This window comes from Channa argus, chromosome 4 (genome assembly GCF_033026475.1).
Source record: "Channa argus isolate prfri chromosome 4, Channa argus male v1.0, whole genome shotgun sequence".
Classification (NCBI taxonomy): domain Eukaryota; kingdom Metazoa; phylum Chordata; class Actinopteri; order Anabantiformes; family Channidae; genus Channa; species Channa argus.
The window spans coordinates 13,608,004-13,857,856 of NC_090200.1; the positions used below are offsets into that span (position 1 = coordinate 13,608,004).

A 249,853-nucleotide genomic window follows, 5' to 3' on the forward strand; every position below is an offset into this window, starting at 1 on the left:
CAAATCAACACATTTAAGAAGGAGTGGCAGCTCTTTTTATTGTCATTGAGTACATATACCCGTTACATTGACAACTGTTCTCTGCATTTCACCCATCCCCCCTCGGGTGAGCAATAGGTAGCCACAGGCAGCATCTGGTAAGCTAGCACTGAGTCTCTTGCTCCGCGATACACCTAATGCGTGAGCTATATTTGATCTGGGAGACTTCCACATTCCAACTCGACGGCAAACCCATTTAGCCACCAAGCCACTTAATAAATATGATTAAAATAACACAACATTTTGGCCCATTTCTCTAGATTTACTCCAACTTGCCAAATGTCCAAAAACTGTGTGTACCAAGAAGGATTGGTAATGTTTTAAAGTTTTATTAATTGTAGAAAACAGATTTTTCTTTTTAGTTTGACCACAATTAAGATTTTATTTTAGTAACATAAATGGTAAAACTTATTCAGGATCTGCTAGTACTGATACGTTCTTCCAAAGAAAATTACATGCACATCCTTTTAGCTGACATCTTCTCCTAAAGTGTTAGAATGCTTTTAACTAATGTCTCTCTGTCTTTTCGACTCGTGCTTGTTCAATTGTACTGCAATTGTGTAACTAGAGGACATCTTCTGAAAAAAGCATTTGAAATTAAATTATGCAGGCAGGACTTTAGATTAGTGTTTATTTAATTTAATCTCACATCTAGTTCGTTTTTACCGGCCTTTTGTTAGTGACTTAGTTTAATAATGTCACATTTTCTAACAGTTGTTGCAGTAAAGGATAACTTGAGTTACATGACTTGATGAGTCACAAATATATTGTATCAGTCATGCTTATGTCATGCAGAGGTCAAACTCCTTTAAAACTACATGTAAAAAGTTTTCAAAAAGGCCTAAAGTTTATTTCTACAACTGATATTCATTGCTTCACATCACAACATGAATAGTGTAACTACATCAGAATCTCTGCTCTGAAATACAATGTAACACATTTATGGCCTTGTCAAGTTCTGAGACACAAATTATAACAATCAAATACAGTGTAGACTACTACTTTACTGCTGTCCTGTCCTGCATGTCATCTTAACATCTGGTCTCAACATACTGCATGCAGAAATATTCCTACAACTCATGCCAATGTGCCCATATCCTAGTAGTATTAGAGTGCAGGCAGAGGGGTCTCGCTTTGCTGTCACTCCCTCCCATTCACCCCCCTGTGATGACAGACTGCTGAGAGGAGCCCTTTGTGGGTAATTGAGCTTACCTCATTTTCAAAATACCAGGAGCCCTTCAGGATAATAAAAAATGTGCCTATACTGGGGTAAATATTTCTGGCAGGAACCAAACAGCTCTATGCACAGAAAGCAGAGATTTGTTTGTTGAATTAGACCACGAAGAAGGAAAATATATATTTATATTTTTTTTCATAGCACGTCGTTTCTTTGATCAAGATGTGTTTCCTGCTGCCTTAACTGCAGTGGAAGAGTGATCCCAGGATGGTGGAATGAGCTACCAAACTCTGCAAGCTCACTCCCAATATTCTATAATATGCTGAAAACAGAACTCCTCCCCATCTTCCTATGCACTTAAATCTATTTAAAAAAAAAAAACATCCTTTCTGTTCTTTCTCGCACTTGCAGATCATGAAATGGAAACCCTTTTCTGATAAGACTTTGTTTTGATGTTTTTCTCCTTGACTTAGATTTTTGCTTGCCTTGTACCACACGTGTAAGTTGCTTTGGATAAAAACGTCTGCTAAATGACTAAATGTAAGAGTGGCCTCGCTTAGAGGCTGGATCACCAGAACATAAGTAATATCCACCAGGGACCCTGTAATTACTCAGACAGCCACCAAGCCACGCCTCCACACTCTGCGGGCCTGGCAGCCTGTAAACGTGTCAGTGGCAGCATGTTACTCCTCCTCTCCCCTGTAGTCTTTCTTATTCACAAGAAGGTCAAAAAATACAAAGTAGGGAAGCCTCCTTCAGTTTCTACCTCTTTCCGGTAGTTGATGTTAAGTGACCTGGTGATGCCCTCTGATAGTATGACTTCTTCTTCTTCTGAAAAAATACACTTCCTATCACTTAGAAAAATAATGGTTAGCCATAGCGGTTAGCCAAGGTGAACCCAACTCCTTCCTGAAAGCAATGTTTTCTTGAACAAGATCTAAATAATGCTCTGTTGATAGTCCAGTCTTCACTAGCCATCTTCAGCAATAACACAAACCACTAGAAAGTGCTCTAGTTACTGTAAAATAAACAACAAATAAAATGTTAATGTTAAAGTTGAACTACAGATATTGCACAGTGGAATGTGCATAATATCCTCCATACTATTGGTGGAGCAAGCAATGGTTTTGCATGTGATAATACATAGGCAGCTAGGAATGTTTTTCTTCTCTTAACTTGCACACAATCTTGAACACTAAGTATTGGCTATCTTAACATCAGCATGGAGGCTGGCAGACACACGTCTTTGAAATGTGATCCTTGTCCCGGCCAAGTCCTGCCTCCCTAACCTTAATTGGATGATTATATCCAGAACATTATTTTAACTTGGAGAGAGACAGGGGAGCGTTTCAATGCTGAGTAAATTCTGCTTGACTTGTTATTTGTACCTGTGGCAAAGTGTTACCAACTTCACACTGTCAGCTGGTTGCCAGATTAGTTGACTGTGTTACACAGTGAATGAAGTTTTGCTATATTCATGCAGAATACAGCTCCTTGAGTCAACAATGGGGTTGCAACACATTAAAACGTGAAACATCTGCATTGCTGACATGGGAATATTATTCTATACATACTGCTTTTCAGATATATATGTCTTAATAATGCATAATTCACCAATTGTGTGGTGTCCTTGTCAAGTTGCATAAAATGTCGATACTGTAAAACTAACTTTTAAAAGAACTACTCCTGCATCTCTCTGCATCTGTCAAAAGCAACTGGCCCATAGACAGTGACCTAAATAAAGCCACACGGATATACAGTCCCTTTGCAGAGCAGACTGATGTACATTGCAAATTATTTCCAGTTAACCCTAAATGACTAGAACATTCCCAGTGCTGATCAAAGTATAGTCTTAAGTGGTCTGGGCAAATGTCATAATTCAGGCCCTTCTGGTTACTTTAACATTCATTTGAAGGTTAGGTCAGGACCAGGAACAAAGCAGGGCTTGGGTTGACCTTGTCAGCACTTTAGCTATTTCAGTGATCATCCATGTATCAAAAAATCCTAAAAACAGACAATGCCTAGTGAATATTTGCTTAAACTTTCAGAGCCCCATAATCATGCCAGTAATGATAGTGTATTTGCTTTGTCCAAACACCAGGGGCTCTGTTCTAAACACTTACTAACACACACATACACATATGCATACTGTACACACTTCTAGAGTTCTGGAACAATGATAGATGGGATGAATTACAGGCCAAATCCACCAAGTCTCCCTTTTTCATTTAAATACACAGTACATAAACATAGGATGACTATACTGAAAGCATATTCATTTTTATTGAAACAAACTACTATTACAATCTTTTTTTTTGGTCATGAAATGGACAGCCAGTTGTTGGCAGAAAGGACACGCAGCCTGACTGCAGACACTAAGGGTAAAGAGGAACAGCACAAAGATGTATCCTTATTAGTACTGGATATTACTTAGGTTAGGTTTTCCTACAAGTAGTCAAATGACTCTATGCAAGCATGTAGTATTCTTTGTAATGAGAAACAGCCGTTTGTTATGGCATCCAGGATGCAGATACATTTGACTCAGTGGCAATGTATTCCTGAGTGATTTGGTTGGGAGACATGAAAAGCTTGAATAAAAAGCAGTTTAAATATCAAAGCCATTGGTTAAAAAACATCTACCCTTAGGGAGAAATTGTACAATTACCTAGAATGTGCCAGGCTGTTTGCCAGTTGAAAACCAGGTCATGGAAAATGTACATATCCAGCATAGAGAACAGGCAAAACCACACCGTTATGTAAGGGGTCCAATGGCATTGTTGTTCTTTATTAAAAAAATCTTTCCTTTGTTTACAGTACCAAGATATTTTGCAGGCAGCCAGTGTGTATTTGTGCATTTGTGTGTGCAGGCACATAAACGCAAGCTTTAATATATGCATGGTCTTTTCTTAAGTGTTGACAGAAGTGAGTCGGAATAAATCACTGTAACACAAACACATATCCTAAATTAAATCCTGATGTATGCATCACTCTCATGCCTGGCCTGTACGCTGCATTAAGAGTCTAAAATGTTTTAATTTATTATTATAACAGCAGTAGAAAAAGAAAGATTACATGGTCTTTTAAATGAGAGCATCCTATCACAAGGGAGTGTAAGTGAGAAATAAAACCCTGTTTCCTGAATGCTCCTCAGAGGGAATCAAGAATTACCTTCACCACAAGGTCAGGGGTCATTTCAGGAATATGATGAAAAGACGGAAGTTACATGACCACCTTACTGGCAACTGATGTTTGTAGTTATTGGCTACCACCCCTTCAGCAGGTGAACAAACACTTCAGTTTATATTCTGGACAACATGCAGTAGCTTCTGGATAGCTGATGCACCTGGCACTTAGCTGGAGGTAATGCTGCTTTCACAGAAGCGGCTCCCCCATCTAAAACTGACACTGTCTAATTGAGATTACCCTGCATCCCGTCTTTTACTGCATCTTAAAAAGTAAACATTACAAAACTCTACAAAAGGTTCAATCCCCATCCACTAAATAATAAAGAAAGAAAGAAATTTCTGTACTATTACCGTAGCACTGTGTCCTGCCATTAGTTTATTACAAATATTGTTTCTAATATATCACCTTCATCCTTCAGCAAAAAATAAAGACCTGATGATCCTCAAAGAAAATAATCACCACACAAGCATTTCACTCTTCTAAACAAGTGGAAGAAAGAAAATCCCTCTGCTGCACAAAGAAGTTTAGATTGTTTACACCCAAACCAAAAATATGAAGTTTTAAATGACTTGTGCTGATGTTTCATTCCATTATTTTATTTTTTTTATTATTATTCATATCATCATCATTATTATTATTATTACAAAATAATGTGTTTATATTATTTTTGTGTTACTTACGTTGAATAACACAAAAAAGGAAGTATGTCAGGTCTACTTTGGAAAGAATTTTGTCTTGGAGCAAATCCAAATTTTTTAAATCAAAATGGACTAAAAACGTCTTTGAGCACAAAGTGTTGCTGATTTATTATCAAATTTGAAGATCAAATAATTATTTTAAAATATAGCTTTGACTTAATGTAACTGTAATATTTAAGAAACACAAACTGGGACAAACTGTAATTTGTAATTTAAAGATATATTATTATATATAAATCACTTCCTTGATCACAGCAAAAAAAATCGACAAATGCCTGCTGAATGAGTAAGAACACATGTGTGATAAGATTTGCATGGGTTTGCTACACTTATGAGGAATTTCTTTTGACTGCAGAAGACAAAAGTTAACTCAAGAAACAGAATCATTCAGAACAAAAAAATATATAATTAAATATCTGTCATCCAGGGCTTTTTCCTAGGCTGCCTGGATTCATTAACACTTGCTCATGGCAACATCCACTTTGGCACAGGGTTGTAAAGCATATATTGCAGAGCATATACTGCAAATATTTCCTATTATGTCTGTGTGAGTAGGAATGCAACCATGAGGAGGCACAAGCCAGTGTCTTCTTGGTTGCATTGAGGATCAGGTTGCTGTCCTGGCTCCAGCTCACCAAGTTCTCCACCTCTGCTCTGTAGGCTGACTCATTGTTATTGGTAATCCTGCCTACAATGATGGTGTTCGTCTTATGTGAGTGTTGTGCCAGATATGTGCAAGAATATCCCTCAACACAATTTATTCCCACCAGTGTCAAAGCCACTGGCCGGTAGTCATTCAGTGTTTGTTTACTGTCTGCTTTTGGATTGGAATAATTTTGGCTGACTTGAGGCACACTGGTATGATGAGCTGCTCCAGGTAGGTGTTGTAAAGTTCGGTGATTATTGCCGTCAGCTCCCCTGCGCAGTGTTTGAGTACCCGTCCTGGCACACCATCTGGTCCATTAGTCTTGTGTGGGTTGACGTTTTTTGGTGCCTGTCTCACCTCATGGGGGTTCAGGAGTTCTATGACTGCCACATGGTGTTATGTGTGGCTGTCCAGCCAAACCTGGCAAAGAATGTGATGGTGTTGTTTCACATAGTTGTGAGGGTTCTAATAGCCAGCCACATGCATCACAGCTCAAATATGCTGATAGTGCTCCTCAATGCGCTTCCTGGAGCAGTTCTTTGCGTCCTTGATGTCTTTCCTCAGTTTGGCCCTGGCTGTTATATAGACCTCTTGGTCAACTGACTGGAAGGCTGGATCACGAACCCTTATGCTGGGTGGAGTATGAGAATGGGTGGAGAGTCATTTGGAGATAGAGAAGGCAGTCTTCTAAGATGTGTTTCCAGCCATTACTGCCTTGCTTTATCCAAACCCCCTCAGGTACACCCATCCTACCCATCACTCCCACCCACAATGCACCTGGAGCAAGGCCAGGGCTGCTGTTAATTTAGCCTCATTATTAAGTTAAATGCAGCGCGGGCGGTGGTGTTAGAGCTAATGAGCAGTGCAGAGCTGGCTGTGCTTCTTCCAAACTCCTGTCCCAGCCATTAGAAAAATTAGAGAGTGGAAAATGAGTCAAGGGTTGTGGAGGCTTTAATTGAAGTCGTGAATGAAACTGTCTCTGATCTGAGTAAACTTTGCTTTGACAAGGAGCAATGTGCAAATTTAGTACAAAGTGTTTTATGTTGAATATTACTTATACTGATATTTAAAATGTTGAAGCATTTAAGTATTTAAATTAAGATTTTAAATAATGTAGACCAAATCTTGAACCTATAATTAACTACTTACTAATATTAATCACTACATTTTATATGTGTATGTATGTGTAGAAGAGACTTCTTTTGGTTGTAATTCTGCACTAGATGCTATCAGAGCTGTGTGTGTGGTAGGGTTTTTGCTCAGGGGTAGCTGAGGAGGTGCTCAGAGCAGGGGTACTACAAAAATACACATGTGAGAGACAAACAGTGTACTCAGCATATCAGAAGAAAATATTGCACTAAAAGCTTTTAGAGAGAGGGGAACATATACAGATTTGAACGGTTCAAAGCTGTCCACTGCCAGGGAACAGTATCTTTCTTAAGTCATCTCAGAGTCTGTCTATCATCCAGCCACTCAGTCAAGACCGTGAGAGACTGGGAGGTTTAGGAGGCTCTATGTTTAGATGACTTTGAGGGTTTTTCCTCTGCAGCCTTGCTAAATTGTCCAAACACGACAACACTGGCATTCATTTACACTTCATCTCAACACAGCTTATCCTGACCACACAGTGACAATGTTTTTCTGGGAGATACTGAGGAGAGAGCTGGCCAAATCTTTGAAACCAAATCAGCAGCTCAGAGAGATCAGCAAGAGGCTCCATTTCAATATTAAAAGAGAGAGAAAGGAGAGAGAAAGATCAGTTCTCTGTTTAGGTTTGGCTGGACTCAGCTAGACAGAAAAACAGTCTGATGTTGGAGGGACATGGGAGGTAGATTATGACGATCATGGCCTGTGTCTCTGTTGGTAATTTGTAGGTGTTTCCAAGAATCTGAGAGACATCTCTTTTTAGATTTGTCTCAAGAGTCAGGGCTTGTATTAGCTGAGCTATGTTCAAGTGCCTTATCACCTACTCTTGTCTCCTTTTTCCCTCTTGCTTCAGTGTGTGGCTGGGGACACTGTAGAGCAAATTCCTGTCACAGCATTGTCCTCCTTCAAGCCTACTTCTGATGGAGAGCACTTACCCATGTTTATCGCTGTACAGGTTCAAAGAGAGGCCAAAAACACAATGGAGCAGGGCAAGTTGGCTGCAGCACCACTCTGTGGGAAACACTATCACACACACACACCAAAGAATCAAAACATAGATTCAGAAGGGGAAAAACTGCAAGTATTAAGGAAATTGTTATTTTTCCCAGTTTCTATTTTGCCACGTTGAATTCTGCAGAAAACATTTCCTCAAAACAACAGTGATATTAGCCAAAAGGTCCTGTGGCACAGACCTTTATAAAAACTAACAACAGACATTAGGTTCATTAGTGCATTAGTTTAAAAACATTTTGTATTCAGTCAAAAATATTTTCCAGGAAATTAAATGAAACATGTTATTTTGAGAAAAGATGGCCTTTGGTTGCCTCTTTCTCTGTGAGCCTCTGTCAGATGTTGGGACCCTAAGGCCATTTATAGGGAAGTGTTGTCAAAATTACTACAGCATCTTTTAATTTATGTTGACTTCCCGTCATAAGAACAGAAATCTATGCATAATTGGCGTCAGTGTAGGTGAAGAGCAGACACGAACACCACATTAAAGGGATATAACTGGAGCTTGGGTTTTGAGTAAATGTTTGGCTAACTCAGCTTCATCACATGTTTGATATTTGACTAGTGCACTGGCCATCACATACAATAAAAGCAGCCTGTCTTCCTGTGATGGCCTACTCACCCCGACCAGGCCCTGTGACCTGTCCTTCAGCCCTCCCGCTAATGCTTTAATCCAGCTAACCTTGTGAAAACCACCCGACCTCATTCAGAACAAGCAGATGACTCTCTGCACGCCAGTGGCCTCTATAAATAGAAATTTCATTGAGGAGCAGCAGGCTGAATGGGATATATTGTAAACAGCAGCCAGCCTAAAGCCTTACACAGGGCTAACCTGGGAACGTGTTGGAAGGTGACATGCTGCAGCCATGAAGCATGCAGTACAACAAACTGACACCAATGTACACTGTCCACTGTCCTTAGTGCCTACAAAAAGTGCCAAAAACCTACCCGCAAACAGAAAACTAAGAGCATTCTATTAAAAAAACAAAGTCGTATTTGTTGGTTTCAATTTCTGACAAATGCCATGCTTTCAAAACATTACTACTTTTTAGATATTTGTGTGAACACAAAGTAGACTCCTCACCCTGCTTTACAAAAAATTCATTCTATTACTGACCCAGGTTGTCTGCTGACCTGCCTGATTCACTGATCAGAAATTCTGTTTGATTACCCAGTTTTATACAAAAGGCAGTGTCACAAGTTTAAAAGTTTGTCATCGGAATTACTGTATGTCTTACCTCAGGGAAGGAATATATGAATCAAATTATTATTTTGTGAACAAAACCAGCTTAATCAAAAGCAGGCTAATTTCTCATTCACTCAATTTAGCTAGAGTGATTGATGTATTTCATACAGTCTCCTGGGCGAGAGTATCTGATCAGTAAGGCTAAGCAAACACATGTAGTCCATCAGTATTGACCTAGCATGTTTGGAAATGAGCAAAGTTTTAGAATAGTTATGAGGTTTGTTTATATTACAAGTTCTGTCCACCTCTGGTTTATTTTTTCTCAAAAACCTTAATACACTGGAAATCTAAAAGCAGCCTAGACAGTCACAACCAAAACACACAGAGTGAGACTGTGAGCGAGCGAGAGGTCGAATCATTTTTAAGCCAGTCATTTGATTAACAATTCACACGCAGATCCCAGCCAGGGGGAAGGGATTTTGAGGAGCGATCAGTAGCTAGGCTTAACTTAAAATGTCAAATGCTTTACTTTGACTTCATGGAAAAAAGACAGTTCAGAGGACCCGACAGACCACATGCTACCAAGCATTTTCCCCTCTTTACTGAGGAAAAAAATCTTAGACGCAACAGGTACAGACTGGCTCTTTCACTGAGGCGTAGCAAAACAACGAGGTGCTTCAGCCCTGAAGCCCAGCGATACCTGATCATCAAACTGCCACCAATTAGAGCATTAGGCAAAGTCATTTATTTTGCCTATGTTAAAGAAGGTGCTAAACTCCATGAACCATTCCCTCATACCCCTGCTGAAATTTCATCCACAGCAGCCCGGGCCCCACAGAGAGAAAGAAGGATATTGAGGGGCTAAGTGAGACGAAGGCCCTGGAGACCAGACTCGCCAGAGTAGACCTTGCCAGTCCAGGAGCGGCCAGTAAGAGCCCCCCTTCATCATTCGTCCCCTCTCTCTCCTCCTCTCTTCACAGCTCAAATGAGAGACTGGACACTACAAATTCTTTATGTATGACAGGAAAATCTGCATGTTCAGAGCAATCAGTCATGCAGGGGTTGCCAGAGTGCAGGGGGTGGAAGGTGGTGACTGACGCCCTCTCCTTTTGCAGACTATGATCTAATGCAGGTAAAAAGTGAAGTCTGTTGCTAGAATGCTCCTCTCTCTAGTCCCACACCCAAATCCCGCATTTAGGTATTTTTTGAACATCATGTACTAAATCCTCTGACTGTACAGAAACTACATAAATGTTGGGCAGCACACAGTTTCCATGGATGGTAGGCAGGTTTTTGGCTAACATAATTCCACGTTTTTTACTAAAAGTAACAAGTGTCTTGATTAACTGAGACAAGCCTAAACAGCTGTTTCATTGTCTAATTTAGTAGATCTTGATGGGAACTCACAAACAAATTTTAGAAATCTATCCTTTATATGTGTGTATTACCAAATCAGTTTTTTGAAATTGTCATTAGTGAACTGAATGAAGACAGCATGATGAAAAAATAAACTGAGAAGTGGATGTAGGCTGCCTGGGTTTGTGTGTTTTGGTTGAACAGGAAATAGTGCGTTTGCATGGTATCTTATCTTAGAGATATCTCCAGGTGCTCCTCAAGTGGTTTCCTCTGATTAAGCCACCTGAAGCTTGTCAGCTAACACCTAAGCAGCCATGTGTTTAGCCTGCTCAAATTATTACATCACCTGTCACAATGTACACCTTAAACTTAATGTCTAAAAACATCAGGGCGGGTATATCTTGATGTATGCATGTGGAGTTCATGCACATTAAAACCGAATTTAGATGACTGGTTTTGTAGTTATAGAGTACCATATAATTGTACTCTGTAACTCACAGGTATTATTGGTCTTAAAAACAGTTCACATTCGCAAGAAATAAAATATTTAGATCCTTGACACATCAACATATTACAGAAATGCTTTACAAACATGGAAGGTTTTACCCTTCTGATAAACAGCACCCTCTGCTGCTCAGCTTCTAAACTTCCCACTTATGCATTTCCTACCCAGAATAAACTGTTATGGTATAGCAGCCAATTCCAGCATGCATTGTGTGACAACTTTAAACAAGTCACTGGTTTATCACACTACTTAAACATTTAAAGAAAATAAATAAATTCACACTCACATTAACATCCATTTGCTGAATGAGCTGTGGGGTAAATCAACCCACAGAAAAGAGAAAAAAAAAAGTTTTTCAGATGAACAACATCAATTAAAATTTCTGCAAACTTATAAAACAAAACTATCATTTAATGTCACATTTATGGAGAAGGTTTAACTGAAGGAGCACAAAATGTTTTACGTTTGTTATGACCAACAAAACTAAGACTGGTCACAGTTAGTCCTCCTTCTTAACCACCATCAATCAAATTTCTGGAATGAAAACAGGAAAAACACCCAAAAAATCCAGTCAGCTTATTCTTTTAATGTTGGCCAAAAAGTACCCTAGGAGTCACACAGAGTGCAATACTGCACAATTATGAACAAATCTTACAACATCCAAGTCTAAAGGCAGAAAACGGACCACTGTAAATCTTTCTGACAGCCAACTTTTCTCTCCTTTCATGCCAGAAAAGACACATTACTACAGACGTCATATGACGTATATATGAAAAACATTAAATTTAATGGCAAATGTATTCCATAACCGTACAGATGACCTCTTTACTTACATTTATCATTTTAATGATAATCAGTCTATTTTATTTTTGCCTGAACTGCTCAAGACAGATGATTAAACATAATTCCCTACAATCAAGAGTGGCGGTCTTGTTTCAACAGTCAATCCCAAACTGGGGAAGAGGATACTTCATCCAGCGGCTGTGCACAGGGCTCCAACAATAACACCTCCCCACTGAAAGGAAATTCCTCCACCTCCACTGAAACACACAGCTCTCTTAATCCTGCTCTGGTAATGAGGTCATTTTATAATTTAATTTTTTCCCTCTTTTTTTCATTGTAACAAACTGTAATATTGTGTTTCTCAGCTACAGGTAAAAAAAAAACTATTTATTGATCTCAACCTTTAACAAGATGCATTCTTTAAAACTATAAATGATTAAATGTCATTAAATTACATTTTCATATGACTATCTTTGATCATTTATATGTTCAGTAGTGTTTCAATAGCAAAGATCAGAGGCCTTTAGGGATTTGGGAGGGGAGGCAGAGAAGGTGGTTGCAGCCAAACAGACAGTAATGCTGTTGAGAGCTTTGCTCTGCCAAAACCATCTCTGACCACTGCTCTGAAACCATCTGATCACAGCAACAGCAAGTCTGGCCTTAAGTGGAGGTGACAGTGTATCTGACAGACACGTTACAAGTCGGAGGAAATTGGAGATAACCAGATAAAAGAATGCAATCACTGCTGGAAGTAGCAGGGCACAAGGGGCAGGAAATAAACCTGTATTTAAGCTGATTACCCGAGCAGAGTCCCAGCCTCTTTCAACAGCTCTGCACAGCCTGGCCCCATCACTACCAACATTGTTAATTAGAGATTTACTAAGGGGAAAAAAGGCAGCCTTGTCAGACTTGCAGGAGTGTTAGTGATGGCTGGCTGGAGGGGGACATGCAGAGCTCTTAATTGGGTCTGTATGCTGTATCGGTGGCTGCCTGGAGCACTGGTGATGATGGCTGTGAGCAGGTGGCCATGGTGGCAGCTCCATGCAGGCCATCCTAGGCCAGCCTGTCTGTTCTTGTCAGGGCCTGGAACACTGAGCAGACAGTTCCTGAGCCCCGCACTACACCAAGTTGCCCACCCTGTTGCCTAGCAACGCCCTCACAGTCCCTCCACAACACTTCCTCCCTGGTCAGACAATGTAACCTGCAGTCATTGAGAACTATTCCACACAGTCAGCAATGGGAAAAAAGATGAATACACTACTACACCTTTGTATACTCGGTATACACATCATCCTTACCCTATAGCAAATACAAATGTACAGTACATCAAGTAATATTCTGTCAAGAAATAATTAAAACTGCTCGTCAGCCACTTTCCTCAGACATGCTGCAGCTGGTCATACATGGCATTTTTGATTACAATCTGCCTACTAATAGTACTCACAATAAGCGCACAGATGCAGACATGTACATGACTCCACACACACACACACACACAGGAGTAGTTATGGCCTTCTAAGCATTCTTGCTAAATCTGCTGCCAACTTTTTTCCTACAGTAACCCCCATTTGCACCCAGTGTAGCAAAAGTAGCAGTTAAGAGGGTAAAATGTATGGAAATACTACTTTTTCTAATTCCGCTAAACAAAGTTAGGTCTAGCAATCTCGAAATCAGTCACCAAAAACCCACTGCATATTTTTCTTATAGTGCCAAAATGTACATTTTATCAAGTATGGAGTGCAACAACTGCCCCAGGCAAGCAGAATGCATAAGGCCAGACAATTTTGGGTGCTGCATTTTCACTTTTTTTATTTACCAAAGTCATTAGTCCATTGGAGAATTCACATACCACACTAACATAAGACACTAGCATTTCTTTAGTTAGATTACCTTAGACAGTGGTAATCCAAAGTTTCATAAATCAATGAAATTTTGATGAAGGCAATTAATGAAGCGTAAAAAAAAAATCAATCATGTCAGAATTTCAGTGGCTGCACTTTGGAGAAAGGTACTGGAACAGTGCCTGAGCTGGAAAATGACAGGAAACAGCAGAATGACATCAGTCATGGCAAAGTGCAAGGCCTGTTTAATGAAATGGAGAAATCAATGGGCTTCTATAACGCCTTTTAAAACACACACACACCTCGTGACTGCAGTTGTGAATTAAAAAAGGACATATTTCATGTGACCACAGAAGAAACTGGAGCAAAATTGGAATCCAATCAAAACCAACATCAACCTCTAATATGCTCTGACTAATCTGGCAGTAATAGATGTTATTTTCATTTCCCTGCTCTCAAAGGGTTATAGGTTGAAAATAAAATGATACCAACTTTGTTTTCTACTGGTCCTAGGATCTGAATTGTTTAAACCAATTATTTCCAGCTAACTGTCCACTAAGTGGCACAGTGTCCTCACAGAGCTGTCAGTGTGCTGACTGCAGGCTGTCTGGTCCGAAAAAAAGTCAACATTAAATCACAACTCCACCCCGGAGATTCTCTCTAACACAACAAACCACACCAAGACGTGTCCAACTTTTGTAGTGCTGCTCCAGTTATTGAAGCTAGAGAGGGGGAACTCTCAACCCTAGATCTACTACACTGTGCCAAGAAGCCCACAGCATGCAAAAGCTGGAAACCTAAATTGTGATAATTTGTCACAGGCAGTTTGAACGTCTGGAATGTCTCAGTTTGTGCACGCAGAATATCAGACAAGATGGGTGGTGTTCCTAGAGATCAGGGCCACTCCTATGTCGGTTGATCAAAGCAAGCAGGGCTGGTGCTGCAACATTCACACACAGCTGTGTCTTCCCTGGGGTTGCACTTGGGCTGCGGGTGCTAGACCTTGCTGTGTAACTGCCTGTAAATAAATGGTTTTGTCACTGTGTTCACACATTCTTCTGCTCCACTCTGCCCTACACCTCCATTAGTACAGGCTGCCACCCTCACAGCTGACTGTTGATCAACTCATCAGAAACATGCAGGCTTAAATGAGAGGACTGACATGACACTTGCAATATAGCACCATCAAAAAATAGCATTAATGAGCCAGCTAGCTGCTGTTTCAGAGTTAGGTTCCTGTTTCCAGTTTTGATGCTAAGCTAGCTTCTTTATTTTAACTACTTTATTGATCCCTGTCAGAAATTCAGGACACACTGATGACAGTGTAGCTGCTGTACAAGGTGCTGAGGCACCTTGGGGTTCAGTGTCCTGACATGAACAGACAAAAGGCACGAATTGTACTACTGGCCCTGTAATTAGTGGGCAGTCCATTCCTCCCATTAAGCCCCAGCCACCTAAGATGTACATTTAACACACACTCATAAAAGTGCAAGTAATTCTCATCTAACCACTGGAATAAAGCAAATCAATGCATTTCCCAAAATGTCACAGTATTTCTTAAAACTCATTTTATCACTATGTATGAAAGGATACTTTGTGCCTGGTAGTTGAGTGGTAAAACCAAAACACATAAAAGACAAACGTTTGGACAGCACTACCCAAAGTGTGACACATAGAAAAATACAGTATGTTTTCATTAGACTGGTTACCTGACCATCCAACGCCATGTCATGATTACACAGCAAATCCTGTGGGAGTAGTCTTATTATCATTTGACCGTTGTCCTTGTCATCAGCACTTCAGATTTCTTTTTGCCAAGTGCTGTACTAAGGCTTATTTTACAACTGTTACTATTCACTATTTTGGGTTGTGGTGAATAGGGTCAAAAGGATTTGTTTATTTTTACCTTATTCCAAAACATCTTTCACCACATTTTGTACCCAGGTTATTTGATATTTGAGATCGAAAAGGCTCGAAAAGGCTCCCCACAAGAGAAAAATGAGCCTGCAGGCCTACTAATAATGGATTATTATGAAAAGAAAAAATGACAGCTGAAAAGGAAAACACGGTGGATTTCCTTCTGGCTGGTTTGAAATTACAACAATGTTTAACTTAAGGGTACCAAGGGAGGTGAACTACACAGACTAATATACTAGCCTCAGAGATGTGAGTGATCATGAAAGAAGACTGAGTGAGAGAGGGAGGAAAAGGGAAAATGTAATTAATCACACTATTCAGTGGGCTTGAGCTAGTGGAGGTGTTCTCCAGTTTTGGGTTTGTTTGTCGGTCTCAAGAGTAAGGCCGGTGGAACAGCAAGCCTGCGTATGGGTGGTCAATTAGTTTACAAATTTCATCTGTAACAGTAGCATTCTCCTTAACTCCGGCCCCAAACTCCCCTTTGCCACCTCTGACCAAACCACATCATATCACATCACCTCAGCTGTGATCTCAGGCCTTCCCTAGACTTCAGTGTAGAGACTCTCACATATAGTTAAACCTAAATCAACTGCCTCTTACTGTGGTCACGTCGGAGTCTCTTACAATTAGGATCTGCCAGCACTTATAGCCCCTTCTGAGCTTTCCATGGAGCCGAAATATTTCTGAGAACCAGACCTCCACCAATGTGTCATTCTGTTTTTACACTTCCCTAGGATAACAACATGTTTCACATCCTTTCCAGTTTGACTGAATATGCTTCCCTTGACAGATCACTTAACAATAAAAGCCAAACAAAAGCCACATAAGTAGAATGAAATCTAATCTACATGTGGGATACATATGTTTTTCTGAGCTTGTCATAAACTGCTTCAGATAATAAAGTTCTTGGTGGCAACAATGATCAGGTTTTCCAGTTGTACAAGGCTCTAATGCTCAGCTTTTACTACTCTGACTACTTGACGAATGAGGATGGCATCATAGCTGCAGTGGGCATCTAGCTATACACTTACACACACATGCATGCATGCAAGTGTTGATAGACATAAAACACGCTGATCCTACAACACTGCTGTTATTAATCTAGTTATTAACACTATAATCAATCATCTTCTGTGATCTAGTAACAGTGTGCCCAGAGGGATTAAGAAGCCAATGTGAAATGTTTCAATGTGGAAAGTATATATTGAGAAATTATACATCTTCATTTACATGTCAATGATTTCTACTTTGCTATGAAACATAAAATATAAATATATATTTCGGCTTCTGGCACTCTGTATATGTATGTAAGAGTGGGAGTGTCTATAGGTGTATTTTTAACAAAACAATGTGTATCTCTGCACATAGACCTGTATCGGTGCACGTCCACATATTCAGCACTAAAGTAAGCATCCATATCTTTCTGGCTCTGCGTACGTGCATAAGATTCAACTGATTACAATGAATGTACTATAATACATTTTCCCACTGTGTATGCATGCCAATTTCCATGGATGTGTTAGAGTGTGTGTAGGTGTGTGTGTGACTTTAGGTCAGGAAATGTAAAGGTTGAGGTAGTTCCTTGGGAACAAAGCAACTCCACATGAGCCTTTCCTTTCATAGTCGTCTGAGGCTCCTACATTACAGCAGTGCTTAAGAGGGAACATCCTGAAGCTGCCACTCTCACCTTACCTTTGCTTTCTATAGATGGCCTAAAATATAGCTTTAAAAAAAAGGTTCAACTTTGTGACATAAAAGAAGCTTCCGGAGAAAAACCCGGTCAGTCTGGGTGTCTTTTACTTGTACCAGAGACAAGCAATTCTGGCAATGATCTGGTTTTCCTCATCGGTGTTTGAAAAAACAGGAACCTCTGAGTCTCTAGTGAGTCAACGACCCCATCAACATCCTAAACCCTTCACTACTCTCTTACTGTCTGATCTCTCTGGGTCTCACCTACCAAAATGTATCATCTTTTCCCTCTCTCTTGCCTCCTTAATCTTTCATCTCTCCTCTATTTCCATACTCTTTCTCTCTGTGTCACAGCCCCAATTGTAACTGAGTCATAACTTCCTGACGGCACTGTTCAAAGGTCACCCCGCTTCTCTTTCTCCTTTTCTCTATGCTCCCCTCCCCCTTTCCTCTTCTCCCTTTTGGGAGGCCCCTCATCCAACACGCCCAGTGCTGCATTCCACAGACGGTGGGAGCACCTTCAAATGCTGCACAAGCATAGCAGACCATCACTCGCAACGGCACGCAGGGCGACTGAGCCCCAACCTCAGCTGCCAACTGGCCTCAGAACTGACCTCATGCTCTGCCAAGAAGAGCTTTGGCTACGAAGAAAATGCAATGCAGCAGCAACAGAGTCTGTGTGATGACAAGGAGAAAGCAACTGTGGCTCTCAAGGAGCAGAGTGATAACTATACAGTATTAGCCACCTCCAAGCTGCTGAAACCAGCTTCAAGTGAAATCCTAATGCCACAGTGGGGCCTCTCATGTCTGTGCTAGCAGGTTGGCAGCTGCAATAGTGGGGCGCAGGCTTCAGGGCACCTTTTCATCTGACCCTCAAATCCTTGAGGTCTCTATTACACTCACATACAGCTCCAGTTTCAGCCTCCTAAGGCTCCCCATGTACAAGGCTCTCCAAACAATATTGTTCTTGTAAGTGGTCACATACCATAACACAACAAGTGTTCAATGCTGTAATGAAGAGTTAATTAATCTATTAATTGACCGATTCAAATTTAATGGATTGTGAACCTGACTACTGACTTAGCTAAAATAAACCTGCAAGGACAACAGCACTGAAACAATCAAAGGAGAGTAATCAGAAATATAACAGTTTGACTTGCTTGATAAATCATAAAGCATTTTGTATGTTTGAATCACAGTGGATAATATGTTGGAGAGTATTACCATTTGTTTTAAAGCAGGAAAAGATGTTACATTTATAATTTGTAAACACTATCTTAACTATAGATTGAAATCAACACATTTTATTCATACAGTGTTTACAGTATTTTACATGAGTCACAGCTGTTCTCAATGCTTTCAAATACAAATAAAAATAATTTAGACATAATATTTTACAGCAATGAATTTGCCAAAAACATTTATAATACATGAGTATGTCTTGTTCCATTAGTAGACTAATGTAGAGCTGTACTGACTGGATATCTTAGTATCAAACCTGTATCTGAGGTACTTGTCAGCTACCAAAACCTTCAATGCTGTGTGGTATAAATGAGTGCTGCTAGATGTTGATGCTGTAAAGCATCCACTTCTTCCCTGAAGCAAAGACAACATACTGTACAGTATTTCCATTAAGTGATATTATATGTAGAGGTCAGTCAGTATACTATTTTGGTTCAATAATATAGGGAATCATTTTCAAATCAATAAAGAAGTTATGAGAACAATATATTTTCAAGGGTGTATTTCTGATAAGACATTACATTACACCACAGAGTAGTTACCTGCCATTGAAATTACATTCCTGCACACAAATAAAAGGCATTTGGCTCAGGAAATCTGAAGAGCATCCCTCCAACAGCAGTCATGTTTTCATGTGTGAACAGAAACAGGTATGTCTCCCCTTTTAGCTAGGCTCCATTGTTAGTCTCCAGTCTTGCCTGTCATTATCAATGCACACATCTGGATGGACTTAGTCATGGAATCCTATAACGAACCTAATGGGCTCTTCTAACATTTCTGAAGACTGTTTAACAACAGTTTCAGATCTTGGTTACCTCCCAACTGCTGACAGAAGGGCTGAGGTTTGTTACCGAATTCTGATTATAATTTTGAGCTCCAATTTGACCTGCATTGCTAAAATATATCTTGGATTTTCTTGCCGTTTCAAAAACAAACTTTGGTCGAATAACGTTCAAACTTTCACACCAAAGGTCAAAGTAGTACCAAGATTTAACCGGAAGATGTCGCCACAATCATTCATCTGCTCGTGTCACCTTTACGTGCATCGTGAACGGTCGAATTTCTCAATTAACTTGAAATGCGATTTGTAGCTTCTAAACGAATCTAAAGTTCACAAAACTAAATCAGTTATAACACGTTACCATTATGCTTCGCGTGATATGATACACATTTTCCTATTCTTTTGTCTATAAAGGCATTTTACCAAGAGTGCTTTTCTAGCAGAAGGTACACAAATACAACTATATTTGACTTATGAATACCAAAAATGATACTGTTACACATAATTGTTCTTACTTATGGTTGTTGCTGTGACTCACTACAGCTAGTAACGTTAAATCTCTGACACTAATATTATTTCCATACAACGCATCAATCGCGAATGAGAAACATTCCCTACAGCCTCGAACGCACAAAAAGCCCGGATATGACCACATAACTACAGGAACTAAACTTTAGCTAGTAGCTGTGACTGTAGCATCTAAACTTAAAGCTGTTGGTAGCATATCCTGTTTACCGTCGCTTTCAACGATGATGTGGAGTTGTAGGCAGCATTTATAAGCAAAGGTAACGTCGGTGTTCACAATATGGGGTTTACTTTTGCGTCCTCTGAAATAAATGAAATTACTCAACGCTGCCAATTGTTTTTCTCCGCGGCAGATAGATGACCTCACTTGTCGCTAGCTGGCTTGTGCTTACTGTTTATGAAACTGGCTGCTTACTGCCGTGAATATTAAGCGACGGTTTTTAACTACGTATAATACATTTGCTAATATACAGTGTTATTAGGAATTCGACTTAACTCACCACAATGTATTGTAGCTGACAAGCACATCTGATAAATTGTCCTATTTCATAAATGAATAAAAAAATATGTACAGGTTTAAACCGTTTAAGAACATTGCCGTGTAATGGTGTGTAGAAAATACTCACATGTTGAAGACATTCAACACTGTTTTATTTCATTAGCAGAGTCTGTCAGGGGGAAAAGAGTAAACCAGATTTTGGCATGGTACTATATCTCTGACTGGGTGTCTTTGTTTCAAGTGTTGAGGAATGATCTGATTGCAACAGTTCACGTAAACATGCATAGCCGCCTGCAGGAGTTGAAGAAGGAAGAGGAGACTCTCCTCAAAATAAAAGTAATGCTACAAGACCAACTGAACAGGTTAAAGGTGAGCCATAGTTTACATTTTGTGTGTTGGTGCTTGAGTACATTTCTGTTGCCTTGGTTTTATAAATCAGTTAGTTTTATATGTATATGACCACATTTTCACATTTATGGCTCTGTACACCACCACAATTAATATGAAATAGGAACTTGGGCTATGTTCACATTAGAGGACAGTTCCAACTTTGAATTTTTTTTTTTTTGTTGTTGGTGATGCACATATATGTTTTTAAGTGATATGTATCCAGGTCAGATGAAAACATTATTGTACTAAAGTTACAAACGTGCACAAATGTAACTGAAATGTGAGCCACTTGTGTACAAAAACAACAAAAAATTTGTGCAATGGTCAAATCACACAATTATTTGAAAGACTTCTTGGTTGGGCCATGTTAATTTGAGTTTGCTTCGAACAGAAGCTTCTCCATAAGTGTCCAATAAATCTGAAATGTCCTCATCTCTCCATTCATAAGTGCTTACGCAGTTGCCACTTGTGATTGGTTCATATCCGAAGCATTACCAAAACAATTTCACAAGGGAAGCCTCGGTTTGTGTAAAAAGTTAAGTTCCTGCAGTGGAATCCCACCATAAGTGTAGTTTTTTTTTTATTGACCAGGTGCTCAAAAGTAAAAAGACAAACTAGCATGAATTGAATTACATTAGGGACTTGATTGCAAGTAGAACACCCAGAGAAATGACCAGACGTTGGGTTTCACCGCTGGTGATCCTTTGTTATGCCTTTTAATGTAGCTGTCTTCCGATTCTGCTGGTTCTTAAAAGCATTTTGCCACCAGCATAAGAAATTAAAGAACAAACCACTAAATTAAAACTGACAGTTTACACTTAAAGCGCATCTTGATTCTTTCAGTATAAAAATTGTGCTGTACAGGGCAAAAATTATGTCACTGTTCAAATACTACCTGTGTGTGTTTACTCTGTCTTTCAGTTTGAAGAAGGGGCCTTGAAATCTATCATTAATGCTCAAACAGAGGAAGGAGGTTCTCAACGCCTATCCCCAGAAACTGAGGTAAATCACTGTACCATTTAAAAATAAAATTAAAATTGCAACATAGCCCCACTAAATGTTAAGAGGCCACAATCTGTTCTGCTACAGCTACACAAAAAATAGGTTGCTCAGACAAATAAGGTTAAGACAAATGTGGGATTTGTCAGAAAATTGGTGAACATATTTCTCTTGCAGTAATCTGATTACTTCAAAATCACATACATAAAGGGATATATAGCCAGCAATGTTTCTCCAGTTTAAATGTTGCTGATATATGGGTTACTTTTAGTTGCTTATCTTGCTAATCGTATAATCACAGTGCACCTAAAGTCCTTTACTCAAACATGAGGGGTGTTTTTGTTTTCTGTACTTCTTTTCTCTTGGGTGCAAAAGTTTGCATCCCCTTATTTCGAAATGGCAAAAAGACTGAAAAAATTTTAACCATAATTTTATCAACATAATATTTAATGCTTATTCAACAAGTACATGTGTCACTTCCTCAGAAATAACTCATATTCATTTTAATTTAATGCAGACTTATGCACTGATGATTTATGCACTGATTCATTATTTGACTATATACTTTATACACTCCTTGGCTGTTTTTTTTTTTTTTGTTTTGTTTTTTAAAGTTCCAATGATGAATATATAATAACATTATATTAGTGTAAATCAATTAAAATTAAACAAAATGGATAAACAAAATGCACAATTTTGGATGGCTTAAGACTAATCTCTTAACATTATTGCTTAAAACTCTGTGTCCAGTTAAGAGTTGTGTGCTTATTATTTATTTTCGTTTTTTCAGGTTTATGTTAACCTTGATAATGAGAGTGAGCTCAATCAAACCAAACTGCTACTGAATTCAGCTATAGATTATGATATGGAGGAAGAGGAGGAAGATGAGGAGGAGGAAAACGAAGATGACGACGATGACAATCAGCTTGAGCTTGTGCCTGAGGAGGATGAGGACGATGATGATTTTTAAGATTCTCAGTGTTTCATTAGGCTTCAATATTTGCACAAAAGAAGAACCACATGTTAACAGACAGCTGTTTTTTTTTTTTCAATTGTTTTGTACCGTCACTTCAAATGTTAATTTATTTGGATGAAGTGAGTAACAGTTGTAGTATAATTAAATGTGGTGCTAACAAATCCTCTTCTAGCCTGATTTCAGGCAAGTCGTCGGGATTTTAAACCATGTTAGGATTCATGTGGTAAATTCTTTGGCAAATGTCTCGCCAAAACGCACAGTGTTATTGGGCGCTTAAACCTCATAAAGCATACTGTGCATTTTGAAGATAAGTTAAGCAGAATTTTACTTGAGAATCAGATGTTGAGATGTGTCTGTCGGTAGGAAAATGTATGGCTGGGCCATATGAGAAGACGGTGTGTATGCGTTATGTAAGAAAATAATATTATTGTAAGCACAAAATAAAATTATTTGCATTAGGGTCACCTGACTGATTTTTTTAGAAATAGGTGGGTTATGCTTCCCTGCATGCCGTAATGTTTTAAATCTTATGTCATTCCAAGCTAAGGGTTATGTCTCTAAGGTTATATCTCTTTTAAATTGGCCTAACCTGACCCTGCAGAACGGGTAAATGCAGTGCAAACACTTTCCACCAGCAAACCATTCAGCATTTTCTAAACAGCTAAAACAATACAGTGTGCCTTACAATAAGGCCAGCTTTGACACTGACAGCAGGGACCGCTCTGGAGAAGGGTGGTACAACAACAGGCGACCTACAAAAGAGACTCCACCAATAGATATATACGGCTTGTTACGTGGTCGGCTGTCCAGGAGCCTGCCCGTTCACCCAGCCACTTGAGCTCAGCACACACACCTGCTGCAAATGAAGTTTTCATAAGGTACGCAGATAATTAGACAATTTATTTAGGCATAAATGTGATATACTCCTGCACCCCTGCCATGGAAATTAGTTACATAGATTTATATTTATTTTATCAGATCTGTGATTGCTCAAATGTCAATGCACTTAATTTCCTCTTGGGATACATACAGTAAAGTTTTCATCTCTCTCTTAGGCTGTAAGCATTGGCATTGTGCACTCTGTATGTATATATGCAGTTGAAACCAGATATTTACATACACTGTTTAAAAAGACACATGTTCTCCCTGTCTGACATTAAATCAGACTGAACTTTTCCTGTTGTAGGTCAGTTAAAATTATTAACATTTTTTCTATTTTCTAAATGCGAGAAGTGAGACTATTTTAGATATGTTTTATTATTTTCTTTAAATTCAGAATTTACATATACTTCCTAGGTATTTAGTAACATTGCCTTTGAACTGTATGACTTTGGTCGTCCTTAAGCAACTTTGTAACTAATTTCGCAGTATGTGTAGGGTTATTGCCCATTTGGAAAACCCAATTGCACCCAAACCTTAACTTCCTGGCTGATATCTTAAGATGTTGCTTAAATAATTCTACAAAATGTTCTTTCCTTGTGATGCCATCTATTTAGTGAAGTACACCAGTCCCTCCTGCAGCAAAACACCCCCACAGCATGATGCTGCCACCCCCATACTTCACAGTTGAGATGGTGTTCTCAGGCTTGCAAGCTTCTCTTTTTCCTCCAAATGTAACAATGGTCATTATGCCCAAACTGTTCAATTTTAGTTTCATCAGACCACAGGACATGTCTTCATAAATTAAGATCTTTGTCCCCGTGTGTATTTAAACTGTTATTTGTTTTTTTTATTTTGCTTTTGGAGAAATGGCTTCTTCCTCGCTGAGTGGTCTTTCAGCCCATGTCGGTACAGGACTCGTTTCACCCAGCATCTTCACAAGTTGCTTTGCTTTTGTTCTGGGGGTTTATCCGCACATTATGCACCAAAGAACGTTCATCTCTGGGACACAGAACCCCTCTCCTACCTGAGCAGTATGATGGCTGGACATTCCCATGGTGTTTATACTTGCATATATTAGTTTGAACAGATGAACTTGACATCTTCAGGCATCTGGAAATTGTACCCAAGGATGAACCAGACTTGTGGAGCTCCACAATTCTCTTCCTGATATCTTAGCTGATTTCTTTTGATTTTCCCAAGATGTCACAAAAGGAATTAATGTGTTTGAGGTGTGCCCTGAAAGTCCATCCTCAGCTGCGTCTCCAATTTATTCAAATGTTGTCAATTAACGTATCAAAAGCTTCCAAAGCCATGACATCATCATCTGGGCTTTTCCAAATTGTTTAAGCCAGAGTGATCTTAGTGTATGTAAACTTCTGAATTTGAAGAAAGAAACATAAAATTCTCTCTCATATTATTCTGGCATTTAGTAAATAGAAAAAAGTTTCATAATTCTAACTAAACTAAAAGTTTAGTCTGATTTAATGTCAGACAGTGAGAAAAAATGGTTATGTGCCTTTTTAAACCTCTCTAAAGTCAACTTTGCTTACAGAAGTGAAAACAATACTTTGTATAGGATCTGTCAGCCTCAGCAAGATGAGATTACACTCCATTGAGTCTGAATGGAGGAATTTGCCACTGTTATAGGGATGTGGGACCCCCCCCCCCCCCCAGCCATAGTCTACCACATTGGATGCTTTGATACACTAGATTTGTTTTATGACAGTTAAACATGATTCTTTAAGATTTATTATGATACAAATTTAGACAATTTTCGAAAAGTACACTTTTGCATGTGTGTAAAGACATGTTTGCTTCACACCAAGTGATTTTTTTTTTTTGTTTATTTGTTTTGTTTTTGTGCTAAGGTTTTAATTCTGATAGTTTTTGTCTGTGTGCAGACATCAGTGAGGGACTGGGGCAGAACCAGACAGTGACAGTGCTGCAAGCTCTGGAGTACCATGCTGCCCTGCTGTGTGTTCAGCGTGTGCCATGTGTTTATGTTGGTGCTGTGTCTGTCTGCGGCTGAGGACTTCGACTGGACAAAGAACGAGCTCGGCTCCTTCTATTATGGCACTTTTCCAGCTGGTATTTATAACTTTTTTTTATCTTCACAGCATTGCAATGCAGTATAATTCAATTACTCATATTATTCTTCTGAAGAGTTGTTCAACCAAGTCAGAGCTTAATGCCCATTGCTGTTGTATTTCTTAGGATTTTCGTGGGGTGCCGGCAGTTCAGCCTATCAAACAGAAGGAGCCTGGGACAAAGATGGGAAAGGACTGAGCATCTGGGATGTGTTCAGTCATAAGAAAGGCAAAATCCTAAAAAATGACACTGGAGATTCCTCTTGTGAGGGCTACTATAAACTCAAGGTGGGGTATTTAAGAGAAGTATGAAACATTTGGAGAGAAGAGAGAAATAAAAAGTAATATTTCCCTTCACTGTTTGTGTCTTGCATAGGACGATGTTTCTTTGATGAAGGAGTTGAAGCTTAACCACTATATCTTCTCCATATCATGGCCAAGAGTAATCCCCACTGGCATAAAGTGTGAGTAACCACTGTTGATTCAAATGCATGTCCCATATATAGCTAATTCTATTCATTAAATGCTGAAGTTCTGTCCACCACTTGCAGCTGACCATATAAATGAAAAAGGAATACAATACTATAATGAACTGATCGATCATCTGCTGGAGAACAAGGTCACTCCTATTGTCACTCTGTATCACTGGGATCTTCCACAGGTTGGTATGCTAAAATGCTGATCTCCTGCAGTATTATGCATTATATACTCTCAACTGAGCTACTTAACTCTTTTAGGTCTTACAAGAAAAATATGGTGGATGGCAGAATATAAGCATGGTCAACTATTTCAATGATTTTGCCAACCTGTGCTTTGAAAGATTTGGTAACCGAGTCAAGCATTGGATCACTTTCAATAACCCGTGGGTAGGTTCACAATAAACACCTATCTTTGAGGATATAGAATTTTGCTTAACATTTACAGCTTATTGAAGGTATTGCTGTAATACATTCTCTACTCAACAACAGTCTATAGCAGTCAAAGGCTATGAAACAGGTGAGCATGCACCTGGAGTGAGGCTGAAAGGAAGAGGGGCATACAGAGCTGCCCATCACATAATCAAGGTATGAAAATGTAAAAGTAAAACAACAAAAAACTTAATAAAAAACTTTACATTGCAGTTCAATTACTTGTTAACATATTTTTCATAGGCACATGCTAAAGTCTGGCACACTTACAATACACAATGGAGGTCAAAACAAAAAGGTAAACAAAATCAATGCTTTGAAAGCCAAGCACAATCTAACTGAAAATTATGATCTCAGTAGAGTACCCTGTTTGAGTGCTAAGAGCAGCTGTTCACATCTGCAGGTCTGGTTGGCATCTCTCTGTCTGGGGATTGGGGAGAGCCAGTGGATATCAGCAATCAGAAAGACATTGAAGCAGCTGAGAGATATGTTCAGTTCTACCTGGGCTGGTTTGCCACACCTATTTTTCATGGAGACTATCCTCAAGTGATGAAAGACTTTATTGGTAAATTGAACTGTAAAAAGTTACTCTTGAAGTAACTAACCTGACTAAATTGACTAACCATTACATGCAACTGTGTATCCAGGAAGGAAAAGTGTCCAGCAGGGTCTCGGCACCTCCCGCCTGCCCACATTTTCCCCCCAGGAGAAGAGCTACATCAAGGGGACCTGCGACTTCCTTGGTATTGCGCATTTTACCACACGCTACATTACGCAAAAGAACAACCCATCAAGTCGCAGTAGTAGCAGCTACTTCACTGACTGTGACCTGGCTGAGCTGGTTGACCCGCGGTGGCCTGACCCTGGTTCAGAGTGGCTCTACTCTGTGCCCTGGGGTTTTAGACGTCTGCTCAATTTTGTGAAGGTGACTCCAGCTTTATAGTGCTGCAAATAATGCACTGCAGGATTGTACCTGAAAAATTCTAGACAGACTGCAACTCTTGTTCAATCACCTAAAGATAACTTACTGTATATCATTCTCATGTGTTCATAATTTAGACTCACTATGGAAACCCAATGATGTATGTGACTGAGAATGGAGTCTCTGAGAAGATGTTATGCACAGAGCTGTGTGATGACTGGAGGATACAGTATTATAAAGACTACATCAATGAGATGCTAAAAGGTGAATGTGCTCAGACATGTTGTAAAATATAAAAGTGAATTCCTTATTTTAGGTGATTAGAAAAACATTAATTAAAATTCCAATGTTCTCTGTGATGCAGCTACCAAAGATGGAGTCAATTTGAAGGGATACACTGCGTGGTCCCTGCTGGACAAGTTTGAATGGGATGAAGGCTACTCTGAGAGGTTTGGGTTGTACTATGTGGACTTCAAAAACAAAAACAAGCCTCGTTATCCTAAAGCTTCTGTTCAGTTTTACAAACGCATCATCAGCTCCAATGGTTTTCCAAATCAGAGAGAGGTGAGAAAAACAAGGTGGACATTGCAATACACAGTACCCACATCTAACCCTCCTCCTTCACAAACAAACATATAATTATGCTTATAAAATGAAAATTGATTAATGAGTTGATGTACTGCTGTTCTGCAAAAATAGATCAGTCACAATGCACTACGATCCTAACAGGTTGAGAACTGGAAGAGGAAGGCTGTTGAGACTTGTTCTTCTAGCAACCAGCTACTCGCTGCAGGTTAGTTCATCAATACAAACCTCACCATGTTTGTTAGGAACCATAAGGGAACAACTAGCTGGGGTAAACAAAGATTCTAAAAACTTGCCAACATTATTTAATGCAGAAAATCTATATTTTAATTTGAATATGTGTTGTGGATTTTAAACACATCAGAAAACATATGAACAAATTAAGAATGCTGAAGATATAAAACATGATTTAAAAAATACCCTACAGATTATCTGAGATATCTTCTTTGTTTGCCCCTCCAGCTAGAAGAAAATCCAAGGAACATGCAGAAATGCCAAAGGTTTGGCCAGTGCATGATGAAGTTTAGAACTTTATGGTATATATCTTCTATAATATCCATATGTATATACATATATAGTCGTTTCTTATTTGGGAGGGGGGTGGTGTTATGACTGTGTGGTTTTAAATGACTAACAAAGTGTTGCTGCGGCAGTTTAACATTTCTTGAAACAAGCCAGTGCTCCTATACATAGTGTGTATATACCTTTTTGTGCCTAAATCTAATTTGCATCAAAGAAAAGTCTTAATGCTTCTCCAGCAGCTTTGATAAAATGTCTTTGTGCATAAGGCCTATCTACAGACTTCTGCCAATGGGGTATTTCACAAAGTAAAATTGTACATTTAGAAGTGAAAGTGTGATATCTGATTTCAATTAGAAAAATGTTTATACAAGGTTTAGGAATTTGATTCAACCATGATTGTTGATAGAAATAAATTAGCAGTGAAAAATCTCCTTACACCAGAATATATTTATAAAGTGCAATGCTGCTTTGTGAAACACTCCCAAGTACCTGCATGCAGTTCTCAAAGGGTTAAAATGTTGTTAATCAACTCTGAGTCATTTCTCTTTTTCTGTCAGAGGAACAGCGGAGTACTGCTGCCAATATTCTAAGACTTATACATGGTAAGAAATCCCTCATGCTCACTATTAAACAGATGCGGGGTGACTTGACTTACGAGACAAATAGTAACCCTTTGAGTGCTGTGCTTGAGCATCATTGTTGCTTCATTAGCAGTGACTGAACCTTAAAATAATGCTAGTGAGTTAATGTGTGTGTGTGTGTGTGCTTTACAGACCCTTTGACCAATTACATGGAGATGGTAACTGAGATTGTTGTTCCCACGGTGTGCACCCTGTCTATTTTGCTCAGTGCCATCTTCCTTATGTTCCTGCTGCGGAGGCGGAACTAGAAGATGTCCACGTGTAAAACTAGAAACACCAACAAATCTGATACACACACATTGTTAGTGGTTTGATTTCTTTAATGGATTATGTGTGAATGTAAATACCTGTAAAATACCAAAACTGAATTTCAACATCACTGACTTGAATTTGATGTGCATGTATACAGTGTTTGCTGAATAAACATTGGTTTAGCCTTTAAATATAAATTTAGCACAGTATCGAGTACCAGATTCGAACAGTGTGGATAGCCCTGATCCAAGTCTTTTTCCTTATTAAAATCCTGCTGTGTAACACAACAATTTGCAAAGAGTGCTTTTGGTCTACTGTGTTTTCATTTGGCTTACACTTGGAGCTAAATTAAATTAAGCATGAGTAATGAAAATGTTTTTTTTTAAGATTAAATATATGAAAAAGACTGAAAGTTTTTCAGAAAAACATTTAACAAAAATACAGTAATCCATGCCGATTTGGCAATGCGAACGCTGCAAGTCCATCTAGGTAGTAGTTTTCATTTCCACAAAACACCTTAATTGTTAATGAGGACATCCAATATGAAGATAAACACCTCCTCTGTGGTTCAGTTGTGCTATGTCTAAATTCAAGTAAAGTTGATGAGACTGCAGAACACCATGGTGGAGAAGAAAGCAGGACCTTCGCTGTCCCCATTCAATGTTTCATTTGGGTAATCTTTGTAAATAAGGCAAAAGAACATATCTGTAATTTACCAGGGTAGTTAATACTTGCATATCATAGTATGGTATTTGGTTAAAGTAAGTCCATGAAGATCACCTGTTTCAAAGATGACATGATCAACTAATGGTCTGTCAGTGAGCTGTAAAGATGTCCTGACCTCACGAAGACCTTGGCCACTAGACACCTCAACCCCCCACGCAACTGGGTGCTCTCTGTGGAACACACAAGCACACACATAACACATCATTGGTGTGATAATACTCCAAGTTAAAACATGCTGTTTGCTCAAACATTCTTGTTAAGTGATCTGAACAAAAAAGGGTGCTCTTAAAAAATGTGAAGATACAGTGGGTCTGAATCACAGTGCATAAGTAGATGCACTCAGGTACATAAATTAATGTCAGACAAGCTTCCTCACTCCTGTCTATTTTTCGAACTGTAGTTGTAATTTCTCTTAATAAAAATACATTTGGGTCTGGAGGTTAAATCCAATCACTGATATCCCATCTTCTGTTTGATTTTTTGGCACTTTTTTTGGTAAAACAATAACTGCTTTGTGCTGAAACATGAAGGATAACACCAAATTCTCAATTACTTTTGTAATGTTGAGTGATGGAATAGTGACTTACTTCTGGTAGAAATGGCTGATCAGGGCTGGCTTGATTTGGAGTTTAAATTCATGCTGCTCATTATGTGGATATGTTTTGTAGTGCTGCAAACATGATCTATGGAAAAGAATAGATGTCCTTTAAACCTTCTACTTTAATGGCATAATGCTCAAGCACCGCAGCAAATTGTGTCACAGGTGAAAGCCAAGTTTTTTTTACTGTGTGAGAAGGAACAGTCGGTCATAGGGCAAACCAAGAAATGTACTGCAGGTCACAATTATTTCCAGCAGATGGTGCAGTTTTCTGAGCCGGATCACCTGCTCCTGTAGATCAACTTCTGTGCTCAGGTAGTAACACTGTGGAGTAAAATACTCAAACTCAAAATACTTTGTTAACATTAATTTGTAAATAGTTAGTAATATAGCCTTAGGCTTACCAAGTGATTTAAAGTTGTCAACTGTTCACCTAAGACAAAAAAAGAAAAGAAAATTCAATTACGAATTCAAAATAGTCCAAGGCGAGTAAAATACTTTGTAGGGATTCAGAGCAATTCAGAGCAGCAGATTTAAACACTTACCAATTAGGTAGTTAATGTAATCCTTTCTCATCTTATCCAGACCCATTTCTAGCAGCATGTGGACAGGGGTGACACCTGTGAGAGACACATGATCGATCTGTTGGTGGTAGGACTGCAGGATGAGCTTGCTGAGGGAGCTGTTACTGTCTCTGTGAATCTTTGGGAGAAATAGGAAAACAAACAAAACAAATATAACACCCGACAACCTACATTTGTGTGAGTAATACAGTTTTTGTAAACTGCATCTTTCCATACCCAAGGTTTAATGTCTCCGTATCTCAGAGCATCGAGGACCAGTTTCAGACAGTCTCCAATGTCTTGATATGAAGTCACACCTGTGAGGAAAAAATGCAAAAGACAATTGCTGCTGCCTTATTATTTTACATCAAATTAAAATCTGACAAAGAAAATTACCTACTTTTTCTCATGCGCACCCACAGCTGTTCCACAAAATCCAAGTCACCTCGTCCCAAGAGTGAATTAAAAATGGGGGTGTCCGTCTCACACTTCAGCTTTGTGGACTTTAAGAAAAGACAGTAATGCTAGAAAGCTACCAAATTCTAAAATTACATAATTTGTGAAACTTTTAAAGACTATCATACCTCAGCTGCTTTTTCAGTCTGTAAAGTCTTTGCAGTGCTCTGAAACTCTAAAGGAAGAATGAAAAAGTAAAATGTGCTTGTTACTAAGCTACTAGTAATACTAATATTAAATGTGCATTTATTAAGTAGAACAAATACCTTCTAGGTAGGCCTTGGTCAAACTTACAGCTGACATGCTTTCCAAAGGTTCCATCCATTCAGTCTCACCAGTTCTCAAGCCATCAGCAAGAGTCTGAAACGAAAAGAATTAGATATATTTAATTTTTCATATGTGTGCTAATCACTTATGGTCATTCATCTCAAACTACCGTGGGACACAAACCTGGAGAAACTCTAGCTCCCTGTACATCTCAAACACCGGGCTTCTCATGTCTCCACTGGCAACTTTAATATTCTGCAGGTGTGCAAAGTAACAGTCTGATTAAAAAAATACTACTACTACTACTACTACTACTACTACTACTACTACTACTAAAAAACTGCCCTATGGTTATTTATGAAAGACTACTATCTCATTTTGTGTAATAAAAGAAATGTTTTAACAAAGAAAGAGTATTTTAATTGTATGTGGCTGCTCCTTACTAGTGTAGCTGTAGAAGACAGGGGTGGCGTCTCAAGGATACTCTCCACATGACTCCATTTGAAATCCACTGTCACACTACTCTGTGACTCAATCATGGTGTTTTCAACAACAGTAGAGCCGAACAAGTTAAACCTGGCATTGCCTTTAACTGCCATCTGAAACCAGACATATGTGAGCGATTGAAGTATCATTTATAGTGACTTAAAACTTACAAGTACACTCACTTACCGACGATGGGTGATGCCTTTTCTTGTGCTCTTGTTTAAACTCATCTAAAGTTATTAGAGATGTTTTGTCCACAGTTGAGCCTAAATAAAATAACATAAACTCAGAGTTAATTAGAAATAAGCATTCACTCCACTGACAATGTTTCAAGTACGCATTATTTGGAAAGGTACAGTACAAAGCACGCCAGCTTTACCTTTGCAAGTCACAGAGTATAATTTGATGCCTGAAACTTTATTGCCCACACAGACTGTTTCAGCCCCAAACCAGGTTGTCCCAGCAGGATCAGACATATCACATCGGACCCACAGAGGATTTAGGGGATGCTTATTGTCCACAGCTGACAAATTAGGATTCTGAGATAATGTGTACCAAGACAGCAACTGCCTATCGAATGAGAAGGAAAATACTAGATTTTCATTATTAGCTAGTGTATTAGACACAGGTTTTTCCTATCCAACTTGCCTCATTTGGCTAAAATGTTAAGCATTTGTCACCTTGCTTCCATGACTGTAAGTGGTTGTGGTTCTAATTCTGTCTTTAGCATGCTGACATCATCCTCAGCATCCTCAGAATCAGCATCAAAATCAATATCAGCACAGTTTGGCATCTCTGTCATTTGTTTATTGTCTGGTTCACTTATTTTTGAAACCTGAAATAATAAAATTAAATCAAGGAATAATGGTAAGTATTAGTGAGGGGATGTAATATGGTTTATGGAAAATAAATATTATCTTGAACAATATCTTTTGCTTTTACTATGGTGGTGGTGTGTTTATGCATTCACTTTAACATATTACCTCAGTAGATACCTTCAGCTTCAAGAAACTGACACAACTATGTTGAATGAGTTACAGCATTATCATTACTCACAGCTTTTTCACAGATGAAGATTGGTGGGTTGCCACAGCACATATTCACTGCAGCAATTCTGTCTCCATTCACATTTAATATTTGGATGACCTCCTGAAACCCAACAGATACTGTATGAACATTAAGGCAACTAATGATTACCTTCATTTCCAATTAAATGTTGAAGCAGTTTGAAAAATCCCTAACGTTTTTGACATTAATAAATGTCCAAGGGGCCATAAGACTAAGAAATGTTTGCCGTTTATGTGCATTTTTGCTTAAAAAAAGTTGCGATCGTTAGCTAAGCTAATGGATTGATCCACTAATCAATCCAGCTCTAACCAATCTACATATGTTGCTTAACACAGATTATTACATTAAATTGTTTCAGATTTAACTGTTGCTAAAGCAAGGTTACCTCAAATATATATGGCTCGTTGTTTCCCTCGTGTTGAAGAGATCTGTGGCACCAAAGAGAAAAGAAGCGCTTAGTGGCGAATAATAACTAACGGGACCATTAAAAAGGTTAAACTTGCAGGTAGCCTCAGCTAACCTTATACAATGCTACGTTGATCTATCAACTACTCACCGAAGAATATTAAAAAACTTCGAGGCACTGAATAACACATTTGAGGCCATCGCAAAAGTGTAACCTACAACAATTATCCTGCTACAGAGGAAAGGAAAAATCAGGCATAAGAAGTTGACAGGGTCTCACTGGAGAAGCTACTGTTGATATTTTGACAGTCGCGCGCTTATCCAGGCGTCGACTTCTTCTTCCTCTTTTTCTGTCGGTTTTGATGGCGGGCGGGAAAACCAGCTTATAAGCGCATTACCGCCACCTACTGGAAAGCACCAGAGTCTCTGTTCCATCCCCTTTCTCTTTCAAATACATAATTCGTAGACTAATAACCTTCTGCGGTGCCTTCTTTCCCAGCAAACTTATTTAAATTTACCTCTGGTGTTCCCTTCTTTGTTTATTATGTCTTCTGCAGACATAATAAATAGTACATGTCTAACTGCTTCATGTAACGTTTGTTACAGTGTGAGCATAGCTCAGTAACGTGTTTGCCTGATTGACTGTCCTGTTCAATAACCCGTGATGGGGGACTCTTCGATTTACTTCCCGCTCCATGTTCTATTCATGCTAAACTGGTTTTGTACAGTATATTGTAAAGAGGTCCTCCTAGTTCGCTCGTGTCCCAGTGTTCTTACCACATTTTGTGCACATAATCCGTTAATATTGTTTTAGCCCCTTACTTAGCCCCACCTAAAGAGACACCCAGACCCTTATAATGCAGATTCCATAATATGTTTAATATTTTATTGAAAATATCTTGTCAGCACAACAACCTTCCAGACTGAATACTTGAAAGTGCTGACCAGCTATCAGAAGCTTTTACAACATTAAAAGGAATGATTCATCCACCCTGTGCACTTCTTGCAATGTTGCCAATAGCTCAGTTGTCTATACTAAAAGTTGGTCTGTTGCCCTCTTTTCTCTGATGTGTCAACGAGAGGGATGGGAGCACCTGTGCATCCAGTGTCTGGTTCCATTAAACAATGAATAAGAATATCCTGTGTTGATTTTGATCAATATAATTCAGTACTATTATCATTGCTTTCTCAGATTTATCCAATATACCAGGAAAAATGTCTTAAATTTCAGGGACTTGTCAGGGAATTCCCTCTGGAAAACACAAAAAATTTGTGGGGTTTTCATTTGCTTTGTGTATTGAATATTTTGCCATTATGAGAATAATATTAATCAGCAGATTTTCTAGTTTTTCTTTCTTAACCATACCATAAAGTGTACACACAAGTAATTTGATACAGTAGTATATATTGGTAACATTTTAATGAAACCATTTTCCATTTGTTCCCAATAACAGATGGCAATGACAACAAAATATGCTTTATTTTGAAAATTTAGACTTATGTGTAAAGTAGTTACTGTGCAAAATAGACAGATTGATCAGAAAGTAAGCATTGGTTTTAGTATTGCAGTAGATTGTGTATCCAAAAATCATGGAATTGAAGTTCAATATCTGTGGGAAGTACAAAAATAACACAATTATTCCAGAATCTATAGCTGCGTTACCATTCCCTAAATAAATTATTAATATGACATTTAATGTGCAATTTCAAAAGATGCAGTTTGTATGAGCAAAGTTTCCATATTTTGAAAGTTAGTATTTAACTTTGGTATAACAAAAGGCGTTCCTGGGAGATACCAAACATTTTCCCAACCAATATTGTTTGTGTATATGTTCCAGTAGCAAGTTACATTAGGTACAGAGACAACCTCTCTTTGAGCATATCTTTCTAGTAATATTCCTGGATACAGAAAAACAAGAATAACATTTTATTGTCAGTGGGATTCAAAGAAAGTGAGGTGTAAGAGAGATTACCACCCGGAGTTTCATCAATTAACATGACAAACTCTTTAGTGCTCACATGCATATTCCCATTAAAAATACATTATTTGTATTTAAATTTAAGGCCTTTAATCTAGATTAAATTGTTATTAAACCATCTATCCAAGAATAAAAATCTGCTTTTAAATATACTTTTTTAAATTTACATATTATACATTTATGTGGCGAGAACCTGTGTTTTTATATTAATAATTGTCAACAGAGTGCTAAAAGAAAGTTGAGACTTTTGGAAATACCTTGCAAAGCACTATTCTTGATATGACAGCAAAGCAATTGCCCAGCTAAACTAAACAGGCGCTGGTAATGTTTACGTTATACAAGAAATTCTGTCATTCTTAGCGTTGTGGCCATAAATATGTATGGGTATTTTTTCACCCATTTTGCAAAAGACAATGTATCATGAACAGTAAAACAATATCAGATATCCATAAAATTCCAATATATGTTTTCTGTACAGAGAATGATAGTTTCAGCAGCCTTAAGATTTTAATTCTCGTTTCTGCTCGACTTTGACGTTATGACGTCACAGGTCATTATCCGGCATTTATTTACATTAAAGAAATTGATGAAGTGGAAAACGTGTACTGTGCTATATACACAGCTGATACAATAAAAGCAAATAAAAAAATAAATGAAACAAATATTATAAAAGTAGTTCGGACTTTTCGTTTATCCTTCGCCAACACTGAGTAAAGAAATAGTCCTAGCTGGGCCACCGAACGTTCAAGTAGTTTGGTTTAGTCTTAAAATTTGATCGTAAAGACAACACGGACTATTTTTAAATTTGTACAGTTTTTAACACGTTTTTCTTTGAGGTTAATCAAACGCAATATCGACACAGTTTTCTTCCGGAAGTGACCAACAAGGCGGAGGCATAAGGCATCAAGGGTAATTCACTGACTTCCTTTTTACTGTGGCCGCCATAGCGTGTGGAGCGTGGTTCCCGGCGAGCCGAAAAAAAATTACCGAAAATGGTAGGAAACACACTTATTTCGCAGTTAAGATTCTATGTTAATGTAAGCGTAATGAGATATTTAATAAATGCAATGTGCTTTAGGTGTTTGGATAGCCTAAGGTTATGTTTAATAGAGAAAGTAGGTTGGAAAGCTCCCGGCCAGCAAAGCTAACACGAGGAGCCATTTTGGATGAGCAGCTTTAGTAGTACAACCCAATTACACGTGTAGCTGTTCAGGGGTAGATACGTAGCAAGCAGTTAGTAGGTGTAGCTTGATTTTATTCATTAATTTTTTTGTATATACATGTATACCACGCCTAAATTACATTTTCCTATTGCTGTTTACGGAGTTATTCTCTACAATGAGTGGCAGATGTGTCGTCAAGACTGGCATGCTAAGTCGTAGCAGAAACCAGCTAAGCCAAGGCCAGAAGCCACAGACTAATCGACAGATATGTCTAAAGTTATTTACTTTTTATTTAGCGCGGTGGTCTTATAACTTTGACTGTCCAGTGTGAGCTGCTGTAATGTTGGCACGTGTTTTATTGTTTAGTATAAGAAGCGATAAATAGAAGTTTGTCTGGTCGCTCGTGCTAGGACACATGAGTTGTTCTAAAGACACATTCAAGTGTTGTATCCCTCTCTTCTAGGCCTGTGCCCGACCCCTGATCTCGGTTTATTCCGAGAAAGGAGAATCCTCAGGCAATAATGTTGTCATGCCTGCTGTGTTCAAGGCTCCAATTCGCCCTGATGTGGTGAATTTTGTGCACACAAACATGCGCAAGAACAGTCGCCAGCCTTACGCTGTCAGTGAGCTTGCAGGTGGGTTTATGTTTTTCTCAAACTGGCATGTTTACCAGTGGCATTCGACCTTCTTTAAGATTTGAAGCTCTAACACTTTGAGTCACTAAGGTGGTATTTGATTTGTCCACTGTTTAATTGCCTGTGAACTCCAGGGCACCAGACCAGTGCAGAGTCCTGGGGTACAGGAAGAGCTGTGGCCCGTATTCCTCGTGTGAGGGGTGGTGGTACTCACCGCTCTGGTCAGGGTGCTTTTGGAAATGTATCCTTTTAAGTAAGTTTATTTTACATGCCCCCGACTTTTTTTTGTACTATTGTATCCTTAAAGACAAACTAAAATGTCTTGCGTTGATGATGTAATTTGCGTCCGACTCTATGACCAGTGACAGTATGCCTGCTGTCATATGCTGGCATAGATGGGTGATGAACATAAAGAATCTGAGCAGGCTTTGAATACTTGAGTTCTTTTCTTTCTTCAGTAGTTGTCAAACCTCCTTGACTTGCCTCTATAGATGTGTCGTGGCGGTCGCATGTTTGCCCCCACCAAAACCTGGCGTCGCTGGCACCGCAGGATCAATACGACCCAGAAACGTTATGCCATCTGTTCTGCCCTCGCTGCCTCTGCCATTCCTGCACTTGTGATGTCCAAAGGTAAGTTCAAATAAACCATAATTTTAGAAGACTTGACAGGAACACTGGCTTTTTAATAAATAGGAGCAATTATGATATTCTTACAACATATGACTTGCCATGATGGTGTAATTTGCGTCTGATCCGTTGAGCAGCGACAGTTGCCTGCTGTCTTTTAGCTGTCAAGGGGTATTGATGTGTACTAAATTCTGAGCAAGGTGTAGTTTAGCTGTGGTGTTGTAAATGGTTGCATGGGTTTGTATGCATATCTTTGCTTTACATGATGTTGTCTATTAGGACACCGCATTGAGGAAATTCCTGAGGTTCCACTTGTTGTTGAAGACAAAGTTGAGGGCTACAAGAAGACCAAGGAGGCAGTTCTCCTGCTGAAGAAGCTTAAAGCCTGGAATGACATCAAGAAGGTACGTTTAAGCTGGCGTCCACAGGTGACATACAGTGACTACACCGACTATGATGATAAAGAAGTATTGGTTTTAAGTTCAAGGGTGTTTGTTGGTGTTCCTGTCATGGTTTGATGGGAAGAATTTAAGTTATTTTTACATGTTATTGCCTAAATTTTAGTTATTTTGCTTGTTTTTGGCCACAGCACAAGCATTTGTAAAGCCTTAACTGAGAAGACATCCTTGTACATAATCCTTGTAAAAGTTTTAAGTGTAACTTAAAACAAGTTCAAGTTGAATTTGCAGCTTCTATTAAGATTCACTGAATATTTTCCATGTAAAAATTGCTTTGATTTAGTATATTATTGTGGTATTGCATTAATATTGTACATTTTTGCTCAGGTCTACGCTTCTCAGCGCATGCGTGCTGGTAAGGGTAAGATGAGGAATCGCAGACGGATCCAACGCAGGGGGCCATGCATCATCTACAACCAAGATGCTGGTGTCACCAAGGCCTTCAGGAATATCCCTGGTCAGTTACTTTTATTAAGAAAACAAATCATTACTGTTGGGATAATAGTGGAATTTATAAAACTCTTTATATTTGTTACTTTGGTTTAAAATAGCCAAGGTATGGAAAGTACAAACACAAAAATGGCCCCTCTACCATGTTCTGCGTAGCCCTAAAGGTAGTCATCCTTATCAAATGTAAAAATAAAATAATGCTGCAGAACTTAGAAATTGAGCAGAAATCCTTGAAATTCTTGGTCAGAAATTGTTAAAAGGGTGAGACTAATTAATATAAATAAATAATATCAATCTGTTCTGTGAGTCTGGGTCACAGGAGGCTTTTGCAGTACTTGTAAATTTCTATTAAATCTTTAAGTTTCATACTATAGATGATGTGGTCACTGGTTTTGAATGAGCTAAAACTTTTACAGAATGATAAGTTCTCAATTTTTTTTTGCAGGCATCACTCTGCAGGATGTGAACAAACTGAATCTCCTGAGACTTGCACCCGGAGGTCATGTTGGGCGCTTTTGCATCTGGACTGAGAGTGCTTTCCGTAAGCTGGATGAGCTGTATGGCACCTGGCGTAAACCATCCTCCCTGAAGGTGGACTACAAGTGAGTATTTGGGGAGTTTGGACACTATAAGACAAGTAAAACTGATGGCATAATACAGTGATGAGCTTTAACTTCATGGTCCGTGTTTTTGAGACTACTGATATTTAACGAAGTTCTGAGTTTGGGAATCCTAAAACTCAATCTATTGTGTGTAAGTGTTTTCCACACTTTAACCTAATTCCCAATGCCTCATCTCAGACTGCCAATGCACAAGATGACCAACACAGACCTGAGCAGGATTCTGAAGAGTGAGGAGATCCAGAAAGCACTTCGTGCACCTCGGTAAGCATTGTTTAGTTAAAGTTCTATTTTGGCTTGTCAGCTATGATGATTTTCCACTTCAGGTCCGTGTTTCTGAACCCTGATTAGTATGGAAGTCCTGAGTAACACAGTTTATTTCAAATATTGCAGTTCACATTGTGCAAGTTTACATCTTCAAATTACATTTTCATTACAGCAAGAAGATCAACCGCAGAGTACTGAAGAAGAATCCTCTAAAGAACTTGAGGATAATGCTGAAACTGAACCCTTACGCCAAGACAGCAAGACGTCATGCCATTCTTAAACATGACCCTGCAGTAAGAAATTCTGTAATTTAAAAGCAAAGTGTAGACTTGTTTGCCAATTGTGACTAAAAGGTTGTTCCCCTTCCCTTAGATCAAGGCCAAGATGCTCAAACCCAAGAAGAAGGCTGGAAAGAAGGAGGCTCCTGCCAAACCTAAGGCTTAAATATAAACATCCATAAAGGAATTGAGTGACAAATAAACCTTTTGTTTCAATGCATGAGTCAGACCTGTCATTGAAAGTAAAATTCACAAGACTATTTATTTCACAGAAGCTAACAAAGCTATGTATCTGTTTGTGCTTTAAGGACAAAGGGTAAAGAGCAATATCAAGCACACAGGTTGAGCAGCATTTGTCATGATTTAAACATTTGATCATTAGAAAACATGGCTTTTCAGGTAGGCCTGCTATATAGCCTGAAGAAGTGTTAGATACATGGGTAAATTTACTTGGCATGTAGGATTGTACACTTAAATATACAACTATTGATTGCACAAGCTCTTAACCCATTGAATACATGCTATAAACAGTTTGCCTTTAATACAAATCCAGTCCTCAGTAGACCTCAAGATATAAGCTAAATAAATCTCACATTGATATTCCATGGGTGGGGGTAACAGGCTGATTAAGTCCAATGGTGCTGCACAACCAGCCAGCAAAGTCCACCTGCTCAGCCTCAGAATTCTTGATAAAGGGATGCACCTGGGAGGGGAAAAATGAAATGTAAGGTGGCTAAAGAAACTGAAAGTTAGGTATTAATAGTTGCTAAATATGAACACCTACCATTAACTGTTTCAGGTCTGCTCTCTCTGCAGGGTTCTTAACTAAACTGCAATAGATGCATTATGTTTTAATATGTGCTGTGCATTTCCTACACCACTAGATGGCACAAAGCTTGACTTGTAGATGCTTAATACCAGTAAACAATTCTCATACATACCATTTATTTACAAAATCTTGGAAGTCAGGGGTAAATATCCCAGGAAGCTTTGGCGGAGGCTGATAATTAGAGGTTGAGTCAGTATGAATGGTTTAAATACGGCATAATCAAATAGGTAGTAAAGGCATTAAGACCATGTATGCCTGCGTTCACACTCACCTCATTGACGATGTAGTCAAGCAGCTCAAATATAGCCATCGGTGGCCTGCTGTCAGGTCCACAGGCTAAGAGAAAAATAATTGTTGCACCAAACATAATTCACAAATTGAGGAAATTGAAAACTGAATGTTTTCATAATAAGTATTTCATGTAAGCCTGCTGTAAATCTTTTCATAAGTTTTGTATAAGCAATCACCAGTGTGATCTCTGACTTACAGCTGCCCGGTCGCCCAGGAGGCCGTGGCTTTGGGGAGGACTCACTGGCAGCTGCCTCCCCTTCTACAGGGAAGCCGAAAATGTGTTCCAGTTCCTTAGCATCCGGAGGGGGGATTGGGAAACGTCCAATGGCCATTTCAACCAGGGATAGGCCCATGCTCCATATGTCTGACTGAACGGAGTAATGCGTGCCCTGTAAACGCTCAGGCTGCATAACACACATGCAGATGTATCATTACTCATTTGGATAAATGAAAAAGTAGTAAAATGGTATAGCAAAAAAATTAAACTAAACAAGTTTAACTTCATTACAAGTATGGACATCCATCAATACAATAAAAAAAGTTTTGTTTTTATTGTCATGCGTTTACATTGTACACAGACTTACTCTTCAGACTACGGCTCTCAAATTGATAATTCCAATAAACGAAACAAAGAGAATATTTTATATTTAGAATAAATGCTGGAACATTGCTGTTTATTGTTGTTTTGGGTGTTTTTCCTCACAGCTTTGTCACCAATGACCATTAAACTGAAGTCACAAATATGTCCAAGTCTGAGTCTCAGCAACCAGCTTAGGTTAAATGACACTTTCATAGTAATGAAAGCATGGTGGAGTTTTGAATTTGAAGTAGTTTTTGATCAAGCAGAAAACTAATTTTATTCCAGTAGTTGTATAAATTATATTTTAATTATATTTATACCATGACCTGCATACAGTCCAGACAACAAGTATTTGGGACAGTTACACTTTGCTTATGACAGGGTGCCCAGAGAGGAGCCGTGGTATTGTATGAGGAAGTCTGCAGTGGCAAAGAAGTATGTCAGAGTGGTGCAGGACATGTATGAGAGCTGTAAGACTGTGGTGAGCTGTGCTATAGGTGTGACAGAGGAGTTCAAGGTGGAGGTGGGTCTGCATCAAGGATCGGCTCTGAGCCCCTTCCTGTATGCTCTGGTGATGGACAGGCTGAGAGATGAGGTTAGACAGGAATCTCTGTGGACTCTGATGTTTGCAAATGACATTTTGATTTGTAGTGAGAGCAGAAGGTAGGTGGAGGAAATTCTACAGAGGTGGAGGTCTGCTCTGGAAAACAGAGGAATGAAGCTTAGCTGCAGTAAGACAGAATACATGTGTGTCAATGAGAGGGACCCAGGGAGAACGGTGAGGTTACAGGGAGCAGAGGTGAAGAAGGTGCAGGACTTTAAGTACTTAGGGTCAACGGTTCAGAGCAACGGAGAGTGTGGCAAAGAGGTGAAGAGGCGAGTGCAAGCAAGTTGGAACGGGTGGAGAAAAGCATCAGGTGTGTTGTGTGATAAAAGAGTATCAGCGAGAATGAAAGGAAAGGTGTTGAAGACGGTGGTGAGACCAGCGATGTTGTTCGGCTTAGAGACAGTGGCACTGAAAAAAAGACATGAGGCAGAGCTGGAGGTAGAAGAGCTTAAGATGTTGAGGTTCTCTTTGGGAGTGATGAAGATGGACAGGATCAGGAATGAGGACATCAGAGGTACAGCTCATGTTAGATGTTTTGGATATAAAGTCAGAGAGGCCAGATTGAGGTGGTTTGGACATGTTCAGAGGAGAAACTATGAATATATCTGTAGAAGGATGCTGAGGTTGGAGCTGCCAGGCAAGAGGTCTAGAGGAAGACCAAAGATGAGATTTATGGATGTAGTGAGGGAGGACATGAAGTTAATCGGTGTGAGAGAAGAGGATGCAGAGGACAGGGTTAAATGGAGGGACATGATTTGCTGTGGAGACCCCTTAAAGGGGCCGAAAGGAAGAGAAAAAAAATTTAGAAGATGACAACACTTTTTTCCTTCAGGCGGTCAGCACTACTGCATGGCTGGAAGGTTGCGGATCTGCATTCCCAGCCGACTGTGTGGAGTTTGCATGTTTGCGTGGGATTCCTCCCACAGTCCAAAGACATGCTTGATAGGCTAGGTCATTCTAAAATTGCCCATAGGTGTGAATGTGAGTATATATGTTTTGGCGCTGAGATAGACTGGAGACCTGTCCAGGCTGTATCCCGTGTCACCCTCCAGCCCCCCTTGCAACCCTAAACAGGATAATTGAAACTAACAAACTTAGTTTCCAACAAAGCTGAAAACAAAACAAACAAAAAAAAAAAAAACGAAATAAATTAAGGTTTAAGAAAAAAATTTATAAATTAAAACCTTTGAAAAAGTAATAACATTGGTGGTATACAGCTTTTTTAGACTGAGATCAGGTGACTGACTCGACTAGTTAAGGATATTTCACTCAAAAAAAACCTCTATGGTTGCTTGGCCATATGGTTAGGATTGTTTTCCAGCTAAATGAGGAAAAACAGTTCAGTGAAGTATTAATGCATTTTTCTGAATCTGAGCCCAAAAGCATGCTCCTGTAAACATCTGCATTCATCCTGTTGCTTCCCTCAGTGATGAAATCATCACTAAATGCCAATGTGCCAGTTCCATTGGCTGCCATACATGCCCAAGCCATTACAGAGCCACTCTGTTGGCACGTGGGATCTTTTGGGTTTTGGTTCCCCACACTTTCTTCTTTCCATCATTTTGATTGAGGTTGTTTTTTTGTTAAATTAAAGCAAACAGTTGGCACGCAGATGATTTGTTACTTTATTTCGAATTAAATATGGTGAATCACAGATGACGGAAAAAAACAAGTAACTGCCCAAATACCTTGTTCTAGGGTTGTGTTTGGCCTACGTGACATAAAGTTTGTGTATAAATTAAGTTAAACCTGTTTTGTGTGTCACCCAATTAAGAATCAACTCTAACCCTAAGAGTAAAACCTTCTTCATTTTGTAGCAGAAATCCTAAAGGCTAAAATGTAACCGAGTGCATTGTCCATTCAACTCACAGACATGTATGATCGAGTGCCCACAAAGGAGTTGGCCATGGAGTCTATGAGCTGCCCACTCACTCCAAAGTCACACAGCTTGATCTCACCACGGGAATTCACTAGGATGTTAGAAGGCTTGACGTCTGAAAGAGGGGCATGCAATATTTAGAAGGACATGGTGGGCAAGTGTTTAACTGGGAAGCGTAAATAGCACAGAACAAACTACTACAAAGGCTCCGCTCATGTTGTGCTGCTTGTCACATGTTTGTCTGTTTTCACATTTATACACAATATTCATATGTAAAACAGAATGCAACACTGTTGAAAAATAATTTGTGACATATTCCATTAAATCAGTGACTGACCTCTGTGCATGATCTTGTGTTTCTCCCTTAAGTAGGACAGACCTTTAATGACCTGGAGAGACAAATGTTGCATAACAATTATATAGATTCCTTGGTATTCCAAAACAAAATACATCAGCTATGAACAAAAATAGTTGTAGTGCAAATGCCAGAACACAAATGTATTTGGAGAGGTGCTGGAGCTACGCACAGCTATGCTGACTTTGCCAAGAATCTGCTCTGGGATCTTGCCTGCTTTCTTCAGCGACTGATCCAGGGAGCCACCATCCTACAGCCACCAGGAAAGCAAAACACAGAGAGAGTTAACTGAAACTGTAATAGATGTTGTGAAATTCAAATAATTTAAACCAAATTGTTTCAAAGCCAATGAGGTTGTGCGTAGAAGAAACAAATGTATGTTCCGTAGCACCTGTGAAGCAGCACCAAAGTCAATGTTATGTAAAAACACCAGCAGCTGTAACATATAAGAGATGTACCATATGCTCCATGCAGATGCTGATTTCTCCATCACTGTAGAAAGCTCCGTAAAAGCCCACTATGTAGGGGGAGTTACATTCATGTAACACCTGCAGCTCCCTAATGATCTGGTTCCTGATGGCAGGTTTGATCTCCAGGTGGATCAGCTGGAACACAAGAGACATCAGCATTTACTCATGCTTATACAAATATAATTCAAAAAAAGTTGGGATGATTTGTGAAACATAAATAAAAACTCAATACAATGATTTGCAAATCTCATCAACTATATTTTATTCACAATAGAACACAAAAAAGCATGTTGAAACTCATTTTGAAATTGATGGCAGCAACACCTCTCAAAAAAGTTGGAACAGTGTGATGTTTACCATTGCGTAGCATCCCTTCTTTTTTTTTAACAACTGTCTGTAAATGTCTGGGAAGTGAGGAGACCAGTTGCGGAAGTTTAGGAGAGGAATGTTGTCCCATTCTTTTCTGATACTGCTCATTTTTTGTTTTAATGTGCATCAAATGTTTTCCAATGGTGAAAGGTGTGGACTGTGTGCAGGCCAGTGCAGCACCCGGACTCTTCTCTTGCAAAGCCATGCTGCTGTGATGGACCCAGCCTTTTGTTGCCCTGTTGTAACTTTTTTGAGATGTAGCTTTTTTGAGATGTGTTGCTATCATCAAATTCAAAATGACCTAATATTTTCTATGAAATGTTAAACTATCTTAGTTTCAACATCTGATATGTTGTTTGTGTTCTATTGTGAATACAATGTGGGTTAATGAGATTTACAAATCATTACATTCTGTTTTTATTATTTATTATCACACAGGCAATAAATAGAGTGAGGCACAATACTGCTTTTGCACAACTGGGCATACACAAGAAAATCAGACAATATACATATACATGCATGTTATGAGCACAAGATAAAAGCTTTACACGGACATGCTTTGTTTCATTTGTGTGGTGTGGATATCACAGTGTACCCATTGTATTTTTGGACAGACTGTTGTCTGGGCAACCCACAGTCCAAATGCTTGCAAGTGAAATTATACCAATTTCCCTCCACACATTTTGAAATCCCTGATTGTGCCTGTAAAAGCAACACCTGTTATAATTACTGGTGAAGGAAACTCATACATCATTATGTAATTTCAGTCTATACATCCTTGCTATATACTGTTTGTGGTGAGTAGCAAACAAAAGCTTTTTTCCTGCGCTGTCTTCACTAACACTCTCCCTGTACCCAATCATAAGGGTGACGATTTACCTTTCTTGCCATGATAAGACCTGAGGGTCGGTGGGAGACCTTGAAGACAACTCCTCCGTTGCCTGCACCCAGCTCTGAGATTTTTTCAAAGTCATCGTCCTTCAGCTCTCCCACCTTCTGCTTCTGTGTCAGAAAGGCCTCCAGGCGTTTCCTCTGCTGCTCATCCAACTCAAGTTCCTCTAGTTTCTTTTGCAGTGCCTCCAAGTTTGTTCTTATAAAGAGCAGGACAAAGAAAAGAGACAGAGAAAGATTTTATATGTATTTTAATATTATTAAAAGCTAAAATATATAATAAAAAGGTTAATTCGGACAGAACTTTTGCTGATGTTGCCACTCCATCAGGACACGTGAGGTAATTTCATCAAAATCTACTATATTTATTATGTTACTGAAATCTCAGAGAAGAGACAGAGCTTGGTGGGTGACAGTTATTGCTGCACCTGTGACTGGTAACAATGGCACTCAACCAAAGAGCCTGCAGGAAGACAGAGAAGATCGCAGGCTGTGTGTTGGCAATGTTCCTCCTACTGCTACCGGAGTGAGCAAGCTTGGGCTTTGTTTGAGTGTATATGCTGCTCCTCTGTCACTGTTGTCATGGTGATGCATTTCCTTAAGACGTCAACTGTAGGGTGAACTCATGTGCTGCCCTTTAACCTCTCATTCTACTCCCACTCCACTATTCCAGAACAGCTATTATCATTAACTCTGTAAAGAGCGAAGATTTTTAATGTGATTTCCACTGATTAGATGGTGAAATAGGTGGTCTGAGAGTATGTTATTAAATACTCAGAACAATGACGACTTAGGTTCATTTAGAATAACTTTAGCATCTTTTTGGATTAAATTACTGTTAATGATGGATGCTTTATTCTGTAAATGATCATGGCATCAAACAAATGGCATCTGAGCTTCATGTCTCAACGTGTTCTTGAGCAACTAAGGTTTTCCATCCTCAGCTGCTAAGGCAAACAGATTGTTCCAGTTTTCTGTATGTATGCGGTAATGGTTTTAATCAAGCGTACAGCTAATTATGTTTTTTTTTTTTTTATGTGGTACTTGATCACGACTCACTGGAGAGCAGCTGGAGCAGGCCAGCAAGCTCTCCTCTCTGCTGCTCCACCATGCAGTGAAGCGAGGGTTAAGTGGTTTTATTTTTGACAGTAGGCCTGCATATCCATGGAGACGAGGTGGTGAGTTTGAGTTGGCTGATGGTGGCGTGGGTGTTATGTCGATAAGAGTGTGAGGAGGAGGAGGAGGCTGGAGTTAGCGAGAAAAGGATCACACTCCACACAATATGTGGGAGGGACTACAGTCAACACACGCTACAACCCCCTCTTTAGGTGCCACAGGAAGTGGGCACGATGCTGGCCTTTTGAGCTCCATCCAGATAATGTCCATGGACACACAGCAGTAGTCGAATGCAATAAACGAGGTGCCGAAAAGAGAATGGTATCACTGCTTTCAAAAGTGTGTTTGTGGTTGTGAGCCACAGACAAATCACAATTAGGAGCAAAGGGTGGGTTTGTATTTTGAGTTGCATATACTTTCTCTTTTACCAGTATATATTTTATATACTTTTACACTCAGAAAAATTATATAATTAGGATTTTTGCCCAAGAATAGTATACATCAGGATTGCAAAGCAGAAATGATAGAAAATTACAGTTAATTAAGTTGAAAGAAATGCAACAAGTTAAGAAGTTGCAGTTTTAATAGAGACTGACTGTTACCAAAGCTATAATATGGATCACAACAGACTGATGGACTTAGAAATAATTACATAATGTAAAAATGAAGATGGGAATAATAAGAAATGTGAGTAGTGTAGTGAGCATCGGTTATTTGGCATCAGAGGAAAAAAGGTAGCAATTTTCATGCATTTTTAATGCAGAAAATTTGGTATCTTTAGTTGTCCAGTCCCTCTACTGACTTCTACTGGATATACACATCAGACATTTCCATTAACACAAAATTAGAATTGTTTCTATGGTATATATATATATATATATATATGATAAACTTTTTAAAAGATTCTGTTCTGCAAGCACAATGGTGGTTAAAGTAATAAAAAAATGAATGCTATTGTAAACGGGTAAACGAGTGTACATACCTTTGAGCAAACAAGTGGAAATTCTTTTGTGCTGAAACAGGATATAGCAAGTGGTATGTTACCACTGAAGAATCAGCACCACAAACTACAGGGGCTGTATGAGTTAATAATTAATTTCATTTTTCACATTTACACTTGCTTTATTCCTGGTTTGTATTTGCATGTGAAGGTGAACACTATCAGTACCAATAAAGCCCTGACAAAAGAAATACCAGCAATACTTTTTAATAATACTGTGAGCTCCAGACATTAAGTGGCTTAACTGCTTAAACAATAGATGCACATAGTTTAATTCTGCATGTGAAAGTCAGATCTCATCCAAAATTTCATCCAGATTGTTTTGAGTGGGTCTATTCAGAACAGGTTGTTTTGATTTGTTCCTATATTTCCTCGGATAATATTCTATTCTTGGTTGTCATTATGTGGGCCACTCAGTGGTACCGTATCCCATGGCTGGCAGTGATTTCACGCTGAAAAAGCATGTGGCGGCAAGACTGGCGACTTTTTACCAGAGTGGAAAAGGCTGGTGTCAGTAAGAGACTCACTGATTGTACCCAATAAGACGTGTGCTGCTCAGGTCAGCATCCTAAACTATGTGTGCTTTGGCAAACAATTCATGTTTGTTTTATTGGTTTTTCCCTAAAGCTGGACAATATGGATTTTTTAAAATCACAATCATCATTAGCTTATTATAATCACATTATGTCATAATTCACTAGTTAAAGATACTGACAAACCTTTCTGGCCAAGGAGTTTGTTGCTGCTGCTGCTTCAACATCTGTTTGTGACTGAGATGGTAAAATGAATTCAATGTGTTGGTACAGGTTTCTGTGGCAGATGGCAGAGGAAGCTATTTTTGTAGAGTTAACTCTTCCTCAAACCCTTCTAAGGTGTGGGTGGGGGCTTCAATCACAGTTCTCTTTTTATTCTGCTGTTCTCTAGGCTTGTATGCGATGCCCACGTAAATGGTATGCAATGTGTGATCGCACAACTATAGCATCAATATCACAATGATCCTTTTTTATCATGGTGTGGAATTACTGACAATGTTTGCTACATGGTCCCCCGAAAGCTAACATTAACGACATTTAAAATTCTGTTACTTTATTTCATACACCCCTCAGCTTAAACTTAAATATTCCCCTTCCTGCAGCTATCGTAAACCCATATATACACACCCATCCTATTGTAACACATATGGACCACAATAAGCAGCTTCTGTAAATTCAATCCTCTCCTTCGATGGTCTGCATATGTTTAGTAATGTTCCAGCTCTCCACAAACGCATTATCTTTCACAGTAATACTTTCGTCACCTCTTACATAAAATTCGACAGAACATAAATATGATTTATTTTTCATCTGGCCTTTATAGATGTTCGGGTAGGATAGGTCTGGACATTGTACTTGTGTTTCTTGTTATTAATAGACAACCTGAGCTACATGTGTACTGAATGTACTGAAAAATAGATGTATATAAAAAACATTTTTAAAAATTGTACATTGAATCTCCGTTTAATGGTTTCAGTGGATTCTGGCTGTGATCCTAGAAAGTAGAAAACTTCTTTGGTACCTTATTGGGTACCAAAGAAGTTTGAAACTTAAAAGGTTATAATACCTTCTGAACCTACTGTATTACAAATGTTTCCTACTTCATTTGTATACAGATGTGTAATTTTATGCAATGATTAGGGAAAAGATGTGTGTGGAATTTGAGGGACAACTCTGCCTGCATCACTGAACTGAAACAGAATTGCTTTTCCTCAGAGTCTCAGATAGCTGAAAGTGAGGGCCTAGTTAAAACTGGCTTTTTTTTTTTTAAAGCAAAAAAGACTGTGTAAAACCTGCCTGCATGAATTTTCTGTGAGCAGAGTGTCAGTCCAAATATCACAACAGGATTACTGACAAGACACATAGACACTGTGGCGGCAGTAGAGAGCCCTCCAAAGCAGAGATTGCAAAATCTCTAAAACACAGTTCCTGACTGTTGGTTCATTTCGACATGCTGCTATTTGGCCGGTTACAGCCTGCCCAACAGCAGCAGGAATGTGCTCTGCTCTCTCCAACACTGTGTCATCATCATCAATGTCTACAGAAAAAAGCACAACTTCTCTATTTAACACTGTTTGCACTGTGAAACTTTTTGACTATATCAATTTAAATGTAATGTTTCCCTTATATTTCCAATGAAAAGTGAAATGTCACCTAATCCAATTATGGTAAAGATTATTTTCACTTTTACTTTCACTAAATTTGTAGAGTCAAAACTTTTTGTTTAGTTACTAGTTTGAACCCCTAGAAAATCAGCTGGCCATCAGCTTCATTTGTCTTAAATCATAATAAAATAGGACATAATTGTAGGTTGTCGCCTTAAGGGTTTAAAGCCGTGGACATTTACAATTTACTGCAAAAGTCATTCTGTGGCAATCGAAAGCATGATCTAATGGTGATACAATTAAGTGTTCCACCTTTACAACACATCAGAAAAGCAGCCATGATGGGGATGACATCTTATGTAATTCTCATCTCAACTGATCAAGCTGAACTAGAAGTAGAGCATGGTGTCACCACAATTTAACATCTCCATTACTGTGCGTTGTCAAACAATGGTGGGAACAGGCCTAACAAAACTTCTTCAAGACACGGAAACATTATTCTACACACTGCTTCTCTGCAAAGGTCAGCTTCTGAGTAATCACAGGCCTCATGCATACATACATGCGCACACACAAACACACACAGTGGGCAAGTAACGAACAAACTGTTCATCAGTGACACAGAAGAGACAACCTGAGGACTTAAGAACTGAAGACGGTGACATTTGAGTCATTATGCAGATTTTCTATCATTTATTAAAGATCAAACACATGCTGTTATGCTAGTTAGTGTTGAAACAAGTAATTTATCTTTTTATATCTTTGTTATTTTAATATATTTCTGATAGCCTGACAGAAAATGCTAAAGGTGACAACTTGGGCGTCTGCACAAATGATTAACTTTTTTACTGAAAAGAAAAATCTGACTAATAAAACAAACTATGTCTGAAGGCTTGCAGCTTGGGCTCTGGGAACTGCAATAATTATTTTAATAGACAAATAACTGATAAACATGTCAATATGTTTATTGGTGTGAATGAAAATGATCATCAGTGCAGGTGCACTGCCAGGAAGATCTCTAAATCACACCCACCTACGCACTCTCTCTACACACCTGGTGCACCGTGTCATGTTAGAGACAAAAGTTTACACACATCTTAATGTAAAGGAACAACTCCGTTGACTGTGTGGCAGGCCTACACGTCTGTCATCGGTCTTCACAGCATATTGAACATGAAGCTGACATTCATGACAGATTAGAGAGCAGGAAGCTAATTAACCACCAGACTGAATGTCAGCTGTTAAAGATTACTGTCACTCACTCTGTGGCTCCGGTGCCGTTGATCGTGTTTCCATCGGGGATCTGGTTGAGCTGGATCGGCTCTGGCTTCCTCCTCTTCTGCATGCTTCACACAGGAAACACACGGGCTGCGGAGATATGGATGAAAACCCGAAGATAGAAAGGTGGAGAAAAGGGCAGCGGTGATACCCGAAGGATAACAGTCGACAGATGAGAAACGGAGCTGCGCTCTCATGAGCAAGAGGACTGATTTGCTCTTGTTGATGGGTGGATATGAATGATCCGGGAGATGAAACGTCACAAATATGTTTACACTCGTCTTCCGGACGGTGTGGCTGACATGGGGACAGCGCCTCCTCTGCCGGTGATGGGTGGTGTTACAGTCCGGAGACCACCATAACTGGACTGTCGCTGTCAGACCACAGGTGAGAGGCGGGGACAGAGGACGAGACAAAGTCGTGAGGTAAGTGCAAATACTACTCTTCAAATTGTACTGTCTAATCCATAATAGTCATTTATTTTACACCATCTTTACAAACAAGAGTTTTGCAAAAAAGAACTTATAAAAAATGTCATGTTAAATTAAACTACCAAAACAAGTACAACTATACGATTAGTTGATCAGTTGATTAGTTGACTGACAGAACACTGATTATTAACTCTTTTGCTAAATAGTTCTATGCAACAGTAAAACCTAATGGTCCAACTTTCTCAGATATCAGGGTTGAATCCTTTTTCTTGTCATTATTGTGCGAATTTACATAAAATTTCTAATGAAACAATATTTGTGTGACAATCAATTTTAAACCAATGCAATACAAAAACAAAGCTTTAGTAAAATGGCAAAAACAAAGTTTTTGTATTGTTAGTTCCTGTCCTGCATAAAATGATTGAAATAAGCTCCACGTCAACCCAAAAACAATGCTGCTGTCATGCACCGATACAATTGTTTTAATTGTTTTTTTAAATATAGCACATACATTTTACACAACATTTTTATACCATGTGTTTTATTGTCATACAGAAACAAGGTAATGCCACTAAACACATTTAAAGGCGGCTTAATGTGTGTCAGTTTCTGCTCACTAAGAAATGAGACAATGGCTGTGTCACGTTTTTGCCACTGGCTTCATTTCATGCTCGTTTGTGTTTTTTGATCATTTTCTCCCTGCCTGGGATCTTGTCTTCCTTCTGCTTCAACCTGGCTGACACACACACACACACACACACACACACACACACACACACACACACACACACACATACAGACTAATCGTCTCCACAGTACATAGATCAATCACTTTCTCTCCCAGTTTTTCCCACCTGCTCTCAGCTACTGTTTTTCTGTTTGTTTTCCCTGGATTGTTCTTGTGTGCCAGCTCTACTGGTTTATGGACTGACTACATTGTATTTTCTTTCATTTGTGGTTGACCTGCCTGAGCAACACTAATTGTTTTTGTTCGGTAAACTATTTGCAGCATCTAGCAGCCGGTCTGCCTGCTGCCTCTCGGGATTTCTTGTTTTCTGTCTGGTCTTTTCATTAAGAAATGTTACAACCTCAAACATGGGTCAACTCCTGGCACTTTCATTCATAATTAGGATGGAAAAGATTTTTTATGGGTAGGCATTCAAATCACAATAAAAATGAGAAAGACGACAAACCCTTTTGTATAATATTTTTTCTATATATGCTCTGTCTGTTTTGTTTCTAATTTATGTCAAGTTCAAACCGGGGATTTACAGTCGGATTTTATCTGCCGCAATATCCTCACCTCTTTAATACTTCCCTTTATACATTTGGTATCTTTTAATATTGTTGACAGCCTCAGTCACTGTTCAGATGATTAAACGGAGTTGTTAATGAATATTTTTATATCGCATGCTGCAATTAAGAGATTGCATGTGCTGTATACGCAATAGTTCCAGAGCTTTTTTCACATTCACTCTGCATTATACAGTTTTTACATTTTAAGCTCTGCAAGTCCAGTGTATTTCACACATGGCACAACCATTTTATTATAGCACAGTTCTTTTTACTATAAAAACTATTTTCTCTTGTTATAGACGGAATGTTTAACTTCTGTGGGAAAATATTAATCAGACCAATGAACAGATTTACATGTTAGACAGGAGTCAATCATCCTTCTCAGTGAATGATGCGTAAGCTGTCAGCATATGAGCAGAACGTGGCACTGGCTGCCATTTTTACTGCTCAAAAGTCTTTTCACATTGTCCTGACAGACACAAGGCCACTGAGCCGTGCCTGGTTTACCAAAAGCATCCTGCTGCCAAAATCATCTTTTTCTTCATAAACCAGAACTGACAGAGAGGAAAGATGGGCCGTGTCCTATCTCGAGCCCATGGACAGGAACCATGTGGATTTCAAGTCGCTTTTGACAAATTGGTTTGTGGCCATATCAGACCTGACTGCAGTCCCCTGGTCTGCCACATGGATCATTAAACATCTGCACCAGTGGTTTAGTCCCTGGGGTTGAGATCTCCGAAAGTTTTCACAAGAAAGAGAGGGGGAGATTAAAAAACACATTTATGCTTAACAAAAGTGTGTTAATTGTCTGTCTTAATCTCGTTAATAGAGTAAACGATAATTTTTTATTGTGACCAAATGCTCTAAAGGATCTAAATAGCCTAAAATAACTCAAATGCCCACAAATTAATAAGGGACTGGAATGAATGTAGATATAGCTGCTTTTAAGGACTTAAAGCAGAATGGTTTTGAAGTGAAGAGTTTTTCTTATTTAAAAACGGGGGCATCTATTAGTGGAACTAATTTGAACTTTTCATCAGCACAGTTATTATGGATAAGCACCTCATTATTTTTTTTGACGACACTGTAAAAAACTGTGTGTTTCACATTCAGGACTGTGAATATGAGATTTGAACCTAATTGGTTATAATTTAATGGCTGATCACTGTGAACATGTTCAAATAGTTCATGTTGTTCTAAAAAGAAATCATGTCAATTACTTCTATGAGTTTTCACTCTTACCTGATAAGTCTGGGCGAATTGGACTCATATTCCTCCATGTTGCAGGTTGTTTGTGCAGAACTGAACACAGCAATCTTGTGTGACCGCACTTCTATTATTCAATGTGACTCTAAACTTTAAGTAAAAATCTACCCATAATAATAAGACTTCTAACTTAGAGTAACTTATGAACAGTGTCACGCAAAGAGGCACTGCAATCACTGTCCAGTGCTTTTCACTATGTATAAATTTTGTCCTATTAAATGTTTTAAAATGTCCTGTTTAATTAAGAACACATATTACTTCCATCCACCACTTGTTTATTTTGGCTGCTGTCTTTTTAAAAGTTACAGAGAAGAAGGACTGCTGGGAAATGCTTGTTTGTCCAATCACAGTACTCCCTGTTGTTTGCATTACAGTAATTTGCTGGGAAGTCTTCAATTCATTTTTTTTCTCAACCTTTTATCAAAAAGCAGGTGTTCTTCAGCAAACAGTTAGCAGCATAAATAATGTGTAGCAAGCCCAAAGCCCAGACACTGTAACTCAGAAGAGGATGGAAAAAATACATGATGCTGCAAAAATGATGTATTTACCCATGCTCAGTGCTGATCTTAGTCAGTTGGGGCATTAGGCAAAAAAATGTAACTGTTTACATATAGGCATAGATCTGTGCCTTTCAGCTCGTCCCTTCGTAGGTTGCCAAAGCGGAACATGATCTGACATTGATTTGGCGTGAGTTGTTACGCTGGATGCCCTTCCTGCCGAAACCCTCCCATTTATATCTGGGCTCGGAACCGACACTAAGGTAGCCCTTGATGGCTAGGTGGGGCAACACCTGGTGGGGTGGCCTTCTGCATCCCAACCAGATGATCCATCAAGAGAGCCACCAGGTCCACTGTTTTTGCATATGAGACGCATAATGTCATTTAACATAATTCGCATACAGAGGATTTTAATTGTGTGATGGGGTCTGCATTATAGCCATTAGGTTATTACATTTACAGCATCATGTAAATATAGTTTTCAGCATCATAAAGCCACTATGCTTCACATATGGAAATAACCTAACTTACAGTAATACACTGTGGTGATTTATACACTTGTCCAAATTTCTTTGCGTCTAAAATTCATCATTTGGCATTCATAACTTGACAGTTAGCTTGGTCAGACACAGCTTTCTATCAGTTTACTACAGAAAAACTATTGTCTAAATTAGCTGATTACTTGCAGCCTGCTAGTTAAGCTAACAAGTTGATTTCTGGCATCCTGACTCTGACACATTAAGCTGCTCTGCTAACTTAGTTAGCTACGTTAACTCATGTTAAATGTCAAAGTAAACAAAAGAAACAATGTGACACCAATAGAAGTTCTGTTTTTCAACTGTCTCGTCACCAAGATTATGGCAACACTAGCAGCATTTAGCTAACTCTCTTTCGTAATTAATCTTTATTATATGCTCCACTTACCATCTTGCTTTTTTTTCCTCCTCTTCCTTTTTTGCTTCTATTTTTTTCCCTCCCAGAAGAAGAACTCTTTATTTTTGTCAGCTGGTTATTGTTGTTGACCCATCATGAATTATGCATGAGAGTCCAGTGTGACTGGTAGTGTCATTGCACACTTTGCACACAGCCAGTGCTGTACATGGTTTAACTTTTGTCAGCTGTTGGGCTGACAAAAGTCATCTCCGAGCCGTTGCCTGCCTTACCGGCTGGCAAGAAGCACCTCTGCAGTCTTTACGTACAGCTCATCATTGCCATCGAGCGCGACAAATGAAGCTATAACATTTTCACAAGTTGAAAAAGTATTATTTAGTAGTATTATAACTATTTCAGGACCAGAGCGTGGCAAAAGAGAATGGATTAGATACGGTCTCAATAGAGAATAACAGAGTCAGGAATTCAGACTTTAGCAGGGTTGTTAATGGCTTTGCTGAGCACAGGGCCAGTGGAATGAACTTCTAATGGCTAAGTACAGTTTATTTTATTATGGAATGGGCTCAGGGATTTAAATCTATAGCACTCTAAAATATTACATGTCAGAAGTTGGACAATGGACACCTACTGTAATCTGTGTCTAAGATAACATTTTGCTGTTGTACTATTGATGACTGAATAATTAATTCTGTAATGCAATGGACTGTGTGATCAAGTGCTTGTATCCAATTATTCACAGTTTGTAGGCCTGTAATGAGCTGCTGTGCATTTCCTCTGAAGACACCTTTGTGTTGATTAGTTAAAGCTGTTTCTGATGCTTAGTAGTTTGAGAAATTAGAAATGAGGCTTTCCTGTAAGCGTTGATCAAATTCGGAAATTGACCGTTGTCTCTGGAGCTGATCAAAGGCTGGATTGCAGCATGGTGCTTGCATGGTGAGCCTCTTGTTTTGAGTGGTTTTGTGAGAACTAGGGGGCACTAGTATAAGGGGTGGATATGCACATGGGATAAGTTAATCTAGTGACATGATCAGACCTTGCCCAGTCCTCTGTCGGCAGATTTTTGCTTAATGGCTAGTTGAAAGCACGCCTTCTTTGAAACTATGCTTTTTCGAGGTAGACTGCTGGCAGAGTTTTGCTTAAAATATTGACCAGATAATTACCACAGATATAAGCGTATGCCAATTTTGCAGCTGTTCCATGTTGGAATGCAGTTTGTCGCTCATTGGGACACTGACTATACAGAATGGGATCTTCTTCCTGTGTTTACTTTCTTTTTCCCATCCCAGGTCAATTTAAACAATCAGCAGACAAAACTACTGTTGCATCACTTGTATATGAAAGGAAACCACACTCAAGGGAGAAGGTCTAGAGGTTACAACTATTTTTACAGTACTGAAATCATACACGTTTATATGCCAAGAGAACTGAGTAATAGAAAAAAGAGGCTAATATCCCAAAGGGTTAATTGTGAGAGGGATATTTTTGATTAGTTTGGAAAAAGAGCAGGGGCATAACCCCCTATAGCCCCCCTCTGGGAGTGTCTGTTGGCAACCAGTGATCTACACACATTTCAGCACATTTTGCCCGTGTGAATGCATGAAGCCTGTAACAGTAGAAGGTGTTTCAGTAATATAATAGAAATTATTATTAAGCGATAAAATATTATATTTTGTCATTAACCTTTATCAGTAATCATTGAATTTTGACCTCCCTTTTGTGGAATGATTTGTAAAGTTCAGAAGTGTGATGTGAAAACTTGACACCTAACAGACTTTCCAGTAAATTATGCGACATCGTGTTCCCAGCTGTTAAGCAGTGGATTTTTCAAAGAGGCAGTTAAACTCATATAAACCCCTCCATTTCTTGCGCTCTGTGCACATTGTCTTTTTTTAAATGATGGATCGAACACAAATAAATTTTGGAATATGAAATATGTAAGAACAGTATAAGGTGAAATGATGGTCTTAAAACTTTAAACTAGATTTGAACACATAATCTAATCTTGCTAGAAAACTGAAAAGAAAAAAAAGAAACTTTTTTTAGTGTCTATTCTTATTGTTGTTCAGTTCTCTTGTCATTTGGATGTATATTCAACGTTATGTTTCTTTATCTCTCAGAAGAGAAAGAACTGAGACTCTAGATGAAATATGTTGCACATACAAAGCTGTAAAATTATTACTTAGAAGACAATTTTAAAAAATAAAATAAAATTGAGTAATGCATCACCTAGGCCCCCAGAATTACAACCCCAGTTTCAGTGTGACACTTCTTGTACTATCCAGACCTCACTGTGCCACAAGGAGACAGCAGATGAAACATTAAAGGAACATAACTCAGATGTAGTGATCGAGGATGAGCGGCAACTCTGGAAAACCAGAATACGCTATTTCTTGTTTGATGCTGTGGATTTGTTGCCTCATCCAACACTACTTTGTTTGGGGAGTTGGGGATTTGTGTTCAGGGATTACAGTGGGCCAAGAAGGCAGCTTCTGAAGCAGCCGATAACAGCAGCCAGTTGCTCCAACTATGAAGAAGGGCCAGTAGTTGGTGTCCCCAACATGTAAATCTGTCCAATGAATAAAACAAGATTGCAGCCACTGGATGGGACAGCTATTGCTGGACAATTTCCTGGAATACATGTTTGATGTGATTGTTTGTTTTTTATTTAATGGTTGAAACTAAATTGGATAGTTTGAAATTCCCTCGTCAATCCACACTCAATGTAATGACCTGTAGTATGAACTTAATTTTCATTCGTTGCTACATTTAGTCTTTACAGAATGAATTCACACCATTGTTTCCTTCACATTAAGTGTCTTCCCTCTGGGCAGGATGCAGACTAAAGCTGACTTCCTTATTTTACTTTCCCAATGTTTATTGCCATCCAAGCTTTAAACATGTGCCCAAAGTCATATATTTCCTTTACTACTGACTAGAATAGAATGAAGCATTTTTTTAAAGATTCAAAGCTTTGCATGGAAAAAGCAGAACAACAGAAAAGAAAGTTGAAAGAAACCAACAAGGGAAATAAAAACAAATGACTCCAGGAGCGCACTTAAAAAAAGAATAACATTTGTTTGCAGGTCCTTAAGTGGTGTCATGGATTTTCGTTTTTCATACAGAACATAATGTCCCTTAGCCAGAGGCAGTGGGAAGGTGGAGCAGTGTCCTTCTGTTTGACTAAGATAACTCAGCGAGCTAATACAAAAGCAAAGGCAACAGCGTCTTCTTTTACTTTTGAGCAGATGTGGTTCATTTGGAACCCGGCCAAACACGGCACACAGAGGACTGTCTGCACTGGATGTGACTACAAACACACTTCAGATAAAGTACAAAAAATAAAAGTCCAGCACTCAGCTGAACCGAGGCAGAACAAGTACTTGTAAATGATTGAGACATGGACACAGACACACACGCAGGCACGCACACACACTCATGCACACACACTCATGCACGCACACAGTGTGCACCTTGGGGAATACTGCAGGTTTGGTTTAGGGGATATAAATAGATGTACAATGCTGAACTGCACAAGTTCATGGCAAATACACAGACAACATCCACCTGAAAGCTCCTGGAGGCAGCAGTGAAAAGCAGCTGTATATTAGTAAAATTTTAAATTGCCTGTACTTCTACTTCTTTGTCATACCATGTTTTACTTCTCTACTACAATTCAGAAAGAAAAAGTTGTACTTTTGGTTCATAGTTAGTAATTTCCCATATTACGATTTAATATATAAAACATATAAAGACTGTTTGGGAAAGATACATTTACCTAATAAAAATATGTACAATTATAGCTAAAATAATAATAATAAGCTAATAAATTAGATAATGGACAAAATCTAAGAAAGTTAATAAGCTGTTGTTAAGATAAATTAAGTGAGGTTATTTGTTACTCAATTAAATGTTTTTAGCTTTTAAAATATCTAAATTTGTTGTTTTTTGCCTTTAGGTAGAGTAAATTGAATAATTAGCGGTTTTTGGTTCATGAGCATTTTAAATATGGCATTTTGAGCTCTAACAAACTGTGAATAGATGAAAACCATTAGATTAATGAAAATGAACGTAGAAATGTGTTCATACTCAGTTCCACCTCAACCAGCAGCGCTACAATTTTGCTTGTGCAAATAATAAAATTATATTACAACATATAATAGTATCACACTCATAAGGATCATTTTCTGCATATTAGTGCTTTTTACTAAATTTTTATTTGCATTATTAATGCAGGACCTGTGAATGCAATCTGTTAGTTGCAGCTTTGTCGCTTCCCACCAGTGACTGCATACAGGGTCATGTTCCCAGGCTGTTCTAATTGCAATTACATGGAAATGGACAAATGTGGAAGATTGTGATTGTGTAATTACTGCCGATAGTGGTATTATGTAAGAGAATTATAGTTGTCCTTTCAGAGATTTGGGGTGTTTTGCATCAGACGTAATCAGTGAGAAACATCTGAAATTGTGAGACAGTGGAACTTCTCTGATAGCTTGGAAACGTATAGGTTTCGAAAATGTTTTTTAAAAAGCCTATTTTGACACAGTTGAGTGGCTTAGCAGTGTCAGCAGAGTTTGTTTGAGGGCAGTACCAAGATTTGAGTGGCTGCAGAGGTGTTGATTAGTGGTGCAGACGACTACAGATCAGTGAAGTGTTAGAAACTGAGTAGATTCTGTTCTCAGATACAGAGCGATTTCAGATTAAGCTTTGTATAATACCTGTTACATTCCCTGTTGCATTTCCCTTCTCATTTGTCTTGTTATATGTTGTGATAGTTAGCCTGGTGCTGTTCCGTACTTCATGGTGTAAATAAAATTTAAAAAGAGCAAAATCCACAATGTCTTAGTCCTTCCTACACTTGCACTCAGTTGCAAGCCTGTTAAATCTTGTTTGTGACATACATTTTTTAAAGGGCTCACAAGTATATTAATTTATTTAAAAAAGTGAATAAATAATTAACTAAACAGCTGGGCACTGTAGTTTTTCGCAAATGTTATTTAACCAGGAATAAAAAGTGCATTTGATGGGTACTGTCTGCATTTGTGGATTAATACACATTTTGCAGTCTTATATGTATTAACAGCAGCAGAACAGCGTATGTTCAATGGTCTCAAAAGTACACTTGTTCATAGAAATGAAGAAACACCAGTGCCACAGTGGCTCATAAATGGATTTTAATCATTTTTGGATAGTAAAGGAGCTCTATGGGGAAGAGGAATAGGCTATAATAGACCTAAATAAAACTGCTGAATTAAACATTCATTGTTGTTTGTATTTTATAAATGGGATTAACTGCTTATAAGTGTTATTTTTAAGGTAATCATTCAGTAAAGAAAGAACATTTTCACTAAGCAACAACACTAAACCCGAATACAGAAGGAAAACGTCATTCTTCATCATCTGATCTGATCTTTTTTCCTGGTTCACATGAGAACTTAAGTGTTCATCCTCGCAGAAAAGGAGGCTATAGGTTTTAATTATTATAATTACACACCTTCAGGCAATTTACCTACTTTCAGCTCATATACTTTTATATAGTGTAGTCAGGTATGGAGGACGGACAGATAATCTGCATAGAACTAAAAAAAGGAATTTCTGTGTAGTTTTTTTTTTTTTTTTTTTAGATCAACTGAAGGGTTTTCCTCAATTAGATTTGTTTTAACCCCAAGTTACCTGCTAAAGTTGTATTTTCAACTTAAAAAAAAAATTAAATATAGATTGAAACAAATTGAAATGAAAACGTAAGTGTGTGACTGTGTGTACAGAGGTGTATGGTCAAAGGCTGGGGAGGGGGGCAGCATCAGCATCAGCGGTCGTGACGTCACCCGAGTTTAAAGTGGGCCGCGCTTCACCCAGTGAAGGAGAAGAGAGAGAAGGAGGAGGACGCAGCGCTGGTTCCTCTCACAACACCTGACTTGTGCGCGTCCTTGTGTTTTTGAAAAGATGCCGGTGTAAACTCCAGAAACAACCTGCTCTGCCTTTCCTGCGGTCTTAGTTTCACACTATTGAAAGATGGAAGACCGAGCTGCACCGTGGTCCTGCTGAATTGTTTTTTACTGAGAGCGATAACTTTAAATCTCAAGTCTTCCCATGGGTGAGTTCAAATGTATTTTCCCTAAAAAGAAAAGAAAAAAAAAGGCATGATTTAATCGACAGAAGATGCCAATAATGCCGCAGCAGCGTATTATCAACGGGGACAGGGTCTGTGATGATAAACCGCTTTGCGGAGGTTTGTTTTAAAAGAAAGGAAAGATCCTTTGGTTTTGTGTGATTTTTGTTTGTGTTGTTGAAGCGGCCCGCAGTAACTCGGGGCGCAGTCGTTTGGCATTTACAGAGCGCTGCTGGTTGATGTGACAAATTGTGCTTTCTATTTAATTAGGCTATTGGCGAGTGTATCCCATGGAAATGTGCCTGCTGTGCCAAAGGAAGGGACTGTATCGTCCCAGAGAGTTTTATAATCTACTGCATCCATGTAATTTTATTTTTTTAAACATGGCTCTCAGCCTGTATGTTCTGCCAGAAAAACTATTAGTGTGAAGATACAGTGATTTAAAAGCCTGTTGTAATGCAGTGAATACCAATGATTTAGAGGTGTGTTGGATGGTGCAGTAATGGTTTGAAAACACAAGTTTTGGTTATTTTTATTAATGGTTTTCATGTTTCTGATAAGTTTGATGACCAGCTAATCATTATCTGTTATTTGTTTGCTCATTCTCAGTATTTTATTTTAAATTAACATTGGCTCAAGTGGAGCCTATGTCAAATACAATGTCACAATGCCGTGTCTGTGCTTAAGATTAATTAGAAAACTTAAAGCAGTGTTTTGTCCTTCAAAGTCAAAGATGAGGTGTAAATACAGCAACAGTGATTGGCATTTCGAGTCAATCTATAATAATATTCATATGCAGCATATGTTATGTCCCATTTTTTCCACTAGATGCCAACAGAGTGCAAGGTAAAGCGGGTGATTAAAGTTGCATTAGTCTATTAGTCAATGAGCAGATCTGCACCATGGTTTAATAATGAAATCATTACTGCTGTTGATTTCCTTTGTGGAAAAATAAGCAGACCAAGAAGCCCCCTGAAATCAATGGTTTTTAGCAAATCACTGGCAGATACATTAGGTGCACACACAAACGCATGCTCTCTCCCTCTCTCTGTCTCTCTCTCCCTCTCTCACTCACTCACACACACACACTCTCTCTCTCCCTCATTTGAAACAGCTGGAGCCTTACACTAGCTACTGTTTGGCCCTGTTGGAGTGCCTTACACAATAGCCCACGATCTGCATGGGTTCCCCAGTAGTACGCTGATTTCTCATAAAGTGATTTATCATACATGCACCTTTGTACCACAGAAGTACAGGATTAGTTTTGACCCTGAGACTGATGCTTTGTGTAAATACTAAGACATGTTTTCTAAAATTAAGATTTACTTTGTGTTTTAGATGTGTAATGGAAAAACATTTACTGCCTTGAATACTTTTTAGACTTTCTAAAGAACCATTTCATTTATTTATTTTTTTGTCCGGATGACGACACACAGCAGCTTTACATTCACAAATAGATTGTTCAAAAAATTCAAACTCATGTTTATTTTGCAATGAATGCCTGCTATGCAATATGAATTTTAATGATCATTTTCACAGTCAATTTTGACCAGACAAAGCCTGCTATCATTTGGACCATCATTGGACCCTACAGAATGACAGAAAAGGTGGACCAACATATTTCAGTTTATGATTGACAAAAATAAATAAACATATTATTTTCCATATTTTGGCACTGTCCTGTGAAAATCAAGAATCTGTGAGAATAATCCATCAGACAGATGCCTTTCAGATTTTATTGACGTTTCATTTTCAAGTAAGTCAAAAAGGTTTTAACCTGCTTAATTAGCCTAACACGCAGGTAGATTTTCTAAGTACTTTAAATAATCTGATAAACTGAAATCCACTGAATTTGCATATTATTGGATTTATTTCAACTGCATTATCTGATCTGCATGCTTGGTAAGAAATTCAAGTAATTAAAATTATGCACATTTACACAAATTTTGTAACACAAAACATTCTGAATAAATACAATGTTTTTCTGTGTTTTTTATCTTTAGATTGTGTGTGCAAGTAGGCATTGTTTTTCTTGGACTATGGAAGTGCTGTAAAATGTTCAGAAAGTGTTTTCTCCTCTATAAAAGTTGTCAATCCTTAAACGTGATCTGTAGGTCGTTTACTATCTGGTTATGCTCTATAGATTGGATTGGATCAAGCTCTGACATTTTCCAGCAGTGACAGGTCATGCTGTCAGAAGACAAACTTATATAGCTGGAGTGGCCTCTGCTCCCCGCAAATTTAAGGATGACATTGCCACAGAGAAATCAGATTTTATGTAATGAGAAGTGAGCAGATACATCTTTGTCTCATTTTCTGAGCATTTTCAAAATGATGGCTCCTTCAAGGGCACAGAAGTGGCTGCATTTGGTAGTGTTTTTTTGTTGTGTGTTGTCCTAGAGTCTAGTAAAACCTTTCAACTGGAAATCCTGACGTTTGCTTCAATCAATATGTTTAATTAGTGCTGATTAATGAACGTGTGTGGCTGTGGAAGGCTGACAACTTTCTCACTTCATAAGGACACATTCCTTTGGCAGACATAAAGAAGTGGCTTTCCGTGGCAGGAAATAGGCATTCACATAATATACGACACAATGAAAGAATTTATGAATATGTGTGTATGCGTAATTTACATTTCTGTTTGATAGAAGATTTGCTAATTAATCCTTAGATTATTCAATAAATTCAATTAAGAATTGATCAGTTGCTGGTTTGGACCCACACAAGCCCAATAATCTCTTAATCACATGTGAAATAAAAGATTTGGAAACACTTATCCGAATATACACTGAAAAGCTTTATTTCCCCACAGGCCACATGTGCTGTTGGTGGTGCAAATAGTCTCATGCAGAGTGTCAGTATAGAAAGTATATACAGTGGGCTGTAGGATGATGAGTGGGTTGATTGCAGTTCATGGGGCCACATCATAATAGTCAGCTCAGTGTTGCAAACTTGACTCCCATTTTGAGGACTACACCTGAACACCACATTGTATGATGAATATTTCAGGGCAGAGTTTCATTCAGTTAGTTGTTCTGAACACTTTTCTCTGTCACAGACCCTCAAAAGTAAAATTGGTAGCACCAATGACCTTTATTCTGCAAATTAAGCTGTTTTTTGCTTCGTGCTGACTGATACATCTTATTATTTCAGCAAAAAGTGCATTGAGCATTGAATAAATAGCCTGGAGCCATAGGAACTACATTAACACAAGTTAATGAAATATATGGAGGCAGGACCTGGACTTTGCGTTACTTTTTGAAAGCTGTGGCATTTACATTTTGCACGTCTGTAGAAAGAGAATAAAAACATAACACAGCACACCCACAGTGTTTCTCTCACTTGCCTATGTAAACATATTTATGCCACCTACAGAGTGTTATTGGACTGTGAAAGCAGATACACGTCTGATTAAGTCTTTTTTGTCATGTTCTTTCATTTATTGTGAGATGGTTAAAAAAGTTATGACTGTGCATGTTTTTCATCACAACAAAGTCAATAAGGCCAAAGTGATGCTAAAATTTGAAGGGTACGAGATTTAGCTCCTAAAAACAGCATAGCTTGCATTGGAAATAAGAAAAATCTGCAATTTCGATTCGGCTTCAGTTCTATGTTAGCTGTCCCAAAGAACCGTGTCTGCATCTGATTATGCATTTAATTAATAATTCGACAATGCATGGCATTGATGTCGGTCAACCAACATGCTGCAGTGAAATAGATTACCTGAGCCTGATCTCCAGCCACAGCCTCTCAGCAAGGAGCAGAAACGATGAGCTCAGGCAGATTTTAGATAGAGAAGCCCCATTGTAGAGCTGTGTTAATCCCCCCTCCCTCGGGTACAGTTGCTCCTGGGGAGTAGCGCCTTAGACTACAGCTCACCCGCAGTGTTTGGCTGTGTTCTGATTAATGCACTCATCAGTTCTTTTCTTGTTTGTTTTAATGACAAGCATGTCGCCGGTGGGTTTCTGGTGACTTTTTGCAAATACTGCTGATGCATCTGCTTAAACCTGCCAATTTTTTTCTTCCTTGTATTGTGAAAGGGCTGCTGCCATAAAGCCTGAGTCTTTTGACATGACTAGGCTGTCAGTTACAGTGCAGATATCCACATGACACATTTTCCACTAGAGGTACGGGAAATACATGAGCTGAGGAAATGAGCAGCGATAACATCTCAGCTTGTTGGGATGTGTTGTGCTTTGTTGATAAGGCTATTATTCATCATTATGCCTTAGACAGCAGAAATCCACTCTCCTTCTTAGGCATATGCTTTTTATGCATAGTTGACTCAGTGATTTACTTTTGCTGATGAGTTGTGCTGGCTTTTATTACTAATTACTGTGGAGTTTAAAAGGAATTTAATTACATATTTGCACTGTGGAGAAAATGAGGATATTTAGTAAGTATTTTAACTTTTGGCTAGTATTTTCTTCTGGTGACTGACCAGAAATACAGAAATAAAATTTAGTCCTCACAGAAACATGCTGTAAGTTAATATTAATATCAATTTGACATGGTCAAAAAGGTATGGAGAGGCACTAAGAGTGTTTTAAAATGTTGGAGAAAATCACTTAAAATGGACGTTATTCATTTTAGAAAGGTCCAGTGAAATAACATGTCGGAGATGGTTAACTGTTCATAGAGCAGGGACATTTATGCAGTTTTCTTTTAAACAGTGTTAGAAAACAGGCTCTAAATCTGTTGAAATTAGATTTCTTATAAATCCTCAAATAACACTTAATCTGATATTTTAAAACTAATTTAAACTGCCTGATGAAGTTCATGTAATCATTTTGAAACACTGACCTGAACACAAACTCTTGAGGCCACATGATTATTATGTAGGCGTTTAAATAACTACCACAGTCTCAGTGTGTCTCAGTAAGCTATAGCTGACATGGTTAATTATTATTCACGTTTCATATTATACAACATGGTCGATGATGGATGATCATCATACTGACAAATGCAGACCGGGGAGAGTTGTGGTCATGCCACATTTGGCTGCCTATATGTGATTGATGCCTAAAGTGGACAAATGATTCACTGTGCTCAACTGTCCATTAATAGTGTGATGCCTATTAGCGTGTGATAACTTGCCTCTGGCACCTTTCAGTGAGGGACCTCATCATACTATTTTTTTCTGTTTCTGTGTGTAAGTGTGTATTTCTAGATCTATAAATATGAATAAGTGCAACTTATTTTTGTTCAAGTGAAAAGTGATCTTGAAACAGAGCTGCTTACTTCGATGCACTCAGTTTCACTGTTATATTGCATCAATACATGTCATATAACGTAGTACTAACACATTTTTTTTGCCACATTCTGTGTAACTTCAGTTTAATAAATGCACTAAATGCATCACTTCTGAAACCGGTCAGTCCTCGTGAGCAATCTCTGGACTATTTCCAGTGTTGAGTGATGGATCGTTCTGCTATCAGTGAGACGCTTTAAGACCTAAAACATAAAGCCCCTCCGCTTATTCAGCACCCGGGTACCTTGCTTGTGATCAATAGCCAGCAGTCAGGACAGTGAATGGAGCACAGATTGAACCACATCTGGGATTTGGATGCTGAATAACTACCCACTCAACAGGGGTGACTCATGAATAATACAGGCAGCTGAGTGTCCCATCTCCTTTTGCCCCTCACAGCCAGTGCTTTCACACTCAGACCTGTCCAGAGAGCAAAAGGTCAGGGAAGAAACACTTGGCACCACCAGACCTGTATCAAGCTGTCCTGCCGACCAAAACCATGGAAGAGTGGAAGGAATAATGGAATAGACGCTGGGAGAAAGGCAAGTACAGGTAGTAAAGGTTTAGAGATCGAGTTGAATTTACTGATATAATCACTTTGATTAGGCTTGTATAGATTTCAGGAGATTTTTATACACACAGTAAAACAATAATATGAATGTTGAGATAACAGAAACCTGGTATCAAATAAGGATATTTTGTTTTTCTACATTTAAGGTCATTAATTTCAAACAGATTCACAGTAAAAATATAATGCAAAACTAATAATTTTACAGGAAGTTTGAGTAAATGCATTTACTTTATTTAGTGAGTTATATTGCATTAGAATATTTACATATATATTCTGTATGCTAATGATTACACAAGCAAATGACTACGCTATCTTTATGTGGATTTGGGGTTTTCCCACCAGTTTCAGATAGGAATCATTTTAGTTTATGTCAGTGATGAAAATAGATATCTCCTTCTCATCGAAACAGAAACACAAACACACCTCTTTTTTTTGTTGGCATTTTTAATGCATTCAGTCTAAGTAGGCGTATTTTGCTCAAGTGGATTCAAGGACATTTAAAAGGTCATGGTGGCAAAAATTGGGCATGCATCTTTAATGCAAATTCAGTTGATGGAGATCTCTTTTCATCAAATTGAGATCACCTGGTTGCACAATTGCCGGGCTTAACATGCTGCAGGAGCATGTTTTCAGACTTAATAATTATGATGGTAAGTCATACCTCTTTGAGTCATTGACTAGTGATCCAGAAGGCTAATGTGCCACACTAGCACAGGGAGTAAACCATTGATCTAGAGAGGGATGTGGAACACTAAGAATTAATATTTTACCTCATCTAGTTATTTTTAGAAAAGAAACTCTACTTGAATATGCACAGATCATTCCTCTATAAGATCACACGGCCTCTTGAATTTCTGTGAATTAGCAGCAGAGTTTTAACCTGTCAAAACAGTAAATCAGTGGAGGGAAGGTTCTGTACATAAAAACGATAAACCTAAACGCTTGAAAATTTCTCCTATTTCAGCACAAACTGCTGTAGTTTACTCTACTCTTTGTTTATCAGCTTAATTTATTTAACCTAAACAAGCCCAAATACTTATCTAATGTAAGCTTACTGACAACTCTATGAGTTCTTGGCATTTATAATTATATTTAATTTTAATAACTGTTCAAATTTTGTCAATTTACATTGATACTTTCAGCACTGCATTATTAATACAAGTATATTTGTGTACTGAATACCACTTTCACCACTGCAGGGTATACAGTGCATCAGTATGTATTTATATGGGTAAATGTGAAGTTCAGTGCCCCCCTATGAGATCCCAGGAATGTCTTCACAATAGCAAGGTGTGTTCAGGCGCAGTGGCTTTTCTCTTCCTTATTCCCCCCCCCCCCCCCCCCCCGTCTGCTTCACACACCGCTTACCCTGTGACATTTGGGACGGGTTTCTCACTGCTTGGCTTCTCGCATCTTGGACACCGACACGAAATAAATGAAGACACAAAGAAGACACAAGGTTCAAACTTGGAAGGGGTGGGTGGCTGAGGTGTGAAACTATTGGGGTGTAAAATTGCTCTGGCAGCCGTGCTGTTGTTTCAGCATTTCATGTGAGCTGCTCAGCTTGCGTCCCTACTTGCCTGTTCAGAACCTTCTTCCCTCCACGTTTTCTCGTCCGTTTTCTGCCCATGCCATGCCTTACCTCTGTTGAGTTTGGCCCTAGCTCCGTAGAAGCTGCAACTTTATAAAATAACCATCCAGGCTTCTTAGTATGCATGATTGTGTGGCTGTGCTTCCTTGACCAGTGAGTTGCAGAGTAATAGAGTGGTTCAGTTTGGTTCTCCACATAAATTGTTCCTGGTGAGAGAGAGAGCAGAAGGTTCAACAAGCTAATATTCACACAATAATTTGTCCTGAGATGTCCAACTGTTCTCCAGCAGCTCACATAACTTGCAATCATTCACAGTGTGGCTAATTGTTAGTGTGAGCAATCAGAGCCTTACTGGTGCAGGGAGGAGCCTGACTGGTTCTTCCTCCTGGTGGCAGCAGGAGGCCAGAGCCAGGCTGGGAAGACAGAACAGACGTAGTGCAGAGGGCATTGCAACACATTTGGCTGTCAATGTGATGCCTGGGGTTTGTTATTAGAAGCATGGGGTGCAAATGAGTGAGTATTCTAAGCAGCAGGCAGAGCTATGTGACATCAGGCACATTGTTATTTTGGTTCATTAAGTGGTGTTGTTTCACTAATTAGTTTTCTTATAGAAGATGTAGGCCTAAAGCTGGTAATTGGTGACATGTTTATGACTTGTTATGTGAATAAGGAACCCAAATCCAATTAATTACAAAAAAATGTTGATAATGTTTGACAGTAGAAAAGAAAAATAAGGGCAAAGTTGCTGTGTGCTCTATTCTATTATCTAAATTTGATGATTATGTTTACTCACATTAGTGTCAGATTTCCTGCTCTTTCTTTGAACAGATGGCTCACTGCTCTCCTCCCTTGTGTGTCTGATTCTACATTCATAAAGCTAACGTTAGACTTGATTAGTTCCTCTGATGTCCATGAAGCAGTTTCTCATTATTGCTTCTGGTTGAGAGTGGGCAGACTCTTGCCTGGGAGCACACAGGACAGTGTTTGTCTGCTCTGACAGGCTGAACAAAGTCTTTGTGCCCAGAGTGAAAGAAATAAAAGTATGAGGAGAGCCTCCCTCCAGTGGGCTGTGTCTTGTGTTGGCCTGCCCTGCGGTAAAGCAAGGTTATTCAGATGAAAGATGGTGCTGAGATTAGTGAGCCCTGCCTGAGTGCGTGGATGTCCAGCATGCCGCACTGTGTGATTTATAGGAGTCGTGATATCAGCGGTTGCCACATGAATAAACCATGTGGCCAGAATTAAGCTCCTGTTAAACGACGCACACCATTTCCCAGGTGCCTCAACCTCCAAGTGCAGATCACCGGGACTGAAAGTTTTCTTGTTGCTGCTGTGTTATAGCAGTTTCATGAGACCGCTCACCGATGGCAGAAGAACCACTAGTTTTAAAAGGTCTCTGAGGAATTTCCTAATGGCTGATAATTCTCATGACTTTACCAGTGCTGTCAGCTGAAGGCTGGAGGGTTCATTCATTAATGGCCAGGAGAGTGACATGAAACACCATGTTTGTGACAGGTTTTATGTAGGTATTTGGTTCATTGAGAACCCTTTTAATTGTGACTAAGGTAATAGGGAGAGTGTTCTTCCTGTGACCAATAAGGAAAAGTGCCAATGCATGTAAGTGATATAGATTAAAAGCAACCTTTCATAAAACACATGTACATAAACACGTATACACATTCATCTATAGTAAGTATTAATAAATCAAAGGGCGTTGTAATTTGATACAATACCGGTAATGCAGCATAAAGTACTGCAAATCACATTATCCAATTTTGAAAAATACACAAATCTACCCAATTCTCATGCAGTTTGTAGTTAATATAGTCTTAAAGTCTATTTGTTATTTGTTAATAACTTCTATAAAAGCAGACGTCTCCACTGATTCTCTACTAAATAATTGCATGATAGAAATTCTGCCTTTTGGATAAAACTGGCTCATTTAGAGTGATATCAGTAAATGTGCATTATCCCTGGGGAAAAATATGATGAAAACAGCTAAGAAAAAAAACAGAACTCAATTAAAGTCTTATAAAAGTAAAACATCTCTATTTGTATTTTCCAAAGCCAATCATAATGTTTTAAGATCGGATGATTTTTATTTGCAACAGACTAAAATATCACCTTATTCAGTTCACAATAATAAAATGAGTAACTAGATTAATAAAATGATCAATCACTGCAACACTGCAATCACTGATTTTTTTCTATTCATTCTTTATGATAGACGTCTTATTCTTTATTGACCACCAGCAGGGAGCTGCTCAATTCAATACTGCCCAGTGACCTGCCTCTGCACAACATGGAAGCTTCTGTCAGGCTTCGTAGTGGCCAAGATGAGCAGGCAAATATTTCATATATGAATTTTGTTCATATGTGAGAAATATGAATGTGCACATCTGACTCTTGTCCTCCCTGTCCATCTTCACTGTCAGCTCTGAAAATCACCAAAGATAAAGCAAGAGGGAATTTTCTTTCCGTCCTGTATATAACAATATGAATGCAATATGTGCTGTGTCACAAATGGGATCAACTGCTAACTAAGCAGTATTTTGGTCATGGGGCCTCCACTCTGCCCAAAGTGAAAGCGATTGAGAGATTGTGAAGTGAATCCTTAGCTGTTTCGTGTCAAGCAGGCATTCCTAATCATAAAGATGTGTAATAAAAAGGAAAGTACCCACAAGTGCATTTTTACCAAGCTCAGGCGCAAGACATTGCTGCCTCTCTGCGCTTTACACTGTCAGCACTGAAATTTCCATTAATGCAGCACCAAACACCCCCTTGGGCTTTATGACATCAATAACCTTGATACCAATGCATATGTTTGATCTCTTTAAATGATATGTGTTTATAGAGAAGAATAAAACCATAATGACAAAGTAAAAAAAAAAAAACACTAACTAGATCCATTGTTGCCAGGAAGGTCAGCAGACTTTAATTTAATGTTTAATGGCAATCATCACATCATCAGCACATTGAGTGAAGAGAGTATTCATAACATCCACTTAAGTAAAAGTGAAAATATGACAGTGCAAATATAACTGCCTTACAGCTTAGGGGCTCACATTCAAATTATACTCATAAACAAAATGTAAGTCATAAAGTAAAAGTGCCTGTTGTGCATGTTGTTCTAAGTGTTATATTATTACACTGTAAGTATTCGTATGTTGTTTTACTAGTGGTGATGCACTAAAGTGTAAGCAGGATTTTAATAGAGTAGCTGGTTGAGGTTGCTTGGGTAGTGTTATCTACACCAATGCTTAATCTTATTGGTGTAGTTAATATATAAGCAGTTCATATGATCCGTTATCTTATTATGCTAAAATAAATGTTCAGACCTATTCCATAAGTTAGCTAGTGCTTCATCCGATAAATGTGGAACTAAGAAAAACAATATTTCTCTTTGAAATTGTAAAAGTGGCAAAAACAAGTTCTATTAGTTCTGTATTAAAGTAAATGAACTTAACGACTTTCTGTCACATGTGATATAAGCAGTTTTTAAATGCAAAATGAGGTCGCAGGAAAACTCAGTTAGGTGCTTCTTTGTTTCAACGCTTGTCAGAAAACCAGCATGTCCCCCGACACGTCATTGTCCTCTCCTTCTGGCCTCTAACATATCAGATACTCAGGTATCGGGCTGAAGCCAGAGGAAGCACATTGTATGATGCACCACACCATGGTCTCTCTAATGAGGCCTGACTCTTAATGACTCATAGCCCCCAGCAGCAGTTAGGGATAGCCAGCAGTAGGGTTCATTTCAGTGGCACTGTGTGCTTCGTGGTTACGCCTGTAACCTTTAGATCACTCCAAATTAGTTTGCTCCTGGAATCTTTCAGTAATGATTACAAAACAGATTGGGGGCCAGAAGAATTCTCATAAAAATTGTATATGGGCCCTCAGCTTGAAATTAGAAGGGTTCTAATAGGCTCAATGTACAAAGACATGTTACACACAGAAGCCCACAACTGATCAGGGATTCTCTCTGCTGCTCCACACAAGATTGCAATACCAAGCGATGTTTCCGTTGAATGATTTCCATTATGTAGATGTAAATTAACACAAGCAAGACAAAACCGAGCAATGTAATAAAGGAATGCGTAGAGCACTAAAATGAGCCTGAAAACTAGCTGCGTCCTAAGGATGAGAGGTGAGCTTCTGACTAGTGCCAGTCAGTTATGCTTGCTGAGCATCATCCAAGGAAGAGTGCGGGACTTGGTCAGCAGCGGCAACGGGCTGATTAATTGCATTGCACGTTAATAAGTCATACACTGAAGACACATGGCTTTAATCACGCAGATGTGTCTGCTGACAGGCTGTACAGGGGACATAGGTGGCTCTGAGGCATCAGTATATCTGCAGCCGAGTGTCTGATTTTAACTATAGTCTGGCCATGTCAAGATTCACGAGACCTTGTCAACTCAATATCTTAGCTTTTGTACTTTACACTTGTGGGTACATCAATAGCTAAAAAGACGTTGCGATTTCAGCAGCTTGTTGAAGGGATCAGAAGCAGCAACGTAGCAATAAAAGGGTTTCATAGTCTCAGTAATCAAAGTGGTGCAAAACAGGGTGAAGAAGGTCCCAGGAGAACATTTGTTGGGTGAAAAGTGAACACGTTTGAAGTGAAAACAGAAACAGTTTTCATGGATATCGGCATAAACAGGGAGGAAGCAGAGGAGGAGAACATCAAGTTACAAGTGTCATGCAGTGCTGTGCAGAATCAACAATGAGCAAAAGTTGTACTCCTTTTTTTAAATCAGATGTTCAAATTCACAGTAAAGCAAAAGGCAGGGATTTGTTCAGGCATGACAAAATATCAGTTTCTTTGTCCTTGACATTCAGATTGTTAAAGTCACTAAGCTGTTACTGACACACGCTGCGCTGCACACAAATATCTCAGTGGACTTAGATTGTGACCAAATGCAACAGGGTATGATTTGGCATTAGATCCATGATTGACAGAACAATGGTGACAGAATATTTGATTTCACATCAAAATGTGTTAGTCCGTTGCACTTTTGATAATGTTAGACAATAAATGTGTACTGCTTGAATGCTCGCAGATTTTGATGGAGCAAGAAATAAACACGGCCTGCAAAAATAATTTCTGTTCACTGCAAACAAAAAACATAGTCACAGCCAAATGGGTAAATCTGAAGGGTCCAAATATAAGCTTCAGTTGGGCAACAGCAAAATGAAAAAAACTCATGTTTATGTGAAAATGGGCCTCAATGAATACAAAAAAGGCATTGGCTTTTTACACAATCTGCTAAATGTAATCCAGTAATCCAAATGTTAATTATTCTCTTAATAAATATGAGCTTGTTGTTGTGTTAAAGTATGAGCACTCTGTAGTGTATTATACTCTGCAGAGTCTTTCTGCTCTGAATATGAAACAGATCTCTAAATCTTATTTTTGAGTCCTGTAAGTGTAATGAGTTTACAGTGTACTCATAATAATTCAGTTGTCTGTGTCAGTGTGCACCCATCTGGTCAGTTTACATGCAAAAGAAACATGTTAAGTTATTCATTTAGCCAGGAGCAAAAAAAGACAGATTATTTTGTGGTTCTTGTGTTTACGGCTTAATTCAAGATTCAGAGCAAATGTAGGCAGAAGGATCTCAAACCTGCCCTCAGACCTTCTGGAGGAGTTTTAGCAGCATTACAGTACACACATCAATGCCCTGTTCACGTTGACATCATCATTGCAATAGTCTTTGTACAGGCTTTGTTAATTAGTACAAATGATGTGATCTTGTTACATTGCGGACAAGCCACTTACAGTGTTTGAAGCGTGAATAGAGTTCACTGTATCAACCCCTCTTGAGTTAATGTAGGCTTTTATTCCTGTGGATAACTTAGAGTGTCGTTGCATGCCAGGTAGGAGGGACACTGGAAAATGAAATGAAAACTGTATGTTTGGATGTGGAGGCTGCGCGGAGTAAATTGCCCTTTCAAGTGCAGCTTTTGTGAACTGTGCCCCTTTTGAGATTCTTGATCCCATAAGAAATTTATTAGTTTGTGTGTGCACATGCGTGAGAGCAAGCAAGCAAGCAAGGAGGCATGTGTCTTCTGTGTGTCATCATAAGCTCATTATTTTTCTTCTCTCCTACAGATCTGTGACCTGTCATCCCCTCTCCCAGCAAGTGTGTCTGAGCACTTCTGTCACTTTGTGCTTCCAGAGCCCCCTCAGCATCCACAAAAAAAAAAAAAAAACACCAAGGGATCACAGGCTGTAAGATTAGGTGAGCTTAAGGCCACGTGCCTCTGGCTATTAGATCTGTCACTGTCTCTCTCTTCAAGGCCTCCATAGTACTTACTTTGCTTGCAGCCATCAGTCTAACAACTATTAAAAGCCACTGATTCACTTAATCTTGCCACATATTCAGGACAATCTTAATTTCATCACCTCTTGACCTTACGACACAGGGTTGTGACTGAGCACTTACGAGATTTGAAAAATATGATATTGCTAGTTATGAGGTATTACAGTTGTCCAGAGCCATTCGGAGAAATGGCTGAGGGTGGTGGTCTAATCATGGGAGCAATAAAAGCTTTCTAGTCAATCAAGCAGGGTCCCTGCAGTATTTAACTGGACTGTTTCACAGAAGGGCCTTGAAATGAAACCAGCTGTAGCCTATAACATGCGTGTATCTTGATTAATCAGCCTGTTAAGGAAATGGACATAACTTTAACCTTTGCCTGTTCAGGCAAACTGCTACTTAGAGGAAGTGGTTGTCTGATTGATTTTCTCTCACACGAGGGAGCTACGTGTGGCTATCAATGCAGAAGATTAGCTAAACATGTGAACGCCTGTGTTATTGGATGTCACTCAGAAATATTGAACACATCTCCTATAGCACACTACAGCATACGCAGAGCACATACAATCTAATGTATAGAATACCTGCACAAACCTGTACATGCCATCATATCGGCACATGATCACTGAGCTGTACAAAGACACAGACACTTGCTCAGAAGCAAATTTCTGGTGTGCATTTGTTCCCATGTGTTTGTTGTTTTGCTGTACAACTCTGTGTTTTCTATTCTCAAAAGGCCACGTCATGTTCAATGTCCCAAGACACCATTGTCACCCACCTTTGATCCATAAATCTTTATCCTGTGTTGTGCTTTGCCAAAGTAAGGCCATGCATGTGGAGAATTAATCTCTGTCATGTCTGTTCGGGCTGTACGTGTAATCAAATAACCTGCTGATCTAAACAAATCAGCATCTCTGTCACTGTCACATGGCAGCTCTTGTCCCTGCAGTCATGTCCTGAGCAAAGCACACGGTTTTTAAAGGTGTTACTGAAGGAGAAAAACAGGAGCATAGACATGTGTTTATCCTAGTTTAAAAAGTACTTAAAGGGAAGTAAAAACTTCATTGTGTTTAGACAGTAAATGATTTTCACCTTGCATCATTTGTGCCAATTTGATTGCTGGCATTGTATGCACTGACTTTGTATGATGGGATGTATATGTGGTTGTTTTTGTACAGCTCAGGTCTAAATTTATTAGGAATTCATATTCCTTTTGTCATTTTTGTTTATAACCCATAAACACTTATTAAGGAGATATATAACACCACAAAATACAGTAAGTGCTAAATTCTTTGCTCCATTTGTAAATATTTTCACCTTGTGAGGTGGCACTTTTGCTCTCTAATCAGTCTGTGTACAGAAGTTAATCGTTTGAGCTCTCTAGATGCTGGTTGGTGTGTGTTGTTGCTTTTGGACGGAGCCATACTAGCTAGTCCCCATGTTTCCAGTCACTGTGCAAAAATAAGAGTACTTCTCTTAAACTATTTTGTTGTGTTAAATTACTATAGGTGCACTAGCCTAAAGACAGATAATATAAATAAAAAGATCAGCTGAATTATGTGCCTGTTCAACCATTTATCTTTCTTCTCTGTCCCCATCTCAAAGTGAAGGATGGGGTTATCTGACGCCCTGCTGACCCTGCTGTTTGTCCTGGGTCTTACCACTGGTGCATGGAGTCTGAACCCAGACGACCCCAACGTGTGCAGCCACTGGGAGAGGTGAGCTTGCATTCTTCTGTGGTTTCCCCATGGCATTGAATTTGAAGTTTGAACGAGAATCTGCTGTAGTATGACAACGGTAGCTTCTAGCACTGATGCTGTCAATCCTGGAACTATTTCAATGTACCTGCTACAAGTGCTCGTAGCCAAAGTTCCAGATCTATTCTCAAAGTCCATATAGCAGTATCGATCTCACACAGCTCAGTCGCCAAGCTCCGAGAGATGGGAGGAGTTAAAGCTTCAAATGAAATACGCAAGCAAATTGATCAGTGTACTCTCATCCCAATCAATCATGACAGCAATAGAGCCTGAATAATTATTAGTTGTGCTGGGCAATGTCACTTATGAGAAATAAGCAGGAATAATTTCTGTCTTCGATGCAAAGGGGAGGAAAGAAAGCTGTGAAGATATATTATCTGGATTATTGCCTGACCAAGGTGAAGGTACTTAGGGATTGTGGTTCCACCTTGTTGGCATCAGAATGAATTTCCTAAGTGGCTTGTGTTCATGGCTTTGTGGTCCTCCAATATCCTCAGACTGCCTTTGGCTCTATACATCACTAACACAAATCACCTAAAAGCTCCTTTCAGGTCCTTTCTTTGCATATCGAAGTTAATATATTACTTTTATCCGGACTGTAGCCATTGACAATACCTGTGTGCTTTTTTTTTTTTCCTCCTCCAAACATTTCCAAAGAGCATGAAAATGATTATACCATCCTGTCTTGATCATTATGATTGCAACCGTGTCTTTCACTGGTGAATTCAGTTCTTTATTTAAAAGTTTAGGTAACATTGTAATCACAAGTAAGAAAACACCATCACAAGTAATAGGGCTGCAATCTTCAAAATCCACTTGTTAAATGAAATGAACTCAAGATTAAAGAAATAAAAACTGTGTTTTTGTAATCATATTTTTGACTTGATTGGGTAAAATGTTGGATAATTTAACTACTTTCCATAAGTCATTGAAATAACACCATCTGTGTAGTTCAGAGCTATCACTGTTTTAGTGGAACTTCCAACTCATTTCAAAACTGATAAGTGTAGGATTTAAACTGAACACTGCTTAGTTTAAATCCTGTTTTGTAAGGAGGCACGAGGAAAAGTTCAAAAACCACTGGTTTGATTGTAATACTTCATATATTTAATATGAAACCCAAACAATATTAGTAACACCGGAGTACACCAGGTGTGGAGTACTGTGGGCAATGGTGGCCCAAAGCTTAGAGGAGCAAGCTTGTTTTTGTGTGGTTATGGGTTCAATCCTTGCACTCGCAGGTTGACACCAGTGAAAAAAGCATCAACACCACTGTCCCTTAAGTTGAAAGAAGAGGCACAGTGAATCTTCCCTAAATAAGAAAGGTTAAAAAAATAAAATAACACATGCAGAGGTAATAGCAGCAAAATCCACTCATATGTTGACATTTCAATAAAGTAAAAAGCTGAAGTAAAATGACCTCAGAATGGAACATAAATACAGTTTCATTACTCTTTTCCACCACTGTTTTTCAGCTATGCTGTAACTGTGCAGGAGTCCTATGCTCATCCATTTGACCAGATCTACTACACCAGATGCACAGACATCCTCAACTGGTTTAAATGCACAAGGCACAGGTAAGTTAAGAAGTGTCTTCTTATTTGTCCTCATGTTTGTTCCATCAGTGGCTTGACCTTTACACTGTCCCCCAAAATCAGAACCAGGTCCACAAAGGCCACACTAAATCTCCTTTTTAATGTTCACTCTTAGTGAAGAACCAGGATCTAACTCTAATCATCTTACAGTAAATGTTTTGATTGCTCCCATTAATGTTTATAGCAGACATCCAACTAAAGACGTATGGTGTTTAAATTCTATTCCACTGGCTTTTAATTCTTATTCCTTCGTAGACTTTAAACTTGCCAACCGACAAAATACCATGGCACAAATAATTTTTACTCTCTGTTTGTTTTGCTGCCCTTCAGAAAGGGTCACTCTGTACATCACATAACTGTCTCCGTGTGTCTGTGTTTCCAGGATCAGCTATAAGACAGCTTACCGGCGGGGAGTGAGAACCATGTATAGGCGCCGCTCACAGTGTTGCCCAGGTTACTTTGAGAGCGGAGACTTATGTGTTCGTGAGTATCCTTTTTTTTTCTCCTTTGTCCTCGCTGATGACATTTCAGGTTATGCCTGCCAGACATTTAGAGAAAAGGAGTAAATATTAGGATTGATCGTTACTGTGGGTGGCTTACAGATAAAGCTACAACTCCCTGCCAGGCTACTGCGGCCCCCCATTTCCATAGCCCCAGACTCCAGTCTGATCCTCTTTATCATGAACACACCAATAACAGTCTGCCACTACCTTCTCTGTTATGAGAATAAACACCATTTAAGATGACTGAGCATGATTTGAAATGAAGGAATGGCATTTTATACCACAGCCAGTTTCCTGCTTTACTTCCCCAGCAAGGGTCATTTAATTGAAGTTGTATAACAATGAGAAAAATTAACGAGCCAAAGGGGGTCCTGGTTACCGACTGACTACATATAGCACCTACCATAAAACCACACTGGAATTTAGTAACTTGCAATAAAAAGGAGCAGGAGCTGTGCAACACTGGGCTATTGCATTATGCTGATAACAATCCAACAAATCTAGTGTTTTTTGTGCCTTTGTTATGGGTCACCAACTTCTACTTTTTCTCACACACCAAACTGAATATTTTTGCATGGTTGCCAATAAACACGAAACATATGGCTTCTGATAATTCTTTATGTGATAATCCCGCATCGTTTATTCCCTTTAAATAAGATTAGATTCATCGCATCTAGAATCAATGTTTTCCCAGATCTTCTGTAACACAACGGGGTTACAAATACAGCAGCTATATGAGTTTGCTCTTTGACCACAGATGAGCTTGTCCTTGTCCAGGCTTTACTAGCCTCAGGGCAGCAGAGCATTGGGAAGCCAGCCAGTGAAGAATAACAGCCAGTGTGATTATCTGGGGGTTTAGAGGAAGGAGGCACAGATTTGATCAATAATGTGTTCAATAACATTTGGTGATATTTGTTCATTAACAGTCTTTTCAGGATTTTACCTGGTCAATCTGCAAACTTAGCAGATTGACAAAGTAAGACCGTGCATGTCTCTTCAAAATAATGCTGTTGTATGAAGGTGTTATTTTGATATTGAGTCAGGCTGAGCTTGAAAACAGCACCCCCCACCCCCAGCCCTCCTCAGGTGAAGTGGGTTGACTGTGTTGATAGGGGCCAAGAGGGCAGTTTTTGCTTTCTGCTGCCTTTGCAAACTGTTCCACCCCTTTTAATCCTTGCACTCTCACTACCAGGATTAAAAGATTTGTACTCCCCGAGCTGTTTTGCATCCAGTGACAAAAGGGGGCATTATAGAGCAAATCGACACAAAATTAACTCAAGTCGTCTATTTCAGGACACTTTGTTGTTTACTGAATGTGAAATATGCCTTCCTCTGGTGTATTGTTAGTTTACTGTAACATTCTTCAAGAGGTCTATGTCATTAAAGTCAGAAATGTTTTAAGATTGTTTGCTTTGTAATCTTCCCTGTGTTTTTGTGTTTACGTGGTACCGCATGTGAATCTGGGGATGTGAAGACCTTGAATAAACATTATCACAGAGAAACACAAAAGGAAAATACTTCTGACATTAATATCTATCGTTAAGGATCCTTTTCCTTTTGTTTTTTGTTTATTTTTTCATTTTGTAGTTGGATGTGATTGTCTACTTTTCGCACAATGAGTTAAACTTTGATGTGTTTCTCTTTAATTGGTGCTTGAATTTTCTCTCTAGAGGTCTTTTTTTAATTCTGTGACCTTTGATCTGTCGTAAGTCATTACCTTAATCTGTAACTAGCCTATGTCGAGGATGTGAGGAGCTCATTTCCCTCCTAATAAGCATGATTATTACAGTTGTGCACGAGGAAGTGAGAGGAGCTCACTAATGACAACAGCTTGTAATATCTTCAGAGCCTGACAGCCTCTGCAGGGCTATGAGCTGCTCTTTCTGCAGAGCATTAAGGCCAGATGACTCCTGTATGAGTCTTTCCTGTCCAGAGCTGCAATATAATTCTAAAAATGACTTTGGCAGCAGAATTAGTAGTGTTTTGATAAAGTTTCAGGCAGCAATACGCTAGCAGTTTTTACATTTGGGTTTTGATGATCGGGAAGATGATGAGATTTTTCTCCAGAAAGGGATTTTCTGCCTTTGATTTCTTTTTCATTTTGGCGTTGTTGCATTTTTTTAATGCTTCAAAGACAGAGATTTAAAATAAATCATCTCTGTGCCAGATTGAGGTTTGTGGATGAAACTTTGGAGGGAGTTGTTTGAAATGTTCTATAGGCATCTCTTTTAGATTGATTTAACCAGCAGCTACTGTACATCACAATGCTCCATGTAATTTGCTTCAGTTTCACTTCACATCAGCATACTACAAATACTGCTACACAAAAATCATATCCAAACACAATTGGTAGGTCTTTTCTCCAAGACTGCAGCAAACATCTAAGTGATTTATAGTAGAGACTATAGAGATCTATTTTATCAGACATTGTAAAAGATTGTAGTTTGACTGGGCAAGAATATTAAATTTATTAACTCTGCATGACAATCGCCAATTAGCCCCATTGTTCCCTGTTCTGATAACACCTCTGCATAATGAGTGAGATTAGCCTTTTATCTAGATGAAAGACTCAATTTTCCAACAGATTCCTTAGACATGAGTTAAGCAGAGTGATTCATGAATTTCAATTAAAATGAAAGACCTACCTCCTACTTTATTATGCCATCCCTTCAGTACACCGGTTCAGATCTCAGGAGAAGGGTGCGCTTTATCCTTTCTCCCATATTCAAAACTTAATTTCCATATTTCTTTTTCTCTAAAGGACGTGGCACATTTGCATTTCCCTGTTCTCGCTGATCAGAATATGCTGATTGAAACTAAACGAAATCAACTCATCATGGTGACATTGAATTCGTCTCCTCTTCTCTTTGAATACTCTGCATACTGTGGACTCATTGATTACAGGTAGTCGATCTCATACCTTCGTCAGCACAAATGTTGGAGCTCTTCCCCCTTTTCTTTTTGCTGGCTGACTGTAATTAGACAGTTTTCTGCCAGAGTAACGATGCTCAGAAATCTGCCCAGAATTATCTTTCAATCGCTGGTTTACATTTTTTGCCTTGGGAGCATTTCTGCGATTAGCCCCTGCTTGTGGGTGTTTGGGATTCACTCCTCTTTCTCCTCTCCTGCTGCATCTCTCCCACTGATGGTGGATCCTAATCGAACCCTGATTGAGTGATAATCTATAATAGCACTGTTCGGGTCTGCAGCCAGCTCTTGCTGGCCTCTTTGCCTGCTGGATGAGCACCATAGTGTTGCACACCGAGCTACAATATCACCTCAGGGCTTATGTTGTTTAAAAAAAAAACACACAGAAGCTATACTTCAGTCCTTTTTCACTTTTGATCATAAAACATGAAAGAACAAAAGCAGGAGAACTTAGATGAAGTGTTGGATGAGGTCTGATCAGTTAAGAGAATGGACTATCTGCTCTGCTGCCCTTGGATTGTGTATCATCCCTCCACAGGCCACGTTAGTGTACTGCTGATTCCCATCAGGCAGGGTTCCTCTCTCATCGTATTGGCCTGACTGTCTCCTTCCTCAGATAAGAGTCTGTCTGTCTTAACCATGCTGGCCAGATGACCTTGGCTGCCACAGATTTATTCATGCTAAGTGCCTATTTTTGTGAGTCTTTTGCTTTTTAGCTTAAAAAAAAACTGGCATTGTGGCAAAAGGAAAAACTCCATGTGGGTCACTTTATTATCCAGCTGAACCAAACTTCCAAGTCTTGTGAACACACTCCCTGGAATACTAATGTCGACCCAATCAATTGGATGTAGTGTTGCTCAATATGAATGATCAAGAAAACTGCAAACTTAGTAAACACTGCGGTGCCTGGACCTGCTACATTAAAAACATCACTATATGACAAAGCACTGGCTGATCAAATTAGATGGGATTTACAGCGTGTTCCTTCATGACTCGGCTGACAGATAACAACTCACTGTGGAAAGTAAAGCTATGTGATAAACTGAGATGCTGACCAAGGATTCAATCTTGTAAGAAATTATTTAGGCACGTGTCAAGTATTGGAGATAGAAGTTGAATATGAGTGCCATAGTTAAGATTTAGTCCCTTGATGACATTGGAGAGATAGTGGGTGTTCTATTTTATGGGCCATTTTCTTCTGGGTGTTATCTTGGTGGTTTTCATTATGCTGTTTATTGGTAGTTTAATGATGTTTTACATTGTGCTTGTTGAATGTGTGAATGTGTATGTCAGTGTGTGCGTTAACTCAATTATGAACTGCACTGATGAGAGAAAATCTCTGTCTGTCTCAGCTCTGTGCACAGAGGAGTGTGTCCATGGTCGCTGTGTGTCTCCTGATACATGCCAATGTGAACCTGGATGGGGCGGACTGGACTGCTCCAGTGGTGAGTGCACTTTACTCTTAAACCTGCAATTATTCACTTAGACTCATTTATTCCTAAATGGCTTTCATAGGCAGTTAGTCCATAAGACTTAGCTATGTGTGTTTGCCTCAGTGTACAGCTATCTCAAAGCTGCTTAGCTTTGTATCCTCTCTTCTTAGCAAACACAGCCAATGGAACAGGTAAGTCACAATGAATTCATTCTCATTTGCTGGAAGTGGAAGTGATTTGCTTGATGAATATAGCAGATGGATGGATGGTTGCATCCCCCCTGTGTCTACTAAGCTCTCTTTTCTGGTCTTAATCATGATTAGACTGGTGCCTTTGACTTGTTTAGCAGAGTGATGAATCAATGCCAAGCTGAAACAAACCATTTTGATGGCCTTATTGTTTACTGGGTTTACCTCAGCTCCCAGAGCTGGATGGGAGGGAGAAGTTGGGCATATCCCTCCCTCACTGGGGTAAGGAAAGAATGTACGTAATTATTCCTTCATGAGAAATAGTGGATGTGCATGTTTTTTTCCCAGGTGAGGAAAATAACCCAGGCCCTATCCTCTGTATCAACATTTCTGCCTCAAAATTCTTGAACTGTCTGGTCCCAGTAGCATTTAACTGTTTTTGCCTTTTGCATATTTAGGAATGAGTAATGGGAGCTACACTTATATACATTATTGTATAGATCTATGAGTTTTCATTAGCAAGAGAGCCATTCCCTGATTAGCAACTGTGTGTAAATCAGCTGTGTCACTGGCCTATTGGAGGTGGATTCATAGGCATAAATGATAAGTCTGAGCTGTTTGCTGTTGCCCTCTTCTGCAGAGCAGTGAGGGTCCATCAGAGGGGATGTGAGATTCAGGTCCTCCAGGGAGTCTTGTCCCACTCTTGGTTGGTTAGGTGTGCCACGGCGTGTGCCTTTCAGCCTGCAGGTACTGGACTTAGCCACCTTATTAAAACAGACTTGATGATTGGGACAGAGGCATTATTCATAACTTTAGATTTCCATACCAGGCATGAGTCGAGCCTTTTTCATTTACGAGCTTTCATCTGTAGAAATGAGGAATGCATGCCAATTCTTAAATTAAATCTGCCCTCCTTTTTCTTGGTGTAGTGGTTCAGCGTGTTTTTTTTTTTTTTTTGTCTTTCACTGTAAATTTTACTAAGCTTGGTTTGTCTTCATGTCTGTCGATGCAGCCATCATAGAATGGCTTGCATGGGTTTAAAAGCATGCAATGACACCTATTCAGTTCTAAAACAATGAATATGACTGTTTATTTGCAGTGTATTTCAGTGCTATTGTGTAGAGTTTAGGTATTTTTGTGCTTGCACAAAAGCCAATTCCCTGGTACAATAGCGGTGAGAGGGCAGAATGGATTGGTCACATGACAAAGTGAATGTGATAAAAAGTCTGTCGCCCAGGCTTGGAGATGAAGAGCTGCCGTGGGATGCTGAGCAGCCGAAAGCTGGAGTGACAGCTTTTCAGCCAGTGATCTGGAGCTGGATCAAAGGCTTGGACCCCGTTTCTGGAGCAGCACCCACCAGGAAGCTGTTTTGTATATGGGTCAGGTGGTGAAAATAAAGAGTTGTACCGTTTGTGGCCAGGAAAGAGAAGGCGATAAGTTGGGAGAGATTCAGTAAGTTGTGTTGGGAGCAGTGGCGAAGGCTGAAGAAAGATATCGCTTGTTTTCACCCGCTGGTGTCCACCTGCTGTAGCCAGAAAACACTTCATCCTCTTCCTCGGCCTGGGGCAACAGTCCCACTGAGACCAGACCTGCCCTGTGACCTGCCTGGAGTCCTGTGGTGTATTAGAATCCTATCAAGGACACGCTGGTAGATGTGGTCTATAGATAAAACAGCAAAACAGGATGTTTGCTGCTGCTGACTGTTGTCTCGTTTACATTTATCATGCTTGGATTTTTAGCATTCATGCTGTGGTTTTCTCCCAAAGGAGTAATGAATGATTCATTGTTGGTGCTGGTTGGTGTGATTGCTCTAATGTCTGTGTATTGTGTTTGTGGAATGTGGTCTTGAACATCTTTCTCTAATCCCATGACATTTTTTGTGTGTTCAATAGTTTAGGTCCATCTGAGCACAGTGTTGTGACATGTATATATTTATGTTTGCTTTGTTAAATCTCTCCGTTGTGCCTATGTTTTGTAACTTTTCTGTCTTTTCTTTTTATATTGAAATGTACTGTGTTTGTCTGTTCTGTGCCACTGAGTGGATTTGTTTTGTCACTCGGAGTTCTTCTAAAAGACATAATTTTCAACAGGATTTTCACCATGTAAATAAAAAAACATTAGGCTCAATAAAACAGGGATAGCTGCATTTTTTTGTTAAGGCAATTCAGATACATAGATGAAGCTTTTTTATGAGGCTGAACAATATGTCTTTTGACATTTTGCAGAAGTACATTGTTTTGACAATGTAGTGATATATTAGTTGTAGTTTCCAACAAATATTGTGTATGTTGCTGTAAAAAGAACATTGCAGTCTGGAAATCAAATATTATACGTTTATTGAATAAAAACTATATAAGGTTTTTTTTCTAAATCTTATAAGTTTCTTGAATTTAAAAATAGACTCTCCTTTTCTAAAGTTGCAGAGAAATCATCTAGTCCTTTTGCCTTCATTGCTGTTCACTTTTCAGCACTTGTGATTTAATCCCTCTTGGTAAGTCCGTCACACAGGGTCAGTATATGCTCCAGTAATAACAGCTTTCATATAAAGAAAGCTGTAAAGATAGATATTGTATGCACGGGGTATATTTAGCTATAACTGCCATCACTTGTAAAATATTAGGTGTAATGAAACACATGGATTTCATGTGCTTTAGTCAGTTCCTGGGGGAAAGAAATGTGCACAAATATTGCATTTACATTTATTCTTTATTCCGCTATATTGGAGTTTGCTTTTTGTTATAGTAGCGGAAATGTTCACCCATTTTTCCAGACATTATAGGAATCAAGTAGTGGTTTAGCTTCCTTAAACACAAAGCATCCGTTTTGTTTAAGAAAAAATCTATCATACTTAATAGCCCAATCTAATGTGGTTGGTCAGTCATGGTCCATGAGGTAACATATTTCTCCCTAATGTATTCATATGGGAAGGGAGCCACTGCTGCAGTGCTATACACATGGTTAATTGACAAATATGGCTTCTGTATGATATACTGCACCAGATGGGGGGCTACATGCTGCTTATTCTACGTTAATTGTCAACTTAACAGAAAAATTATTTATTGTTGTAACTTATAAATCAGTAATATTTTAACTTATTTTGCTGATTCGGGACCATGATCAATAGTCTGGGTCAAGCATAGTTTGTATAATTTCCTTCAGCTTCATTATCTTATTTCTTTGAGGATGACATGCCATATGCAATATGAAAGACCAAAGACCAAAACTGTGCAGCTAAACATCATTCTGGCTTGAAAAACACCCTTGTGAGGACCCCCTCTGGCACCCGTCAACGGTTTTTACAGATTATTCTCAAAAGTCCGTCTGAGCCAGATGGTGCTTTTCCAATCCCATAGCAGCAGGACAGTGACATGCATCGCTGTCAAAGACCAGGAGACTGTAAATTACACTGAATGGCACAAAGATGCACACACATACTTACTTTCACCCCACATATCACTCTAAATGTCTCTATGCTTTTCTCTCAAAAATTCCCTCCATTAATCTTGTAGATGGAGAATTCAGTGATTTTGTGCGTGTGTGTGTGTGTGTGTGCGCGTGTGTGTGTTTGTGTTTGTATTTCTACATCAATATAAAAGCAACAAGTAACTTCTTTTGATGGCCTCATATCAACAAAAATAGGAAAGTGAAATCTGATCTCTATGCATGGATCTTTTAAAAAGAAGTCTAAATCAATTGAATTCCTCATTACACAAGCATGTAAAGGGAGACATTTTGGAGGACTATAAATATTCTAACTACATACTTCTGAACAGAGGTTCCTTGCTGCTTGTAACAGTCGATGCCGACTGCCTCATTCGTTTTGACAGATCGAAGGGACCAGGCAATGGTATTTCTCGAGGTGACAGAAGATGGACCGATCTATATTGCTTCATGGAACACATTTACTGCTCTCTCTCTCTGTTTCTCTCTCTCTCTCTCTGTTTCTCTCTCTCTCTCTCTGTTTCTCTCTCTCTCCTTCTCTCTCAGTGTGTGTGTTTGCATGTGTGTCCATGAAGCCCTCTTGCATTTACAGAGCATTGTTTTTGTATAGTGCTCAGCTCCCGGGGAGCATTGTAGCCAGTTAATATATTCCCAAGGATGTGGCAATGTTATTTATTTACAAAGTACAGAGTTCACACCCACTAAGACATTCACCTTTTTCTGACAAACTGAAGACAGTTGGAAAAGCTCTTCATAAGTTCAAACATATCCTAGTTACTTAACCTAGTTATCAGGTGTTTTTTTTATGTGGATTTATCATGCATGCGGCATTTGAAATATGTATCAGCCAGCATTGGTGAGGACTAATTGTATCATGTTTATAGTGAGGCATGCCATCCAGGAGGTCCAGATCCAGGTGTTGTGAGACTTATCACACACACATCTATAGAATGACTGTGGAACATCATCATGCTGTCAGTTATATTATTTTTTCGACAAACACAAGGTGAACAGTAGATATACAGCGTAAATTCTCTAAAATTCTTACCAATGTTGAAAGGTAATTTTATTGGTTTATTTAAAGCTAAGTCAGAATTTTTACTGAAGTGCACCGTTTGACAATGTGCTGCAGTTAGAAGTTTTAATAAACTGTAAATTAATTACATCAGTGTGGTCGCCCTTCAAATGAATGAAAATGCTGCAAAAGATAAAAACATAAAAAATGGTTGTGATGTACGTAAATACGTATTTACATGCAGTATGAATATGGTTTAATTTCCAAAAGATTTTTCCAATAATTAATTAGACCAAAAACATTATGCTAATATAATAAATGAAATATTATGATAATTTGTTTTGGGTGTTTGGAAATTTCCCGCTCATTTGAAACTACACACTGTAAATACAACTTGAGTAAGTTAATATGACACTACCTTTATAAAACGTTACAGCTAATGGTACCCTGGGAAGTTTTTGAGCTCTACTTGTCCTCTAGCCTCGTGTTTTATTTGTATCACACAAGTGCATGCAGTTTTGATGATTGACAGCAAACAAAAGTGTATGCTACTGTATATGCTAGCAATAAGACTGCAAGTGAGTAAACATGGATATTAATGCAAGCAAACTACATTCAATAGCCTTGTTAAATGTGAGGAATATGCATGAGGAACTCTGATGAGAAATGAGAAAGGTACCTAAGTGTGATTTGATTGATTTTGTTTGATTACAATAGTACCTGTAGATTGGTTAGTAGTGTTGATCAGATTAGATTCCTAGCAACCAGCTGACTAAAATCTTGCAACCTGAAATAGTAAAACAGTAGTTTGAAACTCTGAAGGACTTTACACACAAACTTTGGAGTAGATTTATGAATGGCTGATGCATCCAGTCCAGAGGAAGAGTTGGTTAAACAGACACCAACAATGGCTCTCAAACAGAACCTATGGAAACACATGGATGTCACAGCTGAGGCTCTGACAGAGATGTTTCAGGATATTGCTCGGACAGCACGACTCTCAGATCTTTTCCTGCACGTCTCATAGTGATTCATGTGACTTATGTGTAGTGTAAATCACTGTGCCGGGACCTCAACTGACTAATAGTGAGTCCATCAAATGAATTGTGCCCCCCACATCTGACAGCCTTCTTTACTGCAGATAACACACACACACACACACACACACACACACACACACACACACACACGTTGGACTCTCTACAGTTGTGAGAACACTGTTTGACATAATGCATTCTCTAGTCCCTTCCCCATACTTCATCACTTTGAAGTTTAGAGGACCAGCTACAAGGTCCACACAGTGCTACAGAGTGTTGATGGTTTCAAACCTAAATCTGTCCATAAAAACACACACACAAGAGCTGATTATGATTTAATTATTTAATGTTCCTACTGAAAGCAACAAACACATCTATTTCATTGTTCTTTTCAGGGTTATTGCAGTGACTCATTATTTCCTGAATACTTGCTCAACTCTTTATTGGTGAGTTAATCCATTTTCCTCAAACAAATGGTTCTAGTTTGGGGAACATGTGCACATAAATTAAACTTCCCTCTGCTTTCCTTAATTTAACATATGTCTCTGCTCCTGGCTAAAAAAGCTCCACTGAAGAGTTTTCCAGTTTAAATGATGCCATCTGGTTCCTCAGGTTGCTGTCTTGGTTGACCTGCCTTTCCAAAAGACATCATCTGAACTGTAAAACTCCAGATGATTTTGTAGCTAGAAGCAAAGAAATATTTCAGGCCAGCCATAAGTTTACTATCATTCATAAAAATGTACTCCTCAAACTAGAACCACAGGAGTCAAGTTCAAACTGGTAAAGTTTCTATTTAACAATATTTTCTTGCCTAACTCTAACTTGTGCCTTAACCCTAACCAAAATCCAACCCTATCCTGACTTAAACTGAGTCATCATTCTAAAATTAAAGATTTTGAATTCCCCAAGATACTCAAGGTGATGTCAATACAACGCGAGTGTGTAATTAGGTTTAAGTCCCCACATTGTGAATGAAACATGCAACACACGTCATTGTCATTTGGAGGGCACTCATTAACATAATGCATTCCCTAGCCCCCTACCCTAACCCACAGCCTACACAGCTAAATACCTAACCCCAACATTAACCCTAATCTAAACCTAAGACTCACCTTAACCTTCAACCAACCTATTGAAGTTGTGAAGATCAGCTAAAATGTCCTGTCATTGCCAAAACTCCTCACAGTGTTGGTTTTGAAACAACATTATTCCACATAAGCACACCTCTATAATATTTTCTGTACATAAGTGTCATTGTATGCACTATGCAGATTAACTTTGCCTGGCTCTGAAGATTTTTTGTACCATGCCATTAAGCAGGATTTATTGTTCCCCAAGAGCTCACTGCTCCATTACCTTTGGGAGAATGCCTGAACTGTGTGTGTGTGTGCGTGTGTGTGTGTGCGTGTGTGTGTGTGCGTGTGTGTGTGTGTGTGTGTGTGTGTGTGTGTGTGTGTGTGTGTGTGTGTGTGTGTGTGTGTGTCTAAATTTGAGTGCACTTCTCTCCATGCAATATATCCCGAGCACAAAAGCTGGTGAATATCATGGCATATCAGGTTGATGGCTAGTATGATATAACATACAGTCCCGTTGGTCATTATCACTTTGATGCTTGTCATTAGTCAGTAAGAGAGAGTTAAGAGCTCCTGGATCACACTATCCAGTTCTGAGAGTCTGCATAGATGGCTTGATTTAATAGGGACAAAAAGCCGTATCTCCTGTCCTTAAGAGAAGGTCAGTGTGTCTAAAATCACTGAAATGCTATGATAACAGTTTAGAGAGATAAGATATCCCTCGAATACTAATGCAGAACAAAGCTGTTTAAGGCTCATTTCACAGTCTATAAGTCACACTTGATTTTGTGGTCCATTGCTATGATTATGAAGTTTGTTTCCAAAGATTCAATTAATTTTTATTGATCATTGCATTTCATGACCTTTTTACAGTTCAGTGTGTGGTAGACATAATTTCACATAGCTGCAATTATAGGTTTTGTCCTGTGAAGTATTTCCAGTCGTGGCAGATCTTATCCTTTCAGTTTCCAAGGTCTTATTTTTTTCTACTTTACCTGGTGATAAATACTTTTTTGTATGCAAACCTACAGTGAAAGGTTTTCAGAGGCAATAAAGAGGTAAATGTGTTCAGTGTAATACAATGAAAAGTAAACGAAAAAAAAAAATCATTATTTGTGTAGCAGAGATATTGATTTATCTCTTTCCTGTTTTATTGTTTATTTTGCTAGTTTGACACCTTAGAAAAAAAACAATGCAGTGATCCCTATAATCAGTCGTATCCTTGTTTTTCTCTTTTCTTCCTTTTTAAATGGTAAAAAGCCTAAAATTACCAATTTTTTTTGTGAGGAAAAAGCAAACGATTAGAGTATGTTATGTAGTATAAATGTGTTTTTCTGCATTTCTTATTTCAACAACCCCCAGATGGACCATTGTTGTATTAAAAACCACTGATTTAGATGATGGCGATGAAAAGTCTCCAAGAGTAATTTCCTGAATATTTGTTATAGATACACTTATTGCCTCTCAGGAACTTGGATTCATGGTCATTTTGATCAGAATAATAGCTTGAGGTGTAACTCTATTCTAAGGGATCATCCCAGTCCTTTGGGTGCTGTGTTGCAGTGTCCTTGGCTTGCTTTGGGAGTGGGAGCATATTAGCAGTCTTTCTCAGATCCTCTGGTGCACCTGCAATCTCCTGATGTTTAACCCTGGACTTCATTGGAGTGTTGCAGTGATTACAGGCCGTCCTGAGGGACATCGATTGTCCTGCTGCTCCAAGGCAAGCCCCACACAATGCTGACGAATGAACTTGTGGCCCTGCCAAGTCCAATTAACTGTCAGTGCCGCATCGACGAGCTCCTCCGTTTGTTGAGAGTGAAGAAAAACAAACTTTTAATCAAATTTGCCTCCAGGCCCTAGGGTATTTGGGGTTGTATTTTGCATTCCACTGTGTTCTGCCTCGCCTGCAGTCGTGCCACCCTCTCAGAAGGTTGTATTGCATGTTGTTGGTATGAGACCGTACAAGCCGGCACCTTACTTTTATAGCAGCCCTAACTTTCCACTGTTTGTGGCTAATGAATCATGACTAGCATCTTAATATTATAGTTTGAAGCCACAAAGCAGAATGACAAAAGACTACAAAGCTAGGCCAAGTCATGAAATGTATTCATCCATTGTTTTATAAAAAAAAACACAGCAATTTGGTCTTTGAAATAAAATCAGAGAAGAGTATGGTGTGAGTTTACAAAACTTTGTCACCAGAACAAGCTTTCTCCCTGACACCTGAACGGATGTCAGGGAAAGTCTAGTACCTTTGATTAACTGACGGATCAAAGCTGAGGTTACACACTTGTTAATGCTTTAGGAAAAAAAACATTTTACATCTCCACAAATAGCCTGAGCTAATTCCACCAAGGTCAAGATAAACAACTGATTAGAGCAATGCAGACATTAAAAGCTTAGACATTCAATTAAATTTGTGGCTTTTGCTACAGAGGAGAAAGGAAAAAGGAATAAATGTAATGAGACACTATCGCACAACCAGAGCGCACGAACAAAGAGATGTAGCCCGGAATCTAAACATTGACAAAAGGGCATCTTAAAGATATAGATCAAAGAAACATTTAGAGGAGGTGTAGTCATTTACAGACAGGGTGCACTGACGAAGATCCATTCTGTGTTGTGCAGAAACTGATCCGAAATTAGCTGTAAAACTGTAAGAAACACAAAAACAAGGTCAATGCCACTGAATCCGACCTTTTTTGTTAAGCAGCGGAGTATGTGTTGTCAGCCAATACAATGTTAACTCTGAGCAGAAAAGCACACCTATAGGAGTTCATCATGTCCTGTAGTGTGCACTTCATTAAGACCTTTCAATTGAGTTTAGATGGATAAAAGACAGAAATTGCTGACTTACTGGTTCAGGCACCCGCATCCTCAAAGTGATGAATCCCCCCTGAGAAATTAGATTTGCAAAGAAACTTGACGCCATGTGATTCTCTCAGCCTTGCACTTTAAACATTAGCTTGTATTATAATTCTGGGACTCACTTCCAATCCAGGCGTAGGCATACTGTAGTATGAATGACAAACTCGCCCTCGGCCACAGAACAAAAAGAGGTCCATGGATCAATACCACTGATCCTTGCCTTGAGTCTAAAATAAGGTTTTAGATGGAAATGTGTTTTTCTCTGTATTTTTTGTTTGCCTCTAAACTAGACAACTTCAGTTTAATCAAAAGTGACCAGTGATGAAATCTATTGTCATGCTTCTTTTATAGGTATATTTATACGTATTTTATATGTTGTGTCATTCAGTTATTGTTTCATTCGACGTTACATCGACTAGGATTCACATCTAGATGGCTTGGTTCATTTTTACACTGCCTCATAATGTAACTACAGTGTCTCTTGCTGTTACTCTCACAAACTCTTTCTCTTGCTCTCTCTCTCTCTCTCTCACACACACACACACACACACACACACACACACACACACACACACACACACACACACACACACACACACACACACACACACACACACACACACACACACACACACACACACACACACAGTGCTAAGTTGCTGTTGTATACTTTTCTCTTCACTTTGACTTTGAGAATCCGGGAGAATAATTCATGGGTCTAGTGAGTTTCAGAGACTGGAAGAACAACACTGCTTTCAGAGCCAGCAGTTCATTTGAGATGAACTTCAGGATTTCCTCCTATTTTGCTGAAGTCTCCAAAGGGTTTGCATTATCCTGGAGAGATGATGGTATGAAAGAAAACCCCTTAATCTACAGTTTTTCTGTGTTAATCAAAGGCTAGAGATGTTTTCCTGTTTCTGTCCCTTCATTTTGTACCAGCTTTCTATCCATCTAGTGCCACTTCTCCTCATTCCTAATCGAGCACAACACACTGCTGTGGGTTTCAAACTTCTGTTTTTTACATATTTAGATATTTCACAGAATTTGGTGCTAATTTAGTATGTTATTAAACAAGCTGCTTTACCACATTTTTTTATTGTAAAGATAAATATCAATGAGACAGCAATATTTTATTCAAAACCATTTTCATTTATTATCATTATTTTTATGTTTTTGCTTCTCTTTTGAATGTTACAATTTGTACTGCACAGATATATAGGTGGAAGCCATGAACCTCTTCACTTTCCTTACACAATACAACGTGGTATGTCAGTCTTTTGGCATTATTTGTGGGTAGGCAGGTAGAAAAGATTTATGGCTTCATGATGAGCATTTGCATAATGTGGGATCATTAAAAAGCAATTATCGCTGTGTTTGTGTGTGCGCATGTGATTCCATATTGTTGGTATTAATTTGGACGGTGGAGAGATGCACTGATTGGCCGCCTTCGGTAAAATCATGTTTGTGTTTACAGTGAGGGACATATCCATGAACTGTGACATGTTAGACACAACAATTGTTGGTTTGAGCCAACAAGTACTGTTTGCTCTCACAAATGCATGCAAAAAACTAAATTCTAGTTCCCAATGCATTTGTATTCATACACTTCTGATGATTTTAGTGCTCTTTGACTCAAATTTAATTATGTTTCTGTCCAGGTACTGCTCAACATAATTCAGATCAAATTGGCAGATGAAAAACTTATTTACAACTTCACACCTTAGGTTGTTTTTTTAATGACTGGTCTGCTGTAGACATCCAAAAACTATGGGGTTGAGGCATGTAAAAGTAACAGTACCTGCTTGTGCTGACAAAGCTTTATATCTGTTTTCTCTCCTCAAGGCAATCATTTTTTTATTTGATTTACCGTGGTTTGTTTTTAGAGCACATTTGAGCTTTGTAAGTTTTTATTTTCCCAAGTTTACTAAGGTATGATTATTTATAGGCTGTTATGGTACTTGACACTTTTCAGGGCCCAAATAATGTAAGTATTATTAAGTATTATTTATAAAATATTGTAATGAACCAAAGAAAATAACAAAGACTTATTCTGTGTGCATGTTTTAATTGACAGTTTGACAGCAATTAAACAAGATGATTTCTTTATCATTTTTTTGTAACATTTGTTAACAAAACAGAGACACTGATGTGAAATGGGAAGAAATAGCAGTTCAATAATGTTTATAATCACATAACTCAATTCAGCAATTAACTGTGCAAAAACATTGGCAGACATTTCACAGTTGAACTCCCCTGTAAGTAAAGGAAAGACATTTTTCCATGTAATATGTGAACAAACATATTGCAGCCAAAACATACAAAATCTGGCTCACGCAATTATCACATGAGCCACTAATGGAAAAATTGATTCACAGTTCAATAAAATATGTTTTGAAACATGCTGTGTGTACAGAAAGTCAGCGGCGATTCTGTAGAAATAATGTAGAAATATTTCCATGGATTTGGCAGCATCATGTAAATGTCATGAACTTAAGATGACTGCAGCTAATGGTCTATAAGAAGAGAAAAAATGTCAACTTGAACAATCTTCTTTCAAGTTTACTGACAGTTGAGTGTTTGGTTTATTTTTGACTGTGACCATATAGCACGTGGTCATTTAAATTTGGGTAATTAATACTAAAAAATATGTTCATGTAAAGAAGGAAATTGCACATACTGCACAGGTACTGCAGTTATCAACATATCTGTACTTATGTCTCCTCCTCGATGCTCCAATCTTGCATTAGTCAGTTGACAGAAAATTAACTGGAAACCTTTTTGAGGCAAAAGTATCAAAGATTCTTGTTCTAGTGACTAGAGTGTGATAACTTTTAATAGTAAACTAATTTGGACAGTTTATACAAAAAAGCAATTTAATAATTTTACATTTCGGTTTCAGGAAATTGCTTATTTATCATTTTCTAAAATGGACTAAATGAGTAGTTGATAGATAAGTAATTGACAGAAAAATATTAGCACAATAATAATGAAAAAAAACATACAACAAACACAATCTGTTTTTGTTTCATTTAATTTAAGATAGCAGTTTAGAAAACATTTCTTTAATGTTTGACACGTCTCATTTTTAGTGTTTATGTCAGTGTTCATCACAAAAATAATCCTGGAAACACTGATGAATTTAAACAAACAAAAGCTGGATCTATAACCTGCTATTTTCAGCACAGCATCCCGGTGTATGCATATATTATTATGTCAACATTAAAATAGACTGGTTTAAAAAGTCTCTTTCAAACTCACTCTCCCCGATAGCAAGTCCTAGATTCACCTATGACTGACTCTGGCTCCTCTGTTTGGTGAGAAGCAAGCTTGTATTTTCTGTGTAACCTGAAACACAGCTCATAAATTAATATTATAATAAGTCACAATCTGTTAATGGGCTGGGTTGAATTTTCGGTGTCTCTGGTACAGAACTGAAGTCATACTATGTACATAGAGATGCAGTAATTAGCACCATGTGCACAGATTTAACAGTTTTAGCTTTCTCTAGTTTAGTGCCTCATTTATTAAGACCACTTATGCAAATCAACCCAGCCACAATTCTCTAATTAGGATACCTGAGGCACAACAATAGACGCTCTCACTGCAGCCGTGCACTCAAAATGAAAGACAGCGAGCCCACCATGATTTAACAACAAAGCTGAGCACACCAGAAGCCATGAGATGAACATTTGCTATATCACTTGTCCTGTGTCGATTCGATTTGTAGTTAAGATGGATAGATCCTTTATTCATCCCAAGGGAAATGCACAAAAAAAATCTTTCATTAAAATCAGGGTGAGCCTATTTACCTGCAGTATAACATTTACAATATTTAACATAAAGTAGTAATTCTACACTTTTAGTGAATTATTTTACTGCGACACAAAACACACATGAATGTATGAATAGTAAAAATATTCATTGTGCAGTATAATCCCTGTCTGTGTACAGTGGTTCTGAAGGCATTAATATTTAGGCAGTCCTTTAATGTTCTAGCAGGGTTGAAGTGGGGCTAATTCAACCTACTTTATATGTTGTATCTGCTGTATTTGTTTTTTTTAGTGGCTATATGTTTTTCTCTTCCTTACTTAAAGGTAACGCATTTAATCAAATGTGGTGGAGAAAAAATGGGGTCTACTGTAAGTAGTACTATTTAATTCAAGTACTTAAAAAAACAAATTATTGTACTGGAATAAAGATATTTAGTTTTGTTTGTTAGTGTTGCACAGAATTTCCCTGTGCACATGTACACAGAAACTAAAATTCTTACACAGAGCGGCGGCGGCGCCACAGCAAACATGGCCCTGGGGATTCTTTGACTTTCTGATGATGGTGATGGCGGCGCCCCTACTGACATTATATGAATGTACATCAGGCTCCACTTTGTAACTGCAACCCTCACATTGACTGCTTTTGCCCTGTGGCAGATTCTACTTCATCCTAATTAGAATTAATAATTGAAAATAGGAAATCAATGTGTGCAAAGTAAGTGTAGAAACAGTTACTGGGTTGACATTGTTTTCCAGCAGCCAAGTCGCCGCACGTGACTAATCGACTGTTGTGTGATATGTCTGTGACGCGGTGCGATTGTGGCTTTATTTATACTCCAGTCTCTGTGTACTGGTGCAGATAAACGTCCACCTTTGCCCCAATTGCTTTTTTGTTGCTGTCCTGTGGCAACAGAGCAAAGGGTTTGTTTTCTGCAGGACAGGGTGGAGTAAATTATTAATCGGAAGGAACAGTGAGCTGTGTAACAATTCGCTGATTCAGAAGCTTTTGTGGGACGTGTCAGGTTCTGTTGTGACTGGTTTACTGCACTGACGCGAAAGCCTCTTTCACAGGCTGCTTGCTTTACACTGCAACAGACAGTTTCTGTTGGAAAAAGAGGGGCTTCTCTTTTAAGTAGCACAACACATAAGTACTTTTTTTAGAGGTGATTTGGCCTGGTCTGTCTTGGTCAACCACTAGCTCTGTTAACCCTGTTAGGGCTGCGTTACAGAGGAGATGGCTGGCACCTGCACGGCTCGTATTGATCCAGATTCACATCCTGAAGAGAACTTGAACAAATGATAAGATCCTCCTTGGGATAAACCACCAGCCCAGACTTTTTAATCAGTGATATATAGTTCTGAAAGAATTAAGTTATTTAGTGATTAGTTTTGTGGTCTAAATAGGCGATGGTCAGATCTTGTGACTGCTTATCCCACTGCAAGGTGGTATCAGGAGGGAGCATATGGTGCATTATAGTGAACTGTTTGAGCAGCAAACTCTGTTCAGAGGCTTTGTGTTGTGTTCTGTTGTGTTGTATTATGTTGTGTTGTGGACTTGGTTCTGTGTTGCTGTTTCCCCCTGGGAAATGTTAACACACGGGGGCTTGGCTAAGATGAATTAGAGCAGGACAAATGACACGCCCAAGAGCAGAAACAGCAGCACTCTGTTATTCCAATTCAGCAGAACTGCCCCCACGACTATTGGCAGTTTCTTCTGTATATTTAGAAATGCATTTGTCAACCTCTCAGGAATGTACAATACCTAAACATTTTACTTGTCATGTCTGGAGTTTTCAGAAATGTAATAAATAACACTATAATAGGTATCAGAAGAACATGGAGAAGACAGCAGGCGCTTTTATTTAATAACTCCTATTACAAATAGCTCATACTTAGTTAAAAGCAGAATATTCTAAATTCTTGTGCCAGCTAAATTATAAGCAGAATTGTTTCATTGTTACTTTAAAAATATATATTTTAACTTTTAAAATCACTAAAGAAAGCTTGTCTCTTAAATCCATTTTGAAATAGTGCTCTTCCTGTATTAATTCTGATCGTGAAGTGTAATTTAAAAATTCAGATATGTCAAGGAAAAAAGGAATAAATGTAGCAGACAATGTGATATTCAGACAATGTGAAACTTTGACTCATGGGGCAATGCAGGAGACTCATCAGGACAATGAGTCACACTGTTTTGCTTTGCCACAGCTCTGCTTAAAGTAAGCAAGCAGTAAAAGGCTCTCAGGAGTCTGAGCATTTTGCCTTGTAATGTCTGCAGTGGGTAAAGTTATTCCTCAAGTGTCAACAGTGTGTATTAATAATACTTGTGTGACGGTGAGTGGCTCAGGCAGTGGGGAGTGAAGTTGGGCGCCGAGCCAAATATTCCAGAAGCAATAATGTGGTTTTCCCAGTTAGACTTGGCAATGCAGCAAGAAACTGTCTGCACCCACCACCTCGAGTGCAGTCTTTCTACCAGTCCAGCCATGATTCCAATTGAAGTTTGTTTGTGCCCTGCACCCAGGTAAATAAGTGGAGTATAAAACGACTTTTGAGTGGAGAGAGTACGGTGTGTTTTAAGAGCTTGACTCAGACCCTCATTTTGAATTTAGCTTTTTAGAAGTTTATGCCAGTTTTCTGTGGCACAGACTCTCCCTCACAGAGTGTTGTGACAGACATTTTGGTGAAGAGGCCTAGTTCACAAGAACTTCTGAATGAAGTCAGCTGCTGAAAGCTGTTTGGTTTTAATCCTGTTGCAGCCAGTCCCTGATCATGCAAACTCTTGAGTGCACTTCAAAGCTCAGCAGTACCATGATGGTTTTCTCAGCCCATTCTTTGGACATCACCTTCAGAAGTTTACTATCTGCCAGTACCTCTCAGTGTGATCTCTTTTGTTCCAGCCTAGGGGATTATACCCAGCACCTTGGGATTGGACCTTTTCTTGTGTGTGAGGTTATCCACACTGCAACTGTTATGTACTATGGGCTCTGAGAGTCAAGGCTGACTAGTGTATGTGTCCTTTGGTTAGGCTTAATGACCCAGACCAGACCAGTTAATGGGCTGTATTGCAGCTTCTCTAGTTTCAGACTTGTGTGGTATTCACTGCCTACACATCAAAACCCACAGGGGGTCCTCATCACCTCACACAATTTAGCTATACTCTCTAGAAGCTGAAACCTTTATCCTACATGCTGCTTTCTTCTGCTATTTCTCTGTTTTTGCCTGCAGCTCATCATGAACTCTGACTTCTTAATCACAGTTAAATGCTGTCAGAGCTGGGAAGTGAGGGACTACTGGGTAAAGTTTGAGAACCTCTGTGTGGGAGAGAGACAGTGAGATAATGGGCTTTGCTCTCAATGTGCTGAGGCCTCTAACTGTAAGCTAAAGAAGGTTTAAAACTTCAAATGGTAACATTGGTGGAGCTCCTAAGCACCAGAAGAGTCTGCAAATTAAGCACTGGGTAGATTTTAGTTTATTTCTGTTTTACTTTGCTGCTCTGGGTATTTTTTTACTGACATCATATTTTTGAGTTATACACATAAGAATAAATAATAAAATACACTCACTATTAAGGTTTGAAGCTGAAACCAGAGGTGATGCCGCCTCTTGTTGTAGGCAAAGTCTGTTTTTTTTTTCTTTCTTTCTTTTTGGTAATGCTGAGGAAGAACTGCCCTGTTGAACTGAAGGAGCTCTGATGAGTGGTTATAGACTGCTGAACCAAGTTGCAGCTAAACTGCTCATCTATTACCTCAGCTGCCCGCACACACACCTTAGATTTAATGTGCCAGGGTCGTTTGCGTGGCAGTAGCTCACCCTTCAGGGAACTCATTCATGCCAGACTAGAGGCTGGGAACAGATTAGATCAAATCAATGTGAGCCCTGTAATGTGGCCTCTAGTCTGTCCAACCGTAGAAGTAATACTGCACTAGCCCAGTGTTTCAGGACCCCCTTCAGGGCAGACCTGTCTGTATCAGGGAAAGGCTGATCATCTTCCTGCTGTGTACCTGGAAAAACAGGCTTCAGTGCCGACTATGAAACAGGCTTCATTAAGCTCCCACTTGAGCTGATGAGAGCTCTGGCAAAGTGAGCATACAAGGAGGGGGCTTGGCGTCTTTACATTTACAACTGCGTCTGCCATGATGTGAGAATCAATAGTGGAATATTCACCGTCCCAGCTGCTGTGCTGGCCTGGATCTCAAGCTGGGCTTTTATGTTAGGCAATACAGCTGCTGCTGCTGCTGATGGAGAGACATGAGGCCATACCAATCACTTAAATCACCACTAGATCCTCAAAAGAACAATTACCCCGGTGAGAGTGAAGACAGTCTGCTACCCCAGCTCAATGCTGATTGTTCTTCACATAAAAGCTGGTTGTTCATTTGACCTTGAAGATTAACAATTTTCTTGTGGTTTATGGGATGTATTGAGTTTTTCTTAACAGACACATCCCCTGAGGAATGTGGGAATTGCTTGTTTTACATCATTCCCTTAGGTACCACTTAGCAATGTCACTGAGCTATTTACATTAACCCACGTAAAGCAGCTAGGTTATGTAACTTAACCAATTTTCCTGAATGCCAATATTACAATTCAGCTGTGAAGACTAATTTTCCTGCTCATCGTTACTGAGGGATGATACCTCTGGGGTATCTGTCGTCACAGAGGATGAACATTGTCTCATTCAGGTGTTTTTTGATCAAATTAAACCTCTATGCACTATTACTCCTATTTCAATACAATTAGTCAGTTAAAAATAACTTTAGCAAACTTTGAAAAGTGAGCATTTGTCTGCAGAGTTACAGCATTTCTCTTATTTTTGTGGCCATTTGTGACAGCTGACAGCGTTGCACCTGAAAAAAGGTGTTGAAAGACATACAAGTAACAACCTGTTATATATGAAAAATCACTCTGTCTTGTGTTTTAATCTTTGCATTATAATTTGCTCTTCTCTCTAGTCGCTCTGAGGTGTGAACAGCTTGCACACTCGCTTGCCTTTTTACAGATTAATTGCAGGGTGTTATTAAGACCTGGTTGTGGTATGTCAACATCGCATATACCCAGTCTGGCACATTGTTTTTCTTTTCCAATTTCTGTGGTACAGAACTTCCCTTTTCACTTGTTTCATTTTATTTTAGTTGTTGATAATGCAAAGATTTTGTTGGTCTACTAGGTGACAGGAATTTAATCGAAAAAAAAAAAAAAGCATTAAACATTTTTCATAAGAGCACAGAATCTAATGATACATTACATGTGTAATATGAGAAAGGCTGTTATAGTGCCAAAATCTGCCAGACACTGTAACAGTTAGTTAAGTCCAAATTAAAATTATTAGTAAATAATGAATTACTCATGTAACAAAACAAAACAAAAATGAAAATGTGCAACTATTTTGAGATTTAATGTCCATTTTAAGTAAGAATGCCAAGTTACTAATGTCTAAAGTTTTTCTATTGCAAAAACGTTTTTATGGTGATTATACTTGAAGGAAACAAACTGCAGCTTAATAAACAAATGTTTTTGGAGCCATAAATTTCAATCACCCTCAGTGTAAACACCTTTATACCTCTGCTAAACCTGACTGTATACTTTTTTTTTGTCCTTTCGTCTTGTCCCGTGAGTTCAGGGTCGCCACAGTGGATCATTGTCCACATGTTGATTTGGCACAGTTTTTATGCTTTTTCCCCTTCCTGACGCAACCCTCCCCAAATGAGCTACAGCCGCCCCCTAAACCCAACTGTCTACTAATGTGCACCAAATGAAAACCACATAAGTTATCTCTATTACGGCAGGTCTATAAATACACAGAGAAACTGCGAAGAAAGAATTAATAGAGTGAATATTAAACTTCAGGTAACCAAAAAACCTATTCAAATTTAATGCTAAAGTTGCTACTGTTTGCTAGTGTAACATATGAGCTACTCATATGTGTAAGGAGAAGATATATCAACTGTGTGTCTGGATTCTCTTCTTCCTGTTAGTTGACGCAATTTAATTAAAAAACAACACTTCTGCAACTGATTATAATTTGCTTTTAGCATTAGCAGCCTATCTGGAAGGTAAGGATAATTATTTAAAATAAAATATTGGTGTTAGAGTGTCCATAGAGCTGCTAAAAGGACTTTGTTTGCAAAAAATAATAATTTCTCTTTAAGATAATGTGACAATTTGGTTGATATTTGTGAGGCAAATATAAAAAACATTATAGTCAAATCATTATAAAAGGACACAGTGTTAGATAGGTTTCATTGTTTGTACCTCTTACATATAGTGTGTATTTTTAGTTTTCACTTGCAGCAGCCTCATAAAACAATAAGTTCACCATGCTACTTTTCTATATTTTCTTAACCAGAAGGCTTTGGTAGTCACCTGTCTGGTTATATGAATTTTGTTCTGCAGTGTTGCGGTCTTTGGAGTTGTCATACAGAAGCTTTGCACATACTGTAGTAAGAGAATGTTTGGAAGTGTGGTCACATGTGCACACACATATACATAAACACACACAAACACACACACACACACAATCCTTTTTTGAGTTCTGGCTAGGGTCCTTTCTGTGTCCTTGTTGCATGATCTTCCCGTGTTTCAGTCCTTAACTGTACGTGTGTGTGAATGTTACTGATTAACTCTGTGATAGATAGCGACCTGTGGAGGGTGTTTCTTTACTTTTTGCTTAATTCATGCTTGGATACATTCCTGGACCCTCTGACCCTGAGCAGGAGTGAAGACAGTGATTGAATTTAAAATACTGGATATTCTATATTTCTAATATTTTCATGAAAAATCCAAGAAAAGCCCGAAACCAACGGTGTGTCTCCCAATACATTTGGACTTCAATACCTTATTTGTGACACTCAATTTAAATAATACAAGCATACTTTAAAGGTAAATGTCAAGAATATTATATGCATTACACAACAATTTAGTTATGAGTAATAGTAAAGTTTCTTGACATAATATTTTAGATGTTTTCAAGGGTCAATGCTGGTGCATTACCTTTTTGTTTTGTTACTCTGCCTGGCTGATGCTTCCTCTCTCTGTGTCTGCAGGCTGTGAGAGTGACTACTGGGGACCTCATTGCAGTAATCGCTGCCAGTGCCAAAATGGGGCGAAGTGTAACCCCATAACAGGTGCTTGTGTCTGCACTGATGGGTACCAGGGGTGGCGTTGTGAGGAGCCCTGTGAGTACGGTTACTATGGAAAGACATGCCAACTACCCTGCCAGTGTCTCAACGGTGCCACCTGCAACCATGAGACAGGAGAGTGTATCTGTGCACCGGGGTACACAGGGGCTTTGTGAGTACCACTAACATATTCATTACTTTGACACTTTCTTTGCGGTGTCTATAAAAAAAGTAATTCTGCTATTTGTTGTTTGAGCTGTTTTCTCTGACTTGTGTGGTGACAGCTGTGGAGAACGCTGCCCCTCTGGTAGTCACGGGCCTCAGTGTGAACAGCGCTGCCCCTGTCAGAATGGAGGAACATGCCACCACATCACTGGAGATTGTTCTTGCCCTGCTGGCTGGACGGTACGTTGCACATGCAGAGGTGGGAAAGCAATGGAGGGGAAAGGTTAGTGGTAAGAAAAAGGCTGAAAAGAAAAGAAAAAGAAAAAATGTTGAAGTTTTAACAGCATAGACATGTTGAGAACATAGACCTTTAACTATTTATGGTTCCCATTTCAAATGAGAACATGGGATTCTTTGCTAGCTTGGATGCCATTTACCTTAACACATGTCAGTGTTAAATAAGTTTGAAGTGGTTATTAACAGTAAGACAAAAATATTTGTCAAGGGAACATGGCCACCAGTAGTCAACAATAAAAAAAAATGGATTAGTGACTTTAGACAATGGAACTCATTCACCAACCACCTTACGAAGTTATCAAAAACATTCTCACAATCACCATTTACCATCCATCCATCCATCCATTATCTGCAACCGATTATCCTAATCGGGGTCATGGGAGGCTGGTGCCTACTCCAGCTGTGATTGGGCCAGACAGTAGACCCTGGACAGGTCGCCAGTCTGTCTCAGGGCCAACACAGAGAGACATACCCACATAGACCATTTACACTCACATTCACACCTACAGGCAATTTAGAGTCACCAATTAAGCTAACATGGATGTCTTTGGACTGTGGAAAGAAACCGGAGTGCCCGAAGAAAACCCATGCAAGTAGGAGGGAGAATCTACCAGCGGGTAGATTCGAACCAGGGATCATCGAGCTGGGACGCAGCACAGCTTACCACTCCTGACATTCATCTGTGTTTGCTTATTTCAAATTTGCTTATAGGGAAAAAAATTAAATAAAATAATAATCTGCCCACACTTACACACGTTTGAGTTCTGAAATGTTTGTACAAAACAAGTAGTAATTAAGGTTTGTTTCATTCTACAGTTCTATTTAGGATTTACATTACAATAATATTTGTATCATTAATATTTTTTTTAAAATGTCCATTATTTTACAGTATTGTTTGTGTGTATCCACTACTGAATACTACTACTGCTACTAAATTTTTCAGTTGACTTCCTGCGGCAAACCCTTTGCTTCAGAACTACTGAAGTATAGCTGCCATTTGGAGTCTGGCTCATTTTCGACTTCCTCAACATTCATTACAATTTCTGCCCGAGAGTCTTGTGTGTGAATCAAAAGCCTCTTTATAGGCACTGGCAGTGCATTTACTGTACTTAAGCTAAAGAGGAACAACTAAAACATGCTTTCAACTTACAAAGACAACAGGATTCGTCATTGTAAGAACACAGGTGCAAACAATTTCTGCAGTTTAAGACCTTGTCTTGAATTTGACATAGACTGTTTTAGAACTTTTGAAGAATTCCCAGTTGAATTCCAGGTGAGGACCTTTTTTGTGTCATTCTCCTTTCACTCCCCCCACTTGTCTGTATTTACTGTCAAACTATTGAACAAAGACAGTAGTTTCTGTAACTTCTTACAGTTTGGGTTCCTGAAAGAACTAATAGTGGATTAAGAATTCAACCATGTCACAGTTGGAAGCAGCTTTTCGGTTCTATAATCGATGGTAATCCAAACACATGTAAGGTGTAAGAGTTGAGTCTTAGGTGTTTTAGATTACCTGTAAGCAATGTATCACACTCTTTTTTTCAGGGTTCAGTTTGTGCCCAGCCCTGCCCTCTTGGCAAGTACGGGATCAACTGCAGCAAAGACTGTTCCTGTCGTAATGGTGGCCTGTGCGACCACATCACTGGGCAGTGCCAGTGTGCAGCTGGGTTCAGTGGACGCAGGTAGGCACCTGTCAGTGCTGGCAGACAGACTGCACAAGTATAAGGTGTAAAAGGCATTTGTAAAGTACTACAGTATGTACATACTTTGGTACTCTTACTTTGAAAATAGGGCAAAGAATAGCATGATTTATTGACATTATTTTTTTAATACAAAAGGATGGTTTCATGCTGACAGCTACACATTAAATAGTCACTCATTGACCTAGTCTCTTTGTTGACTTTCAAATGAGACACAAACCTGGCTGTTCTTTTAAAAAGGAGAAAGGAAATGTTAGAATAATCTCATGCTCAAGAGAAATAGGCATTTAGAAATGCCCATTAGTCCATTTGAAGGTGGATTGAAAGCCTTTAATAGGGGTGTTTATGTTTAATTAATCTCGTACTTCATGCTGGCCAGCAAGGTTTCAAGTCTTCAGCCTTCATCCTCCTCCACTCTCAGCCTGTCCATTGATCTCACCATGGGCTACATGCTGTTTGGATTCTGGTCATTAATTATAAGTAATGGGCTTATATTAAGGTCTCATTGAAATCCACAGATCTTTTTTAGCTCCCCATGCCTGCCAGAGCAGCCCAGAGCAGCCTGGGTTTATTAGTTCAGCCAAAGCAATTGTCTCTAGGATGAAAATACTTCCTCAACAAGACCTTTCCTTTACTTTATTATTTAGCAAAATTGCCCTCATTCATTTTGGCAGTGGCAGGTGAATTAACCTGCCAGGAATAATCTGAGATTGTGTTAGCCGCCACCCTCTCCTGTCTAGTACAATAATACTATTGTCCCCTGATAAAACTAAAGTCGGGGTAATTTAAACATGAAACATAACTCAACCATTTTATAATGTAATTGAGCTATTTGTAAAAGCTTTGTTGGAGTCTTGAGATTGATACTCCACATGGATTGTATAGTTAAGTCAGTATATTTAAGTGAAGAAAAATCCATTTTCTGATCTACTTCAGTGCTTCATGTGGAGAAACTCTTCTGCAATTCTAATTTTTGTGGCTCATGACGGTTTCTAAGTGTAGTCCAACTCCTGCGCAGAAACTCGGGTCCAGACTGGAGACACTGTTGCAGGGAACTACTTCTATGTGTCTTGTGTTCATGTCAAAATTTTAACATGTCAGTCTTGTGTTCATTAAAATATTTTCAAATGAAATATTCATTATCTAAATGCTGAAATATGAAAAGATTATGAATAATATATCATATTTACTGTATTGAAGTAGTAGCTCAAGAGTTTTATTTCACCGTGAATAAGCCACTGTTATCAAAAGTGTTTAATATTAAAGATTTTATTAGTCATCCTGTAGCAAATAATAACAGTCCTTTAAACACTATCTGAAAAGTTTGAAAGTGTAACCTAAATAAATACATTTTTATTTTGTATATTGCCATATTATAAAATATGATTACTTAAAAAACATTATACAGTGCATTCAGAAACTTTTCAGACCAACTTCACATTTTTCAATTTGGTTATGATGCAGCTTGATACTACAATCGTTTTTTCTCATTAATCTACACTCAGTACACCATTATGACGATATGAGAACAGAATTAACCTCAATTCTAAATATCTGGAGCAAACCAGGCACCGCTCATTACCTGCCCAATAACATCACTACAGTGAAGCATGATGATGGTAGAATTGTGCTTTGGGGGTGTTTTTTGCAGTAGGGACTGTGAGACTGTTCAGGATTGAGGAAAAGCTGAATGGAGTAAGAAGATACTCTCAATAAAAACCTGTTCCGCTGTGCTCAGGACCTCAGACTTGGCCGAATGTTCACCTTCCAGCATGACAACAATCCTAATCACACAGCCAAGACAACACTGGAGTGCCTTAAAGACAGCTATGAAAATGTCCTAGACTGACCCAGCCAGGGCTCTGACTTGAACTCTATTGAACACCTCTGGAGAGACCTAAAAATGGCTGTGAATCAACGACCCCCATCCAACCTCTCTGAGTTTGAGTGGATTGGCAAAGAAAATCCCACAATCCAAAGCTTGTCATACCAAAAAAAGACATGAGGATGTAGTTACTGACAAAGGTGCTTTAAATAAGGACTGAGTGTAGATTAATTAAAAATAATAATAATTATATATGTATATATATATATATGTGTGTGTGTGTGTGTGTGTGTGTGTGTGTGTGTGTGTGTGTGTGTGTGTGTGTGTGTGTGTGTGTGTATGTGTATGCTATATTCTTTAGGCCTACAATTAGAAATTGTATTATTGATTAGCTTTGTGATTGAACTACTGACCCATAAAATGTCTAAATATGGAAAATACTTATTTTTTCCTTAAAACTCAGATGCATTCAATTCATGATGCTATTAAATATTCACATTTGAGAAGCTGGAACAAGAGAAACTAGGTTTTTTTTTTTTTAGACTTACATAATTATTAGTATTTCTGTTGATTATTATTTTTTTCTGTTGTCTGATAATTTGACAATTTAACATGTATAGCAGCCCCTTCACCTTTTTAACACTGATTTCATGTTACCAGCCACAACACTAATTTTTGAATGTACCTGGATGTACTTGACATTTTTAGAACCAATGTGCTGTCTCTCTGTAATTTTCCTCAGGTGTCAGGATGACTGTCCTGTGGGCACCTTTGGTTTGCAGTGTAACCAGAGGTGTGAGTGTCAGAATGGAGCCAAGTGTCACCATATCAATGGAGCCTGTCTGTGTGAAACAGGGTTTAAAGGGCCTAATTGCCAGGAGAGATTCTGTCCCCCGGGCCTCTATGGCCTTATCTGTGACAAATACTGCCCCTGTAATACCACCAACACCGTGAGGTAGGTGAGACATCAGCAAGCTCACATGCAGCTTCACTCTGACCAAGACCTGATGAGAAGCCCCCCCCCCCCTGTAGCTTCAAATGAATAAAGACTTCCTTATCTCAATTTTGACTCAACTTAGCTTTAAGCAAGCCCTCATTCTGAAGTCTGGACACCTCTTCGACATGTCATCCAGTTAGCTTTTAATCGCGACCTTTGCTTCATTAATAATTTTTCAGTAGCATTCATAGTTAATGCAGTGTTAATGCTTTGATTCCAGCAGGAGTTGGGCACCGACCGTGCCCAACAGAACGAAGGAGAAAAGGGACCACTCATAAATCTGAAACAAGCACGTAGTCACATAGATGGATGAACTGCTGTTGGCGCAGGCTCCACATTTTGACCCCGCACAGGAATGAAGTGTTGATACTCTCCGATCTCAAACTTTGCCTCACACTTTTTCTTCTTCTTGTTGTCCCATCTTTCTTTCTCATTATGTTGTAGCTGCCACCCACTTTCTGGTGAATGTACCTGTTCTGCAGGATGGACAGGGCTTTACTGTAATGAGACCTGCCCTCCTGGATACTATGGAGAGGGCTGCATGCTGCCTTGCAGTTGTTCCAATGGAGCTGACTGCCGTCCTGTCACAGGTGCCTGTATATGTGCTCCTGGGTTCATGGTGAGTTTACCTCTACTACTATTTAATTTTACTTTATAATTAATTTTGTAATTTACACTTGATTTATAGTTATTTTAGATGTTCCACTACGTGTTTTATTTATTTTCGTTTTTTTGTTTGACCATTAAAAGGTCTTACATCTAAACTAAAGCGGTTTTCCAAGACATACAACATGCTGAACTAGCAAGACACTTATGTTCCACACACCAACCAACAAAAGGGAGGATATAAAATAAAATCAGCAAATGTGAAATACAAAACAGAAAAGGAGGGAGGAAAGGGGGATTTAAAAGGGATTAAAACATGCCAACATCAATTTTTAAAATGCCAATGCTTTTTTGTGTGAAGCCAATAAACCTGTTTAAAATGCTGTGATAAGAGTTTACATTGTTGTTTACATAATTTTCTTCCATAGGTTACTTGTCATTGTAACTTGCTTCTTATCTTTGTTATCAGTCAATTGAAAATCAGTAGAGCTTCTTAATAATAATGATATAAGAAGACCATTGCATATGTTGTGACATACTTCATCCTGCTACTGTATAAGCATTATTTAAAAAGGTTGTAGCTTTGATTTATAATACATGATATTAGTCACGGTCGTTAAATATTTGCGTCACTTTGGTCGTAATGCTCTGGAATTGGTCCCAGTTTTACTTTAGAAGCTTTTTGTACAAAGGCAGACAGAACCAAGGTGAAGCATTTCTTTACTGCCTATTTATGAACGTGCCCTACTCTACTTTGAACCAACATTTATAGCAAAAATATTTCCCTCTCTGATATGTTCCTGCACACATGATCTGTTGTGTGTATTTCAAACTGAATCTTGATATGACTTAACTTGTAGCATCAAAAAGAAAAAAGGGATCAAGGTTAGCTCTACAGTACATTCCTAGATCAACTGACACACAATTGAATCTTTGACCTATGGATGGTTCAGTTTTATTAATTTTTCTGAAACCATGTTGTCCCCTTTACAACTGTCAAACTATTTGGGTAGCCTCAATCACTTTCCCATTGCATTTCTTGTCTTGCAATCTGAAGTTACAGAGCAGCAGAGAGTGAGAGGGTACATTTCTGCCAGCATTACATTTCTGCGGAAATTGCCTGTGTCTTACAGTGGGCCACTGTGGTGAATTGAGCTACCGAGCGGGGCCACAGACTGTGTCTTAATTTGCTCCACCTGTTCTCTTTGGCGGCTGCTGGGAAGGGCTGCCAGATCCATTAAACAGACCTAGAGGGCAGAAGCTGGATAGAAAAGGAGGCAGTCAGATGGGAACAGACACAGCGCATATGGAGGATTGCTGTGTGTGTGTGTGTGTGTGTGTGTGTGTGTATGTGTGTGTGGGTGTGTGGGTGTGTGTGTGTGCGTGGGGGGTGGCTGAGCACTCAAGGTATTTTTCTGATACTTTTAACAGAGCTGCTGTTGCAAAGGTAGAGCCGTGGTTGTAGCTCTTAGCTGTAACTGTTGGACTTTTTTTGTCACATGCTTGTCTCTTGATCATTATTATGCTGTGGAGTTTTTAAAATGTGGTTCATGTCAGTGTTGAGGTTATGATTGCGAGTGAAGTCACTTCCCCGGGGGACAACTGATAGCTAAGGACTAAGCTTTCCTGCTGCATCTTTGTTCTGGGGTCCCATCAGGGGGCACACCAAGCAAACTGTTGAAGCAGACTGAGCTCCGGTACGCATGATTTAGCTCTAGTAATTGGACATGCTCTTTTTGACTGGGACAAAGTGATTACATGTTACCTACTCAGGCATTGTCCCTTGCAATCTGTGGCATGTGCCCAAAGTAAAATTTCTCCCATAAGTCTACAGTTTCTACAGATTTTGACAACATGGCTGCATCTCAAATATGAATGCACTGGAAATGGATTCCAGTCTGTCTTTGTAGGTGGTGAAAACAAATCATTTTCCTATCTCTCAGGGCTTTCTGGCTTAATCAAAAAGTTCAGAGGTTCATTTTCTGTCTTGCAGCATGAATTTTTAAACTGCAGTCACTCATCCGGTAGATGAACTGTTAAGAAGTGAGACTGATTGGTAATTAGTGGTGACATTTGCATCCAGTCTCACTGGGTACTCTGATCAATGTTGTGTCTGTGAAAGGCTTTCTGGGGAAAAAAAATGTTCTCCAATTACATTAAGTTACTAATAGGTATGAATTTAGTGCCTTGGCCAAGGACATTCTGGCTGCTGCTCAGTGGTTCAGGTCTGGTTGATTCCTGCATTGGCTGTGTAGTTATGTAAGGTCCTGCTGCTCTCGTGCAATGCACTGACAGCCTGTGTATTAATAATGATTCTCCACATACAGACTTCTATCCTTCACAGCTCAGAAGGAATATGAATCAGTCGACTAATGAGAGAGCTGCCTATCCCCTCTTGAGAGCAGACCAACCACTGGTCTCTGCGACATGAGGGTGAAGCCAAGTGGAATTCAACGCAGCCATGGATGCAGCAAAATCCATGTGGTCATTTTTGGCTGCATGACGTCCTATCCATGAGTCCAGCCACCAGTAAATTGCCTTTGCTCTGAAGACAGGCCCAACCCCCCACCAACATCCCTCCAACCCTCTGGCTGGTCAAACCTCTCTCCGCACTTAACGACTGTAACTGAACTGCTATTGTTAGCAGTCTTGAAGCTGTCATTTTCTGTAGAACAAAGGTTATTGCAACCGATTGATAAAAATTTCATTCACAGACAGCTTCTTTGATGTGGTGTACAGGGAGGAGAGATGTTTTAAGATGTGTGTTCTGCCCCTGGCGTCCATTGGCACATCTCCTTCTGCCTTGTGTTTAAACTGAGTTCAAAATGATAATGAGAGCAGCGAGAAGCCAGCAGTCCCCCATTTCTATGGTGAGGTAGGCAAACCCACTCAGGACTCCTCTGGGCCACTAATTGGAACTCTAAATCATTGTGTCACCTGTCACTCAAGGTAGGGATTGGGAGTGAGTTTGGGAATCCATAGACACTTTGTGATCTCCAGCTTAGGAAAAAATGAGACTAGTGCAGGAAGACTGTGCTCAGGCGTTAAAACAGAGAAATTTGGATGAAAGAAGGCTGCGGATAACAGGTAAGGAGTACTGCATGTCCTTTACCAGAGTTCACCCTAATGCAGTGGTAAAGGACTTAAAGGCTGTGCCAGCATGGCTGCCAGTCTCCCATGGGCATGTTTATTAATCATAGACTGAAAAGTAGATAGAAGGGCAGATTTGATAGTAGCTATATGGGTGCATGGGGCAAGAGATGAGGTTCTTTGGATTTGGAGTCCTTCCAGTCTTTCCATTGATGAAATAGGAGACACCCCATGAGAGTAACCTAAAGGGAGGGAGACAGAAAGTGGAAAAGAATGGGGGGGAAAAAAGTATAAATATGGATTGCAGCAGGGTTGCACAAAAGGAAGTGTAGCTGTCAGTATGTACAGAGGGCATAATTGGAACCTGGGAGGCATTAGCTTGGGATGATCAAGGATGGTGCTTTTTATTTTAAAGTTAGGTTACTATCACAAATCCATTCAGTTTTACCGTTGCTTTGTTCTGCATTCTGAATACAGATATGAATGGTGTAAAAGGAGATTTGTTATCTATAGAGAGGTGCAGTGAACCTTTCCTTTTTTCCCAATAAGACAGTCATCATTCATTTTTCATGCTGCATTTGTTGCATTATGACTATGTATTATTTCTACCGCAGGGTGAGGACTGTGCTTCAGTGTGTCCCCCTGGTCTGTTTGGGCCAAGCTGCATGTCTACCTGCTCGTGCCATAACCATGCTTCCTGTTCCCCCATCGATGGCTCCTGCATCTGCAGGGAAGGTACAGTAATATTGACTCACGGTGGTGATTCAGAACAACATTTGACCTTTGTATGATAGCTATACTGACTGTCAGTGATCTTGCCTTGAACACTGACACATATATAGCACATACTTAAGATCTGTGGATACTTAAGGTCACTTGGATGCTGTACTTGAGAATGCAGGACCAGTAGCATAAAATAGGTTGTTTTCTAATGCACTCTCGTTTACTACTGTACGTATTTGATAAAGGCAGGAAATTATCAAAAGATAAATATAACAACATAGTGTTATTACACAAGGAGAGTACAGCAGCTCTTGGGTAGTATTTACATAGTGGTGCAGGGCGCTACTGTAACTATTAACAAAGATTGCCATGCTATTGCTATGGTGACAAATGCCATGGTATTTCTAACATTTGTTAAAGTTTAAACTTGGACCCAATGGTTGTGCCAAGGGAACATTTAGGATTATTCACTAAGGTTGGACTAAAATAATAATTCAGGCCAGGCGTTTGATTCCATCCCAGCCCACCCTGTTAACACGAACCACTAAGAGGGTAACCCTATTTATCAATGTAATGGGTACCAGGCTGGCAATAAATTTTGCTATGTTCGTCTGGGAGGATATTTATATAACTACCAAATGGATATCCCTGTGTTTTCTGTCAAATTGCATTTTTTTCCCACAAGGGGCACAGCTGCTACATGCATGTTATTATGGTACAGTATTACCCAACACAAAAATGTGTTGTAGTCTGAGAGATCTGTTAAGTCATGCCTGGTGGGGGGGTTCCTGCTTGCTGCATTGTAGCATCACTGGTGAAGTAGACTGCAGCAGGCCAATCTCAGCTCCCACTGGGGTATCTTTTTGTCTTATCCTCTAAGAACCAAGAATTCTTTCAACAGTTTTGTGTCTACAAATCTACAGTACATGCTGAGATTTTTCACTAGATAAGTGCCGATTTTGACCTGGTGGGTGATTGTGAAATACTTGTCATGACATGTCACAAAAAAACAAAAAAAGAAATCAACGTGCTGGTGGTGCTATCAGAAAAGTCAAGTTCATGCAAACCTTGTATGTCTATTCAAAAACGTATCTTAGTCCAGCTAGTAGGTAAGATTTTTCAGCCAGACTGACTGCGCCACCCCTTGAGCCATGCATGGCTCCAAATAAGCAGGATAATTAGGATTTGCATAATAAAAATGTTACTTTTAATAATAATGTTACTTTTTCCATTAAACCCGCCCACAAAATTTTCAACCCCTAAGTAAGAAACTACTGTGCTATAGACCTTCCATTATTGTGGTTGTTGTACAAAATGATTAACTCCAATATATAATAATATCATGATGTCTCCATAAAGGATGTAGATGGTTAGAGTGTGTCTGCTCACTTTTACCCCAGGCTGGCAGGGTGTGGACTGCTCCATTCTCTGTTCCAGTGGTACTTGGGGCCTTAGCTGCAATCAAACATGCTTATGTGTTAATGGAGCTGCATGTGACCCTGTAGATGGCACCTGCACATGTTCTCCAGGATGGAGGGGTGAGCACTGCAAAGAGTCCTGCCCAGTAAGTGTGTGTTTTAATTGAGAGGATGTTGCAACAAATGCTTTGGGTCTTGAACCTTCTGGAGCACCATACAACATTTCTTGTCTCATTGTCTTCATGTTTTTTCGGTTAAAAAGGAATTTTTATTGTTGTTAGGATGGCACTTATGGTTTGGAGTGTCGTGAGCGCTGTGACTGTAGCCATGCTGACGGCTGTGACCCAGTAAGTGGCTACTGCCGCTGCTACCCCGGCTGGACAGGTAAGTATTAAAATTTTACCTTTTTAAAAGAATTATCAAAACTGCCGCTAGGAGCAGGAATTACCCCTGAGATCCTCATCAATTAAAAAAGACATCCAGGCATACTTATTTTCCGCAGAGAAAAATATTCTGGGGCATTTATGGTTTGTGTTTAACAATATGTTTACCAAGTGTCTAAGCAGCATTTTGTTAATTGAATGTTCAATTTGTTTTGCCACTCCTCAAGCCAGGTATGTAAATGAGAGATATTGAAAACTGAGTTCTAAATTAATTGTTGGCTGCCACACTGGATGCTGGTATGCAGTCATGCTTGTTTTGCATGCATTATTGGTTATACACAACTTCTAAAGTGATTCACCAGATAAATATTTGGAGACTGAAATAAATCACTGGCCAAGAAAGCTCTCATGAGTTTTTAACACTGCATATAATATTTTTATTTCGGCGCTATTAAATATTTAAAGTTCCAGGTTGATATGAAATCTGACTGAAACAATTGCCATATTTATTTATCAGAGGATTTGTTCTTTCTAATTTGTCATAGGCTATAGTTTGAACTTGGTCTCCCCTTGAGCAAAACACACATATTTTTACATGAATATACAGTATGTCTGCTCTTTGTTTCTAGTCATTTCAAACATTTTCTTACAGGAAAAGAGCTGGAGGTAGGAAAATGTGAATGTCACAGCAAGGGTGGGGATCATTATGCTCAAAAATGAAGCGTTGCATCTGAATGTCAAATACAGGGGTCTAGCTGAGGACCTGGTCTCTGAGCCTGGGTGGAGAGGTGCAGTCAGGGAGGGAATAGATTCAGCAGGAAAGGTCAAGCCTGTGAGCTCGCAGCAGCCCACTCCATTCAGCCTCCTGAGCTTAGAGCATTTATTCTGGGAAACAATGTGGGTTTTATTATCTGCAAGAATGGAGCTGGCAAAATGGGCCTCTCATGCTCTGAATCCTGCACAGGTCGGGACCATCTGTCAGCCTTAATTGAGTCACCGGGGTGCAGGGCTGGGGGCAGCATGTAGCCCAGAGGGCTGGACAAACACACATACATTCATACTTGAATCATAGAGGCTTGACAATAGGCCCTCTGAAGGAAGGAGCACCTAGAGAGAGGACAGTGTGGGATTTATCACAGGACTAGGTCAGAAATAGAAAAAAATGTCTATTAACTCAAACATGATTTATTTTTTGTTTTAAAAAAACTGGCTCCAGAGCTCGTATAGCATACTACTTTGTTGTCTGTTTCGTGTGCGTTTAGTATGAGGTTTGTTTAGCTTGTATAGAAGCTTGACTCTAGGAGTGTGTGTGTGTGTCTGTGCGTGCGTGCATGTGTGTGTGTGTATGTATGTATGAAAGAGAGAGAGTGACCAAGCTGTCTGTGACCCGTTCGGTTATTCAGTTGTTGCTGAACTGTCGTAAGCCTGACATCAGCCAACAAAAATTTAAGAGTGCTCAGTGACTAAGCACTTGATGCAGGGGCTGCATGCTAGTCAAAAGTGTTATACAGGACTTCACCTTTTATTTCTGCGGGGAATCCTGTCCATGTCACAGATCAGGTAAAGTGAGTGCATGTATCAAGAGGAAGAGAGCTAAATAGGGAGAGACAGTTTTGCTTTGCTCTGCTCATTCTGTACAAATTGGATAGTAGGACCTCTGGCACTTCTCACTGCAACGCCTCCTTTGAAGAGACTTCAATTCTGGCTTCTCTCATTCTTTCTTCTAGGCATTGAAAGCCCCTCTGTTTGTCACCATTAGACTAAAAAAGTGATGCTCTGGCCGTATTCATTTTCTGACAGTCAAGGCAGTAACTGTTTTTTTCTGACTGGCCCAGCCGAACCTCAAACACACTTGCACAATCCTTGCCCTCTTTTTGATGTTCATGGCTGGGCTTCTGACTAAATCATTGCTACCGTGCCCCTCCTCATCAGCACTAACATTTCCTCTCCTTTACTCCTCAATTCTAACCCCCAAGGCACCTTGGTTACTGTATAACATTAGTCCCCAGAGTTTAGTCCAGGTTTAATTCAAAGGTACTGCACTAATACTGCTTTAATGACCACACCATTCTCTGATATTCTCATTCAAAGGAAATTTCAAATGAGGCTTCAAACTAAGAGCTGATATTTTAAACATTGCAGAGTTTGTGTGTGTGCGACTGTGTGTGTGTGTGTGTGTGTGTGTGTTTGTGTGTGTGTGTGTTTGCAAGTACCTTTGGATTTCCACTGGTACATTTCATTTTATGAACCTTAATGTACAGTAACAGTACATGTGACTTTGGCACTCAATTTTTTTTAAGTATGGGTATGGCTGAGAAAAAGAAACAATGTGCTAATGCATTCGTGTGCACAGTAAGAGCCATGTGTGAAAGCAGTGTTTCACATTTGTTGGTTGGAGCTGCACCAGACACAGTGACACTTTCAGACTGTGCTCTTGGAGCCTGGGTCTACAGCTCCTTCCCTTCAGCTCTATGCACTAACCCTGCTGAAAGAGAATGTGAGACAAGCTTGGCCTCTCCGGAGACCCAACCCTGTTAATCAACACAGTGCACTGGCAGGGAGCCCCAGTCAGATCAAAAATAAAATACATTTGGAAAGAAATTTAAAAAAAAAAAAAGAGTCTAGATTGAGGATTGCAAGATTGGGCTCAACTAATAAAATCATACTCTGAACTGCAGCTTATTCATTTAGTATTAAAATCAATCAAGGGTCCGTGCTGGTGAATAACCCTCCACAGATCACCTATGATCAGAAATTTTGAATGCTGTCCATTGAAGATTTGTTTATACAGATGCCAGGCTATTTAGTATCTCAGCACACTGGTTTTTGCCTTCCCCATTCAGCGTTTCACTGAATGCTTGTCATTGTTATTTTTCTGCAGGAATCCACTGTGATAATTTGTGCCCACAAGGCTTCTGGGGACCCAACTGCTCAGTCAGCTGCTCCTGTCAGAACGGGGGATCCTGCTCTCCAGAGGATGGCACATGCGTGTGTGCACCTGGATACAGAGGGACCTCCTGCAAAAGAAGTGAGCCTCTCTCTCTTTCTCTGAGCAACCTCTCTTAATCTAGTGCTTTGGGTATAAATGGCATGAGAGACAGCTGGACAGTGACAAACTCCATCAAAGTACTGACCTTGTTTTGACCTTTCAAGGATTGTTGAAGGGTGAGCTGGCACAACAGAAGCACTTTGTTGTCGGTCATAAATGCCTGAGTGTAAACCCTTCATCGTGGCTATCATTTAATCACAGTGTCTTTACCCATACACCACCCCCCAGACATACACACAAACACACACATGCACAAACACACACACACAAACATACACACTTCACCTCCCTACCCTCTCCTCAGCATCCAACTCTCAGTGGGAGACTCGGAGTCCTCGCCCCAAGGCTCATCAGAGGGTGTTCGAACTGGGAGCGCTAGCTCTGGTTTGTGAATGGGGTCTGTCTGAAGCCGCTCTCAAGTGATGCGCTCAATGATTGGGAGGGAAATTCACAGTCACCAAACTGTAAACACCAATTTGAGTGGAATGTGAGAGAGACTTAAACTGTGTGCGAGTCTGTGTGTGTGTACATGGGAGAAAATGATTACACCTTTAAATTCAGTGTTTACACAGATAATCTTCTTGTCAGGTGTAAACCTCCTAACTGGTGTTTTGCTTTTTTTCTCCTGTTGAAACTTTAATTGAAGGATTACAAGCTTCTCCAGAGGCTGATAAAGGTGGATCACACCTGGTTATTTAAATAACATCAAAACCCATTGGGTAAACTTACCCTTGCATGGTTGCCAAACAACAACCTGGGGTGTTTTTTTTTTTTAGTTCTTCAAATGTTTCTATTTGTGAAACCCACAATTGTGTTTAGAGAACAGTGAAATTGGAGTAGAAAATTTCCAAATCACTATCTATGAAAATAGAAACATAGAGTAATAGGGATTTGTTATACTGAAAAGAAAATATGTTTCTAAAAAGACTGTTTCTAAAAATCACCTTTTAAACATGGCTTAATGGTTTACATTCTTTCGATAAAATTCACCTCATTACCAGTCAGTTGTTTTCTGACATTTATAGACCATCAAGCTACTGTAAATAAAGCAGACTTTCTCTTACCTCCAACTGTTTCATCTCTGGCAGCAGATGAAATGAGAGTGATTACAATAAGCACTGACTTTTGTGTTTCTCCCTCCCTTTGCCTTTGGTTTTACTGTACTCTCTTGATCACTCTTGTCACGCCTTGTTTCATTGTTATATACCTCTTGTTCCATCCACCACTGTTGACTGATTTCCTCTTCTCTCTTGCCACACTCTGCCTGTGTCAGTCTGCTCTCCGGGGTTCTATGGGCACCGCTGCAGCCAGTCGTGTCCGCAGTGTGTGCACAGCACTGGGCCTTGCCATCATGTAACAGGCCACTGTGAGTGCCTGTCCGGCTTCACTGGTTCTCTGTGCAACCAAGGCAAGTAGCCTTCTGTGACCTTTTCCTGCTGTTTCACTTACTGTCAAAATCATTCACTGTGAAGTCTTTGCTACTCGAAAGTGCTAAGTATTTTATATATAAAGTGTCCTGGCATTTTGTCTTGACATGAAATACAAAAATCTATATATAAATTATTAGGAAGTAACATTAAGACAATTTAAACAATGATAGAGTTATTATGTGCTGATGCCTCTATCACCGTACTCTGTAGTAGGTTCAGTTACATGTCGATAAACCTTTACTGTCCCAGCCTTTTTGTGAGGACACCTGCACATTGTCTTATGTCCTTGCTGTGTTCACTGTCTGTAATAAAATCAACAGATGACCTTCTGCCCCTCCCAGTGGCTTATAGCATTAAAACTCTGAATAATGGCTATTATCTGTGCACCTTAGAGCAGAAGGAAAAAAACTTCACCTTCAACTTTTGACTGAACATGCTGATACTCACTTTTCAGACAAAGAATCCTTCCAGTAAATGTTTTGTCCTTCTTCCTACTTCCGTAATGAGAGATGCTTGAAAATCATTTTTGCTAAACTTCTCAACATATTCTGCTAGTTACAGTAAATGTAATTTAAGGTGACCAGGCAAATTTTTCTGTGTGTATTGCATGGACACTGCATATTGCATGGACTCAGGAAGATTTTGCAGGCAGTCATGCCTCTTTAGAGTTCTTCAATTGAGGTTTATGTTTTTAATGAGGACGTTACCTTTTTAGAAGTCATGAGACAGTTTAACACATATGTGTCCTTGTGAGCCAATGCACATTTTAAATAGAAGATACGTTGAGTGTTAAGTGTGAAATATGTGTAATTATCCACTAAAATAAAAAATGTGACACTTACAAAAAGTTATGTCAATGTTCCTTTAATGGTGTATTCTTAGTGTATAAAAGTTAAAAAATATTTAATGCAAAACCTAGTAACAAGTAGGTAAATGTAAATTGAAAAAAAAATAGGTTGGTCAGAACTTTTTATTTTGTATTTAAAATTCAGAGTGACCCCATAGTTTTTTTTTTTCTCTGTCCCGCTCTGCATCTATTCATTGACCAAAGTATGTACAGGAGCATAAATGTTTTGAACCACATTATATGTAGTTGTAAACAGTGTAAAAAAACTTGCAGTAGAAATGGCCGAGTAGCTGCATAAAGCTATATTATATTATAGTTTGTTATGAACACATACGTTTAAATACTTTCAGCTAATAAACGCTAAATGGGGGTGGGAGGCTATGGGGAAAGTGACAGATGTGACCAGAGGTTTAGTATTTGTCTTGTCAGCGGTTACTTGCACATGAGTGTTGAGGAAAGATACACTTCCTACATCCGCATGTATTACACATCTTACTTCTAATAATTAACCTTTTTTTTAATAAATTACCGAAAAGCAGTAGGGGATTTTTTGAATTCTCTTTCATGGCTTTGAGCCATGTCTTACAAATAAAACTTTAATAGGTTAGTTGAAAGAAGAGGAACAAGAAAAAAAAATGAAAGCCAGTCCTAATTTGTCTGGACTGTAATTACTGGTGAGCACTGGTGAGCAGGTGTTATGCAACAAGGAAAGAAGGTGGAAAACAACATACACATTCTGCATTCGTTGAGGTATCCTGGTGTCCTGGCTTGTCGTCTGTCCGGCACACAAATTTCCAGTCTAATGAAGCTCTCCTGGTGTGTTGGGCCTTCAATCCCCTAAAGCTGCAATATAGGGGAACCATCGTCATGGCCTAATGACAGCCTGCTTGAAGGAGCTTGAAAGAGGTGTCAAGAACTGGGGAAAGCCTGTTGAAATGTAATCATTAAAAGCAACCTACATGAAAATGAGTTAGACCTATCTCTTTTACAGCCAGCCACCTTATCTGATATTTCTAATGCTGGGCTATTCTCTTTATATGAGTCCTTTGATGTATCTGTTGGTGCTGCAGCTCCCTGATCCTGACGGTTAGATAAACCTTGGCTCAATTTGTCCCATGGTCCAGCAAGAAAACACAATAGAGATTTCATTGAAAATGACATCTTTTATTGAAGCGTGCCAGAGAACATTGAAATATTAATTTCATAAAAAATGTATACAGCAGTCTGTGTACATGGTCTATTTTAATTCTGTGGCACATCATTCATTCCACCCCAGTAAGTGGAAATGGGGCACTTGTGCCACAGGAGGCAGTGATTGACTCTTTCTTTTGTCTAAACAGATCGCTACACTTCATGTCCACTTCAATAGAACAATATCATCCATTAGAGGAATATGTTCACACAACCATTCACAGATTGAGTTTGTCTGAATAAATGTGCTCACAATAACATGTCCAAGTTTAATGTCACAGTGTTAATGGATTTTAATAGCCTTCGCATGTAAATGATAACATGCAGATCAGTGATGTTTGGATTTTTGTGTTTTGTAGTTTGTCCAAGTGGAAGGTACGGGAGAGCCTGCACTGAGATCTGCCTCTGCACCAACAACGGCACCTGCAACCCTATTGATGGGTCGTGCCAGTGCTTTCCTGGTTGGATAGGAGAGGATTGCTCTCATGGTATGGCTTTTCTCCTCCATTGTGTGTTTAATTAACCCCCCTCCTCACACACACTATCTGACTTCACTCCTAATTTCTCTCTCACACTTACCTTCATGCACATTAATCATTTTCATGACTTTACACAATCCAAGAACTGCCTTCAGCCCCAGCTGATGTTAAACACAAAGCTTTCTCAACTTATTGTCATAACAGTTTATCTGTTTGATTTCCAGCTTTTTGGCCAAAGATCATTAGCAGAGCTCTGAGATACTATGCCACCAAAAATGCTATGCCACCAAAAGAGTGGATTTTTATTGCAACTTCACGTAAAAATAACTTATGATCAGATATATTTTATATTACTGTCTTCTCATATATTATAAAATATGTGCTTCTCCAGGGTAAAGCTCAATCTGCAGTAGTAGTGAATATCTATGCAATCCCTCAAAAACATACTTTATGTGTTATGGTCTGAATATATGCACATGTAGAACATAGGGTTTATATGGAAAGTGTGTGACCATGAGTTTGACCGTGTCTCTGGTGTCTGCAGCCTGTCCCTCTGGGCACTGGGGCCCTGATTGTCTCAACTCATGTAACTGTCACAACGGAGCTCAGTGCAGTGCCTACGACGGGGAGTGCAGGTGCAGCCCCGGCTGGACCGGACTCTACTGCACGCAGCGTGAGTCTTTCACATTCAGTAGTCACACTGTCATCTACTGGGTGTCCAACAGAACTGCAGCAGATACATCAGATATGTTTTTTCAGAAACAACTGGGCAACTTGATGATATTAGGTTTTAATTTACAGGTTTTTAGAGAGAGCATCATCAAAATAAATTTAACGGTCACTTCATTATTTTACTTATTATACATTCCAGTCATTCACTCAAGGATAGTGCAAATCATCAACATAAGTGAACTAATTTGAATTCCATTATCTATCACCCAAGGGTTTTATTCAGTCATTTGTGTGGCGTCATGCTGCTGCTATTGTGCATGAAAATGATATTTGTTTTAACCTTTCCCCCCACTTTTAAAACATAGATTCTTACTATTTCCCGTTGTCTTGTTCTTTATCTGCCCCTCTGTGTTTACAACATAATTTCAGCTGAAGCAGGAAATTGTTCATTTCCATTCATTCACATTATCCTATATTAAGTATGCTGCAGAGGCATTGAATGGTATTGATTTTCTTGCTCCTTTGCAATATGACCTTGACTCATTATGTTGTCTTCCCCTCTCTTTGTTTTCCCCACCCCAATATTTTTTATATTTTCCTCTCAGGTTGTCCTTCGGGATTCTACGGCAGGGATTGCTCTGATGTCTGTCGGTGCCAAAACGGCGCAGACTGTGACCACATCACTGGCCAGTGTGCTTGCCGAACAGGCTTCACTGGGACGAGCTGTGAGCAGAGTTGAGTAGGCCCAGCACATTTTAGCTCTGAACAAAATTACCCTGTGGATGAGGGTGGTTTTGTGTGTTTTCTATAAACACTTTGACTCCCACTCTCTAAGTGCTTTAATTTTGATGGATGTAGTAATGCACCTCTCTCCCATGCAGAGTGCCCTGCTGGTACATTTGGATACGGTTGCCAGCAGCTGTGTGAGTGCCTGAACAATGCTACCTGTGACTATGTGACTGGAACATGCTACTGCAGCCCCGGATATAAAGGCATCCGTTGTGATCAAGGTGAGAGGCGATTGAGATGATCGAGGATTTCTGTTGTATTGTTACTCAAACACAGAGGGGTACATACTGTTTAAACAACCCACTTTCTGTGATTTCTCTGTAGCAGCTTTGATGATGGAGGAGCTAAACCCTTACACCAAAATTAGCCCAGCACGAGGCTCAGAACGCCAGTCTGCAGGGGCTGTGATGGGCATCATCTTTCTCCTCCTCATCATCATGGCCATGCTCAGTCTGTTTGTGTGGTACAGACAGAGACAGAGGGACAAAAGCCATGAGATGCAACCCAGTGTGTCCTACACCCAGGCGATGCACATAACCAACACTGACTATTCCCTATCTGGTAGGATAATTCAGTTAGTGTGCATTTATCCATCAGTTATCTATACATTTGATTAAATTAATTCTTTTCTGTGGGCAACACCACCATACATGTTTAAATCTTCATGCATTACAGTTATTATATGCACAGACACTCATTAAACATTTTAAACTTTTAAACCTGTTCTTTAAATCCTCAGAGTGTGGCAGCACTGTAGCGATGAGGACTAGTGCTGCAGAAGTCAATCAGAGCCAGAGCAGCAGCAGCAGCACTGGTCAGTGCTTCTCCAACCCCAGTTACCACACTGTAGCCCAGTGTAATGTTGTCTCAACCATTTCCAGCAACCTGGATGGCACTCTAACCCTTAAAGTATGATCACTCTCCATGTGTATTCCCATTAAACGTTATTTCCCAATAACACACTACAGAATAAAAGCAGCACCAAACTGTGCTCTTTCTTTCACAGTCAAGCACCCTGAAGAGCAGAAATGGCTCAGAGTGGAGAGCCTACTGCAACCTCAATGACCTAGGTTAGTTTTTCACCCTCTTATCATGACACATCGCATACATCCTGAATTTGAACTCTGTAGGGTTGTTATTTCAAGGGCACAGACTCATATGTTATTAGTGAAAATGTCATATTGGCACTGGCCTGGACACGGCTACCCTGCTGTGAATGAAGATGAACCAGGGGTTTCTTGTTAGACATAACCTTTGCTCTGATTTTGATAAGATATGCATGTGGGACAGAGAAAGCAGTGGCAGAGAGGTGAACAAGGTCACTGTGAGCTCATTAGTCGTCTTTCACTTCCCCCAGTGGCACATTTCTCTATCATGGCTTACACTGAGCTCTGGGTCTGTGGATTATAGAAAATTAAATGTGCTAGACAAATGACAATAATGCCCTAACTTTATTATCTGTGCTATGTTGGCTAAATGTGAACAATTTCTATATACCCATTTTTATTAATTCAACAATTGTTAGCAGAATATAAACATTTAGTAAGTAGTTTATTACAACTTATATAGTTGTAAGCAGTGTGTTTATAAATAAGTTTGTAAACAACTCATGAACATACATAATTGAAGACATAAAGTGTATAAACAGTGAATGAAAAAATAGTAAATCAGTAATTATAATATTAAATATGTCTTCATAGTAAAGTTGCCAATGTTGAAAAAAACACTGTACAGATACAAATACACACAAAGTACAGTACATTGGGGTAAAACTACATTATAATGTGTATAAACAATTGTTCAATGGTAGTACAGTGTTCATTTATGCAAATGGTGGTTAAAGTAATATTTTAATCATGTGTACATAATAGATAAATTATTTGTAGACGTTTAAAATGTAAAAGTTGTAAAAAAATGTACTTATATGACAAATGAGACTGTGTACTTTTAACAAACATATTACAGGAAAGCTGCATGTAAAGACCATTTATGCTTTGTCATACTTAACATAAAAGTCAAATCCCTTGATCTGCACATTTCCAATTTGTGTTAAAGCACATAGCAGAACATTCATGATTACAAATCGCTCTCATAAAAGCTGTGCATGTTCATCCTGGTATATTAAAGTATGTAGTCTTAAACAACCCTGTCTACTGCTCATGATGCTTTGTTGTCTGACAAATATCTCACCATAAACACAGTTGATTACATAAGCTTGTAAGCCTTGGGCGGAAGCGGGTGAAGCATTCAATAACTCCTCACTCTCATGTGACTCATATTTTTCTGGAAAATATACTAAATTGTACCCTAATGAGATATTTTATTTACACAATGGAGGAATTCATATGTGATGTTTGACATTTATGTTTTGACATTTGTTACAGATGTTCAACAGGGGGAGATGCAAACACAGAGAGGTTCCAGAAAAGGTATATAATTAAAGCAACTGTGTGTGTGTGTGTGTGTGTGTGTGTGTGTGTGTGTGTGTGTGTGTGTGTGTGTGTGTGTGTGTGTGTGTGTGTGTGTGTGTGTGTGTGTGTGTGTGTGTGTGTGTGTGTGTGTGTGTGTGTGTGTGTGTGTGCGTGTGCTGCGTGCATGCGTGCGTGCGGAATCCTGTTCAGCTTCACCAGCACCAATATTACAAAAGCCTTTCATGCTCCACAGTAAAATATTTTTATTTTGCATTTGGTCTCTATCCCCCTCAGAGATTGTTGTTTCTCTGACCCAAAATCCCATGTCCTTATATTCTCCATGATTTATGTGAAAACTCTGCAATTTGGACAAGATCATGGTGGGCTGAGGTTTTGTTCCAATGGTAATTGCTCTCTATGGCTCAGTGCCCGACACTTCATTTTGTCTCCCACTCTGTGCACTCGGTGGTGAATGTGAGGTACCCAGGGGTGTGAAGAGTGGTCTGAAGCAGCTTTGCTGCGGTCTCTAATGAGGCTTCTTATCAGGCCGATGAGACTGTTATGGATGAGATGAGCCTTCCACTTTCTTCCCCTTTGTGCTCTGAATACTATATATCACCATTAGTCACCTGTTGGAGACAAAAGAAGTACAACTTCTTCAGAATGGCAAAAATGTTCATTGCCATTTGCCAGGCCAGACTCAAATGTCCATTTAAATTTTAGTGGTAATATCAGAGTCTAGCATTAAAGCCATTGCTTGAATCAGTGACAACGTCTTCATCTTTGCTGATACTTAATATGTCCTTGTCTCACGGCTAATGCAGATTACATCAAGGGCTCCATGTGCAGCAACAGCTCCTGTTCCCTTAACAGTGAGAATCCATATGCCACCATTAGAGACCCACCAGGGTTGGCTTGCAAGCACACAGAGAGCAGCTATGTGGAGATGAAGTCCCCCTCCCACCGTGAAGTGCCCTTTGGAGGCACAGCCACCCTCCTGGGTAGTGTGAGCAGGAATGTCTATGATGTTGGTGAGTGTGTTGCCTCGATGCTGTGTGCAGCTCAACAGGGTCCTGTAGCTTATGGCCCCTATGGTCACATAACCTGCTGTGAGCCTGTACAGACTTTCTAGGGCTTGATCACAGAAAATGTGAGAAGCTTTTCTATGCATGCACTTCTCCTTCATCTTTTTTCCACAGCTTGTCCACCCCCTCTTCAACCCATGTGTTTTTCTAATGTACTGTCCCTCTCCTCCTTTTTCCTATCACAGAGCCATCAGTGAGTGTCCTGCAAGGACCAAATGGAATGGCCACCGGTTTCTCTCAGAGCCCTTATGACCTTCCCCGTAGCAGCCACATTCCCAGTCATTATGACATATTGCCCATGCGTCACAGCCCAACGCATACGTCTCCACCACCCCCAGAAAGCCCCAGCTCTCTGCTCTAGAGGGCACATACTCCACCCGGCCCTGACATTGTGCCAGGATCAGGGCAACTTTCAGCCAACGGCCCTCCCTTTGTCTCTGTGTGTGTTTGATTTAGAAACGCAGATGTTGAGATGGAGAGACAGCCACAGCTCCTCTGGAAGTTGATCTCTTTGGCTCCCTCACTCACACTCTTTCTGTGGCCCTGAATAGGGGAGGGAAGGAAAGAGTGCCCCACACACCAGCGACCATTCACCCATTTTATTTTCTTACAGAACTGCTGCCTGTCCTGTTTGTGGACTTCCTGAAGTGGAACATAGTTCCAAACAGTGCTAAGGGTGGCAAACATGAATTGGGTGGACAGTTTATTTACAGGGAGAGAATTATCACCACAATCACTTTTAGCCCATGATAAAGGTTAACTATTCAAGGGCAGCCAAGTTTATAATATCCCCTAAATGGAAGTTATTTTCTCTACAGGAAGAAAGTTATGGCAACCTTGGCCATGTCTAAGCAGGCAAAGATTTACTACATGCTGAGACCTGAGTTTATGATTCGTCACTGTGTGCAGCAGCCACAGATCACAATGCAGCTGACATAAAGCGACTTTGATCATCTACTCCAAAGCAAAGGAATGTTCAGTCACAACAGCAGAGAACGCACATGGATACCAAGCTGAGAAAGTTCAGAGTCTAAGAAAGCATGGATGAATAGATCAATATTGTAATGGTTCTTTATTTATAGTTACTCATCACTGATCACACAGTAACAATACTATGATACTAATGTGATCACTGTTTGTAACCCAAGAGATTATTTTACTGTAAGTTGCAGTGTAGATGCCCATTGTATCTGAAGATGCAGTCAGGTAACCAGTGTTTGAGTATTTACTGCATTACTGGGAGTTTCACACTCATAGTAGGTCTAAAGTTTGGATTTTTTCCCCCACACTGTTGAAGTGATAAAATCCTGTGTTGTTTTCTATGTAATTTTTTTCATACAAAAATTTTAGTTTATATTTTTGAAGTACTGGTTGATAAGAAGGGATACTTTGACCTTTTATGTTTTGTATTTATAAAGCTAACTGCTTTATTTATTCATTTATAATAGTGATGGTGATTTTTATGTTAATCAATGTGACACTAGAAGTAAAAAAAAAGAAGAGCATGATCAGATAATGGATACCCACTTATGTAGAGAACACAATTTATCTTCTTGTGAGATGATGAGTCATTTCGTGAACTGTTTTTGAAGTTACCTAAAATGTTATTTCGCTCTCTCTCTCCATCTCTCTCTCTCTCTCTCTCTCTCTCTCTGTCTCTCTCTCTATCTCTCTCTCTGTTCTCAGATTGTAAATTTAAAACAAGGGTTCATCTGACCCATTCTAGGCCCACAGATACCCTGTGCAGTATTTACAAAGAGAACTGTGTGTTAAAAAAAAAAAAGAAAAAAAAAAGTCTATTTAAAATACTTTATGGTTGTACCAGGCTAATTAACTTTGTTATTTATTGAATTGAATTTATTCATTCACTATGTGAATTCCATTTCACTCTCTGTAGAAGCAATAACATGTTGACAATCGATGCCCAGACAGCATCTCATTAGTGCTGGACATTATGCCATCTTTGACCAATGTGGTGACAGTGGATCATACTTTGTGACTGTTTTTCTTCTAAGGAAGGTTTTTCCACTTGCTGTCATTTCAATTCTGCTTGTTGTTTTGGTAAATAGGTTTAAAATTAAAAGTCTTTTCTGCCATCAGAAACCTGTTTCAGTCAGGTTAATGCTCTGGACGCTAGATGAATTTGATACATTTGCTTGTAATGTCACATTTTTAGATGGGGCCTGCCTCTCTTCATCTGTTCCTCTGAATATTGAAATGTCCTGATAATGAATGTTGACAAGAATGTTGATACTGATAAATGAAGGAGGCCCCTCTATCAAATAAGAAATATTTTATAGGCACATTTGTGGAACTTTTTATTATTTAAACATTTGTGGATCCCCTTTATTTTTTTGAGCTTTAAAGTTGAAAAAGAACATGTTGACTTTACACACAGTCAGCTGCAATGATAAATTTCTTATAAACCTATTAGTGATAAATTCCCAGTTGGTGAACAGTAAGTTGGTTTTACCTTTGATTGCAGCTGACATCTCTAATGCATGTAGTCAGAAGTGTTTTGTTTCACTAGACTAGAGGTAGGGGGTCTAGATTTAAACAACCTTTGCAATAAAAGAGCAGCATGTTGTATGTACAGTTCAATGAATACAGTTAAGTCCAGTTAGAGAAGCAGAGTAATGCGTTTAAAGCCTTATTAGATAGTAGACATTTGTCAAGCAGTAAGAGCACAGTGTCCACATTACAGAAAGAATGTGCACTGGGGTGTACGTGATTGGACAACACAGTGTGACCAATGTGCTTGTGTTGCAGTGAAACCAGAGCCAGGTTTAAAGTTTTATTTTTCCAGACCCCACTGCACTGATGAAGGGGCTCCACTCTAATAAATAAGAGGGATGCATTTTTTTACACTTGTGACTAAAATTAGACTGTACTCAGCCTAGCACACACAGAGCAATGTAACCATAGCCAACACTGATGTCATTGAGTACACCAGTATACAGTATGACAGCAGTTAGAACACAGCAACCACTGGAGGTCAGCAAAGATTTGTAGCAGGTGTGAAGTTACTCTATGTATATGTCTTTTAGGTGTGCATTACATAAAACTTCATTTGATTTTTAAAAAGATAGAAGTATAATGTTCTTATTATATTATGCACTATGCAAATATAAAATAATGCATATTTGTATTGCCATTGTGCTATATACAGTATTGTTATGCATGGTCTTGCACCACAGATGGACCATTGTAAAACCCACCATAGATGACCGCACTAGCTGAAAGATTGTCTCTTCTATCTGCTGACATAATTGGATTGTGGCCAATTATTAAGCAAATTATCTTTCTCAAATTTAGGAAAGATATGTCACAGACATCATGGCAGGTTTCAGAGAGTCAGCTCAGTACAGTAGAGAAGTTCTGGTTGTTCAGTAGAAGCAGTTTTCTGCACAGATGATGGACATGTTGACCAGCTGACAGCACACAAGCCCTGAGTGATGGCCCAATGAAGGGAAATGCAGTCAGTAAGTCAAGGAGCCAATGGAGCAAATACAACTGAGTACTTCAGAGACAGCTTATAAGACGAGGTCACACTGCAGTTAGACAAGCACTCAAAGGATTTCAATTGAATGAATGAAAAGAAAAATGTCAACCTGGAGGAGGGAGCAGACAAAATTACCAAAAGACTTCTGATTTACAGTTGGACAAAAAAACAGAAACTTCCTGAAAAGGAAAAACACCACTTATGTTCAAATGCAGGTATGAGTGTTGCTGCTGGGCAACTGACGCTGTATTTAAGCGGAGTCACGGCGATGGGAAATTTCTTGAGTTATTCTTCAGGCCAGTCTGGTCCTAAATGATTTAGATTTCAATGCAAAGTATGTCAATAAATAATATAACTAACATTCTCGTGTTGCTTCTCTGGTCTAATGACAAACTAATTTCTAATTTAGCAGCAGCAGCTGTCTCAGTGGATGTCTTGATGCCTTTTTCCTTTCAAGCAATTTTAAGTTTTAGATATATTTACATGCAGTAAAATCTATTCAACTGTTTGATGTGCAGAAAAAAGTGAATGTAAAAAGTATATACAATGAACAATGTTAAGATCAACAAAAATGTATTCAACTTTTTGAAAATAGGACAACACAATTTTATGGAATGTACAGTGAACCCACCCACATCCATCACACAGCAGAAATTAACATCATAAAACAATTAATACATTATCCTTTTTTAAGATGGAAGCAAGTACTCTACACATGGATTCAGCATTTTCTAAACAACACAAAACAGATTTAGTTAAAGTAAAAATATCCTTCAGTGGCTTCGTAAACTATATATAAATTTTTTTTAAATATTGTGGGAGGAAAAAAGAACTGTGAGGACTGTGACTAATGCAGGGCTTCAATAAAAATCTTTTCTGCTGCAGACAACCAGTCAGCTGTATTTTCCAGCTCAGGCTGTTTTTCACAGAGGCTGCCATTGAGAAGAGGCTCTTCCTCTAAATGCTCTGACAGAGTTGCACCTTTGGTTTATTTTCAAGAGGCTGCACCTGGATGCTGACCACACTGCTGCTGAAAAAACTGTCACTTTCACTTCAGTCTGACATCACCTACAGAGAGTGGGTTACTCAGATTTATGTGAGGCAAAGAAAGGTGAAGATAACATGAAAAATGAAAAAACAAAAAGAATTCTTGGTGCATAATTCTTTACATTATCAGTGTAACCATGCTCTTATTTAAACATTTAAAATTTGACTGCACTTGGCTGTGATGTGTGAAGATCTTTATTTTGGTCACGTCCTGCTACAGGAACTGTGTGTGGATCAGTCAGAGAAGAGCTGGATCTTCACTTAGTAATTCTTGATATATAATCAGTGTTCATCCGAGTCAGGCTGATCGTTTTCACTTCTTCGATTTCTATAACCTATCCCAAATGTAGATCAGAATGTACATGGACACACTTAACTCCACGTAACTAAATCAGCCCTTTAACAACTCAGTCTGGACTAGTATATATTATGACAAAAGACTTGTCAAAATCAGTCTATAATTACAGAGGTCAGAACACAGAAAACACTTCTGTGTGGACATTTATTTCCACATTAGTATAAAGCTAAAGGTTTCCAAAGAAACTGAAAATTGAGAAAAGAGAAATGGCTGTTTTCTCCATGAGACAAATTGAATAGTTTTCATGTAGTTATCTCAAGGCCAACATCATCACAGCTTTCACTGATATATAGTAATCGTACAACTCTACAAGACAGAAGTTTACCTGGAATTCCCTTTTCACCTGCATACTTTGGGGTGATTTCACAACACCTATGTTGATTTAAATATTTACTTAAATCAGCAATATTTTGTGACCCATTTCCAGTTAAAAGTTATTTATGATTATACTGCTCACTTTCAGTTTGAATTGTTCACCCATGTTAAATGTCGTTGTTTTTCCAAACGTAAAATTACCGGGTCATGTCAGGTCAAGGTCTCACAGTCACACAGCATCATTGAGCACACAGTAAAAAGTCTTAATTATATGATTTTATGGAAACTGTATCAGTGGGTAGGCAGAGCAATAAACACCACCTCTCTTTACTGCAAAACAAGCTGAGCTCAATTCAATGATCATTTAATTGAACAAGCGTTAAAAAACTGCTACAACAATAAATGATCTTTCTAACACTTTGAAAATACTTTTATTTTTTGCAGATTTATTTGTATTTGAATACAACAGTTTTAACAACGTGTGTACCTAATAAACCGGCAAGTGACTTTTAAGAAAAGCTGTAATTCTTTTTTTTCGCCACTAGTAGGCAGACAGAGAAGCCGTTTGATAAAACCAGTGAGCACATTAAGGTCTTATTTCAGTTTAAATGTGTTTTTTCATTTCGTACATTTCCCACCCACTAAAATCATGTAATGATCTAAGAGAAAACAAACACCTGACAAATGAATACGAGTGAAATTTGCCACGATCAGTATTTAATTGGTTCCATGGTGTAATGGTTAGCACTCTGGACTCTGAATCCAGCGATCCGAGTTCAAATCTCGGTGGGACCTGCGACTTGTTTTCTCACGTTTACAACCGCTGTAAACGGGTGGAAGTGTCGGTTGATATACCATGAGTTAGTCCGTGAAAAATTCAAATTACAAATGCCTTCTTTATTAAGATTATTTCTGTATACTGTTTTTTCCCCACAGTAAACAATATACGGTAGGTAGAACGTTTTTTAAATTAAACTGATTTAAGCTTTTTTTTACATTAAGTAGCCATATTTTGTTTGAATGGCTGACACCTAACCAGTGTCACAACTTTACTGAGAGAAATAAGGTTTAATTTGCAGTGATGGATATTTTGAATTGTCTTTACTAAGTACATTTAGATCAACAGGGCCAGACTCCCAAAATACCATGCAGTATTGCAAGATAAAGTTATCTGCATTTTTAACATAATTGATAATGTCCTAATGACAGGCTGATTCACACTCATATTACACTCACTGTATCTTCTTGCTCTATTAACATTCTTGTTGTTAATCTTATATGTATCTATTACACAACAACTCATTGCTTTCTTGTTGTGTTTGCAAAAATTATAGTTCTGTTTTGATGAAATAATAATCAGCTTGAAAGTTCTAAATTGCCTGCTTAAATGCAGTCCTTGTGTAACTGGTAGCCTACCTTACTAAAATATCTCACTGGTGTACAGTAGAGGCTGTAACAATGGATGATCTGTTGCCACCTGCAGCAGTACTGTAGTTATTGACAGGCCTTGGTGATGGCTTCGTCTTAATATTCGCCTTTTTATGTGATGGAGTGTAACGCCTACAGAAGCTGTCTGTTTTGTTTTTGATCTACATCTCCTGAGCTCATGCTGGGCTTTGCGCCAAGATCAAAATGTGTCATGTGGTATCGTTGCTACAGATTCAGATAGGAATATCAAATGATACACTTTGAGAAGAGCACATGGGATTCTCTGCAGAGCACTTTTTACTTGTTCTTGTTGTTACAAATGGGATAACTGGAAGATTTTGCAGGCAGCCCTGTCATAGAGGGATCCACTAATTCCTGTTTATAAAATTTGATGTCAGAGAAAGTGGGGCAGTTCAGTTTTGTCTTGCAAAATGTCTGAAGACTTTACACTTAACCCGTCTGCAAACTTTTATTTCACGGTCATTGTAAGTTTCAGCAACTGTCTCTTATAATCACCACACAAGGGCAGTAGAGGGCAAGAAAAATAGGCCACATTGTCTCTGGCCTCAGGCACAACTGAATCTTCTCTACCAGTTCAGTTTTTAACCACAAAGAAGCATTCTGAACGTTTACTTCAAATACAGATACCTAATTTTAATCCCTGCATCTGGACAAAGTAGTGTTTAGTTGTAATCCTTTATACCCTTAAGTAAGGAAGCAAATATGTTGAATGTTTATACATAAATGATATTAATGAGAATTAGCTGATAGTTGAGTGACTGAGAAAGAAAATGCTTCAAATATGAAACTGTTTAAAAATAATACCAAATATTCATTGAGCAATGTTGGGGTAATTTCTTGGGAAAGACCAAAATGTTTTTGTATTCATTCATCTTCTAATGCTCATGTAGCTTTCATTTTTGTCCCCACAGGAGATGTTGGTTTCCAGTCAGTTGACATAAATCAGTTAAAGCAAAATATATTCTAGTACCAATAGTGAGACAATAGAACATATCATAACATTTACTGTTATAATATATATCCTGTCATTGTGAGGTAAAAGTAATTAGTTGCACATTTTTAACTTAGTACTGTAAATGGTGTAAGAGTAAAACAAATGTTGAATTTGGCCTGAGTTAGCTAAGAGGGTTTCTTTTCTAAAAAAAAATAATAATAAATTGGGAGAGATTGTGAGTTTTATATATTATTGCTTTGTTATCATTGAAACTGGGTTTTATCTGGCAATGTGAACAATGCAGTTGTTTGGCTTTTCAAGGGTTTTCTTTCTCCATGTGAGAATTTGTGTATGATTAAGGACACACATAAGGTGACTGGGAGAGGGGGGAGATTAAAGTAAATGGTTTATTAACCGTAGGCAGACAGACAGAAATTACCTCCAGAAGGAGGATAGGGAAATGTACATACACCGGCTGAGCAAACAAGAAATAAGGATATAACCTAAATACCTAAGTGAGGTGGAACTAAGGGACTAATGAACAACCAAACTAAATGCTAAACAAACTGACAGACAGAAATAAAACAAAGGGCCAAACCTAAATACTAAGACAAAAACTAACAAACAGGTACAAATAAACACTATACAAGGAATCTAAACAGAAGACCAAACCGCTACAAACAGGTTTCTTCCAAACCAACAAATGGCTCACTCTCCATGAACACAGGGGAGTGTAAACAGGCAAGTGATAACTGAGAGACAAACTGGGAGGGGAATGGAGGGAGAGCTGGGTTTAAATGAACAAGGGAACGGGTGAAAGTAATGATGACTAATGAGAATGAGTAAAGAAACCAAAAAGAGTAGGAACAGGAAGTGGGACAGAGGAGCTACAAAATAAATGTCCGTGACAGGAATTGGAGAGAGAAAAGAAGACAAACTGAAGTCCATTATCCTGACACTCCAATGTAGGACGGATGGAGCCTTTTACAGTACATGTCTGTGCCCTAAAGCTTATTGTGATATTATCCATTTGTGCTGATTGCTACAATATCTACAACTGCTATTGCCAGTGGTTGAAAGACATGCACCTAAAGTGCTTTACTTAAAAATACTTTTATGATACTTTTAGTTGCTTAAATATTCCCATTATATGTTATTTTTACTTATCTTCTACTATGCATTAATAATTATAATCCACCTTTGTTAAGGACAGAACAGGTTGGGGATATTTTGCTGAGTAGAAGCCCGTTTGGCGTTGCACATCTACAGAATCTGGTCCACTGGTAGTGCCCATAGTTAAACTAAACCTAGTGAAAAGGCTTTCAGTCACTGCATGCTGCACACTGCTTAAATCATCTCACACTGGAACATAGATTTCCCTCAATTGTGGCAAGTTTTGAAACTAAGATAAAGATTATGCTTTTTTTCTCTGCTTTTAATTAATATACCACTTTTATTTATTCAAAAAAATTTAAATAAAATTTGACTTATATTTAATTTATTTAATTCTTGTTTTCACTCTGTATTTAATACATATAAAACATTACACAATACACAACATACAAGTACAGTAAATTAGCCTTGCCTTTTGCTTTACACTTTACATTTGTATAGAAACAAAATGTTACAGTAATGCTTACAGCTGGTATATAGGCTTCTTTACCTGGGTAAGGAATTTGAGGTGGTACTTCTACTTGCAATGAACATTGAGTTTTTGTACTTCTGGCATCTTTCTGCCTTATAAAAATATCATAACAGTTCGACGAACAGTAAAACAACAACAACAACAAAAATAAATTAAATAATAATAATAACAATAATGGTTTGACTTCACTCTGTGTACGGTGAGTAGTTATGCCTAAACTTGTAAACAGACGGATGTTTCCACATAGATACCGACGTTCTTCTTCGGTCACCGAAGGTGTCATCAGTGACGTAGGTGAGGTTTGTAATCAGTCACGTGAACAGCGCAGGTCTGGATAAAGCGGTGCACGGCACAACACTGTCTAGTCGCGTCCGTCCATCTCACTGTGATTAATTACATTTTATGACAGAATATATTTAGGACGAGAACAAATTGACAAAAGCAAACACTGAAGAATAATATTCTATCAAAAGATTCATTTCGACGTCGACTGATATTCACCAGATCATCCTTCAGTCGTCGTGATTCTGGGATGTGAGTAGATTATTTTTTTATCAAGTATAAATGAAAACAGCGCTATCACACGAATACTGTCTCTGTAATGAAGAAGCATCTTGTACGCTAAGTGTTTTACATGTTGGGGTCATGATATTATCTGAGCTGATGGTTCTTACAAATTTGATTATTATTATTGTTATTATTTTAACGTTGGATCGTAAAAAATCGATACGGTAAATGTAAGGTTATGTACGTCTCGTAGAGCTACGTGCATTACGCGAGTAATTTATTGCATGTAGTGAGAAGCACAGTCTGTGTGTGATTCACTATATTTACAGTTCGCCCATTGGTTACAATGCAGTCATATGGAGGTTTATTTCATTTCATCCAGCGTAGATGCTCCATAAGATGGCTTCTTGTCATGTGGGCATTTGAGAAAACCGCTCTGTATTATTAACAGTTGGTCAGTTTTGTTTTTACAAAGGGCCGTTTGCCGGCAGAACTTAATTCAAATATCACGTTACCTGAAGACGGATTACAAGCGCTGCAAGCTCATCGCGCGGGGGGTCTTTCAGTATTTATCTAACCAGCAACACCTCAGAGTACCTTCTCCTTCATCTTTCTGCTCTGTTTATCTTGGGCGTGTATGGTTTCCCCATCCAGTTGGCAGAGTCCCACCCTGTCAAACATAAGGAATGCAAATGGCTAATGAGGGTTAAGGCTGTCTTCATGGCTAAGAGGGAACAGATGCTGAGTGAAATGTTGAGGTGGTTTTCTTCTCAGATCAAGGTGCCCATCCTCCCTGCCCTCCTGCTGTTAACACAGCATGGGTCTGACTGTCCATCAGCCCCTTTCTCTGTCTCATGGGCCACAGTTACAACAACTCTGTGCTGATCGCAGCAAAAGGCCTCTTTTTTAAATCACAAGAAAATGTTCTTTGCATGACTTACTATTAGAAATTGCAAATAAATAATACATAGTATTAGTATTACATTTTTTAAAAATAATTTCAGTCAAAATGTATTTTATCTCTAAAACCCTTTGGCATGTTTACTTTTTTTTATTGCATGGACACACAGAGGCCATGCACTGTAAAATACAGATGGTCTATGACAATGTGAGGAAGATGTGGTGACAGAGACTAAATCAAATCTTACAAATGCCGTGGCACAAGTGGTTAAGAAATTGTAGCAAAGTTGATTGTTGGAGATGACACATAAAAACAATAGTGGATGTGAATAGAGAAGTTGGCCAGTTAGCTTGCAAGAAGAGGAAATCCGCTATGTCCTTATTTGTCTGCTGTTATGAAGAAAACTGGTGAATGAAATGATTGCAGTTTCTGTGAGTCACTCAATCTGGTGTGAGCTAAGACAGGGTTTGCAGTAAGCGAGAAAGCAGGAAGAAGGTTAAAAATTATGTGAAAGATAAATTATCAAGTCTGGTTGGGTCAGATTTATTTATTGGCTTTTTGTCACTACAGCAGGTTTCAGGATTTTAGGCGCAGTGTTTGTAGATTTATAGGCTAAACAGTCAAAGTAATGCAATGATGTATGGAAACAAAACAAAACCTGTGATCTTGTGGATGCAGAAAGCTATAACCTTTCTAAACTAATGCAGCCAGTAGCAACCTGAGATACTTTTGGGGAACTCGGAAACATTGTTGGAGACAAAAAGGGAAGGCTGTGGACAGGCCTGGTCACTGACAGGCAAATTCCCCAAGACGTGTAAAATTATAATAGATAAACACAAAGAAACAGTAACAATTTATTTTTTTAATTCAGGAAATATCTGGAAGTATTCACATTAAAATTATTTTTTGCCTCTCCTAGACACTGATTTTCTGAACAGAAAAAACCTGTGGCAATTACACGGCCCACTAATCGACTTGTATTTAAACAGAACAATGTTCCCGAATGCTTTAAACATCAGAGTGAGAAACGGCCCACTAATCGACTTGTATTTAAACAGAACAATGTACCCGAATGCTTTAAACATCAGAGTGAGAAATGCTCAGCTTCACTTTTAATGTTGTTGCTATGGCGAGGATTAGATATCGTTTTAGGCCTCCGCTTCCTGTTGAGGGGGAGAAATAGACGCAATGGATGTCACGATAGTTGGAACTGGAGATTACATCTATATTTAATCCTGAACCTTCCAAGTATTATATGACACATCTGCCACCCCATTTATATTTGTATTGCAATACAGTACCTTCAGAGAGCAGGTACTTTACAGATTTTGGGACTTAGTGTAAATGGTGTAGCACATTAAAGGAAAAGTGAATCTACTGAGAGGAACAATTTAGACCTTTAACTTCCTTTTAATTTTAGGTTACTTAATAAAATGTTTTCCATTCTTTATAATTACTGCTGTGCTTTGTAGTGCCTCGAGTAGAAGCAGTGTAGTGGAAGCTTTTACGGTGAAAAGCCCATAATATATTCCCTTTTTTAGACAACTCAATGTAGAAAAATTAGGCAGCTGAATAGTAATGCTGGACTACTTTTCTTTCAAAGATTGATTACACAACTCATACCACTGAACAAAAGTGGCATGTGAAATAAAAATGCTGTAAGACATTATGAATGATTTTTATGTGTTTTGTAATTTAATAAAATCCAGCATTGGAGAAAACTAGGGAAAGATTAAAAAACTCTTTGCTATTTGAGTTGCTGAGTCACGGGGAATACCCATAAGGCCAACGCTGGATCATTCTGCATCAAAACAGCCATCAGCTAATCAGGGAACATTGGACATAAACACTCTGTAGACTGAAACAACATCCATGAGCAATCTGGTGGTGATGAGTCACAGTCTCACTGATGTACAGAGAAAACAGGCTAGCAGAACAGAAAATGTATTTAAGTAAATGTGATGGTGAATTTGTTTTGTTAAAAAGCAATAGATAAAGAAGTTGACTGGATGTTGTTGCTTCTCTGACCAATTGCAGAATAACAACTAAATCGTTGTCATTCTTCAGCATGGTAGTGGAAACGTTGCCTCATACTTACTGCTACACATTATCTTCATTTTTTCCGTGCTTCCATGTGAGCAGTCAGTTTCACACCCTGGGCTTGCAGGCAGTGCTTAGCGTTCTGTCCCATAGCACGACTACAATGAGGAACAACACACAGAGCCATTAACATTAATGCCAAAGCCCTAAGTGGGTGAGATATGGTCACAGCTTCTTGTGTGCCATGGTTCCTAGCAATGACACATCCAGCTCAGACAAAGGGGATAACTTATGCTAACTCCTCATATCCCAGTGGGCAAAATAATAGGCAGCTGTTTATCAGAACTGCTGTGAGAGATAAAGCAGGCTCTTCAACTGAAGCATAATAAGCTAGCCCAGCACTGAGGGAGCTTCCAGGGCTCCATGGTTTGTGATAAAGCTATAACAAGCCCTCTGTCAGCCGCTCCCGCTATTCTTTTCTTTTTCTTGAGATTGTTGAGTGCAGAATAGACGCTGTCTGAATATTACCTCGCTAAAAGCTCTAAAAAAAACTTTTTGCTGCACTACAGTTGCACCCTCTCGTTCTTTCCCAGTACTCATTTATAGTTCCCATACTTTTCCCATCCACAAGTCATTTTTCTACAAAGGCATGTGTTTTATTATATATAATCGGTCATGGCATATAGCAAGGTCATTGGTCTCTAGCCCTCCCATATTTCTTAGTGAAGGCTGTTTTGCAGACAGGAATGCATTCTAAATGCTTTCCAGCTGCTCTCATTATATTTTGTTCTTTCTTTAATATGTAATGTATTTGTAAGGTAGGTAATGTCTTTATTTTACATGCTTCAACGTATTCTACTCCCATGTGTAATGTAAGAATAGGAGCAGTAAAAAAAGTAATACAGTGTGTCAGGAGAGTTACTGTGAAGGTGATACTGTTTTAGCAAGCTTAATCCACACAGCTAGGTTATTTCTCGGTGAACAACGCCTATTTTCCTCTTGTTATATGACAGAATACATCTCCCCTTTCCCTCTTTTTACTTTGCAGCCCACAGTGTGGGAATGGGAAATGATGGAGGATAAAGGTCCTCGTGTAGCCGATTACTTTGTAGTTGCCGGCCTCACTGACTCATCCAAGCCTCTAGAGGACGAGCTGCACTTTGATGATGCCGGTCCCAAGTCTGTGAAACCCAAAGCCCCCATCACCGACGTAGCTGTGGTGATCCGCTCCCTGGGTGAAGAGGTACCTTCAGGTTTCACCTGTATCGAAAGCAGCCCTTCAGGCCTCTCTGCAGAGCTCAATGGAGCCAGCCTCCGGGGCCCACAGATCTTCTTGTGCTTCAAGCGAGGCAGAGATAAGCCGCCACTGACAGATCTTGGGTAAGCAGTAATCCTCAGTCACTGACCCTTACTCACCCAGCAGCACTAATCACTTCTCTATCTTGGGTCACTCTAATCTGCTCTTTAACATATGCTTAAGTCTGACATCTCTTCAACAAATGTAGTATTACAGCTTTTCAGTAGTATTTTTTTATGTCTTGTTTCAAGAGGATCCTATAAAAAAAACTGCTCTGTATTTCAGAGTTTTGTATGAGTGGAAAGAGAAGTTGAAGCCTGGATGCCACATCGTCCAGACCACACCCTCAGGTCGCCCTGCCAACATTAGCAGCTCATCCTCCCAGCGCATATACATCACCTACCGCCGTGCCCCAAAGAGCCAGCCCCACACTTCATTGGCAGTCACCGATGTTTGCATCATCATCCCCGGTAAGGGGGAGACGCCCCCTCATACCTTCTGCAAGGTGGACAAGAACCTCAACAGCAGCATGGTGGGATCAAGATCAGAGAACACTTTTATTTTTCATGCATGTCTGCACAAATTACTAATTGATTTGTGTTGGTCTTTGTCTGTTTTTCATATTCCAGTGGGGATCCTCAGTCTACCTTTGTTATAAGAAGTCTCTTGCTAAAGCAAACACAATCGCATACAAAGCAGGTAAGGTGACAAATGTCATCATATTATCTTACCTCTGTGAGAAGGTTAATTTATAAAGGTTCTAATGTGTCCACCAGGTCTGCTGTGTAGGTACCCTGAAGAGGACTATGAGTCCTTCCCTCTGCCTGAGTCCGTCCCTATGTTCTGCCTGCCCATGGGGGCCACAATTGAGTGTTGGCCAGTGCACACCAAACACTCCCTCCCTGTTTTTTCTACATTTGTGCTGACAGGTGCCTCTGCAGAAAAGGTAAAACAACCTGCTTACATTATAGTTACCAATAATCTTGTCCCTTGGTTTTTGAAATTACACTTGTGTGTTTTAGGATACTTCTTTTGTGTGTGTGTGCATGCGTGCATGCATGTGTGTGCATGTGTGCGTGCGTGTGTGTATTAATAAAAATGTTTGCACTGAATGTTGCCAAGAAAATTGTCACTCCATTTAGTGTCTTGCTAAGTTTCATTTTCATCATCATTAATTAAGCGGTTCCCACAATTGTAGCATCAGTGTTCTGCTTTTCAATACACTAAATCTCCTAATTGCTTAATTTCAGCCGGCTTCTTCATCTTGATCGCACCCTCTGCAATTCTCAGTGCATTAGTATCCCTTATGGATTAATTTGTTGATTTACTGCAGCATTATATCTGAGAATACCAGACAATCTTATTCAACTACCAAACTCTGACTGGAATCAAAAATAGTCTAAAGGCAGTGTTTGGAATACCAAGAGGTTGTTAGCCTTTGAAAGCAATGCAGCATAAAAGAGTTTTTGCAGCTCATCTTTTGAATAATGGATATCTCATGCACCACTTGGGCTGGTGGGCAAATTTTAAATGCCTAAATGCCTCAGTGCTCACTCTTTCTTCCCTGCAACCTCTAGTCTGCAGGCTACTCTCCCAGCACTTCATGCCTAGAATGATTTGTTTATGTATTTGAGAGAAAGTACTTCAAAGGACTGAGCATGACTTAGCTCATTTATTATGATGAATATTCTCTAGTGGAGCTGCCACAACAGCTTACCTGAATAAGTTATTTCAAAAGACCTCTGACTATTGTGGTGTGTGTGTTTTGTAAAGTTTGCATCCGGATGTTAACCATTCGTTTTGTGTGTGTGCAAGTATTCCTAGGCTGATCATCACACTCTATATTGTGATCCCTTTGTGTACAGGTTTACGGAGCAGCCATCCAGTTCTATGAGCCTCACTCAGAGGAGAAGCTGTCGGAGCGTCAGCGGTCACAGCTCAGTCTGCCAAGCTCTGATCTCAGCTCTGATGGGACCAGAAGCCTTTACAGCAACAAGAGCATCTGTTTGCTTTCCCACTGGCCCTTCTTTCAGTCCTTTAGCAACTTTCTCACTTTTCTCTACAGATACTCCATCTCTGGACCACATGCTCTGCCCATTGAAAAGTTAGCAAGTTTAACATATTTTACATTTTTGTTGATGTCTATCAGAAATGGATGAAGTCTTCATCACAGGGCTGTGTGCATTTCCTTTGCATTAACATTTTTTTTTTCATATACAGGCACATCTCACACTTCATGCATAATGTGCCATTTCCCTCCACGCAGAGACCACGAATCCTTGTGCAGGTGAGCTGAGACTGACATTTGATGAGTGAAGTAATGAGTTGACCTACATTAGTGGATTAAACACGTCTTTAAACACACTTTAACCATAAGTGAATTCCTCCACCCAATGATGCTCTAACAATTTTCTTTCTCACAGCTGTCACCACATGACAGCCTCATACTGAGCCAACCCATGTCCTCTCCGTTACCTCTCAGGTCAGTAAACATCCCATCAATCTAAAAATAAAACATGTAAACATAGGGTACATTTTAAATGATCTGGAACATTTGGCTTTAATTGTTTGTGTTTTTTGGGCTTTAGTGGTGGAAGCCTCTCCACATTACTCCTGAATCTGGGCCCGAAAAATGCAGCCACTCTGCTGGTGTTGGCAGTCACAGAGCACAAGATCCTGGTGCATTCTCTGCGTCCAGCTGTACTCACTAGTGTTACAGAGGCCCTTGTATCTGTAAGTGTTTTGCTCTTTTCCTTACCTTCCACTTGTGAACAGTCTCAGTGATGTATGAACTTGAGGCTGAGGTACTGATAATCAGGGATGTTCAGCAGCTGTTATTAAAAAACCTTCTTCAAAGAAACGGGCAAATAAAATTCCCCAAACAGAGGAAGAAATAATGATTGCTGAATAGCTCCCTCTTCATATGCTCACAATGTATGTTTCTATTACACTAATGCCTTGTACTGATGGATACGATGGTACTGATGTCTCTTACTTTTTCAGATGATTTTTCCCTTCCACTGGCAATGTCCCTACATCCCTCTCTGCCCATTGGCCCTGGCTGACGTTGTCAATGCACCATGTCCTTTCATTGTGGGTGTAGACTCCAGATACTTTGACCTTTACGTGCCCCCAACTGACATCAGCTGTGTTGATCTGGACACCAATGCAATCTCCCAGTAAGTGATCTCAAACTGCAATGTCTGTCAATAGATAGGGACCTTCAGCTTAAAGAGACAGTGCTAAAAATCCCTTTTGTCATCAGACCAATAAAAACTTTTATTGGTCTGATGACGAAGGTTCTTCTCATTGTAATTGGTCTCTGTCAGTGAGAGCATCTCTTATATTACTATAGGAGCTGGAATGTGAAATATTTATCCTGTACACAAATGCATATTTGTTACCACCAACCTCCCAGCTCATTTCAAAAGCTAGAGATTAAATTGTCAGTGAATAAGTCTTGCACCTTCTATCTTTTTGCAGTATTTCTTGACTGTCCTCCCATGTAATAAAAACCATATGGTGTGCTTTCAGTAAAGATGACAAGAAAGCTCTAACGTGGAAAATACTACCGAGGAGAGCCTGCAAACAACTTCTGAATACTCTGAATAAGCTCTATCAGCAGCTCACTGAGGGTGAGTCCAGTATAATGCTGTATCATATGTGGTTTTATGAATAATTTATTTTGGCTATTTTAGGCTGTTGAGTCAGCCTGTTCAGTCAGTTTTACAAGAAAACTAACACAATGCTTACACTGTTGTATAAACCAATAATGCTTTGTGCTTCCCAGAACATAGTGTGGATTATGAAATTTTGTGTTTATGGTTCGCCCACTCTTCCTCAATCTACTTATTCTCAATTAGTCAATGACTGTGTTTCCTAGAATAGTTTTTATAATTTTCCTAAAACATCTTTTCATGTGGCTGTTTATGGTCTGTCAGTGGAAAAAGCAGAAATATCTTCCTCTTCTTGTCACAGTTCAAACATCAATAAAAATTAATTCCTGCTCAGAAAAATCTTCCTTTGAGTGTCACAATTACATTTCTCATGATGTTTTCTGCTGTCACTTCATTTTTGCCTAAACTGGAAAGATTTGATGACTGGCCTAAATGTATCCAGTTATACTGAAACTCACTTTATAAACAAAATACACCCTAAATGGGTGGGTTTTACATTATTTGAGCTTTGAGCTGTGGATCAGTGGGTGCCACCTCTCATGGATGGATGGATATTCACACATAGTTCAAATCAAACACAGTCTCAGAGCTGCTTACTTGGCTTTTTAACCTTGTTAACAGATTACTTTTCACCTAGTTTTGGTCACTGCGTGCTTGTCATATTGTGGAAAAAGTACTAGTTAAGTAATCTGAAACACAACATTTCTGTCTTGTGTGGCTTTCTCAATGTTATGTGTCATTTTGTTCTTTCTCTCATACATATTCAACATATAAAGTACCACTGTTTTTTGCTCTCAGGTGGTCAGTTGAACCGTGAGGATGCACAGATGGAACATACAGTAACTGACAGCGAGCTCAATGGAGGTAAGAGTCTCCACACTCTGGAGCTGGAGATTCAGGAGGCCTTCCTGCGCTTCATGGCAGCCATCCTACGAGGCTACCGCTCCTACCTGCTTCCCATCACCCAAGCCCCCTCTGAAAAGACCACAGATGCCAGTTCCCTCTTTGACCTCCAAGGTACACTTCAGGCTCAATGTTTAAAAGTCTTGTACTATAATCTCAAAACACCCTGACAAGCAGTTATTTCCTTGCCTTCATGTGATTTAGTGCTGAAGTGGGTCAGAGGGTAAGGTCTGAGTGCTGCTGCACCACAGTTTCACCTAAATTACTGCTGTAATGGCTCTAGTGATTTAGCTTAAGCCTTAGTGGAAATTAGGCTTGGTTGACAAGTCAGAAAACCGCTGTGATTAATAGCACAATGTCCCTACACATCTGTGTGCTCTTATGCAAGCAGAGCCGCAGAGAACAACTTGTTTCATATCACGGCATTAATTTCCTCTAAATGTCGGTTGAGTCGGCATCTTGACCCTGCAGATGTATTGCAACAACTTCAGAAGCCAATGTCCAGTTTTATTATTATGACATGGATTTAAGCATGCCCACTCGTCATGTTTGCCATTACACAATGTGTTTTGTTTCCTAGGTTTTCTGAAGAGCAGGGACCGCTCCAATCAAAGGTTTTACTCTCTCATGACCAAGACCCAAATGTTCAGCCGTTTCATAGAGGAGTACTCCTTTGTCAGTGACAAAGATGCCAGCCTGGCTTTCTTTGATGAGTGCATTGATAAGGTGAGGCTTGAAACTAATCGTTCATTTTCCTGTATCGGAAGTACTGCACCATGGTGCAGTTGTAAGAACAAATAACTATTCTGGCCTCCATCTGTTTGCATAAACACTCAGGAAGAAAGAGAGCAATTTAGAGAAAAGACTAATCACGGTATTCTCCCAATTAGGATGTCTTATTGAAGGCTTAGCTTAATTTATTAGAGGTAATAAGCAAATGACCAGAATTAATAGAAATAAACAAAGAAATTAACACTCCAACATCTCCCTTGAGGCTCCTATTATCAGCACTAAGCCTTTCTCATTTATATTTCCCCTTGTTCTTTTCAGTCCTTTTTTGTCTTTTCCTTTTCTCTGATTTTCTGCCTTTTGTCTTCTCTCTTTGCTGCTTTGTTTGTCTTCATTACCACTGCCTGGTCTTGTAGCTATTCACCACTGGAGGCAAGGTAAGCTGCTTGTGTTTCCCTTGTCATTTGCAGTGTTAGTGAGGGCACCTATGTATAAAACTTTTTAGCATAAGGTAAAATCCTAATCAAAGGGTTTTCCATTGCCTTTAGTGCATGACTCAGCTGAGGGCATTTTGTTTGTGTTCTCATTCTGAATAAATGAAAGTGGGGTAAGGAAGGAGTGTAGCTTAATAGCACAGAAAACAGTCTTGGTTGCAAATATGTTCTGTTTGTGTCAGCAATGTGCTTTATTGAACCATGTGCCATTAGAATGAACTGCTCAGAGAGGTTACGTCCAACTGTTACGGACTCTGAAGCCTCAGTAAAATGTAATGTAGAAGAATGAAATACAGTAGAAAGACAAAGATGGAAGTGATAATCCTTATTTGGGAAAATGTTTAGCAAATCCTGCTGGATGTGACTATTCTTAAATATTCTCAGTTGGACAGCTAATCACTTTGGGATTTGACACATCCTGCCTACACATGTTTTGGAACACACAAAAAAGACACAGCTTCCCCCTTTGTTCCCCCCCAAAAAACAACTCTATGTGGTTAAAAATGTGTGCAATCTGGAAGTCACATTTACATCCTGCTATTGAGAAGTGGAAGCATTGATTCAGTCAGTGTCTGCTGCTGAGGTTGACAACAAGTGTGTGATTGAGAAAGATTGGTTTGGTGTAAGAGGAAGGTCAGCAAGAGGAGGATCACTGAGCAGAATTGAAGCCAGGTCAGTTAGAGCCAGTTGACTGAATCATCTACTTAACTGAGTAGAATAAACCCAATAATGCAGTGCCGCTAGGGAGCTATTCAGCTTTTCTGTGAAGCTCATATTTGAGATTAGAAAATTATTGATTCATATAAGTCAGTTGATTGCATGTCAACATAGTAGGCATTTTATAACAGCAGACAGTTTTTCAGTGGTAATTTATCCCTAATAAAGAACATGAAGGCTTTTCCTTTTAATTTTTCTTTGTGCTGCTGCTTTCTCAGGCACACAGGCAACAGGGCTTTGAACACTGTTCACCATGCAGATTTCAGATTTGAGCTGAAGGAGATGTGGCAGTTTAGTATCATGCATTGCTGCCAAAATGGTACAGTTAAATGATTTTGTGTCCCTAGAGCAGCATAGCATGAATTTTGCCCATGTCACTGCCATCTGGATTAATTTAGTCTTGGAGATATATGATCAAGCCACAGCCTTGGCAGTGCCCCTTCAGATAAACGGAACTGGGACACACGGGCCATATTGCTGTAGATGGTCTCATTAACATCTCTTTGCCTTCACTTATCCTCATTTCTGACTTGACCCAGTCTGAAGGGCCAAACGGTATCAGATGGCCATGAGTCTGTAGGCAATGTTAATTTATTTATGTTTATACTATAGCACAGCAGTGACGAATGCATGTTTTTCACGCAAAACAGCTGGACAGTGAGAGGCCAGACGATACCAGACTGATCGACCTGGATGAATCCCACCGGAGTGAGCACACAGTCTATATCAATCCTCCAGAGTTGCCTCCACTGCCACAGGGAGAGGAGCATCCACTCTGCTATAGGTATTACACACTGTTCACCCAATCTCACTGACACTGGGAGCATAGAGTGCAGGTCCTAAAGGAGAGACTTACATTAGCATGAATTGCTTTGATTGTTAAAGAAATTGTCACTGCTTTGAGGCTTGTAAGCTGGAACATTGCTTTCGGTTTCTTGTGTCATTCTCAAGCTTCCAGGGTGTCTCAACTATTGTGCATGTCCCTTAGCTTGCCAGTGTTTATGTGAGCTCCAAGTCTGTTTATTTCATGGTATATGAGAGATGATACATATATTCCTCTGCAGTTACTCTGGGTTTCCTGTGCTGAATGCTGAACTTCTGGAGCCACTGGAGGGGCAAAATACTCCATCAGCAGCCATGGCATCACGTCATAGCAGCCCAGCCAGCCCTACAGCCATTTTTAAACGTTCTAAACAGGTCAGCTGTATGTGTAGTATGTTTTTCATAGACCAATAAGTAAATGGCATCACATTTTACTCAGTCTGAGGTTAGTGATATATTACTATAGCACAAATTGAATAAATAAAACTCCTTTGTGATTTTTGGATTTATGAATATGCATTATTTGTCAGAGTTAATCCATATTTAAGTTTGTAGCCTAAAAATAAAATATGATTATTTTGCTGCACCAATTGTTCATTATGATTGATACCCATGTAAATGCAAATACATACATGCCAAAAAAAAAAAAGATAAAGCATCTTAATATGTCATCTTCTTTTAATTTCAGGAGATTAAATCAGCTCAAAGGATGGCCAAAACCTATTCATCTATGCCTCAGATGTGGTCCAAGTGTCTGCTGCGCCACTGCTATGGCTTGTGGTTTATCTGCCTGTCAGGATATGTGGGAACCTGCCACTCTAAAGTGCGAGCTCTGCGTACAGCCTACGATGTGCTGAGAATGATGCAGGACAAGAAGCTGCAGGCTCCAGATGAAGTAGGAAGCTGCTCAGTAAATTAGTAATAGTAATAGTAATAATCTTAACAATGAAACTTATTTATTTTTGTCCAAGGTATGTTACCGTGTGTTGCTGCAGTTGTGTGGCCAGTACAGTCAGCCTGTCCTGGCTGTCAGGGTGCTGTTTGAAATGAAGAAAGCTGGAGTTCAACCCAATGCCATCACTTATGGGTACTACAATAAGGTATGTGCTTTAGGTGTAAACATACATTCAAAAATTACACACTGAACAGGCTTATTTAGTTTTAAACTGTCAAAATCTTAGTTTATTCAAAATCTTACAGTATATGAACATGCTTTGCTTCAGGCTGTGTTAGAAAGCACCTGGCCCTCGACCACCAGAGGAGGCTACTTTCTCTGGGGAAAGCTGAGGAACGTGATCCTGGGTGTGCTCCAGTTCAAGCAAGCAGGGAGAAAACAACAGACTCCACAGAAAGACCCTCAGCTTTCAGGTAAGAATACTAATATACTGACTCCAAGATGCGTCATTTTTCTGACATGATGTTATACCCCCTAATGTCCACATCAATGTAGGCAACCGTGATAGTATTTTTCATTTTATTGCAATGCATCCACAAATATGTGGCCATCTTGCTGAAAAACCACTGATTATTTAGCTCATTAATCCTTGAAAGCCCTACACAGATGCAGAGTGTCAAACCATAGCCTGAAATAAACACAAGTGAACAGCTTAAAGAGGAACATCATTTAGTTAACACTGAATGGTAATATATCACAAAGATTACACTTGTAAAGAATGAAAACAAACACGTATACACTTGTTTCTAACAAATGAGTCGTCCACATGTGAAATCAACGTGATTTTTCAGCCACAACATAATTTGAAGCATTTATTGCCCAATATCAGCATGATACAAGCACGGTACATCCCACACTCGCCCACTGACTGTATACACATTCTGACAGAAACAGAAGGAGTCTCTGCTTTATTTTAAATACTGTAGCATTAATCCAGTCTTAAATTGTCTGGGATTGCATAAGGTTCAGCAGTAACTGCTTTTTAGTTGCACACACTAAGGGGAGATCAATTTTGCATGTTTAACTGTATATGCAAATGAATGTAATCCTGTGGGAGTCTTCATGACATCTTTCCTGGTCTCATAACACGTTTTATCCCCACTCCTCCAGTACCTATTGCTCCCAAGCTTTATTTCTTAAGACACTAATTAAACAGAGTGTAAAGGTTTTCATCACCTGCAGTTACAGCACACAGATTGCTCTTGATTCCAAATTCCCACAACACCCCAGTGAGACTCTTACTGCCATAATGGCATGATATGCGAGGGGTGGAAATTCATGCTTTACACCAGATACTGTAATGTTTTTGTTGTTGTTTGTTGTCTTTGATTTGATTTCATTTACTTCACAAAAGTTTTGCTCAAAATTCCATAAATAGAAAACCTGAACATGTTAAGTAGCGTGATCCTTGACTTATTTTGGTGTAATTTACTTTAATTTACAAATTTTTATGAATATTCACATTTTTAAATTATTGAGTGCTTGTGTTTGAGTCTTTTGGCTCTCTGGCAACTTTTTATACAGCATGTCTGAGTGATAATATAGTGCTCTTATACTAGCTGGACTCTGGTCTGTTATTTTTTTAACTGTAACTCATGCTTTTTTTTTTCTTACTTTATCTCCTTTTAGACGGAAGTGATCTTGACACAGTCAGTCGTGGCAGTTTGGATAGTGCTAATGATTCTGCTGAACGCACCTCCATTGACACTGATTTCACTAAAATGGACTCCAGCGATGATGGATTTAGTACAGGTAGAAACATTGCACAAATTCTTTTTCACTGTCATTGTTTCACCCTATTGTTGCTTCTCTTGCATTTTAGTTTCTCACTGATTTGATATCACCACCTTAGAGGGGTCCAAACCCCATGATTCATGAACATTCATTTTGTGTCAAATGTCACTGTTCTCCCAAATTGTTTTGACATCACCTTGCACATTCTGCAACACCAAAAAACTAATTACATTCCAATGGCCTTTAAAAGTTATTAGGTAAGATATAAACCAGGCAATCATAAGGATGCATATGCACATCCATAAAATGTTTGCATGCCATCTTGTCTGCGATATTTGATTATTCTACAAGGACTCCTAAGAGGAAGACTATTTGCTATGCCTATGTAGATTAATGGAACGGATGGGGGCTGGTGGCTTAGTGTTAGAGCATTGGGTTTGGATGCAGAAGGGCGTGGGCTCGAATCCCTCCCCACCTGGTGTGGCCCCTCCCAGCAACCAAGGACCACCCTGGTGCTGGTCCCGAGTTCGAATGGAAATGGGAGGGTTACGACAGGAAGGGCATCCGGCATAAAAACGCATGCCAAATCAACATGCAGAACACGTCCCACTGTGGGGACCCCCTAAAGGGACAAGCCGTAAACTAAATGTAGAATAAAGGAAAAAATTGGCAATGACATACACTTATATGCATGTATTTTTTTCTCGAGGCGAAATACCTCAGAGGGTTTTATTTACAAGTGTTTGTTTCCTTTTGCCCTTTGCTCTACATTATGACTAATGAACTGCTACAATGGAGACAACATGGATTTACGTGATCTATTAGCAGGTTAAACCTCTTATACTAACATTATCATGGATTTATAATTCACAACTTGTCTTATATTTGTTTTCCCCAAGCACTGAACAATTCAGTAAAGTAGAAAATTAGTGGGAATAGTATAAATAACAGTAAGGCAGGTTTCTACATTTTCCTGCAGTTTGACCTTGTGAAAAAGATGCAAGTTGTCTATTCCTTTCCTGCTCCTACCTTTCTATTCTGGGAGTGTTGTGTGCTTTAGGGAATGTCACCACACTCTGCTAAAGGAAAAATTCTTAGATCAGCTCTCTTCTAAAGCATCCATGGAGATAGCTGATTTTTGATTCACTCAGCTGTTTCTGAAAGAGGAAACAGTAAGGATTTAATAGGAGTTGAGTTTCTTGCTTTTTTTTTTCAGGTGGACAGTCGGACCAAGGCTACGATTCACTGTCCAAAGAGGAGGAGAGAATATGCGGCAAAGAGAGCGACGGCATATCACTTGTGGAAGACAAAGGACAGAGGCAGTCAAGTGAGTTATAGATTAGCTGCTATCTTTAATCTCTGACTCTTAGTGCCCATTTCTTAAGCCGTGAATCATCGCATACAGACAGCAAAACGAACATGCTCTCCCTTTTAAAAGCTGCTGTATCTCATCCCAGTGTGGGTGTCCTGCACTTTCCAGCAGCCCATTCGCTGTTATATTTAGATGTTTTTTAAAAACAGATTGTGTTGATGGACATATCTGTTATTTAAGCAGGTTACTGTGTGCACAGCAGGGTTTCTTGTGAGTTTTATTACAAAAACATGATGTGTCTAACGTAACCTGTGTTCTAAGTTAAGTGATTAGTAGTCTTCACTAATTGGTGAGATATTTTTAAAGTCTTAATTGTTATAACTTTATTTTCAGGGATAAATTACCAAAGTCATTTTTCAGATATCTCTGCTGCCAGTTCTCCCCTTCTCCACCTATTGTAATTGACATAAACTGCAATGCTCCAGCAACCTTGATGCATTCAGATATCTAATCTGATTAACAATTTAGAATTCAATATTGTTTTTAGAGATTTGGATAGACTGCCCATATGAAAAAATAATAATTCTTAGTTTATTATCTCTTTAACAATTTGATAACATTTACATTTTCAGCACCTGAAATTGAGATTCCAATCAGCACCATATCTCATTCTACTAGAAGCTACAAATCAATAGATGCCAATGCAGGTAAGATTGGTTCATAGAGATGATTGACATGAATCCAATATATTTGTGTAAAACAGTGCCACAGATTTTCATTCCTTATATCTTTGTCACAGGCAATAGCAGCAGGCTGGGTTCCAGCCCATCTAATGACACCATTACGTGTGCAGCTCTGCCAAAGACTACCAGGCCAAAATCTCTAGATTTGTCTGGTGGCCCTGGAACTCTCCGGCTTACCGTGCCTCACCTCAGCTCACTGAAGCAGCATCACCTAGCTGCTGACAGACTGCATGGAGTAGAGGAGGAGGAGGCGGAGATCGATAAACAGAAACCTATGGTGGAGAGGAGTATGAGCTTCAGTAGTGCACTGCAGAAACCAGGTGTCTCCATAGAGAAGAGTATCAGCTGCAACACTGCATCAGTGAGGAGGACAGGTATAGAGATGGGCTTTGATCCCCTGTCACTGATAACGACAGAAACGGTACAAGAGTGTGACCAGACCAACACCGGCACACCCACGGCCCCTCGAAACTTAGCTGAAGAGATTGAAATGTATATGAACAATGGCAACAGCCCTCTGAGCAGCCGTACGGCCAGTATGGACCTACAGAACCCTACAAGCCCCTTGTTTCGCCCCACATCATCCCCTCACACCTCCCCCAAACTCCCCACCTTGCTGCGCTCCAACACACACCTTTCCCTACCTGTCAAATCCAAGGAGAGGCTAAGGTCATCCCCGTCTCTTCCTCTAGGTGCCTCTAAAAAAGACAGGGAGAGACCATCCTCATTAGTGTCCCCCTCCTCACCTACTCCCTCCACCTCGTCGTTCTCCATGGACTCCCTCTTCACGCCAACCCTGGACATATTCAAAAGCAGTGTCATATCAGCAGGGAAGGGTGTGGCTGAGAAGGCCAGCCGACTCTATTCCCGTCTATCCTCCCAGACTTCATTAACACAGGTTGATATTTTAATATTTTTGATAAAGAAATAAATAATATTTTTGATAAAGAAATATGTCCAACATAACTGCTGATCATTTGTTATTGTATACACCTTGAATTCTTATAACATGTTTGCAGGATGCAAACTGTGACAGGATTAGTGTATCCTCGATGACCTCGGGAGAAGCAGACTGCTTCTCACTGGTTGATAATGACTCCTGTCTGGACCTAGATGGCTTCACCTCCCCCCAGCATGGCAGCATTTCCCGACTAAGAAGGAGTCCTGTTGTGGGCCATACCAGCCTGGGCAGCCCCGGCACCCCTGACAGAGTGTTTAGACACAACTCCTTCTCTGGTTTGTTATACTTTGCTGCTTTTGTTAAAGTGAAGCTGCTAGTTTTTGTTTTACATTTAAATAGAAGTGCTCACGTTAGAACATTTTGAAAATATGTGGTTGGTCTTTATTAAAATAATTCCAGTTTAAAAAAAAAACATCACCGCTTACTGCTAGCTCCTTCAATCACAGTTTAAAGAAGTGAGTTGGTTTTCAGCAAAATACCTCGTGACAGTCTAAATTTAGAGTAAGAACAAGGCTCCGTAATGGAGAGAGTTGCTCTGTGTGAGCTGCTCTGTGGGAAACTAGGCCAGGGCTAATTCTGTGTGTAGGCTTTTCTGTACTCAGCCAAAGGCCTTATGTTGAACATACACATAGACTTGCACACGTGCAAGCACATTCACATGCACACAGACACAATTCACTTAATCAGAAAAGTTGATTGCACTGTGAAGAATATGTTGCTGCTTTGTTTTACTTTAACACTTGCACTTTATTTGATTCAGATTTTGGCTTTGTCTTATGTGTCTAATTGTATAATCCTTCATCACATCCAGGTGGTTTGGCACTTCCTTCTAAAACTCCTCACACTCAAGAACTCTCCCCTGACACCACCCACTTCCAGCCCACTCCTAATTATGCCATAGAGGTAAATTCTTTGCACATGAATTCGCTGGTCAGATACTTAGCTGACTCACTCTGCCATATTCGAGTCTTTCACTGTGTCTAATTCCTTCCTTGTCCTGGTGCTTTTTGTTGTAGGTGCTGATGTCCAGTTGCTCGCTTTGTAAGACATGTGACTGTCTGGTGTATGATGAAGAGATCATGGCTGGGTGGACAGCAAATGACTCAAATCTCAACAGCACTTGCCCCTTCTGTGGCACAGCCTTCTTACCTCTTCTCAATGTGGAAATCAAAGACCTGCGACCAGAGAGCAGGTAAATTCTCTCTTTACACACACTTGCTCAGTGCAGTAGGTTAGATTGTCTATTTTTACAGTCTCTGACACTTTTTCAAAAAGCAAATACAAACACACTCAGACAGGACCTTTTATCCCTTGTGGCCTCTTTAAACATATTCACTGTGTGTCTCCCATCAGGTCTCCTCCTAAGGAAAGTAATCCTGTTACAGAAGAGGACTTGTCTGCGTCACTCAATCCTGAGGCCAAAATGTCTGCAACAGACTGTGCAGCTACGTCATCTTCAGCTCCCCCACAGAAGCAGCAAAGCAGTGGGAGTGCTGTGCAAGCTGCCTCAGCCTCTACATCTTCTCCAGTGACAGTGCCCTACCTGAGCCCCCTGGTATTGTGGAAGGAGCTGGAGAGCCTGCTGGTGAACGAGGGCGACCAGGCCATCTCCTCCCCGAGTATCGTTGACCAACACCCCATCGTCTTCTGGAATCTTGTGTGGTACTTCAAAAGGCTGGAGCTGCCAAGTAAAATGCCTGGTCTTATTCTGGCCTCCCAGCACTGTAGCCATAGAGACCAGGTAAACATGTGAAGCTCATCAAGCCTATCAAGCTCAACCAGATATAGTTATGTTCAAATTGACCAATTTTAGTTTTTTTTTTTTTCAATTTTGCTATGGGTAGGATTGAACAATTTATAAACCTTTGTAGCCTTAAAAAAAAGCAAAACACTGAAGTGCAAAAAAGACTTTCTAAACACGTGAAACCAAATACTTTAAAATTATTGTAACGTATATTACAATTCTACCTGTAGGGCTGATGACAAGTGTAATACATCAATAATCAATATTAAACAAAACATATTTTTCCCCCCTCAGATTCCTCATACCAGTTCATCTGAGGACAGTAAACAGGTTCTTGTGAGAATCATGTGGGACAACCTCAAGTTGCACCAAGACAAATTACAACCCTGCTATGTCCTCTGGAACACACACTGTAAGTTATTACAGGTTATACTTTATCAGGCTAAAATTTATTATGCTCAAAAGGTGGTGGTACTTTCAGAAAATTAGGGAAGTTTGAAGAAAGGTCAAATTTTTACATGCAAATCGAGCAGTGCATATAAGTAACAAGAAAATCATACATAATTCAGATCAGGACTCCTATTAGTCGCGCTGCCTTAACTTTTGCAGTTGATTTTGATTATTAATGACAAGCAAGCCTTTGATTGGGGTGACTTTTGTCTCTCTTTCTTTGCAGGTGCCAATTCCCTGGTTCGCTCCGGGCTTTGTGAAGAAGGCCAGCTCTTCACTGTAGAGCTACTCCAGGGTTTTGTGAGAAGCATTAAGAAGAGTGATGTCTATCAGCCCATGAGCCAGATCATCCAGCTGCTGGGGCCAGAGCTGGGTTTTAAGAGACAAAGGTAAGGAAGAGCACATGGGGTCATATAGGGAAGATGGTGTGAATGGAATGTCTTATTAATTCTGTCTTTTCCTTTCACATAAAGGAGCCTCTACAGAGAGTTATTGTTCCTTGCTCTGGTTGCTTTGGGGAAGAACAACATCAATATCAGTAAGTTTACTTTCAGCGACCAAACATTAAATGTCAGTGTCAGTCTCAGTCTGTTGGTTGGGTGCTCCACCACTGTTGGATTTTCCAACAACAGGTACCAACATCCAGATGATGAAATTTAATGACTTTGGTGATGTGTTGACTTTTCCTTTAACACTAATAACAGGTCAAAGTTTGAAGTTGTCCTCTGAAATGTCACAAGATTTACCAGATAGATTGCCTCGAATGTACAATATGTTTGTACTCAAACGACTCCCTAAATTGAACTTTTCTAGCACCATCATCACGTCAGAAGTTCGGTTTCCTTCAGCATGCCAATAATTACATTCCCATCAGCCTAATCTGTAGTCTGTGTTTGCTAAGTAGCAAATGTTAGCAGGTTTACATGCTAAACTAAGAAAACAATGTAAACGTTATATTACAGTAACTTAACTTCTGAATTATAGCAAATGCCTTTGCAAGCAGGTTACAATCTCGATGTTGGCATTCAATTAAAGGCACTGCTTTGTCCGGACACCTGCAGCCTCACAGCCAGATTACTGTCCACATGTTTAACTAACAATCATTTCATTCCAGATGCCTTCGACCGGGAGTACAAGATGGCATATGATCGCCTCACCCCCAACCTGGTTAAACTGACACACAACTGTGACCGGCCCCCTGGTCCAGGGGTCATGGAATGCAGAAGGACTTTTGGAACGCCCAGCCTGTAAACCAGTTCTCTTCTACTGTCCTATTATGATTTTCCTTAAACCACAGTCGCTGCTGTTTTATTTTTTATATTTTGGACTGCTCTTTAGACTCAGGACCAGCTCACCTGATTTGAGCACAGAGCTCTTTAAAGCACAATTGGGAAATGACACTCAAAGTAAAGAAACTGCCATGAATTTCTTAAATACTGTTAGAGCTAAGAGGCATGAAGTGACAGGCCTTGTCTTTGTAAAAATCCACAGTATTTTCACTATAACTATACTAAAATGTTTGTACAGCTCATTATTCAGTCTATTTTATGACTTTGTTTCAGAAGCTGTGAAAAAGTATGTAAATGTATCATCATCCCTAAATTTGTCCGTGGTCCTGGTGACCTTGTTAAGACTTTTGTCAAGTGTCTGTATATTAAATACTCACTTTTAGGCTTTCATGTTTTTACAAAGCACTTTGACATTTAATGAGCTTTTGCCATTTGTTTTCATTTACGTAACGCTGTGGCCCAGCACCCTGTGCTTAAGTGACTTTTTATTTGGCCGCTGCGGGACAAACTGCACTGTTTATTATTTCCAATGCAAATTATTTCCTCCTCATCTGCACCCTGTAAAACCGGCAGAGCCATGCTCAAATGCCTGAAAACACTTAACTAGGTAATACAAAAATTCAAAAACATTTCTGAATCAAGAAGAGTATTTAATTAATGTTACTGCACATTTATTATTGTGTCCTTTTTGTACAATATACTGAAAGATCCCAAAAGGGAATAATACTTCTATGATTTCTCAATAGTTTTTTAAGGAATACCTGTTTTGTGTTAAATGGGACCACTGAGGATAGATTTCCTTAAAACATTACAATCAAACTAATAGTAGACTAAAAAAAAGTAAAGTTAAATGTTTTGTTGGTTTAATCAACAAATTTTTCCTTAAAGAAATCAATTTACTGACACAATAATGGATCTATAACAGAGTATTTGATTCTAGTATTTTGTATATTTCCTTAAATGTCTTCACTGTACAGTGTAGGTCAGTTTTAGACCGAAAAACAATGCACTGTTTAATGACATTTAGACACTAATTACTAACTGCAAAAAAAGTAACGTTTAGCAAATTAAGAGATCAACAGCTCTGACCTGCCCAACTTCAAAATTACTGTAATTGTTCACTGTGTTGATATAACAAATATCGTATTATAATATTGTTTATCACTATGAAAACAAAAAACTGCCTAGATTCTGTTTGAAATGTAGTGTGATGCAGCTGCACAGCTTATTACAGGATTAATGATGATACAATGCTGGATTTCATAAGACACCTGCCTCATAGCATGTAAATCTGCATTTTAACCACCTTGTAATTTGTAACCAGTGTGGGGAAATAATGCATACGCTAATAACCAAAACATAATTTGATGTCTACATGCTGTTTACACTATTTGACAATATAAACAATGTTTATGGAGTATTATTTATCATTTGTAACACAAATACTAATTTGTATGATTTTTACATAAAAAAAAAAAAAAAAAAAAAAAAAGAAAAGAAATCAAATTTCTTCCCTGGTTGGATCTATAGTTTGCTTTCATTTAGGAATAAACATGTTGATTCTATGTGTGCAAGGTTTTTTCTTTCCCAAAGTAACTGCCATGCCTTTTAAAAAAAATGAATGTGCCTAAACAAACTGCAAATTCAAGCAAGGCAAGGTTCTGCTTTGTAGCATTCATTATGAATGCTATAAAACAGTTAGTTAGTGTTTACTTATACAAAATTCACATATAGAAACATACATTTTCCAAAATGTGTACATATATCTCTAATTTAAATCTGTTGAAGTGTTTTTTTCCATTCTTTTACTGCTATAACTGCAAAATCTTGTCTATGTTAGACATTAGCTCTGCATCTCCTTGTGAAACAAAAAAAAGTTCATGGGAAAGCTGCAGGTCAGTTTTGCTTCAGGTCACAAGTGAAGAGAACAAGTTCACATGTTCAGATGGAGATGGGGCAGACAATGATGCGATCCTCCAGCATCACACTAAGCACCAGGAAGATGAAGTAGAGAAGGAACATGGTGAAACCCAGCACCTTATTCATCTTCCACTTACAGGATGCAATGGAGATGATGACAAAGAGGAGCATGAGGAAGAGCAGCACAATAGCACAGAATAGTCCATTGCTGCTGACAGCCACTGGAGCCAAACTGTGGATGGATGAGTAAAGGAGCCATGGGACTGGTAGGCTTTTAAAACAAAGTCAAAGAGCAACAAGCACAGAACATTAGATGAATCACATAAATTCACCAGTATTTCTTTTTCAGTTGTGACACATGAGGCTAGAGAGGCTCACCCCACAGTGATGTCAAAGATGTTACTACCCACAGAGCTGGACACAGCCATGTCCCCCAGGCCTTTACGTGCCACAATTACACTGGTAATGAGGTCGGGGATGGATGTCCCTGCAGCCAGTATAGTCAGGCCCATTATCTCCTCTGAGATGCCAATGGTCTCACCCACCTACAAAGACAGTGCAGGATGCAGAGTGGTTGGAAATTTACTTTCATATTTATCTCAACATAAATGATTCAGGACACAATCTGAAAATCGCTTTCAAAACGTATTACCTGACTAAGGGCTTTCCTTTTTCTTTCATACCTGAATTCATTTCTACTTCGCTTTCAGTTTACAACAGTCTTTATGAAAGCAGCATTGTACCTGTGTGTGTATAATCAGGAAACAAGACAAAGGACCTCAAATCTCATTGAAATCTAAAAATTATTCCTATTGTCACAGACCTGATGGGCCCACCACACCATGAGGTAGGAGAAGACAGCAATCCACACAATGGAGCCCAGAAATGTGACCACAAAAAATCTTCTGGATTTCTATAAGAAATTATGTAAAATCAAAACAGAGAAATTAGATAACACAGCTGATTTCTGAGATGTATCCGGGTCCTACCTGGTTTCGCACGTCAGGAACTGTGAGCCACAGAGGAAAAACTATGGGCAGCAGAAAGAGATAGGTGGCTTGTTTACGTAGTGTATCAGGCCACTCTAAAGACAGAGGCTCATCTTCTTTCTCCACTTCCTCTTCCTCCTCCTTCTCATCATCGTCATCGTCACTGGAATCACTGCTGTCCTTATCGCTGTCATCTTCATCACTGTGGGAGTCTCCTGAGTCTCCTGACCCATCCTCTCCTGCAGGCACATCTTCCTGAAGTGTTGGGGACAGATCAGTGGAGCAAAAAGAGGAGTAAAAGGAAAGACTAAGGAAGTCTAAAGAGCCTGTACAGTGACTCTTACATAGACAGGTATCAAAGATTGACTTCTGGGCTTTTTGATAACCACCAGGACATGGTTGGAGAGTACCTTCTTGTCCTCTGGCTGCTCCTGCTTCTCTGTTTCTTTGCCTGGGGCAACCTCTGGCTCTTTTGCCTGCTCATTTTTTTGTCCACCATCTAGAAAAGGATTCCGAGAAATTGACTCACAATTTTACTCGTTCAACTATCTAAAAAAGGCCAGGTGATTTCTTTTTAAATTAATGCTTTCAGTCATGTCACATGGAGAGATTAAGTTATCTTGATGTGGCAATAGAGTTCAAAACCTTTTAGATGATTTCAGTGTTGTAGAGGGAATGAAGCATATAATCTTACTGCACTCACCAACCCTATTAGACTTATTCAGTCCACACTCTGAGCTATTTTGTCTGTGTGATTTAATGTAAAACCGCGCATTGCAGCCCAGTTTGATAAAAGGCATCCGAAGTCACATACTTTCATGTTACCTTCACTTTTGTCTTGAGTTTTGCTTTCTGCCTTCCGTCTAGCCACATTACTCAGAGTCTCAGCCTTATCCTTAAATTTCCCTACGAACAATCAAACAAGCAAAAACAAACTTAGAATCTTGTTATAAATCACTAAATGTTTAATAATAATTTGAGCAATTTTTAATTCTATATTAAGTATGAAGGATAAAGAATTCATTACAGCACTCAAAACGTAGGCATAGAGCAAAATGTAGGCAGTTAAACATCAAAAACAGCACCAGTAGCAGAATTCTTTGTGCAGCACAGAGCGATGTCATGAGAGAAAGAATGAGCCTATCAAAGGAACTACCCAAGAGGGGCTGCGTAGTACAAGACAACATAGGATCTCACTTCTCTTCTCCACTGAAAACCCATTATATTTTGTATGAGTTATACAGTTTCGAATGGACAAATACTCTGCTTAAATGCTACACAAACCTCAGGAAACCATCATTTCTAGCAGATGTTGATCACTGCAAATATCTATTTGACATTATCATTATTAGTGAAATTATTTCAATCTTTGCTTCAACATAGTCAACATATGTTCGAATCACAAAATCATGCCTATCTCCCTTAGTGTGGCATCGCATTAAATTTTGTGAGACTCAAATCATAATGCATTTTCTGGTCACTGGCAATCTCAAAGAACACAGATAAAGGGAGTGGGCTGCTAGTTGTTGTCCAGGTTGTATAAGCAAATTCAAAAGCTGATTATTGTACTCAAGTAGCAGTGTATTTGTCGCTCCAAGGTCAGAGAGATGACCAAACCAAGAGCGAGGACCACAGGTGCACAAATAGAACATACATGGCAAGAGAACAAGAAACTGTGAATATTGCTGCAACATGATGCTTGTAATCTCTTTACTATAGAGCTAAATTTACTATTAATCTAATCTAAGAAAAAAAAAGAAACTTTAGGAAAGCTGTACAGAAGCATACTATGGATATCACATGTCTGTGTTCTAACAGAAACATTACGAGATTTCATAAAATAATTTATTTTGTGTTGAACACTCCCATGTTGACCAAAACCATTACTTAGTGTGTCCATAAATCTTTTTTATAATTCCCTATGGGCATATAAAGGATCCCTCCATAGACTGAGGTAGGATTTATCTGCTTATTATCAATCTGGACTTAGCGCTGCCTCCATTTGCCTTCCACTTTGCTAATCCATTTTACTATGGAAAGGACATAGTCCCACAGTCATTTCAAAGACAGATAATCAATTTAGCATTTACCAGCAGTTGTCAATCATCAGATTTGTTGTGACCGTGATGTGGTACTCACCTTCTCCTAGAGGGTCTAATGTGTGAATCATAAGTTGGAAGATGGTGTTTCTCATGGTGCTGTTGTGTAAGGAAGCTGAACTTCCCCCTCGCTGAAGGGATGGCTTCAACTGGGGAAAGACATGTCTGTCGTCAGCTACTCATAATCACCTACAGTGACACATCACTGATAAACAACTATGTTAGTGGAAATCAGATGTAGCTTTGTTTTTACATGTGCCCATGCTTAAAAGGGGGTGGGAGGGATTGAAACGATGCTATGATGAACAGAACTGTCAAAACGTAAGGAAGACGTGAAATTACAAGCATATATGTGATCAAAAATGAATTGTGATCACCTTATATATATATATTTCTTTTTGCTGTAGTGCATTCATTTATTTATTTCAGCTTTTTACCTTTAACCGATTCTTGTCGTCTGGAGCAGGAAGAGCATTATCTTCACCTTTCCCATTTGTCTGCATGCAACAATGGTATTTCAGTGATCGTCATTCATTGGTCGAGACATAACAAAGTTCTTTCAGCTTACCATCAATACAAAGTGTACATGTCAATCTTGTACATTGCTGTTTCACACATTGCACACTCTGGGTGTTTGTCATTTCACTATAATGTTGCCACTGCATCCCATTACCACTAAAACTATAGTCTAATATACTTTATGGTGTGAAACTGAATATTCAACAGATGAAGTAATTATTTGTGCTCCTTGACCTCCTCCTCAGATCTAGCAAAATTCCCAGTTCAACAAGAGCCCTGAGTGGGAACAAATACTGTTTTACTTGGTGTAACAGAAGCCTCATTCACATATGCAAGAGGCGTAAGGTTAACAGTATCTATTGCTACAGTTTGGACAAATCTGTAGCTCCTCAAAGGATTAGTTTGCTGTGGCCGATGACCTTTGGCGCACTAAGGCATTTGGTAGTATGATTTCACAATTTTCCCAGGCTTTGCTTATAACCCCACAAGAGGAAGTGAAGATACTTTTTTGCAAATTTAAAATGAATGAGGTGGCAAGAATCGCCTCTTCTTATAATGCAAATCACTCCACTGACTCCACTGTCCTTACCTTTTCAGGTTCCTCCAAAGCAATAACTTTGACAAAGTTCTTGTGTTTGTGGAGTTGGGTCTTGAAGGCCTGCTCTATTTGCACATTGAACTTCATAAAAATCACATAAAGAGTGTAACCAGCCACTAGCATCATGCTCTCCCACCACATTATGACGTTATCCAAGAAAAAGATTATAAGTAAGATGAGGTAAAAAATGTAGAAGGATACATCTCTAAAAATTGGCCACCAGGTTAAATGAAGTACCTCCCGAGAAAACAAAGCACACATTCCAATTACAAACAAAATGTTGAAAACTGCTGAGCCAACTATTGTGCCAATACCAACATTGCTGTGGGCGATGAAGACCCCTATCAAGGAGGTAAAAAGTTCAGGAGCAGAACCTCCAGCAGCCATGAATGTGGCTCCCGCCACATCATCAGAGATGGCTAACTTGTCTGTTATCACCCCCAGCGCAGGAACAAAGAACTCATCACAAACAATTGCAAGTGACACGAACATGTACATCATCCCAATAATGTGGAGGGCCACCCAGCCTCGTCTGCGGTCTTCAATTGAAAAGATATCTTCTGGGTATTCACCCTTAATATGTTGATCTTCAGCGGGAGAAGCTGGAGTGATGGTGGTTACAGGAGGAGCTGGATCTGGTGCTGGTGTCTTCTGTGGAGTTTCAGGGGCAACATAGATGCAATGCACAAAAGTCTGGTTTGTGGTCGGCAATAGTGGAGATTCGGTGGGGATAGATGATGTATCTGTATGATTTACCACATGCATCTCAGATGCTGCTTGATCTGTGGGCTCATATGTTGCAGTGAGAGGTTTTTCCAGCCCTTGAGTCTCTGCTGTAACCTCGTCATTCAACTCTGTTGAACCTTCCCCAAAGTCCTCTCCAATCTGAGGTATTGGCAAAGGCTCGTGCAGTTTGGCACTGATGGTCAGCTGGTACAAGGTAAAGAGAAAAACCCCAGAGAGAAGAAAAAGAATTCTGTTCAGTTGCAGCCGCTTCCTTCTTGTACAATACATTTTCCTCCAAAACAGTGTTGCAACAGGCTATGTTGAATTAAGTTGCATAAAAGGGGGTTGGTAGAGGACGTGTCCAGTTCTTTCCCCAGCAGACCATGGGGTGATAGAATCCAAAACTTCAGTGCTGAGATTCATGTCACATTCTCAACTTCTTGGGAAACCCAACCTATTGTAAATGAAACATCAGAAAAAGGAAATATTAGAGATTAAGTGATATTTAGGCAGCAACTGGCAACCTAGTAGTGTACGTCTGAAAGCATTAAAATTGATCGTACCACTGCACATCTTACACAACTGTCTGTCATGGCATTGACAAGGCAATTTTGAAAATGACCACTTTTTCACACCTGAGTGTAAGAAATCAACAGACAAAAAAAATCCAAGCAAAAGCAAATGCACAGACAAACAAAAACTGGATAATAACATAGAAATAGCGTTATGGTATTTTGGTGAGGGGCTTGTTAATTTCCTCATCCACTGCAAAGAAAGCAAACAAAACTTTGCAATACGATCACAAATGCAGATTTACCATAAAATGAATGTCTTGCAAAGTCAGGGTTGCAAAAGTCTCCAAAAGTAGATTTCTGCAGCTGGGTGCTGTGGCACATAAGTTCAATATGTTGCCAGTGGCCAAACGGGTATGTAGGACACATGGCAAGTCTTCACAATGGATCAACATAATGCCTAATACCTGAAGTCTTCTAAGAGGATTATGTGCAATGTATCACTCTCTCTTTATCATGAGCCTACGTAGTAATATAGAATTTAAAGCAAGTTCAATAAATAGTGTAAGTCTATGACTTACAGTTGATAAATGTAGGAAATGCACACGTGAAATTGCGATGCTCCCTCCTGAGTTTCCACCAGAGGAGTGTGAAAAAAATCTTGTATGCATTAATTGGGAAAAGGTAATTTTAAAGTGCGCTGCTATCATCTGGACTAAAATGTAGTGTACTTAATACATGAATGAATTCGTTAATGGTGTTTAACATTAAGTTGTTTTGATGTAGCGCCCTCCCTAGGCGGTTAGGGGGTGAGACAATTCGTTCGATACCCTAATATATACCCATATATTTTGTCTGGCCCCAGGATTTACGAAAATGAGGAGTTAGATTTTGTTTTTCAGCGGAAATCACTATTTGAACTTTCACCCAAACCCTTAACTTAAAATCAAAATGTAAATAAGCCAGTAAAGATATTGTTGACATTTTTTCAGCAGATGTTTATGTACATGTTCAGCACAGTCATAAATCACATAGGAACTATTAAGTGCACAGATGTCACCCGGACGGAAGTAGTGATGCACGTTACAACACAAACGCTGGGAGTAAAACACTGAATGGCACGTATATAGCGAGTTTTATTTATTTCTTTGTGTCATATTCATTTTATAATTTAACTTATGGATAGTTAACTATTGATATCCATTAATTGTAGCTGGGACATTTGATCCCTTTGGTCTTTTGGTGTTAACGTTGCAGAGAGCTCGTGAAATTTAGCCGAACAGCCAACATGAGCTAGCAGTGCTTTGCTTCTGTATGCACTTTTATTTTGCTTTTATCATCATTGAAAGTTGATGTTTGAAGTGAACCAACTCTGGTATAACACTGACTATTGTAGAATATGCCTGTTTTAGCATAATATGCTAAATGACTGATGAACGAGCCTTTAACATGCTTTGCCTAATCAGCATGATAAGCTACTAAGCGCTAAGTTTTGTTTTGTTCTCACAAGATAATTTATTTTCTTTTCTCCAGCGGGAGGACGTTGGATGTTACTTTAGGTCCATTGTGTTGTTGGGAATCGATATAAACACCGAGTCATGCCTACTGTGGTCTTAATGGACGTGTCTTTGTCTATGACACGACCAGTGTCCCTGGATGGCAGCGAAGAGTTTCAGAGGAAAAATCTGGCTGTGCACGGACTCAATATGTTGTTTGAACACATGGCCTCAAACTACCGCCTGGAGTTTACGTCGCTGATGGCCTTTTCTTCTCTCTGGGAGCTCTTGGTGCCTTTTACCAGAGATTACAATGCATTGCAGGTGATGTGTGCCTCGTGACAATTTCCTGAGGAAATAGAAAAAAAAATCAAAGTTTGGAATTATCTAATAATTGTCTCTTGTCTGTACAGGAGGCTCTGAGCAACCTGGAAGACTATGACAAAACTTGTATTGAATCGGCTCTTCATGGAGTTAGTAACGTGGTGCAGCAAGAATGGGGCAGTGCCTGTCCGTGTCAGGTACTTTATTACTTATAACTTTAAACAGTGTCATCACATCTCCGAAATAATCATTTAGATATTAAAGCTTGTGTATGTTTCTGTGATGTGATTTCTGCTTTCTGTGCATCTCTGTTGTTACATGGGATTAAGTTTAAGTACATTCCTGTTATGTCCTGTAGGTGGTGTTGGTTACTGATGGATCTCTTGGGATTGGAAAGGGTTCCCTTCGACATTCCCTGCAAACACTGAAGCAGCGTGGGGATGACAAGAAGTTCCCACTCCCTTTCCCTTTCCCTACCAAACTGTTCATCATGTGTGTAGCCAATGCAGAAGAGGTACCATTTCATGCCTTTTGTTTCTATGTACTTCTATCTTAATCTGAAGTCATCCAGTCAGTCAGACACCAGGCAACCAGAAGCAGCTGGTAAGAAACAGGATCTAAGGCTGCTGTTTTTACTGGGCCATTATATCCTGGCACTTACTGGCACAGACAGTTACTCAGGTTATAAATTGGGTTAAAGAAAATGTTGCTTAAGAATTCTGACCCCTTGACTTTTTGCATTCCTTATTGTGTTGTACCTTTTAATTTTGAATGGGAATAATTGCATGTTTTTCATTAATGTAAACTACGTAACACATAATAACAAAATCAAGAATTTCTTACATTTATTAACTTTTAAAAAAAGTAAACATTACTGTGAAACCAAACAGTGGTCAGGTGCTGTTTGATTTAATCACCATAAGACACTTTAATTATAAATATTATATTGAACTTGGCTGTTCATTACTTGTATAGAATCCTGGTTAAATTAGATAAAATAAAATCACCAAAAAAAGTAATTTTATCTATTGTGTCTGCATCAATTTATAATTTAGGCATCTGGCAGTTTAGTGTTGTGGTTTAATAGCTTTGGTAGCTGTAATAAGTATGACCCTCAGTCTTCGATTATTGCAGTTACAGATGACTGATGCTATGGATAACTTGGAGGAGCTACTTCGTCTCAGTGGGGGGGATGGACAAATCTTTACCACGGAGGGTCCACTTTGCATGAAGAGTGTACAGGCCATGTTTGGGTATGGCTATTGCTGTGGTAAACAATTGTACCTGTTTATGTTTTCGAGGATTCTTAAGGCCCCTTTTGGAAGATTACATCTTTGTGTGTTTACAGGAGGCTGATTGATTACGCCTACTCTCCTTTTCATGCTGTTCTGCATTGTGGAAACCTGTCCTCAGATGTCCAGGTGTTTCCTCGGCCTGAGCCTGTTGTGGTGGACGAAGAGGTGGAGCCCATGCCCCGAACAGTCAGCACAGGTACCAAGCGGGCTCCAAATTTCATAATTGAGAGTTTGATATAAAAAATGTTTTGTTCAAACAAACCATTATTCTGTTATGTGTGTTTCAGATCTGGAAATTGTGGGCTTTATTGAAATCGCTGATATTTCCAGTCCTCCTGTGATATCAAGACACTTGGTACTGCCTATTGCTGTAAACAAAGGTTAATATATTTGTTAGTATTAGTACATCTTTGTTGTGTTCTTTGACCTGCATTGTATACTCCCACACTAAAATGTGTTTTCTGCTTGTAGTAAAAACTGTTAATTACAGTTTATATTCAACAACATGTATTGCTATAAGGACATCTCAATTAGACAACCTGTAATATAAACTTAAGATAAAATTAATAGAAAATACAAAAAAGCAGCTACTAATGTACCAGAGAGCTTAATATATACCAAATCCCAATTATTAATGAGCTTATTGATTCGTTTTTGACACATTTAAAAAACAAAACAAAAAGCAGATCAATTTATTGTACAATACCTGATTTTAGGGTGTTATCAATGTGTTGATTTTTCTTTACTTCATTTGATTTTAGAAGTGGATGACGTGGGCACAGGGGCTACAGACGAGCTTGAGGAAGAACCCTCTGCCAGTCAAATGGCAGGCAAAAGTCCAAACTTTTGTGTACTCTTGCATGGCAGTTTGAAAGTTGAGGGCATGGTGGCACTGGTCCAGTTGGGGTAAGATTTAACAAAGCTGTTTATGTTACATATTTTACATGTGTTATTTACAAAATTTTGGGCACTTAATTATGAAGATATTTGCACAGAAAAACAAGGTAATACATTGCATTAAGAAATTGCCTAAATTTAGTTTGCTTGTTTCTCAGGCCAGAGTGGTATGGCATGCTGTACTCCCAAGCAGACAGTAAGAAGAAATCAAACCTGATGATGTCACTGTTTGAGCTTGGCGCAGAACCTCTCCCTTGGCTAGGCAAGATTTCACATTTGGGTCCAATCTCAGGTGACTTCTCACAAACTTGTTTTAGTTTTCAGTTGCTGTATGTCTAAGGGGTTTGTTCTGTCATAGTGTGGATAAAATTCTCTGTGCTTGGGATGTAACTTAAAAGACCTTAACCCATGTACAGGTAAAGAAGTGTTTGTTCCTAGAGAGCAAAAGCCTCTGTATATGTACATAATCAAGCAGTTAATAGTTAAGTTTTATTACAAAGATGGGCCTCTTTACTTTAATTCGGTGAAAACCTGGATTCACTTTGCAATTATATTATTGTTTTCATATTTCAGAAGCTGCTGAAAATCCTTATGGAGAGGATGACAGTAAAAGTCCTTTTCCTGTGCAGCCACCAGTTAAACGAAGCTATGCCCAGAATGTCACTGTTTGGATTAAGGCCAGTGGACTACAGGTACAGTTAATTCAATGCATCAAATTAGTATTTTCAGAAGAAAGTCAGCATTTGGTGAATACTTGTACAACCCCAATATTTTCCATGAAATGGTAAAAATTTCTGAGTTTTAACATCTGATATGTTGTTTATGTTCTGTTGTGAATAAAGTAAGGCTTGATGAATTTTCCAAATCATTGCCTTTTGTTTTTTTAGTTATTTGCATTTTACACATCTTCCCAACTTCTTTTGAATTGGGGTTGTAGTAGTAAATTCTTGAATCAACGTTCAGTTTAGGACTTCAACAGTGTTTCTTACAGTAATAGTGTTATTTGTGGTGTTATTTTACAGACAGATGTCCAAAAGATTCTGAGGAATGCAAGAAAATTACCAGATAAAACTCAAACCTTTTATAAGGTAGGCTTTACTGAAAACTGCTTGCATTTAAAAAAAAAAAAAAAACAGCCAATCTACCATTTTTCTATAAAAATGTAATTATTTCAAAATCTGTCAGGAACTGAACCGTCTACGGAAAGCTGCCTTGGCTTTTGGCTTCTGGGAGCTCCTGAAGGGAGTGGCTGATCTGCTGGAGAGAGAGTGCACTTTGTTGCCAGACTCTGCCCATCCGGATGCTGCTTTCCAGCTGTCCCATGCTGCACAGCAACTAAGACTGGCCAGCACTGGTGATTCCCAGTATGCTGCTTTTGATCACAACATTGTCCCCATGCACACTGACTTCTCAAGCTGAGTTTGAAACGTTTGAAAAATGAACTCCAAAATATAATCCTCATCCTGTGTGGACCACACTGGAGACAGCACAGGATGTATGCTGAATGATGTGTAAAGGAAAATGTTAAAGTGGCAAACCTGGGAAATGAAATGACTTGATATTTGCATTCAAAATCCAGGTAACTTTTAATATTTGGGCAGAGTGAGAAAGGAATGCACATTAAAAGACTATAGTTGAAGATTACGGGGCATACAATGCTCTCTGGATTATAGCAGTCCCAGTATATTTTTCCCTGAGGTTTATGGAACAGTTAAAAAATATCTGGAATCACTTTTGTTCTATTTCAATTCATACACCAATTCCTGTATGACTGGCAAGAGCAGGATGTCCTGATCAGTGCGTTACACCAAAAATACTTTAAAATACTCAAAAGGAAAAAGAAACACGATCTCAAGTTCTATGGCTTACTACAACTCCCTGTTAATCTACAAATCACAGTCCATTTTAAGAGAAGTTGATACCAGTAAATAACTGAATGCAGACTGCATTCATTAAATACTACAATTGCACCATGAAAGGAAATCATTTCAGTGCAAGCAGATAGGCTGTGGGAAAAACAAAAAACAAAAAAACTTTTCATAACGTAGCTGATGTGATAGGACCATGGTTTATCAGTATCGTTTAATTTTTCCCCCGGCAGGCAGCCAGGGTGTTTGAGGATCACTGTTGATGCTAAAGCTCAATTTGCTTTCCTCTTCTTGGTATGGAAACGCCTCTTCCTCTGCTTGTACAGATGACGAAAGTTGATATATAATCCTAAAAGGGGGGGTGGACATTTAAAGGGTTTATCAACAAAATGCTGATATTTAAACTGTATATTAGAACAGAGATTGATATGATGATTTTTTTATCTGGACAACTTACCTAGAAACATGAGAACAAGATAAATGTGCAGGACGTAAGAGAAGCTGATGGAGGTACCAATGACCTTTGGCAGAGGAATGCTGAAGACTTTGGTCTCGTCAAAGATTGGAATGGACTGTATCACAGCAACAGCTATGAGAGATTGACAGAGGAGGTACATTTCATATTTGTGGGTAAAGATGTAGAGGAGGTAAAAAGTCTGGTTTCACCAGTTTTCGGATGACCTGATCTTTCCTGTGTTTAATAATCTACTCAGAATCAATCACATCTATGTAACCCCAATTCACGCAGGTTGTCTGTCTTACTCATTTTCAGCATATCGATTACTATGCACTGACAAAAGTTCACCACGAGAGAATCTCTACAGCATACTGACTTGCCGCTCAGGAGATTGCCGATTAATCCATTATTAAAGCACAGTACGAAGAACTTGAGAGGCACAAACCCCTAATTGTGCATAATTTTTTCTTATGTACTCAATGTAAGGATACCAATTTCTTCTGTGTACCATCTGTGTGTTGGAGGATGGGTCATACAGAGAAGCAGTGGTTTGTACAGCAAATTTCCCATAGTTATAAATAAACAGTACCAGCAGGGTCATCATGGCCCCTGCTTTCAGAACATTATAACTAATGGAATTAGGCCATATGCCTCTGCGGGATGTCATGCATTTAGATTATGAGGTTATGTTGGCAATGCCATGTGTGGATTGTGTCAACCACCCCCAACGACTTAAAGGGTAAAGGGTATAAAACCTTCTCCTAGTTCTGTGTTCCTTAATTGAGGACAAGAAAACTTGGTTCGGTGTGTTATTTATGTGTCTCTATGATGTATTAAACATTCAACCTCTCTGCCTCTTCTTTATCAGTGTTTCCAAAGATTAATTTTGTGAGGCTTAGAGGCAAAATAAAATCCCTGGGAAAATTAATTCTGAAAAAAGAGAAGAACCTCACCTTCAGCCAATACACCTAATGGGTACAGTGGTATCCAGATGGTGTACCGTAGCCAGGTGAGGGTTTTCCACTCTGTATTGAAACAGCCCAGCATGTAAAATGGATACCTGAATTTAGAGCACATTGTTAGTTTTAGGCAGGATAAACAAGTCAGATTGCTACTCAACTAACAAAAACTCCAGGAAACTGTAATTGACCCACTGGTTTGTTGATTAAAAATAAATTCTAAACCTTGGAGGTTTCCATCTTGTATGTTTTACAACATCAAATCCATCAGCTGATGGTTACAAGAACATTTCGAAGTCACTTATTATCTTTCTGAATCTGATTAAATCCATTATATGAAACAGATGGAAGATGGGACAGGTATAAATCTACCTAGACTGTAATTGGTTGTCTTTAAAAACGCACTAGTGAGTGCAGCCACCAAGACACATGACTCCTCGGAAGAAAAACTTAAGTAAACAGATGCAAGTAAATGCACAATTCTTTAAAATATTTACAATTTTAAAAGGCACAAACAAAATAAATTGTCCACATTGTCATTTGACAGCAGAAGTCTACTCAAAGAACTGCTGGTGTGGTTTAAAGAATACTGATGCTGTAAATATAAATTATTATAGATTATTATTAAATTATTAAATTAAAGAGCAATGTCAAGGCAGAGGTTTGCGTACCTAAACATCTCGATGGCACTCCACAGATAGAAAACAAAAAACACAACTGGCCGGTGGTGCATTTCCTCCAAACTACCAAAAATGATGAAGAGGATAAAATTCCTTCCAACCACCTAGTATAAGAACAAAACCCACAAAGGCACTTAATTTGTGGTTACACTTCATATTTACTGGCATTTAATCCGTGATCCTATACACCTAAGCTCTGGAAGAACTCCCCATACCTGTATAAGTGTTGGAGAAACACCTGTTCTGACAACACCAAACGCAGCATTGAGGACCTCTACCGTTGCCAGGATTTGGCAGAAGAACATTACATCCGAAATGGTATGAAATGTGTCATAGAGAGAATCTGAAACAAGAGTTTGGTTATAAATTACCAAATTTTAGTAAAGTAATTGATCGAGGAAGGAAAAACAAAACACATGACACTTTCTTACCTTGGCCAAAGATAAAGAGCCGCACAGTCATGTTGACAAAGATCCATGAAAAACCGAGGAACTGTACCAGGTTGTAAACAAACAAATATCCTGTTTTTAGGCTGACAAAACCTGGTATTTCAAAAGAAATAGAACTAAATGTTAGGCAGACACTATTTGAACAAAACTTTAAAAAAAGGTATACTTTTAAAAATCATTCAGTCCTTTATCTGTAAAAAAAATGTTAGGGTTTAGAGAAGCAGCCATAGGTTGAAATAAAAGCCTTTTGGATTTTGGACATTTTAGACTTTCCAGTAATAACAATCGTTTACTTTTACAAAACCTTTTGAAATCACCAGCTGAAAAAGACATTTTTGGTCATAAAGATTTGGTCTCACCTTCCTCTTTACGTCGTGAAGCCTTTAGCCGGTTCCTTTTCTCCTCCTTTTTAAAGTTAAAAAGTATATCAGGTTTAGTTTTCAGTCTTTGCCTTTAGTATCAATAATACAACCTTAGCTGATATTTGGATAATGAAGTCTGCCATTAAGTATACATTTGTGTATAGAAAGATGTTGCAATCAGTTAAATACACAACTTTCATTTTACCTTTTCCCGGATCTCCATCTCAGCATCTGACTCGTCTAGCCATCGGTCAAAATCAGGTACCAGGAAGACAGGTTTACGCTCCTGAATGATCAATCTTTCCCACCAGCCACGCTGCTCCTTCCGCACAGTAATATTCACCTGCCGCTGCGTGGACTTGTAGCTTACCTAGGCAGATGTTAATTTGATTTGAGAAGTTGGAAAAATTAGAAGGCATAAGGAAGAGACAACAATATGTAATAAAGTATTTTAATTTGGATCTATACCTCTGGTTTTACTGGTAAGAGAAAATCCAAGCTGAACTTGTATTGATTTTGTCCTTTTGCACCATGGCCCTGGGCTGCACACAAAATGCAATTAAAAAGGTCACAAATCAAAAAATTAAAAAATATTTCCATCGCCAAATGAAGATTAAATTATTGTCACCTCTAAACTGAAGGATGTTTTCATGAACATGAACGGCAATATTCTGCAGAAAGACACAGAAAGTGAGCTTACTTCCTCCCACAGCCAGAATTTAAGCATCATTACTTCCTTTGAAAAATACCACTAATGCACAGACAATTATAAAATACTGAAAAGGATGACAAGATTAGACCTAAAGCAAATAAAAGTAAGATCAACATAACAATCATTAAAAAAAAAGATTAGTTAGCAGCCCTTTGTTAATCAAGATGATGTTCTTGTTTAAAGAAACTCTCAGGCAAATGAGCGGTTTCACACAGTCTGAACCATGATTCAGCTCTTGTTAATGGCACCGTATACTGAACACTGCACAGCAATATATGGCGCAACAGACAATGTAACTGCTATGTCTGTGTTTAGACGGGTGCAAAAAAAAAGTACAAGAGTCCGTTTTACAGCGTGCAGTTTGGGACAAGGTAGCGATAACTTATTTGGGTAAAGCAGTACCTGTCTCTGACTAACCCGAGTGATAATTACACTCCACCCCTACTTCAAGTAGAGCGATATTTATATTTATATTTATATTTAGCGATATTAACCCATGTGACTGACTGGGCTGGTTGGATCAACCTTGAAAATGAAACGCCTAAGCAGAGGGCGCTGTAATGATCAGCTATAACCTAGAGGGATCACTCTCTATCCATCATCCACGAGGCCTATGCAAGTTGACCAGCTACCACCGGTGTGGCGATGACAAGAACCTGCAACCAGCATTTGCCTTGTTTTGTATTTACCCTCACAGGAACAAACTGGGGCTGTAGTTAGTCTTAAAGTACTGTCCTTAAGCAATTTCCTGATGAGAAATTAGTTTGTGTTACACTTCGGTTGCCTCACCTGAGCGTCAATCAGCTCCACTCGCAGGTATATTTCTTCATGGCGCTGAGCCCAGTAAACGAGAGGTGTGAGTGCCATCGTTGTGTTTTTGCAAAGCCTTATATCAAACAATCATAAAACTAGTAGTAAATTAAATGGACTCTTATCTCCTCACACTAGCTAACCGACCTGGAAGTCCAAGAATATTCTGCGAGCGCGCACGCACGCCTTCTGTCAGCGTAGTGACGCGCTCGTGCCGGAGACGAACTCGTTGCTTGTGCCAATTGGCTGCTGGAGAATGTTTACGGAAGTGGGTAAAGAGGTACTCTGTGTAATCTCAGGTGCACGGCATGGTAGCTTGGGTGACTCTTTTTAGACATTTGTGAATATGCAGACAGAGGACCACGTTTCTGTTTTGAAAAATGATTTACAGAAATCTCAAGGGGAATTTTGTATCCTTATTGGTGTTACGGGAAGCGTTGCAGCCTTGAAACTACCCATCTTGGTCTCACAGCTTCGCCTTCTTTCTGGGGTGAGTTGCTTTATGTTTTTTTATATATTCACAGCCTGCTTTCAGTGGCCGCTTTCTTTGTCTGTCTCTGCATTAACGTTACAGCACCTGCACAACATAACACAATATATCTGTACCTTACGGTTTAGTTAGGCTAATCTTTACCACAAGATGGAGTAGATGTTTCAGGTGTTAAGTAACAGGTAACGTTATGCAGAAAAGCAAAGTCTTTAAAAGCATGGGGTTCGATTTAAACAAAAAATCTGCTAAAATGTATTGTATTTAAATATTAGCGGAGTGCAGCGTTTTTGATTGCCGGTCATTGGCAGCAATAGTCGTTTTAAAACTGTAAAGTATGCCAACGAACGGCGTCTGGTGGTCCCAGCACCACACAGAAGACACCAAGCAAAACTCTTCAGTGCAATGATCCCACGATGGTGGAACGAGCTGCCAAACTGCATCCTCAGCAAACTCAATATTCAAAATCCTGCTGGAAACAGAACTCTTCCTATGCACTTCAAAGCATCTGCTAAATGAATAAATGTAAATGTTATATGACTGCAGGTTATTTGGAGACCTTGCACACGTTTAAACTACAACTGAGACTCCTGCAACCGCAAATTGTGCTGGCCGACGTTGTCCAGTCGTCCGACGTTGTCCAGTAAACAATTGTAATTTTATTAAATGTGTTTGGTCACCATTCTCACCTTTTCAATGGATTGTTTGGCCAAATACATTTATAAATTAATATGAAATTGCATTTTAAATGGTGTTAACATGTAACAGTTAATAGAAACCCTAAAATACCCCTGCAAAACCTTAAAACACAGCTAAGCAGAAAAATCTTGTTATTACAATTCATTTATTAAGCTATTCAGTTATGGCTCTTTTTATTTAATATCTCACAAAGCACCCTTGGATTAAACTTGCATTACAGTGACTCAGCTGACTGAGCAGACTAGTATAGGCCAACAATGCATATTAATTAAGATCTATAAAGGCTCTCATTGGGAAACTAAAAAGAGAAGTGAAAACATACAGTAAGTATCGTAATGGGAGGTATGACACAATGTCTATTCCATTGTGAAATCTTTTTGTGACACATAAAACAAGGGCAGGACTATATGTATAGTTGGACTAGAGTCATGCAGCTGTGTTGGATTTGCTTAGCAATGCAAATATATTATAAAAACAAATTATGAAGAGAATTTAACTAATGTTTCACTCTGTAAACAGAAATATTGTTCTAAATAACAATTCCATGAGATGCCATTGATGGTGTTCCATCTGAGATGAAGTGCAATCTATACACATTTTACCATGGATTCTGCGGCCATTGTTAAAAAATGTAGGACACATAAAGCTAAAGATCAGTTACTTGCAATTTGTTTGTTTTTCTTATTAGTTTTCCATCTCCACCAGAAGAAAAAACTAATTACTTTAAAAAATAACTTTTGGTTTAGGTGGATATAAGAGTGGTGACCACAGAGTATGCCAAGCACTTCTACAACCCCGAAGAAGTTTCAACAAAAATCTACAGTGACAAGGATGAGTGGAAGGTAGCAATGAACTAATATTATGTTGTAAAAACACATTATTTACTTAGCAGTGCATCCATGCACTTTATTTGAAGTCTTTCCCTGCACTTGAAATTAAAATATAAAAGAATGACATTGTCAATGCCATGTCACTTGACAGCTTTCCAGTTGCTTAATATGTATTTTGAAACAACACATGCCTCAGAGCCAGACTATTGGGAAACCATGGTCTTATGTGTCAAGCATTCCAGAAAGGAAGTGAGTGTCTCATTGTTTGTGATGCCTCTAGTCTTTTCTTTGTTCTAGCTTTGGAGGCAGAGATCTGACCCTGTGCTACATATTGAGCTAAGGCGCTGGGCAGACCTGTTTGTCATTGCCCCCTTAGATGCTAATACTCTCGGAAAGATTGCTAATGGAATTTGTGACAATCTGCTCGTAAGAACCAGAAATTATTTTCTGATTAATTCTGTTATAGCAAATAATAAATTACTAAACATTACTTCTTTGAAATTGTTTCCAAGTAGTATTCGTTATTTTGTTATTGACAGACATGTGTGGTCAGAGCCTGGGATACCAGTCGACCTCTCCTCTTCTGCCCTGCAATGAACACAGCTATGTGGCGGCATCCCATTACAGCACAGCAGGTATCCAGACTAAAAGAGTTTGGATATGTGGAAATTCCCTGTATTGCTAAGAAGCTTGTGTGTGGTGATGAAGGTAGGTTTTCATATTAGCATACATTTCAATATTGATTATCTACCAGTCCTTACTTATATCTTATAAAATCTCACAGTATAGTGTGTAGACAGAAGTAGTGCACAGCAGTATGCTTTCAGTATAGAGAATGTTAAGTTATATCAGGTTGTGGTAACTCACCTTGGATGGGGGCAACATCTTGTGAGATATGCTAGGGTGATAATAGTGGGTAACCTGCATACCTTTCATTTTTTTTTTAAAAAAAAGGTGTTTAAATTGTTCAACTTTGATGAAGATAAGGCAAATGTAAGGCAGCACTCCTCTCCTAGGTAGAAAATAGGTAGAAAGGCGCTATATAAGTGCAGACCATTTACTGACCTTCTATGATAGCAGCACTGATCTACTGCAAAGACTTTTCAAAATCATGACAGCAAATCAAAACAGATACTTCAAGGTACCAACAGGGCAGGGGGATTCTCACAACATGACGCAGGAAACAAAAATTCAACATAGCATGACAGCAACTTCAGTTTCTCTATTAGCAGCAATTACAGTAGGAAAATGTTTCAGAAAGGAGTTTCAGTCCACGTGTGTAAGTGGACTGTTGCTCTTGACTCAAAGAGCTTTATGTTTGGGAACTTACATTATTAAACATTATATATTATGTTTGGGAAATTACATTATTACCAAAGCAGCCCATTGGCGAACTAGCTGATGTCATGTATGCACTTGAAAACACCAGGGTTTATTAATGTGACCGTGGGTTACAACTTTGGTTAGAGTAAAAAAAACACTAGTGCTGGTTCCTAGCATGCTGTATGGTATGCACTCTCATTGACTTCCAAGATCGTGATAGATAAATACCCATGCAGGCAAGACCGACGCACCCTCAGTCTGCATAAGGGTGAACAGTAACATCAAGACCATGGCTTGGCTCCAATAAAGGTTCAACTGCATAGAGTGATAAAAAAAATGCCAATTCAATAATTACTGTACATTCTGTAATAACAAAGGGCACTTCCTGAGTACATAGCCCCAGGTTAATAACAAACATAACTAGTGAGCAGAAGACTGCATGAATATATGGAAACAGCAAATGCCAATAGTGAGGGTGTTTTTGCATCAGCTGCACTTTGTACCAAGCTTTTTCAAATAATTGCTGACATAGTATAATGCCAACGATGTCATTCACATGTCATTTGCAGCTTAGCTGATTATATTTCTGATCAGCAATGCATTCACATCTTGATACTCACACATTTGCAAACCGTTCATATGCTGCAACTTCCTTACAAAGATGGTACATGCACTCCTAGTGCAATAATGTCGGGTAGTATAGAGTGTAGGTGTGTTTGAAGGTACTGTTCAGTTTAATTTGCACTTGCCAGTGTGCTATGTGGCCTTTATAGACTCTAGAGCATAGGGGTGTCACACTCTTCACAATTTCCCTTCATTGATCAATTCATTTGCTTTGTTATACAATTCAGAACTATAATCTGTATGTATCTTGCTTACTACAGTTCAGTTCAAAAAGTTTTAACATTAGCTGACTCTTTAGATGCCATGATAGCAACGATCTAATATTTTTTAGTTGGCCACATATCTAGTGCTTATAATTAGAACATGCTAAAGTCTCTAGATTAGCTTTTGATTATGCAATTTTATATGCAACCCATGCAAGCGTGTATTCCAAGAGAGATATCTGCCATAAGAAGTTATCCTGCTTTCATTAAAACAGGTTTATTTTCTAACAAATTCTAATTATGTTGGCTAAGGGATGAAGTGGGGATTTTTATCTTATTACGCCCATTAACACCATATTACTGTTTGATCAAAAACTGAACTGATAATGCTAATAGTTACTTAGCAACTCGGTCAAGTAACGGCTGTTATGCAAACAAGGTGCAGCAGAAGACAGAATGCTGTCAACAGTATTGCTTTGGGGAGAATAAATGTCTGTGAAAGTCAGTCTTCATGGAAATAAACAGCCTGCACATTTATTGTTCTGTTTAACACCTCAGTGTTAATACCAAATTACCTTTTAATATGCCAAGTAGTGGTGTTATGCCAATAGAGTCCACCCTTTATGTAGATAATACAGTATAAAATATTGATTGAACTAAATTCATTGTGTTTTATGGGGACCTTGATACAGTATTTTACTCTGATGACCTTTACTACTTGCATAAGCCGGTGTAAATGTGGGGAAAATGCCTGAGAGGAAATCACACAGATAAGCTTGCACACAGCTATAAATAATAAAAGGGCCTGTGAACAAAAATGTAAAAAATGTTCAAAGATTTAGACCAACCTTAAATCTCAAAGCAAAAGCCTATTAAATTCAAAGCTTTGTTTCGATGCAGTTGCAACATAATTTGAATCATTGCCTCTAGGTCACTGACTGATAAGTTATTCTTCCCTGCCGAAGGTGTTTGTGTAACCTGTTCTTTTTACTTGCAGGTATAGGAGCGATGGCGGAGGTATCGACTATTGTCAGTGTTGTCGAACAGTATATTAAGAAACCAGATGAGTCATTTCAGAAAAGATAAATGCCACATCATACTGTACAGACAAGCGGTGGAAAATAAACATGATGACTTCCAAATAAGTTTGTGTCATACCCCTCAAGGCTCTACACACCCATGGTAAACACATGATTGCTTTCACCTATTTTGCATAATAACCTTCCTTTGTATGGGCATGTACAGACTATATTTGATTGGCATCACTCTGTCTCTTCTGTTGCTTTTGTTCCATGTTAGGGCAGGACAACATGCACATTTACCCTTTGTATTAAAACTGATGATTGATGAACTCGATTTTTGGCATAGCTTGACCTAAACTCTGCCTCTGCAGTTTCATCAGCCAGAATCTGCAGAACCTTAATTTTTTGCCAGTATCAGCAGCTATTAAAGCTAAAATTTAAACTGTTTTGTTGCTAGGATTTTATCACACTAACAAAATGGGTGGCTCAGAAGAGAGAAAGTTCACATCAGCTGATTTTGCTGACAGATTTTGTGCCTTCTTTAAAAAGGTATTTCTTGCACTGATCCATTGATGCCTAAATATTGTGTGCTATTGTGTCTTTGGTAACAGAAAAGTCATTGTGAAAAGCGAAAGGAGGAACATGGAACATTTAAAAATACTATGTGCAGATAAAACTTTTAACCATGTTGTAAATGTATTCTTTTCTGAATAGCAAAAACTAGTTTTTTTATTTAAGTTTTATGAAGTATAACTCAAAATAACGTAATACCCCAATCCTGTAGTTTGTGAACCACCCACATGTTCTGTGTGCTTAAACCATGCTGTGACCAACATAATGCAATACAAAAAATGTTATTTATGTGTTTTAAAAAGTCATAAATTTCAATGTTAACAACATCCTTCTACTTTAAGTCAGTGGAAGTTGTCACGGAGCCTATGGGGTTAATTATGTGAGACAAAGCAGCAGAAATTCTTCTCCACAACGATGTTTAAAAGAGTGGCTTTAGTGCAGCAGCATATAACAAAGCTGTCAGCAGAGTTATAGATGCTTCAGAAGGGCCAGTCCTCTAGGAGCTCGTAGTAGTTTCATTTAAGGACTCTTACCGTATCAGCTCAGATAATATCATGCAACATTTTTAGAAAACATCATAAGAAAGACCAAGGAGAGGCACATGTGCTTCACACGGCTTTTCACCAATTGTTTTTTTTTAATTACGCAAAGCAAAAGTGATGAAACTCATGGGTTACATTAGGGTTAAACATTTTTGTCTTTTAAAAAAAGCTCCCTCCCCTACCAATGTGAAAAACACCGGTCTGGATTGTGTTAAGAGAAGACTGACAAGAGAACGTTGAACTAAACTAGACAAGGGTTTGTTTATGCTGTATTAGTGAGAAGAAGCAGAATGTAAAAACTGTCTGACTCTGAGGGACTATATTTTATCCCTATTCCTCTTTATCAGGCATATTTTATTGTTTTAGAGCACTCTTGAAAAAACAGACTTATTCGTGATTAAATGCATAACGCCTGAGCACTAAAATTTAAGTTAATTCTTCTTTTAAAACCAACATATAGACACTTATGCTGCTTCAGTTTTTCTGTGCTGTCAGATATATTTTATATCTTGGTTTATTTGTGTTCTCACCTAATCCACGGGAGGCGGGGGAAATTTGGTTTGCAAATAACCAGGGGCATTGTTACTGTTGGGTTGTCGAGGTTGCAGCACATGGAGCTGTGTGAATGGCTCCCCAAATGAAACGCATCCTTTCCTGAAACATAACTTGTCATGCTGCAATTGGCTACTGGGTGATTCTGTTAATGAGACCAGAGGCACATTACATCATCTATACTGACAAGTCTCACATACGAGTATCAGCAAGGCCTTGACAGTGCTGCGGGGGAGTGTGCAGCCTGCAGATTCACCTACTGGGAATAAAAACCCTGTTCTCACAACTAGGCATATCACTGAAACAGCAGATAAGCTGTGTACAATAATCAAATGTTCACTTTTCAGGACCTCCATGGCCATTTTAATACCTGTTTGTTAGAAACACAATTCCTTTCTAGACAGATTTAGGGATTATTCTAGTTGTGAATACACGAGATTCTAAAATAAATGCTCAGATTTATGAAGGTGTACATAACTAAACATAGAAATGATAAATCACTAAGTCTACAAGAGACTGACCGTGCAACATACCAACTGATCACATACCAGTCACATTACAGCCAACATTCTTCCCTGTCATAACAATTACCTACTAATCACATTGTTATTTGTTACTGAATTACATTAAGTGATTTTGTGAATTTCTTCTTTTGAATGATTATTATGATTATAATTCCCTCCTAAACATAAAAGTTGTTCAATCGTGTCATTAAAATCCGTCCCTGCTTTTTATCTTCAGATATTGGAAGCTTTATTTAATCTGATAGTCTTACTTACATCAACAGGGTTTTGAACATTAAACATTAATTAGACAAAATTTACAAAACAAGAATTCAACAGGATTCATGAGAAATAGATTGTCAAGCTTTACAAGGGGGGTGGAAGGAATTTAGCTGGAGTGTAGTTTGCTGCTCGTTGCTTACCTGAAACTAGTTCTGCAGTTAGTGAATACAGCTCATGGATTTTGTGAGTGGGGGTGAGGTGTGGAAGATTTAACAGTGGGATATGCTTAAAATAATACTCTGCTGTCATACTGAGCAGGCTGCTTTTTTTTTTTTAACCAAGAGTTTGGTGCTTTTAACTGCAGACAACACAAACAAAAAAGGACTTTGTTAGACAGTTCAAGTTAATTTGTAGAAAGTTGCATTAAATATTAGCCACATTTTAACCATAGAGTAGGTTAGTATTGTTTCAGTTGTTAATTACAATATACTCAAGATGGAAAGCGGCACTGGTCTGACTATTAAAACCAAATTTATATAGACAAAGGATGGCACATAAGCATGATATCTTGCTCTCCGTGTCAATATGTGTGCTTGTTCAGGTGCACATGCTTCCCGTGTGTCTGATGCAACTTGGGGAGTCTCTAGACTCAACCTGTAGTTTGTGACCTCTGGGAATGTTCAACAGTGTTTCATCAGAAACTACATCCTGAGAGATCACCTGCTCTGTTGCCTATGTCACCATAACTCACATTATTGACTGTCACATCTAGTGGATTCACTCAGAAACAAGTAGTCTAAACCAGTTCTCTTTCATAACTTGTACGTTGTAGTTTTTACTCTACTTATTTTACTTTACATACACATACTGTATGTTATGCACACAGTAATAATAAATGTGTGTCTCTGCCATTAGAAGTAGCTCGCGTAAATTTGTTAGAACACTAACTTATAAAAGCCTATTTAAATGTTTTTGTGCAAAAACAAACCTGCACACACACTTGAATTCCGTAGCTATGATACATTTACTGTTTGTTTTTTTATATTGTTCCACGATACAGCCCTTCCTGATAACCTCAGGGAAAGACAAAGTCTTCTCCTAGATGTGTTTTCTAAACATGGTTAAAATTTGTGTTTGTTAACAATTATTGTGTATGTGTATTATGAGTAAACAACAGAGGGAAGTTTGAAGAGGGCAAAAACCTTTTACCCTACCAACATCTGTGCATCTGCTGCCAGTAAATATTTTGTCAAAATATCAGGAAATAAGAGGTAGCAGATAACTTCAAATGAAAGATAATCAAATAGTCTTTTCATTCTGTTTAATCATTCACTGACCTGGCTACTAGCTACAGCTATCTTTTTACAAAAGTTCTTTGCCCCTTGGCTAGAGTTTTCTCTCTTTGACACCCCCCCCCCTCCCCCACCTCCCATCTCCCATACTGTCTATCTTACCAGTTTATACAACACATTTCTAAAAACTGACTACAGGCACAGTATGTGTTTAATGCATCGTGTTGCTGTACCCATATGGCGTATACTGTTAGCCCCTTGATGCCTTGTGTTGGTTAACCTGAAGCTATAATGCCATGGTAACTGGAAATAGGGGAGACGTGAGAGGGCTCCATGGGGAAAAGTGTCTGCCTCCTCGCCTCAGTCAAACCCCTTGATGAGCATCTCTTTACCTGTGAGGCCACAGGGACTGATGGAAGCTACTAACTTGTCTAGACTAAATGATGGCAACCTCAAGGGATGCACAAATTAGACTTTTACCCACAGGTGAAGGTCTGGTATGATGCAAGTGCAACAAGAAATTAACTGTGCAACACAATGAATGACAACGTAAAATGTCTTCTGCCTCAGGTAATGTTTTTTAATTTATATTTTTTGTGATCAATTTTAATGTAGTTGGTATGTTTTACTTTATACAGCTACTCATTGGCCACTTCATTTGTTACACACGTACAGTGTAATGTAATCCAATATAGCAACTCTACCATAAATTCAAATGTTACAAGGTTATAATTTCTCAATTAAGGTGGCACTGTCAATAAGGTCATAAATCTACTGTGTGTTTATTATGAGGTCATAGTAGGCGGTGGAGTCATACTGGAGTGTATATTAAGGGGTGGTTCTAATGTTTTGGTTTTCCACCACATTCATTTTAAAAAGGTGTCCGAAACATTAGAACCGCCCTTTACTGTATTTTATATAAAAACTATAACGTGTAAGAGTAGAATTCATTAAAAAATGAGGATGAACATTAACGAATGCATACAAAATCTCTTAAATGTTTATAAACCCTTGGAAATCAATACAGGATATGGGACCACAATTCTGGGAACAGCAGAGAAATTACTGAGGACTGAGTCACACGTGTTTTCTTTCTTGTCCATGAAAGAAAAAAAAAGTTCATTTAAGTTGGCATCAGCAGCCAGCTGGCAGCCGGGCATTAGGACACAGCCAATAAAAGTAAGAAAGTCACCAGTGGGAAAACATCACATGCTTAAAACAAGCTGTGGATAGACAGAGGGTGTGACTCCGCCTATTGATCAAAGACCATCCTCCTCCCTTTTGTCTTTTCTTCAGTTTGTTAACTTCTCTAAAAGCCGCGTGGACATCGGGCGAGCAGCTCAGACCTTTTGGCAGGCCTGCTTTTTCATTTCGTGGGATTTTGGCTCATCCGGCCAGAGGAGCCCACTGAGGGGACACTTTCCCCTCTCTCCTTAGAAGTTGTGGTTCATGGAGTCTTTGTGGAAATCATTAATACTCGACACAACAACAGCAGCGAGGTAAGGAAAGTCATTAACGGCTCTGTATTCACGTGTCCTAATTACCGACAGATTGTGATCGTGATACAGAAAGGACGGAGAACAACACATCGCTATAAACATGTTGCGTCTCCCATGAAAGTAGAAAGTGTGGAGCTATTTCATACAGGCTCATCCAAGCATTGCAACCATTCTAAGGATCTGAAACGGTGTTGTTTTTACCCACAGTGTGGTTTTACTTTTACCGTGGTTTACGACGCTTTCGCAGCCTCTATGGAAATGACTTGCACTCTGTCTTCCAGTCGAGCTTTAACTCATCATTTCCATATTATTTGCGTACTATTAATGTCAGCACGCTGCTCGTGGATGCAGGACAACAAGCTCTGGTGTTTCCATGTTACCCACGATAAGCAAATCTATATATGCGCTTCAGAGGCCACTGGCCTGGCCGCCCCAAGAAACAGAAGACACTTCTTTTTTTTTCAGAATGTAGGTTCCTTTTTTTGTGCCAGGACGCGACTGTTTTCTGTTTGCTACTTTGAAAGCAACTGGCGGAAATTGGTGTTTTATGTCGTGCGAGCTCGCTGACAGCGTCCGGCTTTTCTTGACAAAGACTATCTGGTTACAAAAAATAGTGCAAACTAATTATCAGATAAACGATTAATCACTTTCAGATAAACTGGAAATTAATTCACCCCCATCCCACCCACACCCCATGTGGTTTGAAGCTCAGGCTGTCAGTTTGGACGGTTTGCTCTCGGAAGTCACACTCTCCATCACCCCTGCTCTACAGCGCTGGCAGTACACACACACACACACAAACACGATGGTCCTATCACAGGTGTGAGGCCACTTTTTGACATACTAGCCTCATACCCCATGACCACAACTACATGCCCACCCCCAGGCCTTAACCTAAACCTCCTATGCGTAAGAGAAGGGAACCTGTTGATCTCCTTGTTACCCTTTAACCCACAACCAGCCCTTAGATTTCAAACATTGTACTAACGAAATCAAATTAGTCCACACAACCACAGTAAGACATGTACACAGTGCGGCTTTTAGTCCACTGAAAACACCTCTGCAGTTTCCTACGTGCACACAAACACCGTTCCTTCCCGCTATATGCAGAGAAGGCATCGCTCTGCACTTCTCTGAAAGGTGTAAACAGGATGAACTGATAACATCTGGGGGCACTGTGGGGCTGTGTGCCTCCAGACGCCCTGGTTTGGTCTTACTGAAACCCAGGTGGTGTTACAGAGAGAATGTGGTGTTTATTTCAGGAAACCTGCCATAGTCTGCAGATATGTCACAGATATACTTACAGGTGTTTCATTTATATACAGTTGCTAGAAGTATGTGCTTGGTGTGTCTGCAGCTGTTTCAGCATACATTGGCAGGTGTTCTTTAAATTTGGCTGCTTGTCAAACCACATGCACTATGATCTTTTGGGTTTAAGTAGTAAAGTAAAATGTACTGGTGGCTGTTAGGATGACAACACCAATAATAAAAGTTCAAAATAAAAGTTTTCTTCTAATGCGGATGCATGTGTGGTAGAGGTATGAATCTATCACGTGATGAGGTCATCTTCTCTTTAGTGTCAAACAGACTGTGGTATGCACATGCTGCCTTCAGTGTCTTGTTGGAAAAGCTAGAATTAAGAGTAAGGGGATTTATGATTTGATTAATCACTTAAAATCATATCCATGCTGAAACAATAATTCTGGCTTATCAGGTCCAAATATTTGCTGTGTGGCTTTGTATACATTTGTTCTAAATTTAAACAGTTTAGTCAAAAAAAGGAAACATTTACTGCCATCGCACTTAAAGAAAATTGTCACCAAAAAAAACTTAATATAAAGTAAATTTAGGTAAACTTATACATAAGTCCACTTGATAGAAAATACACATCCATATTCTGAGACGCAGAGCAGTGGCTGGAACATTTGTGGACAGTCAGTCACTTACAAATATGTTTACTGGTGTTCGACCAAACTGCCAAAGAGTTTCACAGGTAATGTACTTTCTAAGTGCTTTGAACGCACATCTGAGGGCCTCTTGTCTATAATAAGATTTCAGTGACTTCATGTGTGCTGCGTTGCACTGGGGGAGGACGAGAGCGAAAGTTTAAGAGGCAATATATACTCTGTCCTCATGCTATGCTTCCACATCTTAGCTTAGAAATGTTACATCTATAACTGTGATTATTTTTTATTTTCTTTTTAAGTTTTCTTTTAAACCGAAACATTACCTGAAAAAAAATTACTAACTGGCCGATAATCAGGAAATGAAAATATCTGCAGCCTTATATTGGAGAAGTAAATGAAAAAGGAACTATACTATGATGGAGGGTTCATGGTCATACAATGCGTAATAGAAATTGAGTCTGCTGTAGTGGTGGTCTTGGGACTAAAATACAACAGGAGAAATGCCTGTCAGATCAAATGATTTGACAAAAGTGACAAACTTTTTGATAAAATGGTAATGACAAATTGTTTAGTGAGACCTAGTAAGACCATAACACTTCATATTATATTTCTAATATATTTGTTAGTTATTTAGAGCTATTGTTAATCTCATTTTTATGTGGCCTTGAAATAAATGGGGCCTTTATTCACAGAATGGTGACAATATCATATTTGCTGTCGACAAGGAAGTACTTTAATTCTTAGCCCTTCTTATTCATTAAAAGTTCTTCCAATAAACAATTCCCCCAGGATTATGCAGACCTTTTTTGTGATTGTTGTGGCCTGTAATTCCTTATTACGTGACAGCTTTTTAAAGAAATTGTGATTACAATGTTTTTATGATGTTTTAAATTGCAAGATCTGGAGAAATCACAGGGAACTGGTTGAGTTATTTGTTGCTATCAGAACATTGTGAATTCCTGGTTGGACTGATTAAGTTACAAATCCTTTTCGCACAGTCCTCAGATTTGTACTTCTTTGCCAATTGTTGCTTCTTGCTTCTTGCTTCAGTGTGCGGTGTGCATCGGTCCATGAGAATGACATACATGTGATAAACCACAAGATCTGTCAAGTCTGTGAAAATGGCCTTAAGCTAGTACTTATCTAATAACTTCTTTATCCATCCATAGTGTTTATTTTATTTATTGTGCTATTTGATATTGGATTGAATTTTCCTCAGGCTAATAACTGTTAGTCATGTCTAAAATATTGCTTAGATATTAAAAATGAATGCCAGTGTCTAACTGTTGTTTTTATATTCTCAGGTTTGTTGCCATATCGGTGTGCCCTCAAGTTTCTACATGATGAACAGTCAGTCAATGCAGACCCTCATTGACCCCGTGTTTCGAAACAAGATGCCATTATTCGATGGGTCCATGGCATCCGCAGGACTGTCAAAGCCACAAAATATGTCTGACTTGCTAGGTAAGCAGGCGCTGCAGTACAACGGGGCCTACTTTGGTTATGACCCCAGAGGAAGGGATGGAGCAGCATTCACTCCTCCATGGAGTAACTCAAAGGCCTCTCTGCTGGATGACAGAAGTCCTGTGACTCATCTCCCTGGCATGGATCGACAAGGCCGCATAACCTGCAGGCAAGATGGCAATTCGTCAGACGAGGGCCGTTCCCGTTCCTCCCCTCTGTGTCACACCCAAGTAAAACAGGGCTTTACAGTATACACTAAAAGTCCGAGAGTAAGCAGTCCTACAGCTGCTACCACAGTGGCTGTGAGGAAACAAAAAAGTGGAGGTGAGAATTTGTCTCCATCTGAGAACACTGTTTACCTAGCAGTTCCTAAGCCAGTTTATGGACATAGTCCCTGCTGCAACGAACTGGGTTGTGTGATAGGACGCCGATATCACGTGGAGCATGGCTCTCCGAGGATACCACACACTGTTTATGAGCATGATTGGATGCAAGCTGATGCTCACTATGCTGAAACTATTTCAAGGAAGGCACAAGACCCTCTTCTGCAACAAAGAGGTTTACCGTATGAGAACAGTGCAGAATCAATCAAAAGGATGACAGTGGAGAGATACAGTCCAAGTATAACAAGGACTTTTCCAGCTAGGATTGAGCCAAACTACAGCAGTTACCCCTGCACCCCAACTCACACATTTTTCACTTCCTTGAGTGATCAGAGGCAGCGTTTACGGACTCCCCCCAAAGGCTACCCTAGACTGTACCCTCCTCATCCTACATACGAGCATATGACCTCAGAGGTTTATCAGGAATGTTCTCCCATGTCTAAATATGGACAACTAGCACAGCATCCAGTGTTTTACTACCCCCAGGCAAATGTGGAGCTAGAAAACAGAACACAGTGTAAAGATATTAGCAGTAAGCAGAGAGAGGATATCCCTGTTATTCTTAAACACACAATCTCAAACCCCCGGGAGCATTTCATAGTGCCTCAGTCACTCCATGGTGAAATGCCTTTGCCTTTGCCTAGTGCTGAAACATTGCCACATCATTCCTTTATGCGGGCTTTTGACTATCCGTGTTATGCAATCCCTAGATTTCACTTAAATACTAGCCAAATTAGCCCCCCCTTAAAAACCCAACATGTCTTGCCTAGTTTCCACTCTCATCCTATAAATGCTTCTCCATCCAGCCAACATATGGATCACCTCATGGCCTCTGCAGCCAGTCTACATAATGACAAATCCAATACCAGCCTGCATGTGGACAAATTGCATGTTGCCTCACCATTCCTTTGTGTGGAACAAACCAGTTCTACTAGACATATAAGCCAATCTGGTATCTCACCACCCAGCATAGAAGCGAACAGATTTTTTCCCCCACGCACCAGATCTCATGTAGACCAGCCCATTCCTCCACCAGCTGATGTGAACATGGACAGACTCATGGATTATAGCCATTGTGAAAACCAGGTTACGTGCCCCAAACTGCTAAAAGGTCTTCCTGTTTCCCAGGCAGCATGGCTGCCCAGGCCACCCACTAACAGTTCAGATCACGTCCACACGGCCGCGGCTAATAGTGCAAAAGTCAGAAAAATTATTTATTCCCCAGCTGTTGCAACTGGAAAGAAACGCAATGAATCTGCATCTAGTACTGGCACCACTTTAGTTAAAGGGTGCCTGAAGAGAAGTACTTCTCACTCATCTCCACAAATCAAAATAAAAGAGGAAGATAAAGATTTGTGTGAAATGGAAAACATTAAAAAACGACAAAAGGTAGAAATGGACCATGTCAGAGTAGGAAATAAAACTGAATCTCCTCCTATGCCAGTAATTGACAATGTCTTCAGTCTGGCACCTTACCAAGCAAACTTGCAAGCATCTGGAGTAGTATTTCCAGGCAGAGCGCCTCTGAGAGCTGCCAAGTCACCTGAGCATCATGGAGTCAAAACGAAGTCTGACATAAAAGACAAAAGGCAATTTCAAGATGAACAGCAGCCTGTTGAAAGTCTGGTTCCTAAAGAAAGTGGCCCAGATATTACTATAACAGATGTTGTAGATGTCTTTGAACCCAAAACTTTAAAAGTGGAAAAAGTAGAGCCATCAGACATGGATGGTTCAGGATCTCCTCTTATTCAGAATGACTGCAGCAAAATAATCAAAAAGGAGCCTGAACAAAACGGTTCATCTGACAATGGGCCCATGTTTGTGATAAAGACATTTGAACCTGATGAAGTTGAAAGTAAGCCCTCATTACCAGATGAGAATTCAGATGAGTTCAAACCTGCTAAGTTGACTGCACAGACAAACTCATTTTCTCAGGGTGATGTGAGTACACTGCATGAACAGGTGGTCACCGTTCAGCCCCAATCCGTTACTCCACCTCAGCCACCTGAGACCAAAGTAAATTTCAGAAACATTCCTCCCCAGTGTCTGAAACTTTCCACCTACAAAATCATTCTTCCTGATGCAAAGGCTTACAGCCCCATTCCACCACCAGAGAAGCCACCTGCACAGCCAATAACTGAATATGTACCAAAGCTGGAGCTCCAAATGCCTGTCCGCAAGCACTTTCTAGAGTTGCACCATTCCCTTTGCAAGCTAGTATCCAAATCTGTGTCAGGCTCTTCAAAGCAGAAGATCAATACCTGGTTGTCTCACATGAAGCTCACTGAACCTACTTCTTCATCCACCAAAGTACAAAAAGTGTCCTGTTTGCTAGGGGTAAAAGCCAGAGAGGTGTGGCTCGATGAGGAGATGGAGTCAGCACTCCATAAGGTCCTCGAGAGGTTAAGAGAGTACACCATCCAGGAACGCTCTCCTTTTCCACATGTCATGCGAGCAGGAGCAGTGTTCATCCCCATGCTGGTAGTGAAGGAGCTGCTGTTTCCGACGGTCCAGGGAAGCTTCATAGACCAGGTTCTGCAGGAGCACAAAGTGGAGCTACGGCCCACCACGCTGTCTGAAGAGAAGATCCTCATCCAGCTTCACAAACGAGCGTGCTCCTCGCGGCTCAGGAGACTGATGTCCCTCAAACACCTGCCTGACATCTATGCTGACGTGGTCAACCTTTTCTATTACGCTTGTGTCTGCAAACATTTTGGTGAGTGCACGTTCACTTCAGAATTAGTGGGGTAACTAATCCATCTAATGTAACAAATGTATATTTAATCATAGTAATGTTGGTTATTAAGACCTTATTTTAGTCCTACTGAAATGGTTAATGGTATTTTGTCTTCTTTGGTGTCACAATAAACAACAGTTTATTACACATCATGGTGCAATGCTGGACACAAGATTAACATTTTTTTTTTTATAAATCTGTGAAGTAGAGTTAAGTGATCAGTCAACTATAAAACCATACTTTTCACCCTATTACAGATGCTCATAGAAAATAAATTGATTTTAATTCCATGTGCTAAAAATCACGTACATTTGTCATACAATGACAAACCTTTTAAACAGTATACATCTAGTTAATAATTTGACCATAGGATATGTACAACATGACTGCCAAAGCAACAGTACTTCCTCCCTTTCTTTGCAGATGTCTGGAAATCCCCTTTGGGTAGATGGTGTGATTGACTTATTCATTTGGGTTTTATTTCAAAATTATATTTTGAATAACTATATTATAATTTTTCTTCAGTCATAGTTTGTTTTATTGGCCCTTTTTGTAAAGAATGAGTCACAGTAAACAATAATTATGCAATATAAAATTCATTTATTTTTTACAGAATCAACCTCATCTGATGTCCAAAAGAGAGTCCAGGTATATATTTTGTGTTGTCCCTTAATCTTACTATTCTTTGCTTTTCCTGGTTAGAAAGCAGGAATTCTTTCTCCTAACTTTCAGTAACTAATCGCGACAAGTGGCATGATTGCATTACACTTGTTACTGGTGGGTGGACGAAAGGAAAGGAGAGGTTCTGAGCTGGGCTGTTACAGAGAAAACAAAACGTTCCACGGTTTTGTTGGTTAGTATATGTGGTCCTTACAGAACGTAAGCCTGACTGGTGAGTTAAGTTACCAGAGGAAGGAGGTGACCGGCTGTAGCACACAGTGGGATTAAACTATACACTGGCACATTTTGGCAAACAAAACAGACCAAGACTAATAAAAATATAGAATATTGCCAGCCTTAAAATGGAACATTTTACTTTGTGGCCTTTGACAGCTGCTATTGTAGTTGACACATGAATTTCCCAACTGAATTGAGCTCAGTACTTCTGTTCACAGCAATATTGATAGTTCACATGGCTTGCCAGCTCCTGACTTTGATATGTAACCATTTCTCTTGTGCTATCCTTGCCTTGGTGCCGTTTTATCCTTGATTGCATCCTTTGTAGCAGCTGACTTTTTCCCAGGCTTACTGTTTACTCACGTAGCCTTTTATTCTGTCTCTGCAGAAAGGGTGTTTAACGGTGGTGGATTATTCTGCCCAATCACCACATCTGCTGAATAGGTTTTCATTGTTCTTGTGTGCTGAAAAGCACCGGGGAAGCATTGATCAACTTCTATAGAGGTGTTGGACTTTGTGGCTGTTAGCTTGCTCTTTAAAAATCTGTTCTGAATCAGAAATCTTGCAAAAATTTTCATCTGACTAACCAAATCCTTTCCTAATTACTAAATAAATTCTACTTTACCTCTTCCCATTCTATCAGCAAGTTATTTTTATATTTCTGGCACATATTTGTATTTTAACCATTCCTTATTTCCTGTGTTGCAGGATTAGATGCAGACGATCCTGCTAACAGAGTTAGTGAGGAGACCGTCACCTGCAGCCTTTTTACTGACATCACTGCCTCACCAGATTCACCCTCAGAGTCTCACCTAAAGGACCAGGAAGCAACATCACATTTGAACAGGAAAAGAACAAAAAGCAGGGTAAAAAGCAGCTCGAGGTACATGTTTCTGGATAACAGCTTGTCCGATGAGGAAAGGGCAAGTAACACAGAAAAGACTGTAAATAGAGGTGTCCTGAATGCACCTCGGAAGAAAAACTGGGGCGCCCTTAACCGTGAAGAGACTGTAAGAAGAGGAAGTGATCACAAGGTTGCAAAAGGGGATTCTTCAGTCACTCTGTACAGCAGAACTTCTGAGAATTCTTGGACGTGTCCTTTAACCTTGGACGAACTTTCTCCCAGTGATACAGAAACAGAGGCTGCTAATCCACAGCCTGTTATTCAGTCCTCAGGGCCAGCCAGTTCTCCAGTTAGAGCTAACAATTGTTCAGGTGTGATTCTCAAACTGAGAAGGATGTTTAGTGAAGGTCTTAAAAGAAAAAAGGCCTGTTACCAAGCAGTGTCCAACTCTGAGACCTCCACAGATGTTTCCCTCTCGCCGACCAATGATGGTGAGGTGAGCCGTGTGAGAGAGATACATAGGACACCCAATGCAGCTCACAGGTGGCACAGGACCGGAAGCTTCTCTCATGCCTTAAGACCCCTCAGCAGCTCCCCCTCTAAAAGGAAACACAGATCACTCCTAAAGATCAAATACTGTCCCTACTTGTCTGCCTGCCACAGTGCTGAACACAGGAGGCGATGGGTGCTGCGTTCGGCTGTCCAAACAGCTCGGAGGGCCATGAGGTTCTACTACCCAGATCTGGTGGGAAAGAGGATCCATCATCTGTATGAAGAAGATGATAAATCAGAAGTGTGGTATAGGGGAGAGGTGCTGCGTATTCATGAGGCCCACAACAACCCCCTAAAGACTATTTTTGAGGTCAGGTATGACAGTGAGCCAGAGTGGAGGTACTACTTAGAGCTGCTAATAGACTATAAAAAAGGCTGGCTCAAAATTGAAGACTAGCCACTTTTACATTTAGTCAGGTTGACGTGCAATGACTCAAGTCCTGGCCTCATCATGAATTAGGTTGGATTGTTTTTATATTTTTTTTTTTTTTTAGGTCAGCTTAACATTCTCTCATAAGAGCAATGGATAAGGGGATATCAGGTTAATTTTACATTAAAATGTGGTCAACTGATTTTTCTCTGTAAAATACCATAATCTTGCTCTGCTGATAAAATGACAACCAAATACCCATTAGGTTTTATTTTTTTTTTAACTGTAGTCATATTTATTGTTTGTAAGTTTGTTTAAAAAAAAAATAATTTTTACATTTTTGGAGTGGCCATTTTTTAATATTGTTGCCAGTAATAACCAAGAAACAAACCAATGACATCAAAAGCACTTCAGTACCAGCCACATGTGAATAGGTTTAAATAGCTTTGTCATTATAGCAAGTGTTTTCTTCTTGAATGATTGTTTGATGTTTTATGTGTAACGGAAGATGGACAGGCATCAATGTGATTTTGTTAAGATTCTCATGAGGTGTTTAATGGCACATAAAGAGATATCCAAATGTCATAGTATTTATAATTACAGGGAGCCTTAGGACTTTCACCTCAAATCATATTTTTAGTTTTGTATAACCTTGGGTGTCTGCAGATGGAATTCTTAAACATATGTAATAAAACAATCCCACTCCCGTATAGTGTTGAAACTGCATTTGTCCAACATTTCTAATACAGTGCATCCAGAAAGTATTGACACCACTTACCTTTTTCCACATTTTGTGTTACAGCCTTATTACAAAAGGAACTAATTCATTATTTTCTTCAAAATTCTATGAACCATCCCTTATGCTGACAATGTGAAATCTTTGTAAATTAAAAAAAAAAAATCACATGTACATAGGTAATTAATAATTAATACTTTATTGAAGCACCTTTAGCACCAATTACCGACTTAAGTCTCTTTCAGCGTGATTCTACAAGGCACGTCTATGTTTGGGCAGTTTCTCCCATTCTTCTTTGCAGTACCTCTTAAGCTCCATCAGGTTGGACGGGGAGTGTCTGTGCACAGCCATTTTCAGATCTCTCCAGATTGGCGTTCAATTGGCTTCAAGTCTGGGCGACTCAAGGACATTGACAGAGTTGTGGCCACTTCTTTGTTATCTTGGCTGTGTGCTTAGGGTCATTGTCCTGTTGAAAGATGGACCGTCGCATCAGTCTGAGGTCCAGAGTGCTTGAGAACAGGTTTTTAATCAAGGATGCATTCATCTTTCCCTCAATCCTGACTCCCATCTCCTGCCACTGAATAACATCCCCACAGCATGATGCTAACACCACCATACTTGAATGCAGGGATGGTATTCGCCAGGTGGTGAGCGGTGCCTGGTTTCCTCCAGACATGACCCTTTGCATTCCGGCTAGAGTTTAATATTTTTTTGCACTTTAATTTTGTATTCCCTGGTGGTTTCAAACTTGGAGGCTTATTAGGACGTGTGATCTTTCAGTTTTTATTTAAATTAGCAAAGATTTCACAAACTTCTTTCCCGTTGTCATTATGGGGTGTTTTTAGATTGTTTTAAGAACATAACGAATTTGATCCATTTTGGAATAAGGCTGTAAAATATAATGTGGTAGAAGTTAAGTGCTGTAAAAACTTTATGGATGCACTGTATTTGGCACTACTTTTTTGTAAAGCTACCAGAGTCTCACTTCTAAAATTAAATACATCAAACTAGTAAATTTTGTAACAGTCTACTGCAGAATGGAAAGTCTCCACACAACTCATGAAAAGGGCATTGTCAAAACCAGAGTGCTGAAATTACATACTGTAACTGAATTTAGATTAAAAATGCTTTTGGCTCCATTGTTGCAAATCTAAATCAAAACAGCTGTTTGGATTAAAGCTACTGTATTTCCAGGGATGGTTTTAGTTTGTATGTGTCCTGAGGACACAGTTAAAAAAAAAAAAAAAAAACAAAAAAAACACACACCTCAAAGTGTCATCAAATGATCGACAAGTTTTTTCTGAATTATCACACAACCACCCATGCCAGAATAATGTTTGCAACATTTTGCACTTTAATATTTTCTCCAAAACAGACAACTAAAATTTCCCACATTTTTACACTAACAGGAAATAAAACACCTTTGATAGCATAAAGAAAAGATATGTAGAAAAGTATTAAAAGTTTTTGGATGTCTCAATTCAATGTAAGTAGCTGCTTTTGTTACTTCAAATGTTATGAAATGTTCATGAACTACTAGTAGACAATGAAAACAGAGTGAGCCCTGGAGAGCAGGTTTGCCTAATGATCACAGCTATAGCTGGTGTGTTATCTGCAAGTCAGCTTTTGTAAATATAGCCCATCTTTCATCGTTATCCACTCAACTTGTATCATCGGTTTGTGACTTGAGACAAAATGAATTCAAGTGACATCAAACAACCACCTGATCTTTACCATACAATCTGCAAGTAAACGTGGTGCAAAAAGCATTTTGCTTGAAATTAAAATGATTCAATGAGAGTTGCAAATTAAATCCACACCATTCTGGAAGACACAGCTCTGCAGAGGTCTGTAGTACACTACATTGCAAAATACACAGCGCAGAAATGCATCATGAATGTTTGGGTAAATAATGTGAGACCAAGCCTACTCTAATGACTCACACAGTACTCCCAAAAATGAGATTTCTCATGACATTTATTCAAATAAACAATACAGTTATAATTTGCTAGGATAAAATAAGTTTTAACACATAAGAAGCATTTGGGAGAGAATTCCCCAAAGATCTGAAACTGGGGCAAAGGGTGTGTTTTAATAACGGTTGACACTGTGGTGTCTTCGTCCGACTTGCATCAGTGCCTGTATATTCATGTCCCCTCCAGTCAATCTTCTGAAGACTGCCATATTGCAAAGACATGAATGAGCATTTACAAGCAGAGAGCTTGACAACCAGAGCAACCACCACCACACAGAACAATAAAAAAAACCTGGAGGGGCACTGACATTTCAATGTCTAATCCTCAACCTCAACCCTTGTGCGAAAAGTACAGTCTTTAATGCAAAAGCATAATAGCGTTATAAAACAGTCCTACGACCTTTAGAAGTTTGCCCTATATTCCTCATCTTCCGAAGGATCACGCACATCCAACTGTGAAGCATGGTTTAAAGCAATATTTAGTCCCACTGCAAGGCAAGACATCTCTTCAAAGAGGTGCTGCCACCATCAGCCCCCATCCCATTCAAGTATTCCCTGCAAGAATGATGCAAATGCCTGACCCTGTATGAGTGATCCAGCCCAATTAGCAGCACTACAAAGTGATGCTGTCAGTACATTCTATTACCCTCATTCAATCCCCAAGGTGCAAGCTGAGCTTTGAGAGGGCTATCTCAAGCCATGTCAGGAAAGTGAGGGAGGGGAAAAAAAAAAAAAAGAAAAAAAAAAATAGAGTGAATGTCACTCAGTTTGGCTCTTGCAAATAATTAGTAATGTTCTTATACGTTAACATTTCTAAAAACAACTAGAAGGGTACAGCAAAAGGTTAGACTAAGGGTACACAGGGCCATTCCTTACCTTTGAACTGTAAACCTTTTTCCTGCTTGGTTTTCTAACTTGACCGTGCACTTTCATTGAGTCTTTATCTGATCACATTGCAACTAAAAGAAATTCTATCAGGCCCTCCTTACAGTTACTGATAAGGTGTAACTTGTGTTTCTCTGAAGAGACTGAGGATGATAGGGCGAATGCCTTATTGCAAAAGACCGCCAAACTCCCCCACTATGGAGGGAGTAAACAGACTCAACCTACATGGCAAAAGTACACTTTTGTCAATATTGGTAAAGAATAAATATTTCAAAATTATGCAAACACGTGCCACTTTTGCTCTTCCATGCATATGGACTATTTACAAATTGAAAAATACAGACTTGCTATTTTGTTCTATTGATTTTTTTTTCTTCTTTCCCCCCCTGAAATGTCTTTGCCCCTTTGCAATCAGCCTATCAACATTCAGCCACCCAGACAAGGATCTCACCACATATTGCAGACATGGCCAGGACAATTAAAGCTGTGTTAAAAACATTTTCACACTAATAGGAAAAACAAAAGTCAAAATTCAAAAACAGAAAAGATTCACAAGCAAAAAACTGAAAAATAAGATAGGGGAGATGTTACAACTGGGGCTGGGCGATATATCAAATTAAATTAATTTTTGTTTTTGAACAATAGAAAAAACTAAAAACAAAACAACACATTTTTCTGCCTTTCCTGTTGCTCAAAAGGCAGCACCACCAGTTCTCTGGAGTTGCAACAGTAAAAGGATAAGGTGACTGTTTCCTTGCAGACACCTGTAATTGTGTGCTTTGCTTGTCAACACATTGATGGCTGCAGCAGGTGAAAATGAAAAAAATAATACCAATGAAAGTTAGTCACGTTAGCGCTATGATATGGAAATGGCAGACAGTGCAGCTCTTCTCCCCCTTACTTGTCTTTGTGAATCACATTAAGTAACACTGCACCTACACAGAAGTTGTAGCATTAGCCCTGTTAGTACTTTAACAGTGCATTTTGGATGCATTTAGTGACATTACAGAATGGAGGTCACCTGTGTTTTGGAAGCATTTAGTGCCCAATAAGCAATCACAATAGGTAGGTTACTTTTTACTTTTTTGTTGTTGCACAGTTGCTCCTGGTGTTATACTTCACAATGTTTACAATATGTAAAAGGATAACAGCATAGTTTTAATAAATCTATTTTTGAATTGTTTTTTGGGGAATAAACTGATTAGGTAAACTGCAAATTTTCCACACTACTTGAAATATTTTGGCCATATCGCCCGGCCCTAGTTACAATACAAGCCAAAAGGATGTATCTGTTTAAGATGGACTTTCTGCTTTCTCAAGACTCCACTCTGTTTCTAACAATACTGTAGTACACTCTTTTTATTACTCTACCTTTCATTTAAATATAATTTACTTTGAAGATTTTTAACAAATCCAGGAAAAAAAATGATGCAAAAGTGGTTGGTTTGCCAAAGGAGAGGCGGCAGAAGGCCCGTGCTGCCCTGTTAAATTGCATCAGCGCTCTAGTTTGTCAAGATACTCAAGAGTCCGTTGCATTGGGACGTGTCCTCAATCCTCAATGTACTCCCACAGGTCCTTCTCATAGCCTTCATGCACGTGCTGTAACAGCACTCTTCGCCTGCTCTCACAATATCTATGGACACAAGGGAAATCTAGTAAGAACACAAACAACACTTGCAGACAATGATTTTGAACCTTCCTTAACTGACCTGTACTTATCTTGTACTTTCTGCTTAATATCCTGCAAGGAGTCCTGGGAGATGTCCCGCTCTAAGTAGCCAGACAGCACCTCAGTGGCATTTTCCAGGTCTGCCTGGTTGTTCTGATAAACCAAACATTTGATTTATAAGAATTAATCTACATTGCAGCACAGATTAAAAGACTGAAATCCCTATTGTCTATAGAAATGTCCCCTGAACTTTTTAAGAATGTTGCCCTCCAATTCGGTTTCTGTCTTTGGAACAGTTCTGCAGTGAAATATTGAACTGAATAATTTGTTTATATTGCTGGGATATTTTGGCTTCTATGGTTATCATGGCAAAATGTATAGACTAATAATAATAAAAAAAAAGGGGTCCAAGACCACTGTTGATAAAGGTGTAGCTGATTTTAACCACCTTATATGGTTACCATAATTATACATCGCCATTTATTAGTTAATAATATTGTTTTATATTAAAGCCACCAGTTAGCATTATGGTTGTTGGGCTGAATGGTAGTGTGTCAAGATACACATCCAACAATACTGTTTTGCAATTGGTATTTATAAACATACCAAAATCTAAAATAGCTTGTTATTTACAATCGTGCTAAATTTAGTACCCTCTTATTTTGAAATGGCCACGAGTGAAATTACATGATTTTGTACTAGCTGAATGTGCAACATTATTAAATTAATTTTGGGGTTAAGTTTACATATATTGAAACTTTATATAGATGGGACGCAAACTTAACGCTTAACCTAAACTACTAATGTTGAACATTCAGCTAGTACACATGCTTTGATCATCAGAAATAATTAAACTGGTCAAAGTGTATAAAAGTTATTGTAAAATGTTGAAAATTTAAAAAGTGCAAAAGTTTTTATTTAACTGTGCATTAAATATTCTGTTGATGAAATAGACTCTTTGTTTTAGTCTTTGGCATTTCAAATGAAGGGGTACCAACTTTTGCACATGACTGTATGTCATGCACCATCTGCTCACATTTATGTCATTTGATCCAACAATTTCCCTTTTATCATACCTCAAAAATAATGGACTGGTTGTTCTTCTTGAGGTAGAAGGCAAAGACGTAAGTGAACATGAGTGTGGAGCGGCACTGGCACAGCACATCCACAGCCTTCTTCAGAAACTGCACCTCAATCCAGGACATGTTGTGCTGCTGCATCTCCTCCATCTTCTGCTTGACCTGAGCATAAAGCTTGTGCTCAAAGCGCAGGCTCTGCATGTGGTTCATGTAGCGGTTGCAGTAGAACAGGTACCTCTGCAAGGCTGCCCTAGAGCGCTGTGCAGAGCATGGAACTTGTGTTAGCTTGGGCATGCTCAACTCCATTTTACTTGGCTATAATTCTTCAAATTCACTGGGTTCCCTGGGGGAATTTTAAGTAAGATAACTACCCTTGATGTGCAATAACTAACCCCATTTAAAAAAAAAAAAAAAAAAAAAAAAAAGTATAATGTACATTTATTAGCCTTAGTTTATGCTAGCTAAAAAGTATGAATTGTCCTTCTCAAGCAAATGGGAGTAGCCTCCATAGTTACCATTACTAGTGTTTCAGATGACCTTATTAAAGTTGCCACCTCTTAAATTAATTAGTGTGCGTTACATTATTATATAATCGAGTTAATATTATTGTGGCATTTATCAAATCACAAACTTTTTTCGGGATTTCCTGATAATGGAACTTTATTACCTCTTGAGCATCTCTGGCTGCCTTAGCATCATCTTCATTGTAGCGATTGCAGTTGTACCTGAAATGTTACAATCATCAACAATGTTAAACACCATATTTCAAAACAGTATTTTGAATTTTGAAGATTTCTGGCATAAATTATGTAGGACCGCAGATGTCAGAGATGAAAATTAGACAAACTGTCATTTTTAAATTACATTTAACATATGACAAGTAATATTTTGTCTCAGTATTTTAATTGTTTTCATTTCAAACATTGCAGACCTACTTAAAGTATAATCCAACATGGCAGAAGTAATTTACTGTACAAGTCTTTAGTTCTTACCAGGCTGAGCCGTGGGGTTCCCATGGACCCAGGCAGACCCAGCAGAACTCAGCTTTGCAGTTTTGGTTCCGACATACCATGTGATTGCAGCCACCATCTTTCTCAATGGTCACATGGCATTTTGGACACTCCTGTAAGGAAAAATTATTTAAGGACTCCTTTACAAAAAAAGAAATAGACGTATACATTTTTGAAATTATGAATAAATTCACTTAATGCTAGCAGGTTTTTTGGTAGAACTTCTAAGCAGCATTCAGTACTTCCACTATTTAAATTTAATTGTTGAACCAGGAAAGTGCCTAAAACTGAAGACTACTTTCATTCTATACCTTAGTATTTGCTGCAATCCAGTTTGAAGTTTCACTGTCATCATCACATTTCTTGATCCATTTTCTCAGCCACTACAGAATTATTAAAATAAGAATAAGGAATAATCATGGCAAACGTAAATTTAAACCAGGTCTCACTCATTAGAATTTACTTGGCATTTCTGTAGGTGATAAAACATTCCCCCTTGCTTACCTTACACTTGACAGGATCGTGCCAATTCTCTCCACAGTTAAAGCTGCAGAAAAAAAGAGGCATAACATAACTTCCAGAATTGTTTAATGATTACTTTTAAAGCTTAAGAGTCAACTTTATGTACTGTTGCTGTCAGTTGACAATAGACTCTAAATGTTTTTTTAAAATAAGCTTTGTTACCAGAACTGACGGCCACACTTGCACCTAACTGGCTTGGCATCTGGGTACTGGACTTTGACAACATGATGGCAGTCTGGTGCAGGGCACCATTTTAACAGTCGATTGCACTAAAAAATAAGAACTCAATCAAACTCCGATTCACTTTCTACACATTATTGATGAGAAGAAAACAACAACAACAAAAAAATACCTCATAGCTTACCTCTACAAAACTATTGGTAATTAAATGCTGGTACTTCAACTTCACTTTTGAATCTGTAATGAGGCGCCTATAAAAAAAAAAAATTCAGACCATTTATTAGCCTTAACAACAAAATGTAGCCATTGAAGCAACAACATATGAAAGAGAAGTCAAATAACTTGACATTTTCACAAGTAGCAAAGTAAAATTCAAATTTCATAAAACAAGTTGAGGTGCAAGCTACTAAGTGGAACAGAACAGAGCCAAAACAATAGGTCAGCAGACTGATTTAACTGGCTATTTAAGCCAATTGCAATCAAATTGGTCAAAACTAACCATTGCCATAAGTAATAAGCCTAATGTTATGAAAAAATAGGTATAGCTATTTTTTTAAACCTGTGTTGCTGGAGCACTGTGCCTCTACTCTTTCCATTGACTAATCTTTATTTGAATAACAAATACCCAAAAAAAGAACAGAACAAAGTTGCAGTTTTCCACATGTGATACTTCCAATGGGTAAAATAAATACCACCTTATTTTTGAATAACCTTAAAAAAATAATAATAAAAATCTTATCCATGCCTGGTTTTGGTGAATTTAGTCACTACAGCCCTCTTGTGCAACAGCAAAGTAGTTGAGTGGTGTAGGTTATAGCATGTTAACAATAAGAAAAGAAACAGTTGTCTTATAATTGTCTTCCTTATTGGAGTAGCATCAACAGATGTTGCATAATTACGTTGGCACAAATGTTATAGCGTGTCTTCAGAATAAACACTAGCCCTCTCAGCTAATATCTGATCATCCATTTTAAAACAGCTGGACAAAGCTCATGCAATCGAACATTTGTCAACCATTTCGATATTTCTTGATTTGTGCATAAATAGAACTTAAAATACATTTAGATTTTCACATCCCAGAAAAACTAGAGGAAACTAGAAAAAGGAACTCATTTAAATAATTGAAAAAAAAAAAAGTACACACATTCATTTGCAAAACATTATCCAATCTACTTGTTACAAGTATATGAGCCCATGCCTATAGTTACTGGTGTGACCCCTCTTTTGCAGCAAAAAAAATTTTTTATATACACCTTGCCTTGTACAAGGAGAGCCCTTTAAAACAGTATAGAGAGCAGCCTACAGTAACAATTGATAAGAGAAACCCACTATTCATTTGATCAAGGAAATACAACAATATATTAAAAGCACACAAAATACTAAAACTACTGTAGCCCTCAGTGGTAGCATTGTACAGTTGCAAGAAAATATATGTAATGTAAAAAATTTAACCAATATGCAATATGACATCAAAATAAACACAGGCACAAATACTCACATGACTGTGTTGTCATCAACCAAAATGTCACAACTATGAGCAGGACAAGAAATAGTCTGGGGAGACAACAGAGAAGGAAAAGGATCAATCTGACAGCAACTCAAAGGCTTAAACTGATCAGGGACTGACATCCTAAAAGCACTTTACCTGTCCCATTCCTTCTTCTATGATTTTAGTGGTCAAATAATCTCCCCAGCACTGCATGCAGAACTTGTGCCCACACTCCAGGCCAGTAAAAAACTGTAAGACAATATGACAAATAAACCATCACAATAAGCACTGGCAATTTTGGTGAACAGGCCTGTATAGAGCTTCAATGGGGGCAAAGTACCATCCAGATCAGCAAAACCACTTTTTAAATAAACATCTTAACAAAATCAATATTTGAGTGAGATATAGCCTTAAATGAACAAATATTACAGTTCAAAATAATATGGATTATGTAGCTTTCTGTCTGACAATGTCACATGTTGCTAGAACACAACCTCTTCCCTTCACCTATTCACCCTTCACCTGTTTTCTACCATGAGTGCAGTCTGAAGATTAGTAAAACATTGCTTATAAGTAAAACTGATACATTTTATTTTAAAACAATTACTGACTGCTACCCTTGAAAAATACAAATGGGCATCTTACAGTTAAGACCACATTTACCTTTATCTGACCCCCAACTCTGAGTAAAGGTAAAATACACTGCCTGGCAAAGTCACATACTCCATTATTTTGTTGGGCTACCTTTAGCTTTATTCACAACATGCATTTAGGCATCATTTCAAGCTTATGTCACAAAATCTATGTCTATCCAGAATTTCAATAATTATTCACCAAGATCTTGTATTGAGGATTGGCATTGATCACAGTGGTGTGATTCTCCAAAAGTCTTCTCCAACGGATAGGAAAGATTCTTAATGGTTTTACGATGGTCAATCCATGTGAGAAAATGATCTCATGTTCTCCAGACCACTCATTTACAAGTTTAGCCCGATTAATACTGGCACTTTCAACTTCAAATATGTCAGTGCCATACAGAAAGAAAAATGTCCAGTGATGGCAAAACCTGGTGATTCAGTATTTCCAAGTAGCGACTCATAACTTTAATAACTTGTTGCCAGCTGAGACATATTAATCACTGCAGTGATTATCCAATATAATGCTTACTTAAATCCAGGTTGTGATTTTTTTTTAGGCCAGAGAGTGTGTGTACAATCAGTGTCTTTGTCAAGAAGGAACACAAATTGTACCAATTCTGAGAAACAATATTTTGAAATGGTACACCACTGCTATAAAAACATGATGCACAGTGTACCACATCGGACACAGTTGTCCCTTAGAAGAATTTACAGTTCAAATAATACTTTTACTTGGCATGCGATGACATTTGCTCAAGTTGCTTAAACAGTGCACAAACTCTTAGATAATTTCTTAAATTAATATTATGATTAGAGGATTGTTAGGTGGGTCTGAAAACTTGAAAACTACTCTGTGTTATTGCCTTAGCTAGGAATCTGCACTTTGCAGGATAAAATGTGCTTTAAATATCCACTTGGCTATTAAGTCAAGACACAGCTTTAGTAACTACATAAAAATCACAACCTGGACCTTTGCAAATGTGGGACTCACAGAGTTGGGGAAGTTAAGATAGCAGATCTGACATGGCATGTCCTGTGCCGATGATCTAGTGTTGACTGGAGGACGGATCCGAGGCTTCTTACTTGGATTAATAACATGACACTCTGAGAAAAGCTTGTCCAGATTACCATCAAAATACCTGTATAAAACAAGATTAAAAAAGGAAACAAATGCTTGTTACATTTTTAAAAAGCTGTTATTAGCTGGCAAATTAAGGTAGGCAAAAATGTAATTCAGAGACGTTTACCTTTCCATGAGCTTTTCTTTATCCCAGTTAAAGTGACTGAGAAGGATGCGTGTTATTGTTGCTGGATTCTGAAGGAATAAGAAATAGTTCATCAGGAAAAAACAAACAAACACACATTTATTTACATAATTACTATAACAACAACCTATAATTGGGTGCACTATTGACATTAAAAGCTCATTAATTTCCACAATTGCCTCCTATTACAAGTCTTTTTGGAACAAGAGACAGGTACAAGTATTTTTGACTTTTAGATTATTTAGCCCAAGTATTACAGTTGAACTCAAAATGATTCAAACCCCACTGAAATCTATATGTATTGGTTAAATTGTAACACTTTCAGCTGTCACAAATCAAACAAGAACAATTAAAAGAGCTCAACAAACTAAAAATTGGTTCTGTTAGTCAACACAAAATGCAACTTTTAATGACTACTGAAATTTCTAAATAATTTAATCCCTTGAATAGAATCCCCCTCATAAGAGCACATACTTTCAGTATATCAGTTTAGGTCTCAAGCACACCTGATCAAAGGCTTCATTAGTTGCCAGATATTGTTAAAATAGAACAAATACATTTTGCACAGGTGCATACTAAATGTTAAGTTTTCATACAAGCACTCTAAAATGTACACCAATAATAACCCATGAGTACAAGTAAAGTCAGGTCCAATATGCTCACAATCATATAAAGCCAGAGATGCTTTGGGATTCTGTTCTGTTGAGCAATTAAAACCTTTTAAAATTAGTCCTTTTGGGCCTATGGATCAGCAGTACACTGATCAGGCATAGCATTATGACCACCTGTGCAATTTAACGCAATCCGATGCAGTGGCTCTGCCATAAATTCTACTTTTACAATATTAGAATTTCTCAGTTTTTAGGTTGACACTGTCAGAAAGGTGATAATAATGTGTTTATTATTGAGGTCCAGGTGGATATTGGAGTTATAAGAAGCAGTGGTTCTAATGTTTCCGCCCCCCTAGGTGGATCACATTGCATTGCACAGGTGATCATAATGTTATGCTTGATCAGTGTATATCTGGAGGAAATAGAATAAAGAACATACTAAAAAGAACACCCTGCCTACAGTGAGGCATGGTGGTGGCTCAGGGATGCTCTGGGACTCCTTTGCTTTCTCTGGCACTGGAAACCTATAGTGTGTGGAAGGCAAGATGGATTTATTCAAGTATTAGGACATCCTAGGAGAAATCATCACACTGAAGTTGTAGCCTGGGCATCATTGGGCCTTGTAACAGGACAATGATCCCAAACATACCACAAAGTTTACCAAGAGTTGTTTACAGAAGAAGTCCTAGAACCTTCTTAAGTGACTGTCACTGCCACCTGACTTGAACCACAGAGAAAATCTCTTGTAGGATTTAAAGAAAGTGTTTGCAACATGCAAATCCAAGGATAAAAGTGAACTTGAGGCCATTGTTTATAGGGATGGCCCTACATTCTTCAGGAATGCTGCTAGAAGCTGCTGTCTGGCGATGCATCACGTTTGCAGCAGGTCATAACTGTGTAAGAGTGCTATACATTGTACCGAAGATGCTTGTCACAAAGGAGTTGAATAATTTTGAGACTGCAATAGTAATTAAGTTGCATTTTGTGTTGACATTGGAAGGACTACTTGTCACATTGGTTGTGTTGAGCCATTTAATTTGTTCGTATGATTTGTTCATTGCAAAGAGCTGAAAGTTTGTAATTTTTTTCCAACACACCTAGTTTGCAATGGGGGATGAATAAATCTAAGTGCAACCCTATGTCAGGATCATAGTTATGGAAATTAAGTAATTTAAAAATTACTAAAGATACAGTTTCAAATATTCTCCCTGACCTTACAATTCACTGTCCAACCATGTATATAAGTGGGACTACCAATCAAGCAACAGACTTACACCCCAATCAGACAGAATGCATTTTAGCACCCAGCAGTGGCTTTTTTGTAATAGTTTTCAACAAGATTAAAGTGTTTGTGCACTGCTTTTGTGCAGTAGACTGCGTTGCTTTTCTTTGCATCTCTTGGTTTTTCCATGACACCACCAGCTGAAAAAAATTCAACTCCAGATTGAAAGACTGACCGAACTTATCCTAAAATAAGTTGTGGAAGCAAACATCACCCAGGCAAAGCTTCTGAATGAGCTGATTGTACTCCCCGTGATCTCTCCCTTATCTTTCTCATATACCCACACTGATCTCCAATTCTGTGTTTATTTATCTATATGGGAACAGCCTCTTATCCTCACTCAAAGCCAGTAGGTAGCTTCCGCCCGTCCATTTATAATGGAGATTTTTTGAGAAATTATGAATGTTTATAAACGTTTTTAAAATTTTTGTTGGTTTTAACAAAAACAAGGCTGTGCAGGACGCCCCGCATTTTGAATGCATTCTGATTAGGCCCTTAGAAATCACTATTTTTGAAGGAGCTTTCCTTTTTCTTCTCACAGTAGTTCCCTAAGAGTAGGTAATGAAGGGTTGAAGAATACTAAACTAAACTAAAACTAAATGCATTTTTTATAGTTTTGCTGTTTGAATACTTCTCAGAAGCAAATCTGCGACTACTTATTACACCATAAACCAAAAAACTAAGTGGTTGAAGTGCAACACTGACTGCAACTGGACTAGATTGAAAGTATAATTTATTTGCAAATACTACATTAATTGAAAACAAATATGGTTCCTCAAATTTGTAACAAAAACCTTCCAATTTACTAGTAGGAAGATTATTCGAAGCATACCATTAGTCTGCTTGATTAATGCAAAAATCTTGATTTCTGTCTGAGAGAACAGAAATCAGCTCTGTAAATTCAAATTGCCATTTTCATTTGCAATATGATTTCACATAACTCATAACTCCTGTTCAGCACCAAAACATTAGCAATGACATGGCAAATCGGAGAGTTAAAAAAAAAAGGCACTTTATACCATGATCACACATATAAAGCTCAAATGAAATGTGAGCAATTGCACACCTAGACTAATTAAGATTGTATGTCCATTGTTCCACTGGGTATGCATAAGAGTGAAAACCACAGTTGAAAAACACAACTAAAATACTTTCTATTTAGACAGAAGCCCAGACACGCGAACCAATCTTGATTGGTACTAATGTAATGGTAACTGGTGATATCAACAAGTATGATAGGTTCTGTTTAATTAACAGATAAAGTCTAAAGCAGAGGTCCTGCAGTAAGTCCTATCTTAATGAAAGTCTTAAAGGCTGTAGTTTTTGGTATTGTTGAACTGTTGAGTTTTATTGAAACTTGTTCTTAACATTTAGGCGAAACGGCTAGATATACCTTATTTATAGAAAATAACATGCATTCTTCCTGTTCTGATTTAAAGGTTTTCTATGTAATATGAAAAGAAAGAAAAGACAGTGATCCTTGATCCTTCACTAGAGCCATGGATACATATAAGTGAATTATCCAAATGATTGGCATGGCGCTGTTTATTTAGGAAAACAGATGTAAGAATTGACATTGTAGGAGTCATTCGTTCCTGTGACAAACCCCTGAAAACTAAGTAGCTAGACTTTAATACTATACCTAGGAGAATCACCCTGTCAGGTGTTTCTACGGTAGAAACGACTACCATGCAGTTGTACGGTAGCCATAGTACGTTTTATTTTTGGAGCTTGCAACGGTATATGGTGAAATAATGTTACCGGCACTTTAGAACACAACGAAAATGGAACGCCATTTCTTAAAATCGAAGACATTGACACGCCTGTCAAGACTTTTAATTCTGTTCTGTAACGTTACTTATGTGGAAGGAAATGAAGGCCCAAGTTAACCTTAAACCAATAGGTTTCAATGAGTTTACATTTTTAGCTTTTAACCGTGTGCAGATTATAAAGTCTTCCTGTGGCGCATCCAAACTTTTTGGGATGTCATCTTAGGATAGCTTGTTAACGCTAACATATGTAACCTAGCATGGAACTTGCTAACATGCGCGATGGCCAATCCTTTCTTTCAGCATTAAAATAACGTTACCGGCCACCATCTCATACAAAGTTTGCATCGTAGTGATTACATTACGCTGTTTACACACTCCAGTTATGCTCTAGTATGAGCAGGTAAAGTTAGTTATCCAGTTCTATGACCAAGACCTTCAGCTTAACGTTATCCATCAAGGCGCTAGGTTAACGGTTTAAGTTGGCTAGTTAGCAAGCTAGCTAACTTGCAAGCTGCAATTAGCTTAGCAAACGTTGCTGCCAACTTCTCAATAGGGATTAGACTACTTCCTGGAACCGAAACCGTAGGGAAATTGTTATTTTAATTTACAAATTTAACATTATCGACACCTTCGTATCGAACTCAGTTTACCCATGATAGAATGGCTACACTGAAAAAGGGAAGACTTGCTGGAATCCTTTCAGTTTTGAAACTGCCAACTTCCAGCAAGTAAACTACCCCTTGAAGGCTAGCCGATAAGCTAGCGTCCATGGCCTGTTTACGCTTCGCCCAAACCAGGACCCCGGTCTTTCCTATCGCTGACATACCAAAATACCTACCTGGATGACCTCGTTGACCTCCCTGATACACTCCACCATATGCTGAAGGATCTGTTCGGCAGTTAAAACCTCGAAGCGGTAGTCCTCCTCATCTTCGTCCCCGGGACCGTGGCCACCTCCACCAGTCTCGCTGCACTCGTCTCGCTCACCACCGGCCACCACGGGATCGACCAACTCCACCTCTCCGAGCTCCAGGGTGTCGTCCTCGGGCTCCTCTTCGACGCTGTCCTCGCTACATTCCTCCTCTTCGTCGTCGTATTCATAGTTGTAACCCTCGTCTGAGTCCATTCCTGGGGTGGTTATCAACTTATGACAAGCACACCTAACGCGCTACTGTATGTAAAATGTTGATTGTGGAACAATACGTAAACCAAAATTATCCGAGCCTGTTTTTCAGCTGCAGCGAAAATAACAACAAAACGTCGCCGCTGCTAAGCCAACAAAGAGACGCAGCGTCACTAACTGACGACGGCCTTACGTCAGATAGACTGCACAAGAACAAACGTTTAAGTATTTATATGATTTTTAGTTTTATTTCAATCTGAAAATGTATCAAAATATTTTTTAAATAAGCAAAGAAATAATTTCGTCTGTGATAGATTTTGTAGCTAAAGTAATGAAAACGCAAAACGTCCGTCATAAAACGTAAGTGAGATAAGAGTTGGCGATCTGTAGGGTTCTTCCATCGCTGTGGTATAACGGTAGGGGCTTTGAGTTTATTAAACGTTGTCATACTTTATTAGTCTGCATCTGTGCCAAGCAAGTCTACCTAGTGATAACCTACTTTTTGACCCCCACAGGTTGTTTTTTTTTATTGTTTGTTTGTTTTTTGTTTAGGTAGATGTACTACTACTAATTTACAAGTAGAATATATACAATTTTAATCCACAGGAAGCATCTTATATACACCAGCCAGGCATTATGACCACCTGTGCAATTTAATGCAACCCAATACAGTGGCTCTGCCATGAATTGTCCTTTTACAAGGTTGGTTCTAACGCCTATAGTTCCCTCAGTCATGTGACTATATGCGCTAAAGCCCAGATCATTTAGTGCCAGTGACCAGAGGGATATGAATGTCGTGTATGAAGTTTGTTGTGGACGATTTACTCGTCCACAATTTTTTTTGCTACTAATAATCATCCTTGATCATGGCCTAGACTCAGTGGAGGGAGTATGGCCATTACCCCAGACACTCACCTCCTTCACAGAGAGATACCCATTGAAACCACAGGCGTTCTACTTTGACTACAGAAGACAATCAGCCGCACAGCACGGGTGCTCTATTCTAGATGCTGCATTCAAGAGATATTTTTCTCTAACTTTTCCGGACTATATATCTGGTACGTGAAACTGAGGTAGAGTTAAGTAAAACGCTAAGGGTATTAAATAAAAAGATGATATTCACAGTAATATCCACAAAGGAACTATGTATGTTTTTATGTTTTGCGTTTTATTTTGTATATTTTATTTGTATGCTTTCTTTGTTAAATCCATCTTGGTTTTCAAAATTCTAGTGTGGGCAAGAATCAATAATCTGATGATTCACACACATAAGACTGCATTATAAGTACACAAACATATAGAGCAAAGTTTCCATTGTGGTTTTGTTTTGAATGTTCTCTTTGTCATGTTGGCTTTTAAAACTGGATCAATGGGCTTTGTAGAGGCAGCAGTTCATCATACGGCCAGTGTAGGCTTACCTCTAAAAACCCACAAAGACAATGGGCCAGAGAAGCACCGTTTCATTTTTTTGTGTTTTAAATAGTACTGTATGTATGTATTTTTACCAAATTTTAACTTAACAAGGGTGACTAATAATTTCACTTTTACCACCAGCAGCAAATGGTGTTCTGCAAATCACAGAGGATAGACCTTTTATAGTGAAAATCAGTGTTGATCGTAATGATTGTGAGAATTACCCAAGGGAGGACTCTTCTGAGAAATGTAAGTATCAACATATTTATTTGAGCCTGAACACCACAGGTAATTGTCACCTAACTCAGTCCCATTCACAGCCGTCCAGTGCTCTTAACTTGCTTCTGTTTTTGTTCCAGACAACCTCAGTGTCTCTGCAGAAAAAGCGTATCTGAGTGCGGAAACAGTATGGGGGGCGCTAAGAGGTTACTATAGCCAATATATTTTTGAAAAACTTGTATAAACAAAGTGAAGAAACATGTAAAAGAAAGCACAGAAGTGAAACAAGCATCTAAAAAAATCAGCTAGCAAAAGACTTGCATATTAGGTTTTGGTTTACCAATTACTCTGGATTTCTCAATGTACCAAGAATTCAATAACTTGAGCAAACATCTAATTATTTTCTGTTTAGATATTTCAAATTATTGCTGATGACACATCCTAACTATGTCCTCTGTTGAAGCACAGGTCTGGAAACATTCAGTCAGCTAGTTTATCAAGATGACTTTGGCTCAGTAAGTCTGAATCTTCCAGTTAAGGCCTCTAAAGTCATTGCTTCCTAAATACACAATTAATCTTGTTATAATGATTGTAATGGATCATTACATATTTTTTTGTGGTTATATTGATAGTATTTTGTGAACAAAACGGAGATTGAGGACTTCCCACGGTTTCAGTTCAGGGGGATTTTGCTGGACACGTCACGTCACTATTTACCAGTGCAGACCATTTTAAAAACTCTGGTAATAATCGAATGACACAACTTCGGTTTTCTTTTTGCCTTTAGTCATCATTAACAAATATGTTTTCTTGTTAGGATGCAATGGCCTACAGTAAGTTCAATGTGTTTCACTGGCACATTGTTGATGACCCCTCATTTCCTTACCAGAGCTGCACATTTCCAGACCTTTCCAGTAAGGTACGCCATGAGATAAGAAAAATGTTAAGTAATAAGAACCCCCTCAAGTTGATTTGAAAACACATAAATTGGATTTGTTTGTGATATATCCTAGATTTTTATATCTTAGATTTTCATTCACACCACTTGTATTTAGATTGAAAGAGGTGAAAAGTTGCATCCACTCTGAACAATGGCTTCTGGCTCCGATTCAGGGGGCTTTCCATCCAATGACTCACATCTACACACATTCAGATGTGAGAAGTGTGATCTCATATGCTAGGCTGCGAGGAATAAGGGTCCTTCCTGAGTTTGATTCTCCTGGTCACACCAAATCTTGGGGAAAAGGTAAAAATAAATGAGACACATTTACTCAAAATAGCATCCAAATTACCTCAGCTCTTTAATCTCTAACATATAGTACTTGGCAATATGCTTGGTTTACAGAAGTCTGTTTAACTGTGCAGGTAGACAATGCAAGTGGCACTGTTAAATAAAATACTGAACTAAATCTTTATTTCCCAGGGCAGTCTAACCTGTTGACCCCCTGCTACAGAAGGGGAATCCCTTCAGGTACTTTTGGTCCTGTTAATCCAGCGTTACCGTCAACCTACCAGTTCATGGAGAGACTATTTAAGGAAGTGTCATCGGTGTTTCCTGATTCCTATATCCACTTAGGAGGGGATGAGGTTGACTTTTCCTGCTGGTACACTGAAATGTGACAGATTATTTTAATGACTGCTGGTTACTTCAACCTTAATGTCTTGGTTTTTATATTTATATATTCATTGTTACTTAATTTTGCCACAGAAAGGTGCAAGGAATGTATTGAAGAAATTTCACCTTTCGTTTGAATGTCATACCCTGGCTTGTTTTATTTGTTCAAAAACAGCAACAATTAAAAAAATAAATAGAAAGAACAACGTTTGTATACTATGCGGTTGTTGTTGTTATGATGTATGGAAGGGAAAATAATAATTTATTTGAATTACCTTAAAACATCTGCAAAATCCACTTTATAGTTCATTGTAGTTATATTATGTTAAATGATTTTCACTGCTTCTTTCAATAGGAGATCTAACCCTTATGTCCAGGCATTCATGCAGAGGATGGGGTTTGGAGCAGACTTCACCAAACTGGAAGCATTCTACATAGAGAAGTAGGTTGTAAGAGGGAAAGTAGGCTACAAAGTAGAAACCAAAACTACTGCATTACTCATCTAATCAATATCTGTTTTTGAAGGATTGTGAATATGACTTCACTTCTTAACAAGACATCTATAGTGTGGCAGGATATTTTTGACTACAGTGAACGAGTAAGTACACAATAACACAAATATCATTATGTTGAAAACAAAACTATATCCATATGTCAATATCTGCTGTCAACATTGTTAAAACATACATCATGAAATTTCATTTACTACATTGGAATATACAATTGCACACATATAAACAAATATTAAACAAATATTATTTTAGGTATTATCAAATAGGGCAGTATGTTGGGGGAGTGGTTAGCACTGCTACCTAGAGGCTAGAAGGTCTGTGTGGAATATGCATGTTCTCCACAGGCTTGCGCAGGTTTCCTCCGGGTACTCTCGGTATTTCTTCCCATAGTCCAGAGACATGCCTCTCTGTGTTGGCCAAAATAGACTGGCGACCTGTCCAGGGTGTACCCCACCTTTCACCAAAGGACACCTGGGATAGGCTCTACCCCCCCCAACCCTGTGACCCTGAATAGGATAAGCAGTCATAGATGATGCAAGGATAGGTGGATGAATAATATTAAATATTTTTGTTGTATTTTTATTGCAGTAGTGGGCTCAGTAAAACTTGTCTTTTACAGTAAAAGATGCTGATATTTGATTAAATATAAAGACCTTTAACACTTACTAGGACACTTACTGTAAAGAGACTCGTTTCACAATTTAACACAGGCTCATTCTCACATTTAAACAGAAATATTGTCTGATAACAAATTACTGTATTGCACAATCAATTCATGTCTGTCTGATACATAGCACTGTGTTGCAGCACAGGCCTTTATCAGTGGTGGAGGTGTGGAAGCAGGGCTGTTACCTGTGTGAAGTACGCAGGGTGGTTAAAGCAGGACTCAGAGTGATTCTGGCCTCTCCATGGTATCTGGACCAGCCAGGACCCACACATAACTGGGCGCGTTATTACACTGTGTGGCCCCTCGCCTTTAAGGGTCAGACCAGCAGCTGTGTGCTGTTGCTAGCTGGAGTTATACTAACTGCTGTGGTTTTTGTCTTTAATAATAACTTGAAGGTTAAAAAATGGCTTTCTCTAAACTATGAGATACACACGGGTTAACGAGACACAGCTTGTTCTGTTCATGCTTTTATATAGTCTTGCCACTAGATGGCAATAAGTACTGGCAATAAGAGCCAGAACGACTGGGTCCATATTCAATATGGAATACCCTTTGTAGAACTGTACAGTATTTAAGGTATAGAAATCTATGCACCTAACAAATTTGCTTAACAAACATTCCAATTTACACCAATATCATTTCTTCACTATACAGGCTTAAGGAATTATTTAACCCATTATTAATATTAGATACTATTATTAGATATTTGATACTATTATTACATGGATAGATAACTGTATGTGCTAGTGCCTGGAGCACGACATTGACTCGTTTGACTTTATGTGGTGTGATGAGTTTGAACTAAAGATTTCGTTTATTAGTGAACTAATTAACAGTCTATCCTATTAAAACCCATCTATTATCTATTTCTATTCCCTCACAGGTACTGAGGAACAGAAAAAGCTAGTGATAGGGGGTGAGGTCTGCATGTGGGGGGAGTATGTTGATGCTACTAATCTTACTCCACGTCTTTGGTAAGCGTTTAAAAGCATACTTGTAACCACCACACTAGTCCACATACTACAGGAAGTGCAGCAACAATAAAAAGATGCAAAAATGATCACTCATTGCACCAAAAATCACAGGCCAAGGGCAAATGCTGCAGCAGAGAGACTGTGGAGTGATGAGAGGCAGACCTCCAGTGTGGACAAGGCATTTCCTCGTCTACAGGACTTTCGTTGCAAGCTCTTGAGGTACTTTTTTGTACATTATAGGAACTTTAAACAGTTTATTGGGTCTATTGCATATATTAATGAAGTAGAAACTGACCTCTGTTTTTTTAATATTCGCTCTATTTCTCATTTTTCTGACTTTCTTTCCCCTCAAGACGTGGCATACAGGCAGAGCCTCTGTATGTCGGGCACTGCAAACATGAGTACCAAGGTGTTTGAAGATGTTGGATGGATTTTTTTAAAATGTTTTTTGAGTGAACAAATTTAGTTCATAGTTGCCTTAATGGACAAAAAACTCATGTGTGGTTCATTTTAAAGTGGTCATAATTAATTAATATTATTATATAAAAAATATTTTCTCAGGGACATTATCTTATTATTTATTTTTCTTTGTTTTGTAAAAGTTATTTGAGTATTGTTCTTGCTTTTGATGACTGCAAATGTGTGTAGTTTTTCATTTTAAATTTTAATACAACCAGTATGCTATAGCTTGCCACTTTGCAGTGAAATATAATAAATCATGTGGCTATCTGTCACTTTAACCTTTTTTTCACTGATCTGTTAAAGTTTGCTTGTCTATTCACAATTGTTGTCACAAACAAAAGCAGACCTAAGTTAAGTTCATTTTATTTATAAAGCTCATCTCATAAGGGATGTTGAACAGCCTAAATTTGCTTCAAGAAGGATATAAACCCTTAACATTTGCACACTATATTATACATTTAAATAGATATTGTCATTTTTGTCACCAACCTAATACTGACAAAGTGACATCTTAGCTAATTTATATGCAATAAACAGATGCTGAGCAACATGCAGATGTCAAAAGAGCTGAAAGGTTCTCCAACATTAAGACTTTTAATTATTTATTCTTATATATTCTTCTTTTATTTCTTATTTATTTATTTCTAATTGATAAAGATTATGTCGAAGCAAAGAAAAGATGAAAAACAAAAGTGTGTCTACGCACACTTACTGAGTCTTGACAAATTACAGCCAAAATGTAGGAGGTGCTGATGTCTTGGACTAATTAATTTATATGCACAATTTTTCTATTAAATATACTTTTGTCCATGAAGTTGGAATAAAATATGTTTTACCTCTTCTCATGAAAGTATTGTGACAATGTGATTTGTTCTTGGTGTATGGTGTATATCTTCAAAACATTGATTAATCTCTTCCAAAAATATCACAGTGAAAATAAAACCATAATTGACCTTAGAAAAAAATGGGAATGTGTTTGAAAACAAAATTATTCTAACTCAATGGTGTAAGTGTTTGGCAAACAATTATAACATTTTTATAGAAAATGAGAATAGATGAACTTTAAAAAATACCCTCTATTGAGCAAGAACAGTTAACTATAACTATAACTATCTAAGCCAAAGAAAACATGGAAGGATCTACACTATAGGGACCTTCTTCTAAGGACTGAATAACTCCTCAGACATGAAGACTGTAAAGGATGCAAAATATAAAGATAACAGCAAAACAACAAAATATTGGAGCAAAATTGGCTTAACTTTAAAAAAAAACTTGAGGTGTTTACCAGGCAAGATGTTAGATGTGTAGATGTCCTGGGCTGATTCATCAATGTGTTTAACAGATATGTAAATTCTGACATATCAAAACAAGAACTAGTTAACTTGGAGAAAGCCTTGGGAAGCCTTGGGAAGATCTACACTAGAGGGACCTTCTTCCAAGGCTTGAATATGTCATAGGACATGAAGATTAAAATAAAACCTGATAACTTACAAAATATGAGAGTGAAATTGGCTTAATTCACAAATACTAACTTTGGGCTTTGTCTACACTTGACAGCCAAGATGTGGGATGTGACAGATTTATTAGTAATGTGTTGAAGACATGAGTGAAAATTGTGACTGAACGGAAAAATAGATGAATATTTGAATAAAGCTTTTTACACCCCTTAGTGACTAACAACAGTCTCTGAATAGAAGCTATGTTGAAGCACATCTACAAAATCTGCAAAAGATCTACAAAAGAGAGACATTCTTTAAAGGCTAGAAAAAGTCATGAGAGAGCAAAACCACAAAGAATGTAAAATATACATATAAAGCAGCATAACACACAATACTATAACAAATTAAAACCCACACTACTTCCACTTAAGACACACACCAACAATGAACGTTATCGTCTTAAGAAAAGTTCTGTAATGCAAATCCTAATTTTTAAATAAGTTGCTACATTGTGTAATCATACAAATCAAAACCTAATATTTGAAACAAGTTCTGTAAAGACATGATATCAGGTGTTCAAGCTGATAGATTTCATTGATTGTTTTTGAAAAATATACTTACTGTAATTTTAATTTTGAATTTTAATGCCAGAAACATATTTAAAAAACATTGGGACAGTAGCATTTTTAGTTCATATGGTTTATGTGCAACACAGTATAACATTCTAATCTTAACAACTTTGTCTCCAGTGTCTCATGTCCTCAGAGGTCCAATGTGCATCTTGTATTCTGCTTTGTTCAGTACTGGATGTGGAAACCAATATTCTACATGTTATGACTTTAAAATGTTACCCAGTCACAATTTAGAATGATGTCATAATGGCATCAAAGGCATCAAACACACACACAGACACACACACACACATATTTTTGTTCCACTGCATTAAAATGTAATGAAAGTTGATGACATTGGGTTAACTGTTGGGGCAGGGAAGGGGGCCAGCTCTGAGACATACAGCATGCCCAGTCTGCTGTGGTGGTTTCAGTGTGTTACCAACATACCTGTTGTTAGGTTTAGCAAAACGTTGTTGAAATCACTCAAATAATGGTGCACATAAATGCAAATTTTAAAATATTTTTTATTTTTATACTGTATAATGCACCTTGAAGAAGCGTAAGTGATTTGTCATCATCTCAATAAAGTTAAAGTAATTTTACGGAATTTCTATGACTTATCAGCTTTGACAAGGTACAGTGACTGTGATTGTCATAGTTATCTCATAAAAGCATCCAATTCACAAAGGAGATCACAGTTTTGTGACATCACTCTTTCTAGAAACCCACCAGATATATATCGATAATGTTAATAAGGACTATGCCAGCTTAAAGCCTATTCATAACTTAATCCTTGCACTTTTATAAGTTACATCCTCTACAAAACTCAACGTCTTTGGCACAGATATAACATTCCAAATAAATAACCAGAATGTTAAGGATAAACCACTTAACATGGTTAGATGGATTCAGGCATAAAATTATTTACTTTTCTTTAAATGGAAACTTTTGTCAACCTATATGATTATACATTAAACTAAACTACATTACTGTATATATAAAGACCCAGCAGGCTGCAATACTCTAGTGTAGATATTTTTAAAGTTTAAAATAATGGACTGTATGATATTCAAGAGTCTACTCTTCATAATAACAAAGTAACAAAGATAACACAACTCAAGGTTTTAAATATACTGCTTGCAGCAGAATAAAGTGCTTTAGCAAACCAAAAGTCAGCCAGAAAATGCATTTGACTGATTTATAATTTACACAACATAAAAAATATTAATGTCCTGGGAGTTGTGAAAGTGGTCACAACCTTCTTGTTTAAATGCCAGTTCATGCATTTTGCATGTGAATGCTCATAAGTCCATATCTGCATTTGTTAGGGTTTTTGATTTTCAGCAGTAGCATAGCTTTTACAACAAATCTCTCTGATGCTTATTTTGATCTTGAATTGTGCTGAAGTGATTTTAATATTGACAGAGACAACTAATTTGTGGATTAGAGTAGTGGCAGCAGATGGCAAGGTGGGGCAATCCCTAGTAGCCATAGTGCTGACACGTCAATCCTTCTACTTCATCTGAGGGGGGGGGAAGTGTAACAACAAACTGAACCTAATGTAGCCTAACCACTCTATTTGGTTACTTGGAATGAGATACATATGGTAAGTGCAGTGGAATAACAGTTCCTTATAAGAAGAAAGACATTTTTAAAAAATTTATATTATAGATTTGTACAAAAAGCATATTATAATACAACGGTTGTCTGATTTGGTCAGGTTTTTATAATAAAGTATGTCTAATTACGCTCAATAATTTTATCAAATATATCAGTAAAAGTTTTAAAGGGGTAAATAATCAGTTATGGCATCTCACGCCTGAGCAACAGGCACCGGCTCCTTGTGCATAGAAAAGACAACAACTTCAAAGGTTAATGTCACTCTTTGACATAAGCTGCTGACATAACAGAGATTATTATCAGATAGATTATATCAAAAAAGCTGGTTAGACTGCTGCAAAGATTTGTGAAGTAGCATTCAAGCACGTTGTGTGAAGGACACAAAAGTCAAATCAGTTATGTGAACATGTTTGCTGCAATACCCATGCTTCTATTGTTTTATGCACTGTAACTGAATACAATAAAAAATATTTGATATGCAAAAATAAATATGTAACAGCAATATTCAATTGCGGATCCGTCTGATCTGCCAAGCAACTGAGCTAGGGTTTTACTAGTGACGCGTGTCAAATCACCTGCGAGCTTCAGTCATCATAAATGTTTCTGCTTAATACATAATCATCCAGTTGGCTCATGGCAGTGGACTGCTAAGGATGCACAACAATCTCATGTATGAGGAGGGAAGAAACGTGACAGTTATCCCTGCCGGGCAAACCCTTACAACACTGCTGATGGCAGCTGGGCCATTGGAAATGATGAGGGTCAAGATTTCCTGGGGCTAATTATATTTATTTCTGTAGGGACATAGGACATTGGTTGGGAAATTGTCCCACCTGGGGACAATTGTTTATTAGAAAATTGTTTATTAGAAATAAAAATAATATCTTAGATATACACACTCTCAAAGATTATGTAGTATGTTAAACTATTGGTTTGTGCAAGGCTAACATTCTAACATTTCATTTGGTTAATTATTTAAATTTAATTTGTATTTAAATATTTACATAAGCTATAGCATATAATATTTGTGGAGTTAGCAAAACTGGTTTTAGTGTCTGGACATGTCAAGGAGCAGTATTTATAGACAGACAACATAAATTGCACTTATTAAAAAACTGATGTAAGTGCTGCTGAGATCTATGGACATATCAGGAAACACAGTTTATTTCTCTTTTCTCACTTTGTTTTGTGGACATATTCTTAGTCACACTTTAATATTTTCATTCAGTTTTCTTGTTCTTCACTTCATAAACCTTCACATTAGAAAATGTAGCAATTGAAAGTGTAGCAGAAAAATCAAATCAATGCACAAGAAAAAGAAACTTTAATATACATAAAATGCATCTCTGAAGTAGTGATTTAGTTAAACTAATAAGGAAGTCAGTTACTGGTTGCATGCAATATAGTAGCTAAACATAGATTTTGTTAGATAGATTCTGTACGGTTGTGGTTGCAGTTATTCTGTATTACTGAAGTGCATAATACAAAGCCAGTGTGCAACATATAGACAAACGTTTAGTCTAACCATTATTATATGTATGTGCCTGCACCATTGCAACTATTCAGGACATTGACATCCTTAATCAAAAGTCCACCTGTTCCAGGACTTTACAATTGATTCGGACAGCACATACTTAGATCAAATAGTTATTTGTGTGCAGCACATGTAGTCTGTAATCCTTTTGTTCACTTGTTAGGGCCAACAAAAAAAGTTCTGTTTTTGATACTAAGCTGTCCACCTAAAATCAAGAGTGACTAAAAAGGGATTATAGACATGGTTGAATTCAATCTGTGAACAGACAATCACTTAAGTCTTTAGTGTTTTTCTTACTTTTGACCTCAGTAATCAGCCATAATTGTAATAGTACAGACATTTCTTTGTGGCCACAAACTGTGTAATACCTTAAGGTAAAGGAAAAAAAGGAATTTAATTATATGATCCTTATTAACAGTAAATTGCAGGTGGGTCACTAATTAGGCAGATGGAAGCTTCAGAAAGTAGCCACCATATGGCAGAAGAATAGAATTAAGGGTCAACTCTTTGCTGCTCTTTCAATCTCTACACTAATTGTTTTTCTTCTCATTGCCCCCCTGTAATGATCCCCTTTTAAGAGGGAGACCACATTTCATTGAAGGTTAAGCTACTTTGCTGATTTGGGTTGGCTGCATTCTTCTGAGGCCATTAGTGTCACTGACAGGGCCAATATGGCAGAGAGGGTTGTTTCAACTAAACTGTGTAAAAGAAAGTAAAAGAAATACAAATAATCAATACCACAGTTTTTACAGTCTCTGACAGTATTTTAACATGTAGCTCCTGACTGATGGTTGGAGTACCACACACTGCTAAATAGTTACTGGACTTGACTAATTGATTAGCCATGATAAATCTAGAATGGCATGTCATATTACACTCTATCACAGACACGTAAACTGCAACAATGAAAAAAATCTTTAGGTATTGTTTAATCAACAGTGTTGGAGCAAGTGGGGCAATAAATGAGATATATTATTTTCCTTTTGCGTCAGTGACAATCTATTTTAAAATGTATATTAATTATATTTTAGAAAATATTCTAAAAAATAGCCCAAAGTAACAACTATGGAACAACAGCACAACTCATCTTTTCGTGTTGATCATTGTTGAATTTTGTTATGCCTGTAACTGGTGTGACTGAGTGATTTACCCTTATAGACAGTAAAGATTAAGAGGATGACAAATCAGCATTTGCTTACACAGCGTCTGCTAATCTCCTTGTCTTCATCCAGAAACCCCCCCATACTAGCTGGGCTCATGGACTCATTGGCAGACAGAAAGAAGAAGACCAGTAGTAGCTCCAGCAGAACAACCAGAGAGAGGACAACAACGCTGGATCAAGAGCATCAAGAATTCCACTCACTGATCATTTCTGATGAAGTTACACTTGAACTACAACTTTTAGTTGAAAGACGGTAGTTTTCATCCTTTTTTTTTTGTTTGTTTTTGTTGGGGACGTCACTTTGGGGCAACACATCGCATGGTATTGTTTTAATCTAGCCCGGCAACTAGACAAAAAAAGCTATGAGACTAATTTGATACTTTTCTAAAGCCCAATAAAGTTCAGACATCGGACACATTTCACAATGGAGGACCACATACCCCAAATGAATACATTTTCTTCTGACAACACTCGTGATTTCACAGATGGAACTCAATCAGGTGAGCCACTAAATAGTAAAATATGGCCCAGAGGCAGTTCTAAGAATCTAAATCATGTTAAAAAGTAAAAAGGCAGCAGATTATGTTGACATATATAATATTGCTTTCTATTTTCTACAGAACAAAGTTCTGTCCCAGGTAAGGCTCTTAGCCAAGGTCTGCTTTGTAAAGTGTGCTCTGATTCAAGCAGCGGTAAACACTATGGCATCTATGCCTGCAATGGCTGCAGCGGCTTCTTTAAGCGCAGTGTGAGACGAAGACTCATCTACAGGTGACAGAATTAATACACAACATTGTATCTCAGTGAAACTGTTTATAATTGACACAACCTCTTTTACTTTATGAATTGTATGTATCTTTACTATATTATATTGTGTCTTTATTTATTTTATTTAAGTGTTTGTTCTAAATGTTTAGGTGTCAGGCTGGAACTGGCAGGTGCCCTGTTGACAAGGCTCATCGGAACCAGTGCCAAGCTTGTCGACTAAAGAAATGTCTCCAAGCTGGCATGAACAAAGATGGTGAGAAATCTCTAAAGATGTTGACTGTGGAGTGTACTGTCCACAAATGTACTTTATTTATCAAAAAATGTTTGACTGGTCCTACATATTAAATTCTTATAATATACATATTATATTATATCCAACATTTACCTGTCCCTCTGGCAGCTGTGCAGAATGAGCGACAGCCCCGAAGCACAGCACATGTCAGTCTGGACTCTATAAATATGGACAATTCAAAGGAGCATCTCGCCACCACACAGGAGCTCGCTTCCTCTCCCACCTACTCATCGGTCATCCGTAGACCTCCCCTCAGTTCATTGGTCACCAGTTCTGCTACCGTCCAGCCCTCCAGCAACCCCAGTAACAACCATCGCTTTATGGTTAGCCTGCTGACTGCTGAGACTTATGCAAAACTGGAGCCTGAGGATGGTGAGATCATGTGAAGGATGTTAAATTAAGGTGGATTTTGTATGCAGTTCAGTACCCTACCCAATACCCTACCAGAAGCTTTAAAGTTTGCCTAAGTCTCTTTCTCTAATGTATAGTGGAGGAGAATATTGATGTGACAACCAGTGATTCAGCGAGGGATCGGACTCCGTCTGACTGTCATATGTCCCCATACACTACTAGCTGCTCTGAGAGTATATATGAGACATCAGCACGACTCCTCTTCATGTCTGTCAAATGGGCAAAAAATTTGCCTGTTTTTGCTCACTTGCCGTTTCGAGACCAGGTGGGACTGATTGACGTGGTTTTGTGCAAATATTGAAATGATGTGAATATACAATGTGAATCATTGGTATGGCTGATAACCTGAATTCCTGTGATGTCCTCAGGTTATTCTACTTGAAGAAGCGTGGAGTGAAATGTTCCTCCTGTGTGCCATCCAGTGGTCCCTGCCCATGGACAACTGTCCTCTTCTGTCTTTGCAAGATATTTCCCCCATTCATCAAGCCAAGATCAGCCCCCCCACTGCTGACCTGCACATCTTGGAAGAGGTCTTTAATCGCTTCAAGGCTCTGGCTGTTGATCCTACTGAGTTTGCCTGCCTGAAGGCCATAGTACTGTTCAAGTCAGGTAGAGTTATTCATCCAGCAACAGGTGTTCACCATTCTATATGCAATAGAACTAATGTCTCTTTTTTGTTATTCTGGCGCAGAGACTCGCAGTCTCAAAGATCCAGAGCAGGTAGAGAATCTGCAGGATCAGTCACAGGTGTTGCTTGGTCAGCACATACATTCGATGTACCCCAACCAGGCTTCCAGGTGACCTTACTGTATCTTCATTTTCTGACAGAATGCAGAAGAACAAACATAACAAAATCTGGAATGTGCTATCTTTCTCATTTAAATGGAATTACACAAACGTTAACTCCACTCCATTCTGTTCTCGTCCATCAAGGTTTGGGAGATTGTTACTTCTGCTGCCATCGCTCCACTTTGTGAGCTCTGAGAAAATAGAACAGTTGTTCTTCCACAGGACCATTGGCAGCACTCCCATGGAGAAGCTGCTGTGCGACATGTTCAAAAACTGAACATCAAGAGGAGCCAAACTCACAAGTTTTCTTTCATTGTGTAGTTCACATATTCTGGTTTTGACCAGATGATGACACCTGAATACAGGTGCAAAATTAATTAAATTCCATTTAGCTGTGTTAGCTTCCAAGTACTACTGGCTCACTGTCATACCTTACAAAAAAGGCATAATTAAGGGTTGTAGTGATACCTGCTTTTCCTTCTATCATAAGTCAAAATGTCTGTGGTGAGAAATGCCTATGAAGATCTTAGGCATTTAAATTACATTTTATACAATTTTATATGGCATAGTCACACTATTTACTTTGTATTAGATTTTTGACATATCACATATGGTTTTGTAGGTACTGATGAGCATTTTTTATTACAGTATATGAAAATGAGTTTGATTTTTTTTTGTCTTAAATAAATATGAGAATTTTGTATTTGTATTACTATATTTAACGAATTCACCAGTTTTAGTATTTTTCTTCCTGTTTTTAAGATCAGAATGAAAAATATTAGAGAATACTACAAAAAAGATGCTACATATAACAGATCCTATAGAGAACATATTTCTGGTCATTTTATTCATGTGATTTAGAGGCTAAACAATAGGTTACATCTTACAACTTTTTTTAACTTATCAAAGATATAGTAGTATTAATAAAGTATAGAAAGATTCTTCCATATAGATTAGACAAAGATATCTTTTAAAAATGTTTTAAACCGTCTTACTACATACATATCACAATTGGTAACAATAGCTTATTAACCACAATTTTAGAAGTTTTGTTAAAATTGTTATCACATTTTTGTGTCAATAAAGAAGTAGTAACACTGTCATTTAGAAACATAAATAGTGGCCTGAAAATCCGGTATTGGTCAAGATATACAGTATGATTTGTCTACTTGACAGTGATTATTACTGTATTGTTACAGGTCCAACGATTAGTGGCGGTAATGAGCTCATTTCCTCAGGAGAATCACCCGCAAGTAGAAGCGAAGAGGAAGAATTGCAACAAAACACGGAACTTTAGCTACTCTGAGCTAGTTAGCAAAACAAGCTAACGCATTCTGTAGTTTAGTAGTTACTTTGTTTTCTTCAAATAGGCGTCGTTGGTTAAAGTAAATTAAATAAAAACAGATATTTAAACCACAATGGTTAGTAAGTCGTATCAGCTTCTCCCCCAGAGAGACCTTACTGCTCCGAGGACCCCTGGCTTGTTTGCGCACACTGGCAGCTTAACACAGCGCAGCCTCCACAAAGGACTTTCATTTGATTACATTCCCAACGTTTCTGAAAATGACTTCACGGGTAGGTAACTAAAACGTAGTGCTAGTAGTGTGGTTTGAGGCGTGGTGAGTGTGGGGTTTAGAGCGCTAACGTCACTGCAGTCTTAAACCAGCCTAAACCTACCTGTTAAAGTAATAATCAACATAGCATCATAGTAAAAAAAAAAAAATTCGTCTTGCAGTCCATGTCCAAACCAAAATACTTTATAGCATTGCTTTTGTTTAAGTTGGGACTAAATCTAAGCAAAAGAGTAAACATTGCTGATGAGATATTCTGAAATTTATATTGGGGGGACTAATGAGCAAATAACCTGACTGGCCGTATTTGCAATGTACAATATAAGAAAGATCAGACACCTAAATTCCAAGAATTTGAATATTGTACACGTCTGCAACATCCTGTGCAAAAGGACCTCTATTTTTCTTTATCTGACACCTATGTCTCCTCAAACTGAAAAAAATTGTTCTCATGGCATCTAGTTTTTAATTACTTCTCCTTGACTTAGCCATTTGCTTGCTTTGCACATTACTTGTTAAGACGAAGTATAAGCAGCAAACCCACCGGTTTGCAATTCAGTAACATGTTTTATAACGCAACCATACTTGGCAAACTGCACCTTTACAATAGACTGCCTGTTGCCACGTTTACTGAAACATTAACTTTTGCTTATTTCCTTCAAGATACCTCTCAAGGCTGGATATCATGGATCTGTAATCTGATTGTCATCTTACTTGTCTACATCTTCACCTTTATAACCTTTCCTATAACAGGATGGTTTGCACTGAAAGTACGTTTGAAATGTCTCCCATTGGTTATTTCCCTTAGCATCTTGAGAATAAAACAACCAACAGTGACAGATTTTGTTGCAGACTGTACCTAACTACCAGAGGATTGTAGTGTTTCGTTTGGGTCGGGTTTGTCCTCCAAAGGGCCCCGGCATTGTGCTTGTGCTGCCCCTTATTGACCAGTGGCAGAAAGTAGACCTGCGCACCCGTGCTTTCAACATCCCTCCTTGCCAGGTAAATGCTTGTCAACACTTGTTAAGGAAAATTAAGCTGCATTTCCAAATACCAGACTTATTTAATAAAACCCAAATATTAATTAAACAGTTGTTTTTTTTAATTTACCAAAGTATAATATAAAGTGGGTCTTCAATGATTAGGTTAGTTGCGCATAGACAAATGGAGCTAATTTAGATAGAATGGTAAATAGCAAACAACACACACTGTTAATTTTAATGCAAATTACAAGCAGACATATTAAGTCAGATAATGTAAAATGTTAAATATACGATTCTTTGACTACACAAATAAGCAGAGGGGTTCTACATGGTCATCAGCCATACTGTGATAAATAGTTTTACTTAAGTGTGTATGTTTTACTTTGTCCCACAGGGGGCAGTGTTGGTAAATTTATCGGGTAAATTGTAAATCTTTAAAGAAAGTAGAAATTATGTGCCATCATGTAAATTACCAGTGTTATGTCTAAGCAATTTAAGCGTACACACTAAATATAAAATGTTCTCCTGCAACTGCAGGTTAATACTCGAGATGGTGGTGTGTTGTTAGTGGGAGCAGACATCCAGTTCAGGATTTGGAGCCCAGTCCTATCTGTGGTGTCGGTGCAGGATTTGAATGCCTCAACCCGGATGACTGCACATAATGCTTTGATCCACAGTATGGCCAAGAAGACGGTCAGAGAGATCGAAAGTGAGAGAGTTAAACTGGGAGAATATCTTGGGGTGAGACTACATGTGAGCTACTCTATCGTGGTTTTTCAATGTATCACATGAGACTAACAATATATTCCTCTTTTTGTTTTTGTTTTTTAATGCAGGTGGATATAAATGAGATGACTCAGCCTTGGGGGTTGGAGGTGGACAGGGTGGAGCTTACCCTTGGCTCTCTTTTAAAAGCACCAGAAGGTGGCTTCTCTGGCCCCCTAATTATGCCTCCCTCTGTGCCTGGATTGGAAGGCCTCACTGGCCCCATTCAGCAGTTGGCCATGCACTTTTTGAGCCACAGTAGCAGTTCAAAGCCTCAAGAGGGTACGTCTGCACACTCGGAACTGATTTTGTATAACTGTACCCATTATAACAATGTCATATAATACATGTACACCTCTTTCACTTTAGAGGACAGCGTCACTTTGATGGATGAGCTCAGCAGTGTTCCTCAAATTGTTGTGAACACACCAAGATCTGCTGAAGAGTTGTTCGACCGTGTCAAGCCTCTGCTTTCAGAAACTCTGGTTCACCAGGTCAGGGCCTGTTTCCAGTTTGACATCAGATCAGAAGATGGACAGCATCACAGTTACTATGTGGATTTAAGAACAGGTGATGATGCATATATTGCTGTATATCTGGATATATGTATGAACAGAATTCACACCTGTCACTTTTACATTATTCTGATATTTCACCTAAAATGTCTGTTCTTCATCAGTGGTAAATCGAGTACAATTACATAAATAATTATCTCCATTGCTGTATTTGCATTTTGTAGGCAGCGGTGCAGCTGGAGCTGGATCCTTGTTCCAAGAACCAGATGTGACTCTGAGTATGAGTGAGAGTGACCTTTTGGCCATGTTTCAGGGCAGGCTGCAAACATTTTCTGCATACACCAGTGGCAGACTTAAAATCGAGGGAGATATTAAGACTGCCATTAAACTGGAGGAACTGATAAAGCTACTGAAGAATTAGTTTATTCAAAATTTTGTATAGGTATTTATTAAATCCTTACGTTTAGTGTAAAGTACACGTTTTTCATGGATTGCAAAGATTACATTTGTTATAAAAATTTTTGTTATATTCTTGCCCTTCTTCACAAACCTAAACAAATACTTGTTTATAAGAACAACGCACTTTCTGAAATATTTCACATTTTTAGTCAGCATTGACTTCATATTTTCTGTCACACTTTTTATCATAAGATGGTTGTATAATGCTAAGATAAAATAAAACTATTTATTAAAGTACAGTTGCCCTCCAGTGTGTCTTGGTGTGTCGATGCAAATCAATCTTACAGAAGATACATACAGGTGAATCCAGACAGGAAAGAACAGGACCCTAAAAAATGTCTTCCCTGTTGAGAAGCACATTGAATTTCTTCTGTACACTAAGAGGTACCAGAGGCAGACAGTTTTATGGTTGGAGCCATGTTAATATAGCAGTGAAATGGTCTTTGTGGAGTTCACACAAGGTAAGGAGCCTGGATGTCTGGCAAAAACAGAGTAACAGGGCAGTGTGGCTGCTGAGGAGGCACTGATGTCAAGACAGTGTAGAGATAAGAAAGCAGGGCATAAAGATCACCACAAACAGGCCTATTGCATTTGTTCGAAAATGTCTCTCACACAGTGCCATACACAGACCTAATGTGCCATTTGCTCTTATGCTGTACATTTCAACTAGAGGGCCTTGATCAGCTCAGCAAAGGGGGGCTGACTATTTAGACCAGCCTCTTTTTTTAGATGGGTGTCCCTGGGTGAGCCAGAATAGCAGCTGAAGGTAGAGCTGAAGGAGCATATTACTGCAGGGATGGCCAGGTGGAGTGTGTGGCGTAGCCCGAGGATGCTGCCCCTGTCCTGCATAGAGGAGCTAAAAACAACATGTGTCCGTTGCAGCAGCAGTATGCCGGTGGACAGACAGTTGTACTCAGAGGGCAGCATTGTCAAGCCTTTCAGTGAGATCCCTGGACTTTGGAAGAATGGGGTGGCCAACCTGTACAATTTCTGGAAACTTGATGGCTTCAGAAATCTTCATCGCATCATGTTGCAGAACTTTAACACTTTTGGACCTATTTACAGGTATGGGAAGCAAGGTGGTTTGACTAAATCTTTGACGTTACGGTGCTGATTGTAATAAATAATGCATAACTAAACATGAATAACTTTGAATCTCTAGATTCAAAATATCGTCTGATTCAAATTTAACATTTCTGTTCAGGAAATCACAGTCTACAAGGTCAGTTTTTTTAAAAAGAAGCAGCTTATATTGTTTTGTCACATTTTTTCTTCTTACTTTGTGTATATCAGAGAAAAAATAGGTTATTATGAAAGTATAAATATCATCAATCCCGAGGATGCTGCCATCCTATTCAAAGCAGAAGGCCATTATCCTAAAAGGCTGAAGGTTGAGGCATGGACATCATACAGAGACTATAGGAATCGTAAATATGGAGTTTTATTAAAGTATGTGGTATTATTCTCTTCTACCTGTATAATTTATCTTTGACAATTTTTGACACTTTTACATTATGGAAGCAAAGACTTTATTAAGTGCTGTAAAAGCTAACAATAACCTCCAGTCTTCCCACAGGAACGGAGAAGACTGGAGATCAAACAGAGTGATTCTCAACAAAGAGGTGATTTCCCCGAAGATGCAGGACAAGTTTGTGCCTTTGCTGGATGAAGTGAGCCAGGATTTTGTGGCCAGAGTCAACAAAAAGATAAAGAGAAGTGGTCAAAACAGATGGACCACTGACCTCTCTCAGGAACTCTTTAAATATGCACTAGAATGTAAGACTGGCAGTTCTGTCAGACTGGCTTTTATTTGTCTTGATGTTAAACTGTAATTTATTTTTCATCTTAGTCACTGTGTAGGCTAGTGACCTTTACTTTGTTTTTCTTTCACTTTGTCTGATATTTACTCTATCCCACACAGCGGTCAGCTCAGTGCTGTATGGGGAGCGTCTGGGTTTGATGATGGACTACATTGACCCTGAAGCTCAGCATTTCATCAACTGCATCACCCTCATGTTTAAGACTACCTCACCCATGCTATACATACCTCCTCGTCTGTTGAAGCAGGTTGGAGCAAAGGTGTGGCGTGACCACGTGGAGGCTTGGGATGGGATTTTTAACCAGGGTAGGGCTGATAAGACAATCAGGGTGAAGGTTTGGAGCATAGCTTTAAAGTTGTGATGTTTTCCAGTTGCTTTAAAGGTTTTCATTCTGTCATTTGAAAACTGCATTTTCTACTGATTTTATTCTTCTGTGGCATAAGCGGACCGCTGCATCCAGAACATCTACAGGCGGTTGCGTCAGGAGACTGACACTCCACACAAATACCCAGGAGTCCTGGCTAGTCTTCTCATGCTCGATAAGCTATCTATTGAAGACATCAAGGCCAGTGTCACTGAGCTAATGGCTGGAGGAGTAGATACGGTAAGAAAAAAGTATGCAGAATATAAATTCTTCATAACTTTTTGAGACCGCTTATTTCATTTGTGTATTTCAGACCTCTATAACACTGCTGTGGACGTTGTATGAATTAGCCAGGCACCCCGCCCTCCAGGAGGAGCTGAGGGCAGAGGTGGTTGCAGCTCGGGCTGAAAGCCAGGGAGACATGCTGGAGATGTTGAAGCGGATTCCCTTAGTTAAAGGAGCTCTAAAGGAAACACTGAGGTGAAATAAATGGTTGCACAGGATTTGTAATGTAAGAAATGATACTGCAGAGATGTAAGGCAGTATTAAGAGTCTCTACTTTGTTCTGACTCCTACTGTACAAAATGTACCCAAAGTTGGAATAGATGTCCAATGAGACCAACTTCTGCGATTTTTATATCGCAATTTACGCCTTTAATAAAGCAGTGTTGGGCTGTAACAGATTACTAGAAACCATCTTTTCCAAATAATGAGTAGTGTAAAAAGAAATTGCAGATACAATTGTACAAATACAATTGGAGTAATATTACAGTTACTCGATCCAATAAAAACCTGATAACAGCCTTACTTTTGTTGTCACCAAGACAAAGATCTATTTGAATGCAAACATTTATTATTTGTAGTTGGACTGCAAACATCATTAGCTTGTGGAGATGCATCCCAACAAAGTTGAAGCCCTCTGCAGCCATGGAAGATTGCTGTAGCCCCTCAACGGCTAAAAAACTAAAACTGGATTTTATTCATGGCAGCAGGCTACAACAAGCAGCAAAGAACTATTAAAGCTTGTGGCTGCATACGTGATGGATGAAATGTTGCCCTTTCAGACCCTAACCCTTCAAAACAAAATTATATAACGAGTAATGCCATAAGGTACATTGGAAAAAAATTATAATTTAGAAAACAGTAATGAGAAACAATTAACATTTTTAAATTACGAACACTGCAGTATTAGCCCCTTATTAAATGCCATGATTGATTTAAAGATGTTTCACTTTTTGCCTACTTCACATCTTTCACAACTTTTCAGATTATGATCCTTTCAAAGATGCTCAGTTCTGATATTTACTTTCAGTGACATAGATTTTTTACTTCCATACCTCAGATTACACCCGGTTGCAGTGAGCTTGCAGAGGTACATAGCAGAAGATATCATTATTCAAAACTACCACATCCCAGCCGGAGTAAGATGCATTTCACTTAATAAATCTTTATCGTGTTTTTGTATGTGAGGTCTTCTATACAGAATTTGCGCTACTGCTCGAGTTTAAGGCAGTGTTAGGGGAAATGCTAACCTTTTGTGTTTGTTTTTAGACTTTGGTCCAGCTAGGACTGTATGCAATGGGAAGAGACCCCAAGGTTTTTTTCCGTCCAGAGCAGTTTCAGCCCTCCCGCTGGCTGAGGACAGAGACGCAATACTTTCGAAGCCTGGGCTTTGGCTTTGGCCCTCGTCAGTGTTTAGGACGCAGGATAGCTGAGACGGAGATGCAAATCTTCCTTATCCATGTGAGATACACCGAGCATAAAGAGCACTTACGCCATATTTGTGCACATTTACACATCATATTAACTGAATTGCCATTGGATTTCACAGATGCTTGAAAACTTCAGAGTGGAGAAACAGCGCCATGTGGAAGTTCAGAGTACCTTTGAGCTCATTCTCTTACCAGACAAGCCAATAATGTTGACTCTGAAACCACTACACACTAGTCAGTAAAACACGATTGAAAGAAAGTTGTGGCCAAGCTCACAGCATTTCTATAGTTCTTTATAACAGTTAATTGTAAAGTGTTCACAGAGCACCACAGTATAAATACTAAAAACGTCCAACCTCATACACTGACAGACAGCATGAAGCAAACATTTAATTGAAAAACGAATAATGTGGATTAAGAAATAACCTCAGTAATTCGATAACAAGTGAGCAAAGATAACTTGATTTAATGTGATTGATGGAAATTTGTAGTCTAGACTGTACAATGGACAAACCTGTAACGTAATGAAGAGAATGTTTTGTTTAAACGAGTGATGAATAAAACAAATACAACTCACACAAAATGTCTGGTAATTTGTTATAGTGGGCTGCATATTTTATTGTTGTTATATACATATTTTATTTTTTTTGTTAAAGCACATATTCATCTGCCTATGTAGATATATTGTTTGTTGATATAAAAAATCTTACGCACTTAACTGACCACAGAACTGTTACGAAGGATTGTGGTGTGTACAAAGCCGTGCCTGTGTTCATTCAGCTTGGTCAGCATTTCCTGCTTCTGTCTCCCCCATAATTTAGAGTTCTCTTCCAGCTGCAATAGATTCAAAGACAAAGCATGCAATCAACGTTCAATGACAATGTGACTAGTGTCCTTAATAAGTCTATGAAACAAACACAGTACCTGACCCTCCAGTATCTGAACTCTTGCCTCAGCTTTCTCCAGTCTATTCAGTAAACTCAGTCTCTCCTTGAGTGGTGGTGCCTCTTTTTTCTGGCGGGGATGAGGGGGTTAATGATATGGTGATACTGGTTTCAAATTTCTGAATTTCAAACACTAAAATTGTGCCACAATTTCACAGTTTGACAATTTTATATTTTTCTGGACACAGAGCTAAGTAATTGCCATCCCTTTAATTTGAATGAAGCTTTACACCACTTCCACTGTCCACTGTCATGTTTTTCGAATACCTTTTACCTGTGCTGACTGCTGTATAATGACAGTGGGGGGTTGCCGGCGAATCCTGTCCAGCTCCTCTCTGAGGTGAATGTTTTCTGCTGCCAAGGCCGACTCAATCTCTTCTTTTCTGCGGTCACTCTGACCTGTGCAGCAAAGAGAGAGGTTTAATATTCCTGTCTGCAAATGATTTGGTGATTATAAATTGTTCTCTCACCTCACTAAATCTACTCACCTCTGTGCTTTTTCAGCATAAAACTTTTATCTCCACTTTGTCTACTTTTCTCTCTGAGTTTGCTATCTAAGGCTTTCTCCATCTTTTCAATGATCTAAAAATTAAGATGTCACAAGTAAGTTGCTTTAAGCTGTTATTTACAGAAAGAATCATTGACTGTTGTAAGGTTGCATTTTTCACCTTTTCTTGTTGCATTACTGTGGCCTCCAATGTTTCTACCTTTTTCATGTGACTCTGATGTAGCTGCTCTTTCTGCTGGTGAATTCTTTGCAATTTAAGGAGCTCTGTTTCATTGTCATTCTTCTGCACATCACACAAAGGACAAACAGAAGAGTAAACTACCAGTGGTGGATGAAGTACTCAAAAACTGTACTTAAGTAAAAGTACAAATACACAAAAAATGTACTCTAGTTAAAGTATGAATACCCTCTGACACTTCTACTTATATTTTACGTAAAGTAAAAGTACTCAGTAATTTTTTTCTGTCCTTGCCTCCGTGAGGGGATATTAATGATAATAGAAATAAATGGTGGCTTGAAGCTGTTTTAACTATGATCTGATGCTCTTTTCAGTTTTATTTCTAAACTACTCATGTTGTAATATGGCATGGTAATAGTAACAGTCTAACAGCACTGTGATTTCAAGAATAAAACACTGATACAACCCCTGATAAAATGTACAGAGAGCTGGAAATAAGCTCAGGATGCAACAAAGAAAATAAAGAGAAACACCAAATATATGAGTAAATGTAGTGGTATAAAAGCCAAAGTATCCATAATTACATTTACTTAAGTACACGTAAAGTACATATATGTGAAAAATGTACTTAAGTACTTTCCCTTACTGTAACCTACATATAAACTGAATTGTGTAAACTTCATTTGTGTATTGTGTTTGGTGTGTTTTCTAACCTTGATCAGCTCATTCTGTAGCTTTTGGATCCTGTCCTTTTGCGATGCAGCCTTACTGGTCTCACTGGCCAACTTGAATTTCAGAGACGCTACAAAAGAACATCGGGACAACTTAGACACAGCAGTGTATAAAAATGCACCTGCGCTGGTTATTTGTAGAGATTTTTACAGACAAAAGAGTATGTCATCTTTTTGAAATAAGATGTTAACTTTGGGAAAAGGGAAGTCTGCAGCTCCTCATATCTAAGATAAGACTAAGGATTTCGTATATATAAAGTTTCATTTATATAAAGTATATCAAGTTTGAGGGTATTTCAATTATAGAGACATTTATATGTTAGTTCTGAACCTATAATGATGAATAAAACATCAAAATATTCAACAACAAATCCTATAAAACCAAATGGATTTTCTGTTGGCTGAAACTTAAATTAAGTCTCTTTCCTTCAGAGACCTTCAGGAACATCCTTTCCGAGAGGGTCACAAACTGCCCTTGGAGATAACAGATGTACTACCCTGAGAGCTTATCAGTGTCCATGGCCTAAATGAGCTGTCTTATCACAAAACGACACAGTCTGCTTAGAAATACACACTCAGAAGGATTAGCAAATACAAAGTAAGCCACCTTTCACACCACTTCTTCATTTGCCAATAAAATACCCTTAAAGCCATAACGCCACACAGAGTCATGCTGGCTTGGCAGTACGTTTTTTTGACATGAATTCATCCAGAAGCAGAAAGAATGCCAGTTATTGCTTTTGCATTATTTTGGTTCACGTTCACTTTAAGATGGCTAGTGAATAGATAATGAGTAACTATTCTTTTCTGTCCTGTCATAAAAAAGGTTCTTTGTTGCATTTACTAAGAGTACAAGGTTGGTGAATCAGCTGTGGTTCAAAACACTACAGTATATTACTTTTAGTCTTTTTAAGTGCAATTAAAAAGGAACTTTTTTTTTTAAATTATGAAAGCTGTCATAAAAGTAAGCTGGATAAGTAAGTGTATGTGCATGTATCCTACACACTGATTACCTATACGGTCAGAAATCTCATCCTTTGTCATGACATCAATGTCTGTGTCATCCAGCAGATCTCGACCAAGGTCCTGGCGCAGAGACAAATCACTACGAAGTTGGCTGTTTTCAGCCTCCAGTGCCACAATCCTTGTTCTCAGCAATATGATGTCTTCCGCCATCCTACTCATGGCTGAACGATAGTTTTCCACCTCCTAATGAAGACATGTTATTTGTTAGTCTAATACTAAAAGCTTAAGTTAGTAATTCACTGTAGTGCTCATATTAAAACTGTGCCAGCTTGGCCACATGAGTACAATCAAGGTTGTTTATTACAAAAATATTTGGAATTTATATCACTTGATGCAATATATGTGTCCATTACCAAAAACAAATGGCAGGTTTTTGTCTTCAGTCAAATGTGTTTTTAAATGAACAAAACAGGGCCAATGTCTCAGAACATTCAATTATACTTCCAGTAGCCTGGCAAGACCAATTTAGTGCCAGTCGGTTCTTTGTGATCACCACCACTAGATGTCTCTTGATCACCATCACTTCAGAGTTTTACAGGATGTAGTGAACAGGACACTTCTCTACATTAGAGTGAACATCCCAGCAGATGTTGTATGTACAGTTTGTCATAAGGCTCAGTGAATTGTTGATTTCTCCCTTCTTTGGATTAGCACATAAGCTGAGACGTGACTATCGGGAAATAACTGAGCCAAAAAGAACATTTATGCAGAGGCATGGTGCTCCTGTAATCAATGGCGGTTTGTTGGGGTACGTTGTATTCATCACTCTAGCTCCACATGTCTAGAGGGACAATTAAACCTTGTCCCTTCAAGGCCTTTTGTCACGGGAGATTTATGCAGGGATTTTGGGTAAATCCTGTCCAAGCAAAGCCGTTGGCTGAACTGTAGAAGCAAAATTTGTGCTGAATTCATAAGCAAGGCCGACTACAGACAATTTTACAAAAATAATTGGAAATTATTTCATTAACCTTTTCTTTTCCTTTTGAATTTTTTGTTGCTTTTCTACAGATTTCATTACACATTTCATAAGGCACAGCTGATTACCATATGGTGCAAAGCTATGTTATCAAGGCATTTCTCTATATTAGGCATCTATGTGCTCTCTGCCACCATTGTTCTCTGCTCTGACAAATGCACCTTTAGAAAGCTGAATAGACACAATTGAATGGGGGCTGAGAGCAGGGTCCAGCTGCATGTACGAGGGGGAGCAACGGGTACGGGATACCAATCTTGTATGGTGTGTTTGTGACTCCCCTGGGACACAGAGGTGAAATTGAGCATCTAATTGAAAGGGCAGGGACGAGGTGACAATCATGACTGTAGATGAGATAGTTTCTCTGTAGGGGGTCCCGTGGGCACGATGGGAAAGACGGCTCCCCATGATGAGCTTGGAAAGTCCCTTCATGTGTCAAAAATAAAAAAGGGAGTACCCCTCCCCTCACTGTGATTTAAAGACATTAAAATTGCTTTGCTGTCATACATATTGCCAATCCTGCAGAAGTCAGCTCGATTAAAGATTAAAAATATGGTATTTAATTAGATTTTTTTTTTTGAGTGCACTGTCACTATAAAAATGTATTTATATTACCCAGATCTCTGCCTTTGCATCATATAATCTGTTGAAATCTACTTACATCAACATAAAATATACATGTATAAACATATAACTTCAGATTTGAACAGCGAATTAAAGTAGGTAATTTGTATTCTGAAGTTAAGCTTATGACAATAGAAGAAAATGTCAAGAAATGCTTATTGACACCATCAGAACACTATTGTAAACCTCATCGAATCGATCCTCCATGAGTCCAATTAGGCTGAGAAATGTTAATCTATTCTAGTTGCTGCCATTTTGTCTCATGCCATTCTTTCCATTGTCACGGTTTACTAACTAAACGTGACAGCGGGATGCGTCACTGATTGATTCAAGACTTAGGTATAGATTATCTTCTGTCACCTTAGTTTGGAGGTCGGTGATCTTGGCCACATGGGGGTCATCCTCAAATTCCGGCAGAGGGGCTCTGATGCATGGGAACAGTTGACTCATTAGTGAAATAGGTTCATACAAATCTTGTACAATGTCGACTTGTTCAAAATTGTGTGACTGCCAAAATGAATAAAGGCTTTTCAATTTTGGCTGACTGTCTTACCGCTTGTGTGGATTATGTTTTTTATATGTACGGTTTATGTTGTGCTTGTTGGCCTCTGTTCTGTCAGCTGGTCTGTCCTGTTCCTGATGGGATGCGTTTTGGAGCTCAGTCTTTGCTCCAGTAACCAGGTAATCTGGTAGGATCTGTGCCAGGGCGTCATAGGAAGGGAGGTTATATTCATCCTTCAGGAGCTGTAGAGGACAAATTATTTTCTCCACATTTTGCTAGAATTGACCTCTGAAATAAGTTATGAAAAATATCCTAATGTTTTGTTGTATCAAAGCATTTATTCAAAGCACACTGCAGCTGTGATTTCTCAATACTCACCGTGCTTGTGAGTGACCTGTTCTACCTCCTCATCTTTTGAATATAAAGGCTGTTACATCACTAGCCATAAAATACCCACGCTATTTCAAGAGAGCTCTTAGTCAATAGGCACACTGTCCTCCAAATATGAACCTTGCATACACAATATACACTGACTATAGCTTTAATTGCCAGGTAGTGCAAATTCAAAGAAATTACATGAAATAAGAGTCATTATCTGTTATCTTCCCACAGATTATCCCTCAAATACCTCCACACTGTTAGAACCAGTGCTGTACTGTACCTCTTCAGCTGCAGGGTTGTTGACTGGTTTTGTCTTTTTTGAAGCCTTCATCCAAAAGAAAAGTCCTTGCCAGAAGAATGTACACACAACTCAAGGGTTATGTGAAAGCTGAAGCTCTGAAGGTGGAACAATCAACCTGTAACCACAACACAAACCTCAGCAACAATTTCAGGCCAACAAAAAGTATTCTTGTTATGTAAAGTATACTGTAGTGTCACATTTCAATCCAACAGATCTCAAAACAAAACAATGACATTCAATTTATTTGCACCTGGCATTTCAAAATCTCCTTTGTTGTGATGAAGTTACAGTTACTAACTTTTAAGTTACTTGGAGGAAGTTGTAATTTTTATTGAACTTTTTTACTTTTATCACTAGTTAACTTGCCATAAATAAAATCCTGTCTTTCTGCTTAAGAATAGAACACAAAACACACTGCATGTTCCTCTTACAGAATCGCTGTGGGTTTGGAGTTTTGGTGATCTCTAATATTAACATAATTCTTTTTCCACAAAGCAGTATAGGTAAAATTAGATTGTATGCATACATATTATTGCATCATCAGTTACAATCTAATAATAAAGTATTTTCCTAATAATGTATACTTTTCCTTGGAAAATATTTATTATGTTTTGCTAATGTTTTAACACAGAATTAAATTATGAATAAACAACTTTATTTCTGTCACCACTGATCTTTTTAATCTTAGCCTAAATAAAACAATATAAAATAGCATCTTGGATTTATGCCTGCAAGCATCATGTAACAATCATTGGATTCAATGGGAGGTTCCTGCTCAGTAAACACCAGCCCCCAGATGAATTCTGTCTTAGCCCGAATAAGCAGATTGATGGGAACTGCCAAATGACGTGCTGTGCAGCACCTGTGGCTCCCTCTAAGCATTTATTCCCAGCTTCACTCAGCACAGTGAGGGTCTCAAGTCACATCATCTATACTATGAAAAATAAACATTTTGTTTCATGTCAGTGAATTTAAATTGTTTCTGAGAAAACTAAAGGTAAACAATCACTGTCAGGTGAAAATCATGTATTTCCAAACTATTTCGTTCGTACACATGCTGTATATACTCCCAAATCTAACTATTACCACTTGGAAGTTTTCAGTGTTTATCACTTTACAACAATAAGTCATGGTCGATTTGATTTTCTTCTGAAAGGTGAAGAACTTGGGTAACAGTTGTATGTTCAGTCTCTCCCATCTTAACTGCAAAACCTTGTAACTACTTCAGAAGAGTTACATATGTGTTTTGGTGGCCTCTCTCACTAGTTTCCTTGATGCACAGCCATTCAAATTTTGAGGATGGCTTGCTCTTGGCAGGTTAATACTGGTAGCATATTCCTTCCATTTCTTATTGACGGATTTACCTGTACTCCAAGAAATATTCAGTTACTTGCACCCATCCCTTGACTTCTGCTTTTTGATAGTGGTTTTCTTTTGTTTTGATCAGGACACTGTTTCACCTGTAGCTGGACCTTACAAATACAGATGTATTTATACAACAATCCTTTAAACACATTCACTTAGCTGATCTCCATTTAACCAACTGTCTGACTTGTGAAACAAACTGATAGTGATAAATGGTAAAGGCCATGATAATTTAGGAGAGTTAATTTTTTTGTTTTACATTTTTATTAATTTGCATTACTAGATCTGTTTTTACTCTACCATCTTTTTTTGTTAGTTTTTGTTTTTTCTTGTAAAAAAAAATGTAATCGACCATTTTATGGAACTATGAGAAACCTTTGGTAGATCAATAACCCTTTTGCTTAGGTAGGTTATTAGTGGTAAAGCCTGGCATAGACAATAGACAAGATCTAATAAATAAATGACAGAAGGGCATGAAGCATATCTCTGTTGCCACTTGCTGCTGCCCATAATAATCGTACACAATTTTATTTGATAATTGTTTTCTACTGAATGCTTTAACTCACAATAAATGATGATAATGGATGCTTGCAGCTACTTGTTCTGCAAGAAGACTTAATCTCATCTAATAAAACAAGCTCAAATCTGTTCAAGTGAAATCACTTCCTGCGGAGTCTAATATCACATTATCATGTAAGAGAACGCCTGACAAATTTATAAAATCCTCAGAACAAACTAATTCAAATTCACATGTTGTGCTTTGTGCTAGATGTAAGTGATTAGAATACCTCTGACCCTGTTACTGGAGGGGAGAGGGATGTGTGCTGTGTGTCCCAATGCAGGGGAGGTGGGGGTATGATGTTCTCAGTGACACCGTGTCAGTCTGCGACCAGGGCTTTTGGTAACATCATCAGAATTCAGCACACAGCCTGAAAAATGCAGCAAATGGGCTCTTTATTGAAGTGACAGCTCAGAGTCGGCTGCAACACACAGCTTCAATTAGCCTGCTGGAGCAAGGAGGCGCCTAGGAGCTTTCTCCTTCCACACATTCCACCTTCTCTGCCTACCATTCTTTGTTCACAAAGAGACTCATTTTTCCCCTTTTTCAGCATTTGACCTTAGCATCCTTCCTGTCGTTTTACCATAAAAACCTTCCAAGCTGCCACCTACACACAACAAGGCGAGTGGTAACGAGTGGTAGTGTGCTTATAGACACAGCAGTAAGAGGGTTGCAAGAGCTATGACAGTGATCGAACCAGAATACTGACTAAAAGCGGATGTTGGGGTTTAAACAGCTGGTCACTCATTTAGCACAGGAATTCAGTCAAGCTGTGTGGGCTGCTCAGTTCTTCTTTCATGTCTCTGCTGCAGTTCTCAATCAAGGACTAATGGAATTAGAAGAGTTAGCCTTATGTTTAACAGGAAGGCATTCACAGTTGCTTGTACTGAAAGTATCGTCTAAAGTTCAAATGTTCAAAAAGTGTGTTAACTTACTGGTTGGGTATGGACAATATATGCTAGGAACATTTTCTAAAAAATCAAATTCAGATCCAGTCACTATGGTAATAATTAATCAGCATGCATATATGTGCAAGAATATTAAATTATGTCAAATAACATTTCAGGTTATTGTTGTTTCAACAAGCTGTGGCTAAAATGTGGCTTCTGGCACCAAATAATTTAATTATTGTTCCAATTTGAAAATCCTATTTTTTTCCCTGTGCTCTGTCAGCAAAATTAAATCACATTCACAGTTGCAGGGAGCAGTTATAGCACTGTGAGTATAAATATTGTTAAATATAGCAGCAGAGAGAGAGAGAGAGAGAGAAAGGGGGTGAGGGGGGGGGGGGGTGTCAAGGGCAACATGTAGCTTTGACTCAAGGACGCATGAGGCTGACAGCCAATGCTACTCCCTATAAGGTCCAGAGTGAGAGCAATGCCAAGGATTATCAGTAAATCAACATCTTTCAATTACAGTATGGTGCCATGAAGCCATAGCGTTCCATAAACAGACAGGCCACACACATAAAAGCAGGGCTGAATGAATAGTGATGGTGATGAATGTATTTAATATGCACGCAAACAAAGCTACAGTATGATCTCACATACATTTGACACATACATAAAGTTACTAAGTTATTATTAAATTACTGATTATTCAATTGTTTGACTCTCTTGCTTAAACCAAATTTCAGGAAACAAACTGATAACATTTAGTTTATTAGCACTATTCAGTTAACAATCTCCTCTTAATTTTAACCATAATTTCATGTTTAACTTTATTGAGTTAATAAAAACAGTGTTTAGTGTGAAATCAAAACAAGGTCTCAAATCATTGCCCTAAGTAAGTGCAGCTTATAATAATTTCCTTGATCTCTAAGCAACATTTATGCAGAGTAAGTCTGCCAACAATTCCGACTAATTTGAGATACAATCCAGTCTATAAGATATGAATGCCTTTGAATTTGGAACGTTTACTTTAGTGTGTTTGCTGTGAATTTTCTGATCCTCATCAAACATGCTTAGGAAGTGTGAATAAGCCTCTGGGGACAATGAAGCAATCTAAACCTCCCCTAAAGCCCTGCCAGCAGCAGGGTGGTATCTAAGCTGCAGCCAGTCACAGCACAGCAAGTAGCAGTGACTGCTTTCCCCCCAACGGCTCAAAATGACCTTTCCAAAATGCTATACAACTGAAGCTTAATGACTAACAACACCAGTTGACATTTAGCAAAGCCAGCTCAGTGTTGAAAAGTTCAGAGAATCATCAAAATGCAAATGTTGCTAATGTTGAAAGGTAGGTAGCAATTAAAGGTAGGAAAAGGTAAACTAACAACCAACTTTTCAGTATGTTTCACAAAAATGATTAGATAGCAAATTATTGTGTGTAGTTAAAATTTATGTCTGGTAGCTAGAATAAAAATAATTCCAAATGAATTAAACATGTTTGTTTAAAATTAAAAACATGTACACGACACATCTGAGGCTGTGAAAAGGGTTTTAAGATTGATGAGAGAGTGGTAGGCGTGCATCTTGTGCAATTCATCATTCCTAGTTTGGCAGCACTGCCACTGGGATTGAATTTACATCAGAGGGCAGAAAATTGAAGAAATGATGTCAACACCCATCTAGTCACACACCCTTTCTTAAAAAACATGGCTCTGAGGTCAGACAAATTAACTCTAAAGCTTATAGGGAAACAACAATTTCCACTGCAGATCCCGTCAGAAGACAAATATCTTGAGAGCACTTTGTGCCTAAAAGCCAGTGACCTGTATCTTGATTATGCCACCCGAGGAGAACAGGTCAGAAAAGCAACCGCCTTAGTAGAAAGGGTCACCGGGTCTAAATGATAAGACCATAAATGGTTCCCATCCAGATATGTACATCACTATGGACAAGATGGCTTTTCAGAGTGCTATTTAGTATGGGTTCATCAGTCATAGCTTCAGTGCAACCTTAGAAAATACCATTTATCACATATAGAGAGGAATTGGCATGGCATTAGCCATGGGGCCGTCGGGGGGTTGAACACTTTAGCTTCATATCGACTTATGGGACTGAAGGCACCGTAAGCTGAGGGGATATTTTGCACTCTGGGTGCATCATTTACATTTCTAAAATCAGATTGAAGATTGCAGCATAGAGTTTTTAACCCTTATACCCCTTTTATGGTGGAGGACAATGGTACGATCTGTAATGACGAGGGTAGACTATTCAGCAGGCCTTCATGACAGACATGCTGCAGAGATGGACAGATGATAGGCCATTAACTCGAGCTGAGCTGATACAAGACAAGCTAGATAATAGCGGACACTGCTGGAACAGCTTCATTGCGAGGCAGCAGCACATCTGTATTCAGAGGTGACTCTGAAGTTAGGCATTTAGCTTAGGTGGAAATTGCAGAATAGCTTCCAATTTGTTCTACACACTCTGCTCCAGCTGCACAGTGCAGATACTGGCACTTCAAACAGAACAGCCCAACCTGCACACCAGACTGGAGCCTCCCGTATCCCCAACACGCCCGCCCTTATCAGGGAACAACAGGGGAATGAGGTAAACAACACTGAGGAATTAGCTGTAACTAAGCCTCCTAAGTGCTTTTTTAATGACTGCTGTTTGTTGTCAAATGTAAAATCATGAAATGCCAGGTTTGGTTAAAACAGTTCCCAGAAAATGCCTATGAAGTTAAACTGTAAATATTGAACACCACATAATACATTAGAAACCCCAATTACATGTTTCCATGATGGTGTTTTCTTTTTCATTCCATTTGGTAATAATTAACACGTGCTTGGGGCTCTACTGTCTCACAGCCATGAGAACCTTGACCCTCAGTGTCCAAGGTCTTTAAATCTCTCAGTTCTCATTTTTACAGGCAGGCTGTACCTCCCACATTCATGATTCCCTTCCCACACAAGTCTGATTTGCTCCAGAGCTTTTCTTTAGGCTTTTTGTCTGTCAAGGCCAGTTTGTATCGCATCAGTTTTGCCTACATTTCAATCCAAGGTGGACTGGATTGTTCCTATTTGCCCATTGGCCTTGTTGATTACGTTATCTGCTGAATTTCTTCAATTTATGTGACCAATTAAGTAATAGAAAAGTAACAAACATTCTGGTGTCTGCATCCTAGTACAGACACAAAGAAGCTATACAGCCAAGGTTGGAATCATAATTCTAAGAAAATATTTCACATGCGACAAGCTTTTATGTCAGTATACTAAAGCAGCGAAATAGAAAGATTTCACCCAATTTCTGATTCGTCTTATCATTGCCTTCCTGTTTCTAAAAAACATAATTTCTCATTTTTAATTGCCAAAGTAATTTAACCAAAAGATGATTCCGACTATACCTCTTGGTGACAACACAGCCACTAGATGTCACTGTGGCCTCATTTCATCTCCTGTCAGCTGCCGGACAACACAAACCTCTGTGTGTGAGTAGTACTGAGAGGCTGCGTCTGTAATTTGATGCTCACACTGTGTCTTGTGTCTAAACTGTACAGCTGCAATGTGTGGAAAGTGTCTGTAAAGCTATTACTATTCAGGACCCGCTCTATTCTTCCCATCCCTTCTGTCTGCAATACTCTCAAACTATAACAGTGCCCAGCAGCACAGGGGCTCGAAAATTACTCTATGCTGCAGCTCTGCTCGTGTAGGGCTGCATATATTAAGCTGCATCTGAACTGAGGGTCCTGCCTGTAGGGAGTACCACAGCTCTGTCAATATCAAAATGCAACCATGATTTCCCACATAGGTGTTGTTGAGCTATTTGCAGTGAAGAGTTTATACAAGGCATCACATTTTCTAAATTATTAGGAGTGGTATTATGTGCAAGATTCTTTGTTTAACCACCAATAGCCAGGATAATGATTAAGATGAGAAAACAGCACTGACAACCCACATACACAAACAAAAGAGAAACATATGATGTCAACATTCCCTATCATATTCCCCACTTTCATTCCCTTTATTATATCTACAGTCATGTAGCATAAAAAGCAAAAATGGAAGTATTAAGCAGCAGACCACATGACTGCTGCTCTCAAGCTTCTGTTTGTTCTGGCTTATGGGAGTAAAAAGTAATCAGACTCATTTCAAGGCAGCTATTGCACAAAATCAATACTATATAAAGAAACCTGATGAATTTGAAATTTGTACTCAGAGTGAGTATTGATCAGTCTCAGTCAAAAGACTTTTGAAAACTCATGTAAATTTACAATCAATATTCAATTTCAACACATAACTCCAAATAAATCGTACAAATCTACTGTAACATAAAACACAATGCATTGATCAACAGTTCTATCAAATTAGTTTAATTGATCATAATGTTATACATAATAAGAACTTCTGCAATGTACATCCAATAAAATCTAAACACATGAAGTAGCAGTGACACTCAAGCAGGACCTACAGAGAGCTGGACAGGGCGTGGTACTCTTGCCCGGAAGGGATAACATGAAAGAAGGACCCCTCCTCCTGGTCTTCTTCAAGTAGGAGAGATGGGACAGACATTAAGAGATTGTCTGGAGTAGAGATTCTGGATGCTTAATACCATCACACAGACAGTGCATTACTCTTGGCTCTAAAGCCATCAGCAATTTAACTATAATAATATTAAGAAAATAGAGATTTAAACATAATTGCACATTGCAATCGCAATTTATTTTGCAGAAGTCATGTAAGCTTTATATACTACCTGGATATGACTGAACGTGCTAATCTAGCAGAAAGAAAATACATCGGTAGTATTCCTGTGGCTCATCAAACTGAGAGCAGTGTGGTGGAAGGTATTCTTCAGACTCCTATCTAATATCATTAGGAGCGGATATACATTGCTTGAACAAATCCAGCTGTTCCCCACAATTACATTTTAGCCTCTAAGTCATATCTGACCCAAGTTCACTGCAATAGAAGTGAATGATCTAGTTACTGGCTGCAGAGAAAGTCTAGTAAAATACTTAGTGTCATTGATTTTCAGTTTCATTTCACAAATGTTTTGATGAGGCTGCAACTAATAATTATTTTCATCATTGATTAATCTGCCAATTTATTCCATTATTTGGTCGAGAAAACTTTCGACATGAGTACTTGACTTGCTTGTTTTACTTCCGTGATATTGTTCCTACCATTCATTTAGTTGTTAAAACACTTGTGCCTAAAATAAATAACACAGCTCTATTTTGCGCTTAATTCTTCCAAGAAACATGTAAATACTATGTTAAGCTGCGAGTACCAAATCAAATTTAAAAGTTCATCTGAAGCAACTGTTTATGTACTCAAACACACTACATGACATTTATCTAAATTACTTTAGCCAGCAGGATTAGGCTGTATGCATCTCACAGACAGACTCCGGCCTAGCTCTGTATCTGGAAATTTGAATCCTGGCTTACAATAGGTCCTTCATCAACCTTGCATCTGGAGACCATCTAATAGGCAGACTTTTCTTTGAAGCACAGCTCTTATCTGTTTGCCTAAAATGAGGGTGCTGAACTAACGACATGTCTGTGTTTGAGGAAAGAAAGAGACAGTCACTGAGGAAATACAATGCACTAAGCTATGCGTAGTCACACAGTCTTGTCTTTGTCTTAATTTTTGTTTGCACTGCTATTCGGGCCACCTGCCCACTGACAGATGAATTATTCTGTGGAGATGTAACTGTGTGCCATCAAAAACAGATTTAATGGGCTATTGAACCTTTCGATCTTTCTGGTTGGGCCTGTTCCCTCTGTACAAAGCCAGACAAGTCATTTACTGTGTTGTGGAGTCGAACACACAATCTTCTGCCTCAGCGCAGAAATGTAGTGATGACATCTGCAGAGGTAGTGACTGTCA

The 249,853-nt window shown here is 38.8% G+C and overlaps 18 protein-coding genes and 5 non-coding genes across 42 annotated transcripts; 17 read left to right on the forward strand and 6 right to left on the reverse strand.

Moving 5' to 3' along the window:
• Positions 1–19,828: 19,828 nt before the first annotated feature.
• On the forward strand, positions 19,829–23,052 carry snapc5 (small nuclear RNA activating complex, polypeptide 5). The gene is made up of 4 exons (XM_067500618.1): positions 19,829–19,988; positions 20,469–20,596; positions 21,539–21,619; positions 22,407–23,052. The coding sequence occupies exons 2-4, from the start codon at positions 20,507–20,509 to the stop codon at positions 22,584–22,586; spliced, it is 351 nt and encodes a 116-aa protein (XP_067356719.1). The 5' UTR covers positions 19,829–19,988; positions 20,469–20,506; the 3' UTR covers positions 22,587–23,052.
• A 3,279-nt stretch (positions 23,053–26,331) lies between these two features.
• On the forward strand, positions 26,332–29,451 carry lctlb (lactase-like b). Of its 3 annotated transcripts, XM_067500615.1 has the most exons (7): positions 26,332–26,427; positions 26,530–26,625; positions 26,713–26,767; positions 26,873–27,034; positions 27,117–27,394; positions 27,529–27,655; positions 29,272–29,451. In XM_067500615.1, exons 1-7 carry the CDS (start codon positions 26,338–26,340, stop codon positions 29,385–29,387), a joined length of 924 nt encoding a protein of 307 aa, XP_067356716.1. In that variant the 5' UTR covers positions 26,332–26,337; the 3' UTR covers positions 29,388–29,451. The 3 variants fall into 3 exon arrangements, 2 of the variants coding, with proteins under 2 accessions (XP_067356716.1, XP_067356717.1); XM_067500616.1 differs by lacking the exon at positions 26,530–26,625; XR_010914128.1 differs by lacking the exons at positions 26,332–26,427; positions 26,530–26,625; positions 26,713–26,767; ... (1 more) ...; positions 27,117–27,394; positions 27,529–27,655 and adding an exon at positions 28,888–29,100.
• Positions 29,452–29,459: 8 nt separating this feature from the next.
• On the reverse strand, positions 29,460–34,305 carry zwilch (zwilch kinetochore protein). 2 transcript variants are annotated; one of them, XM_067500612.1, is made up of 18 exons: positions 34,112–34,305; positions 33,941–33,983; positions 33,544–33,636; positions 33,168–33,322; positions 32,867–33,057; positions 32,674–32,753; positions 32,445–32,600; positions 32,185–32,256; positions 32,001–32,094; positions 31,863–31,909; positions 31,679–31,781; positions 31,516–31,595; positions 31,261–31,417; positions 31,120–31,148; positions 30,903–31,039; positions 30,705–30,800; positions 30,172–30,287; positions 29,460–30,069 (listed from the first exon to the last, which is right to left on the reverse strand). In XM_067500612.1, exons 1-18 carry the CDS (start codon positions 34,159–34,161, stop codon positions 29,981–29,983), a joined length of 1,788 nt encoding a protein of 595 aa, XP_067356713.1. In that variant the 5' UTR covers positions 34,162–34,305; the 3' UTR covers positions 29,460–29,980. The 2 variants fall into 2 exon arrangements, with proteins under 2 accessions (XP_067356713.1, XP_067356714.1); XM_067500613.1 differs by lacking the exon at positions 32,185–32,256.
• A 2,479-nt stretch (positions 34,306–36,784) lies between these two features.
• rpl4 (ribosomal protein L4) lies at positions 36,785–40,657 on the forward strand. The gene is made up of 10 exons (XM_067500501.1): positions 36,785–36,934; positions 37,566–37,737; positions 37,872–37,978; positions 38,229–38,367; positions 38,644–38,768; positions 39,150–39,279; positions 39,718–39,874; positions 40,073–40,156; positions 40,332–40,452; positions 40,532–40,657. Exons 1-10 carry the CDS (start codon positions 36,932–36,934, stop codon positions 40,601–40,603), a joined length of 1,110 nt encoding a protein of 369 aa, XP_067356602.1. The 5' UTR covers positions 36,785–36,931; the 3' UTR covers positions 40,604–40,657.
• Positions 38,061–38,161, forward strand: LOC137126441 (small nucleolar RNA SNORD16). Its single transcript, XR_010914360.1, has one exon. It is a non-coding gene; the product is annotated as a small nucleolar RNA SNORD16 (small nucleolar RNA).
• LOC137126389 (small nucleolar RNA SNORD16) lies at positions 38,463–38,562 on the forward strand. Its single transcript, XR_010914310.1, has one exon. It is a non-coding gene; the product is annotated as a small nucleolar RNA SNORD16 (small nucleolar RNA).
• LOC137126439 (small nucleolar RNA SNORD18) lies at positions 39,927–39,997 on the forward strand. The gene has a single exon (XR_010914358.1). It is a non-coding gene; the product is annotated as a small nucleolar RNA SNORD18 (small nucleolar RNA).
• Positions 40,194–40,261, forward strand: LOC137126440 (small nucleolar RNA SNORD18). The gene has a single exon (XR_010914359.1). It is a non-coding gene; the product is annotated as a small nucleolar RNA SNORD18 (small nucleolar RNA).
• On the reverse strand, positions 40,252–52,474 carry map2k1 (mitogen-activated protein kinase kinase 1). The gene is made up of 11 exons (XM_067500499.1): positions 52,224–52,474; positions 46,697–46,907; positions 45,437–45,583; positions 45,151–45,228; positions 44,961–45,012; positions 44,614–44,738; positions 41,754–41,961; positions 41,538–41,602; positions 41,379–41,437; positions 41,222–41,267; positions 40,252–41,140 (listed from the first exon to the last, which is right to left on the reverse strand). The coding sequence occupies exons 1-11, from the start codon at positions 52,304–52,306 to the stop codon at positions 41,027–41,029; spliced, it is 1,188 nt and encodes a 395-aa protein (XP_067356600.1). The 5' UTR covers positions 52,307–52,474; the 3' UTR covers positions 40,252–41,026.
• Positions 52,475–52,515: 41 nt separating this feature from the next.
• On the forward strand, positions 52,516–132,297 carry megf11 (multiple EGF-like-domains 11). Of its 11 annotated transcripts, none has more exons than XM_067500489.1 (27): positions 52,516–52,664; positions 76,255–76,384; positions 78,068–78,180; positions 79,695–79,796; positions 80,197–80,297; positions 84,598–84,690; positions 84,849–84,869; positions 105,114–105,360; positions 105,473–105,593; positions 107,196–107,332; positions 109,918–110,130; positions 110,617–110,791; positions 114,483–114,603; positions 115,992–116,155; positions 116,291–116,393; positions 119,274–119,420; positions 120,715–120,849; positions 123,269–123,397; positions 123,933–124,061; positions 124,666–124,794; positions 124,942–125,070; positions 125,174–125,410; positions 125,589–125,758; positions 125,856–125,919; positions 127,234–127,278; positions 128,085–128,291; positions 128,531–132,293. In XM_067500489.1, exons 3-27 carry the CDS (start codon positions 78,074–78,076, stop codon positions 128,704–128,706), a joined length of 3,402 nt encoding a protein of 1,133 aa, XP_067356590.1. In that variant the 5' UTR covers positions 52,516–52,664; positions 76,255–76,384; positions 78,068–78,073; the 3' UTR covers positions 128,707–132,293. The 11 variants fall into 11 exon arrangements, with proteins under 11 accessions (XP_067356590.1, XP_067356592.1, XP_067356596.1 ...); XM_067500495.1 differs by lacking the exon at positions 52,516–52,664 and adding an exon at positions 62,496–62,714 and having other exon boundaries at positions 116,097–116,155; positions 128,531–132,295; XM_067500488.1 differs by lacking the exon at positions 52,516–52,664 and adding an exon at positions 62,496–62,714.
• Positions 132,298–134,290: 1,993 nt separating this feature from the next.
• On the forward strand, positions 134,291–134,362 carry trnaq-cug (transfer RNA glutamine (anticodon CUG)). The gene has a single exon. It is a non-coding gene; the product is annotated as a tRNA-Gln (tRNA).
• A 3,554-nt stretch (positions 134,363–137,916) lies between these two features.
• On the forward strand, positions 137,917–159,330 carry dennd4a (DENN/MADD domain containing 4A). Of its 3 annotated transcripts, XM_067502155.1 has the most exons (31): positions 137,917–138,129; positions 142,092–142,423; positions 142,626–142,872; positions 142,970–143,039; positions 143,117–143,286; positions 144,206–144,444; positions 144,561–144,627; positions 144,764–144,822; positions 144,929–145,073; positions 145,344–145,519; positions 145,875–145,975; positions 146,816–147,034; positions 147,501–147,646; positions 148,066–148,086; positions 149,511–149,644; positions 149,925–150,057; positions 150,371–150,577; positions 150,654–150,782; positions 150,906–151,050; positions 152,267–152,389; positions 153,588–153,698; positions 154,316–154,390; positions 154,483–155,324; positions 155,446–155,662; positions 156,199–156,290; positions 156,404–156,579; positions 156,741–157,128; positions 157,426–157,543; positions 157,808–157,970; positions 158,055–158,119; positions 158,696–159,330. In XM_067502155.1, exons 2-31 carry the CDS (start codon positions 142,113–142,115, stop codon positions 158,830–158,832), a joined length of 5,226 nt encoding a protein of 1,741 aa, XP_067358256.1. In that variant the 5' UTR covers positions 137,917–138,129; positions 142,092–142,112; the 3' UTR covers positions 158,833–159,330. The 3 variants fall into 3 exon arrangements, with proteins under 3 accessions (XP_067358256.1, XP_067358258.1, XP_067358259.1); XM_067502157.1 differs by lacking the exon at positions 148,066–148,086; XM_067502158.1 differs by lacking the exons at positions 157,808–157,970; positions 158,055–158,119; positions 158,696–159,330 and having other exon boundaries at positions 156,741–157,174.
• A 1,222-nt stretch (positions 159,331–160,552) lies between these two features.
• On the reverse strand, positions 160,553–166,009 carry slc24a1 (solute carrier family 24 member 1). The gene is made up of 9 exons (XM_067502159.1): positions 164,987–166,009; positions 164,316–164,375; positions 163,919–164,027; positions 162,605–162,685; positions 162,190–162,278; positions 161,780–162,034; positions 161,614–161,703; positions 161,169–161,335; positions 160,553–161,061 (listed from the first exon to the last, which is right to left on the reverse strand). The coding sequence occupies exons 1-9, from the start codon at positions 166,007–166,009 to the stop codon at positions 160,812–160,814; spliced, it is 2,124 nt and encodes a 707-aa protein (XP_067358260.1). The 3' UTR covers positions 160,553–160,811.
• Positions 166,010–167,294: 1,285 nt separating this feature from the next.
• ints14 (integrator complex subunit 14) lies at positions 167,295–173,423 on the forward strand. Its single transcript, XM_067502633.1, has 12 exons — positions 167,295–167,351; positions 167,767–168,053; positions 168,143–168,250; positions 168,412–168,567; positions 169,188–169,306; positions 169,402–169,544; positions 169,636–169,728; positions 170,110–170,254; positions 170,404–170,537; positions 170,819–170,937; positions 171,268–171,333; positions 171,431–173,423. The coding sequence occupies exons 2-12, from the start codon at positions 167,832–167,834 to the stop codon at positions 171,662–171,664; spliced, it is 1,539 nt and encodes a 512-aa protein (XP_067358734.1). The 5' UTR covers positions 167,295–167,351; positions 167,767–167,831; the 3' UTR covers positions 171,665–173,423.
• On the reverse strand, positions 172,326–176,734 carry hacd3 (3-hydroxyacyl-CoA dehydratase 3). The gene is made up of 11 exons (XM_067502634.1): positions 176,522–176,734; positions 175,649–175,691; positions 175,489–175,562; positions 175,226–175,390; positions 175,018–175,063; positions 174,641–174,751; positions 174,425–174,552; positions 174,201–174,313; positions 173,524–173,630; positions 172,571–172,702; positions 172,326–172,462 (listed from the first exon to the last, which is right to left on the reverse strand). Exons 1-11 carry the CDS (start codon positions 176,597–176,599, stop codon positions 172,386–172,388), a joined length of 1,074 nt encoding a protein of 357 aa, XP_067358735.1. The 5' UTR covers positions 176,600–176,734; the 3' UTR covers positions 172,326–172,385.
• Positions 176,735–176,740: 6 nt separating this feature from the next.
• ppcdc (phosphopantothenoylcysteine decarboxylase) lies at positions 176,741–182,629 on the forward strand. 2 transcript variants are annotated; one of them, XM_067502635.1, is made up of 5 exons: positions 176,741–177,032; positions 178,475–178,570; positions 178,856–178,984; positions 179,098–179,266; positions 181,706–182,629. In XM_067502635.1, exons 1-5 carry the CDS (start codon positions 176,889–176,891, stop codon positions 181,792–181,794), a joined length of 627 nt encoding a protein of 208 aa, XP_067358736.1. In that variant the 5' UTR covers positions 176,741–176,888; the 3' UTR covers positions 181,795–182,629. The 2 variants fall into 2 exon arrangements, with proteins under 2 accessions (XP_067358736.1, XP_067358737.1); XM_067502636.1 differs by lacking the exon at positions 178,856–178,984.
• Positions 182,630–186,122: 3,493 nt separating this feature from the next.
• c4h15orf39 (chromosome 4 C15orf39 homolog) lies at positions 186,123–196,777 on the forward strand. 2 transcript variants are annotated; one of them, XM_067502628.1, is made up of 5 exons: positions 186,123–186,593; positions 186,711–186,913; positions 190,125–193,383; positions 194,018–194,052; positions 195,010–196,777. In XM_067502628.1, the coding sequence occupies exons 3-5, from the start codon at positions 190,161–190,163 to the stop codon at positions 195,013–195,015; spliced, it is 3,264 nt and encodes a 1,087-aa protein (XP_067358729.1). In that variant the 5' UTR covers positions 186,123–186,593; positions 186,711–186,913; positions 190,125–190,160; the 3' UTR covers positions 195,016–196,777. The 2 variants fall into 2 exon arrangements, with proteins under 2 accessions (XP_067358729.1, XP_067358730.1); XM_067502629.1 differs by lacking the exon at positions 186,123–186,593 and having other exon boundaries at positions 186,636–186,913.
• Positions 196,778–198,762: 1,985 nt separating this feature from the next.
• arih1 (ariadne ubiquitin-conjugating enzyme E2 binding protein homolog 1 (Drosophila)) lies at positions 198,763–212,476 on the reverse strand. The gene is made up of 14 exons (XM_067502630.1): positions 212,019–212,476; positions 207,498–207,565; positions 207,242–207,389; positions 205,769–205,861; positions 205,622–205,677; positions 204,308–204,374; positions 204,106–204,212; positions 203,926–203,968; positions 203,733–203,804; positions 203,404–203,534; positions 203,079–203,136; positions 202,409–202,669; positions 201,373–201,485; positions 198,763–201,296 (listed from the first exon to the last, which is right to left on the reverse strand). The coding sequence occupies exons 1-14, from the start codon at positions 212,304–212,306 to the stop codon at positions 201,212–201,214; spliced, it is 1,590 nt and encodes a 529-aa protein (XP_067358731.1). The 5' UTR covers positions 212,307–212,476; the 3' UTR covers positions 198,763–201,211.
• A 448-nt stretch (positions 212,477–212,924) lies between these two features.
• Positions 212,925–219,024, forward strand: hexa (hexosaminidase A (alpha polypeptide)). Of its 2 annotated transcripts, none has more exons than XM_067502631.1 (14): positions 212,925–213,361; positions 213,858–213,965; positions 214,076–214,141; positions 214,404–214,450; positions 214,568–214,678; positions 214,753–214,854; positions 215,049–215,181; positions 215,359–215,539; positions 215,906–215,992; positions 216,076–216,148; positions 216,870–217,044; positions 217,613–217,703; positions 217,815–217,922; positions 218,057–219,024. In XM_067502631.1, exons 1-14 carry the CDS (start codon positions 213,091–213,093, stop codon positions 218,118–218,120), a joined length of 1,617 nt encoding a protein of 538 aa, XP_067358732.1. In that variant the 5' UTR covers positions 212,925–213,090; the 3' UTR covers positions 218,121–219,024. The 2 variants fall into 2 exon arrangements, with proteins under 2 accessions (XP_067358732.1, XP_067358733.1); XM_067502632.1 differs by having other exon boundaries at positions 213,861–213,965.
• A 5,653-nt stretch (positions 219,025–224,677) lies between these two features.
• Positions 224,678–227,071, forward strand: nr2e3 (nuclear receptor subfamily 2, group E, member 3). Its single transcript, XM_067501995.1, has 8 exons — positions 224,678–225,034; positions 225,155–225,305; positions 225,452–225,555; positions 225,703–225,966; positions 226,083–226,270; positions 226,374–226,614; positions 226,697–226,802; positions 226,939–227,071. The coding sequence occupies exons 1-8, from the start codon at positions 224,959–224,961 to the stop codon at positions 227,069–227,071; spliced, it is 1,263 nt and encodes a 420-aa protein (XP_067358096.1). The 5' UTR covers positions 224,678–224,958.
• A 954-nt stretch (positions 227,072–228,025) lies between these two features.
• stoml1 (stomatin (EPB72)-like 1) lies at positions 228,026–231,324 on the forward strand. 2 transcript variants are annotated; one of them, XM_067502520.1, is made up of 7 exons: positions 228,026–228,369; positions 229,029–229,135; positions 229,218–229,367; positions 229,886–230,089; positions 230,185–230,395; positions 230,483–230,683; positions 230,853–231,324. In XM_067502520.1, exons 1-7 carry the CDS (start codon positions 228,213–228,215, stop codon positions 231,047–231,049), a joined length of 1,227 nt encoding a protein of 408 aa, XP_067358621.1. In that variant the 5' UTR covers positions 228,026–228,212; the 3' UTR covers positions 231,050–231,324. The 2 variants fall into 2 exon arrangements, with proteins under 2 accessions (XP_067358621.1, XP_067358622.1); XM_067502521.1 differs by lacking the exon at positions 229,029–229,135 and having other exon boundaries at positions 228,224–228,369.
• Positions 231,325–231,823: 499 nt separating this feature from the next.
• Positions 231,824–235,538, forward strand: cyp11a1.2 (cytochrome P450 family 11 subfamily A member 1, tandem duplicate 2). Its single transcript, XM_067502518.1, has 9 exons — positions 231,824–232,152; positions 232,381–232,536; positions 232,664–232,863; positions 233,009–233,212; positions 233,351–233,511; positions 233,585–233,751; positions 234,614–234,692; positions 234,823–235,014; positions 235,103–235,538. Exons 1-9 carry the CDS (start codon positions 231,884–231,886, stop codon positions 235,223–235,225), a joined length of 1,551 nt encoding a protein of 516 aa, XP_067358619.1. The 5' UTR covers positions 231,824–231,883; the 3' UTR covers positions 235,226–235,538.
• Positions 235,539–235,679: 141 nt separating this feature from the next.
• Positions 235,680–241,181, reverse strand: ccdc33 (coiled-coil domain containing 33). The gene is made up of 10 exons (XM_067500156.1): positions 241,098–241,181; positions 240,521–240,711; positions 240,328–240,391; positions 238,358–238,553; positions 237,327–237,415; positions 236,596–236,718; positions 236,412–236,509; positions 236,184–236,319; positions 235,908–235,997; positions 235,680–235,817 (listed from the first exon to the last, which is right to left on the reverse strand). Exons 1-10 carry the CDS (start codon positions 241,179–241,181, stop codon positions 235,698–235,700), a joined length of 1,191 nt encoding a protein of 396 aa, XP_067356257.1. The 3' UTR covers positions 235,680–235,697.
• Between the last annotated feature and the right edge of the window lie 8,672 nt (positions 241,182–249,853).

Bases quoted from the DNA above. Each gene is read 5' to 3' on its own strand.
- c4h15orf39 (XM_067502628.1), top strand. From the start codon at position 190,161: ATGATGAACAGTCAGTCAATGCAGACCCTCATTGACCCCGTGTTTCGA. The intron at 193,384-194,017 runs GTGAGTGCACGT...TATTTTTTACAG, and splicing joins TTGTGTCTGCAAACATTTTG to AATCAACCTCATCTGATGTC.
- hexa (XM_067502631.1), top strand. From the start codon at position 213,091: ATGAATGTCGTGTATGAAGTTTGTTGTGGACGATTTACTCGTCCACAA. The intron at 214,855-215,048 runs GTACGCCATGAG...GCTCCGATTCAG, and splicing joins TTCCAGACCTTTCCAGTAAG to GGGGCTTTCCATCCAATGAC. The intron at 216,149-216,869 runs GTAAGTACACAA...ACTGTGTTGCAG, and splicing joins TTTTTGACTACAGTGAACGA to CACAGGCCTTTATCAGTGGT.
- ccdc33 (XM_067500156.1), bottom strand. From the start codon at position 241,181: ATGAAGGCTTCAAAAAAGACAAAACCAGTCAACAACCCTGCAGCTGAA. The intron at 240,712-241,097 runs GTATTTGAGGGA...TGTCCTCTACAG, and splicing joins CTGGTTCTAACAGTGTGGAG to CTCCTGAAGGATGAATATAA. The intron at 240,392-240,520 runs GTAAGACAGTCA...CCCATGCATCAG, and splicing joins AAACATAATCCACACAAGCG to AGCCCCTCTGCCGGAATTTG.
- cyp11a1.2 (XM_067502518.1), top strand. From the start codon at position 231,884: ATGGCCAGGTGGAGTGTGTGGCGTAGCCCGAGGATGCTGCCCCTGTCC. The intron at 232,153-232,380 runs GTATGGGAAGCA...TGTGTATATCAG, and splicing joins ACTTTTGGACCTATTTACAG to AGAAAAAATAGGTTATTATG. The intron at 233,213-233,350 runs GTAGGGCTGATA...CTGTGGCATAAG, and splicing joins GGATGGGATTTTTAACCAGG to CGGACCGCTGCATCCAGAAC.
- ppcdc (XM_067502635.1), top strand. From the start codon at position 176,889: ATGCAGACAGAGGACCACGTTTCTGTTTTGAAAAATGATTTACAGAAA. The intron at 178,985-179,097 runs GTAAGAACCAGA...TGTTATTGACAG, and splicing joins GAATTTGTGACAATCTGCTC to ACATGTGTGGTCAGAGCCTG. The intron at 179,267-181,705 runs GTAGGTTTTCAT...TTTTACTTGCAG, and splicing joins GCTTGTGTGTGGTGATGAAG to GTATAGGAGCGATGGCGGAG.
- stoml1 (XM_067502520.1), top strand. From the start codon at position 228,213: ATGGTTAGTAAGTCGTATCAGCTTCTCCCCCAGAGAGACCTTACTGCT. The intron at 228,370-229,028 runs GTAGGTAACTAA...ATTTCCTTCAAG, and splicing joins TTCTGAAAATGACTTCACGG to ATACCTCTCAAGGCTGGATA. The intron at 230,396-230,482 runs GTACGTCTGCAC...CTTTCACTTTAG, and splicing joins CAGTTCAAAGCCTCAAGAGG to AGGACAGCGTCACTTTGATG.
- dennd4a (XM_067502155.1), top strand. From the start codon at position 142,113: ATGATGGAGGATAAAGGTCCTCGTGTAGCCGATTACTTTGTAGTTGCC. The intron at 144,823-144,928 runs GTCAGTAAACAT...TTTGGGCTTTAG, and splicing joins TCCTCTCCGTTACCTCTCAG to TGGTGGAAGCCTCTCCACAT. The intron at 155,663-156,198 runs GTTTGTTATACT...CATCACATCCAG, and splicing joins TAGACACAACTCCTTCTCTG to GTGGTTTGGCACTTCCTTCT.
- lctlb (XM_067500615.1), top strand. From the start codon at position 26,338: ATGGTCAACTATTTCAATGATTTTGCCAACCTGTGCTTTGAAAGATTT. The intron at 26,626-26,712 runs GTATGAAAATGT...TATTTTTCATAG, and splicing joins CTGCCCATCACATAATCAAG to GCACATGCTAAAGTCTGGCA. The intron at 27,395-27,528 runs GTGACTCCAGCT...TTCATAATTTAG, and splicing joins GTCTGCTCAATTTTGTGAAG to ACTCACTATGGAAACCCAAT.
- hacd3 (XM_067502634.1), bottom strand. From the start codon at position 176,599: ATGGCACTCACACCTCTCGTTTACTGGGCTCAGCGCCATGAAGAAATA. The intron at 175,692-176,521 runs GTGAGGCAACCG...GTCTTTCTGCAG, and splicing joins TGGAGCTGATTGACGCTCAG to AATATTGCCGTTCATGTTCA. The intron at 174,314-174,424 runs GTATGGGGAGTT...TTCTTATACTAG, and splicing joins TTTCTCCAACACTTATACAG to GTGGTTGGAAGGAATTTTAT.
- snapc5 (XM_067500618.1), top strand. From the start codon at position 20,507: ATGCATAGCCGCCTGCAGGAGTTGAAGAAGGAAGAGGAGACTCTCCTC. The intron at 20,597-21,538 runs GTGAGCCATAGT...TCTGTCTTTCAG, and splicing joins ACCAACTGAACAGGTTAAAG to TTTGAAGAAGGGGCCTTGAA. The intron at 21,620-22,406 runs GTAAATCACTGT...TCGTTTTTTCAG, and splicing joins GCCTATCCCCAGAAACTGAG to GTTTATGTTAACCTTGATAA.
- rpl4 (XM_067500501.1), top strand. The intron at 39,875-40,072 runs GTGAGTATTTGG...GCCTCATCTCAG, and splicing joins TCCCTGAAGGTGGACTACAA to ACTGCCAATGCACAAGATGA. The intron at 40,157-40,331 runs GTAAGCATTGTT...TTTTCATTACAG, and splicing joins AAAGCACTTCGTGCACCTCG to CAAGAAGATCAACCGCAGAG.
- map2k1 (XM_067500499.1), bottom strand. From the start codon at position 52,306: ATGCAGAAGAGGAGGAAGCCAGAGCCGATCCAGCTCAACCAGATCCCC. The intron at 41,962-44,613 runs GTGAGTTGAATG...TGTGTTATGCAG, and splicing joins GCACTCGATCATACATGTCT to CCTGAGCGTTTACAGGGCAC. The intron at 41,141-41,221 runs GTAGGTGTTCAT...TTCCCCTCCCAG, and splicing joins CAGACCTGAAACAGTTAATG to GTGCATCCCTTTATCAAGAA.
- megf11 (XM_067500489.1), top strand. From the start codon at position 78,074: ATGGGGTTATCTGACGCCCTGCTGACCCTGCTGTTTGTCCTGGGTCTT. The intron at 120,850-123,268 runs GCAAGTAGCCTT...TGTGTTTTGTAG, and splicing joins TGGTTCTCTGTGCAACCAAG to TTTGTCCAAGTGGAAGGTAC. The intron at 125,411-125,588 runs GTAGGATAATTC...TTAAATCCTCAG, and splicing joins CACTGACTATTCCCTATCTG to AGTGTGGCAGCACTGTAGCG.
- zwilch (XM_067500612.1), bottom strand. From the start codon at position 34,161: ATGGCCTCAAATGTGTTATTCAGTGCCTCGAAGTTTTTTAATATTCTT. The intron at 32,257-32,444 runs GTAAGGAGCAGC...GCACACCTGCAG, and splicing joins TGTCTTCTACAGCTACACTA to AATATTAAAGTTGCCAGTGG. The intron at 30,801-30,902 runs GTAAAAAAAACT...TCTTTTCCATAG, and splicing joins CGACTGTTCCTTCTCACACA to ATCATGTTTGCAGCACTACA.
- ints14 (XM_067502633.1), top strand. From the start codon at position 167,832: ATGCCTACTGTGGTCTTAATGGACGTGTCTTTGTCTATGACACGACCA. The intron at 170,255-170,403 runs GTAAGATTTAAC...CTTGTTTCTCAG, and splicing joins GTGGCACTGGTCCAGTTGGG to GCCAGAGTGGTATGGCATGC. The intron at 170,938-171,267 runs GTACAGTTAATT...GTTATTTTACAG, and splicing joins TTAAGGCCAGTGGACTACAG to ACAGATGTCCAAAAGATTCT.
- nr2e3 (XM_067501995.1), top strand. From the start codon at position 224,959: ATGGAGGACCACATACCCCAAATGAATACATTTTCTTCTGACAACACT. The intron at 225,556-225,702 runs GTGAGAAATCTC...TCCCTCTGGCAG, and splicing joins AGCTGGCATGAACAAAGATG to CTGTGCAGAATGAGCGACAG. The intron at 226,271-226,373 runs GTGGGACTGATT...TGATGTCCTCAG, and splicing joins ACTTGCCGTTTCGAGACCAG to GTTATTCTACTTGAAGAAGC.
- slc24a1 (XM_067502159.1), bottom strand. From the start codon at position 166,009: ATGTATTGTACAAGAAGGAAGCGGCTGCAACTGAACAGAATTCTTTTT. The intron at 162,686-163,918 runs GTGAGTACCACA...GATTGTTCGTAG, and splicing joins ATTAGACCCTCTAGGAGAAG to GGAAATTTAAGGATAAGGCT. The intron at 162,035-162,189 runs GTACTCTCCAAC...CCAACACTTCAG, and splicing joins AGCAGCCAGAGGACAAGAAG to GAAGATGTGCCTGCAGGAGA.
- arih1 (XM_067502630.1), bottom strand. From the start codon at position 212,306: ATGGACTCAGACGAGGGTTACAACTATGAATACGACGACGAAGAGGAG. The intron at 204,213-204,307 runs GTAAGCTATGAG...CTTATTTTTTAG, and splicing joins TTACCAATAGTTTTGTAGAG to TGCAATCGACTGTTAAAATG. The intron at 201,297-201,372 runs GTCAGTTAAGGA...TTGTGTCCATAG, and splicing joins AAAGTACAAGATAAGTACAG to ATATTGTGAGAGCAGGCGAA.